Genomic DNA, 288,358 nt, shown 5'->3' with positions numbered 1-288,358 from the left:
CCTCCAAAGTTCTCGTCAATGTACCAGTCCCCCTCCCACTCCCAGTTGGACGAGGGAAGAAAGAAGCTGTCAAGGGGTTGGTGTTCCAGTCCTGTGATGTTACTCCACTGCCAGCGGTCGCTCGGCAACAAGCGATCCGAGAAGTTATCCAAGGGATTCCATCGCTGAGAGAGAAAGAGAGAGAGATAGAGGGAGATATATATATATATTTATTTGTATTATTACTATTTTTTTTAATTGAACTTTTATTTAACTATGCAAGTCAGTTAAGAACAAATTCTTATTTACAATGACGGCCTACTCCAGGCAAAACCCGGACGACACTGGGTCAATTGTGCACCGTCCTATGGGACTCCCAATAACGGCAGGATGTGAAACACACACATATATATATATAGAGAGAGACTATTAAAGACTACCAGAACCCACTGGATTCTCCAATTACATTGAATTAACTACAGGACAAAATACAAACCCTTCAACCCCAAAAAAATCTGTGGTGTTGATGGTATCCTCAATGAAATGATAAAATGTTATTTTGGAACTTCTGAGAGTGTAATGTTTACTGCAAATATTTATTGTTTATTGTCTACTTCACTTGTTTTTGCAATGTTAACATATGTTTTCCATGCCAATAAAGCCCTGGAATTGAAACTGAATTGAGAGAGAGAGAGAGAGAGAGAGAGAGAGAGAGAGAGAGAGAGAGAGAGAGAGAGAGAGAGAGAGAGAGAGAGAGAGAGAGAGAGAGAGAGAGAGAGAGGGTTACAAGAACCATAAATGCATCAGGTGCAAGAGAAGCACAAACACAGGCACAGACACACAGTCACACACACAGCCCACCCTCCCCACGCCCCACACACACAGCCCACCCTCCCCCCGCCCCACACACACACAGCCCACCCTCCCCCCGCCCCACACACACACAGCCCACCCTCCCCCCGCCCCACACACACACACCCTACCCTCCCCCCGCCCCACACACACACAGCCCACCCTCCCCCCGCACCACACACACACAGCCCCCCCCCCCCCACACACACACAGCCCACCCTCCCCCCGCCCCACACACACACAGCCCACCCTCCACCTCCACACACACACGCACCCTGTACCTGGTTCTCGAATGTCTCCTCCTGGTAGCGTATGGGAACATCACTAGAGTGGACATTCAGGTAGATGTGATGGTCACAGGCGATACCCCAGCAACACTGCTGCACGGCCGTCACCCTCTTAAACTCTAACACAGCATCACGACACTGCTCCCACTGCTGCCCTCTGGTGGACAAGCTGTACACACGCCCATACACATCCACTGCCCACAGCAGGGACACAGGCATGTTCAGGCCTAAGGAGAGACGTACTAAAGTAAGATGTACTGCTTTCATTTAAAAGATTCAGCTGTTCGGTCTAAAAATAAGGACATTTACCTCAGGGTCAAGCCAGCAGGCCATCAGATTTGCCACCAGTGCTCCTTATAGGACACATCACTGCACTCTATACTCCTCTGTAAACTGGTCATCTCTGCATACTTGTCGCAAAACCCACTGGTGATGCTTATTTATAAAACCCTCTTAGGCCTCACTCCCCCCTATCTGAGATATCTACTGCAGCCCTCATCCTCCACATACAACACCCGTTCTGCCAGTCACATTCTGTTAAAGGTCCCCAAAGCACACACATCCCTGGGTCGCTCGTCTTTTCAGTTCGCTGCAGCTGGCGACTGGAACGAGCTGCACAAACACTCTGACAGTTGTGGCTGCTTTGTGTGATGTATTGTTGTCTCTACCTTCTTGCCCTTTGTGCTGTTGTCTGTGCCCAATAATGTTTGTACCATGTTTTGTGCTGCTACCATGTTGTGCTGGTGCCATGTTGTGTTGCTACCATGCTGTGTTGTCATGTGTTGCAGCCTTGCTATGTTGTTGTGTTATGTCTCTTATGTCTAATGTTGTGTTGTCTCTTGTCGTGATGTGTGTTTTGTCCTACATTATATTATTATTATTGTTAATAGTTTTATTCCAGCCCCCCGTCCCTGCAGAAGGTCTGTTGGTAGGCCATTTGTGAATAAGAATTTGTTCTTAACTGACTTGCCTAGTTAAATAAGTGTTAAATATTTTGATTTGAAATAATAAAAATATTTTTTTAGCTAGCAGGCCTGATTTTGTGTGGGGGGGGGGGGGGGACGGCGACATTTGTACACTGCAAATCAACCACAAGAAGCCCAAACAGATATAATATTGAACTAAAACATAATCATTTCAAACCTTGCTTATATTTGTATATGATGTGTGGGAATACTTGGGAACTGATTCCTTAAACTTAAATCACGTAGAAGCTGATTTCCTGGTGTTTTAATAGTATTTTATGTGCAACAATAAAATTACAAATAAAAATAATAATGTGAGTTTGGTTATTACATTTTTTTTGGCTCTGAAAACTTGTGGGGCCAAATAAAACCACCCGTGGGCCAAATTTGGCCAGCAGGCCACCAGTTAAGGGAACACATCTACACTCATTGAAGTTGTTTAAACAGGTGACATCAATAAGAGATCATAACTTTCATCTGCATTCACCTGGTCAGTCTATATACACTCAGTGTATATTGTCTCTTTGTCCCTTTGATTGTAGCAGGCTTTAAGATAATCTCATCCAACCCAAGTCTATCCATTTGGGGGTAAAAAGCCAACCTGACCTTACAATTTACCCCTGTTCTGTGTAAACTGTGCCAGCTTCCTCCTGTCCTATTCCTTGCCCACTGCACTAGGGTAGTGGTTCCCAACCAGGGGTACTAGGACCTATCCACAGGGGGTACTTGAGAAGACTCATGAGACCATAGGACCATTGGTAAAATGCACATGAGGGGGTACTTCAGGGGTACTCCAGGCAGAGCAAAATTCCGTTGGTGGTACAGTAAAATAAAACGGTTGGGAACCACTGGGTTAGGGGCACTGTCTATCTTGTTGTTGGGAACCACTGGACTAGGGGCACTGTTCTATCTTGTTGTTGGGAACCACTGGACTAGGGGCACTGTTCTATCTTGTTGTTGGGATTTTGGGATCATGCTGTGAGGTTACAATAATAACCATGATTAAAGCTGCAATATGAACTTTAGGGGCAACCCGAAATGTGAGTTATAGAGCTGTCATTATTTTACATGTATTTAACTAGGCAAGTCAGTTAAGAACAAATTCTTATTTACAATGATGGCCTACCCCAGCTCAACCTGGATGACGCTGGGCCAATTGTGCGCCGCCCTATGGGACTCTCAATCACAGCCAGATGTGATCCATCTCAGGTAGGCTGAGTCACGTGTCTTCATCACTGCCCCATATTCTGAACACTGTGGTCATTACACCATAGTCTATGTGGCATAACATAAATATAGTATGACGTTTATCATGAATAACTTCATCATTTTAAAGGGGATTTGCTGAATTTTTATGTTAAAACTAACAACCCTCCTCTCTTTTGCTTCCTGTATATTATGCAATGTCTGGAGCGAGTGATGCTCTTCAAAGGCATAGTCCCTGTCACTAGCAATTAATTAACTGATGTAGCCAGAGAGAGACCTCTGTGTACTGTCTGAACCGAGCTGAGATATGATCTTTAATAGCCCACTTGACTCGACAGTCTCTTTAGCGACAACTGTCACCCACCAAGCAAACTGCAACATTGTAACTTTTTGCGAGAATACTGTGAAAAATGAATGACATTTGTTACATTGTAATGGCGCAGTGAATGATCAACATGGATACATTGTAGATAGTACAATCTTGCTAAGTGACATATAGCTAGGCTTCGGTTGGCTTATAAAACACTCTAAACTAGTATTAGCCAGCTAAGTGTATCACAGGTAGTCTGCTATTTTTGCATAATATAGCTAGCTGGCTGCTGCTGTCAGACAATGTACAACCGCATAACTGAATGACATTATGTTGCTTATAGGGAGGTTTACCACTGCAAAACCAGACATTAAATAGCTTGCTAGTTAGCAGTAGCTCATCACTTACCTTGCGCTCCATCTCATAAACGGTATGGCAGTTCACGTAAATCACTGCAATTCATTCGGCATTTCAGATTGAATATACAGTGATTTCACGTTAGCCACTACTGTATCTATTTACATTGCAATCGTTTCCTAATCCGAAACAGGAAGTGTTGGGTTTTACTGTAAACGCAGATTGGCTGCTGCACCAAAATGAACCAATAGCTACATTTGTCCAGTAGGTAACGCTCGTAGTTTAGTTATTAAAGGGCAGTACAAGGTATGATAGCGTTGGATAAAATAATAGAATACAATCGATAATGCACTTGTCTTTCCTTACCAGCACTGAATTTGCTTAAAGCTGGTATATTGAGGAAAGTTTTACTTACAATGACTGTGATGTGTGGCTTGCACTGAGAGCCAATGTATACTTGATCCGAAAATGTGGTCGGAGGCGCCATATGAATGGTGTGACGCAATTGCAAAACCTCTGGAGGCACGCAGAGGCCAACATGAGCTCTGTACCGCATCGTCGTGCGCCTCTCAAATGTTGTGACAATGCAGAGGGCTCTGTATAGCTCCGCTTTGACACACACACACACACACACAATAGGAGTAGACAGTGGACATAATGGACAGTAATGTCCTATTGACAATCCCTCAGCATTGTCTCATGCTTTTCCTTCCAAATGTGTCTTATGACCAACAAAATTGCAACGTAAACAGACTCTAGTGGTAAACATAGACATCTTTATTTAGACATTAATGTGAGTGTTTATGGCAATCACATTAACATAACTTAAAGCTATTTACAATGGGGCAGGAAATAATGGTAGCCTACTCATTCGTTCAATATAAAATAAAAACGACTCATTCAATTAAAAGACAACCAAATTGTCAATTTCATCTCATGTATTAAGGGACATACACATTGTCAGTTATACAGTCTTCATACAGATATGCAGTAGGTTATGGCAGTAAAATGCAAAGACAGTACATTAATTTTAAAAAATGTTTAAAAAAATAAAGACCATGTTAAGGTTTATCCTGTTTTACTGTGAGATAACATAACTTTAGTCTACAGAACACCATGGTAAAGCATTTTCCTTGTCACCTTTAGTGAATGACAGAATCAGTATCTGAACAGAGATAGAAGAGGAACCATAAACTTATTTGGGAATCATCAATTATCATGGACAGCAGTGTGTATCATGAATTCCTCTACACTGAAGGAAGAGAAAAACCTATATACTCTTTCGATATACTGCATACTGCATGGTTCATACGGGATTTCTACCAATAACAATGTTATTGTGATTTACAACAATTGTGTATTTGTAAAACACAGTCTTCAGCTTACCATGAAAAAAAACTAAGATAAATTGTCTCCATACAACTTTATAAACATCATGAACCTTTAAACAATAAACATCATGAACCTTTAAACAAGTATGAAAAAAAATATACTTTTAAAACTATGAAGAAATAGCATAGCAGAGTCCATATGTCAATCCATTCCCCATTCAGCATACATTCATTTAGTCTATGGCTAATCAAAAATCACTTATTTTCATTTTAAACATAACTTACATGAGCTATATTCATTCTTCCATAAACTCTCATTGTTTACACTCAATACACTTAGTGGGGGCTGAGTAGACTTCTTTATGATGAAATGAGTTTTAAAAAATGATACATCTCTAATTTGTTTAAATGTACGTATATATAGTAGCCTCCCCATTGAAAAATGGTTACGTCATAATGAAAAAATAAATATGGCAAAAAATGTAGCACTTCTTTCCCCAACTAGTGTCCCCGTGCCTCATTCCTACAACTACTACAGACAGAATACAGTGCCTAGAGAAGGTCTACAGACAGAATACAGTGCCTAGAGAAGGTCTACAGACAGAATACAGTGCCTAGAGAAGGTCTACAGACAGAATACAGTGCCTAGAGAAGGTCTACAGACAGAATACAGTGCCTAGAGAAGGTCTACAGACAGAATACAGTGCCTAGAGAAGGTCTACAGACAGAATACAGTGCCTAGAGAAGGTCTACAGACAGAATACAGTGCCTAGAGAAGGTCTACAGACAGAATACAGTGCCTAGAGAAGGTCTACAGATAGAATACAGTGCCTAGAGAAGGTCTACAGACAGAATACAGTGCCTAGAGAAGGTCTACAGATAGAATACAGTGCCTAGAGAAGGTCTACAGACAGAATACAGTGCCTAGAGAAGGTCTACAGACAGAATACAGTGCCTAGAGAAGGTCTACAGACAGAATACAGTGCCTAGAGAAGGTCTACAGACAGAATACAGTGCCTAGAGAAGGTCTACAGACAGAATACAGTGCCTAGAGAAGGTCTACAGACAGAATACAGTGCCTAGAGAAGGTCTACAGATAGAATACAGTGCCTAGTGAAGGTCAACACACCCCAAATATTACAAAAATAAACTAATAATCATTTTGCCTTCCTACCGATGTACACAACCTAATCCACATTTTCAGTGAAATAAATTATAGAAAATGTTCAAAATGAAAAATAAGAAAAAAAAAAGAAGTCTTGATTGTGTATGACTTCACACCCCAGAGTTAATACCTGGTGGAAACACTGTTGGCAGCCATTACAGCTGTGAATAATTTGGAATAAAATTCCAACTCTCGACAACTCTTAGGGAAATATATATCCATCGTTTTTGTCAAAATTGCTCAAGAGCAGTAAATTATCATATAATAACTCATGTTATAGGTATGCTTGTCAACGGCAGGGACTGGGGAGTTTGTCATAATCAAAAATAAATATGAAAGGAACAAAGTCCAGGTAAGAAGTTAGAGAAAACCCTGCCTCAGTCTTCTGGAAACCTAACCCTGGGATAGATGTTTTTGCGGAACAATTACACAAATGTTAATGCCGAAGACTCCAAAATGTTTTCCAAGAGGTGTTGAGTGTTCCTCAGTAGTCCACTCTCAGTCCTGACTAACTTTGCTTGAAAATCAGAGACACAGTTTGAATATTGGTGTCCATCAATGATTCCCAACCAAATGTAATGAGCTTGAGCAATTTTGCCAAAGCAATGATTGCCCTAATAGTACAACAAATGATTCCCAGCTGTAATGGCTGCCAAAGGTGCTTCCACCCAGTATTAACTCTGGGGTGTTGTATAATTTATCTTTCAGTCTGAAAATGTGAAGTAGGTTGTGTTGGTCAGTGTAGGTCAGTAGAAAAAAAAAACATTTATTCCCTCTGTAGATTACATTTTAAGGCAACAAACTTTGAAGACTCTGCAAAGGGTGTGTAGACTTTCACTAGCGACTGTATATATATTTATTTAAAAAACAATCTGAACGCAAAAGAGTGAGGAAGGTAGCCTGGATTTGATTATGTTTCAGCACTGCCCATAATCATTGTCACTTCACTACTCTGTTTTACAATGGAGCTGGCTACAATGGAGCTGGCTACAACGGAGCTGGCTACAACGGAGCTGGCTACAACGGAGCTAGTAACAACGGAGCTGGCTACAACGGAGCTAGTAACAACGGAGCTGGCTACAACGGAGCTAGTAACAACGGTGCTGGCTACAACGGAGCTAGTAACAACGGTGCTGGCTACAACGGAGCTGGTTTGCTGAAGCGGAGTAGAATCCATGCTTTGTTGACATATTGTTGGACTGTAATTCTGGAGTGTTGGTGGTGTTTTATCATTCCTCTGTCTGAATGAGCTCTGGTTATTAGACGTTGGGTGCTGATCTGTCGTTGGTCACTGTAGGTCTCAGTTTGACAGTGGCAAAGGGATTCCCACCTCTGGAAAATATCATGAAAAAAAACATTGTCATATGTGAATTAATTATTATTTCCCATCAAAATCATGTGAGAGGTTATATTGTTATAACAGAGTTATTATAAAACTTACCCCAGAAAGGGAACCTTTCCAACCTCATTGGGTAGAGAGATCTATTAACAAAAAGAAAGAGAAACACTTAAGCCATGATACATGCTTTGTATATTTACTACATGCTGCATTATCCCCATGCAGCTGTCAGGGTTGTGTCACTCCTCAGTGAAGAACTCTGGGACGTATGATCTCATGCTGGGGGACAGGAATCTAGAATGTCTAGAAAGGCCAGCACACAGCACACCTCTTCTCCGAGTAGATGGAAATCTTATCGAAACACCAAGCAAGTGAGTGTGATGAAAATAGTTTTAAAACAGACGGTTAACTGATTACGTAGCTATGCTTGAGGTAATTTAGGATGTATAAACGTGTATCTATTGAACCAACAATTACCTGCACTCTCAGAAAGTAAGTTGTGTTCGTTTTCTATCCTTATCTGATGTTTTGAAGATCCATTCTAATAGTGGATGAGGCTGTTATCATTCAGCAGAACAGATTGAATAGATACACCAACAGTCAGAGCAAACATAACACCATGGTCACTTTCAGAGAATTTAGTTTTTGCACTGCAAAGAAATGACCCTGTTGGCCTCCTCAACCTATTCCGGGACATAACCCCTGCCCTAACACAACCACTACACTAGAGGGCAGACAGTGTCCAGGAGTGAGGGTGAATGGGCAGCTATGGGAGAGGCCCCAGACAGTGGCTTACATCAGGGACCATTCATCTTTAAGCGACAAGCAAAGTCACCTCTCCACAATCACATGATCAAAGTGATCAGAAGAAGGGAAGCAAGAAAGGATGGGACTTGTAGGAAGGAAAGGGTGAAAGGTGGGGAAGGGGTAGAACAGATGAGGGGGCAAGGGGGAGAAGAGGGGTGAGAAAGGCCCACTCTATTACCATAGCATCCCTAACAGTAGTGTATTTCTCCCAATGCCCTGAGGCAGCAGTTCCAGCACACAAGGGCAATCAATGAGAGAGAGATAGAGAGAGAGAGAGAGAGAGAGAGAGAGATGGGGAGAGAGAGAGAGAGAGAAAGATGGGAGAGAGAGAGAGAGCAAGATGGGAGAGAGAGAGAGAGCGATGAGACAAGTGAGAGATGGGGAGAGCGAGAGTGAAAAAGATGGGGAGAGAAAGAAAGAGAGAGAGCGAGCGATGGGGCGAGAGAGGGCCCATAGCTCTGTACACCATGATTACTTCATTCTCAAACCAGCTGACACAGTGCAGGTTCTAATTGAAGATGTGTGGTTGAGCAAAATTTCTGTGTAGGCCTATACCCCCCTGGTCCTCCGTCCTTCCCACCCTCATTTCCTCCCTCTCTTCCTCCCTCCTTCATTCCTGCACAGAGACAAAACCAGGCAGGGAGCATTTTTTAAATATATTTTTTATTTCTCTCTCTCAATTATCAGTGGCAGCATCAAGACATTTAGGCCTTAGGTTTCTGTCATAACCTAGCTTAAAGTGTGCTTGGTGGTGGGAGTCCTTCCCTAACTAGCCCACGTGAAAATACACAAATAAAATGTCTTCCACATTAGGTCAGCCAACTGTAAACCTGTGGAGAGGGTGAAGGTTTAACGTTCACCCTAAGAAGACAGTTTCCCAGCATATGGGCTAATAGACAACATCAAAATCAAAGTTGTTCAGACGTTTCAGAGACCTTGTAGGTGGTTTAACATTGAAATGAGTCCAACAAACTGATTTTCACTTTAAGGTGACGTGCTGACTGTATTGTTAGGTAAGAATGTGGAAGGGATGACTGGGTTCTGACCGTGTTTTTGGGTGAGGGTGTGGAGGCGCTGACCAGGCTGACAGGGCTGTTCCCTGTCCTGTCGCTGTAGTCTGGCGGCGGCAGCAAAACATGCTCCTCCTCTTCCTGTTCCGGAAGACTGGCCACACTCAGACGACGCACCGGTGTCCCCAAACTGTAGACATAGACAGATACACACAAATGTTAGGACTTTACCTGGCCCAAAATAACCTTGTTTCTAGACACTTCTTGAAAGCCCCCTATAGATTTGAGAGGGTAGGTGTAAACAATATCATAAGATCATCACATGGCTATGTGTCGTACCTGTTTGAGATCAGTGGTTCATTGTAAGGTCGGCAGTAAGATGAGGGAAACCAGCCCCGCCTGAAACAAACACAGACACACCAAAATATTAGCCCAATAAAACAACAATGAAGAACATCACACCTTTCATCCACACTGCACACTGCCCTAACCCATCTGGACAAGAGGAATACCTATGTGAGAATGCTGTTCATCGACTGCAGCTCAGCATTTAACACCATAGTACCCTCCAAACTCGTCATCAAGCTCGAGACCCTGGGTCTCGACCCCACCCTGTGCAACTGGGTACTGGACTTCCTGACGGGACGCCCCCAGGTGTTGAGGGTAGGTAACAACATCTCCACCCCGCTGATCCTCAACACTGGGGCCCCACAGGGGTGCGTTCTGAGCCCTCTCCTGTACTCCCTGTTCACCCACGACTGCGTGGCCATGCTTGCCTCCAACTCAATCATCAAGTTTGCAGACGACACTACAGTGGTAGACTTGATTACCAACAATGACGAGACGGCCTACAGGGAGGAGGTGAGGGCCCTCGGAGTGTGGTGTCAGGAAAATAACCTCACACTCAACGTCAACAAAACAAAGGAGATGATCGTGGACTTCAGGAAACAGCAGAGGGAGCACCCCCTTATCCACATCGACGGGACAGTAGTGAAGAGGGTAGTAAGTTTTAAGTTCCTCGGCGTACACATCACAGACAAACTGAATTGGTCCACCCACACAGACAGCATCGTGAAGAAGGCACAGCAGTGACTCTTCAACCTCAGGAGGCTGAAGAAATTCGGCTTGTCACCAAAAGCACTCACAAACTTCTACAGATGCACAATCGAGAGCATCCTGGCGGGCTGTATCACCGCCTGGTACAGCAACTGCTCCGCCCACAACCGTAACGCTCTCCAGAGGGTAGTGAGGTCTGCACAACGCATCACCGGGGGCAAACTACCTGCCCTCCAGGACACCTACAACACCCGATGTCACAGGAAGGCCATAAAGATAATCAAGGACAAGGACTGTACTCTATACCATATACTGCATCTTGCCTATGCCGTTCAGTACCATCACTTATTCATATATTTTCATGTACATATTCTTCATCCCTTTACACTTGTGTGTATAAGGTAAATTGTTAGGTTAGATTATTCGTTGGTTATTACTGCATTATCGGAACTGGAAGCACAAGCATTTTGATAACCATGTGTATGTGATAAATACAATTTGATTTGATTTGATTGATTTAGAGCGTTGTGCCAGTAACTGAAAGGTTGCTAGATCAAATCCCTGAGCTGACAATGTAAAAATATGTTGTTCTGTCCCTGAACAAAGCAGTTAGCCCACTGTTTCTAGTCTGTCATTGTAAATAAGAATTTGTTCTTATCTGACTTGCCTAGTTAAAAATTGAAATTCCCAAAGCTGTAATAATGTCCGTCTATGCCAAAGGGACCGGAAATTGACTTTCTTTGCTAATTTGTTTCAGAAAGAAAATGTCAGTAGGCAGACTAACATCTCTGCTTCAAGCTTAAATCTCTTTCTTCTCTTCCCCCCCTTTATTGGCATGATGTAACTATGTACATATTTTTTGAGATGCCAAAGCTTACTTTGGAGATTTGCAATATTAACATAATTAATAATCAATATTGTCAACGGGACAACAGTAACAATAACAACCAAGGGTCAAAGTGACCATACATTGAACAATAACAATTAGCATAGAGGACATGTGCAGGTTGGTTGGTCTGTCAGACACTGTCCCTCATCTTATCTCGCTCTCTGGCTCTCTCTCCCTGATCTTTCACATACATATGAGCACTAATGACTTTAATGACCAGCTAGAAGGAGGGAGATACACCCATACAGTAGACTTGCCATCAAAGCATGCACACATAATTACTAAGTTGGCTTTGAGCCATCGGTCTCTATGGCCTTAACAAAAGATAATGAGTGCGCTACATTCAGCTGGTACCAGGCTCTACCTTCACTGTATTCAGAGATGAAAGAACATAAACAAAGATGTCGTTTCAAGAAGACAGGTTGGCATTCATCCTTTTCTCCCCACACAGTCTGTGTATGAGCAGACATCACAATCGCCAATGGTCTTTCAAAGGTGTGGTTTGACCAAACTACCTTTCAACAACCCCTCGCCACCCTCTCACATGTTGAATTTCTTGTTGCGTTTCCACATCAACATTCATCATTGTATGTCCCAAAAAACACAACCAGCCAAGTGAGGCTGCTTTCTTCTGGAAATTGTGAAGTCAAAGATGGACAAAGGGGGTGTTGTTGGGGCTGTGTTTCTGGACCTAAGGAAGGCTTTTGATACTGTTAACCATGAGATTCTCATCACAAAATTGTCCAAGTTCAACTTTTCCCCTGATGCCTTGAGATGGATGAAATCATACCTTGAAGGCAGAACTCAGTGTGTCAGAGTGAGCAATGAGCTGTCGCCCACTCTTAGCTATGATGTGGGCGTGCCCCAAGGGTCAATACTGGGGCCCCTCTTGTTCATTAATGATCTGCCTTCTGTCTGTACTGGGTCTGAAGTTCAAATGTATGCAGATGATACAGTGATATATGTGCATGCAAAGAGCAAACAACAAGCTGCACAAGAACTCACTACTGCAATGGTCCAGGTTACAAAGTGGCTCAGTGACTCGTGTTTGCATCTCAATGTGAAAAAAACTGTTTGCATGTTCTTCACAAAGAGGGCAACAGTTGTTATGAGCCAGATGTCTATGTGTCAGGGGAGAAGCTCCAGGTGGTATCTGATTTTAAGTACCTTGGCATCATACTCGATTCCAACCTCTTTTAAAAAGCATGTGAAAAAGGTAATTCAACGACCAAACTCAACCTAGCTAATTTCAGATATATACGAAATTGTTTGACTACAGAGGTAGCAAAACTGTACTTCAAATGTATGATACTCCCCCACTTAACATACTGCTTGACTAGTTGGGCCCAAGCTTGCTGTACAACATTAAGACCTATTCAGTCTGTCTACAAACAGGCTCTCAAAGTGCTTGATAGGAAGCCCAATAGCCATCATCACTGTTACATCCTCAGAAAGCATGAGCTCCTGAGTTGGGAAAATCTTGTGCAATACACTGACGCATGTCTTATATTCAAGATCCTAAATGGTCAGGCTCCACCACTCAGTATTTTTGTTAAACAGAAAACCCAAACATATGGCAGCAGATCCACAAGGTCTGCCATGAGAGGTGATTGTACTTTTCCCTTAAGGAAAAGCAGCTTTAGCAAATCCGTTATCTCTGTGAGAGCTTCCCATGTCTGGAATACACTGCCATCAGACACACACAACTGCACCACATATCACACTTTCGCAAAATGCTTGAAGACATGGCTAAAGGTCAATCAGATTTGTGAACATGGTCCCTAGCTGTGTGTTGCCGCTTTCCATGTTTTCTGTTGTCTGTAGCTTGTGAGGTGTGGAAACACTGTTGCTTTTATGAATTTTGTCTTGCTGCTTTTTGTTCTATGTTGCTATGTCTGTATGCTACGTCTTGCTTGTCCTATGTTGCGCTGTCTGTATGCTATGTATTGCTTGTCCTATGTTGCTATTGTCTATATTGTAATTATTTTTAATAACCTGCCCAGAGACTGCGGTTGAAAATTAGCCGGCTGGCTAAAACCGGCACTTTTACTGAAACGTTGATTAATGTGCACTGTCCCTGTAAAAATAAAATAAACTCAAACTCAACATGATGGAGAGCAAAGCCACGTGTCCCTAAGAGCTCAGTTACCTTCTATCGCCTGCAGTTGTGGTAGCTAGCAAGCTTAGGGTAATAGTGTTATAACCTCTAGCACTGTGACAGATTGCATAACTTCAGTGAGAGACCTTAGATCTGCGTCCGGGTCTTCTCCTGGTAAATAAGCCTTAATTAGGGTGTAATAAATCTTTGTAAAGTTGTAATAAAGTTGAACAAACTCTCAATACACAGTGACTCACTGCCAAGTCAATAAGCCTCTATAAATGTGTTATAAAACTTCATAAATCCTCATAGACCCTAAATACCCAGTAAATAGTGACTTACTGCCATGTCTTCTCCAGGCTAGAAAGCATTTATAAAGGTGTAATAATGCTTCATGAAGTGACTTACTGCCGGGTCTTCACCAGGCTAGAAAGCATTTATAAAGGTGTAATAATGCTTCATGAAGTGACTTACTGCCGGGTCTTCTCCAGCTCTCCGTATAGCCATCCGTCCTTCTCCTCCTTGATGAGCAGTATGATGATGTCACCATCATCAAAGGACAGGAGTGTGTCGCTGTTGCCGGCCGTGTGGGGGAAGATGGTCCTGACCCGTGGCTTCCTGCCCACGTTCAGCCCAGAACCTATCGACACTGACCGGGATAGAGACAGGCTTCCACTGTTCTCCATACTGCTCTGGCCTGGAAGGTCAAAGTTCAAAGTTCAAGTTCAATATGTTTTATTATCAAAATGTAGAAAGACAGCAAGTACTCGCTGAAATATTTGATATTTACAATAGCAGAGTTCAAAATAATACATGGATAAGTATATCACGGAGGAAAGAGACATGGCATATAGCTAATGATTTATAACCCTGGTCTAAATGGCCACACGGAGAAGAACTATTGCATCATTAAAGAGGGGAATTGGTTTTGCAGCAGAATCTTCTGTGTAATTTAGACATTCAATAAGAGAAGACATGGAGAACAAATGCTAGATGAAGTAAGAATCGATACTTTAGCAGGATTAAAGGGTACATGCAGCACAACTTGAAGGGAATAAAGATACAATCCTGAACCTTCTTTTAAGATTTCTGTATATATTCTGTCGAGCAGACGTACTCAATAATGTCCCAGAGCACAAGATAAAATATTTCCAAACAAGATTACATGTAGATGAGGACAGCCACCAAATGCTATACTATCATCTTTTTTTATCAATTTGTATAGATTAGATTACGAAAGGCAGCATATTTACATGAGTAAAGTGGTATGGGACTCGTAAAGCTAAACAGAATCTCTGTAGAAATGAACAGCTACCAAAACATTATATTTTCAAATTTTGTTATACAGAGTACAACTACACACACAATGTAACACATATTCAAACTTCAATCCAAAGACTGAAGCCTGAGGTGTGAGGCTGCAGTAGTACCTGAGTTGTGGTCTGATGTAGATGTGAAGGAGGCGTGGGGGACGTCCTGGTTGAACATATTAGCCAGTGGACTGATCTGGGCTTTTAGCTGGGGGGCTGGTGGGGGAACCATCAAATCCCTGTTGTTCTGAGGACAGAGAAAACATCAAATATGAAAGTCACAGTACATGCAATGCATATAGAAGAGCAAATACCATTTGTGACTCGTTTCAGGAAACTAGGCGTATGTCGCGCTTCACTACTTCCCAGAAGAGGCATTTGAACATAAACATTTATTCTAAACATAATTTTTTTGATTGGCTGAGATAATGGATGGGCTGGACATGCACACTTCTGTCTATAACATGAGCTGCTCAGAATGTGTAGGTAGTCCTTTCTAATGTGTTTTAACAAAAGATATCACGAAGAACTGCAAAAGTGTTGCTAATTCTCTCCACTTTCTGGAGGACCAAGTTTTGAAATCAGTGGAATACCTGGTGGAAGCAGAGTATGATAGCTAAGGAGATGGAGAAAATGTGGCATTTGATTGCAAATAACTGGAGGGAGTCGAAAAGAGAACACACAGAAGGCTGTATAAAACTCCTGTCTACGGATTACGTCTTCAAACTATGGGCAACCATGGCATCCGTGACAGAGAGGGAGAAGCATTTATCCAAGTATACGGGTAAGAGAGTCTAGCTAGCTACATTTTCAGAAATTATACGTTTTTGTCAGAAAGTAGTTTTCATTGCAAGTTAAAGCATACTGTTAGTTAGCTCGCTAGTAATAGTAATAATATTGTTTGTATTTCAGAGCCATTTGCATTGCTAGTTATAGCCTATTGTTACCTAGCTAGCAAACGTTGAACCTAGTTGGTTAGCTTTAGCTACCTGCAGATTCCTGCAGGGTAGTAATGTTGTGAGTTGGGATTATGGTTGATAGTTTAGCTAGCTACATGTTTAAACAAAAGACTCTACTATGCAAGTAACCATTTCACTGTGTCGATTTACACCTTCTCTATACTGTGCTATGTGACAAATAAACGTTCATTCAATTTGATATAGTGTGTATTTACCCGACGGTAATGTAAAGAACAACATGACTGGCACCAAAGTCAAATTAGAATATAACGTTAGGCTAACGAGTCAGCGTTCAAGTTCGAAAATTCTCCGGTAGAATGCCCTGCTTTTATTTTGTCACACTCACAACTGTAAGCTATTTTCTGTAATTAGGTTGCCATTAACTTGTAAATAATGATCTTGTTGTGAGTTTATTTTCCTGTAATAATTAATACAAATTAGCTAAAGTTAAGACGCTGTCAGCCATATGGTAACTTAACATTAGCTAGCCAGCTGACAAGCTAGAAACGAACCAAAACATTGTTTAGAAAGTTGCTTTTAGTTGCCTGGTATGCTAGATTGACATATACTAAATAAACGTTTAAAAACGGGTGGGTTTATTGGTGTTAAAATACACCCGTTATGCTCATTTGGACCACCAGGCTGCTGATATCGTGCAGCCTTTAGTTTTTGTGTTTCTACTTTTTCAAAATGAGAACAACAAGTTTGATGTCGGACAACAATAGAATGTTCATTATGTCACTGCAACAACTGTCTACAGACATGTCGATAGACGTATTATAAACCAGTCTTTAGTCTTGAAATCGTTGGTTGTTTAGTACACTACTGTACTCACTCTGTTTAGCACATGGCCTCACATGTGAACCATTAAAGAGGTGGGTGGGGCTAAGGCTTAAGAGGGTGTGAACGATGCTGAATGGATGTAGACAAAGAAGAGCTCTTCTGGGTTATATCCTGCCTGTTTGGCCCTGTCCGGGGGTATCATCGGATGGGGCCACAGTGTCTCCTGACCCCTCCTGTCTCAGCGTCCAGTATTTATGCTGCTGTAGTTTATGTGTCGGGGGATAGGGTCAGTCTGGTATATCTGGAGTACTTCTCCTGTCTTATCCGGTGTCCTGTGTGAATTTAAGTATGCTCTAATTCTCTCTCTCTTTCTCTCTCTCGGCGGACCTGAGCCTTAGGACCATGCCTCAGGACTATGATGACTCCTTGTTGTCCCCAGTCCACCTGGCCGGTCTGCTGCTCCAGTTTCAACTGTTCTGCCTGCAGCTATGGAACCCTGACCTGTTCACTGGACATGCTACCTGTCCCAGACCTGCTGTTTTCAACTCTCTAGAGACAGCAGGAGTGGTAGAGATACTCTCAAAGATTGGCTATGAAAAGCCAACTGACATTTACTTTTGAGGTGCTGACTTGTTGCACCCTCGACAACTACTGTGATTATTATTATTTGACCATGCTGGTCATTTATGAACATTTGAACATCTTGGCCATGTTCTGTAATAATCTCCACCCGGCACAGCCAGAAGAGGACTGGCCACCCCTCATAGCCTGGTTCCTCTAGGTTTCTTCCTAGGTTTTGGCCTTTCTAGGGAGTTTTTCCTAGCCACCGTGCTTCTACACCTGCATTGCTTGCTGTTTGGAGTTTTAGGCTGGGTTTCTGTACAGCACTTTGAGACATCAGCTGATGTTAGAAGGGCTATGTAAATAAATTTGATTTGATTCTGTAGTTGTACCAAAACAAGGGCCATTTTCCCATTGTTCCTCAACTGTGGTGTATGATATACACTTTTCTAAAAAAAAAACACAATTTCAAATTTTGCTACACAAGACTTGTCCAGGTCGGACACATTTATGAGAAGAGGCAAGTCTTGAAACCAAGCAAAGAGGTGAATGATTATATGTTGTCCTTCTCTTGTAATAGTATTGTAACAACAATGTAATAACTGCCATAATGTCACTGTCTGACATCCCTCTCACCCTGTTGTAGCGTTCGACGAGAGGCGAGGCTTCTGGGGTCCCAGACATGGGGGTGCGGAGCCCCTCTAGCATGGTCAATACTGTGTCGGGGACCTTGGTGGCATCTTTGCATTTATCCTGCCAGCTGGGCAGCTTCACTGCCAGCAGCTCTTTGGCCTACAGGGCAGATAGATACAAACAGGTTATAAAGGAATAATAAAGCTTTATAAAGCATTCATAACCAGCAGTGTTGGGGGATGGAGTAAAGTCACATCTGACTTTTTCAAACAGGGTAACATTACTACAGTTACTTTGTCAAACAATGTGTGCGTTACTTTCAGAATCATATCTCTACTGGGTATGTGTTTCCATGATCTGATATCCACTTGTTTCCTCATTTAGTAGTAGAGCAAGCGGAGAAAGGCTGTTTGGGGAAATGTCATGACATCTGCTGTCCATAGAAAGGTATAGAGGGTGCACCTCTGATTTCACTACACTCGCAATAACATCTGCTAACCATGTGTATGTGACCAATAAAATTTGATTTGATCTCTATGGGTCTGTGTACAGTCGTGGCCAAAAGTTTTGAGAATGACACAAATATTGATTTCCGCAACGTTTGCTGCTTTGGATATTTTTGTCAGATGTTACTATGGAATACTGAAGTGTAATTACAAGCATTTCATAAGTGTCAAAGGCTTTAATTGACAATTACATGAAGTTGATGCAAAGAGTCAATATTTGCAGTGTTGACCCTTCTTTTTCAAGACCTCTGCAATCCGCCCTGGCATGCTGTCAATTAACTTCCGGGCCACATCCTGACTGACGGCAGCCCATTCTTGTATAATCAATGCTTGGAGTTTGTCCGAATTTGTAGGTTTTTGTTTATCCACCCGCCTCTTGAGGATTGACCACAAGTTCTCAATGGGATTAAGGTCTGGGGAGTTTCCTGGCCATGGACACAAAATATTGATGTTATGTTCCCCGAGCCACTTTTGCCTTATGGCAAGGTGCTCCATCATGCTGGAAAAGGCCGTCACCAAACTCTTCCTGGATGGTTGGGAGAAGTTGCTCTCAGAGGATGTGTTGGTACCATTCTTTATTCATGGCTGTAATCTTAGGCAAAATTGTGAGTGAGCCCACTCCCTTGGCTGAGAAGCAACCCCACACATGAATGGTCTCAGGACGCTTTACTGTTGGCATGACACAGGACTGATGGTAGAGCTCACCTTGTCTTCTCCAGACTAGCTTTTTACGGATACCTCAAACAATCGGAAAGGGGTGTCACAGCCTGACCATAGATATCTCTGTTTTTCTATATATTTTGGTTAGGTCAGGGTGTGATGAGGGTGGGTACTCTAGTTTTTGTATGTCTAGGGTTTTTGTATGTCTAGGAGTTTTTGTATGTGTTGGCATGATATGGTTCCTAATCAGAGACAGCTGTTTATCGTTGTCTCTGATTGGGGATCATATTTAGGTATGTATAGTTGCCTTAGTGCACATCAGCAGCGTCACGCTTCGTTTGGCTGTTTGTTGTTTTGTTCAGTGAGTTTCGATTTAAAATTATGTGGAACTCTACTCACACTGCGCCTTGGTCTGATCCTTACGACAAACATGACAAGGGGATTCAGAGAAAATGACTTTAGCCCAGTCTTCAGCAGTCCAATCCCTGTACCTTTTGCAGAATATCAGTCTGTCCCTGATGTTTTTCCTGGAGAGAAGTGGCTTCTTTGCTGCCCTTCTTGACACCAGGCCATCTTCCAAAAGTCTTCGCCTCACTGTGCGTGCAGATGTACTCACACCTGCCTGCTGCCATTCCTGTGCAAGCTCTGTATTGATGGTGCCCCGATCCTGCAGCTGAATCAACTTTAGGAGACAGTCCTGGTGCTTGCTGGACTTTCTTGGGCGCCCTGAAGCCTTCTTCATAACAATTGAACCGCTAACTTTGAAGTTCTTGATGATTCGATAAATGGTTGATGTAGGTGCAATCTTACTGGCAGCAATATCTTTGCCTGTGAAGCCCTTTTTCTGTTAAGCAATGATGACGGCACGTGTTCCCTTGCAGTTAACTATGATTGACTGTCACGGCCGTCGAAAGAATTGCACCAAGGTGCAGCGTGGTGAGCGTACATATTCCTTTATTAGAATGAAAAGACGCCGAACAAAACAATAAACACTACAAAACAAACCGTGAAGCTAGAGGCTATGTGCCATAAACAAAGTCAACCATCCACAAAGACAGGTGGGAAAAAGGGCTGCCTAAGTATGGTTCCCAATCAGAGACAACAATAGACAGCTGTCCCTGATTGAGAACCATACCCGGCCAAAACAAAGAAATACAAAACATAGAAAAATTAACATAGTATGCCCACCCAAATCACACCCTGACCAAACCAAAATAGAGACATAAAAAGCTCTCTAAGGTCAGGGCATGACATTGACAGAGGAAGAACAATGATTCCAAGCACCACCCTCCTTTTGAAGCGTCCAGTCTGTTATTCAAACTCAATTAGCATGACAGAGTGATCTCCATCCTTGTCCTCGTCAACACGCAAATTGACAGCATACAAACTGAGGCAGCAGACTTTGTGAAAATTAATATTTGTGTCATTCTCAAAACTTTTGGCCACAACTGTACTTGTGGTTTATAACCAGAACTGGCGGCTTGAAAGAAAGATTTTGAATGAAAAGATAGGAAAGCTGTACCGATGTAAGCCTACTCTATATATAGCTAATCAAGCAGTCCATATATAGCGCAGCACTTGAAGTCTAGCACAGGAAAGCAGTGCCACAGATTTAAGGAGAATCTAGTGATCAAACCTGAGTTAGTAAATAGCCTATCTTTGGTAAAGCACACGCTTCTTGCCTTGCTCCCTCAACATTCAAACAAACAGCGAGATTTACAGATGTTTTTCATGAAAGAAGACGTTACGTTCCACACAAAGTAATATTGTAAAGTAACATGTTACTTGTGTTAAATATAACAAGTGATATGTAATGTATTACTTTCCCAAGTAACTAATCCCAACACTGGTAACTATTGAGTTATATGGCCAGGTTAGGAGGAGCAGGGGTTGCAGTGCTGAACAACACATAGCATCTCAGCCATATCAACCCGAAGGTGGGCATGATGCCTCAAGAGAGGGCACAAATCTGGGACAAACAATAGTGTCCGTTCTGGTGGATTTAAATTCTGTTGTTGATGATGTGAATTCTCCCCGCTGTGTGTGATGATGCCATATCACTGAGTCTACCTTTAAGACAAGGTTAACTAAAGGACTAAAGGTTAACTAAAGGACCCTTCCGTGCAGTACTGCAGTACCTTCTCGTGGAAGGTGTTGACATGGTAAGAGAACGTGCAGTGTTTGTCGACCAGGAAGCAGAATCGTCTCTTCTCCTCCAGGAGGGCCTCTCTGCAGCCGTCAGCGATGAACTTCTGCATGTCACTCTGCCGAGACGAGATGGTCTCTATATACTGAGGGGAAGAGGAGGGGAGGGTGGAGGGGAGGGAGGAAGGGAGACAGGTTAGTAAAGGGGGGCACGGGGGGCCAAAAAGGGTTAGATACTGTGGGGTGGGGGAGGGGACAGGTTATTAAGGGTTATGGGTTACTGTGGGGTGGGGACAATACGTATGAGATTGTCTCCAGATACCCTCTATGGAAAAAAACACATGAATTTCACATGTGCACATGTGATCTCATGCAGGAAATCTAAGGACGTCTTAAGGTTTTGCTCGCCTGAGGAAGAGCATCTCATGATGGAGATCTTCGTAGCTGTCTATTTACCACCAAAAACCGATGCTGGCACTAAGACTGCACACTCCTAGTGGACATTAATGCAGGGAAACTTAAATCAATTTTACCCAATTTCTACCAGCATGTAAAATGTGCAACCAGAGATAAAACCTCTAGACCAGCTTTACTTCGCATACAAAGCTCTCCCTCGCCCTCCATTTGGCAAATCTGACCATAATTCTATCTTCCTGATTCCTTCTTACAAGCAAAAACTAAAGCAACAAGCACTAGTGATTCGGTCAATAAAAAATTGGTCAGATGAAGCAGATGCTAAGCTACAGGACTGTTTTGCCAGCACAGACTGGAATATGTTCCGCGATTCTTCCGATGGCATTGAGGAGTACACCACATCAGTCACTGGCTTCATCAATAAGTGCATCAATGACGTCATCCCCACTGTGACCGTATGTGCTGTACATACCCCAACCAGAAGCCATGGATTACAGGCAACATCCAAACTGAGCCATATTAATTTAGAATATTTTACTTTGAAAGGCGTAATTGACATTAATTACATTTAAACAGTCATGGTCCCCTGTAGGTTTCCTCTAGTTGTGGTAAAAATACCATACATTTACAACCAGTTACTGTATTTTTACAGATAAATAAGGGTGATAATGGACATTATGCTGCTGTATGCTGATAACTTGAGACTCAACCTCACTTGGGATTTGAACTAACAACTTCTTGAAGTTCCTGTGGACATAATAAAGATGGGCAGGAATACATTTCTGCACTTTGCCTAAAGTTGCAGTAAAAATCAAGTAAATATAAAATATTGTACTGTGACCACAGTTGGGACTCATAATCTTTACGTCGCTAGCAACCTGAAATGTCCTGCTACAGTGCAGCAATAGCGCCAGATCTGTGAGCATGAAAGATACATGGCCACAGACCTATTGGCAATAATGCATTTCTGCACTTTGTTATAAGCTGCCCAGAATCAAGTAAATAATTGTCAAATTATCACCACCAATGTAAAACTAGCACTGCTCAAGGACACAAATCTTTGAGGATTTGAACTTACAACCTCTTGGTGGGAAGTGCATCCAAGTTTCTGCAGTCCCACCATATTCAAACTAAATGCTTGGAACATCTTGAAAAAATAAGTGTATGGTTATGTTTCACTACAGTGTTGTTCCCTTGGGTATACAAAGGTCAAAAGTATTCTTCACGGGTAGGCTACACATATGAACTCACATGGTACAGTTTTGTACCTTGTAAGTATAAAGGGCAATTTTTCTACCCAATATTTTGAATATAAGGTACAATCAGCACTGCACGTTGATAGGTGGGGGTAACATACTGGTAGGCTCATTAGCATATCTGGGGGCATGGTCAAATAGATGTGTATTTGTTCCAACCCTCAGTGGAAGTGATGTAGCAGTTTGTGTTTGATGGTTATGCCAATGCAAGTAGAGCACCTCCTTTGACACAGTGTGATCTGCAAAAATGTTAAGAGAATGTGTCAGTAATGAGCTGCACTGGGAAGAGCTTACTGTGTGTTTTACAGTAACTTAATGTCAACTTGTAGCCAAAAGTTGCTGTGATTTTGTAATTGCTTAACTGGAAACTACTTGTCAGTAAGTAATTGTAAAAGTTACACAAACCTACTAGCAAAATGTTGCATGTAACCTACAGGACACTTGCTGCCACAAGAAATCTTGCCAGTAACCTAATGTGCCTTCACTGACTCTTCTGTTGACAACATGCACATCAATAGCTGATTGGCAGCATACTGTAAAAGCGGCAGCCTATTAGAAGATTGCAGGTGTGGCTAATTTGAGGCATGGCTTTCAACTAGCTCTTCTTGGTCTCCCATAAGTGGGAATGTCATCCCAGTTAATCTGCTCTGCTCATAAATGTAAGATTGTACACAACCACACAATGATGGCGCTGGAGAGGATGGCTGCCGTTTTATTGGCTCTTAACCAATTGTTATTTTGTTTGTTTTTTCGCATTGTTTGTAACTTATTTTGTACATAATGTTGCTGCTACTGTCGCTTATGACTGAAAAGAGCATATGGACATCAGAACAGCGATTACTCACCTCGAATTGGACAAATCATTTTTCTTTAATGAGTCGGACGGGAAGGATATACCCCAAACACCCGAACAGGCCCTCATCCCCGTCATTCGCAGGAGAAAGAAACAGATTTCGCAGAAGGAGATCGAGGAGCCTTGCGAGGATCAGGCTAATCTGCCTTTGCCATCCGTACCTGTTAGCCAATGTTCAATCGCTGGAAAATAAATGGGATGCACTAAGAGCATGTATATCCTACCAATGGGACATTAAAACTGTAATATCTTATGTTTCACCGAGTCATGGCTGAAAAACAACATTAATAACATACAGTTGGCAGGTTATACACTATCTATCAGCAGGAAAGAACAGCAGCCTCTGGTAAGACACGGGGTGGCGGCCTATGTATATTTGTAAACAACAACTGGTGCACAATATCTAAGGAAGTCTCGAGGTTTTGCTCGCCTGAGGTAGAGTATCTCTTGATAAGCTGTAGACCACACCATCTACCTAGCGAGTTTTCATCTGTATTTTTTGTAGCTGTCTACATACCATCACAGACCGATGCTGGCACTAAGACAGCACTCAATGAGCTGCATACCGCAATAAGAAAACAGGAAAACACTCATCCAGAGGCGGTGCTCCTAGCAGACGGGGACTTTAATGCAGGCAAACTTAAATAAATTTGACCTAATTTCTATCAGCATGTTAAATGTGAAACCAGAGGGGAAAAAAACTCCAGACAACCTTTTCTCCACACACAGAGATGCGAAAACTCTCGCCCTCCATTTGGCAAATCTAACCATAGTTCTATCCTACCTGATTCATGCTTATCAGCAAAAATTTAAGCAGGAAGCACCAGTGACTCGGTCAATAAAACAGTGGTCAGATTAAGCAGATGCTAAGCTACAGGACTGTTTTGCTATCACAGACTGGAACATGTTCCGGAATTCTTCCGATGGCATTGAGGAGTACACCTCCCTCTGCAATTGGATCCTGGACTGCCTTACTTGCCACCACCAGGTGGTAAGGGTAGGTAGCAACACATCCACCATGCTGATCCTCAACACGGGGGCCCCTCTGGGGGCAAAGATTTGGCATATCTTTGGAGGGAGTTGAAAGTCCGTGTTGCCCAGCAACAGCCCCAAAACATCACTTCTCTATTGGAGATCTGCATGGAGGATTGGGCCAAAAATACCAGCAACAGTGTGTGAAAACCTTGTGAAGACCTACAGAAAACGTTTGACCTCTGTCATTGCCAATAAAGGGTATATAACAAAGTATTGAGATAAATTTGTTATTGACCAAATACTTATTTTCCACCATAATTTGCAAATAAATTCATTAAAAATCCTACAATGTGATTTTCTGGATTTTTTTTCTCATTTTGCCTGTCATAGTTGAAGTGTACCCCACTAAGTATTTGATCGCCTATCAACCAGTAAGAATTCCGGCTCTCACAGACCTGTTAGTTTTTCTTTAAGAATCCCTCCTGTTCTCCCCTCATTACCTGTATTAACTGCACCTGTTTGAACTCGTTACCTGTATAAAAGACACCTGTCCACATACTCCAGGATACCCGGGCCAGGTCAATTAGAAAGGCCTGCTTGCAGAAGTGTTTTAGGGAGCGTTTGACAGTGATGAGGGGTGGTCGTTTGACCGCAGACCCATAGCGGATACAGGCAATGAGGCAGTGATCACTGAGATCCTGATTGAAGACAGCGGAGGTGTATTTGGAGGGCAAGTTGGTCAGGATAATGTCTATGAGGGTGCCCATGTTTACGGATTTAGGGTTATACCTGGTGGGTTCCTTGATGATTTGTGTGACATTGAGGGCATCTAGCTTAGATTGTAGGACTGCCGGGGTGTTAAGCATATCCCAGTTTAGGTCACCTAACAGAACAAACTCTGAAGCTAGATGGGGGGCGATCAATTTACAAATGGTGTCCAGGGCACAGCTGGGAGCCGAGAGGGGTCGGTAGCAGACGGCAACAGTGATGTCACTGCGACAACTGTCAATAGATCTACACTACTGTTCACTAGTTTTAGAACACCTCATTCAATGTCTTTTCTTTATTTTTGATATTTTCTACATGGTAGAATAATAGTGAAGACATCAAAACTATGAAATGACAGATATGGAATCATGTAGTAACCAAAAAAGTGTTAAACCAAATCAAAATATATTTTAAATTTGAGATTGTTCAAATAGCCACCTTGATGACAGCTTTGCACACTCTTGGCAGTGTCTCAACCAGCTTCACCTGGAATGCTTTTCCAACAGTCTTGAAGGACTTCCCACATATGCTGAGCACTTGTTGGCTGCTTTTCCTTCACTCTGCGGTCCGACTCATCCCAAGCCATCTAAATTTGGTTGAGGTCGGGGGATTGTGGAGGTCATCTGATGCAGCACTCCATCACCCTCCTTCTGGGTAAAATAGCCCTTACACAGCCTGGAGGTGTGTTGGGTCATTGTCCTGTTGAAAAACAAATGATAGTTCCACTAAGCCCAAACCAGATGGGATGGTGTAGCGCTGCATAATGCTGTGTTAGCCATGCTGGTTAAATGTGCATTGAATTCTAAATCAATCACAGACAGTGTCACCAGCAAAGCACCCCCACACCATAACACCTCCTCCTCCATGCTTTACTGTGGGAAATACACATCCATTCATACACACCGCGTCTCACAAAGACACGGCGGTTGGAACCAAAAATCTCAAAATTCCACCGGTCTAATGTCCATTGCTTGTGTTTCTTGGCCCAAGCAAGTCTCTTCTTCTAATTGGTGTCCTTTAATAGTGGTTTCTTTGCAGCAATTCGACCACACATTTTCCTGTGAACAGTTGATGTTGAGATGTGTCTATTACTTTAACTATGTGAAGCATTTATTTGGGCTGCAATTTCTGAGGCTGGTAACGCTAAAGAACTTATCCTCTGCAGCTGTGGTAACTCTGGGTCTTGCATTCCTGTGGTGGTCCTCAATGAGAGCCGGTTTCATCATAGCGCTTGGTTTTTGTGACAGGACTTGAGGAAACATTCAAAGTTCTTGAAATTTTCCAGATTGACTGACCTTCATGTCTTAAAGTAATGATGAACTGTCGTTTCTCTTTGCTTATTTGAGCTGTTCTTGACATAATATGGACTTGGTATTTTACCATATCTTCTGTTTACCCCCCTACCTTGTCACAACACAACTGATAGGCTCAAAAAGTAAATAAATTCCATAAACAAAATTTTAACCTCTCTGAACCACCCATCCCGGATCCGGGATAATTGTCATCAGCAACGCTGAATAGCATAGCGCCACAGTCAAATAATATTACTAGAAAATATTCATATAATCACAAGTGCAATATTGCAAAACACAGCTTAGCCTTTTGTTAATCCACCTGTCGTCCCAGATTTTGAAATTATGCTTTACAGCGAAATCAATACAAGCGTTTGTGTACGTTTATCGATCGCTCGACAAAACAATAAGTACACTTGGCATCAGGTAACTTGGTCACGAAAATCAGAAAAGACATCAAATTAATCGTTTACCTTTGATGATCTTCGGATGTTTTCACTCACGAGACTCCCAGTTAGACAACAAATGTTCCTTTTGTTCCATAAAGATATTTTTTATATCCAAATACCTCCGTTAGTTTGGTGCGTTATGCCCAGGAATCCACCGGTGAGAGCGGTCACGACAACACAGACAAAATTCCAAATTAAATCCATAATGTCCACAGAAACATAAGGTCCTTTGCTGTTGTTCTGGGATTGATTTGCACTTTTCGCACCAGAGTACGTTCATCTCTAGGAGCCAGAACGCGTCTCTTTCCTGAGTGGTATGACGGCTGAGTGGTCCCATGGTGTTTATACTTGCGTACTATTGTTTGTACAGATGAACGTGGTACCTTCAGGCGCATGGAAATTGCTCCCAAGGATGAACCAGACTTGTGGAGGTCTACTATTTATTTTTCTGAGGTCTTGGCTGATATCTTTTGATTTTCCCATGATGTCAAGCAAAGAGGTACTGAGTTTGAAGGTAGGCCTTGAAATACATCCACAGGTGCACCTCCAATTAACTAAATGATTCCAATTAGCCAATCAGAAGCTTCTAAAGCCATGGCATCATTTTCTGGAATTTTCCAAGCTGTTTAAAGGCACAGTCAACTCAATGTATGTAAACTTCTGACCCACTGGAATTGTGATACAGTGAGTTCTAAGTTAAATAATCTGTCTGTAAACAATTGCTGGAAAAATTACGAGTGTCATGCACCATGTGTCTGTATCATAACAACACATTTTTGTTTGCAGGGCATCACCTGTGAAATCTCATATGAAAATTTGAATCCACATGTGAAAGGTTATGTGAAAATCCATATGTGAAATATCACATGTAAAGTGTTCGAAAACACATGGTTTAACATGATTTCACAAGTGCAAATCATGGAAATGAAATCATGTGATTTTCCATGTGAAATCGTGTTTTTTCCTTAAGGGTACTGATGAGAGGATATAGGGGAGGAGACTGACTGTTAAACCATTCAGTAAGGTTGTAATTGCATGCTTAGAAAAAAAGCGTCTTGCTTAATTTAACTGTTCAGGTCATGTTCGGGCTTATGTTGAATAATGTTGAATAATGAGATTTATTTCTATTTTTGAATATATCCATACATTTTTTTGTGTAATTTGACCCCCTTTTTCTCCCCAATTTCGTGATATCCAATTGTGATCTTGTCTCATCACTGCCACTTCCCAACGGGCTCGGTAGAGGGGAATGCCGCGCTTCTTAACACCCGCTCGCTTAACCCGGAAGCCAGCTGCACCAATGTGTCGGAGGAAACACCGTTCAACTGACAACTAAAGTCAGCTTGCAGGCGCCTGGCCTGCCACAAGGAGTCGCTTGAGCACGATGAGCCAAGTAAAGCCCCCCAGGCAAACCCTCCCCTAACCCGGACAACACTGGGCTAATTGTGCGCCGCCCTATGGGACTCATGGTCGGTTGTGACACAGTCTGGGTTCAAACCCCAGGCTGTAGTGACACCGCAACACTGCAATGCAGTGCCTTAGACCGCTGCGCCACTTGGGAGGTGAATAATGAGTCTCTGCTCTGTCTCCATCTCACCCCCTGTTATTACGCCATCATCCTTATACTGTAGAAACTCAATAACTCTGCTGAAAGAACCCGTGTCTAAATCCCAAATAGCACCCCTTTCCCAATGTAGTGTATGGTCAAAAGTAGTACACTATATAGGGAATAGGGTGCCATTTGGGATGCAGAACACACGCCTTCCCAGTGATTGACTCAGTATTGAAACACCCTCACAAAGCAGACCACGGGAACTGACATTACACACAGACAGCTCAGGTCCTCTTTGAAACAACTTTCACTCTCTGTTTCACCCTCCTCCCCTATCTCTCCTCTCCTTTTTTTCCGGTTGTCTTGACGACAGTGACAGACTATTCGTCTCTAGGATTCTTATTTTGTGGTTTTGTCACAGACCCTCCTTTAATGCCTAGCCCAGTTCTCTCTAATTATCTCTCTCTCACTGTTTCTCTCTCTTACCCCAATGATGGGGCCACACCACCTAAACTATGGAGCTTAATTTCTACTGCAAACAATCACTCAAAGACTGGAAGACTGAGAAAGAGAGGGGGGAAAAGAGAGTGTGACAGACATATGGAGAGATCATTAATTGAGCTCAGATGTTGCAGCAAATCAAATCAAATCAGGCTTTATTCATTTCAGAAATGGAACGCAACAACGCAATGTGCTTCAAAGGAAAATAACTAATAAAATCAATGAAAATAAAAACATAACTATTTACTACACAAACATAAGCGGATAAAAAAAAACTAAAGAATAACAAAAACTGAAAGACTAAAAATTACCCTAAGGAAAAGCAAAGCTAAAAAGGTGTGTTTTAAGATCACAGTTTGGGCCCCCCTCAGGTTCTCTGGCAGGCTATTCCAGAGTCTGGGGGCATAATAACTAAAGGCTGCCTCTCCATGTCTCTTGGTCTTTGTCTTTGGGATAGTTAAAAGGCCAGTTCCAGAGGACCTGAGGGACATACTGGGTAAATAACTTAAAAGCATGTCTGACGTATTGGGGTGCACAATCATGGATTGATTTAAAAAACAATAGAAGAATCTTAAAATGATTTCTAAAACTCACAGGCAGCCAGTGCAGAGACCTTAAAACCGGTGTAAGGTGTGCTCTCCTGTAGACGTTTGAAAAAGACAGATTTGGGGAAATTCCATTACCAATCCATGTTACTTCATCTATAATCTATCTATCAAAAGGCATTCATGCATTACTTTGGAGAGCGCAGGTTGTTTTTATTTTTCATCCATTTATATCTTCTGACAACTGACCCAAAGTAGATCACAGTAGATCAAAACTAAATACAGTCTGATACATGACTACTAAGTGTGTATGGGTTGGCCCTTATCTAATCAACAGGTGTATTATTCATAAGACAATGACAAACCATTAACACTTCAAAAGAGAAGGGAGTTTCTGTCCCCATATCAAGCCACAATACATCACTGTCTATTAGTTTCACCAAGAACAGACTAGATTACGGCCCTCTTTTTAAAGGGTGCCATTCATAGGCAAAGATAATATACATACTGAAACAGAGATGGTTAATAACAAGATGAAGAGAGAGAGAGACAGAGACAGAGAGAGAAAGAGACAGAGACAGAGACAGAGACAGAGAGAGAGAGAGACAAGAAACCCCCTGTTCTGGGATAGAGAGAGACAAGAGTCTCCACTTCCAAACCCCCAGTTAGCTAGTGCTTCTGGGATAGAGAGACATGATTCTCCTCTTCCAAACCCCCAGTTAGCTAGTGCTTCTGGGATAGAGAGAGACATGATTCTCCTCTTCCAAACCCCCAGTTAGCTAGTGCTTCTGGGATAGAGAGAGACATGATTCTCCACTTCCAAACCCCCAGTTAGCTAGTGCTTCTGGGATAGAGAGACATGATTCTCCACTTCCAAACCCCCAGTTAGCTAGTGCTTCTGGGATAGAGAGACATGATTCTCCTCTTCCAAACCCCCAGTTAGCTAGTGCTTCTGGGATAGAGAGAGACATGATTCTCCTCTTCCAAACCCCCAGTTAGCTAGTGCTTCTGAGATAGAGAGAGACATGATTCTCCTCTTCCAAACCCCCAGTTAGCTAGTGCTTCTGGGATAGAGAGAGACAAAATTATCCTCTTCCAAACCCCCAGTTAGCTAGTGCTTCTGGGATAGAGAGAGACATGATTCTCCTCTTCCAAACCCCCAGTTAGCTAGTGCTTCTGGGATAGAGAGAGACATGATTCTCCTCTTCCAAACCCCCAGTTAGCTAGTGCTTCTGGGATAGAGAGAGACATGATTCTCCTCTTCCAAACCCCCAGTTAGCTAGTGCTTCTGGGATAGAGAGAGACATGATTCTCCTCTTCCAAACCCCCAGTTAGCTAGTGCTTCTGGGATAGAGAGAGACATGATTCTCCTCTTCCAAACCCCCAGTTAGCTAGTGCTTCTGGGATAGAGAGAGACATGATTCTCCTCTTCCAAACCCCCAGTTAGCTAGTGCTTCTGGGATAGAGAGAGACATGATTCTCCTCTTCCAAACCCCCAGTTAGCTAGTGCTTCTGGGATAGAGAGAGACATGATTCTCCTCTTCCAAACCCCCAGTTAGCTAGTGCTTCTGGGATAGAGAGAGACATGATTCTCCTCTTCCAAACCCCCAGTTAGCTAGTGCTTCTGGGATAGAGAGACATGATTATCCTCTTCCAAACCCCCAGTTAGCTAGTGCTTCTGGGATAGAGAGACATGATTATCCTCTTCCAAACCCCCAGTTAGCTAGTGCTTCTGGGATAGAGAGAGACATGATTCTCCTCTTCCAAACCCCCAGTTAGCTAGTGCTTCTGGGATAGAGAGACATGATTATCCTCTTCCAAACCCCCAGTTAGCTAGTGCTTCTGGGATAGAGAGAGACATGATTCTCCTCTTCCAAACCCCCAGTTAGCTAGTGCTTCTGGGATAGAGAGACATGATTATCCTCTTCCAAACCCCCAGTTAGCTAGTGCTTCTGGGATAGAGAGACATGATTATCCTCTTCCAAACCCCCAGTTAGCTAGTGCTTCTGGGATAGAGAGAGACATGATTCTCCTCTTCCAAACCCCCAGTTAGCTAGTGCTTCTGGGATAGAGAGACATGATTATCCTCTTCCAAACCCCCAGTTAGCTAGTGCTTCTGGGATAGAGACATGATTATCCTCTTCCAAACCCCCAGTTAGCTAGTGCTTCTGAGATAGAGAGACATGATTCTCCTCTTCCAAACCCCCAGTTAGCTAGTGCTTCTAGGATTTCAGTCAGAATAATAATAGAATGTGTGTTGCATGTGAAATAGAAACCCAGCTCACACACTGACACTCATCAACGTCAGACCGATGAAACCAGTCAATAAAGCAGGAGTGAAAGAGGAGTTATTGAGCAGAGCCAGAGCGGGATTCACAGTGGGTTTCATCAACAGACAGCATCTCCCATCTCTCACCTTGTCCTATTGATTTAATAAAGAAGTCTATGGTTAGGAAGACTATTACTCTGTATCCTCTGATTACTGTTAGTGGCTAAATATGCTACCAGACACCACTCCAAGTCTACTCTATTTAAGGCAACATTTGTTAATGTATAAACTCTTCACCCATTCCCAGTCCCACTACACCTTGTGAAGCCTGTCAGTAAGTGTATACTACCAACCAACTCCAGGCCAACTACCAGCTCCTAGGTGCACACTTCATACTCCAGAGTCGGCTGTACCCATAGCCAGTCAACACTTGAGAGCACAATACTCACACAAGAGTATACAGTGCTCCCACTCCCCACATTCACTAAAACACACTGTCCATTCTAATGTGATGAGAGGCATTTGATCCTCGATGAGCCTTCAGTGTTGCTTTATGCGTGAAGGGGCACGACAGTGACGGCACTCCACTTGACATGAACACAAAGACTCTGCCCGCAGCTATAGGTGTGGTGGTACTGTGCATGTGTAGTGTTCATTTCCCTTCCATCTGTGCACTTTTATGTACAGTTTTTCCTCCTTGCGGTGTGTGGCAAGATCAAGGAGCCAGCTGGGCCTATGACTTTCCCTGGGTTTACTGTCAATACAAACTTCATAAACTTCTTTCTTTGATATCCTCTTTGGCAGGATTCTCCAATAGACGCGGACCAAATTCGGGCAATTTTATTTGCCCACCCAATTTTTTAAAACAATTTTGGGACATAAAAGAATTTAGGAATATATATTCCCACTCGTAAATAAAGAGGTATATGTGATCGTATCCCAATGTAATCAAGGTTTGAAATGATTCTGCTTTTGTGAAAATACTATACAGTATCTGTTTATAACTATGTTCTGGGCCCCCGACCATCCACTCAAGAAAAACAATCGGTCCACGGCTGAATGTAATTGGGAACTCCTGTTCTGTGGATTACTGCTCCATGTGTGTAACTCATTACTTTACAAGGAAGTCCATAGAAGGGTTCGGCATTGTTTGTGAAAACAAAGCATGACAACCAAGAGCAAAAATGGTCTGTCTGGTTTTTATAGAGACACATAGAGAAAAAGGTGGTTTTGGATGAGGGTAAAGTCATGTGACCGTCTGTTAAAGTGCTCTCTATAGCCGTCTGAGAAACTCAAGGAACCCATGCACATGCTCACACCATCAGAAAAATTAACTGGACACAGAGTCACTTCTCAGCTGATCGTGTTGTTCCAAAATAAAAAAAAGACACCCCGTTTCAAAATTGAGAAAATTCTAAAAGTGGGACAAGGGCCTTTTCTGACTAGCATACCCAAGGTGCATTGAGTGTACAGTCTGATCACTGAGACCTCTGTGAAATTAGATTACATCTGGTTCGAGTCTCACCTCGTTCTCCTTGGTTAATTAAGATCTGGTTCTAGTCTCACCTCGCTCTCCTTGATTAATTAAGATCTGGTTTTAGTCTCACCTCGTTCTCCTTGGTTAATTAAGATCTGGTTCTAGTCTCACCTCGCTCTCCTTGATTAATTAAGATCTGGTTTTAGTCTCACCTCGTTCTCCTTGATTCATTAAGGTCAGGTTTTAGTCTCACCTCATCCTCCTTGATTCATTAAGATCTGGTTTTAGTCTCACCTCATCCTCCTTGATTCATTAAGATCTGGTTTTAGTCTCACCTCATCCTCCTTGATTCATTAAGATCTGGTTTTAGTCTCACCTCGTTCTCCTTGATGAATTAAGATCTGGTTCTAGTCTCACCTCGTTCTCCTTGATGAATTAAGATCTGGTTCTAGTCTCACCTCGTTCTCCTTGATTCATTAAGATCTGGTTCTAGTCTCACCCCATTCTCCTTGATTAAGATGAGGTTCTAGTCTCACCTTGTTCTCCTTGATTAATTAAGATCTGGTTCTACTCTCACCCCATTCTCCTTGATTAAGATCAGGTTCTAGTCTCACCTCGTTGTCCTTGATTAATTAACATCTGGTTCTACTCTCACCCCATTCTCCTTGATTAAGATCAGGTTCTAGTCTCACCTCGTTGTCCTTGATTAATTAGATCTGGTTCTCCTTGATTATTTGAAATCAGGTTCTAGTCTCACCTCGTTCTCCTTCTTCTCGTACTTGGTGGCTTGTTTTCCCTGGCTCTTTTTCCGCAGCTTCTTCAGGTCCGTCTGAGAGCGCTCCAGAGAGTCCTGCTTCATTTTGTGCTCTGACTGGTACCGCTTGAATGTTGCCTGGATGAGAGATACAGAGGATAAGATGGAGCGATGGAGAAGACTTTAACAATGCAAGGAGAGGGGAAATTGAGGAGAGGTTATTGAGAAAGGGATAGAGGATATTGAGGAGGGGGCAGGGGATATTGAGGAGGGGATAGGGGATAATGAGGAAGGGATAGAGGATATTGAGGAGGGGACAGGGGATATTGAGGAGGGGATAGAGGATATTGATGAGGGGATAGGGGATATTGAGGAGGGGATAGGGGATAATGAGGAGGGGATAGAGGATATTGAGGAGGGGACAGGGGATATTGAGGAGGGGATAGAGGATATTGCGGAGGGGATAGGGGATACTGAGGAGGGGATAGGGGATAATGAGGAGGTGATTAGGGATATTGAGGAGGTGATAAGGGATATTGAGGAGGAGATAGAGGATATTGATGAGGGGATAGAGGATATTGATGAGGGGATAGGGGATATTGAGGAGGGGATAGGGGATAATGAGGAGGTGATAGAGGATATTGATGAGGGGATAGGGGATATTGAGGAGGTGATAGAGGATATTGAGGAGGTGATAGAGGATATGGGATATTGAGGAGGGGATAGAGGATATTGGTGATATTGAGGAGGGGATAGAGGATATTGGTGATATTGAGGAGGGGACAGGGGATATTGAGGAGGGGATAGAGGATATTGGTGATATTGAGGAGGGGATAGAGGATATTGGTGATATTGAGGAGGGGACAGGGGATATTGAGGAGGGGATAGAGGATATTGAGGAGGGGATAGGGGATATTGAGGAGGGGATAGGGGATATTGAGGAGGTGATAGAGGATAGGGGATATTGAGGAGGGGATAGAGGATATTGGTGATATTGAGGAGGGGATAGAGGATATTGGTGATATTGAGGAGGGGACAGGGGATATTGAGGAGGGGATAGAGGATATTGAGGAGGGGATAAGGGATATTGAGGAGGGGATAGGGGATATTGAGGAGGTGATAGAGGATATTGGTGATATTGACGAGGGGATAGAGGATATTGAAGGGATAGGGTGATATTGAGGAGGGGATAGAGGATATGGGTGATATTGAGGAGGGGATAGAGGATATTGAAGGGACAGGGGATATTGAGGAGGGGATATGAGTCTATGTTTTTGTTTTCTACCCCTTTTTATCCCCAATTGGTAGTTAAAGTCTTGTCCCATTGCTGCAACTCCCGTACATCCTCCCGAAACGCAACCCTGCCAAGCTGCACTTGACTCAATGCACTCTTAACCCGGAAGCCAACTGCACCAATGTGTTGGAGGAAACACTGTACACCTGGAAACCGTGTCAGCGTGCATGCGCCCGGCCCGCCACAGGAGTTGCTAGAGCGCGATGGGACAAGGACATCCCGGTCGGCCAAACCGTCCCCTAACCCCGAGGACGCTGGGCCAATTGTGCATCGCCTCATAGGTCTCCCTGCGACACAGCCCGGTATTGAACCAGGATCTATAGTAACGCAGTTAGCACTGCGATGCAGTGCCTTAGACCGCTGCGCCACTCAGGAGGCACTGGAGACCATGTTTAAGTGTGTACTCACATACCTGTACACGTAGACATACAGACACCTACACAAACACACGCATGCACTCACACACTACTTGCTATTACATTGTCTCTTGCCAAGGTCCTACAATGGTCAAGGTACTTACAGTCATATATTTGACATCCATCTCTGTTTTCCTCTCCAGCTCAGAAATGATTTCTTTGTGGAACTGCTTGAACTGAAAAGAAAAGAAAGAATGTAGTTCAAGTCAATGTATAAACGGATGACAATAATAATCATGGAAAGATGGTGACATCAGGATAACAGTTGTGAGGCTGAGCCAGAGGAATGTAGCTGTGATAATGTCTTTCTCAGTAAGGGGAATTCCAACAACAGGTCTGTCTTTTGTTTTTTAAACATTGACTCCTTTCTCCTTCTTTCCCTCTTACAGAAACACTACATGACCAAATGTATGTGGACACCTGCTTGTCTGACATCTCATTCCAAAATCATGGTCATTAATATGGAGTTGGTCCTCCTTTGCTGCTATAACAGCATCCACTCTTCTGGGAAGGCTTTCCACTAGATGTAGGAACATTGCTGCGGAGACATGCTCCATTCAGCCGCAAGGGCATTAGTGAGGTCGGACACTGATGTTGGGCGATTAGGCATGCAGTTGGTGAGCCAGGGCTCTGTGCAGGCCAGTCACTCAACAAACCATATCTGTATGGCATTGTCATGCTGAAACAGGAAAGGGCCTTCCCTAAACTGTTGCCACAAAGTTAGAAGCACAGAATCGTCTAGAATATCATTGTATGCTGTAGCGTTAACATTTCCCTTCACTGGAACTAAGGAGCCTTCCCCAAACCATGAAAAACCCCAGACCATTATTCCTCCTCCATCAAACTTTACAGTTGGCACTAGAGGTTGACCGATTATGATTTTTCAACGCCGATACCGATACCTATTATTGGAGGACCAAAAAAGCCAACAGCGATTAATCGGACAATTTATTTATTTATTTGTAATAATGACAATGACAACAATACTGAATGAACACTTATTTTAACTTACTATAATACATCAATAAAATCAATTTAGCCTCAAGTAAATATTGAAACATGTTCAATTTGGTTTAAATAATGCAAAAACAAAGTGTTGGAGAAGAAAGTAAAAGTGCAATATGTGCTATGTAAGAAAGCTAACGTTTCAGTTCCTTGCTCAGAACATGAGAACATATGAAAGCTGGTGGTTCCTTTTAACATGAGTCTTCAATATTCACAGGTAAGAAGTTTTAGGTTGTAGTTATTATAGGAATTATAGGACTATTTCCCTCTATACCATTTGTATTTCATTAACCTTTGACTATTGGATGTTCTTATAGACACTTTAGTATTACCAGTGTAACAGTGTAGCTTCCGTCCCTCTCCTCGCTCCTCCCTGGGCTCGAACCAGGAACACAACGACAACAGCCACCCTCGAAGCAGCATTACCCATGAGCAAGGGAAACAACTACTAGAAGGCTCAGAGCGAGTGATGTTTGAAACGCTATTAGCGTGCGCTAACTAGCTAGCCATTTCACTTCGTTACACCAGCCTCATCTCGGGAGTTGATAGGCTTGAAGTCATTAACAGTGCAATGCTTGACGCACAACGAAGAGCCACTGGCAAAACGCACGAAAGTGCTGTTTGAATGAATGTTTACGCGCCTGCTTCTGCCTACCACCGCTCAGTCAGATACTTAGATACTTGTATACTTGTATGCTCAGTCACATTATATGCAACGCAGGACACGCTAGATAATATCTAGTAATAGCATCAACCGTGTGTAGTTAACTAGTGATTATGATTGATTGTTTTTTATAAGATAAGCTTAATGCTAGCTAGCAACTTACCTTGGCTTACTGCATTCGCGTAACAGTCTCCTTGTGGAGTGCAATGAGAGAGAGGCAGGTCGTTATTGCGTTGGACTAGTTAACTGTAAGGTTGCAAGAATGGATCCCCCGAGCTGACAAGGTGAAAATCTGTCGTTTTGCCCCTGAACGAGGCAGTTAACCCACCATTCCTAGGCCATCATTGAAAATAAGAATGTGTTCTTAACTGACTTGCCTAGTCAAATAAAGGTATAACATATATTTTTTTTATTATAACAATTATTATTATTATTTATTGTTTATTTTTTAAATCGGCGCCCAAAAATACAGATTTCTGATTGTTATGAAAACTTGAAATCGGCCCTAATTAATCGTCCATTCCGATTAAATGGTCGACCTCTAGTTGGCACTATGCATTCGGGCAGGCAGCGTTCTCCTGGTATCTGCCAAACCCAGATTTGTCCATCAGACTGCCAGATGGTGAAGCCTGATTCATCACTCCAGAGAATGCAATATTCATCATACAAATCATCTTAAATTCAGTTAAGTTTCAAAGTTTATTTGCCACGTGCACAGGAAGCAGTACAGTGAAACATTTTTATGCTTTTACGCTTTTACGTTACATTTTTAAGTTTTAGAGTTCATTTCGTGAAATTCTACACATTTTGACATGAGGCGTAGAGAAGTTATTGCAACTTTATAACAAATTTCATGTAATTCTACACATTTTGCCATGGGTCGGAGAGGAAAAATTTGCTGTTATAGTATTTTTTTTCTCCACAGGTTTTATTATGATATGTGAGTGAGACTGGCAAAATCAAGGGGGCCCCCCGGCTGGTAATTAGACCATGATTACTAAGTTTACATAGCTGGTAATTAGACCATGATTACTAAGTTTACATAGCTGGTAATTAGACCATGATTACTAAGTTTACATAGCTGGCCGCTGGACTAATTTACCAATCTATTTGGGCTAATTGTCAGTCACTGATCGTCACACATAACAATAGAAAAACTGCTTATGGGGGGGGGGGTAAAATGGTAATTACATAGTAAAATAGTAATTATTTATTTTTTGTTAAGAGAAGAAGTGACAGTAGGTCAGCTGGGTAACTTACATTCTCCTCCAGCTCCAGGTGAACCTTCTTGTGCACCTCAGAGATTTCCATCAGAACCACACCTGTAGAAAACAGATCATACATCATACACAGGTAAGGGACATCTAGCCTGGGTGCCAGTCACAGTCCTGCTAGTCTATATCCTCTTTAGTCAACATACTGTTGTCTTATTGGGCAAGGCCAGGATACATCTTCCCTTAGCTTGTAAGACAACCAGGCTAAAAACTACTGCATTTGAATATGTTGTGGACATCTATGATCCTTTCTCCTCACATTGCTTGGCAGCAACGACGTCCCTGATAGCCTAGCTGACATGGGACAGGCTGAGACGTCACGAGGAGGACAATGGGTTTTCACCTCAAAGCTGTTGAATCTGTTCTTTCCTTACGCTTACAGAAACAACTGTTACTTTAGTGGTCAAGAACAAAGCTTACTCTAGCCCTTATCAACATGTAATGTGTATTTTACGTCATGAAGGGTTTTTACATACTGCATGGATGACTTTTCGGAACAGTAATGTTTGAACAGTAACTAAGTAGTCGCTACTGATCAGATCCACACTGTCTGACACAGAGACAGAAAAAACAACAATTGAATGCCATAGAGGAACATGCACAACTGCAGTCATTCTGTAAGATTGGGACACAATGGGGTGACATCTAGAGGTTCTGTAGAGTATACTGTAATAATATTCCAGCATATTGTTAAGAATTAGGTGTGGTGCATTCTAGCACCATCTGCCACTGGCACCACCTGCCACTAGCACCACCTGCCACTAGCAACACCTGCCACTAGCACCACCTGCCACTAGCACCACCTGCAACTAGCAGGTTTGCTTTTGACAAAATGTAATATTGTATAAGAGTTTGTCGTGTTTTTTTCTATTCCCTTTGCAAACACCTGCAACCACCGTCCAATCACTCCTATCACCTCAGTATTAATTCAATACCCCAAAACCACGACTGGGCCTGTGAGGCTATATTAACAGACTCAACACAAACACACTGAGCATACATACATTAGGCGCACGCACGAGCACACACACACACACACACACACACCTGGTGTGACCCCAGGCAGGCCTGCTTATACAGAGCTGTACCTCTCTGGCCGACTGCAGCTTCAACAACATTGCCCTCTGATAGTCAATAGTACGTACTGGTAAATGCTGCCATTGCACGTCAGGGGGAGGGGTTCTGCGCTCTGGGCAGGCTGATATAAAGCACCAACAACAGCCTGCTGCAGAATGAGATGGATGGTGTTCAAACAGGCTGCAGAGTGAGGGCTGGGGTTTAGTGAGAGGGATGGCGTGCAGTGAGAGGAATGGTGTGCAGTGAGAGGGATGGTGTGCAGTGAGAGGGATGGTGTGTAGTGAGAGGGATGGTGTGTAGTGAGAGGGATGGTGTGTAGTGAGAGGGATGGTGTGTAATGAGAGGGATGGTGTGCAGTGAGAGGGATGGTGTGCAGTGAGAGGGATGGTGTGCAGTGAGAGGGATGGTGTGCAGTGAGAGGGATGATGTGCAGTGAGAGGGATGGTGTGTAGTGAGAGGGATGGTGTGTAGTGAGAGGGATGGTGTGTAGTGAGAGGGATGGTGTGTAGTGAGAGGGATGGTGTGTAGTGAGAGGGATGAAAATGTGTGGGTAGAACTGAAAAGGCGTGTGCGAGAAAGGAGGCCTACAAACCTGACTCAGTTACACCAGCTCTGTCAGATGAAATGGGCCAAAATTCACCCAACTTATTGTGGGAAGCTTGTGGAAGGCTAGCCGAAACATTTGTTCAACAATTTAAAGGCAATGCTACCAAATACTAATTGAGTGTATGTAAACTTCTGACCCACTGGGAATGTGATGAAAGAAATAAAAGTTTCGGAGGACGCATGACTCTCGACCTTCGCCTCGCCCGAATCCGTACGGGAGTTGCAGCGATGAGACAAGACTGTAACTACTACCAATAAGGTCATTTGACCCTGTAATCCTCCACATGGCTCTGGTCTTAGTCTCAGTGATCTGTGTGCTACAAGGTTTTATGTAAATAAGGAAAAAATACATCTCTCTCTCAAAACATTACAACTGAATCTGGTTCTGCTGTCTCCAGATTGACCTACCCTGATAAGGATACATTCTATTACACTTGTAGAAAAAAAGTACTATCTATGTAGAACCTAAAAGGGTACTTCATCTGTCCCCATAGCAGAACCCATTGAAGAACCATTTTAGGTTCAATGTAGGATCTTTTTCAGAGAGGGTTCTACATGGAACCCAAAATAGTTCTCCCTGCAAACAAAAAGTGTTCTACCTGGACCCAAAACGGGTTATCCTATGGGGACAGCTGAAGAACCCTTTAGGAACCCTTTTTTCTAAGAGTGTACCCAGGAAAGGATACATAGTATTGTTCATAATACTGTATAGATAGGTATATGTGTACATCTCCAAACACTGCTTCATCTACAATATAAGAATGAATAATACTAGCCTTACATACAGCTATAGTTACATCCACTATAATCAAAGGCTTCATAGCTTGACTGACTGTGTCTGTTTGTGGTGGGTCATTTGGGAAACCACCCAGTAATGATGATAAGACTTGTATCCCAGCCTTATCCTAGATGTCTTCAGATAGTGCTAGGTGGTGGCCATGGTCTCGTTGTGATGTCTGATTTTACAGTGACTTAATAACGACTTGATCATTATTATAGAAACATCCTTATACCTCTGTGGTTTATGGTGGTTTTGATAGCACAGAAAACTACGTCCATCCTCTTTCACATTGTTACCAGGTGATGTAGTTTATGAACGGTGTGGGCCTCTGGTAACAGAATACCTGCCGTTCCCTCATAAGAGTCTAATAGAGAAACATGGTGTGGAAAAACACAACTTTATTAGATGACAAATTACAATAGATTTAAACAGGTGATCTGTTCAGGTTATTCATACGCACCGGTGTTGCTAATATGCTAAACAGCATTGGAATAAACTCAAAGCTTTGTATCTATGGCTGACTGAGCTATGTGCAGTTACATTTATGTGTTAGCAAATGCTCTTATCCAGAGCAACTTACAGTAGTGAGTGCATACATTTTCATACTGGTCCCCCGTGGGAATCAAACCCACAAACCTGTTGTTACAAACACCATGCACTACCAACTGAGCCACAAAGGGCCTAATTCACACAATGTGACCAAAGTAGTGACATTTGAACTGTGAGATAGTAACGCTGCACTTCGAGATAGTCGTCACTCTCATAAAACAATAATGATAAATCGTAGAGGGGCATGTCACAGCAAGAGTCTGACGCAATACGGACAACACCTATCTGAGTCACGGCCAACGATATCGCAATCTTGAAGCCACACATTCCAATGACAGGTAGGGAGAGTGAGTGTTGTGATGTTGCCATGGTTGGAAGTCTTTGTTCTCTGATATTACATGGATATGAATCAGAGATCGGTGTCACTCAGCTCCAGGCCCATAGAGCTATTGTGCACTCACACACACACACACACACAGCCTTGAGAAGTGTATAGTGGCTGTTTACGGGCTCCTGACCAATACTGCAATTTTGTGTGATTTTTTTTGTAGAGTGGTTGAAAAACTAGTTTGAATTACACCCTAAGCGTATGTAACCTTCCAACCTCAATCCTATAGAAAATGTGTGGGCAGAACTGAAAAAGCGTGTGCGAGCAAGGAGGCCTACAGACCTGACTCAGTTACACCAGCTCTGTCAGATGAAATGGGCCAAAATTCACCCAACTTATTGTGGGAAGCTTGTGGAAGGCTAGCCGAAACATTTGACCCAAGTTCAACAATTTAAAGGCAATGCTACCAAATACTTATTGAGTGTATGTAAACTTCTGACCCATTGGGAATGTGATGAAAGAAATAAAATCTGAAACAAATCATTCTCTCTACTATTACATTTCACATTCTTAACATAAAGTGGTGATCCTAACTGACCTAAAACAGACAATACATTTTACTATGATTAAATGTCAGGAATTGTGAAAAACTGAGTTTAAATGTATTTGGCTAAGGTGTATGTAAACTTCCGACTCTAACTGTATCTGCATTTACCTTTATTTGAACCAACTTTTTTGTCTCATCACATCACTCGGTACTGGTACCCTGTGTATATAGCCACGTTATCGTTACTCATTGTGTATTTTAGTATTATGTGTTTTACTTTTCTATTATTTCTCTACTTTCTTCCTCTCTGCATTGTTGGGAAGAACCCGTAAATACGTATTTCACTGTTAGTCAACACCTGTTGTTTTAGAAGCATGTGATGAATATAATTTAATTACACTTCACACACACACACACACACACACACACACACACACACACACACACACACACACACAGTAATGAATCCGTCATTAGTCCTAGACACAGGTTGTTATTCCCTCTCTTGGTGCTGACTCACCACCCATTATGTTAAAGTGCTGCTGGAGACATTGAGGTGACCCATTTTCCCAGATTTTTATGATCCATTAAGTAGCTTCTTATGTTTGTCACCATCCTCCATGATGGACTGCTGGGTGGAAAAAAACAACAAATGGCTTCATCTGTGTTCATGTCACACATACATTATCGTTATAGTGGCTGTTATCTACAGAAAATGGATAACGCACATGCGCGCGCGCACGCACGCACACACACACACACACACACACACACAATGCAGGTCAAAGACACAATAGAATAAGTTAGGCATGGACAGTAATGTCCTCTTGACATGAGTTTAGAGACTCTGACTTTAGAAACTGGATAAAAATGCTGATAAAACTAATTAACAATGACATAGGAAGAAACTACGAAATAGAACATTTCATAATTCGGCACTTGCTAAGCGATGTGTCATGAGGTGGGTGGGGGAGGAGTTTCCCAGAAGGATGTATCACATAATATGTTCTATATCAGATGTCTATGTGTTGTACAGTGCAGTACAGGCTTAACTACATGAACAACAGAGACAGAATGCAATATGGAATTGTATTAAATTGTTTGGGGTATGTCCTTTGAAGATTAGGTTAATTGCATGGTAAAAAAAAGTCTGGAGAAAGCAAGTATGTGTGGCAAGGAAGGGTGTGTGGGGTTAGGGAGGTCATGGGATCGTTTGGTGAGTGAAAGGAGCGTGATAGATCGTAAAGCCTGAGGCATCATGGGTGAATGAGCAGCCAATGGCCCTGGCTGTCTCTTGCCTCCTTAGCATACTCCCTAGGAAGTGTTCACTTGCTCTCTTGTCTTTATGAAGTGTGAAATCCCTCTCATAGATTTAAACATTTTGGATAGATTGGTGAAAACATTAATTCTAAGGACAGCAGAAGGGTGCGGCAGGTGCGGCCACACCCCCTGGTTTGCTCACTTTTAAAGTTAATGTAAATAACTGAAATCTAGACACTAACTATAGGCCTATAACCACAAACAGGTAGCCATATATAATATTAACTACTGCAGAATTAAGTATTTAATGCAGTAAAATTGTACAGAAAATGTACATTTTGTCTCAGTAACAGGAGTGGAGAAACGTATTTAATTCAGCATCTCGAGAGAATGTGAATGCGCGGTTAGGGATCGCAATCCTTTTCAGTGATTGACACTGAAACATAGAAGCTGACAGTATTTCAAACACATAAATGCATCCAAGACAAACTGAAATCTAATCAGAAACATAATTTCACAGCTTTTCGTTTCCTTAAAACTGGTCAAACTGATGTAATTTGGACATTTTGCACAGGAAGGATCTTGCATTTTCTCCCCGGCCCCTAAACGTCCTCACTCCACAAGAAAGCAGAATGAAAGAGAAAACTTTACTGATGACAGATTATTGATGCATTCGTTGTATGGTTTAATTACATTGATCTAATGAACACCACTTTAGGCAGGCAAGATGTTACGACAGAAGAGAAGCTGCATGTATCTTATTATAGACAAGTTGACAAACAAATAGCCTACCATTTAAATGCCCGAAATTAAAACCACAAAAAAAACCTGTGAAAAAATATATTAATTCATGTCACATCAGTGGTGTAAAGTACTTAAGTAAAAATACTAGTACTATACTTTACTATTTATATTTTTGACAACTTTTACTTTGAAATTCACTACGTTCCTAAAGAAAATAAGGCCCTTTTTACTCCATACATTTTCCTTGACACCCAAAAGTACTCATTACATTTTTGAATGCTTAGCAGGACAGGGAACTGGTCCAATTCACGCTCTTATCAAGAGAAAATCCCTGGCCATCCCTTCTGCATCTGATCTGGAGGACTCACTAAACACACATGCTTAGTTTGTAAATTATGTCTGAGTGTTGGAGTGTGCCCCTGGCCCTCTGTAAAATTTAAAAACAAGAAAATTGTGCCATCTGATGTGCTTAATATTAGAAATATTACATTTTTTAAAAACTTTTGATACTTAAGTATATTTAAAACCAAATAGTTTTAAACTTTCTCAAGTACTATTTTACTGGATGACTTTCACTTTGACTTGAGTCATTTTCTTTTAATGTAACTTTATTTTTACTCAGGTATGAAAATTGGGTACTTTACCACCACTGGTGCTTCCTCCAAGGGAGGTAGAAAGAGAAGCATGCATTTTCTAAGTACTCAAATGGGACCAAAGTGTCCATCCTGAGAACAACACATTCCTAGAGAGTTCGTGTGAGATGGAGAGAGAGAGAAGCAGGGTCATATTTTTGCCCACTTTGGGGAAAATGTTTGGGATCCCTGACACTCACGCTGACGCCATGTCCTAGGAGGGTTGATGAATTGTCTCCCACACAACTGATGGATGGACGGCAGAGCAGTGGGATGCAACCTAAGCATTCCTATCAAACACCACCAACTCTCAGGTTAGAAATTCAACATAGCCTCAAAAAACACTACGTCACCTTCAGTAAAATCTGTTACGTTCCGAACCAAAAAGCTGTCTCCAACTTCCTACTCACTATCAGAATGAAAAAGCCAACGCACCTCCTACTGAGTTCCTCCTGTCCTCACTCAAATAAGAAACAGTCTACATTTCTGGACGTAATTTCAAAAAAATTCAGAGTGACAGCTCGGGTTCAATATTGTTTGAACTACTTTGCTGGGGGTTTTGCCAAACAGCTTGTGAAGAAACGGTGGAGGGCGGGGAGCACACCATTCTTTCTTCAGTACGTTTCCAGCCTTGATGACTTGCCTACTTCTTGTGATGTTGCCGTGGTACAGTAATGCGATCCCATAGAGACCAGTGTAAATGGTGTTATTCCCAATAGAGGAAATCGATTATTAGAAGCCAGCACTATGAATAGTAAACACACTATTTGACATTCTACAAGCACAACACTGATGGGGGACTAATATGATATTATTGTGATCATGCTAATGCATAATTTCCCTCACCAGAATGATAAATACATACTTAGGGCCTAGACTAGCTTTCCCTGGAAAAACGAATGTTCCTACACATACTATGAACCAGTTAGAGATACTTTATGATAGCTATCCCTAAAGTAGCATTGCATGTAAAGTACAGTGCCTTCAGAAAGTATTAATACCCCTTGACTTATTCCACATTGTGTTGTTGCAGCCTGAATTTAAAATGAATCAAATAAAAATGTTTCACACCCATGTACACACAATACCCCATAATGACATAATTAAAATATGTTTTGAGAAATGTTTACAAATGTATTGCAAATTAAATACAGAAATATCTCATTTACATAAGTATTCATACCCGAGTCAATACTTTGAAGAAGCACCTTTGGCAGCGATTACAGATGTGAGTCTTTCTGGGTAAGTCTCTAAGAGCTTTCCACACCTGGATTGTGCAAGATTTGCCCATTATTATTTTCAAAATTCTTCAAGCTCTGTCACATCGGTTGTTGATCATTACTAAACAACCATTTTCAGGTCTTGCCATAGATTTTCTAGTAGATTTAACTCAAAACTGTATACTCGGCCACATTTACTATCTTCTTGGTAAACAACTCCAGTGTAGATTTGGCCTTCTGTTTTAGGTTATTGTCCTGCTGAAAGGTGAATTCATCTCCCAGTATCTGGAGGAAAACAGACTGAACCAGGTTTCTTCTAGGATTTTGCCTGTGCTTAGCTCCATTCCGTTTATTTTTTAATCCTGAAAAACTCCCCAGTCCTTAACGATTACAAGCATACCCATAACATGATGTAGCCACCAATATGCTTGAAAATATGGAGAGTGGTTCTCAGTAATGTGTTGTATTGGATTTGCCCCAAACATAACACTTTGTATTCAGGACAAAAAGTTAATTGCTTTGATATTTTTTTTGCAGTATTACTTTAGTGCCTTGTTGCAAACAGGATGCCTGCTTTGAAATATTTGTATTCTGTACAGGATTTCTTCTTTTCACTCTGTAATCTAGGTTAGTATTGTGGAGTAACTACAATGTTGTTGATCCATCCTCAGTTTTCTCCTATCACAGCCATTAAACTCTGTAATTGTTTTAAAGTTAACATTGGCCTCAGGGTGAAATCCTTGAGCGGTTTCTGTCCTCTCAGCAACTGAGTTAGGAAGGATGCCTGTATCTTTGTAGTGACTGGGTGTATGGATACTCCATCCAAAGTGTAATTAATAACTAATAAATAAAGGTGAAATAAAAAATGTAATAAAAACTTCACCATGCTCAAAGGGATATTCAATGTCTGCTTTTTTTTGTACCCATCTACAAATAGGTGCCCTTTTTTTGCATTTTGTTTAGTATTTATTTTTTAGGTTTGAGGGTTTGATCAGCTTTAATATTGCAGGTAGATTGTAGCTTCCATCACTGTAATTGTCTGCATCATTTCCAATCTCCCATATATTTTGGGGTAAATATACAGTATAGATACTGAGTGTGTATGATGAGTGTGCAAAGCTGTCATCAAGGCAAGGGGTGAGCCTCAAATATAAAATATATTTTAATTTGATTAACACTTTTTTGGTTACTACATGATTCCATATGTGTAATTTCATAGTTTTGATGTCTTCACTATTATTATACAATGTAGAAAATAGTAAAAAATAAATGAAAACCCTGTAATGAGTAGGTGTGTCCAAACTTTTGACTGGTACTATACTTACCTTTACAAAATATATTTTCCACTAACCATACCACCCCTCCCCTAATTGGAGTAAAATAATGAACAATAACACTTAGACTTCTACTTCCAGCTGAAACATACTCTATATATTGTACAGTCACAATCTATTTTACAATAGTTCTATTTTCTTTGTTTTCTAGTCGTGTCCTTCCTCTACTCTTCTTTGCAAGGCATTGGACAACCTCCCTGGTCTTTGTGGTTGAATCTGTGTTTGAAATTCACTACTGAGGGACATTACAGATAATTTTATGTGTGGGGTACAAAGATGAAGTAGTCATTCAAAAATCATGTTAAACACTATTATTGCACTATTATAGTCCAATGCAATTTATTATGTGACAGTTCAGCTTTTCATTTTTTATAAATTTGTAAACATTTATTAAAAACAATTAGACTTTGACATGATGGGGCCAGTGTGTAGGGCAGTGACATAAAATCACAATTTAATCCATTTTAAAACCAGGCTGTAATGCAACAAAATATTGAAAAGGCACTGTATGTGCTCCCTTGTGATGAGACATGGACAGTATGTTTCTCAGAACAATCAGGTCTTTCCATGACACTGAATACCAGGAAGGAGGCTGGCCGTCTGGGCTCCTTCACAGTTTCTTTCTGACCCTGTTGTTTGCAGAGCCAGGTCATTCTACTGCTCAATTCCCTTGAACCAAAATGGAGTCAATAGAGCCACTAATTAATTTGAGCTGGAATTGAGTCTGTACTTTTCAAATGTATGAATTTCTCCTATTGAAATGAGGGAGGTTGGCGTGACACAAAAGTTAATAGGACTATATAAATAGATGTCAGATTTTCTGTTTAAAGTTATTTTCTTCAGATTTCACACATCTAAAACATCTGAAAGCCCAGCAGTTTTCTTTGAAGTGAAAACACGCAGGAATGTCCATTAGCGCTTAGCAGTCAATGACTTACTTATCGAAAAATGCCAAGTCGTATTAAGTGATAAGCTGATTGTTCTATCTGTTAACAACACCCTTTACCTTTCTCAATGTCACAGCCCCAACCAGGAGGTCAAATAGGCCCGTGTCAGGCAGAATGGAGCTAAAATGTTGGCTTGATATGGTCCCTTATTGGTTATCTATTATTATTAGGGCCTTAAGTATTTATTGACTACATTGCTAAACAAGGGAAAACTCTGAACTCTAGTTGTAGCCTATAAGTAGGGTAAGAGTTTCTCCTGGTCTGGTCTAGTGGTCGAGAAAAACACAGGATCCTACACTTATCATTTCGTAGCCATTCTACGTATATGCCACGTGCCAAACTCACTGACTGACGCAGATGCTCCTCTATTACACTACTCTATTTAGCTACTCAGTGAAACTCAACCCCATCACCTACAACCCTTACAAAGCATCTAAAAGGGGGAAAGTTACTCATAGCAATTTGTTAATAGTTTGATCAATACGAGATACATTGTGATGTAAATTCAGAGAAAGAGGTAACTTTGCAGTTACATTGAGACTGGTTTGGTCTGCTGAGGTCACACGGAGACTGGTTTGGTCTGCTGAGGTCACACGGAGACTGGTTTGGTCTACTGAGGTCACACTGAGACTGGTTTGGTCTGCTGAGGTCACACGGAGACTGGTTTGGTCTGCTGAGGTCACACAGAGACTGGTTTGGTCTGCTGAGGTCACACGGAGACTGGTTTGGTCTGCTGAGGTCACAAGGAGACTGGTTTGGTCTGCTGAGGTCACACGGAGACTGGTTTGGTCTACTGAGGTCACACGGAGACTGGTTTGGTCTGCTGAGGGCACACTGAGACTTTTCAATTGTATGAATTTCTCCTATTGAAATGAGGGAGGTTGGCGTGACACAAAAGTCTACTGAGGGCACACTGAGCCATGAGGTTTGATCTACTGAGGGCACACTGAGACATGAGGTTTGATCTACTTAGGGCACACTGAGACATGCGGTTTGGTATACTGAGGTCACAAGGACATGACGTTTGGTCTACTGAGGGCACACTGAGACACGAGGTTTGGTCTGCTGAGGGCACACAGACATGAGGTTTGGTCTACTGAGGGCACACTGAGACATGAGGTTTGGTCTGCTGAGGGCACACTGAGATATGAGGTTTGGTCTGCTGAGGGCACACTGAGACATGAGGATTTGTCTACTGAGGGCACACTGAGACATGAGGTTTGGTCTACTGAGGCACACTGAGACATGAGATTTGGTCTGCTGAGGGCACACTGAGACATGAGGTTTGGTCTGCTGAGGGCACACTGAGACATGAGGTTTGGTCTACTGAGGGCACACTGAGACATGAGGTTTGGTCTACTGAGGGCACACTGAGACATGAGGTTTGGTCTGCTGAGGGCACACTGAGACATGAGGTTTGGTCTACTGAGGGCACACTGAGACATGAGGTTTGGTCTGCTGAGGGCACACTGAGACATGAGGTTTGGTCTACTGAGGGCACACTGAGACATTAGGTTTGGTCTACTGAGGGCACACTGAGACATGAGGATTTGTCTACTGAGGGCACACTGAGACATGAGGTTTGGTCTACTGAGGCACACTGAGACATGAGATTTTGTCTGCTGAGGGCACACTGAGACATGAGGTTTGGTCTGCTGAGGGCACACTGAGACATGAGGTTTGGTCTACTGAGGGCACACTGAGACATGAGGATTTGTCTACTGAGGGCACACTGAGACATGAGGTTTGGTCTGCTGAGGGCACACTGAGACATGAGGTTTGGTCTACTGAGGGCACACTGAGACATGAGGTTTGGTCTGCTGAGGGCACACTGAGACATGAGGTTTGGTCTACTGAGGGCACACTGAGACATGAGGTTTGGTCTACTGAGGGCACACTGAGACATGAGGTTTGGTCTACTGAGGTCACACTGAGACTGGTTTGGTCTGCTGAGGTCACACTGAGACTGGTTTGGTCTGCTGAGGTCACACGGAGACTGGTTTGGTCTACTGAGGTCACACTGAGACTGGTTTGGTCTACTGAGGTCACACTGAGACTGGTTTGGTCTGCTGAGGGCACACTGAGACTTTTCAATTGTATGAATTTCTCCTATTGAAATGAGGGAGGTTGGCGTGACACAAAAGTCTACTGAGGGCACACTGAGCCATGAGGTTTGATCTACTGAGGGCACACTGAGACATGCGGTTTGGTCTACTGAGGCACACTGAGACATGAGATTTTGTCTGCTGAGGGCACACTGAGACATGAGGTTTGGTCTGCTGAGGGCACACTGAGACATGAGGTTTGGTCTACTGAGGGCACACTGAGACATGAGGTTTGGTCTACTGAGGGCACACTGAGACATGAGGTTTGGTCTGCTGAGGACACACAGACATGAGGTTTGGTCTACTGAGGGCACACTGAGACATGAGGTTTGGTCTGCTGAGGGCACACTGAGACACGAGGTTTGGTCTGCTGAGGACACACAGACATGAGGTTTGGTCTACTGAGGGCACACTGAGACATGAGGTTTGGTCTGCTGAAGGCACACTGAGACATGAGGTTTGGTCTACTGAGGGCACACTGAGACATGAGGTTTGGTCTGCTGAGGGCACACTGAGACACGAGGTTTGGTCTGCTGAGGACACACAGACATGAGGTTTGGTCTACTGAGGGCACACTGAGACATGAGGTTTGGTCTGCTGAAGGCACACTGAGACATGAGGTTTGGTCTACTGAGGGCACACTGAGACATGAGGTTTGGTCTACTGAGGGCACACTGAGACACGAGGTTTGGTCTGCTGAGGACACAGACATGAGGTTTGGTCTACTGAGGGCACACTGAGACATGAGGTTTGGTCTGCTGAGGGCACACTGAGACATGAGGTTTGGTCTGCCGAGGGCACACTGTCTAGTTTATCTTGGAGCATGAACATGTTCCAAACAACAACAAATTAAATTGAACAAGGGGTCACACTCAAAATGTTATTCATCAAACTCCAGCAATTTCAGTGTCTATATCTTGACAACAATAAAAGCTTTACTCTGGCCCCTGAGAGGGGAAGAGGAGAGAAGGGTAGCAGATGAAGGGAAAGATAGATGTGATGGTGGGAATAGTGTCCTCTTCTGTCAGTCTGTTTGTTCAATGTGTTTGCTGCCCTTCTCTGTAACGCGTGAGAGAATTCACACCGTCTCGCTGACTGAGGCCAGTCTCGCTGACTGAGGCCAGTCTCGCTGACTGAGGCCAGTCTGATCAGCAGAGGAGGAACCATAGAAATAGAGTAGGAACAGCTCCAGACTTAATTAGAATTCCTCAAATGGACATTCCCCATTCTAAACCAATATTCCATATGCATTTGGTGTTCCATTTTGTAACGCTAGATTCAGTTGGCTAGAAACACAAACTGATCTGCTACCAGGCTATTAAAGTTCTATAGCACTACATTATCATGAAAAATACATTATATTTGACCATTTTCTGTGGATAACAGCCACTATAACGATAATGTATGTGTGACATGAACACAGATGAAGCCATTTGTTGGTTTTTTCCACCCAGCAGTCCATCATGGAGGATGGTGACAAACATAAGAAGCTACTTAATGGATCATAAAAATCTGGGAAAATGGGTCACCTCAATGTCTCCAGCAGCACTTTAACATAATGGGTGGTGATTCAGCACCAAGAGAGGGAAGAACAACCTGTGTCTAGGACTAATGACGGATTCATTACCGGGTGTGTGTGTGTGTGTGTGTGTGTGTGTGTGTGTGTGTGTGTGTGTGTGTGTGTGTGTGTGTACAGGTGAAGTCGGACGTTTGCATATACTTAGGTTGAAGTCATTAAAACTTGTTTTCAAACACTCTACACATTTCTTGTTAACAAACTTTAGTCTTGGCAAGTCGGTTAGGACATCTACTTTGTGCATGACACAAGTCATTTTTCCAACAATTGTTTACAGACAGATTATTTCACTTACAATTCAATGTATCACAATTCCAGTGGGTCAGAAGTTAACATACACTAAGTTGACTGTGCCTTTAAACAGCTTGGAAAATTACAGAAAATTATGTCATGGCTTTAGAAGCTTCTGATAGGCTAATTGACATAATTTGAGTCAATTGGAGGTGTACCTGTGGATGTATTTCAAGGCCTACCTTCAAACTCTGTGCCTCCTCGCTTGATATCATGGGAAAATCAAAAGAAATCAGCCAAGACCTCAGAAAAAAAATAGTAGACCTCCACAAGTCTGGTTCATCCTTGGGAGCAATTTCAAAACGCCTGAAGGTACCAAGTTCATCTGTACAAACAACAGTACGCAAGTATAAACACCATGGGACCCCGCAGCCGTCATACCGCTCTGGAAGGAGACGCGTTCTGTCTCCTAGAGATGAACGTACTTTGGTGCGAAAAGTGCAACTCAATCGCAGAACAACAGCAAAGGACCTTGTGAAGATGCTGGAGGAAAAATGTACAAAAGTATCTATATCCACAGTAAAATGAGTCCTATATCGACATACCCTGAAAGGCCGCTCACATGGAAGAAGCCACTGCTCAAAAAACGCCATAAAAAAGCCAGACTACGGTTCGAAACTGCACATGGGGACAAAGATCGTACTTTTTGGAGAAATGTCCTCTGGTCTGATGAAACAAAAATATATAAAGACCATCGTTATGTTTGGAGAAAAAAGGGGGAAGCTTACAAGCCGAAGAACACCATCCCAACCGTGAAGCACGGGGGTGGCAGCATCATGTTGTGGGGGTGCTTTGCTACAAGAGAGACTGGTGCACTTCACAAAATAGATGGCTTCATGAAGAAGGACAATTATGTGGATATATTGAAGCAACATCTCAAGACATCAGTCAGGAAATTAAAGCTTGGTTACAAAATGGGTCTTCCAAATGGACAATGACCCCAAGCATACTTCCAAAGTTGTGGCAAAATGGCTTAAGGACAACAAAGTCAAGGTATTGGAGTGGCCATCACAAATCCCTGACCTCAATCATATAGAAAATTTGTGAGCAGAACTGAAAAAACGTATGCGTGCAAGGAGGCCTACAAACCTGACCCAGTTACACGAGCTCTGTCAGGAGGAATGGGCCAAAATTCACCCAACTTATTGTGGGAAGCTTGTGGGAAGACTACCCGAAACATTTGATCCAAGTTAAACAATTTAAAGGCAATGCTGCCAAATACTAATTGAGTGTATGTAAACTTCTGACCCACTGGGAATGTGATGAAAGAAATAAAAGCTGAAATAAATTATTCTCTACTATTATTCTGAAATTTCACATTCTTAAAATAGTTGTGATCTTAAAACAGGGAATTTTTACTAGGATTATATGTCAGAAATGGTGAAAAACTGAGTTTAAATGTATTTGGCTAAGGTATATGTAAACCTCCGACTTCAACTGTATGTGTGTGTGTGTGTACTTACCTAATTCTCTGGAGACAGGGGACACAGAAGCAGTCTCTCCTATCTTTGACACAGCATCAAAGTACGCCTTCCCAGCAAGAGTCATCACTGTGAGGAGACAAACAAACACAATCATATGAATGGATCTCCTCAATCTCTACATGATACCATATTCAGCTGCTTCTGCCAGTCGTGGCTAAGTGTCTGAAACCAGAGTGTAAAAGTAAACTTGTTACTGTATCATGTGAGACATCTAATTCACTTTTGTCCAAAATTGGGACAATAAATCACATTTTGTTCATATTACCCTAGTTTATAAGAACATTCGTCACAAAGTGATAGTAACCAGTAACCTCTTCACAGATTGCCTTGACTAAATCCCCAAACACTCACACTTGTCTTTTCCTACTAGCAGACTTTTCTGATAACTTACTACGACTGTGATATGTGGTTGTCTCCCCTAGCTATCTGAAGATGAATGAACTAACTGTGATATGTGGATGTCTCACCTAGCTATCTGAAGATGAATGAACTAACTGTGATATGTGATTGTCTCACCTAGCTATCTGAAGATGAATGAACTAACTGTGATATGTGGTTGTCTCACCTAGCTATCTGAAGATGAATGAACTAACTGTGATATGTGGTTGTCTCACCTAGCTATCTGAAGATGAATGAACTAACTGTGATATGTGATTGTCTCACCTAGCTATCTGAAGATGAATGAACTAACTGTGATATGTGATTGTCTCACCTAGCTATCTGAAGATGAATGAACTAACTGTGATATGTGATTGTCTCACCTAGCTATCTGAAAATGAATGAACTAACTGTGATATGTGATTGTCTCACCTAGCTATCTGAAGATGAATGAACTAACTGTGATATGTGGTTGTCTCACCTAGCTATCTGAAAATGAATGAACTAACTGTGATATGTGATTGTCTCACCTAGCTATCTGAAGATGAATGAACTAACTGTGATATGTGGTTGTCTCACCTAGCTACCTGAAGATGAATGAACTAACTGTGATATGTGATTGTCTCACCTAGCTATCTGAAAATGAATGAACTAACTGTGATATGTGATTGTCTCACCTAGCTACCTGAAGATGAATGCACAACGTGTAAGTCGCTCTGGATAAGAGAATCTGCTAAATGACTAAAATGTAAAAATATAACAGGGACTAGATCACAAAAAAGCAAGCAGCACAGTGGCAACAGGCAAGGACCAACTCTCTTGAAGGAAGACACCTTGAGAGGAACCCGACTCAAACCATCCTCCATTGACATGTTCTTACCGGCTACAGATTTCTCATAGTTCTTCCCCAGATTGACAAGGTTCCTCAGTCCTGGATTCAACTGCTCCATCACATTCTGCAAGAGGGGGCAGAACAATATAATACTGGCAGTGAGTGTAACTATTCTTCACATCTTTTGTTTCAAAAACACAATTTCTATCTCTTGTTGTGGAGTGGATACACAGAGACCAATAATACGTTAATAAACCATGAGACGTTTCTAATAAACAAATCCAAATAAAGGATTGTCTCAATGTCATCATAAAAAAAGTGTTTAAATGTTTGTGTTAATTCTATAAATAACTCCAAGCTGAAATAAAACATTTTAATCATTAACACGATCCTTCACAAAGTATTTGCAGCAACAGGACAGATTGAACCAATCCCACTCGTATTCAAACGGCCCACAATAAAATGCTGTTCAGGACTGGAGTCCTTGTTTCAATTCCCCAGACACACCCTCAACAGAACAATGAACTGCCAGGTATGGATTGGGCCTAGTTGCACCATGCCAGATAGAGAGAAACACAGGAGGAAGACTAATTAAAACAGAGAGAAACAGGTTTATCTTCAGCTGAAACTGTGGAATGTCATAAACTATGTAGAATTAGTGTTTGACACTTTTTACTTCACATGCAGAGTACTGAACTGGTGGGGTTTGCTTGCATGTGATAAGCTTGACGCAAGTACACCAAATGGCCTTATAATTGATGAACTAACAAGAAGACATGTATTATTGGCCACATTTTAAATTGACAAATGACAAAATATAGTTTTTTTCGGTTATTTGGAAAGGCAAATGTTAGGCCTACTTCACTGCGCTTTTTCGCTCTCACGGGCGAGTCACAAGCGTACCCATGCTCTCACCATACGCACTGTGCAAGCGTATGACCATATTTTGGAATGGGTTTATGTATCCCCTATAATAATAACTGGTTGTGCCCTAAACCTGAAGCCAATTGGAGCCTACTGCTATTGCCAAAGGCGACGATGGACATTGGTCATACGGAAACCATGTTGTTGTAAAGGTGGAGAAATTGGGAGCTATGATGATGAGAACATAGCCTAACAAAAAGCCTGCTTACCTTGTATGTACTTTCGGTCAGCTTATTCACATTGTCATGATCCCTAGACATGTTGGCAGTTATTTTTCAGTCTCTACAAGATGGAACAACAGAAACAAGCCAAAAACCAAAGCCAATCACTCGAAGTCTATAGAATTCCTTTCAAATCCAAGGGTGGGCGGTTTAATTGTTCCAGGAGTAGTTTACGCTTGGTGGCATTTGTCACACCTTGCATGTACACGTAGAGCCGAAACGCAACTGTTCGCTGGTGGCCAAACAAACCGACATTCACCGCTGCGCTGACAGCGAGACAGTCAAACTCACTGTGTGTCCGCGGTGCGGGAGGTAGAAACCGTGGTATCCGAGTCGTCACTGCTTTAGTCAAAGCATATAATTAGGAATGATAATTATAATGATAATTCTCCCTGACCAAGACGGCTGCCATTTAGTCCTATTCTATAACTTTGAGGGATTATGATCACATAGTCCCTATAGTAATTTAATAGGATATTTATGAGTCAAGCACTTTCGGTGCTGTGGTTTTAGGTAGATCATCAACTCGGAATTGACAATAGGGGTTGGGCGCACACTCTCCCGGGGCGGTTCTTGTTATTGCATTCGGATTAATTTAAATCACAATAGGCTTACTTTAAAATCAATTCACACCCCAATTTGGCCATCGACATCAGTCTCATGTAAACACCTTATGTGCCTAATTATGTTGTGGTTAATTAATGGTTGTTGTAGGGAAAGGGGATAACTAGTCAGTTGAACAAGTGAATGCCTTCAACTGAAATGTGTCTTCCGCATTTAACCCAACCCCTCGGAATCAGAGAGGTGCGGAGGGCTGCGTCTTCGGCGCCCGGGGAACAGTGAGAACAAGTGTCTTGCTCAGGGGCAGAACGATAGATTTTCTACATTGTCAGCTCGGGGATTCGATCCAGCAACCCTTCGGAGAGAAGACAACGTTGTTTCTACATAGTTTAGTGCAGAAACCGTGGTAATTAACTACAATGACCCCCCTTTCTGTGTGTTTCATTTAGGCAAGCAATGTTAGTTAGGTTAGTGTCGGGCAGACACCGGAGAGAAGAGTCAGAAGATGCAAATCAAGAGGGATAGATAACTGTTACTTCGCGAGGTATCTACCTGAAAATACATGATCTAAGTGATTGATAGTTGGTATTCAGAAGTCATATTTACTTTGAAGAACTTCTAAAATTGTGATTTTGTCAAACATCATAGGCAGTAGCTCTGTAGAGATGAGATGATGACTTGAAATAAAATAATAAAGTCATAAAATAAAACAAATTTAATCTACACAACAACTGAAATATGTTATTAAAGTAAAGTAATGTGAATAAGTGATGGTTAATAACTGATAAGCAGTAATGGGCAGTCACTACCTTCATGGGACTTTAATTAATTGTTGTATTCTGCCTTGTTGCAGCATTCAATCCCGCATAATGCATAGCGCATGTCATGTTTACATTTTTTTTCGTCGAAACTGAAAACCGTGATTATTTTAAAATAATCGAACCGAAACCGAACAGACCTCAAAACGCACTAATCTCTCAGCACTAAATCAAATCAAATTGTATTGGTCACATACACATGGTTAGCAGATTTTATTGCCAGTGTAGCGAAATGATTGTGCTTATAGTTCTGACAGTGCAGAAATATCTAACAAGTCATCTAACAATTCCACAACAACTACCTAAACACACAAATCTAAATAAATGGATGGAATAAGAATATGTACATATAAATATAATGATGGGTCAATGGCCGACCTGCATAGACAAGATTCAATAGATGGTATAAAATACAGTATATACATGGGATGAGTAGTGCAAGATATGTAAACATCATTATTAAAGTGGCATTAGTAAAGTGACTAGTGATCCGTTGTTAGAGTGGCCAATGATTTCAGGTCTGTATGTAGGCAGCAGCCTCTGTGTTAGTGATGGCTGGATGTTTAACTATAATCTGATGGCCTTGAGATAGAAGCTATTTTTCAGTCTCTTGATCCCAGCTTTGATGCACCTGTACTGAACTCACCTTCTGGATGATAGCGGGGTGAACAGGCAGTGGCTCAGGTGGTTGATGTCCTTGATTATCTTTTTGGGCTTCCTGTGACATCAGGTGCTGTGGGTGTCATGGAGGGCAGGTAGTTTGCTCCCGGTGATGTGTTGTGCAGACCGCACCAAACTCTGGAGACCCATTCGGTTGTGGGCCGTGCAGTTTCCATAACAGGCGGTGATACAGCCTGATAGGATGCTCTCGATTGTGCATCTGTAGCTCATATTAGGTCCTATACTTTATTTAAATTTGTATTTAACTAGGGAAGTCAGTTACAAACAAATTCTTATTTACAATGACAGCCTACCCCGGTCAAGCCTGGATGACACTGGCTCAACCCTATGGGACTCCCAATCACATCCGGATGTGATACATACTGGATTCAAACCAGGGACTGTAGTGACACCTCTTGCATTGAGATGCTGTGTCTTAGACCACTGCGCCACTCGGGAGCCCCTATACACTTGACAATGGGCATCAAATGTAGTCTTGCTCACTATAATCTGAAAATGAACCATAACTCTGAAAAACATGTACTAATTCATCTCTAGAGTGACGTAGATGTTCACAGAAGCGATGAATGTCGTCGTTCACAGGGGACCAGTCCTGTTTCTCTGTGTTTGGCTCCATCTTGTGGCCATATTCAATACTTGAGCTCATAAGTGAGATGCAAGCGTCATAACTAGCTGACGTCAAACAAGGGTCTTGCTAATCAATATAATTATATACTGCACTAGATAGAACATGGCTGACTTCATAAGCTTGAATTTTTATATCATATAGGCCAGTCCTATGTACAGTACTAAGGTGTACAGTAAAAGCTTCAAGTTCCTCTGTGTACACATCTTAAAGGACCTATCATGGTCCAAACATACAAACACAGTCATGAAGAGGGCACGACAAAGCCTCTTCCCCCTCAGGAGGCTGACTGAAAAGATTTGGCATGGGCCCTCAGCTCCTCAAAACGTTCTACATCACCCCATGGTATGGCAACTGCTCAGCATCCAACCACAAGGCCCACAGAGGGTAGTGCGTACGGCCCAGTTCATCACTGGGGCCAAGTTCCCTGCCATCCAGGACCTCTATACCCAGGGTTGGGTAGGTTACTTTCTAAATGTAATCAATTACAGTTACTAGTTACCTGTCCAAAATTGTAATCAGTAACATAACTTTTGGATTGCCCAAACTCAGTATGGTAATAGATAACTTTCCCTTAAGCGGCATTAGATAAAGACAAAAATGTATGTTACCAATTGAACCACATCCATTACAGGATAAATCAATGTTAAAGTTTACATAGCTGGCCATATATGGATGTTACAGTTTACTTTATGGGTTGGTTAAGTAAGCTTCTTCTAACCGATCACTTTCTACTACATATAATAATAATACCATTAAATTATATCTTTACATTAAAAACCAAAGTCTATCAGAATTCCAGTCATTCCAATAAATGTTATACCCCTTGATCTAAAAGAATAGGACTTGGAAATATGGAAGTATAGATTAGGCAAATTGTTTTACCTGAGTATAACCCCAAAACTAAGGACTTATTATTATGATTTTGTTGTCATGGAGGACTGATTGGACTCATTGATTTGAGTTGAAAAATAAATGCTGCGCTTGTGCTTTGAGCTCTACTGAAAAGTACTATTTACATGTGAAAAATGAATGCCATATGCTTGCTGCATTTGCTATAGGCTTATTGTTTAACTTTTTTTTCGTGACACTCACTTACTGACACATATCTTGATGATATGCAGCTGTTTAAAGGGCAAATCAAATCCAATTGTTTTTGTCACATGCGCCGAATACAACATTCACCTTACAGTGAAATGCTTACTTACAAGCCCTAAACCAACAATTCAGTTTTAATAAAAAATGATTAAATATAGAAATATAACAAATAATTAAGGAGCAACAATAAAATAACAGTAGCAAGACTATGTACAGGGGGTTCCAGTACCGAGTCAATGTGCTGGTTAGTCGAGGTAATTGAGGTAATATGTACATGTAAGTAGAGGTAAAGTGGCTATGCATAGATAATAAACAGAGAGTAGTAGCAGCGTGGGGGAGGGGTGGGGACAATGCAAATAGTCCGGGTAGCCACTTGATCAACTATTCAAGAGTCTTATGGCTTGGGGATAGATGCTGTTAAGAAGCCTTTTTCACCTAGACTTGGCGCTACGGTACCGCTTGACCTGCGGTAGCAGAGAGAACAGTCTATGTCTAGGGTGGCTGGAGACCTTGGCAATTTTTTGGGCCGTCCTCTGACACTGCCTGGTATAGAGGTCCTGGATGGCAGGAAGCTTGGCCCCAGTGATGTACTGGGCCTAACGCACTACCCTCTGTAGTGCCTGGCGGTTGGAGGCCGAGCAGTTGCCACACCAGGCGGTGATGCAACCAGGATGCTCTCGATGGTACAGCTGTAGAACGTTTTGAGTATCTGAGGACCCATGCTAAATCTTTTCAGTCTCCTGAGGGGGAATAGGCTTTGTCATGGCTTCTTCACGACTGACTTGGTGTGTTTGGATCATGATAGTATGTTGGTGATGTGGACACCAAAGAACTTGAAACTCTCAACCTGCTCCACTACAGCCCCGTCAATGAGAATGGGGGCGTGCCTGGTCCTCATTTTTCTGTAGTCCACAATCATCTCCTTAGTCTTGATCACGTTGAGGGAGAGGTTGTTGTCCTTGCACCACATGGTCAGGTTTCTGACCTCCTCCCTATAGTCTCATCATTGTCAGTGATCAGGCCTACCACTGTTGTGTCGTCAGCAAACTTAATGATGATGTTGGAGTCGTGCTTGGCCATGCAGTTAAGGGTGAATAGGGAGTACAGGAGGGACTGAGCGCACACCCCTTAGGGGCCTGTCATGCCAAATAGTGTCTCCCTATACGTCACAATGGGATTGGATAAACTATTAGCGTTTGTTGCTATATCAACAGTGTGGTGACCTAATGATTTGAATTTTGGATATCATTGCAGCTTAAATGAAGTTCTTTTCATCATTGCTATTCAAACAAGGCTGATTTTTGCAACAGTTTAGCTGTTTTAACAAGTTTGGTTTAGCTAATAAAATGAAAACATTAATTCTAACTACTTTGTGGTACCTTGTTAACATTACAACATGAAATCCATGTCTTAAATGTTTTGCTATGTTTCGGAAATGGCAAAGAAAACGTGTAATCTGCTTGACACATTAAAGTTACTTAACTTACAGATCACAAAGTCAGTTAATTTCCACTCCATTTATATGCAAATCCCTTTGATTCGTACGCTGGCTTGTCTGGCTGTCATGTTTTTATATTACCTGCCCTTCCCTTGTCTACACTGACATAACATCATTTCAGTCGTCCTCTATTATGTTTCATGTTGTTCTATCTCGCACGGCTCATTGGTACACCCTTGTGGTTGAATATATATGGATCTATTGTTGGTCCTAGGATACAACAATGAATAATGTGGAACAAATAAATACCACCAAAAGATACCTTACAACTTACAATAATAAACATCTTATGAAACACCTGTGAAAACCAACCTGGCAATATTTAAGATTTTAATACATAAACATTTTGGTATAATGTCATCAATTTATTTTCACAGATTATTATTTTTGTGCACTCACATGGCAAACAGACTTAAATACTTATTTCTGGTATGTGGAATAAAGAAGTAGGTGCTGTGTGGTTGGGAGGTTCTGCCTGTCACTTGTTCTCAACAGGCAGTCTCTGGAAGGGGGACTTGAAGAGGGAGACTGCAATGCTCAGGCACTCTTTGTTCTGAGTGTTTGCAGTGCTAGTGTTTTCAGTTATTCTGTGTTTCTCACATATTATATGACCAGTATGATATGGCTAGCAAACTTTATTAGCAGACAATGACATCATGACAATAACAGTAGCTTTAAATGATATAATGACACGGAGGAGGGGATGGGATGAGTGGGCAGATTGTTGGGCAATCAGAAGTCACTAGATGAAGAATTTCATCTGGAGGGAGAGGAGAGAAAGAGTTAAAGGATGAAGAGGCCCTCAACCTTTAATGAAGGCCCTCAACCCCCTACTCTATCTTTGTAGTGTTTGACCTGATGGGACTTGGATAGGTGTAGCAATATGGTGATGACTCAACCCTCAACAGGTTATTAAGGTTATTTACAATAACATACAATAAGATGCAATGTGGTAAAATACCTACCATCTTGAGGTGGGGAGCTGGGCAAGCAGTGAAAACGGGTTAGGAAAACATCAGACAAAACAGATGACGGACTATGGACAGACAAATTCACGCACATTGACGACATGAGACAAACAGATGCATGAAAATGCTTGCAACATCTCCAGCCCTGGACTGGAAATGGTGCCAGGTAACCAGCCTGAAAACAAGAGGAAATATGTTTTCTCATGGATTTCTGATGGTATCGTGCCATGGAGGGTTCCTCATCTCTGCAGAGAGCAATAGCAAACAGCTCACACAATCTGTGCCCCCTTTCTACTTCTGGACTGCTGGCCACTCCACAGTCAAAGAGGTCCCTGGAAAAGATGAGAGGTGAGTTGTGAGAGAAACTCTGGGGTGGTGTCATGACCACTAGAGTCATACACCTTAACAGTGCCTACCTGGCAGCGGAGATAACTTACCGTGACCCAGTGGTTAGCCTTGAGACTGACTATCTGGATAAACCCCTGTGCCAGTGTTGGTACTGCTGACAGCATGGCGATGCCGCCCACCGCGAGGAGGCCTCCCACTTCTGGATGCTGCACCTGCAAAAGTGCTTGAGCTTGAGCATGATCAATTGTAAAATTGTCTAACCAGGTGTGTGACGGAAGAATGACCCCGCGAAGGTCCTCCATCCGGCCACAGAGAGCAGCTGGCCTTACCTGCCCCTGTTGGACACTAGTGATGAGAACCTCACTAGTGTCTTCTAGTCCAGTGACTGGCCTTACCTGACCCTGTTCCTCCAGTCTGACGCAAGCCACCTTTGAGAACATTTGATGGATTAGATATGTACTTTTCAATAGTTTTTTAAGTACTGTATATCCTACCTCAAACTGGTCCCCTTCTGACTCAAGAGCACAGAGAATCAGACTGATCCTGGCTCTGGTGGATGGGATACCTCCTGGGTGGTTTGGACAGTTGACGGTCCTAAAGTCATTAGGAGAGGTAAATTGAAGAGGTACATTTTTATGAGCTCAGCATAACTAGCATTTCTTGCTTTCGCAAATGTCAACCAAAGCTTAACATACTTTGACTCATGGGCTTCACCGAAGTGTGGGCGTCAGGGCTTTCAGTGGTCAACCGTCCAACTGCTCCAACTGGAGAAGATTGTTGGCTTCCACCGAGGTAACCCTTATGAAGACATAAAGAGAAAAATGTCAGTGTTAGGAAAACTAAAACTAGCTTCAGGTTATTTTATGTGCAAATTCAAATAGTTATTATCTGAGATGTTTTATATTTACCTTAACGGATGATGACCCCAGCTATAATAATTATTTACACGGATTAATTTGATTGATCAGAGTTTACTTATAGCTAGATACCTCAATGTGACAGACATATAACTAAATGTATAGCTAGTGACATGTAGATGACCAACTAACTTCAGCTAGATGAAAAATTGTTGTTAAATGGTTGCACATAAATCCTTCCAGTTATCTAACAGTAACAGTAATAGAAATGTATTTGGGCTGTGAGGTATACGTATTTTATAATATACCGGTATTGATGCAGGGATAGGTTTTTTTTTTATTTATTTGACCTTCTATACCGGTATTTGAATGTTTGGTTTGTTAAATGTTATAAGCCATGTGTACTGTAAATTTGAATGGTTTACTTCACTAATTGAGTCATCTCTCCGCATTCTCGCCGTGCCACTTTCCACACAGACCTAGCCACGCCCCCTGTTACTCAAGGAGCGCATTTGATGTTCCTCAACCGCTAGACATTTGCGTTCAGTCTGCATGGTCAATGCAGCACATGCAACAATGTTGACGACAACAATGCTGTTTTCACTTTGCTTCTTAATATAAATCAACTAGCGTTCTATAATGACACTATTAGTTTGTGTTTCTTACATCAGCAAAAAGCTAGTTTGTCTTTTCTTAGCAAGTTGCCCTAAATCTTGTGAGACGCTAATTGTTAACCACTAATAGACAGCTAATAAACGTACTGAGTAAGAGCAAACATAGCTAGCTAATACAGCCTGATAATACCAGTGATGGTGTAGACCTAAATCAGTATGTTGTTTGTCCGACAGTATCTTCTAAAACAAAGAGGATTATGCAAAACAAGAATATGTTAGCTACATGAAGTAGCTAAGAGAAAACATGCAATGTAGCCAACGCTTATCAACACGTTAGTACCTACCCTGTCACAATAACACCTCCCTGGCATTTTAATTTGTTGTCATCTCAAACAACACTGTATTCAAAGTGCCCACTATTATATTCTAACTATATAATTAGAATAGTCATTCTATTTCCAAGATTCCAACAGTTTTGCTATAATTCGCAAGTCAAATTGCATTTGCAACATTTGGTTAAAAATAAGTCCTAGATTATTTGCCTATATCATGCAGCCCTACGTGGCTGTGTGGAAATTCTCAATTGAGCAGTGGTGTAAAGTACTTCAGTAAAAATACTTTCAAGTACTACTTAAGTCATTTTTTTTGGTATCTGTACTTTGTTTTACTATTTTTTTAATTTTTGACAACTTTTACCTCACTACTGTCCTAAAGAAAATACTGTACTTTTTACTCCATACATTTTCCTTGACACCTAAAAGCACCCGTTACATTTTGAGTGCTTAGCAGGACAGGAAAAAGGTCCAATTCACGCACTTGTCAAAAGAACATCCCTGGTCATCTACTGCCTGAGGATCAGTGTGGCAGATGTGTTGTTACCTACCCTTACCACCTGGTTACGGCCTGTCAGAAAGTTCAGGATTTAGTTGCAGAAGGAGGTGTTTAATCCCCGGGTCCTTAGTTTAGTGATGAGCTTTGATGGCACTGTGGTGTTGAACGCTGAGCTGTAGTCAATGAATAGCATTCTCACGTAGGTGTTCCTTTTGTCCAGGTGGGAAAAGGCATTGTGGAGTGCAATAGAGGTTGCATCATCTGTGGATCTGTTGTGGCGGTATGCAAATTGTAGTGGGTCTAGAGTTTCTGGGATAATGGTGTTGATATGAGCCTTTAAAAGCACTTCACGGCTACAGATGTGAGTGCTACGTAGTCACAGGCAGGTTATCTTGGTGTTTTTGGGCACAGGGACTATGGTGGTCTGCTTGAAACATGTTGGTATTACAGACTCGGTCAGGGAGAGGTTGAAAATGTCAGTGAAGACACTTACCAGTTGGTCAGCGCATGCTCGGAGTACACGTCCTGGTAATCTATCTGGCTCTGTGGCCTTGTGAATGTTGACCTGTTTAAAGGTCTTACATCGGCTATGGAGAGCGTGATCACACAGTTGTCCGGAACAGCTGATACTCTCATGCATGCTTCAGTGTTGCCTGCCCCGAAGCGAGCATAGAAGTTATTTAGCCTGTCTGGTAGGCTTGTGTCACTGGGCAGCTCGCGGCTGTGATTCACAATAACAAAACGGTTGTCCCGTCTCTGTTTTTGGTAAAAAGCTGAGGGATGGGCCTGGAGAAATGTATCCACTCTCAGATTAATAGACAGAGCTATGGATGCAAGGACTGACCAAAATGATTGTTTTAACCATGTTATGAGGCTATACAGTGTTTGTTTACATTTTCAATGTTTACAAACACCGGAGAAATCAAGCATATTTTGGGACCTCATGGAGTGTGACAGTTGAAGTAAGTTTAGAGGCATTTATATTTTTCAAGAATCAGTGGATATATACGTATATATACACACACTACTGTTCAAAAGTTTGGGGTCATTCAGAAATGTCCTTGTTTTTGAAAGAAAATCATTTTTTTTGTCCATTAAAATGACATCAAATTGATCAGAAATACAGTGTAGACATTTTAATGTTATACATGACTATTGTAGCTGGAAATGATTTTTTATGGAATATCTATGTACATTATCTGTCACTCCCTGACCTTAGAGAGCCTTTTTATGTCTCTATTTGGTTTGGTCAGGGTGTGATTTGGGTGGGCATTCTATGTTCTGTTTTCTAGGTTTGTGTATTTCTATGTTTTGGCCGGGTATGGTTCTCAATCAGGGACAGCTGTCTATTGTTGTCTCTGATTGGGAATCATACTTAGGCAGCCTTTTTCCCTGTTGTGATTGTGGGAAGTTGTCTTTGTTAGGGGTACGATAGCCCTTGTAAGCGTCATGGGCGTTTTTGTTATTTCTTGTTTTGTTGGTGACATTTTAACAAATAACAGAACATTTACGCTCACCACGCTGCACCTTGGTCTCATTCTGACGACGGCTGTGACATTATCAGCAACCATCACTCCTGTGTTCCAATGACATGTTGTGTTAGCTAATCAAAGATTATTATTATTATTATTATTATTTATTTTAAAAGGCTAATTGAGTATTTTAAAATCCTTTTGCAATTATGTTAGCACAGCTGAAAACTGTTCTGATTAAAGAAGCAATAAATCTGGCCTTCTTTAGACAAGCTGAGTATCTGGAGCATCAGCATTTGTGCACTCGATTACAGGCTCAAAATGGTCAGAAACAAAGAACTTTCTTCTGATACTCGTCAGTCTATTCTTGTTCTGAGAAATGATGGCTATTCCATGTGAGAAATTTCCAAGAAACTGAAGATCTTGAAAAACGTACATACAAGATCACCCAGTCTCTGACCAAAAGGCACCTGAACAACTTCTACCCCCAAGCCATGAAACTGCTGAACAATTAATCAAACGACAACCCAGACAATTTACATTGAACCCCTTTATCATTTATTTATTTATCTTAATTTAAAGTTAAGTTAATAAACAGCCAAGTTAATAAACAGATCACTGACCATTTAGAATCCCACCGTACCTTCTCCGCTGTGCAATCAGGTTTGCGAGCTGGTCACGGGTGCACCTCAGCCATTCTCAAGGTACTAAACGATATCATAACCGCCATCGATAAAAGACAGTACTGTGCAGCCATCTTCATCGACCTGGCCAAGGCTTTCGACTCTGTCAGTCACTGTATTCTTATTGGCAGACTCAACAGCCTTGGTTTCTCAAATGACTGCTTTGCCTGGTTCATCAACTACTTCTCAGACAGAGTTCAGTGTGTCAAATTGGAGGGCCTGCTGTACGGACCTCTGGCAGTCTCTATGGGGGTACCACAGGGTCCAATTCCCGGGCCGACTCTTTTTCTCTGTATATATCAACGATGTCGCTCTTGCTGCGGGTGATTCACTAATCCACCTCTACGCAGACGACACCATTTTGTATACATCTGGCCCTTCTTTGGACACTGTGTTAACAAACCTCATAACAAGCTTCAATGCCATACAACAGTCCTGCCATGGCCTCCAACTGCTCTTAAAAGCTAGAAAAACTAAATGCATGTTTTTCAACCGTTCGCTGCCCCTACCCGCCGCCCGACTAGCATCACTACTCTGGACGGTTCTGACTTAGAATATGTGGAAACCTACAAATACCTAGGTGTCTGGCTAGACTGTAAAATCTCCTTCCAGACTCATTTGAAACATCTCCAATCCCAAATTAAATCTCGAATCGTCTTCCTATTTCGCAACAAATCCTCCTTCTCTCACGCCGCCAAACATACCCTCGTAAAACTGACTATCCTACCGATCCTCGACTTCGGCGATGTCATTTACAAAATAGCCTCCAACATTCTACTCAGCAAACTGTATGCAGTCTATCACAGTGCCATCCGTTTTGTCACCAAGGCCCCATATACCACCCACCACTGCAACCTGTATTCTCTAGTCGGCTGGCCCTTGCTACATATTCATCGCCAGACCCACTGGCTCCAGGTCATCTATAAGTCTTTGCTAGGTAAAGCTCTGCCATATCTCAGCTCACTGGTCACGATAACAACACCCAACCGTAGCACACGCTCCAGCAGGTATATCTCACTGGTCATTCCCAAAGCCAACACCTCCTTTGGCAGCTTTTCCTTACAGTTCTCTACTGCCAATGACTGGAGAGAATTTCAGAAATCGCTGAAGATAGAGATTTATATTTCCCTCACTAACTTTAAACATCAGCTATCTGAGCAGCTAACCGGTCGCTACAGCTGTACACAGCCCATCTGAAAGTAGCCAATCCAATCTACCTACCTCATCCCCATATTGTTTTATTTACTTTTCTGCTCTTTTGCACGCCAGTATTTCTACTTGTACATCATCTGCACATCTATCACTCCAGTGTTAATTTGCTAAATTGTAATTACTTCGCTACTATGGCTTATTTATTGCCTTACCTCCTCCTCCTCATTTGAACACACTGTATATAGAATTATTTTTTTTTTCTATTGTGTTATTGACTGTATGTTTGTTTATTCCATATGTAACTCTGTGTTGTTGTTTGTGTCGCACTGCTTTGCTTTATCTTGGCAAGGTCACAGTTGTAAATGAGAACTTGTTCTCAACTAGCCTACCTGGTTAAATATAGGTGAAATAAAAAATATAAAAAATAAATGGTTTTGCACTGACTCTATGCACACTCACTAGACTCTACCCACACTCACACACATACTACACTGACACTCCAACACACACACTTTACATAGCTGCTGCTACTCTGTTTATCATTTATCCTGATTGCCTAGTCAATTTTACCTCTGCCCACATGTATTACCTCAATTACCTCAACTACTTGTACCCTTGTACATTGACTCGATACAGCTACTCCTTGTATATAGCTTTGTTATTATTTTTGATTGTGTTACTATTTCCTTTTTATTCAGCAAATATTTGTCTTACTTTTTAACTCTGCATTGTTGGGAATGGGCTCATGATTAAGCATTTCACTGTAAAGCCTACACATGTTCTATTCTGCGCATGTGACCCATAAAATGTGATTTGCTCGGTAAATAGGAGGAACAAATAGCCATTCCTAAGACGTGTCCTGCACATTTTTGATGTGGGTCATAAAGTCAATGAGGAATGTCAAGTGTCCTCCCGAGTGGCGCAATGGTCTAAAGCACTGCATCTCAATGCTTGAGGCGTTACTACAGACCCCCTGGTTCGAATACAGAGTGTATCACCGGCTGGGAGTCTCATAGGGTGGCGCACAATTGGCCGAGAGTCGTAATTTTGTATGAGAACGTGTTCTTAACTGATTTTCCGAGTTAAATATAGGTAAAAAAATGTTTTTTAAATACCTCCACTATCAACAGCGACTTCCAACACGTTAACGTTTGAGTCATTTAGCAGACGCTTTTATCCAGAGCGACGTACAATAGTGAGACACAACAGCTTTTTGTATTCTGACACATACGGCTAAAACGCATGGACAGGATTTCAAGCTATTACGTATATCTGGGAAACATAAAGGGCATGAACAATTTGCTAGCACCGGCTGACGAGGCATCTACTATCGGTTGGCCATCTGAAGACTGTCCCCATTTCTCAATTTCTTAGTCCTGAAGAATCCTACACCATTTTTCTCTTCTGTGAGCGGACAAGCGCAAATGTATCGGTAAATATGATGTGTTGTATGTGTAATATTTGGGCAAAAAAGCAGAATTTCATTACAGTAAATGTAGCTTAATTTTGTGAACTTCTGGTTTATGATTTCAGAAATATAATTGCGTTGGTCGTCATGTCACTTCCACTGATTCTGAGCCCCCAAGTTTTGGGGCTCGCGACAGACGGTTTGAGCAATCATCGTAAATTTACTTTTACGCATAACATTGTTTTAATACAATACGTTTTAACAAAATGTATAGTAAACTCATGTTGTTTACATTTTTTATTCAGAAAATATTGCAGGGAAGCTCAGCTTCATTCAGAGGGAAGGAAATGTGACTTATCTGCGGGACAAGGAGCTGGCCACGGAAGTTCCAACCGAGACAAAGTTTGAACTGTTCGATCCAAGGAACACTTTACGCACTGCCAGATTCACCTATACCTGGGACTTCGGCAACGGGTAGGCATATGTGGACTTGCCTGTTTATCATCGAATGTATGTTTTGTAGTTTAGGCTATATATTTAAATATTATGTGGTTGTTATTTATTTATTTATTCGATGTTGTGTGATGCTGTTTTTTACTGTAAGGATTACTGTTGTTTCTGTTGTCTTGTCAGTGTTGAATGTATTCCATCAGGGACCACGTTAGAAACAAGTGGAAATGCTTTAACCTGTTATCCCTGGGTTGTCCTCAATGAATAATTTTGCTCAATAAATCATCAATCAATATTCTGGTTTTGTAAGAGAGGTGCTGAAGGGATCGGAGCCGTCTGTGCACTATAATTACTCATCCCCTGGAAACTACACTCTGCGGCTGAGAGTTGGGGCCCAAGTGAACAAAACCTCTACTCCACTAACTGGAGTATACACCATGGACGTTACAGTTTTGGGTAGGTAGACAGAATACACATCATTGTTGTTCATAATTATCTGGTTTGAAATAGTAGAGTTTTTAAATATCACATTAGGTTTACCATACAGTAAGTGACACCACAACATCAATGTAGGTGTATTGCACATCTCTGCTATTTTCCAGACGCCATCAGAAATATTGAGTTGAGCCCTTTGAGTTTCCAGGTTTCCAGAAACAACAGTCTGGTTGTTCATGTGGATGGAAGGTGGGTACAATTTCTCAGTAGGCCACACAATTAACACACACATCATACTAAACATGTATAACACATCAAATAATCAGCTCATTTATTCTCTCTCTCCGCTCTCTGTTTCCTAGTCTTCCAATGTAGATGTGTTGTATTTATTCTCATCATCTCTCTCTCTCGCTCTCTCTCTAGTCCTCCCATGTGGGTCTGTTGGAGGTTCCTACAGAACTGTGTATCAGCAACCCCTACAGGCTGTCACCTGACCATGCTGTATGAGAACACCATGACACTGAACCACACCTTCACAGCTTTAGGAGTCCACTGTCTGGACATCAGCGCCCGCAACGACATCAGCAAACTGCAGACCTCCTACAACATCGTTGTGAGGAGAGATCGTAAGTCTGGTGTTATCATGTGGTCTGTGGAGATTTGGTCCACATTAGTCACGCTAGGCAGAAGTTACAGGATAGTACAGTACAGTTCACACTTTGTCCTCTCACTTTTTTGGGAAGGCCCAAAAAATTGTCAAAGACTCCACCCAAGTCATACGGTAGACTTTTCTCTCTGCTACCACACGGCAAGCGATACCGGAGCGCGAAGTCTAGGACCAAAAGGAAGCTTCTACCCCCAAGCCATAAGACCGCTGAACAATTAATCAAATGGCCACCCGGACTATTTACATTGACCCTCCCACCTCCCTTTATTTTTACACTGCTGCTACTCGCTGTTTATTATCTATGTATAGTCACTTTACCCCTACCTACATGTACAAAATAACTCGTACACATTGACTCGCTACCGGTACACCCTGTATATGGCCTCGAAATTGTTATTTTTATTGTGTTAATTGTAATTTTTATTTGACTATTTTTATTTTATTTAGTAAATATTATTTTAGCTCTTTATTGAACTGCATTGTTGGATAAGGGCTTGTAAGTAAGCATTTCACAGTAAGGTCTACGACCTGTTGTATCCGGAGCATGTGACAAAAACAATTTGATTTGATTTGAATACAGTATAAATTGTTTGATATAGTACAAATGATCCATCTATTAGTACAGTGTCCCTCAGCAGTTCTGGTGGTACAAGAGGTTTTGATGAGAATTTACCTCTTTGGATTTCATGGTTCTTCCTGTAATCTTCAGCTGAACCGAGTGATAGTGTGTTCAGAGAAATGAAAAGACGTCAGTGGGACAGTGAGCAGGGTTGAGGAATGCAGCTAAGGAGTTCTGGAGGAGAGCAATTTAACAGCAGGACCCACACCCCATACTGCATTTGTCTCCTGTGGTGAATTGATTTGTGCTGGATGGCATCGTTACAGAGGAGTTTCAGGAAGCTTGTGACCTCATTTTAATGCATAACAAATAGATTGTTTGAAACCAGAAGACTAAAAGAATGATGATGGTTTGTGTAAATAGGAACATGATTCAATGGTGCACAAAGTTAAGACAAGAGGAGACATGCTAATAATCATGTATGCATATACTCAGGAGTATGACAGTTACTAATCGGGAGTTAATTGTAAAAAGAAAATCAATTCTGCTTGCAGAACGTCTGACCAGTGTTCAAGCTTGTCTAACTGCATCACGTAATACTGTAGAAAAACAATTCTCTCTTTGTCTTCTTATAGCCCCCATTAACCTGCTCTTCACGCTGACATGTACTGGGATCATCTTGGCAATACTCGCCTTCATCACTGTTATAGCCTGTCGCACTAAGAATGGACACAACAACAAACCACAGGTAGGAGACTGACAGAGGGACTTGTTGAATGTTAGGCCCTGTTTCAGTACTTATCCCAAAGAAAGGAAGCTATTCTACAATATGTCCACATGAGGGTGATATATACCTAACAAATTGACTAACGATCAACTCCAAAACTTGTTCGTAGCAGTAAAAAGCGCTGTTAAGCGGTGTTGTAGTACTTGAGTACAGGACTCAGTTTTGGTTCAGACTCGACTCACAATTCTCATGACTCGTGACATGACTCGGACTCCACCAGCAGCAATGACAGATAACTGTATTATCTAATCAGCCTTACAAACGTGAAACATTGTAATGAAATGTAGCTTAGCAAATGGTTGGACTGCAGCTTTTAGCACTACCAAAAGACTCAGACTTGGATTCAGACTCGGACTCAAGGTTTACTGAACTCTACATCACTGCTGTCAAGTGATGGGGGTTTGCACAGTGTATTTGTTCTTGTTCAATATGAAACTACTAATAAATATTCAGACATAGTAGCCCTACAAACTCCAAAAAAGACTTGTGTGTCAGTGTAAATATGTATTTTTTATTTGACAGATGTCTAAGTCCAGTAACGCCACTTACTCCAGTATGAACATGGAACTGCAGCCACAGCAGGACCTCCCTGATATCAGTAGTGATCTCTATGTGTCCAGGCCAAAGAAGGACGAGGTCCAACCCCTTCTACAGCACGGGACCAGATCTGTCGCCAAATCCTACCGCAACTAGTCTTCATTTATACACTTTGATTTGAGCTTTGTGTTGGACTGATTCAAGACAAATGTTAATAGTTTGCTAACAATGTATAGTTTGAGATGAATATATGGCACCAGTAACATTGAACTATAAATTGTCATTGATGTAATACCGATGTAGATTACATTCCCCTGTCTGTGTGGACTTTATACTTACACTATTTTGTCTCTGATGATCTCATCCTCAGACCCAGCCAAAAGCCTGACCTCAAAAACTAAATATTCATACAAGGGGTTTTAGAGGATTGGATCCTCTATGATAATAGATGACAGCTGCCAGTAACCCTGTAGGGAAGTGTCCTAATGTGTATTATTACTCAGTGATTTATATATACGCTAGATGACTGATCAGTGGTGCTGTGTTGAATCCACCATGCCTCCATTTTGGCACTCCCCCTCCATTGTATAAACATTTTGGGAAGCTATAGAAATGCATTTATTCATGTCTACATTCATTTTTGCCACATTCATTCTATTACAGACACCTTATCGCATACATTTAAATTAAATTTCATTACTAATGTTACTATCCCCACTAAAACAAAAAAATACTTAAATACATGTAATTTTGTCCCTGAAACATTGAATTGAAATACTGTAGAGTTCCATTCATTCCTATGGAGGACTGCTCCTACTGGGGAGTGCCAAAATGCAGACCGACGGCTTCAAAGCCTCTCAATGGCAAAGAGATAGCATAAGCAATCCAGTTTTATATATACATTGCTGGTATTACCTAACCATACTGGCTGTCACCACAGATGGTCCATTATATTGACCAGATACTCCATTGGCCACTCTAAGAATTAAAAGAATGTCTTCAAAAATGTAAGGCAGATTGGAGAAAAAGAGATCGGGTAAGACCATTCTAGCCAATGAGAGAGCAGATACACGTGTGATAACAGGCAGAACCAATGAGAGAGCAGATACACGTGTGATAACAGGCAGAACTCTGATATAAGGGGCTTTTTATGTCACATCCTACTAATATCAGTACAGTCATAACAACCTAAGCATTACAAAACCCCTATTAGATCAAATAAGCCACACGTTGAAAATAAGCCATTACATTTTTGGTAATCACTCTTTGACCTCCATACAAAAAAACTGTCTTGATGAGAGGAAAAAAACAACAACAAACCGCTAACAAACATCTATAGAACATTTTAATTTAATTTACAAAATGTTTTTATGGAATCCCAAGAAAGTCAATAATGAAAGTAAAAATAAATCAAGCGTCATTGTCAGCAAGAAGTCTTGTTATATTTACAATGTTTTACACTGGTTTTTGTCCCCCAAAATGTATGTATTTGTTGGGTAATCGACATCTGTCGCCATTATTTCAACATATTGATCTTGCTGTTCATGACTGTAACCTACTTGCTGCTCACGACTGTACCAAAGGTATTATGTATCTGAATGGTATCTTACAATACAATCTAACTTGAGTTGTAGGCCTACTTCATGTTACGCACCCACAATCATTAAATAATATAAATGGTTATTTTGTGTAATTTTCTGTTTGATATATATTTTTCTATTTTTACCACTTCATGGTATAATGTACCCCAATTGAACAATGCAGAGACAGGATCGAATATTAGTCAAAGTGAATGTTCGCAGTGGTGTAAAGTACTTATGTAAAAATACTTTAAAGTACTACCTAAGTTGATTATTTGTACTTTACTATTTATATTTTTGACAGCATTTACTTCACTACAATGTACCTTTTACTCAGTACATTTTCTCTGACACCCAAAAGTACTCGTTACATTTGGAATAGTCTGCAGGACAGGAAAATTGTGCAATTCATGTACTTCGGGTACTAGGGGGTAACTAGCCCCCCCCCCCCCCCCCTAAGAACAATGTATAATTGCTGACACAAAAAAAGCTATGTTTGGATGAAAATTGGATTGTGGATGAATGTCATGCTTAGGCGAATAAACTATCCAGGGAAATAAATGGCTATAGTTTATACTTTTTAAGTTACCCCCCCCAGTTATTTCATGAGATATTGTTTTTAGAAAAGTGGAGCATTTAAAAAAGGTAACTCCCCCGGTAGAATATTATGGCATAGGGTTTCACACAATTGTGTTCAAATCCATTTAATCCGTTTCATTTAGAAATTCTTTAGCAAGTCATACTTAAAAGCTAAGTCTAGTAGTCTTATTTTAATGATTTAAATCAAATATTGGGGGAAATGGTGTTGCACATGTCACCATTAATAGGGGCACTATGAGGAGATTTGATTTAAAGTCCCTCTTTTTAACTCACCTGCACATGAATTAACTAAATTAATTAACTAAATATGAATTTGAATCCCAGCAGTCTTTGAAATTACATTCAGGAGCAAAAGGTTTTCAATAGTTGTTTTCAATTCATAAAATACATTTTTAATTGGAATATAATATTGGAATGGATAATAAATAATAACATCAAAGAACATTGGAAATAACATTTAATAAAAATATCGTAACTCTGTGTAACATTGATGTGGCAACTCTCTTATGCTCTGCTATTGCACAATTCTAATTTGTACCTGTAGGTCACAAATAAATCTATCCCCAGTAAAATTGGAGCGCAACTGTTACGGTGCGTGAATGAGGACCCAAAAGCGAATTCACGTAAACAGAGCTTCTTTAATAACAAAACAAAACGTAGGCTCAGATGGACCGGCAGGTTCCGACAGGACAGGACAAGGTTGCAGCAAACATGACGATAGTCTGGTTCAGGCATGAACAACACAAACAAGAATCCGACAAAGACAGGAGCAGAAACAGAGAGAGATATAGAGGACTAATCAGAGGGAAAAAGGGAACAGGTGGGAAAAGGGGTGACGAGGTAGTTAGGAGGAGACAAGGCACAGCTGGGGAAAAGAGGGGGAGAAAAGGTAACCTAACAACGACCAGCAGAGGGAGACAGGGTGAAGGGAAAGGACAGAAACAAGACACAACATGACAGTACATGACAGTACCCCCCCACTCACCGAGCGCCTCCTGGCGCACTCGAGGAGGAAACCTGGCGGCAACGGAGGAAATCATCGATCAGCGCACGGTCCAGCACGTCCCGAGAGGGAACCCAACTCCTCTCCTCAGGACCGTACCCCTCCCAATCTACTAGGTACTGATGACCACGGCCCCGAGGACGCATGTCCAAAATCCTACGGACCCTGTAGATGGGTGCGCCCTCGACAAGGATGGGGGGGGGGGAAGACGAGCGGGGGCGCGAAGAACGGGCTTGATACAGGAGACATGGAAGACCGGGTGGACGCGACGAAGGTATCGCGGAAGAAGAAGTCGAACTGCGACAGGATTAATGACCTGAGAAATACGGAACGGACCAATGAACCGCGGGGTCAACTTGCGAGAAGTGGTCTTAAGGGGAAGGTTCTGAGTGGAGAGCCAAACTCTCTGACCGCGACAATATCTAGGACTCTTAGTTCTACGCTTATTAGCAGCCCTCACAGTCTGCGCCCTATAACGGCAAAGTGCAGACCTGACCCTCTTCCAGGTGCGCTCGCAACGTTGGACAAAAGCCTGAGCGGAGGGGACGCTGGACTCGGCGAACTGAGATGAGAACAGCGGAGGCTGGTACCCGAGGCTACTCTGAAAAGGAGATAGCCCGGTCGCAGACGAAGGAAGCGAGTTGTGGGCGTATTCTGCCCAGGGGAGCTGTTCTGACCAAGACGCAGGGTTGCGAAAAGAAAGACTGCGTAAGATGCGACCAATAGTCTGATTGGCCCGTTCTGCTTGACCGTTAGACTGGGGGTGAAAGCCGGAAGAGAGACTGACGGAAGCCCCAATCAAACGGCAACACTCCCTCCAAAATTGAGACGTGAATTGCGGACCTCTGTCCGAAACGACGTCTGACGGAAGGCCATGAATTCTGAAAACATTCTCGATGATGATTTGTGCCGTCTCTTTAGCAGAAGGAAGCTTAGCAAGGGGAATAAAATGAGCCGCCTTAGAGAACCTGTCGACAACCGTAAGAATAACAGTCTTCCCCGCTGACGAAGGCAGTCCGGTGACAAAATCTAAGGCGATGTGAGACCACGGTCGAGAGGGAATGGGAAGCGGCCTGAGACGGCCGGCAGGAGGAGAGTTACCGGACTTAGTCTGCGCGCAGACCGAACAAGCAGCCACGAAGCGACGCGTGTCATGCTCCCGGGTGGGCCACCAAAAGCGCTGGCGAATGGAAGCAAGCGTACCCCGAACGCCAGGGTGGCCGGCTAACTTGGCAGAGTGAGCCCACTGAAGAACGGCCAGACGAGTAGGAACGGGAACGAAAAGAAGGTTCCTGGGACAAGCGCGCGGCGACGGAGTTTGAGTGAGTGCTTGCTTTACCTGCCTCTCAATTCCCCAGACAGTCAACCCGACAACACGCCCCTCAGGGAGAATCCCCTCGGGGTCAGTGGAGGCTACTGAAGAACTGAAGAGACGAGATAAAGCATCAGGCTTGGTGTTCTTAGAGCCCGGACGATAAGAAATCACGAACTCGAAACGAGCGAAAAACAGCGCCCAGCGCGCCTGACGCGCATTAAGTCGTTTGGCAGAACGGATGTACTCAAGGTTCCTATGGTCAGTCCAAACGACAAAAGGAACGGTCGCCCCCTCCAACCACTGTCGCCATTCGCCTAGGGCTAAGCGGATGGCGAGCAGTTCGCGGTTTCCCACATCATAGTTACGTTCCGACGGCGACAGGCGATGAGAAAAATACGCGCAAGGGTGGACCTTGTCGTCAGAGAAGGAGCGCTGAGAAAGAATGGCTCCCACGCCCACCTCTGACGCGTCAACCTCGACAATGAACTGTCTAGAGACGTCAGGTGTAACAAGGATAGGTGCGGATGTAAAACGATTCTTGAGGAGATCAAAAGCTCCCTGGGCGGAAACGGACCACTTAAAGCACGTCTTGACAGAAGTAAGGGCTGTGAGAGGGGCTGCCACCTGACCGAAATTACGGATGAAACGACGATAGAAGTTCGCGAAGCCGAGAAAGCGCTGCAGCTCGACGCGTGACTTAGGGACGGGCCAATCAATGACAGCTTGGACCTTAGCGGGATCCATCTTAATGCCTTCAGCGGAAATAACAGAACCGAGAAATGTGACGGAGGAGGCATGAAAAGAGCACTTCTCAGCCTTCACAAAAAGACAATTCTCTAAAAGGCGCTGGAGGACACGTCGAACGTGCTGAACATGAATCTGGAGTGACGGTGAAAAAATCAGGATATCGTCAAGGTAAACGAAAACAAAGATGTTCAGCATGTCTCTCAGGACATCATTGACTAATGCCTGAAAGACAGCTGGAGCGTTAGCGAGGCCGAAAGGAAGAACCCGGTATTCAAAGTGCCCTAACGGAGTGTTAAACGCCGTCTTCCACTCGTCCCCCTCCCTGATGCGCACGAGATGGTAAGCGTTACGAAGGTCCAACTTAGTGAAAAACCTGGCTCCCTGCAGGATCTCGAAGGCTGAAGACATAAGAGGAAGCGGATAACGATTCTTCACTGTTATGTCATTCAGCCCTCGATAATCTATGCAGGGGCGCAGGGACCCGTCCTTCTTCTTAACAAAAAAAAACCCCGCTCCGGCGGGAGAGGAGGAGGGGACTATGGTACCGGCGGCAAGAGCTACAGACAAATAATCTTCGAGAGCCTTACGTTCGGGAGCCGACAGAGAGTATAGTCTACCCCGGGGGGGAGTGGTTCCCGGAAGGAGATCAATACTACAATCATACGACCGGTGTGGAGGAAGAGAGGTGGCCCTGGACCGACTGAACACCGTGCGCAGATCGTGATATTCCTCCGGCACCCCTGTCAAATCACCAGGCTCCTCCTGTGAAGAAGAGACAGAGGAAACAGGAGGGATAGCAGACATTAAACATTTCACATGACAAGAGACGTTCCAGGAGAGGATAGAATTACTAGACCAATTAATGGAAGGATTATGACAAACTAGCCAGGGATGGCCCAAAACAACAGGTGTAAAAGGTGAACGAAAAATTAAAAAAGAAATGGTTTCTCTATGATTACCAGAAACAGTGAGGGTTAAAGGTAGCGTCTCACGCTGAATCCTGGGGAGAGGACTACCATCCAGGGCGAACAAGGCCGTGGACTCCCTTAACTGTCTGAGAGGAATGTCATGTTCCCGAGCCCAGGTCTCGTCCATAAAACAGCCCTCCGCCCCAGAGTCTATTAAGGCACTGCAGGAAGCTGACGAACCGGTCCAGCGTAGATGGACCGACAAGGTAGTGCAGGATCTTGAAGGAGAGACAGGAGTAGTAGCGCTCACCAGTAGCCCTCCGCTTACTGATGAGCTCTGGCTTTTACTGGACATGAAGTGACAAAATGACCAGCAGAACCGCAATAGAGACAGAGGCGGTTGGTGATTCTCCGTTCCCTCTCCTTAGTCGAGATGCGGATACCTCCCAGCTGCATAGGCTCAGCACCCGAGCCGGCAGAGGAAGATGGTAGTGATGCGGAGAGGGGGGCAACGGAGAACGCGAGCTCCTTTCCACGAGCTCGGTGACGAAGATCAACCCGTCGCTCAATGCGAATAGCGAGTTCAATCAAGGAATCCACGCTGGAAGGAACCTCCCGGGAGAGAATCTCATCCTTTACCTCTGCGCGGAGACCCTCCAGAAAACGAGCGAGCAAAGCCGGCTCGTTCCAGCCACTGGAGGCAGCAAGAGTGCGAAACTCAATAGAGTAGTCTGTTATGGATCGATTACCCTGACATAGGGAAGACAGGGCCCTGGAAGCCTCCTCCCCAAAAACAGATCGATCAAAAACCCGTATCATCTCCTCCTTAAAGTCCTGATACTGGTTAGTACACTCAGCCCTTGCCTCCCAGATTGCCGTGCCCCACTCACGAGCCCGTCCAGTAAGGAGAGATATGACGTAGGCGACACGAGCAGTGCTCCTGGAGTAAGTGTTGGGCTGGAGAGAAAACACAATATCACACTGGGTGAGGAACGAGCGGCATTCAGTGGGCTCCCCAGAGTAACACGGCGGGTTATTGATTCTGGGCTCCGGAGATTCGAAAGCCCTGGAAGTGGCCGGTGGATCGAGGCGGAGATGGTGAACCTGTTCTGTGAGGTTGGAGACTTGGGTGGCCAGGGTCTCAACGGCATGCCGAGCAGCAGACAATTCCTGCTTGTGTCTGCCTAGCATCGCTCCCTGGATCTCGACGGCTGAGTGGAGAGGATCCGAAGTCGCTGGGTCCATTCTTGGTCGGATTCTTCTGTTACGGTGCGTGAATGAGGACCCAAAAGCGAATTCACGTAAACAGAGCTTCTTTAATAACAAAACAAAACGTAGGCTCAGATGGACCGGCAGGTTCCGACAGGACAGGACAAGGTTGCAGCAAACATGACGATAGTCTGGTTCAGGCATGAACAACACAAACAAGAATCCGACAAAGACAGGAGCAGAAACAGAGAGAGATATAGAGGACTAATCAGAGGGAAAAAGGGAACAGGTGGGAAAAGGGGTGACGAGGTAGTTAGGAGGAGACAAGGCACAGCTGGGGAAAAGAGGGGGAGAAAAGGTAACCTAACAACGACCAGCAGAGGGAGACAGGGTGAAGGGAAAGGACAGAAACAAGACACAACATGACAGTACATGACAGCAACTCACGAGCCCACCTTTTGCACTGCTCATACCTAATCCAGTCCCCACCTGTGACTGAAAACGGGTAGAGATGCCAATTGAAAAGCTCTCTCTTAAAAACTTAGATCGCTAAATAGCTAGCTATATGACATAAAATGCTGTGTAAAATAGCTAAAAGGCTGTACAATTGCATTAACGGTAAAGCTATCAGTCACTAGTGGAAACATTTGCAACTGAAATTAAGTTCCGTTATCTTTTTTTTAATGTATTTTAACTCAGACATTCTGGTAGTAAGGATGCTAGCTAGTACTCCTAGCAGCTTACTAACATTTCCTAGCTAGGTAACTAACATTTACTGTTAGTGAAGTTGCTAGCTCGCAAGTTAGCATAAACTAGCACAAACTGGGCTAGTCACTGTCTAAATGACAAATAGAAATACATTCATAACCATGAAGGGGTAACTAGCCCCCAGGGGATGGGGGAGTTACTACTTTACAAAAAAAATATCTTAATGTTTAATTCTAAACAAGTGGATCATTTATCTAAAGGCTTTCCTACTTGTATATTTAAAAATTCGGGATCGGTGTCCCTTCAACGGGATGGTTGAGCTAATGTAGGCTAATGCAATTAGCATGAGGTTGTAAGTAACAAGAACATTTCCCAGTACATAGACATATCTGATATTGGCAGAAAGCTTAAATTCTTCTTAATCTAACTGCACTGTGCAATTTACAGTAGCTATTACAGTGAAATAATACCATGCTAATGTTTGAGGAGACTGCACAATTTTGAACATGAAAAGTTATTAATAAACAAATTAGGCACATTTGGGCAGTCTTGATACAACATTTTGAACAGAAATTCTATGGTTCATTGGATCAGTCTAAAACTTTGCATATACACTGCTACCATCTAGTGGCCACAATCTAAATTGCACCTGGGCTGGAATAATATATTGTAGCCTTTCATTGCATTTCAAAAGTGATGGTAAAAAAAATACAAAAGAACGGTTGTTTTTTTCTTTGTAATATCTTATACTAGATATATTGTGTTATATTCTCCTACATATATTCACATTTCCACAAACTTCAAAGTGTTTCCTTTCAAATGGTACCAAGAATATACATATCCTTGCTTCAGGGCCTGAGCTACAAGTAGTTATATTTGGGTACGCAATTTTTGGCGAAAATTGAAAAAGGGCGGGGGGGGGGGGGATCCTTAAGAGGTTTAAAAATACATATATAGATCTAACTTCATTGGAACTTTCAAAATTTAAAAAAATTGGATCAACTTGTTTTGTTGAAATATCTCCAAAAGTTGTGATGACACAGAGGACATTTTTTGTTCAGCGAGAACAGTAACAGACAGGGAAAATGTTGGGGAGAGAATTTGGTGACATCTAGTGATCTTTATGTGAAATACAGGGGGAGGGGCAGTTACACCAGAGAGCTAATTACCCCCTACTACCCTATCAAGAGAACATCTCTGGTCATCCCTTCTACCTCTGATCTGGCAGACACACTAAACCCTGGCTATAATTAATCTAAAAAAAACAAGAAAATTGTGCCTTCAGGCTTGCTTAATATATGTGAAATTATTAATACTTTTACTTTTGATACGTAAGTATATTTTAAGCAATTACATTTACTTTTGACACTTAAGTATATTTAAAACCAAATACTTTTAGACTTTTAATAAAGTAGTATTTTACAAGGTGACTTTCACGAGCCATTTTTAATGAAGGTATCTTTATTTTTACTGGAGTATGACAATTGGGTACTTTTTCCACCACCGAATGGTCGACGACTAGTTTCACACTGCTAGGTCTGGGGACTTTTCTAATTTGAGCAAAGATCAGTGCTTCATCCTCTCGCCTGCGTGACACGAAACCTGTCATGTGGTGGAGTGTGTCAATTAATTTGTAAGCAAAAGGAAATCGGTCCTACCCTTCTCAATAGCCTCCTTTTGGAGAAGAGGTACACGTATTCTACAGAGGAAGAGGTTTGATATCTGCCACACCCCCTTTGAATCAGATGTTGTATTGTCGGAGGAGAAAAGCAACCCCTAGAGTGACTTAATTGTTCACAGAAGCGATCCCCTAGAGTGACTTAATTGTTCACAGAAGCGACCCCTAGAGTGACTTAATTGTTCACAGAAGCGACCCCTAGAGTGACTTAGTTGTTCACAGAAGCGATGAAAGGCGTCATTCACAGGGGGTCTGGTAATTTCTCCTTGTATGGCTTTATCGTGTGGTCATATTCAGTACTTGAGCTCATAACTGAGATGCAAGCAGCTTACATCAAACAAGGGTCTTGATAATATTACTGAACAAAAATATAAACTCAACCTGCAACAATTTCTAAGATTTGTTACAGTTGATCTAAGGAAAATCAGTCATTTTTAAATGATTTTTATTTAACTAGGCAAGTCAGTTAGAACAAATTCTTATTTACAATGACAGCCTACGGCGGCCAAACCCGGACGATGCTGGGCCAATTGTGCACCACCATATTGGACTCCTAATCACGACCGGATTTGATGCAACCTGGATTCAAATCAGGGACTGCAGCCTGCAGCCCACTCCTTTTCAATGGCTCTGCAAATATGCTGGATATCGGTGGGAAATGGAACACGCTGTCATATACATCGACCCAGAGCATCCCAAACATGCTCAATGGGTGACATGTCTGGTGAGTATGCAGGCCATGGAAGAACTGGGGCATTTTCAGCTTCCAGGAATTGTGTACAGATCCTTGCAACATGGGGCTGTGCATTATCATGCGGAAACAGAAGGTGGTGGGGGCGGATGAATGGTATGACAATGAGCCTTAGGATTTCATCATGAAATCTCTGTGAATTCAAATTGACATCGATAAAATGCAATTGTGTTCATTGTCTGTAGCTTGCCTGCCCATACCACAACCCCACCACCGTGGGGCACTCTGTTCACAACATTGACATCAGCAAACCGCTCACCCACACTGCGCAATAAAGGTGGTCTGCATTTGTGAGGCCGGTTGAATGTACTGCCAAATTCTCTAAAACGACCTTGCGGGCGGCTTATTGTAGAGAAATTTACATTAAATTATCTGTCATCAGCTCTGTTGGACATTCCTGCTGTCAGCAATTCAATTGCAAGCTCCATGTCCTCGTCTGTCCTCAGTTGCAACATTCAGTTCCAAACAGCCTTAGGAACCAATGTCAGCACAATAACTGTTCGTTGAGAGCTTCATGAAATGGGATACCATGGCCGAGCAGCCGCACGAAAGCCTATGATCACCATGTGCAATGCCAAGAGTCGGCTGAGGTGGTGTAAGTTTGCCGCCATTGGAATCTGGAGCAGTGACGCTTCACCATCTGGCAGTCCGACGGACGAATCTGGGTTTGGCAGATAACAGGAGAACGCTACTTGCCCGAATATACAGTATATATACATATATATAGTAAAATCTTTGAGATTGTTACATGTTGTGTTTTTATTTTCGTTCACTGTAGGAGGAAAGATTTAAATTGGCCGTTACTAAGAAGTGTCCTGCACATTTTTGATGTGGGCCATAAACTCATGTGTATCCTCCACCATGGACAGTGATTTACAACACAACAACTCTTTGTAATCTGAGGCAGGCACATGGTTAAAACACATGGACATAATTTCAAGCTTGTACATGTATCTGTGAAATTTAGAAGGCATGAACAATTTGCTAGCACCGGCTGACAAAGCATCTATTATAGGTTGTCCATTTAAAGATTGTCCACATTTCTAAACGTCTTAGTCCTGAAGTATCCTACACCATCTGCCTCTTCACAAGTGCAAATGTATCGGTAAATATGATGTGTTGTGTGTGTAATATTTGGGCAAATAATTAGAATTACATTGCAGTACATTCAACATCATTTTGTGAACTTCTGGTTTATGATTTCAGAAAAATAATTGCGTTGGTCGTCATGTCACTTCCACTGATATTGAGCCCCCAGGTTTTTGGGCTCGCGACAGACGGTTTGATCCATCTGAGTAGGTTTACTTTTACGCATAGACAACATTACTTCAATACAACACTATTTTAACAAAATGTATACTAAACACATATAATTTTTACATTTTTACTCAGAAAATATTGCAGGCAAGCTCAGCTTCATTCAGAGGGAAGGAAATGTGACTTATCTACGGGACAAGGAGCTGGCCACGGAAGTTCCAACCGAGACAAAGTTTGAACTGTTCGATCCAATGAACACTTTACGCACTGCGAGATTCAACTATACCTGGGACTTCGGCAACGGGTAGGCATATGTGGACTTGCCTGTTTATCATCGAATATATGTTTTGTAGTTTAGGCTATATATTTAAATATTATGTGGTTGTTATTTATTTATTTATTTATTCGATGTTGTGTGATGCTGTTTTTTACTGTAAGGATTACTGTTGTTTCTGTTGTCTTGTCAGTGTTGAATGTATTCCATCAGGGACCACGTTAGAAACAAGTGGAAATGCTTTAACCTGTTATCCCTGGGTTGTCCTCAATGAATAATTTTGCTCAATAAATCATCAATCAATATAATAATAATAATCAATAAATATTCTGGTTTTGTAAGAGAGGTGCTGAAGGGATCGGAGCCGTCTGTGCACTATAACTACTCATCCCCTGGAAACTACACTCTGCGGCTGAGAGTTGGGGCCCAAGTGAACAAAACCTCTACTCCACTAACTGGGGTATACACCATGGACGTTACAGTTTTGGGTAGGTAGACAGAATAAACATCAATGTTGTTCATAATTATCTGGTTTGAAATAGTAGAGTTTTTAAATATCACATTAGGTTTACCATACAGTAAGTGACACCACAACATCAATGTAGGTGTATTGCACATCTCTGCTATTTTCCAGACGCCATCAGAAATATTGAGTTGAGCCCTTTGAGTTTCCAGGTTTCCAGAAACAACAGTCTGGTTGTTCATGTGGATGGAAGGTGGGTACAATTTCTCAGTAGGCCACACAATTAACACACACATCATACTAAACATGTATAACACATCAAATAATCAGCTCATTTATTCTCTCTCTCCGCTCTCTGTTTCCTAGTCTTCCAATGTAGATGTGTTGTATTTATTCTCATCATCTCTCTCTCTCGCTCTCTCTCTAGTCCTCCCATGTGGGTCTGTTGGAGGTTTCTACAGAACTGTGTATCAGCAACCCCTACAGGCTGTCACCTGACCATGCTGTATGAGAACACCATGACACTGAACCACACCTTCACAGCTTTAGGAGTCCACTGTCTGGACATCAGCGCCCGCAACGACATCAGCAAACTGCAGACCTCCTACAACATCTTTGTGAGGAGAGATCGTAAGTCTGGTGTTATCATGTGGCCTGTGGAGATTTGGTCCACATTAGTCACGCTAGGCAGAAGCTACAGGATAGTACAGTACAGTACACACTTTGTACTCTCACTTTTTTGGGAAGGCCCAATACATTGTCAAAGACTCCATTCACCCAAGTCATACGGTAAACTTTTCTCTCTGCTACCACGGCAAGCAATACCCGAGCGCCAAGTCTAGGACCAAAAGGCAGCTCCTACCCCGAAGCCATAAGACCGCTGAACAATTAATCAAATGGCCACCTGGACTATTTACATTGACCCTCCCACCTCCCTTTATTTTTACACTGCTGCTACTCGCTGTTTATTATCTATGTATAGTCACTTTACCCCTACCTACATGTACAAAATAACTTGAGTAACCTGTACTTGTATTATTATTGTTATTTTTATTGTGTTACCTATTTTTATTTGACTATTTTTATATTATTTAGTACATATTTTCTTAACTCTATTTCTTGAACTGTATTGTTGGTTAAGGGCTTGTAAGTAAGCATTTCACGGTAAGGTCTACGACCTGTTGTATCCGGAGCATGTGACAAATACATTTTGATTTGATTTGAATACAGTATAAATTGTTTGATATAGTACAAATGATCCATCTATTAGTACAGTGTCCCTCAGCAGTTCTGGTGGTACAAGAGGTTTTGATGAGAATTTACCTCTTTAGATTTCATGGTTCATCCTGTAATCTTCAGCTGAACCGAGTGATAGTGTGTTCAGAGAAATGAAAAGACGTCAGTGGGACAGTGGGCAGAGTTGAGGAATGCAGCTAAGGAGTTCTGGAGGAGAGCAATTTAACAGCAGGACCCACACCCCATACTGCATTTGTCTCCTGTGGTGAATTGATTTGTGCTGGATGGTATGGTTACAGAGGAGTTTCAGGAAGCTTGTGACCTCATTTTAATGCATAACAAATAGATTGTTTGAAACCAGACTACTGAAAGAATGATGGTTTGTTTAAATAGGAACATGATTCAAAGTTGAGACATTCTAATAATCATGTATGCAGATACTCGGGAGTATGACAGTCACTAATTGTGAAAGAAAATCAATTCTGCTTGTAGAACTTATGACCAGTATTCAAGCTTGTCTAACTGCATCATGTAATACTGTAATATTACAGTATGTGAAGTGTTTTCTATTCCTTGAACTATGGTCAAAACAGTTCTCTCTTTGTCTCCTTATAGCCTCTTTTAACCTGCTCTTCATCATGATGTGTGCTTGGATTGTCTTGGCAATCCTCGCCTTCATCACTGTTATAGCCTGTCGCCACAAGAAAGGACGCAACAGCAATCCACAGGTAAGAAGGAGACTGATAGAGGGACTTGTTGAAGAATGTTATGCTCTGTTTCTATACTCCTCCTAAAGATATGAGGCCATTCTACAATGTAGCCACAAACGGTTGATCTACATGTATACCTAACATATTGACTTAGGATCAATTCCAAAACTTGGTCGTAACCATAGAAAGCACAGTCAAGCGGTTTTGTAGTTTTTATTTTATTTTTATTTAACCTATATTTATATAGATTTTTCTCATTGAGATAAAATCTATTTTTCAAAAGAGACCTAGTCCAACAGCAGCAGGAACAAAGTTTCAGACAAAACAACTTACATACACTAACACAACATTGAACAAAACTATAGACACACATACAGTACAACAATTACATATTACGTAAAGAAACAGGACTCAGAGTTGACTCAGACTAGTAGTGACTTTAGTAGTGACTTTGTTTTCAGAAAATCTCTTCCTTTTGCATAATTGAACATACTGGCTAAAAAACGGTTGAACCACAGCTTTTAGCACGACCAAGGGACTCGTGACTCGAGTATGAAGGACTCGAGGTTTACTGGACTCTACATTTACTTTTAGTTATTTATTTAACCTTTATTTAACTAGGCAAGTCAGTTAATAACAAATTCTTATTTACAATGACGGCATACATCACTGCTGTCAAGTGATGGGGGTTTGCACAGTGTATTTGTTCTTGTTCAATATGAAACTACTAATAAATATTCAGACATAGTAGCCCTACAAACTCCAAAAAAGACTTGTGTGTCAGTGTAAATATGTATTTTTTATTTGACAGATGTCTAAGTCCAGTAACGCCACTTACTCCAGTATGAACATGGAACTGCAGCCACAGCAGGACCTCCCTGATATCAGTAGTGATCTCTATGTGTCCAGGCCAAAGAACGACGAGGTCCAACCCCTTCTACAGCACGGGACCAGATCTGTCGCCAAATCCTACCGCAACTAGTCTTCATTTATACACTTTGATTTGAGCTTGTTAATAGTTTGCTATCAAAGGAATAGTTTGAGATGAATATACATTACCAGTCAAAAGTGTGGACACACCTAATCATTACAGGATTTTTCTTTATGTTTACTATTTTCTACATTGTAGAATAATAGTGAAGACATCAAAACTATGAAAGAACACATATGGAATCATGTAGTAGGGGGGGGGGGGGGGAGATTTGGATCCCTTTATGCTGATAGATGAGACCTGCTAGTAACCCTGTAGGGAACGGTTCTGATGGCTATTACTTAAAGATACTGGCTGTCAACATCTATAGAACATGTTTACAAAATTATTGGATGGAATGCCAAGAAAGTCAATGATGAAAGTAAAGATAAATCAAGCGTCTTTGTCAGCAAGAAGTCTTGTTATATTTACAATGTTTTACACTGGTTTTTGTCCCCCGAAATGGATGTATTTGTTGGGTAATCGACATCTCTCGCCGTTATTTCTACATATTTATCTTGCTGCTCATGACTACCAAAGGTACCATGTTATTTATTTGAATGGTATCTTACAATACAATCTAACTTGAGTTGTAGGCCTACTTCATGTTATATACCCACAATCATTAAATAATATGAATTGTTCTTTTATGTAATTTTTCTGTTTTACCATTTTATGGTATAATATACCTCAATTGAACAATGCAGAGACAGGATAGAAGATTAGTCAATCGGGAATTGTCGTTGACTCATTTCACTATGCTAGGTCTGAGGCCTTTTCTCTCTGTATGAGACCAGGATGCAACCGGCAATAAGGGTTGGGTGCTGACTCACTGGCTCACACTCCCGGAGCAATTCTTGTTATTTAATTTGGATGCATTTAAATGACAGTGGGCTTACTTTAAAATCAATTCAGTCTACCATTTGGAGTGTGCTTACCTCCTCCATTACCTACAGTACCAGTCAAAAGTTTGGACACACCTACTCATTCAAGGGGTTTTCTTTATTTTTACTATTTTCTACATTGTTGAATAATAGTGAAGACATCAAAACTATTAAATAACACTTATGGAATCATGTAGTAACCAAAGAAGTGTTAAACAAATCAAAATATATTTTATATTTGAGATTCTTTAAAGTAGCCACCCTTTGCCTTGATGACAGCTTTGCACACTCTTGACATTCTCTCAACCAGCAGAACGTGGAATGCTTTTCTGACAGTCTTGTAGGAGTTCCCACGTATGCTGCTTTTCCTTGACTCTGCGGTCCAACTCATCCCAAACTCTCTCAATTGGGTTGAGGTCGGGTGATTGATGAGACCAGGTCATCTGATGCAGCACTCCATCACTCTCCTTATTCGTCAAATATCCCTTACATAGCCTGGAGGTGTGTTGGGTCATTATCCTGTTGAAAAATTAATTATAGTCCCACTAAGTGCAAACCAGATGGGATGGTGTATCGCTGCACAATGCTGTGGCAGCCATGCTGGTTAACTGTGCCTTGAATTCTTAAGAAATCACTGACAGTGTCACCAGCAAAGCACCCCCAAATCAGCACACCTCCTTCTCTATGCTTCACAGTGGGAACCACACATGCTGATGTAACAGTTGTTAAAGTACTTTGTGAATTTCACCAGGTTCATATATTAATATAGCATGTTGATTTGTTATAATGCATGCCTGCATCCTGGAAATAGAGGAGTGTGTACTTACGTTTTGCCCTGCGTGCTCCTGCTCAAATCATTTTGATGCACTATGAGAGGTAGACACGCTTTTTCTGTTGTCTTCAGAAAAGTTTGATTCCTTTAAGCACAAAGTCATACACATAGTGTTTTGTTCATGAATAATGTTGTATATTTAGAGGTTACTCATAAGTGGATGCTATTGTTAAGATGCAATTGTAATTGTACTTTTTAGGATGATATTAATATTTTGAATTCAACATTGCCTGTGGTTACTAGCTAGCTATTGTATGTGTGAACGGTGGCTAGCTCCTCGAATGATCCCAGTCCCTTGTATTGTGCGTCTATTGTTGAAAGAGGCAACGATTCGCAGAACATATGTGCTCTACAAACGTTTTGTCTTTTCTCTCGGATGCAGATGCAGAGTGAATTCTGATCCATTTAAACAACCTGGTCTCCAAATCCACATCTATAGTCTCAATCAACCACACACAATACAGTGGTGCAGTACAGCACTGGTTACATGGAGATCATCCATTCATCTACTCTGTGTCTTACAAAGACACAGAGGTTGGAACCAAAAATCTCAAATTTGGACTCACCAGACCAAAGGTCAGATTTCCACTGGTCTAATGTCCATTGATCGTGTTTCTTGGCCCAAGCAAGTCTCTTGTTTTTATTGGTGTCCTTTAGTAATTGTTTCTTTGCAGCAATTCAACATACGGCTGGGCGGTATACCGTATTGATGCAGGGACCGGTTTGGATTTTTACTTGACCTTCTATTCCGGTATTTGAATGTTTGGTTTGTTAAATGTTATAAGCCATGTGTACTGTACATTTTAATGGTTTACTTCACTACTTGAGTCATCTCTCCACATTCTCGCCGTGCCACTTTCCACACAGACCTAGCCACGCCCCCTGTTACTCAAGGAGCGCATTTGATGTTCCTCAACCGCTAGACATTTGCGTTCAGTCTGCATGGTCAATGCAGCACATGCAACAATGTTGACGACAACAATGCTGTTTTCACTTTGCTTCTTCATATAAATCCACTAGTGTTCTGTAATGACACTATTAGTTTGTGTTTCTTACATCAGCAAACCGCTAGTTTGTCTTTTCTTAGCAAGTTGCCCTAAATCTTGTGAGACGCTAATTGTTAGCCGCTAATGCTAATAGCTAGCTAATAAATGTACTGAGTAAGAGCAAACATAGCTAGCTAATACAGCCTGATAATACCAGTGATGGTGTAGACCTAAATCAGCATGTTGTTTGTGCGACAGTATCTTCTAAATCAAAGAGGAGTATGCAAAGCAAGAATATGTTAGCTAACGTGAACTCACCCCATTCCGTACAAATGTAACATTCAAACGAGGCTACAAAGAAAACTAAGGGGATTGTAGCGACTGTGTTGACGTCAAAATCGGAGGTGTGAACTAGGTTTCTATTCAAGCGTTGATCGACATGGTAATGGCTCTATAGTATTGGAGAAAAGTTGAAAAAACTGACCCTCCGTTACATCTTGACGTGCTGTACGTCGTAACATACAGCATGCATAAAGCAACTATTTCTGTCTTACAATCTCTCTCCACCAGGTGTAGCACTTCGATCATCCTTTAAAAAAAGAAATGGACAGTGACGGGGGTAAGGGGGGATACCTACAAATTTTTTCGTCATCATTGCATGCGATCATCATTCTCAAAGCCGCTGTTTACTTCTAAGATCACTTTAGCACCACCCTAAAAACCTGATTAAAATTTGACACAAACCTTCAAATAGGTATGTAATGACACATTATATAAACTCTTCATAGTGTTTTATTTACATTTTAGAGGCGATAAGGTGATAAGTTGGACAGATAGAGTGAAAAAAAGCTATTTTCCCACACAACATCTCTCCTTCTCACTATCACGCATTAGTTTTGCGTCCCCACCCGCCATTTTAAAAAAGACCCGACGGGGCTCACTGCCTGCTTGAATTATGCAGAAAAGGGCAGCGTTTAGGTAATGTAATTGATTCTGTTGGAAAGGGGAGAAATTGTGCTTTACAATGGTATTGACATTACAGTTGATCTGGAAGTATTACGTTTTTGGGGCGCTAAAATAAGGGCAATTGTATGGACCAAGGCGATGTACGAGTTTACGTTACATGATGTAACTAAGAGAAAACATGCAATGTAGCCAACGCTTATAGGGTCCCCTAGGAAACGCGTATCAACACTTTAGTACCTACCCTGTCACAATAACACCTCCCTGGCATTTTAATTTGTTGTCATCTCCAACAAAACTGTATTCAAAGTGCTATTATATTCTAACTATATAATTAGAATAGTCATTCTATTTCCATGATTCCAACAGTTTTGCTATAATTCGCAAGTCAAATCGCAATTGCAACATTTGCTTAAAAATAAGTCTGAGATTATTTGCCTATATCGTGCAGCCCTACGTGTGGAAATGATCTCAATTGAGCAGTGGTGTAAAGTACTTCAAAGTATATTTACTTAAGTCCTTTAATTTGGTATCTGTACTTTACTATTTTTAACAACTTTTACTTCACTTCATTCCTAAAGAAAATACTGTACCTTTTACACAAAACATTTTCCCTGACACCTAAAAGTACTCATTTACAGTTACATTTTGAATGCTGAGCAGGACAGGAAAATGGTCCAATTCACACACTTGTCAAGAGAAAATCCCTGGTCATCTACAGCCTCTGATCTGGAGGACTCACTAAACGCAAATGCTTTGTTTGTAAATTATGTCTGAATGTTGGAGTGTGCACCTGGCTATCCGTAAATGTAAAAAAGAAAGAAAATGGTTCCATCTAGTTTGCTTAATATAAGGAATTTGAAATGATTTACACTTTTACTTTTGATACTTAAGTACATTTGATCAATTACATTTACTTTCAATACTTAAGTATATTTAAAACCAAATAATTTTAGACTTTTACTCAAGTAGTATTTTACTGGGTGACTTTTACTTGAGTCATTTTCTATTAACGTATCTTTACTTTTACTCAAGTATGACAATTGGGTACTTTTTCCACCACTGCAATTGAGTTCAAGAAATGCAGAAACGACAAAAGTGCTGAAATTTGTTTTGGTTGAAGTTGAATTGAACAGTATAAAACAATCAGAATGGAGAAAGACTCATTGAAAACACTTAGAATGTATGTGTTGCCACTCTAGGATCATTCACTACTCATAAAGCAATTGTACAACTTTTATTATTTAAAAACTAAAAATACCATCAAATACTGTCATACCATCCATTTAAAAAAAAATACCATGACACAATATTTTGGCCATATCGCCCAGCACTACCCTGAATTGTGAATTTCTGACCCCCTTCGAGTGTTTTGCCTCTTGTCAAGATCAGTGGTGGCTTCATAGTACTTCACCTGGTTGGAAAGATAAAAGAAAATGTTGTCGAGGGATGCCATTAAAGTGGAAGCTAGATACAAACAGAATGCTGCTACAATAAGAGTTAGCTAGCTAACTTAGATAATGTTAGCTAAATAAAACTGCCTGGCTGAGGTAAATAAGTAGCTAGCAATGTCAATATAAAATCCATCTAAAAACAGCTTAAATTATTTATTCCTATTTAACAATATTTTCTTATATAAAGACAAATATATGGTAAAGAAATAGTGTTCTCTTTCAAGGCTTTTCGGTCCTCTGAAGCAGCAGGTAATCAGCAGGTTGTCACCGTCAAAATCACCGTTCTCAGAAATTCTGAGGTAATATTAATGATATAATGTTTTAGCCATATCGTCCAGCCCTAATTCAACCATGAAGGCTTGATTCAAGCAGGCTCCTCTGAACAGTTGGTTGAGATGTGTCAGTTACTTTAACTATGTGAGTCATTTATTGGGCTGCAATTTCTGAAGCTGGCAACTTTAATGAACTTATCCTGCAGCAGAGGTAACTCTGTGTCTTTTTTTCCTGTGGCTGTCATCATGAGAGCCAGTTTCATCAAAGCGCTTGATGGTTTTTGCAACTGCACTTGAAGAAACTTTCAAAGTTCTTGATTGACTGACCTTAATGGCTTAAAGTTATGATGGACTGTTGTTTCTCTTTGCTTATTTGAGCCGTTCTTGCCATAATATGGACGTTTAGTCTTTTGCCAAGTAGGGCTATCTTCTGTATACCATCCATACCTTGTCACAACACAAATGAATGGTTCAAACGCATTAAGAAGGAAAGAAAGTCCACAAATTAACTTTTAACAAGGCACACCTGTTAATTGAAATACATTCCAGGTGACTACCTCATCAAGCTGTTTAACCCTTTTTTGGTTACTACATGATTCCATATGTGTTATTTCATAGTTTTGATGTCTTCCCTATTATTCTTGGGGCGGCAGGTAGCCTAGTGGTTAGAGCGTTGGACGAGTAACCCAAAGATTACACAATCGAATCCCTGAGCCGACTAGGTACAAATCTGTCGTTCTGCCCCTGAACAAAGAAGTTAACCCACTGTTCCTAGGCCGTCATTGAAAATAAGAACTTGTTCTTAACTGACTTGCCTAGTTAAATAAAGGTAAAATACAATTATACAATGTAGAAAATAGTAAAAATAAAGAAAAACCCTGAATGAGTAGGTGTGTCCAAACTTTGGACTGGTAATGTAGTTCAGCAGAGGATGACCAAGAGTATCCTTTTGGCTTCTAGCGGCCTTTTCTCAATTAGATTTGCTCAACTCCTGTGTCCTCTCTCCTCTCTTTTCTGCCCTCTCTCGCCTCCTTTTGAAAAAGGTCAAAGGTATTCGAGGAGAGGCGGCAAGGAGGATGAACGTTGACAAAAATGCCCTTATGTAACGCTTGTCGTCTGGGGAAAGAGAGGTGAATGCAGCGTAATGATTATCCATTTTAATATAATACTTTAACAACGAACAAATAACAATAAACCGACAAAATGAACGAAGACGAAACAGGAACAATCACCCACAACCCACAATACAAAGCAGGCTACCTAAATATGGTTCTCAATCAGGGACAACGATTGACAGCTGCCTCTGATTGAGAACCATACCAGGCCAAACACAGAAATAGAAAACAAACTCACATAGACAACCCACCCAACTCACCATACTAAAACAAAAGACAAAACAAAGGAACTAAGGTCAGAACGTGACACCTTGTATGAAATGACAAGCTCTTTCTCCACTTGCGGGTCATCAGGCAAATGATGTTTACAGGGGTGGATCTCAAAATAATGCCGTTTTGTATTTGTACTCTCTCCACTGGGATTCTCTGCCTCTAACCCTATTACAGGGGTTGTGTCACTGGCTTACTGGTGCTCTTTCATGCCGTCCCTAGCAGGGGTGCGTCACCTGAGTGGGTTGAGTCACTGACGTGATCTTCCTATCTGGGTTGGCGCCCCCCCTTGCGTTGTACCGTGGCGGAGATCTTTGTGGGCTATACTCGGCCTTGTCTCAGGTTGGTGGTTGAAGATATCCCTCAAGTGGTGTGGGGCTGTGCTTTGGCAAAGTGGGTGGGGTTATATCCTTCCTGTTTGGCCCTGTCCAGGGGTATCATTGGATGGGGCCACAGTGACTCCTGACCCCTCCTGTCTCAGCCTCCAGTATTTATGCTGCAGTAGTTTATGCATCAGGGGGCTAGGGTCCGTTTGTTATATCTGGAGTACTTATCCTGTCTTATCTGGTGTCCTGTGTGAATTTAAGTATGCTCTCTCTAATTCTCTCTTTCTTTCACTCTCTCTCTCTCGGAGGACCTGAGCCCTAGGACCATGCCTCAGGACTACCTGGCATGATGACTCCTTGCTGTCCCCAGTCCACCTGGCCGTGCTGCTGCTCCAGTTTCAACTGTTCTGCCTGCGGCTATGGAACCCTGACCTGTTCACCGGACATGCTACCTGTCCCAGACCTGCTGTTTTCAACTCTCTAGAGACCGCAGGAGCAGTAGAGATACTCTTAATGATCGGCTATGAAATGCCAACTGACATTTACTCCTGAGGTGCTGACTTGCTGCACCCTCGACAACTACTGTGATTATTATTATTGGACCATGCTGGTCATTTATGAACATTTGAACATCTTGGCCATGTTCTGTTATAATCTCCACCCGGCACAGCCAGAAGAGGACTGGCCACCCCACATAGCCTGGTTCCTCTCTAGGTTTCTTCCTAGGTTTTGGCCTTTCTAGGGAGTTTTTCCTAGCCACCGTGCTTCTACACCTGCATTGCTTGCTGTTTGGGGTTTTAAGCTGAGTTTCTGTACAGCACTTTGAGATATCAGCTGATGTACGAAGGGCTACATAAATACATTTGATTTGATTTGATTTCTTCTTCTCTTTCAGAATGTGACATCATCACCACAGTACTCCACCTTCCTGGAACACATCATCCCTCACTTCCTTACCTTCCTCCAGGACAGAGAGGTGCAGTTTCTGCAGGAGAAACCCACACAGGTAGGAGGAAATGTTATAATTTCAATAGTTTATTTGAATAGGCACAGATGCAATTTAAACATGCACACATTGAATACACAAGAGTCCGAGCCATCTTGTATTACTTTAAAACAGCAACTGAGGATGCTGGTGCTGGAGATCATCCACCGGATCCCGACTGATGAACACCTAAGTAATTATCTGTCCCTAACCTGAACTCAGAGTTTTCTTTGCATCGCACATTGTTTGTTTTCAGATTGCGGGCGAAGAGAACGTTTTGATATGCTTGCGTATCATCATTGAACCGCACAAGCAGTTCCGTCCACAGATCTCTCAACAGGTGAGAACTAAGATCTTACTATTCTCCACTCTCACTTTGTGTTGATGATGAACAGAAGACCCGTCTCCAGTGTTTTGCCTTGGCTCTATCTCAATTCCTCTTTCCATGATTCATCACAATGAGAAAGTAGGTCCAAGGACACTCCCATCAGACCCACTTCTTCAATGTGTTATTAGAAGAAAGCAAGGAGAGAGGATGTGAGGAATCGAGCAAAGATTCATTGAGATGGACCCCATGTCTTGATGCTGAGCAGTGGTATTAACTGTCTGCTTTCATCCTCTATTCAAATTCATCACTTTCTGGACTTTGTGAAGCAGATCTATAAGGAGCTACCTACAGTAGTGGTAAGACTACTGAACAGCAGGTGGATTATTGAGCTTGTGGGAGCTGGGAAATGTTTGGGTCTCTGAATCATGTTCTCATGCCTCTATTTTGCCACCTTTCCCATCATGCTGTCTAACACATTCCCCCTCCCTCGCTCTCGCTTTCCCCTCCTGTCTCTTTTCTCTCTCTTTCGGATCTCTCTCTCCTCCGCCAGGCTCGGTACTTTGAGAACCCCCAGGTGATAGCTGAGAACATAATGCCTTCTCCTGAGATGGTGGGCATGATCACCTCAGTGTTGGTGAAGACCACACAGGGAGGACAGTGAAACACGCACGGTGAGTAGACCTGTCCTGGTAACTTCTATCATCTTTCTGGAACTCCTCTTATTACCACTGGGTGGTGTAGAAGCACTGGCAAAGCATCTCAGACCAGGCTAGTTTTCCAGGTAGAAAAGGCATGGACACACCGGTAGCGTTTGCAGGCCGAGAGTACTTAGAACCTCTGTTCAGCGTGCCAGCTGTAATTTGCAAAATTATTCTACATGTAGAATCGCGTGAAAATATTGTCAGTCAGACACCCACCGTTGTGTGGTCCCTAAAACACAGCACCAAACAAACTGTGAACAAACCACAGATGAATGGCAGATCGACATTTGATGCAGTGTGTGTGCTCCCTAAGGCAGAGAGTTGATGTGATTCATCATTGAATCATGGATGACGTAGAATCATGTCTGGTCCATACAGTATATTTCTATCTGAATGTTCCGTACTGTTGGACCCTTCCTAAATTTAGGCTGGCACTGCCCTTGTCTTTTCCTGATCATCTGTCTGTGTCTGTTCCTCCAGCACACCATCATCCCCCGGGGTCCCTGTCCATCAAGGTCCTGGCTAAGCTGCCCATCATAGTGGTGCTCATGTACCAGATGTACGAACTGAACATCCATAACATGGTGTTTGAGATTGTCCCCCTCATCATGAACACTATGATGCTGCAGGTTTCTCCTCTGGCCAGGTAAGACACCTGTGTGCATGTGTGTGTGTTAATTCCCTCCTGCAGACAATCATACAATCACCTTTTTGCTAAATAACCACAAAGAATATGAAATGGTATTGAAGCATAAATAATTTTGACTTGAACAGTAAAATAGTTTGCTTCGTCTATAAAGAGTTATTCTAAACCCTAACGTAACTTTCAGGCAACGCAAGCTGTATAACAGAGAGATGTATGCTGACTTTACCCCTGCTTGGATCAAGACCCTGTCCTTCTGGCCTGCATCATCTGCATCTACCAGGTACATATATCCATGTTGTGCTTTTTATGTCTGGGTTCTTATTCAGTTTTCTGTCTTGTATTGCATTTACCTGGCACACAGAATAATTAATTCCATGTACATGAAATCATATTTTCTGAACTGCATTGCAATACGTGTGTCTCTCTGTGTCTCTGTCTCTCTCTCTCTCTCTCTCTGTGTGTTTCTGACCAGGACCTGGTAGGGAAATACTCTCAGCAGATGGTGAAGGGCATGCTGCAGCTGCTGACCAGCTGTCCCTCTGAGACGGCCCACCTCCACAAGGAGCTGTTCATCGCTGCCAAACACATCCTCACCAAAGACCTGCGCAGCCGTACGTATTGACACTAACCGAAGGACACACACTGATGGACGCAAACACACACACAGGCATGCACATATGGATGCAGACTCACACACTCAGATTAATTCTGACACTAGATTTTCATCCTGTGTTGCAGAGTTCAACCCTTGAATGGACTTACTGGCTACACCACCTAACAGGTAGCCCTAAAACCCCTCCCCTCTTCCGTCCTATACCTCCTCACCTTAACCTTCTCCTCCCTCCTACATCTCCTCTCCTCCTCCTTCTCCCTATGCTGCCAACCTGCCCCTTCTCTCCCCATCCTCCTCCCTGTGCTGCCGACCTGCCCCTCCTCTCCTCCTCCTCCTCCCCATGCTGCCGACCTGCCCCTCTCATCAAAACGCCTTCATCTTCATTAGTCTCCTTGTGAAACAAGCCACAGCTATCAGACTTGGCATCTCTATTGGTGGCAGCCATATTAGTGTCTTTCAGGTGCATTAAAACCTCTAGTGACTCCTCATCCCGCATGCGGGAGCGTAATCATCGCCTGACACTAATTAGCATAACGCAACGGACATGAATATCCCTAGAAAATATTCCTATTCATGAAAATCACAAATGAAATATATTGAGACACAGCTTAGCCTTTTGTTAATCACCCTGTCATCTCAGATTTTCAAAATATGCTTTACAGCCAAAGCTAGACAGGAATTTGTGTAAATGTATCGATAGCCTAGCATAGCATTTTGTCCAGCTAGCAGCAGGTAACTTGGTCACGGAAATCAGAAAAGCAATCAAATTTAATCGTTTACCTTTGATGAGCTTTGGATGTTTTCACTCACGAGACTCCCAGTTAGATAGCAAATGTTCCTTTTTTCCAAAAATATTATTTTTGTAGGCGAAATAGCTCCGTTTGTTCTTCACGTTTGGCTGAGAAATCACCCGGAAATTGCAATCACGAAAACGGCGAAAAATATTCAAAATTAGCTCCATAATATCGACAGAAACATGGCAAACGTTGTTTATAATCAATCTTCAAGGTGTTTTTCAAATATCTATTCGATAATATATCCATCGGGACAACTCGTTTTTCAGTAGGACCGATTGGAGTAATGGCTACCTCTGTATTTTACGTGAGAATCTCTCTGGCAGCATCAGGTGACCACTTGCGCAATGTAGCCACTTACGGGTATTCTTCAACATAAATGCATAAAACTACGTCACAATACTGTAGACACCTTCAGGGATACGTAGAAAGAGTCATCTGGTTGATAGCCCATTCACTGCTCAATAGGGACTCATTGGAACGCAGAGCTTTCAAAACATGAGGCGCTTCCGGATTGGATATTTCTCAGGCTTTCGCCTGCAACATCAGTTCTGTTATACTCACAGACAATATTTTTACAGTTTTGGAAACGTTAGAGTGTTTTCTATCCTAAGCTGTCAATTATATGCATATTCTAGCATCTTGTCCTAACAAAATATCCCGTTTAATACGGGAACGTTTTTTTTCCCAAAAATGAAAATACTGCCCCCTAGTCACAACAGGTTTTAGCATTCATGTGCTCTCTCCCATGTGTTCTCTCCCTTGCTCTCTCTCCCTTGCACTCTCTCGTTCTCTCTGGTTGTCCCACCTCCAGGTACAATTTATGTGCCCTGTGGTTGGTTGCAGTCAAATTTCTTTACGTGTGTTTTACATAGCCAGCCGCGCAGTCGTGGTGCAGGTAGGGTATTAAGTGTTTACTGTGCTTTGATTGACAACTGAACAGCAAGTGTTGACTAGTTTATAAAAGCTGTCAAACTGACTGAATAAAGTCGATGTCCAAATCACTTTGCTATTCATAAATCAACGTGGTTATATGTCCATGGTATCCATGGTAGCATCCAGGAGTCGCCTCTTCACTGTTGACGTTGAGATTGGTGTTTTGTGGGTACTATTTAATGAAGCTGCCAGTTGAGGTCTGTTTCTCTTGCACTTCTTGAAGATGGTGGCGAGCTGGTAGCGAGTGATGGTGTGGATCTTCAGCACCAACGCCACGAGGAAGAAAATGTAGAGATTGAAGATTTATTGAAGTCAATGTTAAGAGCTAGTAACATAAGCATTGTTAAGAGCTAGTAACTTGGCCAGGTCGATGAACATGGCTGAACAGTATTGTCTCTTATCGATGGCAGTCATAATATCGTTTAGGACCTTGAGCGTGGCTGAGGTGCACCAATGACCAGCTCTGAAACCAGATTGCATAGCGGAGAAGGTATGGTGGGATTCTAAATGGTCGGTAATCAAATCAAATCAAATTTATTTATATAGCCCTTCGTACATCAGCTGATATCTCAAAGTGCTGTACAGAAACCCAGCCTAAAACCCCAAACAGCAAGCAATGCAGGTGTAGAAGCACGGTGGCTAGGAAAAACTCCCTAGAAAGGCCAAAACCTAGGAAGAAACCTAGAAAGGAACCAGGATATGTGGGGTGGCCAGTCCTCTTCTGGCTGTGCCGGGTGGAGATTATAACAGAACATGGCCAAGATGTTCAAATGTTCATAAATGACCAGCATGGTCGAATAATAATAAGGCAGAAGAGTTGAAACTGGAGCAGCAGCACGGTCAGGTGGACTGGGGACAGCAAGGAGTCATCATGTCAGGTAGTCCTGGGGCATGGTCCTAGGGCTCAGGTCAGTTGAAACTGGAGCAGCAGAACGGCCAGGTGGACTGGGGACAGCAAGGAGTCATCATGTCAGGTAGTCCTGGGGCATGGTCCTAGGGCTCAGGTCCTCCGAGAGAGAGAAAGAAAGAGAGAAGGAGAGAATTAGAGAACGCACACTTAGATTCACACAGGACACCGAATAGGACAGGAGAAGTACTCCAGATATAACAAACTGACTCTAACCCCCCGACACATAAACTACTGCAGCATAAATACTGGAGGCTGAGACAGGAGGGGTCAGAAGACACTGTGGCCCCATCCGAGGACACCCCCGGACAGGGCCAAACAGGAAGGATATAACCCCACCCACTTTGCCAAAGCACAGCCCCCACACCACTAGAGGGATATCTTCAACCACCAACTTACCATCCTGAGACAAGGCTGAGTATAGCCCACAAAGACCTCCGCCACAGCACAACCCAATGGGGGGGGGGGGGGGGGGCGCCAACCCAGACAGGATGACCACATCAGTGAATCAACCCACTCAGGTGACGCACCCCCTCCAGGGATGGCATGAGAGAGCCCCAGTAAGCCAGTGACTCAGCCCCTGTAATAGGGTTAGAGGCAGAGAATCCCAGTGGAAAGAGGGGAACCGGCCAGGCAGAGACAGCAAGGGCGGTTCGTTGCTCCAGAGCCTTTCCGTTCACCTTCCCACTCCTGGGCCAGACTACACTCAATCATATGACCCACTGAAGAGATCAGTCTTCAGTAAAGACTTAAAGGTTGAGACCGAGTTTGCGTCTCTGACATGGGTAGGCAGACCGTTCCATAAAAATGGAGCTCTATAGGAGAAAGCCCTGCCTCCAGTTGTTTGCTTAGAAATTCTAGGGACAATTAGGTGGCCTGCGTCTTGTGACCGTAGCGTACGTGTAGGTATGTACGGCAGGACCAAATCAGAGAGATACTGTAGGTAGGAGCAAGCCCATGTAATGCTTTGTAGGTTAGCAGTAAAACCATGAAATCAGCCCTTGCTTTGACAGGAAGCCAGTGTAGAGAGGCTAGCACTGGATTAATATGATCAAATTTTTTGGTTCTAATCAGGATTCTAGCAGCCGTATTTAGCACTAACTGAAGTTCATTTAGTGCTTTATCCGGGTAGCCGGAAAGTAGAGCATTGCAGTAGTCTAACCTGGAAGTGACAAAAGCATGGATACATTTTTCTGCATCATTTTTGGACAGAAAGTTTCTGATTTTTGCAATGTTATGTAGATGGAAAAAAGCTGTCCTTGAAATGGTCTTGATATGTTCTTCAAAAGAGAGATCAGGGTCCAGATTAACGCCGAGGTCCTTCACAGTTGTATTTGAGACGACTGTACAACCATTAATATTAATTGTCAGATTCAACAGAAGATCTCTTTGTTTCTTGGGACCTAGAACAAGCATCTCTGTTTTGTCCGAGTTTAAAAGTACAAAGTTTGCAGCCATCCACTTCCTTATGTCTGAAACACATGCTTCTAGCAAGGGCAATTTTGGGGCTTCACCATGTTTCATTGAAATGTACAGCTGTGTGTCATCCGCATAGCAGTTAAAGTTAACATTATGTTTTCGAATAACATCCCCAAGAGGTAAAATATATAGTGAAAACAATAGTGGTCCTAAAACGGAACCTTGAGGAACACCGAAATTTACAGTTGATTTGTCAGAGGACAAACCATTCACAGAGACAAACTGATATCTTTCCTACAGATAAGATCTAAACCAGGCCAGAACTTGTCCGTGTAGACCAATTTGGGTTTCCAATCTCTCCAAAAGAATGTGGTGATCGATGGTATCAAAAGCAGCACTAAGGTCTAGGAGCACGAGGACAGATGCAGAGCCTCGGTCCGATGCCATTAAAATGTAATTTACCACCTTCACAAGTGCCGTCTCAGTGCTATGATGGGGTCTAAAACCAGACTGAAACATTTCGTATACATTGTTTGTCTTCAGGAAGGCAGTGAGTTGCTGCGCAACAGCCTTTTCTAAAATTTTTGAGAGGAATGGAAGATTCGATATAGGCCGATAGTTTTTTATATTTTCTGGGTCAAGGTTTGGCTTTTTCAAGAGATTTTATTACTGCCACTTTTAGTAAGTTTGGTACACATCCGGTGGATAGAGAGCCGTTTATTATGTTCAACATAGGAGGGCCAAGCACAGGAAGCAGCTCTTTCAGTAGTTTAGTTGGAATAGGGTCCAGTATGCAGCTTGAAGGTTTAGAGGCCATGATTATTTTCATCATTGTGTCAAGAGATATAGTACTAAAACACTTGAGCGTCTCTCTTGATCCTAGGTCCTGGCAGAGTTGTGCAGACTCAGGACACTGAGCTTTGAAGGAATACGCAGATTTAAAGAGGAGTCCGTAATTTGCTTTCTAATAATCATAATCTTTTCCTCAAAGAAGTTCATGAATTTATCACTGCTAAAGTGAAAGTCATCCTCTCTTGGAGAATGCTGCTTTTGAGTTAGCTTTGCGACAGTATCAAAAAGGAATTTCGGATTGTTCTTATTTTCCTCAATTAAGTTAGAAAAATAGGATGATCGAGCAGCAGTAAGGGCTCTTCTGTACTGCACAGTACTGTCTTTCCAAGCTAGTCGGAAGACTTCCAGTTTGGTGTGGCGCCATTTCCGTTCCAATTTTCTGGAAGCTTGCTTCAGAGCTCGGGTATTTTCTGTGTACCAGGGAGCTAGTTTCTTATGAGAAATGTTTTTAATTTTTAGGAGTGCAACTGCATCTAGGGTATTGCGCAAGGTTAAATTGAGTTCCTCAGTTAGGTGGTTAACTGATTTTTGTCCTCTGGCGTCCTTGGGTAGACAGAGGGACTCTGGAAGGACATCAAGGAATCTTTGTGTTGTCTGTGAATTTCTAGCACGACTTTGTAATCTGTTTGTTAACCTTTCTGATCTCCCCATCCCGGATCCGGGTTCGTGAATACAGACTCAAGCTCATTACCATAACGCAACGTTAACTATTCATGAAAATCGCAAATGAAATGAAATAAATATGCTAGCTCTCAAGCTTAGCCTTTTGTTAACAACACTGTCATCTCAGATTTTCAAAATATGCTTCTCAACCATTGCAAAACAAGCATTTGTGTAACAGTATTGATGGCTAACGTAGCATTTAGCATTAGCATTCAGCTGGCAACATTTACACAAAAAAACAGAAAAGCATTCAAAAAAATAATTTACCTTTGAAGAACTTCAGATGTTTTCAATGAGGAGACTCTCAGATAGCAAATGTTCAGTTTTTCCTGAAAGATTATTTGTTTAGGACAAATCGCTCCGTTTTCTGCGTCACGTTTAGCTATGAAAAAACCCCTGTATCCAGGATTGTGTAAATCTATCAGCAAGCTCATTAGCATAACACAACGTTAACTATTTATGAAAATCGCAAATGAAATTAAATAAATATGCCATCTCTCAAGCTTAGCCTTTTGTAAACAACACTGTCATCTCAGATTTTCAAAATATGCTTCTCAACCATAGGAAAACAATAATTTGTGTAAAAGTAGCTAGCTAAAGTTAGCATTTCGCGTTAGCATTTAGCGTTAGCATTAGCGTTAGCATCCAGCACGCAACATTAACAAAAACATAAAAGCCTTCAAATAAAATAATTTACCTTTGAAGAACTTCTGATGTTTTCAATGAGGATACTCTCAGTTAGATAGCAGATGCTCAGTTTTTCCAAAAAGATTCCTTGTGTATTAGAAATAGCTCCGTTTTATACATCACATTTGGCTACCAAAAAAAATCCATAAATTCAGTCCTCAAAACGCAAACTTTTTTCCAAATTAACTCCATAATATCGACTGAAAACATGGCAAACGTTGTTTAGAATCAATCATCAAGGTGTTTTTCACATATCTCTTCATTGATACATCGTTCTTGGACACATGCTTTCTCCCCTGAATCAAATGGTAAAGTAGAAGCAGCTGGCAATTGCGCACCGAATTCGACGCAGGACACCAGGCGGACACTTGGAAAATGTAGTCTCTTATGGTCAATCTTCCAATGATATGCCTACAAATACGTCACAATGCTGCTAAGACCTTGGGCGAACGACAGAAAGTGTAGGCTCATTCGTTGCGCAATCACAGCCATATAAGGAGAGAATGGAAAACAGAGCTTCAGAAATTCTGCTAATTCCTGGGTGATGCATCATCTTGGTTTCGCCTGTAGAATGAGTTCTGGGGCACTTACAGACAAAATCTTTGCAGATTCTGAAACTTCAGAGTGTTTTCTATATGCATAGTCGAGCATCTTTTCGTGACAAAATATCGCGCTTAAAACGGGAACGTTTTTTATCCAAAAATGAAATAGCGCCCCTAGAGCTCTAACAGGTTAACTTGGCTTTCGAAGACCTTAGAAAGGCAGGGTAGGATGATATAGGTCTGTAGCAGTTTGGGTCAAGAGTGTCTCCCCCTTTGAAGAGGGGGATGACCGTGGCAGCTTTCCAATCTTTGGGAATCTCAGACGATACAAAAGAGAGGTTGAACAGGATAGTAATAGGGGTTGCAACAATTTCGGCAGATAATTTTGGAAAGAGAGTGTCCAGATTGTCTAGCCCGGATGATTTGTAGTGGTCCCGATTTTGCAGCTCTTTCAGAACATCAGCTATCTGGATTTGGGTGAAGGAGAAATGGGGAGGCTTGGGTGAGTTGCTGTGGGGGGTGCAGGGCTGTTGACCGGGGTAGGGGTAGCCAGGTGGAAAGCATGGCCAGCCATAGAAAAATGCTTATTGAAATTCTCAATTATAGTGGATTTATCGGTGGTGACATTGTTTCCTTGCCTCAGAGCGGTGGGCAGCTGGGAGGAGGTGCTCTTATTCTCCATGGACTTTACAGTGTCCCAGAAGTTTTTGGAGTTTGTGCTACAGGATGCACATTTCTGTTTGAAAAAGCTGGCCTTAGCTTTCCTAATTGACTGTGTATATTGGTTCCTAACGTCCCTGAAAAGTTGCATATTGAGGGGGCTATTCGATGCTAATTCAGTACCACACAGGATGTTTTTGTGCTGGTCCAGGGCAGTCAGGTCTGTAGTGAAGCAAGGTTTATATCTGTTCCTGGTTGTACATTTTTTGAATGGAACATGCTTTTTAAGATGGTGAGGAAGGAAATTTAAAGAATAACCAGGCACCCTCTACTGATGGGATGAGGTCAATATCCTTCCAGGATACCCGGACCAGGCAATTAGAAAGGCCTGCTCGCTGAAGTGTTTTAGGGAGCGTTTGACAGTGATGAGGGGTGGTCATTTGACCGCAGACCCATTACGGATGCAGGCAATGAGTCAGTGATCGCAGAGATCTTGGTTGAAGACAGCAGAGGTGTATTTGGAGGGCAGGTTGGTTAGGATGATATCTATGAGGGTGCCCGTGTTTATGGATTTGGGGTTGTACCTGGAAGGTTCATTGATAATTTGTGTGAGATTGAGGGTATCAAGCTTGGATTGCAAGATGGCCGGGGTTTAGGTCACCTAGCAGCACAAGCTCTGAAGATAGATGGGGGGGCAATCAATTCACATATGGTGTCCAGGGCACAGCTGGGGGCAGAGGGTGGAATATAGCAATCGGCAACGATGAGAGACTTGTTTCTGGAAAGGTGGATTTTTAAAAGTAGAAACTCGAATTGTTTGGGTACAGACCTGGATAGTAGGACAGAAATAACTCTGCAGTATATCTCTGCAGTAGATTGCAACTGCCTTTGGCAGTTCTATCTTGTTGGAAAATGTTATAGTTAGGGATGGAAATTTCAGGGTTTTTGGTGGTCTTCCAAAGCCAGGATTCAGACACGGCTGGGACATCCGGGTTGGCAGAGTGTGCTAAAGCAGCGAATAAAACAAACTTAGGGAGGAGGCTTCTAATGTTAACATGCATGAAACCAAGGCTTTTACGGTTACAGAAGTCAACAAATGAGAGCACCTGGGGAATAGGAGTGGCGCTAGGCACTGCAGGGCCTGGATTAACTTCTACATCACGAGAGGAACAGAGGAGGAGTAGGATAAGGGTACGGCTAAAGGTTATAAGAACTATAAAAGGCTATAAGAGCTAGTAACATGAGCATTGTTAAGAGCTAGTAACATGAGCATTGTTAAGATCTAGTAACATGAGCAATGTTAAGAGATAGTAACATGCTATAACATCTGCCAAACTGTGTAAGCGACCAATAAACTTTGATTTGATTAAATCCAGTAATTAAAACAGAATCCCACAATATAAAAAATGTATAGACCTTAGCTAGGAATAAACTAAATGTATTGACCTTAGCTAGGAATAAACTAAATGTATAGACCTTAGCTAGGAATAAACTAAATGTATAGACCTTAGCTAGGAATAAACTAAATGTATAGACCTTAGCTAGGAATAAACTAAATGTATAGACCTTAGCTAGGAATAAACTAAATGTATAGACCTTAGCTAGGAATAAACTAAATGTATAGACCTTAGCTAGGAATAAACTAAATGTATAGACCTTAGCTAGGAATAAACTAAATGTATTGAAAATGTATTATTTTCCCAAGTTTATTATAAGACAATGGAATGTGTCACTGATTTGTATTTGCAGCAACTTTCTAAAGGGCCGACCTGAATGCCCCTGTCTGTGTGTGCGGCGCCTGAACAAACTGGGAAAAACGCAAACCTGGAAACTATTATGACCCCTCTATGAAAGGTCATACTCTTACGAACATGTACAGTGCCTTCAGAAAGTATTCATACCCCTTGACTTATTCCACATGTTGTTGTGTTACAACCTGAATACAGAATGGATTACATATTTTTTTTATAACCAATCTACACACTACCCCATAATGACAACGTGAAAACATGTTTTGGGAAAATGTTTGCAAATGTATTGAAAATGAAATACAGAAATATCTCATTTAGATAAGTATTCACACCCCTGAGTCAGTACATGTTAGAGTCACATTTGGCAGTGATTACAGCTGTGAGTCTTTCTGGGTAAGTCTCTAAGAGCTTTGCACACCTGGATTGTACAATATTAGCACATTCTTTTTTAAAAATTCTTTAAGTTCTGTCAAGTTGGTTGTTGAACAAGCAGACAGCCTTTTAGAACCCTGGTGCTTTCAGAATCATTTTGAAGCCTCCACCTTACCTATTCGGTAAAAAGTGACTTATATTCACTCAACTGGAACCTCAAAGAGCAAATCAATCACAGTTTCTAGGCTGATGGTGGAGTATAATAAATGAAAAAGGGCTCTTAAAAGCTCAGGCACCATCATGCACTGATTTTAAGACACTCCTGATAAGAGCATTTAGTGTCTGCTAAATGGCTGAGATGTTAGGTAAAATATGTTTCATTTGATAGTTGTGAACTCCTATAACCTTTAACCTGTCCCTTCTCCCCTTTATCCCCCATCCCTCCAGACCTTTGGTCTACATGGGTGCTAGTGATATGACTGTTTTCCTTCTCCCCTTTATCCCCCATCCCTCCAGACCTCTGGTCTACATGGGTGCTAGTGATATGACTGTTTTCCTTCTCCCCACTCCAGATAATGTCATGTAAAATGTAACCTTCTGTTTGATAGGGATGAGCTCTCCTCCTCACTCCCTTATTGACCTAAACATTCCCCTTCTCTCATCCCACAGACCCCTGGCCTACAGCACGCTGGCAGACGACGTGTGTCAGAACCTGCCCCTCACAGACCTGTGTCTGGCTGTTTGCCAAGAACATAGATGACAAGTTTCTTCCCAGTAGCATCCAGACCATGTCCTGAAAACTGCTGTTTAACCTGGTCGATTGCATCCGCTCCAAGAGTGAACAGGAGAACGACAACGCACGGGACATACTGATAAGGAAACTGTGAATAAGTAATGACAGATGGGAAGGGACGTCATAATGGGCAATGTTGTGCCCAATCACAAATCGACCCTTGGCCTCTCTACTACCTCTAGGTTCCCCATGTAAGGAGAATCTGATCCTTTCATGATTATCAAGACATTGACCTCACTAAATCTTCGATCTCTACATCTTCTTCCTCGAGGTGTTGGTGCTGAAATTCCACACCATTGCTTCCTGCCAGCTCGCCACCATGTTCAAGAAGTGCAAGCCCCAGTCAGAGATGGGTGTTGCCTGTGTCTGACGTGTGTCTGACGGTGCCTGTGAGGCTGTGTCTGACGTGTGTCTGACGGTGCCTGTGAGGCTGTGTCTGACGTGTGTCTGACGGTGCCTGTGAGGCTGTGTCTGACGGTGCCTGTGTCTGACGGTGCCTGTGTCTGACGGTGCCTATGTCTGACGGTACCTGTGTCTGATGGTGCCCGTGTCTGATGGTACCTGTGTCTGACCGTGCCTGTGAGGCTGTGTCTGACGGTGCCTGTGTCTGACGTGCCTGTTTCTGACGGTGCCTGTGAGGCTGTGTCTGACGGTGCCTGTGTCTGACGTTGCCTGTGTCTGACGGTGCCTGTGAGGCTGTGTCTGACGGTGCCTGTGTCTGACGGTGCCTGTGAGGCTGTGTCTGATGGTGCCTGTGTCTGACGGTGCCTGTGTCTGACGGTGCCTGTGAGGCGGTGTCTGACGGTGCCTGTGTCTGACGGTGCCTGTGTCTGACCGTGCCTGTGAGGCTGTGTCCGACGGTGCTTGTGTCTGACCGTGCCTGTGTCTGACGGTGCCTGTTTCTGACGGTTCCTGTTTCTGACCGTGCCTGTGAGGCTGTGTCTGACAGTGCCTACCTGCCTACCTACCTGCCCATGCTGATGGACCCTCTGGTCTCTGCCCTGAATGCCTCCCATATACAGCCTGTCTGAGCAGAGCGGATGTAGGTGAGGACATATGCATAGATGCAGGCACAAATACACACACACACACACACACACACACACACACACACACACACACACACACACACACACACACACACACACACACACACACACACACACACACACACACACACACACACATCCCCACATTCAATCTAGACACACATCACACATAATTTTTCATTGCTTTGGCACAAAATGCATTCAATGACTACATCTTTCAAATTTCATGAATGATTTTCTCGCTATAACACAACCACCACCAAAACTCTATGTACCTACAGGCCAATTTACATATGTTTACATACTCTTTTCAAAACTGTTAAACTTAAGTTTAAACCTAACATAACACAAAATATAATAAGACATAAATTTGCTACATTTCTACAGTAATACCGTATTGAAATATATTCCAAATCTAAAACATGAAATACTATCAAAACAATTAGACCAACCACAGCTGATTCCCATTGTAGCTGAACACCTACCCAGATGTTAGTCTTTCAATTTCATTACCATCTATACAAAGGGGACATTTTAGGAATAATGCTGTACTCTAATGTAAACATGGACCCAGCCAGAGATAGAGAAGTGGCTGACAGAGGAAGAAGAGGGCGGGGAGAGGAGTACGTATGCGTGCTGGAAGAAGACTGAGAGGAAGATCAAGAGCTGTACTCTCAGATGAGATTAGGGCGACTATAATTGATTATGAAATAAATCATGGTCTATCAATGACAGAGGCTGGTCTGAGAGTGCAATCCAAATCTGCAACACTCAACAGTGGCATCTATTGTGAGAAATTTCCAGCAAAACAACAGGTAAGATGTGCAGTTCAGTCAGATGCCCTTGTAGAATGCACATTACAGAAGTAAATTGAGCAAAGCCTCCAAACCCACTTGTGTGTAATTGTTTTTGCATTTCTGCTTAGGACCCAACGGTTACCTCCCACAGGCGGGAGAGGTAGGATTTTCACTGCTGTACAGGAAACTGCAATCGTTGATATGGTCATCAGAAACAATGGCATAAAACTCACAGAGATTCGGGACAGAGTGATGGCAGGCAATATTACATTTGGAAATATTTACAATGTATGCACAACAACTGAAACAACATCAAGTCAGGATGAAGCAGTTGTGCACTGTACCCTTTGAGAGGAACTCTGACCGAGTCAAGCAACTCAGGAACCAATATGTCCAGGTAAAATGACTATAAAATACAGAACTGGTTTTGAAAAAAATCAAACAGGGTAGAGGCACACAATGGCATGTTTTCAGGTATAATGTAAACTACCATAATAGCCTAACTCTTATGTCGTCTTCTGAATTTATTTTAGAGAGTCATGGAGATTCATCTTTGTGGATGAAGCTGGAAGGAATGTGACTGGGGAAAGAGCCACAGTGGAAGTCCCGGGCCAGAGGGGTGCCAACATCACAATGTGTGCAGCAAAATCCTCTGATGGATTGCTGTTACAGAAACCGCTAATTGGGCCGTACAACACCGAGCGTCTCATTTCATTCCTGGGTGACCTCTATGGAAGGTTGTACCAGGTGAGGAAAGGGTTGCAGTGGGGCAAAATCGGCCAACGTTTGTAATTGTATGGGACAATGTGGCATTTCACCACTCCCATGCAGTCACAGAGCGGTATGCAGTCCACCCCAGGATGGTGTCACTTTTCCTCATGGAGGTGGAAGGTTTATGACCACCATCCACATGATCCAATGTCCCTCCTGGACGCAATGAATGCTGGATTCCTGAACATATCTGCAGAAGATTGCCAGGGATGGACCAGGCATGCCAAAATATTGTTTCCTAGGTGTGTTGCCCAAGATGACTTAAGATGTGATGTGGATGAGAACATGTCGTCAAATGCAGAAGACAGGGTTGACTAACATTGCTACTGTATCTGTATTGGTAGATTATGTATATACAAATTCTTGTATTTTGGAATCACTCAGTGCCAAAAAACATATTGAAGCATGTTGTATCATGTCTGATTCATTCCTGTAACATATACGACAGTGCATTCTAAACAGTCATTCTTGTTTTGTAAAGACATTTGATAAAAGAAAACATTGTGTAATGCTACCTGTAGTTAGTGTTTTTTAGGTCATTGTTTTATGAGTGACAAAGTGTGCGTGTTGGGTGACAACCTTTGCTAGTGTTATGGAAGAATGTGTTGATTTGAGACATGTATGAAGTGTTTTGGTAGTTTTAGTGCCTTTTGGATGTGAAATGAACTGCTGTGCCAAGCTGAAAGTTGGTTTAGGAGAACTGTGTGAAGAGTTTTGAAAAAGTGAGCTAACTATTGAGAAATGGGTCCTAGGGATTGTAGAAAAAAATTAATTTCATTTATCCACCCCATTCTCATGGTCTTTTAATTCCTCTTATCCACTTCTTTCTCCTGGTCTATTTATTCTACGTATCCACCCTTTCTGCTGGTCCATTAATTCCACTTATCCACCCCTTTCTCCTGGTCTATTAATACCATTTATCCACCCTTTCTCCTGGTCCATTAATTCCACTTATCCACCCTTTCTCCTGGTCTATTAATACCATTTATCCACCCTTTCTCCTGGTCTATTAATTCCACTTATCCACCCTTTCTCCTGGTCTATTAATTCCACTTATCCACCCCTTTCTCCTGGTCTATTAATTCCACTTATCCACCCTTTCTCCTGGTCTATTAATTCCACTTATCCACCCTTTCTCCTGTTCTATTAATTCCACTTATCCACCCTTTCTCCTGGTCTATTAATTCCACTTATCCACCATTTCTCCTGGTCTATTAATTCCACTTATCCACCCCTTTCTCCTGGTCTATTAATTCCACTTATCCACCCCTTTCTCCTGGTCTATTAATTCCACTTATCCACCCTTTCTCCTGGTCTATTAATTCCACTTATCCACCCTTTCTCCTGGTCTATTAATTCCACTTATCCACCCCTTTCTCCTGGTCTATTAATTCCACTTATCCACCCCTTTCTCCTGGTCTATTTCAATGTGATCACAAAGCAGAGAAAGCTAGAGAACAGGAAGTGGAGAGAATAAGGGTGATGGTTATTCTAATGAATCCTTGTCAGAGTTGAGCGTCTTTCTGTGAGAGGAGAGGAGACAGTCTTCCATCATCAGGTCTTACGAGCTCCTTGTCTCCTCTCCAGGCCAGAATAATCAATCTACAGAACCGTGGATGACGACCACATGATTTACTCTCTAATGACTCTATTTCTGTCTGCTACTAGTGAAAACACATTTCTATAATTGAGTTGGTGTTCCAAACATGGATGCCACAGATAGCTCTCTGTATCTCTCTCTCTAAGTTTATCCTGACATTTTTTTGGATGGTTGCGCTAAATCTTTTTCTCTCTCTTTTGATCTATCTCCCCACTATCCCTTTCTTTTCCTGCTCTGTCTTCTCCCTCTCTTTCTATCCGCCGGTCCCTTCACTCCCTCCTCTATTTCTCCCTCCCCTTCCTCCTCCTTTTGAAGTGAGACACTCAGTTTATTTAAAACCTATTTGAGCCTCTCTTTATTCAAAATGATTTCTATGGTATTTATGTCTTTATATCTAGCTGTTGAGATGGGATGAGTGCATGTCAACCAGTAGCAGCATAGCCTTTATGTGCTGACAGGGCCAGGCTAGTGGAATTCAATTATGCAGTCTCCTCCTCCTCTCCTCCTTTCTACCTCCTCTCCCACCAGACAGACCAGCCCTCTCTCTCCCTCTCTCCTCTCTGGCGTTAATTAGTTAATTTTCTCCCTCTTTAAGTCTCTGGCCGCGTCACCTTGTCAGTTCATAATCTGCCAGTTGAAATGACCTCTGCTCTCCCTGGGCCCGGCACCATGTGCAGAGGTTCTCTCTTCATGACAGGTTACTCAGAGCGCCGGTCTCAGAGTTAATCACACTGCCTGAGTGCAGCAGGGTAGTTATTCTACACAGTGTACAGGGTTTCAGACTGCAACCATTTTGTCACATTTTCCACCCTTGTCTGTGCGAGCAAAACATTTTTATTGGTTGCACTGGTGCGAGCTGCACATTCTATTTGGCCACCTCAATCAAATGTCAAATTGTTTTTGCTGATAAAACCATGAATTTGTTAAACAGTAAAGTGCATTATCCTCATGATCCCTGTAATAAAGGTGTCTGCTCCGCCTGCCTGTTTCACTGGGGCCAATTGCTGTAATGAGATAACCTCTCACACTCTCTCTATACAATCATGTGTGCTTTTCGTGATTGTATAACATTTCAAAATGCTATGCAATTATTTTTAAATGATCATTATTGAGCTCAAAGGTAATTTGTTAGTTATATCCTCTATTTCTATTCTTTTAATGATTTTTATTTGAAATTCAGTTCAGCTTCAGTTAGTTTTCAGGTCCACTTGGCTAGCTTTTATTTAGGTTTTCTATCATGTATTTTAGTATTATTTAGTTTTTGTGTTCGAGACAGGAGACATTTATGGCTAGGAGACATTTATGGCTAGGAGACATTTCGTTTTGGGGGGGATGTCACTTCTTGCCACTATGGGGCAGCAATGCATAAGGGGATGGGTCATGTCATAGGTTAGGTTTAAAGGTAGACTCAGCGAGATGACGTAGATGCACAAAGTAAACGGTAGTAGTGGGTCAATTTCCGCAACAAACAGGAGTGTTGGAGCTTAAGGCTAAACTTCTCTGCTGTTGTGTTCCTATAGTGTGCATGTTGTAGCAGCATGAAGCGTACCCGTGCCCATGCCAAGATTCTCTGTGTGACTGTGTAAGAGCAAAGTCTTGCATCGTGCTCATCTCAATGGCCGCATCCTAGCTGGCCATTTTTGTCAAGTCCGTGACCACTGCTGTTCAACACCTTTCAAAGTGTTTTATGGGGATAAAAAATGTCAGACTTGTGCCTACATGTGAACTGCATGAACTTTACAAAAATCATGTTTATTTATTTATTTCACCTTTATTTAACCAGGTAAGCTAGTTGAGAACAAGTTCTCATTTACAACCGTGACCTGGCCAAGATAAAGCACAGCAGTTCGACACATACAACAACACAGAGTTACACATGGAATAAATAAACATACAGTCAATAATACAGTAGAAACAAATTAAATCTATATACAGTGAGTGCAAATGAGGTAAGATAAGGGAGGTAAGGCAATAAATAGGCCATGGTGGCAAAGTAATTACAATTTGACACTGGAATATTAGATGTGCAGAAGATACATGTGCAAGTAGACATACTGGGGTGCAAAGGAGCAAGATAAATAAATAAATACAATATGGGGATGAGGTAGTTGGATCGGCTGTTTACAGATGGGCTTTGTACAGGTGCAGTGATCTGTGAGTTGCTTTGACAGCTGGTGCTTAAATCTAGTGAGGGAGATATGGGTCTCCAGCTTCAGTGGTTTTTGTAGTTTGTTCCAGTCATTGGCAGCAGAGAACTGGAAGGAAAGGCGGCCAAAGGAGAAATTGGCTTTGGGGGTGACCAGTGAGATATACCTGCTGGAGCGCTTGCTACGAGTGGGTGCTGCTATGGTGACCAGTGAGCTGAGATAAGGGGGGGCTTTACCTAGCAGTGTCACGACTTCCGCCGAAGTTGGTCCCTCTCCTTGTTCGGGCGGCGTTCGGCGGTCTCTGTCAGCCTCACCTCAGGTTTTCACCCAGAGAGTAACGGGCAGGTGGATAGAGTCAACCAGGATGTGGGTAGGTTTCTGCGGTCCTATTGCCAGGACCGGCCGGGGGAGTGGGCGGTTTTCATCCCCTGGGCGGAGATGGCCCAAAACTCCCTCCACCGCTCTTCCACTAACATATTACCTTTTCAGTGTGTGATAGGTTATCAGCCGGTCCTGGCACCGTGGCATCAGAGCCCGATCGAGGCTCCTGCGGTGGATGAATGGTTTCGGCACTCGGAGGAGACATGGGACGCTGCCCATGTGCGTCTACAACTGGCCATCAGGCGGCAGAAGGCTTTCTAGTCACCACCGTTCCATGTTTCATTTTCGTTTGGTTTTGTCTTCATTATACACACCTGGTTTCCATTCCATAATCAATGTTCCTTATTTAACCCTTTGTCTTCCCTTTCCATTCACCTAATCGCTGACAAGCAGAGACTTGTAGATGACCTGGAGCCAGTGGGTTTGGCGATGAGTATGAAGCGATGGTGATCAAAGGTCACAAAGTTTTGACTGCAGTTGACTGCAAGTTGCTCTACACTTCATCCTTCAGCCATCGCCTGCATTGTGGGTTCTATTGTCAAACAATCATAAGGGTGTTTCTGTTTAGGAAAATGGTTAGAGTTAGATAAAATGCAAAAATTTGACTCATTTATGTGTACAGTGGATATATACAAATAAATGTGATATTTGAGGCTCTCTTTAACTAATTTAGTGTACAGTGTACACACATAATATTGTATTATGATTTCAGTTTGTGAGTTTGTGATATGGGGTTGGAGACCTGTTTTTTTCAACCTTATAAAGAAAACCTTTTATAAACAATTTCAACACTGAAATTCATGTGAGCGTTGATATGAGCCTTGCTGTTAGAAAACCACATTAGTGTCTGACTTTCAGATGCACCTGCCCCAACTTCCCTCCTCGACGTTCGTCTATGGTCTGTTGATTTAGCCTTACCACTCAAACGTGCCCAATATCTGAGGTGCTGCTCTTGGCAACATCATCTCGCCGAGTCTACGTTATTGTAGTGAAATCTCAGGGAGAAAAAGGTGTAGATTCACGCGCAAAGCGCGGCAGGTGTTTATTTCGCCTTCACAAAAGGCAGGAATCGTGGTCACAGGCAGACAATGGTCATACGCAGGTAGGCAAACAGGCAGGTGAATCAAAACTAGGACTGAACACAAGGTTGACTAAGAAAATAAATACAGAACCTTAAATGATAAAGTCAATCTCAATGTGACCCACCATCTGAAGAGTGCCAACACTGAGTTAGGGTTAGGGTTAAACGCCTCTCTCTGTTTCCACTGTAGGCTATAGAGACGGTTCTGGAATGTCTGAAGAGTGCCAACACTGAGTTAGGGTTAGGGTTAAACGCCTCTCTCTGTTTCCACTGTAGGCTATAGAGACGGCTCTGGAATGTCTGAAGAGTGCCAACACTGAGTCTTTCTACAGACGGCAAGCCTGGCTGGGAGGTCATCAAGTGTTTCTGGTCGCTAGGATCTCCTTGGATGACAACAAACATGCCCTGTAACAGCTCCTGGCTCACCCCAAGTAAAACTATTTGCACGCACATGCATTCTTTAATGTTCGCCAGTTTCCGCTCAACTCCACATGACCTCAGGTATTGTCTTCATCTCTTCATGCCTTAATCAATCTCCATATTTCTCTCTCCCCCATTACCATCATTGACCTCCGGGCAAGGGCTAATTGACTTTTCCCCCTCTGTTTACACCCGCTCCCCCCACACACACACTCCTGCTGAGATAATGAAGTGTGTCAGTTATGATTGTGGGGATCGTGCGCCCCCCCCCACCTGTCAGATGTTTTGATTCATGATGTCCTCTCTCAATGTTTTTCTTTCATCTCTCACCCCCTACATTCTCTCCTTGTTTCACCTGTTGGTCTTCGTAAAAAGGGACTTTCAGTGAAAAGGGTCAGATAGCTTTTCTTGATTTCACCGAATGCCAAGAAGTGAGAATGGAGCGCCAGTGGTGTGGCAGGGGCCGTGAATGAACGGGAATTGATCTGGCTGTCCGTCTAACCCGAACACTCCCTTCTCTCTCTCCCTCCCTCCTCCTCACCCCCTCCTCTTCTCCCCTCTCTGCCTCTCCCTCTCCTAAAGCAACAGTATTTTAATAGGCGATAATGAAAAGGAGCAGTCCACCAGGTGTGTTCCTGGCATGTGGCGTTATAAAACACTAGCTCAAGCATGGAAAAAACAGCTTCTCAAACAACACGTCCACTTCAGCACGGCTAAACTTTTCATTTAGAATGTTTTATTGTAACATGCACCAGGGTCAGGGTCAGCCATAGTAGTACAGCGTCCCTGGAGCAAGTTAGGGTTAAGTGCCTTGCTCAAGGGCACATTGACAGATTTTCACCTTGTCGGTCTGGGGATTTCAAACCAGGGACCTTTTGGTTCCTGGACCAAAACAGAGACTACAGATGAAACACCCAGGGACAGAAAATGGCTGTTACCACAGAATAAAACCAAAGCTGATGTGACAGACCCTGTAAATGATTCATTACCATTTTAATGATGAACATGTTAATATTTGAGTGTTTTGTCGTTTGCTTGTGTCTATTGAATGTCTTATGACGGCATGTTAAATTGAGTGTGTGTTTTGCGGTTGTGTGTGTCCAGTGTGATAATCTCCCACCGCGACAATGCCCAGTATGCAGGACTTTTGAACAGGCACTGACCAGGGCATTCATGTCTGTTGTCATTAAGGACCTCCGTCCCAGCGTTCTGCACTTCGTGGTTGGCCATGCGGCCAGCCTCGTCAGACACTACACCATAGTGACTGTGGCTCAGCAGTGTGGTGAAAGAAGACATATTTCTCTCTGCTACCTTGTCTTTTTGTCTCACTCGCATTTGGGACTTAACCGCCTCTCCACCTCTGTCTCATTTGGCTGGATGCTCCATCTCTTTTTGTCTCCTCTCTCCTTCTGTGTCATTCTCTCACGCCTTCTACCCTTTCTATTCTCCTCCTTTTGCATGCTTCTCATAGGTGTTGGGTTTTTGTCCCCACCCCTCCCCCCAGGTCTGTTCTTGCTGCAGTGCTACCTGCTGGGCAACCAGCCCAACACAGCTATGTTCCACTGTGAGGAGAACGGTTTCGATCAACACCATAGCCATCTGCGTGGCCTACGAGGAAAATTAGCTGTGTAAAATAGGAGAGGTTTCTCTGGCTGTTATCTTCGAAATAGCCTCCATCATCCTGGGGTCCGAGGAGAGGGTGAGAGACAGAGGGCTTGGGGGTTTACCAGTGGCATGGCATCACTTACTATAATGTGTGCTAGCGTTGATTTATACAACATTTGATATGTTTTGAACAGGAAGTTAATTCTCGATTACTGTAAGTGCTTTAATTCTTGTCTGTGAATATACATTATTGCTGTTACTGTAGCTAATTCTGCTCCTTCTCTTCCCTCATCCCCCCTCCTCTACCCTCTTCATTCCTCATCTCCCTCCCTCTTCCCCATCCCCCTCCTCTACCCTCTTCATTCCTCATCTCCCTCCTCTCCCCTTCATTCATCATCCCCCTCCCTCTTCCCCATCCCCCTCCTCTCCCCTCTTCATTCCTCATCTCCCTCCTCTCCCCTCTTCATTCCTCACTCCCCTCCTCTTCCCTCTTCATTCCTCATCTCCCTCCTCTCCCCCATTCATTCCTAATTTCCCTCCTTCCCCCCTTCAATCCTCAGCTCTCTCCTCTCCCACCTTCATTCCTCATCTCCCTCCTCTCCCCCTTCATTCCTCATCTCTCTCCTCTCCCACCTTCATTCCTCATCTCCCTCCTCTCCCCCTTCATTCCTAATTTCTCTCCTCCCCGCCTTCGTTCCTCATTTCCCTCCTCCCACCTTCATTCCTCATCTCCCTCCTCTCCCCCTTCTTTCCTCATTTCCCTCCTCCCACCATTCCTCACCGCCCTCCTCTCCCCCTTCATTCCTCATCTCTCTCCTCTCCCACCTTCATTCCTCATCTCCCTCCTCTCCCCCTTCATTCCTCATCTCTCTCCTCTCCCCCTTCATTCCTCTTCTCTCTCCTCTCCCACCTTCATTCCTCATTTCCCTCCTCCCACCTTCATTCCTCATCTCTCTCCTCTCCCCCTTCATTCCTCATTTCCATCCTATCCCACCTTCATTCCTCATCTCCCTCCTCTCCCCCTTCATTCGTCATTCCCCCCCTTCATTCTTCGTCTCCCTCCTCAGGCATGCCAGCTGCCTCTGTCTCCTATGTCGTGGAGCGTCTGTGTGTGAGCTGCTATGAGCAGGCCTGGTGTGCCAAGCTGGGAGGGGTGGTGTCCATTAAGTTCCTGATGTAGAGACTACCTGTCATCTGGGTCCTGCAGAACCATCTCACCTTTCTTAAGGCTCTGCTCTTCATCATGACTTGAGAGGTACGGTTATCTGTGGTAACAGTAGCTGTCTGGGTTGTGTTGACACATATACTTGAACTATACAGAGTTGAAACAATACAATTAAGAAATGTTATTTCCTATGGCAAGATGGCCCCTGCCCCCTATGGACTTTTCTGTCGGGTATCACGGTGGGGTGAAAACAATAGTGAAATATGAAGTTATTATTAAACTTTTACCTCCAGGTGTCTAACGGTGCAGTAGCCATGGCAAAGACCACTGGAGCAGCTCCTGGTGCGTTGAGCCACCCCTCTGAAGGATGAGGAGAAGACAGAGGAGCTGCTGGCTGCTCAGGACAAGTCCTTCTACATGGTCACCCATGACCTGGTGAGAGAGGTCACCTTCCCCAACTCCCCGGTCAGGAAGCAGGCCTACACTCCCTGCAGGTGCTGGCCCAGGTCACTGGGAAGATTGTCACCGTCATCATGGAGCCACACAAAGACGTGGGTCTGAGACGCCGTACCAGGGTGTTGTTGCACATAGAAATGGAATGAGGCAGTGTTAGATATGGTCTTTGCTCTGCACATGCTACAGATATTGGAATGAAGTTCTTAGTGAGCATTACCATCTGGCCATACAATAAAACACACTCCACAGCCTAACCTTGTGTTGATCCTCTTTAAGAAGCACTTGCCTAGCCACCAGGCGGCCAACGCCCTGATGGAGGGCTACACCTTATGCACACCCCTGCAGCCACGCCTCTTCACCATGGACCTCAACGTCATGGAGCATGAGGTCATTTACACAGAGGTGAGAGGCCATGGGTTCAGGTCACAGGCCAAGCCATGGCAACAGACTTATTTGGAAAGTTTATAACAAAGTCAAACGTTTTTTCAAAGGTTTTGTTTTCATACCTTCAAAGTGGTCTAGTCTATATTTATTTAAAATATGTTCCCCTAATGAGTTCAGTGTATTAGGGGAACTTTAGTAAGTTGGCTCTGTATTTTGATCCTCCATTGATCCGTATTGATTCCAGCTCTTGCTGTTGCTCCAGCTGTTGAACTTGTGTGAGGCTAAGGACACTGCCCTGCTGTTAAAGCCTGCCTCGTCCAGAAAGAAGATCATTGCTGCCCTGTTCCAAGTCCTCAACTCCAACAATTCTCACCTGCAGGATATAGGAGAGTATGAGGAAGGAGAGGGCTGTATGAGACAGGAGAGGCCTATGAGAGGCCTGTATGAGAGGCCTGTATCCAGGCTGCATCACATCCGGTTGTGATTGGGAGTCCCATAGGGCGGCGCACAAATGGCCCAGCGTCGTCCAGGTTGAGCTGGGGTAGGCCGTCATTGTAAATAAGAATTTGTTCTTAACTGACTTGCCTAGTTAAATAAAGGTTACATTTAAAAATGTGAAATGTAACATGAGACAGGAGAGGCCTGTAGGATGAAGGTTGATATTTAACACAGCCCTTTTTCTTCCTTTCTTCTCTTCTCTTTTATCCTCCTCCACCTCCTTTCTTTATCCCTTTCCTATTTGTCTTCCTTCATCGCTTACTCTCGTTTCACACATTTTCTCTATCCCTCCATATCTTCCCTTCATCCCTCTATCTCATCCCTCTATCTCATCCCTCTATCCCGCCACCCCATCCCTCTCTCATTCCTCCTTCCCTCCATTCCATCTCATCAATGATCTTGTAAGTCTTCTACATTTGTCTCTCTTCCTCAAGGCAACACCGACTTCCATCCTTTCTACCCTCAATCTACCTATCCACACCTTCACCTCTCCATCCATCCATTCTCCCTCCATCCTCTTCTCTCCTGCTCTCATTTTCTCCAATCCTTCTCTCATCTTGTCTTCCCTGGCCTAACACTAATGAGTGTGCCAGGGAGGGGTCGAAACAGGATGGAGTGATTGTTCTGAGCAAAGAGTGGAAAATGAATGTGTCTGCCATGCATCATCCGTGTGTGTGTACATTACTGGCCCTGGCCTTCTTGCTGTAGCTTTTCTCTGAGGCACCGGATAATCCAGACCTGTTTTACTGGGCGTCTTGGGTTGGGAGGGAAACTAAGTTGGTGAGAATAAACCATGATTCATGGTGATGAAAATGTCCTGAATTGAAAAATGATTATGGAAATGTGTTTATCTGTGTTCTGTCTCCCGGTTCCTGGAAGGGGTTACCATCGAGGTGGACCAGATCCATACCCATCTGTTGATGATGCTGGAGGACTACATGGTCAACCGCCTCACCTCTGTCACACGCCTCTTCTCCAACTCCTTCAATGACAAGTTCTGTGACCAGATGATGGTAACGAAGAAAGATAGGAAATATAGGAAAAAGGAAGGAAGCCTGCTGAGTTTGGGCTCACATGTTTTGAAGTCGCTATTAAGGATTCATGGTAGTAGTCACTGTTTGAATAAATGAATTACTATCTCTCTGTGTCTATCTGTCTGTCTTTCTCTCTCTCTTTGTCTGTCTGTTTCTCTCTTTTGCTCTCTTTCTCTCTTTCTCTCTGTCTGTCTGTCTGTCTGTCTGTCTGTCTGTCTGTCTGTCTGTCTGTCTGTCTGTCTGTCTGTCTGTCTGTCTGTCTGTCTGTCTCTCTCTGTGAGTTTATCCGTCTGTCTGTCTCTCTCTTAAATGAAATTCAATTCAAGGGCTTTATTGGCATGGGAAACGTATGTTAACATTGCCCAAGAAAATGAAGTAGATGACAAAAATGAACAGTAAACATTACACTCACAGAGGTGAGTTATGTAAAGTTGAAGTCAGAAGTTTACATACACCTTAGCCAAATACATTTAAACTCAATTTTTCACAATTCCTGACATTTAATCCTAGTAAAAATTCCCTGTCTTAGGTCAGTTAGGATCACCACTTCATTTTAAGAATGTGAAATGAGAGAATGATTTATTTCAGTTTTTATTTCTTTCATCACATTCCCAATGGGTCAGAAGTTAATATACACTAAATTAGTAATTGGTAGCTTTGCCTTTAAATTGTTTAACTTGGGTCAAACATTTCGAGTAGCCTTCCACAAGCTTCCCACAATAAGTTGGGTGAATTTTGGCCCATCCCTCCTGACAGAGCTGGTGTAACTGAATCAGGTTTGTAGGCCTCCTTGCTCGCACATGCTTTTTCAGTTCTGCCCACAAATTTTCTATAGGATTGAGGTCAGGGATTTGTGACGGCCACTCCAATACCTTGACTTTGTTGTCCTTAAGCCATTTTGCCACAACTTTGGAAGTTTGCTTGGGGTCATTGTCTATTTGGAAGACCCATTTGCGACCAAGTTTTAACTTCCTGACTAATGTCTTGAGATGTTGCTTCAATATATCCACGTAATTTTCCTTCCCCATGAAGCCATCTATTTTGTGAAGTGCACCAGTTCCTCCTGCAGCAAAGCACCCCCACAACATGATGCTGCCACCCCCGTGCTTCACGGTTGGGATGGTGTTCTTCGGCTTGCAAGCCTCCCCCTTTTTCCTCCAAACATAACGATGGTCATTTTGGCCAAACAGTTCTATTTTTGTTTCATCAGACCAGAGGACGTTTCTCCAAAAAGTACAATCTTTGTTCCCATGTGCAGTTGCGAACCGTAGTCTGGCTTTTTTATTACTGTTTTGGAGCAGTGGCTTCTTTCTTGCTGAGCGGCCTTTCAGGTTATGTCGATATAGGACTCGTTTTACTGTGGATATAGATACTTCTGTACCTGTTTCCTCCAGCATCTTCACAAGGTCCTTTGCTGTTGTTCTGCGATTGATTTGCACTCCGTCAGAACGCGTCTCCTTCCTGAGCGGTATGACGGCTGCGTAGTTCCATGGTGTTTATACTTGAGTATGTATGTTGAGTTTGTTTGTACAAATGAACGTGGTACCTTCAGGCATTTGGAAATTGCTCCCAAGGATGAACTTGGATTTGTGGAGGTTTACCGTTTCTTTTCTGAGGTCTTGGCTGGTTTCTTTTAATTTTCCCATGATGTCAAACAAAGAGGCACTGAGTTTGAAGGTAGGCCTTGAAATACATTGCCACGGCTGTTGGAAGGAGAGGACCAAGGTGCAGCGTCGTGAGTGTACATTTCCCTTATTTTACTCAAAATGACGCCAAACAAAACACTAAACACTACAAAAACAAACTGTGAAGCTCAAAAGCAAAGTCCTCTAAACAGATACAACCTCCCACAAACGCAGGTGGGAAAAAGGGTACCTAAGTATGGTTCCCAATCAGAGACAACGATAGACAGCTGTCCCTGATTGAGAACCATTCCCGGCCAACCACAAAGAAATAGAAAACATAGAACACAAAACATAGAGTACCCACCCCAACTCACGCCCTGACCAAACCAAAATAGAGACATAAAAATGATCTCTAAGGTCAGGGCTTGACATACATCCACAGGTACACCTCCAATTGACTCAAATGATGTCAATTAGCCTATCAGAACCTTCTAAAGCCATGTAAGTAAACTTCTGACCCACTGGAATTGTGATACATTGAATTATAAGTGAAATAATCTGTATGTAAACAATTGTTGGAAAAATTACTTGTGTCATGCACAAAGTAGATGTCTTAACCAACTTCAACTGTACATGTGGAATAGGGTGGGGCTTAAGCTGCATCCCTGTCTCACCCCCTGGCCATGTCGAAAGAAAGGTGTGTTTTTTTGCCAATTTTAACCGCACACTTGTTGTTTGTTGACATGGATTTTATAATGTTGTATGTCTTTCCCCCAACACCACTTTCCATCAAGGGGGCGGCAGGTAGCCTAGTGTATTTTGTGTTGTAGTTCATTCAATGGAATTGGAGAATCCAGTGGGTTCTGGTAGTCTTTAATTGTCACACCCTGATCTGTTTCACCTGCCTTTATGATTGTCTCCACCCCCCTCCAGGTGTCACCCATCTTCCCCATTATCCCCTGTGTATTTATACCTGTGTTCTCTGGATCTCTAAGGTCAGGGCGTGACAGTACCCCCACAAAACCTGAACCTCTAGGGGAGGGTCTTGGTGGAGTATGAGACAACCTGGGAGGAGATAGAGAGGTGGTCGGTTGACCCAGGGAGAGTGCCGGAGCCCACCTGGGATTCTCTATAACAGTGCGAGGAGGGATACCGGAGAATGGAGTTGGCGACACGAAAACGGCTGGCACGTTCCACGGTGGCAGCTCTGGCAGCTCTGGTGCGGGACTTGGACCCCGCTCCTCAGGCTTGGCCCACTTAGGTGGCACCTCTGGAGCGGGGACCCTCGCCGCCGACCCCGGACTGGGGACGACACCGTGAGCATCACCACATAGCACGGGGCCTGACCAGTCCCATGCTCGCCACGGTAAGCACTGGGAGTTGGCTCATGTCTACTATTGCCACACTCCCTGTGTGCACCCCCCCCCCCTTTCTGGCTTCCGTGCCAGCCATTTTCGTGTCGCCAACTCCATTCTCCGGTATCCATCCTTGCACTGTTATAGAGAATCCCAGGTGGGCTCCGGCACTCTCCCTGGGTCAACCGACCACCTCTCTATCTCCTCAGGTTGTCTCATACTCCAGATAGCGCTGCTCACCTGTCCAGGAGTCCCTTTCACCACGCTACTTGGTCCTTTGGTACTTCATTCAATGGAATTGGAGAATCCAGTGGGTTCTGGTAGTCTTTAATTGTCAAACCCTGATCTGTTTCACCTGTCTTTGTGATTGTCTCCACCCCTCTCCAGGTGTCGCCCATCTTCCCCATTATCCCCTGTGCATTTTTACCTGTGTTCTCTGTTTGTCTGTTGCCAGTTCTTCTTGTTTGTCAAGTCAACCAGCATTTTTATATTCAGCTCCTGCTTTTCCTTAGTCTCTTTTTTCTCATCCTCCTGGTTTTGACCCTTGCCTGTCCTGACCCTGGGTCCGCCCGCCTGACCACTCTACCTGACCCTGAGCCTGCCTGCCGTCCTGTACCTTTGCCCCACCTCTGGATTACCGACCTCTGCCTGACCTGGTCCTGCTTGCCGTCCTGTACCTTTGCCCCTGTTGCTGTAATAAACATTGTTACTTCGACACGGTCTGCTTCTAGGAGTTACCTTTATCCTGATATTAATAGTTGATTCTAAGATTTGTATTTGATCATGTATATATTTTTGCTGTTTGTTCTTTGTTATAGGGACAAAATATTAAACAAGTGGTTTAATTTTCTTCGGTTTTCTGTTTGAAATGTTTAGATTTGATAGGGAAGCTGAGAGATATACTGTATAGAATTCCTACTGCCAAGTTTACACTATTACAGTGGAACGTTTTGTCCAGGAAGTTGTATAAAAAGCTTTGAATTTGGCCTAATTGTTTATGGGTAGGTTTCAACACTACATTTGTTCCATCTATAGCATTTCTTAAAATGGTTCAGTTCCTTTGGCTTTGATGCCTCATAGTTGAGTATAGCTCTGTTCAAGTAGACTGTGATTTTGCTGTGATCAGTGGGCTGACCTCTAACGCTCTGAGGGACTCTGGGTTTAGGTCAGTGATAAAGTAGTCTACAGTACTACTGCCAAGAGATGAGCTATAGGTATACCTACCATAGGATTCCCCTCGAATCCTACCATTGACTATGTACATACCCAGCCTGTGACAGAGCTGCAGCAGTTGTGACAGCAGTTTTTGTTGGTTATGTTGTCGTAGTTGTGCCTAGGGGGGCATATGGGGGAGGGAATGCTGTCACCTCCAGGCAGGTGTTTGTCCCCCTGTGTGCTGAGGGTGTCGGGGTCTTGTCCGGTTCTGGCATTTAGGTCGCCACAGACTAGGACATGTTCCTGGGCCTGGGAATGATTGATTTCCCCATCCAGGATGGAGAAGCTGTCTTCTTTAAAGTATTGGGATTCTAGTGTGGAGGTATAGGTAGCACACAGGATAACATTTTTCTCTGTTAACATAATTTCCATTTCAATTTCTTGCCAAATGTAAAATGTTCCTGTTTTGATTAATTTAATAGAGTGAGTTGGGTCTGCTCTATACCAAATTAGCATACCCCCTGAGTCCCTTCCCTGTTCCACACTTGGTAGTTTGGTGGATGGGACTACCAGCTCTCTGAAAACTGGAGGGCAACCAGTGGGTCCGTCTCCTCTATATCATGTTTTTTGTAGGATGAAAATGTCTGTATTTCTGAATTATTTGGCGAATTCCAGGTTCCCACTCTTTCGGCCAAAGGCAGATGACCTCAGGACTTGGATATTCCAGGATGAGATGGTGAAGGCTTTGTGTTCCATAAAGTGTCCAATGGTGTTGGTTGTGTGTGTCTTGTTTTGCATGATTTGTACAAAATATTAAATTGCAGTACTGACAGGATATTTTAAAATGTAGCCCTTTATTAGCTAGCTATAACTGGCATGTTCACATGTCTCATACCATGAACAACCGAAGATGACCTCACCACCTGGGTGGTCTTAACCAATCATAGCACAGTATGATATGGCAGTAAAATGCATCCAATTATAATTCAGTATGTTTACACATATGACTATTACAGTGTGGTTTGGACTCAGGCCAGTAAGTGTAAGCAGAGCCTGCTGAGCATCTGCTACATGCCATTGGATTGGGCTTGTGTAAGAGTGGGGGTTGGGCCTGTTTGCCTGCTCACAGCCCGGGTGTTTGTGTGACTTCCATGTTGAGGCCCTCTTTGTGGGAGTGAGGGTCATGGGGTGGGCAGGAGGGGCATAGGTCTGATCTGGGGGGGCCTAAATGGGGTGTGGGCACGGTTGACTTGGGAGGGAGTTGATTGGTTTGGGTGGGGGATGTGGTTGGTGGTGCTGTGGTCTGCATGTGGGTCCTCTCGGCGTGAATCCTCTATGTGAAGGTACGGGGGGGGGGGGGGGGGGGCGAAGGTGGGCACTGCTGCCTTGCATGGGTGGACCTGGTCGCAAAGGCTGTTCAAGTCTAGGGTGGAGGGTGGTCAGGTAAACATTTGGTTTTGAGGCCAGTCACGGGAAATACTTGCATTTTCCCGCTGTATGGTAGCAGGGTGGAAGTCTTTTCGTGGTAGCAAGGTGGAGATAACCACTTGTGCATTGGGGAAATTAGAAGAAGCTTTTTCAATCACTCCCTTGAGTGCTGTGGCCACCATTTCCTGCTGTGCTCCCAGGTCGTTTGTGCCTGTGTGAATTATTATGTGGCTGGGTGACCCTAGTTGGTCCTCAGACAGAAGGTCTAGGGTGCACTGGGTGTTTGGACATCAGAGTTTAGACACTGTGTTTGGGAAAAGTTTATTTTCTTGTATATATTTCCCGTTTGAGTCCATAAGGAGTACAATCTGTGTTTTTTGTATGTCCTCTGTCACGCCCTGACCATAGAGAGCCCTTGGTTCTCTTTGGAGTTGTAGGTCAGGGCGTGACTAGGGGGTGTTCTAGTTCATTATTTCTATGTTGGTGTTTTGTGTGGTTCCCAATTAGAGGCAGCTGGTTGCCTCTAATTGGGGATCATATTTAGGTAGCCATTTTTCCGACCTGTGTTTGTGGGATATTATTTGTGTACAGTGCCTTGCGAAAGTATTCGGCCCCCTTGAACTTTGCGACCTTTTGCCACATTTCAGGCTTCAAACATAAAGATATAAAACTGTATTTTTTTGTGAAGAATCAACAACAAGTGGGACACAATCATGAAGTGGAATGACATTTATTGGATATTTCAAACTTTTTGGGCGTGCAAAATTATTCAGCCCCCTTAAGTTAATACTTTGTAGCGCCACCTTTTGCTGCGTTTACAGCTGTAAGTCGCTTGGGGTATGTCTCTATCAGTTTTGCACATCGAGAGACTGACATTTTTTCCCATTCCTCCTTGCAAAACAGCTCGAGCTCAGTGAGGTTGGATGGAGAGCATTTGTGAACAGCAGTTTTCAGTTCTTTCCACAGATTCTCGATTGGATTCAGGTCTGGACTTTGACTTGGCCATTCTAACACCTGGATATGTTTATTTTTGAACCATTCCATTGTAGATTTTGCTTTATGTTTTGGATCATTGTCTTGTTGGAAGACAAATCTCCGTCCCAGTCTCAGGTCTTTTGCAGACTCCATCAGGTTCTTCCAGAATGGTCCTGTATTTGGCTCCATCCATCTTCCCATCAATTTTAACCATCTTCCCTGTCCCTGCTGAAGAAAAGCAGGCCCAAACCATGATGCTGCCACCACCATGTTTGACAGTGGGGATGGTGTGTTCAGGGTGATGAGCTGTTGCTTTTACACCAAACATAACGTCTTGCATTGTTGCCAAAAAGTTCAATTTTGGTTTCATCTGACCAGAGCACCTTCTTCCACATGTTTGGTGTGTCTCCCAGGTGGCTTGTGGCAAACTTTAAGTTAACTACCAAGTTAAGAGACTCCAGCTTCAGTGATTTTTGCAGTTCGTTCCAGTCATTGTTAGCAGCGAACTGGAAGGAAAGGTGATCAAAGGAGGAATTGGCTTTGGGGGTGACCAGTGTGATATGCCTGCTGGAGCGCGTGCTACCAGTGGGTGCTGCTATGGTGACCAGTGAGCTGAGATAAGGTGGGGCTTTACCTAGCAGAGACTTGCAGATGACCTGTAGCCAGTGGGTTTGGCGACGAGTACGAAGCGAGGGCCAACCAACGAGAGCGTACAAGTCGCAGTGGTGGGTAGTGTGTGGGGCTTTGATGACAAAATGGATGGCACTGTGATAGACTGCATCCAATTTGTTGAGTAGAGTGTTGCAGGCTATTTTATAGATTAGACCAGAGGACATTTCTTCAAAAAGTACGATCTTTGTCGCCATGTGCAGGTGCAAACCAGTCTGGCTTTTTTATGGCAGTTTTGGAGCAGTGACTTCTTCCTTGCTGAGCGGCCTTTCAGGTTATGTCGATATAGGACTTGTTTTCCTGTGGATTTTGATACTTTTGTACCTGTTTCCTCCAGCATCTTCACAAGGTCCTTTGCTGTTGTTCTGCGATTGATTTGCACTTTTCGCACCATAGTACGTTAATCTCTAGGAGACAGAACGAGTCTCCATTCTGAGCGGTATGACGGCTGTATGGTCCCAGGGTGTTTATACTTGCGTACTATTGTTTGTACAGATGAACGTGGTACCTTCAGGCGTTTGGAAATTGCTCCAAACTTGTGGAGGTCTACAATTTTTTCTCTGAGGTCTTGGCTGATTTCTTTTGATTTTCCCATGCAAAGAGGCACTGAGTTTGGATGTAGGCCTCGACAAGTACACCTCCAATTGACTCAAATGATATCAATTAGCCTATCAGAAGCTTCTAAAGCCATGACATCATTTTCTGGAATTTTCCAAGCTGTTTAAAGGCACAGTAAATTTAGTGTATGTAAACTTCTGACACACTGGAATTGTGATACAGTAAATTATAAGTGAAATAATCTGTCTGTAAACAATTGTTGGAAAAATGACTTGTGTCATGCACAAATGAGATGTCCTAACCGATTTGCCAAAACAATAGTTTGGAAACAAGAAATGTGTGGAGTGGTTGAAAAACTAGTTTTAATGACTCCAACCTAAGTGTATGCAAACTTCTGACTTCAACTGTATTTTACTTTATAAGGACTGAATGCTAAATTTAGGCTACCAAGCTTGCTAGGACAAAGAGATACAACTTCAATTAGCACTGACGTGTGAAGTGTGAGGTTTCAAAGCCCTTGAGCCCAACAATGGCAGGAGAATCACATGCACAGGGCTTTGAAGCCGCCTCCCGCTGTTCAGAGTTCATGAAAAAACACCATCTATATGTAAAAAATTATAAGGCAAGAAAAGAATACAAAATGACCCCAAGCATACTTCCAAAGTTGTGGCAAAATGGCTTAAGGACAACAAAGTCAAGGTATTAGACTGGCCATCACAACTCCCTGACCTCAATACCATAGAAAATTTGTGGGCAGAACTGAAAAAGTATGTGCGAGCAAGGAGGCCTACAAACCTGACTCAGTTACACCAGCTCTGTCAGGAGGAATGGGACAAAATTCTGCCAACTTATTGTGGGAAGCTTGTGGAATGCTACCTGAAACATTTGACCCAAGTTAACCTGTCTACGATACTGGTTCCCAATTGGGGATCAACCCTCCCACGTTCAGCTGAAACGGTGGCGCATGGAACGCAAAAATATTCTTAAAAATATTTAACCTCCACACATTAACAAGTCCAATAGCTCAAATGAAAGATAAACACCTTGTTCATCTAGCCAGCAAGTCAGATTTCTAAAATGTTTTACGGCGAAAACATAGCACATATATATGTAAAACCACCACCAGACACAGCTCATTTGAATAGCCAAAACATGCAATCAACAAACGCAGGATTAAAAAATAAATCGCTCACTAACCTTTTGAAAATCTTCATCAGATGACAGTAATATGACATATTACACAGTACATATTTTTTTTTTTCAATAATATGCCATTTATTTCCATAAATGTCCATTTACAGTGAGTTCACCTTCAGAAATTACTCAAAAATGCCCGCAGGAAATCTATGTAGCGCGGCAAGATAACGTAAATAGACATCATAAACTTTGACTAAATATACATGTTCTACATATAGTTAGAAAGATACACTGCTTCTTTATGCAACCGCTGTGTTAGATTTATTTTTAACGTTACAGAAATCGCACACTATTCCATATGCTGAGACAGCGCTCAGTTCCAAGCTACATTTCCACGTAATGTTGGAGTCAACAGAAACACAGATTTAAGCATAAATATTCCCTTACCTTCGATGGTCTTCGTTCAGAATGTTCTGGAAGGCTTCATACTTACCCAATACATCGTTTGGTTTCAAGTCTTGCGTCTTTGTATTAGCTACTGCTAATAACATCAGCTGAAATGCACCCAAAACGTCCTCTGGTCCGGATAAGTTGCGCATCAAAACTTCAAAATTACACATTATATGTCGACTAAACAGGTCAAACTAAGTGCAGAAGCAAGCTTTATGATGTTTTAGACATGCAAAACAAACTTCAATTCAATCGGCCATCGTCTGCCCTTCTCTTGAGTGCTGGAAACAAAGGAATGGCTGGGACCAATTCGCGCCCATACGCACAGCCTATTCTCTCGTGGCACGCACTAATTTCACTCCCATAGGGTCAATTCTCGCGGGATTTGAACGATTCAAAGCTCTAATGAAAGAGGACATCTAGCGGAAGAGATAGAAAGTGTGGGAAGGGTGGGGGCCATGACGTCAAAGTTGCTCCAACTTTCATGGCCACAAAAACTAGTTTGGAAGAATGCCTGCCCTGTGAGTTCTGCTATACTTACAGACATAATTCCAACGGTTTTAGAATCTTTAGAGTGTTTTCTATCCAATAATAAGTTTTATTTGCATATATTAGCAATTTTTGACAGATTTTTTTTCCAGTTTACTAGGGGTACCCAGTCTCTCCAAAGGGGGCGTATGTCTGCCATATCCTTAACCAATTTAAAGGCAATTCTACAAAATACTAATTGATTTTATGTAAACTTCTGACCCACTGGGAATGTGGTGAAAGAAATATAATCTGAAATAAATACTTCACTCTACTATTATTCTGACATTTCACATTCTTAAAATAAAGTGCCGATCCTAATTTACCGAAGACAGAGAATTTTTACTAGGATTATATGTCAGGAATTGTGAAAAACTGAGTTTAAATGTATTTGGCTAAGGTGTGTGTAAACTTCAGACTATATATTCCTATTCATTGAATCTCTCTCTCTCTCTCTCTCTGTCTCTCTCTCAGCAACACCTGTGGTGGTGGTGATAAACCACAAGGGAGGCCAGCGCAGCTATGACTGTGTGACTATGAACACACAGGAAGAGTCCTTGACACATACACCCTGACACCACCTCAGTGTGGCCTGCTCTACATGAGAAGTGAGTGGCCATATTACAATTAATGATTAATTAGGCGCCAGCTAGAGAGCAGAGCCAGTAGCAAAGCCACCGTCTCGCCTCTCGTTATCTCTCTGACAGATAACCTTGTAAAGGGACAGAAAAGGTGACGGGGTGCCTGCCCACCTCTGCACAAACAGCATCCATCCTTAAACCTAGTGGTAATAATGTGTAAATTGGCCCTCTGTTCGACTGCCTCTCCTCTTCTCTTTGAGGGGGCTGACATCAAGGCCACCGTGGCCACCAGATCAAACACACAGGAAAACAGTTAGAAAGGGCAAGAGGATGAGGTGGTGGAGTGTGTAGGGAGGGATACAGAGGGAAGAGGGGGGATGGGGAGAGATTTGGATGATGAAGAAATAGTGAGTAGGGGAGAGGGGGATGAGGAGGGACAGAGAGAGGTAGATGGAGGGATTCAGAGGAAAGCACAATTATACCTGTTTGTTTAACCAATTTCCCCTTTTTTTCCTGTTCAGGAAAATTGGATTTGTTTTCGAATTCTTTGTGGTTCTGTGTAATCTGAGGGAAATATGTGTCTCGAATATGGCCATACATTTGGCAGGAGGTTAGGAAGTTACAACATTGCATGGGCAGTGTACACATAGCTTGTCTTCTCTTGAGAGCCAGGTCTGACTTTGGCGGCCTTTCTCAATAGGAAGGCTATGCCCACTGAGTCTGTACATAGTCAAAGATTTCCTTAATTTTGTGTCAGTCACAGTGGTCAGGTATTGTGTCACTGTGTACACTCAGTTTAGGGACAAATAGCATTCTAGTTTTCTAAGTTTTTTTGTAAATTCTTTCCAATGTGTCAAGCAAATATATTTGTGTTTTCTCATGATTTGGTTGGGTCTAATTGTGTTTCTGTTCTGGGGCTCTGTGGGGTCTGTTTGTGTTTGTGAACAGAGCCCCAGGACCAGCTTGCTTAGGGGGCTCTTCTCCAGGTTAGTTTCTCTGTAGGTGATGGCTTTGTTATGGATGTTTTGGGAATCACTTCCATTTAGATGGTTGTAGAACTTAACGTCTCTTTTGGTATTTTATGTTGTACATGCAGGATATTTTTTGCAGAATTCTGCATGCAGTCTCAATTTGGTGTTTGTCCCATTTTGTGAATTCTTGGTTGGTGAGCAGATCCCAGACCTCACAACCATAAAGGGCAATGGGTTCTATAACTGATTCAAGTATTTTTAGCCAGATCTTAATTGGTATGTAGAATTTGATGTTCCTTTTGATGGCATAGAAGGCCCTTCTTGCCTTGTTTCTCAGATCGTTCACAGCTTACCTGTGGCGCTGATGTTTAGGCCGAGGTATGTATAGTTTGTTGTGTGCTCTAGGGAAGGTATTCCCAAACTGGGGTACTATGTGCAATGCCGTTGGGGGTACGTCAAATAAAAATGTGACTCACATAAAACATTTTTTTTTAAAATAATAATAATTTTCTTCACATTTTCAAGCAGTCAATTTATATTTTCAAACGGGGCTATACATTATGGGCGAGTTTCACTGCCAAAAATAAAATAAAACCATCTAGTGTTCAGTGAAATAACAACACAATGTCAAATACAGGTAGCCTAGTCAAATTATTAACATCCAATCACATTACCCGTTACTCTCTCTTGGGAATTCCACTAACGGTCCGAATGTAGCCAAACGTAGCTGCTGCTCATTCCGTTTGCTCGAAAATTGCTAAATGGTAAAAAAAATGTAAGGCCCGTGTCCATAGAGACACATACCAGCTCTACTGGTTACTGCTACTACCAGAAGTACTACACCTGCACCTGTCGACGACACAAGTTGTTCTGCTTCCACGAGCACATCCAATGCTAGCATCAGTAATTATACATTTGTTGTTAGCCCAGCTAGTATGACAGTTGTGAATCTGATGCAGCCGAAGAGCTACTGCCCCTTACCAGGGAAAGCACCGAACAACAGACAGGGACGTTGGACCATTGAAGAGGCGCAAATATGATGAGAACTACATTGATTTGGGGTTCACTTATATTAAGGGGCTGAGTCACTGGCTTACTGGGGCTCTCTCATGCCGTCCCTGGAAGGGGTGCGTCACCTGAGTGGGTTGATTCACTGATGTGGTCATCCTGTCTGGGTTGGCGCCCCCCCTTGGGTGGTGCCATGGCGGAGATCTTTGTGGGCTATACTCAGCCTTGTCTCAGGATGGTACGTTGGTGGTTGAAGATATCCCTCTAGTGGTGTGGGGGCTGTGCTTTGGCAAAGTGGGTGGGGTTATATCCTTCCTGTTTGGCCCTGTCCGGGGCTGTCCTCGGATGGGGCCACAGTGTCTCCTGACCCTTCCTGTCTCAGCCTCCAGTATTTATGCTGCAGTAGTTTATGGGTCGGGGGGCTAGGGTCAGTTTGTTATATCTGGAGTACTTCTCCTGTCCTAATCGGTGTCCTGTGTGAATCTAAGTGTGCGTTCTCTAATTCTCTCCTTCTCTCTTTCTTTCTCTCTCTCGGAGGACCTGAGCCCTAGGACCATGCCCCAGGACTACCTGACATGATGACTCCTTGCTGTCCCCAGTCCACCTGGCCGTGCTGCTGCTCCAGTTTCAACTGACCTGAGCCCTAGGACCATGCCCCAGGACTACCTGACATGATGACTCCTTGCTGTCCCCAGTCCACCTGACCGTGCTGCTGCTCCAGTTTCAACTCTTCTGCCTTATTATTATTCGACCATGCTGGTCATTTATGAACATTTGAACATCTTGGCCATGTTCTGTTATAATCTCCACCCGGCACAGCCAGAAGAGGACTGGCCACCCCACATAGCCTGGTTCCTCTCTAGGTTTCTTCCTAGGTTTTGGCCTTTCTAGGGAGTTTTTCCTAGCCACCGTGCTTCTACACCTGCATTGCTTGCTGTTTGGGGTTTTAGGCTGGGTTTCTGTACAGCACTTTGAGATATCAGCTGATGTACGAAGGGCTATATAAATACATTTGATTTGATGATTAGGAGTAGTGCCTTTCCTCAGCCACAGTGTGTTATATGTGCAAAATAACTATCTCACAACTCTATCTCACAATGAAACCTTCACTCTTGCTCAGACATTTAGAAACAAAACATATAGTTTTGAGTGAGAATTAAGATGACTTTCTAGTAGTAAGTATACAAGCAACAGATGCTATTACTAAGAAGGGTCTAGAAGCGTCTTATATGGTGAGCTACAGAGTGGCTAGGACAGGCAAGCCCCATGCTATTGTGGAGGACTTTTAATTCTTCCTGCTGCCGCAGATATGGCTGGGACAATTCTGGGGGAAAACGCCAACAAAAACTATACAGACAATATCTTCATCATCCAGCAGCGTTACAGCTGGATGAGTCAACAGTTGTGGCGGGCCTGGCACAGCTCCTGGTATATGTCCGTTACGTTTATGGGGGGTCAATTAAGGAAGACTTCCTCTTCTGCAAACCTCTGGAAATCAGGACAACAGGAGAGGATATTTTTAAAGTACTGGACAGCTTTGTGACATAAATGGACTTTGGTGGTTAAGATGTGTTGGTATCTGTACTGATGGCGCAAAAGCCATGACAGGGAGATATAGTGGAGAGGTAATACGCGTGCAAGCAGTTGCTCCCAACGCCACTTGGGTACACTGCAGCATCCTCCGAGAGGCTCTTGCTGCCAAGGGAATGCCTGACAGCTTGAAAGACGTTTTGGAAACTACAATGAAAATGGTTAACTTTATTAAAGCAAGGCCCCTGAACTCTCGTGTATTTTCTGCACTATGCAATGATATGGGCAGAAACCATGTAACGCTTTTACAACATACAGAAGTGTGCTGGTTATCAAGGGGAAAAGTATTGACACATTTTAAAAAATTGAGATACAAGCTTAAAGTTTCATTTTCACTTGTCTGACCGCTTGCTTGATGATTAGTTTCTCACACAACTGGCCTACCTGGGCAATGTTTTTTCACCTGAATGATCTGAATTTATGATTACAGGGACTCTCCACAACTGTATTCAATGTGCGGGACAAAATTGAGGCTATGAATAAAAAGTTGGAGCTCTTCTCTGTCTGCATTAACAAGGACAGTACAAGAGATCTTTCCATCATTGTATGATTTTTTTGTGTGCAAATGAACACAAGCTTACGGACAATGTCAAATGTGATATAGCAAAGCACCTGAGTGAGTTGGGTGCGCAAAGATGCAGGTACTTTCTCAAAACAGATGACACAAACAACTGGATTCGTTATCCCTCTCATGCCCTGCCTCCAGTCCACTTACCGATATCTGAACAAGAGAGCCTCATCGAAATTGCAACAAGCTGTTCTGTGAAAATTGAATTTATTCAGAAGCCACAGCCAGATTTCTGGATTGGGCTGCACTCAGAGTATCCAGCCTTGGCAAATCGTGCTGTCAAGACACCGATGCTCTTTGCAACCATGTACCTATGTGAGAGTAGATTCTCGGCCCTCATGAGCATGAAAACTAAATACAGTCACAGACTGTGTGTGGAAAATGATTTAAGAATGAGACTTTACTCCAATACAACCCAACATTGCAGAGTTATGTGAATCATATCTGCACTCCCTCCTCATTAACCCGTCTTGAGTTATTCACATTTCTTCACTGAACAAATTATAAAACAAAGGTTTTATATGTAAGATGGTTACATTTTTGATTATTATTTTTTTGGAACACAATTATTTTTGTCTTACTGAGATTTACTGTCAGGGCCCAGGTCTGACAGAATCTGTGCTGGAGATCTAGGTGCTGCTGTAGGCCATCCTTGGTTGGGGACAGAAGCACCAGATCATCAGCAAACAGTTGACATTTGACTTCAGATTCTAGTAGTGTGAGGATGGGTGCTGCATACTGTTTTAGTGCCCTCGCCAATTCGTTGATGTATATGTTGAAGAGGATGGGGCTTAACCTGCATTCCTGTTTCAGCCCCCGGCCCTGTGGAAAGAAATGTGTGTTTTTGCCAATTTTAACCGCACACTTGTTGTTTGTGTACATGGATATATAATGTAGTGTCTTTCTTCCACACTCAACACTTTCTTCCAAATAGACTTTAACCTCGTTTTTGTGTGTTTGTTTGTACATTGGGTTGTACAGGGTGAATACGTGGTCTGCCTTATGGTAATTTGGTAAAAACTCATTTTGACATTTGCTCAGTACATTGTTTTCGCTGAGGAAATGTATGAGTCTGCTTTTAATGATAATGCAGAGGATATTCCCAATTATGCATATCCCCCAGTAGTTATTGGGGTCAAATTCTTCTCCACTTTTGTGGATTGGGGTGAACAGTCCTTGGTTCCAAACATGAGGGGATATACCATAGATTAGGATGTTGTTAAAGAGTTTAAGTATAGCTAGCTGGAATTTGTGGTCTGTATATTTCATTATTTGATTTATGATACTATCAACCCCACAGGCCTTTTTGCATTGGAGGGTTTGTATTTTGTCCTGTAGTTCATTCAATGTAATTGGAGAATTCAGTGGGTTCTCATAGTCTTTAATAGTTTTTTACCTTTATTTAACTAGGCAAGTTAGTTGAGAACAAATTCTTATTTGCAATGGCGGCCTACACTGGCCAAACCCAGACAGTGCTGGGCCAATTGTGCTCCGCCCTATGTGACTCCCAATCACGGCCAGTTGTGATGCAGCCTGGATTCAAACCAGGGTGTATGTAGTGACACCTCTAGGACTGAGATGCAGTGCCTTAGACCGCTGCGCCACTCGGGAGCCATTGATTCTAAGATTTGTATTTGATCACATACATGTATTGGCTGTTTGTTCTTTGTTATAGGGCCAAAAAGATTGGAGAAGTGGTTTACCCATACATCTCCATTTTGGATAGACAACTCTTTGTGTTGTTGTTTGTTTATAGTTTTCCAATACTCCCAGAAGTGGTTAGATTCTATGGATTATTCAATTACATTGAGCTGATTTCTGACATGCTGTTCCTTCTTTTTCTGCAGTGTATTTCTGTATTGTTTTAGTGATTCACAGTAATGAAGGCAAGGACTCAGGTTTTCTGGGTCTCTATGTTTATGGTTGGACAGGTTTCTCAATTTCTTTCTTAGGTTTTTGCATTCTTCATCAAACCATTTGTCATGGTTGTTACTTTTATTAGGTTGTCTTGCTTGACATTTTTAGATTTGATAAGGAAGACTAGAGGTCAAATATACTGTTTAGGTTTTCTACTGCCAAGTTTACACTTTCACTATTACAGTGAAACATTTTGTCCAGGAAATTTTCTAGAACGGATTGAATTTTGTTGCCTAATTGTTTTTTTGGTAGATTTCCACACTATTTTTATTCCAGCAATAGCATTTCTTAATATGATTCAGTTAATTTGTCTTTGATGATTCAGGCTTGAGCATAGCTCTGATCAAGTGTGATTTTGCTGTGATCTGATAGCGGTGTCAGTGGACTGACCCTGAACGCTCTAAGAGACTTTAGGTTGAGGTCAGTGATAAAGTCATCTACAGTACTACTGCCAAGAGATGAGTTATAGGTATACCTACCATAGGAGTCCCCTCGAAGCCTACCATTGACTGTGTACATACCCAGCGTCCAACAGAACTGCCGGAGTTGTGACCCGTTTTTGGTGGTTATGTTGTCGTAGTTGTGTCTAGGGGGCATATGGGGGAGGGAATGCTGTCACCTCCAGGTAAGTGTTTGTCCCCCTGTGTGCTGAGGGCTTCTTGTCCAGTTCTGGCATTTAGGTCGCCACAGACTAGTACATGTCGCTGAGCCTGGAAATTGTTGATCTCCATCTCTAGGATGAAAAAGCTGTACATTTGTCTCTGTTGAGATAACGTCCTTATTAATTTCTAGCCAGATATAAAATGTTCCTGTTTTTACAAATTTAATGGAGTGGGTTAGGTCTGCTCTATACCAAATTTGCATACCCCCTGAGGCTCTTCCCTGTTTCACACCTGGTAATTTGGTGGATGGGACTACCAGCTCTCTATAACCTAGAGGGCAACCAGTGGGTCCATCTCCTTTATACCATGTTTCTTGTAGAATGACAATGTCTGTATTTCCAATTTCTTTGAGTCCAGTTTCCTGCTCTTTAGGCCAAAGGCAGATGACCTCAGACCTTGTATATTCCAGGATGAGGTAGTAAAAGCTTTGTGTTCCATAGTGTCTAGTGTTGTTCTACATTAGATTGTGAGGTACAGTCTTGCGAAATGCTTGCAATCACCCGCTGTTTGGTGGCAGAGTGAAGTATTTTCGTGGTAGCAGGATGGAAATAACCACTTGTTTGCTGGGGAAAGTAGAAGAAGCTTTTTCAATGACTCCCTTGAGGGCTGTTGCCACCCTATCCTGCTGGCCCTCAGGTCATTTGTGCCTGTGTGAATTATGATGTGGCTGGAGGACCCTAGTCCGTCCTCTGACAACAGCTCCAGGACATGCCTAGTGTTTGGGCACCAGAGTTTAGCCACTTCGTATTTGGGAAAAAGTTTATCTTCTTGAATGTATTTGCCATTTGAGTCAATGAGGAGCACAATCTCTGGCTTTTGTGTGTCCTCAGTGGATAGGGGGGGGGGGGGATGGGGGGTGTCAGGAGGGCTATCGGGGGAGCTGACAAGAGGGCTGTTGGGAAGAGGTAGGGTCTGCTGGGTTGGTGGGTACTGTGTTGTCTGTCCCATTGAGGTATTGAGGTTGTGGTCCTGATCTGAGTTGGGCTGTTCTGCTGGCTTGTGTTTCCTGCTCTGTGTCACACTTCAGCTTTCTGACCTCGTCCTTCAGTGCCATGTGTGCTACTTTAAGTTCTCTCACGTCAGTCCGTAGAGCAGCCAGCTCTCTCAGACAGCCATCCAGCTCCACCTGCTGCCCTCCGGGTCTTGTTGGGGGGGGGGGGGGGGGGGGCTCTGTGAATGTTTCCCTCTCAATGGTGGAGAGCAGTGCTGTTGTGGGACTTGGGTGTGTTCAATGCTGGGGGGGGTCGGGGGTCATGCTGAGGGGGGTCATTCAGGTAATTTTGTCCAAGGTTTTAGGTATGGAATTTTGATTTGGATTGATGTTGAGGCAAAAAATTTAAGTTGATCTACTTTCATCTATGTCTATATTTTTTTGCAGAAGAACTCTCTTACTCACTCTCTCCCTCCCTCTAGGAGATAAAGATATGTTCGGCCATTATCAATCTGTTCCTTCTGATCCCATCAGCTCCTCAGACTCTGGTCATGGAGTTTGAGGGCCATGCTCATAGAGGTACTCTCCCTGTCTCTTTCTCCCTCTGCTCCCCACCTATCTACCGGAGCAGTTCCAGGCCATCACGGTGAGGATGGCTGCACGCTGATGCACAGACACGGAGACACACACACACACACACACACACACACACACACACACACACACAATAGGACAAATATAAGCACCGACCTCATTATGATTAACATTATTATACACTCACACAGGCAAACTCACACAAATGCACCCTCCCTTACCCCGTGAGACTTCATGTAAATCTACCACTGACCGGCTAGTTTCAGCCATATTGCTTTCACCTATCCAATCCTTTCCAACAGCTACACTTTCTCACACCAGTGTGTCCACTGCTCTCTTTCCTCAGATCATCAGTATCATAGTGAACAACGAGAAGGGTTGGGCCAGTTAGGCCTTCCAGGAACAACACCGCACAGACAACATGGTCGCCATCAACTGGAAGGAGCCCAAGCTGCTGGCCTAAAGTCTGCTCAGCCACTGCAAGTATGTACTAAAAAACCCACACACCCTGATACTGCTGTAAATATGCATCATTTGCACTACCACTTCAGTATGAAACTGCCTGGGTTGGTCAATACTTCTAAGATCAAGATGCATCATTGACTGTCATCTATCTTTCATGTACATTTTTATTTTTTATACCTTTTGCATGCTCACACACTGTCAGTGTTCTACTCACTGTTTACTCACTGTTTACTCAACTTCAATGAGATGGAGCTGCTGTTCCAGCTGCTGAGGGTGTTTACAGGTTGTTTCCTGTGCAACATGACCTTCCTAAAGGACCACATGGAGAAAGAGATCCCGAAGAACTACAGCATCGCTCGAACCCTCTTCTTCCAATGACCCACATTTCAACGACGAGCTCAAAGCCAAGGTAACCAACCAACCCACTCTTCCCTCTCTCTCTCTCTCACACACACGGACGTATGGGAACACAGCATCCTCTCAAATATTTTCACCCATACAAACACCGACATGCTAAAATAACATAATATTAAAAGCCCCAAAATGGAAATTAAAATTCCTAACCGTGAGTGTTCCCTGCTGGACTGCAGTGTTTTAATTTCAGCGCCAGTCCCCTCCCCCCCCCCCCCCCCATTACTTATGTTTCTCTTATACTTAGCTTCCTCTTAATTGTTCTCCTCGAGCGAAGAGCAGATGCTGTCCGTGTGTGTGCGCTAGTGCGAGTGTGTGTGTGTGTGTGTGTGTGTGTGTGTGTGTGTGTGCCTCAACTGACATATTCAATAATTGACTGAAGCATTTTCCTGGAAACAAGGTAGTATAGGGAGAAGACGTGTGCTGTGCAATAGCACTAGGCAGATGAGGTCTGTTTGGAAATTTCACTTCAACCTCCACACTCATAATGTGTGTCTCAAATGACACCCTATTCCCTTTATAGCACACTACATTTGAACAGGGTCCACAGGGCTCTTCACACAACGTTTCCAGTTTTGCATGGATTCCAGCCAGAGCACTAGCCTCTAATTCAACGGTAAGAAAACAGTCCGTGTCTGTAGATGAATCTGTTTTTCTTTTTTTTGTCGGGTTAAAGTTACTTTGTGAGGTGGTCGGATCTTTCCATGATGGAGTATGTTGTTCCTCCATAGCGTAAAGCTGTTGGTACTCTGCGATTTCCCTCAGGATCTCCTTAAGTATCCAGGTTGGCTCTTTACTGCAAGCAGTTGTTTTACAAAAAGATAACAATGAGTCTTTCCCACTATGACGACAGGTGTCTGTAGTACAGCCAGCTTGCACTCGCAGAATCCACACAAAACATGGAACACAAACTTGCAGTCCCAGCCATAAAGGCTAACCGCATCGCGGAATCCTTAGAAACAAAACTTTAGTTCTGAATTTATTTAATTTAATTTATATATATTATGTTGCGTGCTCTGATGGCGTATGTTGCGTCATAAAGCCTCATCATGGCTTTATAAATGATTTGAAATACTCATATCCACTTACATCAACCATGAATAGCTGTTGTCTTTTCAACGAGGCAGTTATTGTAGTGGGGTTCTTGCAAAGTTCCCTCCTGGGATTTCACCTTCAGTCAGTTGTTTTCCTCAGCGCCTAAGTTTCAGTCTGTCTTCCTATTTTACTTCCTTTGTCCCTTATCAGTTCCCTGTCATTATTTAGTCATGATGTGAAGCAGCCTCAATCAGTGTAGTAGAGATAACTAAAGTAAGTCCACCAGGACTTCCCCTCCTCCACCCATCCCTCCATCTCCTCCTCCACTCCTCCCTATTCATGAGCTTCCTAAGACAAGCTTATCTGAGTGCTTCCCCAAATGTCTGACAATTATTGTTTTTCTCTCCGTGGATCGCTGCAGCCCCCCTCAAACCAAAGCCCAACCTTACCTCAGAGATGTGTCCTCTCCCTCTTGAGACTGAACTGTACATGGCTAGCAGTCTTATCCAGAGTAATGAACAGAGCTGTAAATCACATTGTCTTTTATCATCTGATTGTACTGTCATGTCGGCGATTAAAGTGACAGCGGGAGAGGGCAGAACACAAACACATCTATCTGAAACACACCAGAGACTAGGCCTTATTCTGCTCCTACAGCTAGGAATTCATACTTTTTACTTCGACAACAGCCTTAACAACTGAGTCACCTTTTTCGTTAATACATATTAGTCCAAAGGGTCTGCTCCGAGTCCAAATAATCTTTCTATCTCTTTCTTCTCTCCTCCCTCGCTCTCCCATTCTCCTTCTCCCTACTAAATAGAAAGCTTTATTCTACTATAATCAAATATGTTGGCTTTTCCTGTTCGTCTCCCAGGCACGTCAACTGTGTCGTCTAGGTATGAGGAGTTGGAGTGTCTGTATGCAGTGGTGGGTAAGGTAATCTACGAGGGACTCACCAACCATGAGAAGGCCACCAGCAGTGCTAACCCAACACAGCTGTTTGGTAAGACACCTACCAGTACCAACACTCTCTCTCTTTTACTTTCTCTGTTGGTCTCTCTCTTTCTGCCTTGCACTCAGTCACTCATGCTCTTTCTCAGTGTCTCTCTCTTCCTGCCTTGCACTCAGTCACTCATGCTCTTTCTCTGTCTCTCTCTTTCTGCCTTGCACTCAGTCACTCATGCTCTTTCTCTGTGTCTCTCTCAGGCACACTCATGCATGCACACTACCACACTATCTCTATCCAGCAATAAGATGAGTAGGTGTGTCGTTTAAATCTAAAGCAGTGGTCTATGCTGGGTGGGTTAACAGTTGGTGTGGTTACATGAAGGGTGCAGCACAGAATTCAATCTGTAGCGGGAAAGACAGATTTTTGTCTTTCACTACTTCTTCTGTTATCAGTTTTGTACCAGATGTCAGAAGTTTTTTCTGAAAAGCTTATTTTTGATAGAAGAGAATAAAGTCTCAATTTACACAAGTGGCATTATTTATTTCAGTAAGTGGGTCATGAAGTGACAAATGGCTGTTGGAGAACACTCTTACGTGAACACTATTTCATACCGTTTCCTGAAATGGCAACAGTGGTCAATAACTGCCTTCATACCCTTTCCTCTCCACGAGGGGTTCTGTTACACACACACACACACACACCACTGAAATGATGAATGTGTCTAGCCGAGGGTGACATTTGACAATTTGTCTCCCCTCCCAAAAGCGGTGTAGAGAGAAATACGTAACTCATTTTCTTGACTCAGTCATTCGGTTAGATTTCCTCCAAAAATGACCTTGTAGTATAACTTCTCCTTACAAACAGACTGACTGTTTTTCCCTGTTTTACCAGCATGTGTTCGTGTGGATGTGCCAGGGTTCCTGTTAGCCGGTAACAGCTGGCTTTTGAACGATTTAAAATATATATATATATATATACAGTACCAGTCAAAAGTTTGGACACACCTACTCATTCCAGGGTATTCTTTATTTTTACTATTTTCTACATTGTAGAATAATAGTGAATACATCAAAACTATGAAATAACACATGGAATCATGTAGTAACCAAAAAAGTGTTAAACAAATCAAACTATATTTTATATTTGAGATTCTTTAAAGTAGCCACCCCTTGCCTTGATGACACCTTTGCACACATTTGGCATTCTCACAACCAGCTTCATGAGGTAGTCACCTGGAATTCGTTTCAGTTAACAGGTGTGCCTTGTTAAAAGTTATTTTGTGGAATTTCTTTCCTTATTAATGCGTTTGAGCCAATCAGTTGTGTTTTGACAAGGTAGGGTTGATATACAGAAGACAGCCCTATTTGGTATAAGACCAAGTCCACATTAAGCAAAGAGAAACGACAGTCCATCATTATTTAAAAACATGAAGGTCAGTCAATGCGGAAAATGTCAAGAACTTTCAACATTTCTTCAAGTGCAGACACAAAAATGAAACTGGCTCTCATGAGGACCGCCACAGGAAAGGAAGACCCAGAGTTACCTCTGCTGCAGAGGATAAGTTCATTAGCGTTACCAGCCTCAGAAAATCAGCAATTAACTGCACTTCAGATTGCAGCCCAAATAAATGCTTCACAGAGTCCAAGTAACAGACATCTCAACATCAACTGTTCAGAGGAGACTACGTGATTCAGGCCTTCGTGGTAGAGTTGCTGCAAAGAAACCACTACTAAAGGACATTAATAAGAAGAAGTGTCACGTTCGTTGAAATGAGGTGCAGCGTTGTAGGCGAACATCTTACTTTAATTCAAATGAACACCGAAAAACAACAAAATACAAAACGAACATAAAGTTCTGCAGATTACACAGCACCTATACAAAATCAAGATCCCACACCTGAAGGTGGGAAAAAGGGCTGCCTAAGTATGATCCCCAATCAGAGACAAGGATAAACAGCTGCCTCTGATTGGGAACCCTACTAGGCCAACAAAGAAATAGAAACATAGATTTTCCCACCCAAGTCACACCCTGACCCAACCAAATAGAGAATAAAAAGGCTCTCTAAGGTCAGTGCGTGACAAGAAGAGACTTGCTTAGGCCAAGAATCACGAGCAATGGACATTAGACCGTTGGAAATCTGTCCTTTGGTCTGATGAGTCCAAATTTGAGATATTTGGTTCTACCTCCCATGTGTTTGTGAGATGCAGAGTAGGTGAATGGATGTTCTCTGCATGTGTGGTTCCCACCGTGACGCATGGAGGAGGTGTGATGGTGTGTGGGTGCTTTGCTGGTGACACTGTCAGTGATTTATTCAGAATTGTTGCTAGCTAAGGCACACTTAACCAGCCTAGCTACCACAGCGCTCTGCAGTAATACGCCATCCCATCTGGTTTGCGCTTAGTGGGACTGTCATTTGTTTGTCAACAGGACAATGACTCAAAACACACCTCCAGGCTGTGTAGGGGATATTTAACCAAAAAGGAGAGTGATGGAGTGCTGCAGCAGATGACCTGGCCTCCACAATCACCTGATCTTAACCCAATTGAGATGGTTTGGGATGAATTGGACCACAGAGTAAAAGAAATGCAGCCAACAAGTGCTTAGCATATGTGGGAACTCCTTCAAGACGGTTGGAGAAGCATTCCAGGTGACTACCTCATTAGGCTGGTTGAGGGAATGCCAAAAGTGTGTAAAGCTGTCATCAAGTCAAAGGGTGGCTACTGTGAAGAATCTAAAATGTAAAATATATCGTAATTTGTTTAACACATTTTGGTTACTACATGTTATGTATGTGTTATTTCATAGTTTTGATGTTGTCACTATTATTCTACAATGTAGAAAATAGAAAAAATATAGACAAACCCTTGAATGAGATTCTACCACATTTGCACAACTCTTCGGGCAACATACTGTATATACAGATTTTTTGAGGTGGCAGCATCTCAGCATCCCACCTCAGTCTGAGACAACATTTGAATATTGCTGTCCATCAATGATCCCCAACCAAATTTACTGATCCTGACCAATTTATACAAAAACAACGGAAATGTTGCCCTAAGAGTAAAGTTGGTAAAATCTTTATGAAAATGACTCATAGCTGTGATGGTTTCCAAAGGTGCTTCAACCAAATATTAACTGGGTTGAGACGTATCCAATTAGGATATTTCAGTTATGTAGTTATTTAATTTTTATTTGGAAAAGGTTCTATAGCTTTCTTTCACTTCGGAACTGTGGAGTAGGTTGTGTAGACCTGTAGGAAAAATATCAAATGAATAGGGCTGTGACAGACTTGGAATTGGAGGTTACGGTAATTGACCAGGCCAATGTAAACAGTCACCGACGTACCTGTTCAGGGGAGGTCAGTTATTATGTTTCTACATTTGTTTACATGGATATGTGTCTTAATAAAACCTATTTGAAATAAGCTATTACAATTCGGGTATTATCATCCCATTTCGTTATTATTTTTCAGGTTAGTACTTATAAATATGAATCAACATATTAAGAAATGCCAGTTGGAGAGGATCTGTCACATTTATGTATTGACACAACATTAACAGAGTCCAAATATAGATATGCCTACCTTGTGCTTGTCTGTTGGCTTTTCTGCATATAAAAACACTGAATAAAGATCCTATTATGACGGGAAAAACATTCAAACAAAGTCTGATGGATTTTCTGCCACTTTTCCCAAAATATTTGCATGATGTTACAAACCCTGCTGTTGCGGTCATTCGATGGTATTGGCATTTGGTCTTCAAAGAGAATACGCCGTAATGACAGAAAGAATGTAGCCTACACTACTGACAATAGGCCTTTTACAAGATTACATTATGACAGGAGCATTTGATTCTTATTGAAGAGATGGAGTCCAGACAGGCTACTTTAGGAAACTTTCTGAATGGACATACAGGCCTATAGAGAGAATCAGCTAACTCACATGCACACCGCTGTAAAGGCACCCGTCAATCAAAGCCGCCAGCGTATGTCGGACACAAGCAAATAATTCTCCCTCCCTTATTAAAACGTATTTAAAAAACCTAAGCTTGCCTTACATGCTTTCTAGACCGGGCACACGCGTGTTGATTTTGTCCATCCATACCAGATGCAGTCAGGACACGCAGGTTGACATATCAAAACAAACTCTGAACTAACTACATTAATTTGGGGACAAGTCGAAAAGCATTAAACATTTATGGCAATTTAGCTAGCTAGCTTGCTGTTGTTAGCTACGGTAATTTGTCCTGGGATGTAAACATTGGGTTGTTACTTTACCTGAAATGCACAGGGTCCTCTACTCCGACAATTAAACCAAATATAAAAGGGTAAACCGAGTTTGTTTCTAGTAATCTCTCCTCCTTCAGGCTTCTTCTTCTTTGGACTTTATATGGCGGTTGGCAACCAACTTTAAGGTGCATTACCACCACCAACTGGACTGGAGTGTGGACCTAATGTTGGACCTGGTGAATAGTCATTTGTCCGTCATGTCCATGGAGATGAGGAAGAACTTCATCCAGGTCATCCTCACGTTGCTCATCGAGAAGTCACCCGACGCCAAGATCCTCCGCACCATCGTCAAGATCTTGGAGGAGTGGGTGAAGAACAACCCAGGACTTACTCTGCTAATGATCTGTGGAAGAACAACTAGCCAGCAAGGCAACCTGGAAACCAGGAAGCACAAACCTACACAGCTGTCTTTGCTCTGTTTAGGCATTTATTCAGAGTAGAGTCCAGCAGAGAGACAGAATGAGGGGGCAGGACCAAAGGTGCTTCACACTCCCCCCTCCAGATGCTCTAAAGATAAATTAACTGAATCAATCTGCTCTCTCTCCCTCTCTCCTCTCCTACATCTCGCTCATTCCCTCTCTCCCACAGATGCCCATCTTTGTGAGAAGTCCATTCTGCTGGAGAAGATGATGACCTATATTGAGAAACGTTTCCCTTATGACCTTGAGTTAAACGCCCAGTTCCTGGCCCTCGTTAATTACGTCTATAGGTAATTATCCCCATTAATCACCTGGACGAGTATGCACGGCAAGTATGCTGGGCGCCATTACGCTTCTTCATCCATCGAGGGGGAGGGAGAGGGAAAGGAGGAGATGTGGGTTGAGAGAAAGAAGGGGTGGTGGAGTATGCCAGGTCACTGCCACACCATTCATCTATCGAGAGGGAGGGGGAGAAAGAGAGTGGTGGGTATTGAGTGGAGAGAATGATGGGGGTTGAGTTTGGGGGTCTTCCAGTGACAGGACTTATGGTTTGAGGGAGAGATGGGGTGAGGGAGGGTGGCAGAGGGGTGACAAGGCAGCCGAGCGAAAGGTGACTGACTCCTCAGCCCACTGCTTTTCATCCCGTATGGCCCTTTAAACACACACACACCACTCCTCTGTCCCTCTCCTTCAGTCCTCAAAACTTACCCCATCCCCATACCCAGTCTGCCTGTTCACAGACATCTGCTCTGTAAGTCACATGACTTTAAACAAGCAGTAAAACCATGATTGACACATCACTGTCCACATCACATAAAGATGACAGAATGACAGAGCAGCTGCTCCACAACCATGTCTCTGAATAAGTGATGATTTAGTAGCTTTAATATAATACACTCACTGCTGAGAGATGTTTCTGTTCCTCTCTGTTCTTTTAAATAGTACTCTTGAGGCCCATTCACCAGGGTTGTGGAATGATCTAGAAATGATTGTCAAGGTTATTACACAGCATCTAATGTAGGCTGTTAACCGGTTTACTATTCCACCAGGAGTATCCCCATCATTAAAGATAAGATGTTCCTTTTTTAAACATTTAGATGTAACTGCATTCTGTTTCACATCAATGACCTTCATCACCTCTTGTCCTCTATTTATTGATGATGATGCCATGATGCTTTTAGCTACTCTGTATCTTCATTCTTATGAAGGAGCTGGCTCCCAAATGCATTATCATGAAATACTGTGTTAGAGAATCAAGTTCCAGTTGTTAACCATTTTTCATTAGATATAACAAATGGTAACACAAATACATTTCAACCCTCTTTGTCCAATCAGGGACGAGAGTCTCTCAAGAAGTGACATCATGTCAAAGTTGGAGCTGGCCTTCCTGTCTGGTCTGTGATGCACCCAGCCTCTGATCAGGGCTAAATTCTGTGAGGGGTTTGACCTGTACACGAAGAGACGTATCTACGAGAGGCTTCTCTACGTCTGCTGCTTACAGAACTGAGAGGCATTGAGCAGCCACTTCTGGATCAAGCAATACATCAAGGTAAGGAGACAGACTGGGACGAGGGGTGGAATCATGATGTCAGTTGGAGATTTGTTGAATATTCCAGTTACGACTAAGCCTTTTGTAAACAGGTTGCTGACTTCAGCTTTGAACCTGAACAGTTTGTACTGTTTTAGCACACAAACCTACTTCATACTGTGGTATGTGATTTAGCTTGTCTGTTCTGACTCTCTTGAAGTGTCTCCATAATTCTTTAGCCCCCAAGAAACTGTTAATCTGGCTTTCTGTGATCGCCTCTCTCTCTCTCTCTCTCTCTCTCTCTCTCTCTCTCTCTCTCTCTCTCTCTCTCTCTCTCTCTCTCTCTCTCTCTCTCTCTCTCTCTCTCTCTCTCTCTCTCTCTCTCTCTCTCTCTCTCTCTCTCTCTCTCTCTCTCTCTCTCTCTCTCTCTCTCTCTCTCTCTCTCTCTCTCTCTCTCTCTCTCTCTCTCTCTCTCTCTCTCTCTCTCTCTCTCTCTCTCTCTCTCTCTCTCTCTCTCTCTCTCTCTCTCTCTCTCTCTCTCTCTCTCTCTCTCTCTCTCTCTCTCTCTCTCTCTCTCTCTCTCTCAGCTGCAGGCAGTGTGTGAGCGTAACAGCATCATTGGGACCAGCTGCCAGGGTTCTATGCTGCCCTCCATTACCAATGTCATCAATCTGGCCGACAGCCACAACCGCGCTGCCTTCGCCATGGCAACATCAAGCAGGAGCCCAGAGAGAGAGGGAGAACAGCGATACCAAGGAGGAGGTGAGGACGCTACGTAAACAGAAGTCAAAGGGTCACATGGACACACACACAAACTAAGATGAATTTTGACTGACACACTATCCCATGTGTTTTTTCTTAGAGAGGAATAACATCAATTGCTCCCTCTTTGTTAACTTGTATTTCCTGCTCAAGCCAACTGTTTTCCACACAGATGTAATGCTGTATTCATAGCAGTATTTATATGACAGTCAATATTTTTAGTTTTCCCATCTCATCATGATGTGCATCTCTCCGAGGGGAAAGACTAAGTGCTTTTGCATTATGACAATCAATCACCGACCCTCTCCCATCCTTCGTCTTTTCTCTCCTCCTCCCTGTTCTCCAGGATGTGGAGATCGATATAGACCTAGCCTCAGGGGACCAGACAGCCATCCCCAACACCAAGGAGCAGGCGGAGAAAGACGCAACCAGCTGCCCATGCTCACCAACCACCAAGACAAGTTCCACGATTCCCTTAGAGAAGTCAAGGTAAGTTATGACACCGACCCTCGTCCTGTTGGTTAAAATCATATTCTTCTCCTCTGCAACCCTCCCAATTCATTTTATAAATTAATGGCTCAGTGCAGTCCTAAACACGATTTTCCTGTGTTTTATATACAGCTAACTGGTAAAATAAGGGAAACGCTTGGAAAGAAGGAAATTCTAAGCAAGCCTAAATATCTTATATTGAGTGATAATTCACTTAAAATGTGTGTTTTTTTAGTTCTAGTTTTTTCTTGCCAATGATGTTAGATAATTTAGCTTGGTAAGAATAGTATATATATACTGTATATATATATACACTGCTCAAAAAAATAAAGGGAACACTTAAACAACACAATGTAACTCCAAGTCAATCACACTTCTGTGAAATCAAACTGTCCACTTAGGAAGCAACACTGATTGACAATACATTTCACATGCTGTTGTGCAAATGGAATAGACAACAGGTCGAAATTATAGGCAATTAGCAAGACACCCCCAATAAAGGAGTGGTTCTGCAGGTGGGGACCACAGACCACTTCTCAGTTCCTATGCTTCCTGGCTGATGTTTTGGTCACTTTTGAATGCTGGCGGTGCTTTCACTCTAGTGGTAGCATGAGACGGAGTCTACAACCCACACAAGTGGCTCAGGTAGTGCAGCTCATCCAGGATGGAACATCAATGCGAGCTGTGGCAAGAAGGTTTGCTGTGTCTGTCAGCGTAGTGTCCAGAGCATGGAGGTGCTACCAGGAGACAGGCCAGTACATCAGGAGACGTGGAGGAGGCCGTAGGAGGGCAACAACCCAGCAGCAGGACCACTACCTCCGCCTTTGTGCAAGGAGTAGCAGGAGGAGCACTGCCAGAGCACTGCAAAATGACCTCCAGCAGGCCACAAATGTGCATGTGTCTGCTCAAACGGTCAGAAACAGACTCCATGAGGGTGGTATGAGGGCCCGACGTCCACAGGTGGGGGTTGTGCTTACAGCCCAACACCGTGCAGGACGTTTTTCATTTGCCAGAGAACACCAAGATTGGCAAATTCGCCACTGGTGCCCTGTGCTCTTCACAGATGAAAGCAGGTTCACACTGAGCACATGTGACAGACGTGACAGTCTGGAGACGCCGTGGAGAACGTTCTGCTGCCTGCAACATCCTCCAGCATGACCGGTTTGGCGGAGGGTCAGTTATGGTGTGGGGTGGCATTTCTTTGGGGGGCCTCACAGCCCTCCATGTGCTCGCCAGAGGTAGCCTGACTGCCATTAGGTACCGAGATGAGATCCTCAGACCCCTTGTGAGACCATATGCTGGTGCGGTTGGCCCTGGGTTCCTCCTAATGCAAGACAATGCTAGACCTCATGTGGCTGGAGTGTGTCAGCAGTTCCTGCAAGAGGAAGGCATTGCTGCTATGGACTGGCCCGCCCGTTCCCCAGACCTGAATCCAATTGAGCACATCTGGGACATCATGTCTCGCTCCATCCACCAACGCCACGTTGCACCACAGACTGTCCAGGACTTGGCGGATGATTTAGTCAAGGTCTGGGAGGAGATCCCTCAGGAGACCATCCGCCACCTCATCAGGAGCATGCCCAGGCATTGTAGGGAGGTCATACAGGCTCGTGGAGGCCACACACACTACTGAGCCTAATTTTGACTTGTTTTAAGGACATTACATCAAAGTTGGATCAGCCTGTAGTGTGGTTTTCCACTTTAAGTTTGAGTGTGACTCCAAATCCAGACCTCCATGGGTTGATACATTTGATTTCCATTGATAATTTTTGTGTGATTTTGTTGTCAGCACATTCAACTATGTAAAGAAAAAAGTATTTAATAAGAATATTTCATTCATTCAGATCTAGGATGTGTTATTTTAGTGTTCCCTTTATGTTTTTGAGCAGTGTATATACAGTGCCTTGCGAAAGTATTCGGCCCCCTTGAACTTTGCGACCTTTTGCCACATTTCAGGCTTCAAACATAAAGATATAAAACTGTATTTATTTGTGAAGAATCAACAACAAGTGGGGCACAATCATGAAGTGGAACGACATTTATTGGATATTTCAAACTTTTTTAACAAATTAAAAACTGAAAAATTGGGCGTGCAAAATTTTTTGGGTACCATGGCTATGCCCACATCCACATGGCACGAGTGGTCCCTGAATGGTTAGATGAGCATGAAAATGATGTAAATCATAAATCATGGCTCTCTGTCACCAGATATCAACCCAACTGAACACTTATGGGAGATTCTGGAGCAGCACTAGAGACAGAATTTTCCACCACCATCAACAAAACATTTATTGTGGAAGAATGGTGTCGAGTTCCAGACACATGTAGAATTTATGCACAAGGTGCATTGAAGCTATTGTGGCTCGTGGTGACCCAACACCCTATTAAGACACTGGTGTTTCCATTATTTTGGCAGTTGTTTCCACACTGAGGTTGGATAATTGTGGATAATGCCATTTTAGTGTAAGAGCTGTTCGAAAAGAAATCTCAGCCTGGTTTGGTGGGATGGAGTTTTGGCATGCATGTTGATATCACCAAGCGATAAATTAGTTAATAGACCAATAAGAAAGAGTTCCAAGCCTTGCTTCCAATAATAGCCCCTCCACACTCAGACCCCTCCCAGATGGTCCTAGCAAAATTATTGCTTGAGAAATGGCTCTTTGCTAAGAAATAATCTGTGTTTCTTTTTTAACATTTGAATTGAAAACAATCACAGTAAGGTACTTAATTGTTACCCAGAAATGATTTAACATTGCGATAAAAACTGCTGCATTGGACCTTTTGACTTGTTGTGTGTGTGTGTGTGTGTGTGTGTGTGTGTGTATATGTGTGTGTGTGTGTGTGTATGTGTGTGTGTGTGTGTGTGTGTGTGTGTGTGTGTGTGTGTGTGTCAGACTGGGGCATTGCTGAACGCTGTCGTGACGTTGTATTAGACTGTTGCTCATCGAATGATTAAAAGTTTCTAATTGCGTGATTAACTGAATCAAGCAATTATTAACTCATTAACCTGGGGCACCATGGGAAAATACGTTTTATTGAGTTTCTATTTCCCAAATTAAAGAATATCAGAAAATCGATTTTACAACAGCCGCTAATTAATCAGTTACCTCTATAATCTCGTTCTGAATGTCGCATAATCAGGGAATCTGCACGGACCCGGGTCTCACCAATGAGTTCGTACCACACCAATCTTAGTTGAGTATTTATTTACTAGAAAGCTAGAATGATGATAAAAGATACACATACACAAAAACACATTCTAGGCTATTGATTAGAATTTAGTATAACGGGCCAACACACGCGTGTGTGTTACCCAAAATGGGAATTTAAAAGAGAGAGAAAAAGAGAAAGTACATGAGAGAAATATACATTTGGGTGAATTTGTCAGCTATGCTTATTTTAACCCTAGCCTTGCCCCAAACTGCCACTCTTATGGGTCAGAATATAATGATGTAGTTACGTGGGGAAGGTCTCTGTGGATTCTCCGCGTGGACCGTTCAGGCTGCTCAATGACGCACATCTCCGGCGCACCTCTCTGGTCATCCTCACGATGTCAGTGTGCTTTTGGCTTAGGAGTCTGTTCCCTCGCCCTTGCTCTGGAAGGGCTCTTCTGATGACAGACAGCTCTGTAGCTCAGAGCTCACAGCGTAGGAATGAAACAGTGTAGATACCACGATTCGATGGAAAGTGGAGGTTAGGTGGTCCAGCTTGAATTCACCCGCTTAGACACAGCTACTCATCAGTAGCATGGGTAGAAAAATATTTCTTGTATTACTTGTGTTGCGTTTTGGGTTCGTTGACTTTTTAGACCTCGGCTGCAGCTTGGGTCACTTAGTCTCCTCTGTAAATTCTTTACTCACAGGTTTTATACCCTCGTGTCAGAAGTGGGCATAACCGCCTTTAGGGCAATTCTCTGGGCGTACCTAGTTAACCTTTCTGATCTCCCCATCCCGGATCCGGGTTCGTGAATACAGACTCAAGCTCATTACCATAACGCAACGTTAACTATTCATGAAAATCGCAAATGAAATGAAATAAATATGCTAGCTCTCAAGCTTAGCCTTTTGTTAACAACACTGTCATCTCAGATTTTCAAAATATGCTTCTCAACCATTGCAAAACAAGCATTTGTGTAACAGTATTGATGGCTAACGTAGCATTTAGCATTAGCATTCAGCTGGCAACATTTACACAAAAAAACAGAAAAGCATTCAAAAAAATAATTTACCTTTGAAGAACTTCAGATGTTTTCAATGAGGAGACTCTCAGATAGCAAATGTTCAGTTTTTCCTGAAAGATTATTTGTTTAGGACAAATCGCTCCGTTTTCTGCGTCACGTTTAGCTATGAAAAAACCCCTGTATCCAGGATTGTGTAAATCTATCAGCAAGCTCATTAGCATAACACAACGTTAACTATTTATGAAAATCGCAAATGAAATGAAATAAATATGCCATCTCTCAAGCTTAGCCTTTTGTAAACAACACTGTCATCTCAGATTTTCAAAATATGCTTCTCAACCATAGGAAAACAATCATTTGTGTAAAAGTAGCTAGCTAGAGTTAGCATTTCGCGTTAGCATTTAGCGTTAGCATTAGCGTTAGCATCCAGCACGCAACATTAACAAAAACATAAAAGCCTTCAAATAAAATCATTTACCTTTGAAGAACTTCTGATGTTTTCAATGAGGATACTCTCAGTTAGATAGCAGATGCTCAGTTTTTCCAAAAAGATTCCTTGTGTATTAGAAATAGCTCCGTTTTATACATCACATTTGGCTACCAAAAAAAATCCATAAATTCAGTCCTCAAAACGCAAACTTTTTTCCAAATTAACTCCATAATATCGACTGAAAACATGGCAAACGTTGTTTAGAATCAATCCTCAAGGTGTTTTTCACATATCTCTTCATTGATACATCGTTCTTGGACACATGCTTTCTCTCCTGAATCCCAGGAGAAAATGCCCGCACCTGAAGATTACGCACAAATTTAGACAAAGGACACCGGGCGGACCTCTGGAAAATGTAGTCTCTTATGGCCAATCTTCCAATGATATGCCTACAAATACGTCACAATGCTGCTAAGACCTTGGGCGAACGACAGAAAGTGTAGGCTCATTCCTTGCGCAATCACAGCCATATAAGGAGAGAATGGAAAACAGAGCTTCAGAAATTCTGCTAATTCCTGGGTGATGCATCATCTTGGTTTCGCCTGTAGAATGAGTTCTGGGGCACTTACAGACAAAATCTTTGCAGATTCTGAAACTTCAGAGTGTTTTCTTTCCAAAACTGTCAAGAATATGCATAGTCGAGCATCTTTTCGTGACAAAATATCGCGCTTAAAACGGGAACGTTTTTTATCCAAAAATGAAATAGCGCCCCTAGAGCTCTAAGAGGTTAAGGCAAGGTGTCACATTCTGACCCTTATTTCCTTTGTTTTGTATTTATTTAGTATGGTCAGGGTGTGAGTTGGGGTGGGCAGTCTATGTTTGTTTTTCTATGATTTTTGGATTTCTATGTTTCGGTCTAGTATGGTTCTCAATCAGAGGCAGGTGTCATTAGTTGTCTCTGATTGAGAATCATAGGTAGCCTGGGTTTCACTGTTTGTTTGTGGGTGTTTGTTTCGTGTCTGTGTTTTACACCACACGGTACTGTTTTCGGTTTTCGTCATTTCACGTTACGTTTATTGTTTTTGTATGAGTGTTCAGTTTATGTCTTTAAAATAAACATCATGAACACTTACCACGCCGCATATTTGTCCTCCGATCCTTCTCGCCTCTCCTCTTCAGATGAAGAGGAGGAAAGCCTTTACACAAGGTCTAGATTTTACTCAAATCCAATTTAGACAACTAACTTCACATTTCATCTTTACCAAAACATTCTCTTTGATTTTGATATTTTCCACACAACATACAATGTATAAACATCAAACATACACTAGGTAAACTGTTGACTTTACAATGTTATCGTAATAACATCATCTATTAACCTTTAATAACAAAACAAAAATGACATACATTTTCATATTCCATCTATCGTCATGACCACCATTGTGGCTGACAGAAACCATTGTTCCAAAGTCCCTTTATTTCATGTCCCTTTATTTCATTATTTCATTTCATTTCACAGGACAAAAGGAATTTGTCTGTGGCCTAAGATTTACCGGTGGCGTGAGGGGTCATAAAACCCCCACATCTTCAGACCCCTAGATCTCTCCTCCAGTGTTGGGGTTGAGAGATAATCTGTAGGGTTGTGGTCTCCTGTAACCTGACCTGATCAGGACAGTCATGACAACGCTCTGGTTCAGCTGTGTCATATCTCCACCCCCCTGGCCGAGAAGACCTGGGTACAGCTGTTCCCTCACCTCTGGAAGATCCTGTCTGACCGACAGCAACATTTAAGTACTGCCAGGTCAGTAAGCGGCAACAGGTATTGTACTTCCAGGCCAACCAGGTTAAAGGGTTGGCACCAAATGGCCAGGCTACGATGGACTGTAAAACTGTGTGCTCACTGGTACAGGTAGGGGATGGGGGGCGTGTTCAGAAGGGAGCAACGTTCATGTCAGATCCCTAGAAATAGAATAACTGTTATAATTGTAGTTCTATAACAGTGGCTATTTATGTTGTTTTTATCTGCAACTTTGAGATAAGCTATTTATTGAGATGAGCTATTTATTGAGATTATGTATTTATTGAGATTAGCTATTTATTGAGATTAGCTATTTATAATTTAGTGTGTAAGGTTAAAGTCAAAACCCTGGTTGTAACGCCATGATAGAGGTCCAAGGAACTAATGGCATTGTCTGTGACACAGGTTCTGGTCTGACAAGTCAGACCAGAACACACACACACACACACCACACACACACACCTCAGTGACATTAGTTTAGAAGGCAGTCAGCCTGACCTTGGCTGTCGCAATTCTGCTTTAAAACATGTAATTTCTTCTTAATGAGGAACCATTCATTTATGCAAAATATGGACGAAGATAAAAACGTAATGAGTTGAACAAACCAGATGGCTCCAGTATTAAGAGGCCCATTTAAAGGTCCTGATATGAAGTGATTGAGTTTTTAACTCTGGAACACATTGGGAATAGAACTAGACGTCTTAATGATGATGTTTGTCGCTCAGAGACACACAGGGGTCAAGACAGAAATAGGTTCCATATTTTCGCTGATAATTATCTGGTTATAAATATCTTAATGTGGTTATTGTAGCTGAGGCTGTCTCTGAGATGAAGCCGTGGTAGTTAATGGTGGCTTCCAATCAGCTCTAGCTTTGTTTTATACATTATATTGCATGCTTTTGGCCTTAGAAACACTCTTCTCTATCTGTCTTCTTAACTTCTTCAGACAAGGTTCCTTTTTTCTCAATTTCCGCCTGACTGACGTGTCCAAAGTAAACTGCCTGTTGCTCCGGCCTTGAAGCCAGGATATGCATATAAGTGGTACCATTGGAAAGAAGACACTTTGAACGTTGTAGAAATGTTAAAATAATGTAAGAGAATATAACACAATCGATATGTTAGGAGAAAATCCAAAAGAAAAACCAACCGGAATTGTTCTTTTTTGAGAACCCGTGCTCTTACAATGGAACGTATAGGGAAATAATTCAATCAAGCTCCCAGTATGCAATTACTATGGCTTCCACTGGGTGTCAGTAGTCTTTGTTCAAGGTTTCAGGCTTGTTTCTTCCAAAACGAGTAAGAAATATGAGTTTTAGTACAAGGACATCTGCCTGGAAATTTGTGTGCGCACACCATGAAGACAATGCACAACTGCTAATATCGCTTTCCTATTGAACATACTTCTTTCCGTATTAAATATTATAGTTTGTTTACATTTTAGGGTATGTGAGGATTGAATAGAAATGTATTTTGACTTGTTGAAACAAAGTTTAGGAGTAGATTTTTGGATTCCTATCTTGGCATGTTGAACGAGTGGATTACTCAAATCGATGGCATCAACAAAACAGACTTTTTGGGATGAAGGATTTTATCTAACAAAACGACACTACATGTTATAGCTGGGAACCTTTGGATGACAAATCAGAGGAAGATTTTCAAAATGTTAGTGAATATTTAATCGCTATTTGTGAATTTATGGTTCCTGTGCCGGTGGAAAAATAATTCGAAGTGGGGTGCCATCCTCAAACAATCGCATGGCATTATTTCGCTTTAGAGCCTACTGTACATCGGACAGTGCAGTTAGATCAACAAGAATTGATGCTTTCAACCGATATAAGACACTTATTTGTACCTAAATGTTTAATATCCATAATTTTTAGGATTATTTATTTGAATTGCGCGCCCTCCAGTTTCACCGGAAGTTGTCCCTAGCCTTACTAACCCTAGACTCTCCTTCCCCTCTTTTCATCCTTCTCCTCCTCCCTTTCCTCCCTGTCATTCCCCCTCTCTTCCCAGGTCCTGTCAGGTGAGATGAGTCCGTACCCGTGCAGTGGGAGCCACCAGGCTCAGAGGGACTGCCCGCCCAGTGCCCTCAACTGCTTCGTGGAGGCCATGTCCCAGTGTGTGCCTCCTATTCCCATCAGGCCCTGTGTGTTGAAGTACCTGGGGAAGATGTTGGAACAGCAGGCCTTTGAGAAGGGCCTCAGCCTGCACAGCAAGCCCAAGCCCGAACAGCAGAGCATCACTCCACGACAACAGGTACAGGTTTTCAGACAACATCTTGTGCACGTTCAGTTCTATGAGATGAGTACATACAAATCAAATCAAATCAAATGTATTTATATAGCCCTTCGTACATCAGCTGATATCTCAAAGTGCTGTACAGAAACCCAGCCTAAAACCCCAAACAGCAAACAATGCAGGTGTAGAAGCACGGTGGCTAGGAAAAACTCACTAGAAAGGCCAAAACCTAGGAAGAAACCTAGAGAGGAACCAGGCTATGTGGGGTGGTCAGTCCTCTTCTGGCTGTGCCGGGTGGAGATTATAACAGAACATGGCCAAGATGTTCAAATGTTCATAAATGACCAGCATGGTCGAATAATAATAAGGCAGAAGAGTTGAAACTGGAGCAGCAGCACGGTCAGGTGGACTGGGGACAGCAAGGAGTCATCATGTCAGGTAGTCCTGGGGCATGGTCCTAGGGCTCAGGTCCTCCGAGAGAGAGAAAGAAAGAGAGAATTAGAGAATTAGAGAACGCACACTTAGATTCACACAGGACACCGAATAGGACAGGAGAAGTACTCCAGATATAACAAACTGACCCTAGCCCCCCGACACTTAAATACTGGAGGCTGAGACAAATCAAATGTTATTTGTCACATGCACCCAATACAACAGTGAAATGCTTACTTAAAAGCCCTTAACCAACAATGCAGTTTTAAGAAAAATGAAATTTTTAAGTTAAGTAAACGATAGATTATAAAAAAATAAGAATACAAATAATTAAACAGCAGTAGTAAAATAACAGTAGCGAGGCTAGTCGAGGTAATTGAGGTTATATGTACATGCAGGTAGAGTTAAAGTGAGATAGTTAACAGAGAGTAGCAGCAGGGTAAAGTGGGGGGGGGGGGGGGACAATGGAAATAGTCTGGGTAGGCATTTGATTAGCTGTTCAGGAGTCTTATGGCTTGGGGGTAGAAGCTGTTAAGAAGCCTTTTTGACCTAGATTTGGTGCTCCGGCTCCGCTTGCTGTGCGGTAGCAGAGAGAATAGTCTATGACTGGGGTGGCTGGAGACTTTGACAATTCTTAGAGCTTTCCTCTGACACTGCCTGGTATAGACGTCCTGAATGGCAGGAAGCTTTGCCCTAGTGATTTACTGGCCGTACGCACTACCCTCTGTAATGCCTTGCGGTCAGAGGCCGAGCAGTTGCCATACCAGCCAGGATGCTCTCGATGGTGCAGTTTTCAGTCTCCTAAGGTGGAATAGGCTTTGTCATGCCTTCTTCACGACTGTCTTGGTGTGTTTGGACCATGATAGTTTGTTGGTGATGTGGGCACCAAAGAACTTGAAGCTCTCAACCTGCTCCACTGCAGCCCCGTCGATGAGATGGTGCTCGGTCCTCCTTTTCCTGTAGTCCACAATCATCTCCTTTGTCTTAATCACATTGAGGGAGAGGTTGTTATCATGGCACCACACAGCCAGGTCTCTGACCTCCTCCATAAAGGTTGCCTGTCATCCATGGCTGCTGGTTGGGGTATGTAACTATGTAATTGCTTTTTAATAACTGGATTTACCCTGTAACTCGTGTAGAAAGTTAAATTCAGTGTAACTACATCTTTGGAAAACTTTCCTCCCTGTCTCTGCAGGTGTTCTGAAAATTTGAACCAGTGGGAGCCTCTGACTGAGATCGGCCAGTCAAAAGGCAACATCAACCCCACCTGGTACTGGAATGTGCCTGGAGGGTCCCCAACTGGGGGGCCATAAAGGAAGCACTGGTACAGGTAGGGGATGCACACACCTTGACACAGTTATACACATATCACACACACACACACTGGGCTGAGATCCAGTTCCCTACTCCAGAACAGCTCGTAAATCTGTGAAAATGTCATTTGGCCAGCATTAGGGAGGTTAATTTATCTGCTTCATGTTTTCTAAAGCAGAGTATAGGGGGGAATGTGATAGTAGCTGACACATAACAAATACTCCCGGTTTCTGCTGAAAGAGACTTGGAAACGAGCCAATCTCCTGAGCTGACATCTCATTAAACTGTCTAGAAAAACATTTAACTAGCTACCTCTTTCGCTCTTTTGTTCATTCTCTCTTATTCATTCTCTCTCCGTGTTCTCTCTCTACGTGTCTCTCTCTCCCTTTCTTCTTCCTGCTTTCCTTTCTCCATGGTTTTGCATAGATCTAATATTTATGTGTCTGTGAGTGAGTAATTGGCCCAACATCTGTTATGTGGCGGTGGTAGAAGAGTAGAGCCGGCTTGTTGTGGTGAGGCTTCGGTACCCCCTGGTTCAGAGAGGAAGCCTGTCTAACTGAAGGGCCCAGCTCTGAATTAAAAAGCCTCTGATAAGGCCACCACTGTCTACTGGAGATTCATCACATGTCCCCTTGTCTGTGATAACTGCATGTTGACCGATCGCTGTAATTCTTTTCCTCATCGACAGACAGAGGAAAACACACAACTAATCATGTTGCCCAGGTTTGACTGCAGGCTCCCCTGGGATATTGCTAGTGTTGTGGTTAATGCACTCAGTGGGCCGATCAATACAGTCTCTCTGTCCACCTCCATGTTAGGCTGATTATTCATGACCCACGAAGGCCTTTAAAAATGATGAGGAGAATGAATAGAATAGGACATAGACTAGAACAGCTGGTGTGTTCTGTTAGAGTGCTGCTTTGTGTCAGTGGCATGAAGTAATTAACTTCAGAGATGCACACAAACAACTGCAGTCCAAATTGTCACAGCTGTGACACCACAGTGACACACATACTGACAAATGCACACTTGTTATGTGCGTGTATCATCTTGTATTTTCAAAGGTAACTAACGTGTGTGCACGGGTAACGGGTTTCCCTTGCTGTGTCTGTAACCTGTGTCTGTAACCTGTGTCTGTCTGTCTGTCAGGTGGAGCTGAGCTGTCTTAAGGAGATGGTGTGGAAGGTGAACATGCACCGTGCTTACCTGGCTATCTGCCACCCAGAGGAGCAGCAGCCCAACTTCATAGAACAGCTGGTGGAGATCCTCCAGTCTGGCCATATGGGAGTGGAGGAGACTGCCTCACATCGTGTCCCATGTACACACACCAATACTTCAGGAAAGAGATGGAGGCAGACACACACACAAGCACCACCCAAATATTTCTGAAGTCTGAATCAAGAGGCAATAAAAGGCTGGAACAAATGTATTTTAAATCACTGCCAAATGAAGAGAGCCCATCAGTGACCCCAGCCAATTTACTGTAGAATGACACTGATAAGTTGTCTCTATTCTGGCAGTGAAGTGGGGAAAAACACTGCCCTGGAAGGCAAATAACAACCTTTTAGATTAGACATGAGTGAAACAGGGAGATAACGGAAAGAGAGACAGACTATGAGAGAGGGAAAGAAAGAGGAGGAAGGGAGGGATGGAAAGAAAGAGGAGAGTGAAATAGAATGGAAGAAAGGTGAGAGGGTGAGTGAGAGGAATGAAAAATAGAGACGGAGAAGAGGCAGTACGTTTAGACTGTCCGTAATTGCTTTCCCCCATCAGATAGTGTTTGATTAAATACCTGCTCCAAAATTGCATTTACATGATGAATGGACACTCCAAAATTAAGGTTAGAAATGTGCCATCAGCTGATATTAACAGATAATTGTAAGAATATTGTACCACCCAATTTATTTTGTTCTTGGGGATTTGATTTGGGGAAGTTTAGGACTTTTATCTTTTGAAAGCAGGTATTTGAATTGAGTACAGTTACATTTGCTTGTGTGTGGTCCATTTCATTATAAAAGCAGAGGAAAGTAACTGTTCTTTCCTGGTTAGTGAACTCTGCAGTTGTAAGTCTCTATTTCAGTACCATACACATAAAGCCCAGAGAAACTCTAAAACAAAGACTTTCTGCAGGGAAATAACTGGGATCAAACTGCATTCAGAATCAAGCCATCAAAATCCAGGACTTTTCAATGACTTTCGATCAATGAATTCACACCAGCCATATTGATTGTCACGTTGATTGATGGGTTGATATAAAAAAATATATACAGTGCCTTGCGAAAGTATTCGGCCCCCTTGAACTTTGCGACCTTTTGCCACATTTCAGGCTTCAAACATAAAGATATAAAACTGTATTTTTTTGTGAAGAATCAACAACAAGTGGGGCACGATCATGAAGTGGAACGACATTTATTGGATATTTCAAACTTTTTTAACAAATCAAAAACTGAAAAATTGGGCGTGCAAAATTATTCAGCCCCCTTAAGTTAATACTTTGTAGCGCCACCTTTTGCTGCGATTACAGCTGTAAGTCGCTTGGGGTATGTCTCTATCAGTTTTGCACATCGAGAGACTGACATTTTTTTGCACATCGAGAGACTGAGCTCCTTGCAAAACAGCTCGAGCTCAGTGAGGTTGGATGGAGAGCATTTGTGAACAGCAGTTTTCAGTTCTTTCCAAAGATTCTCGTTTGGATTCAGTTCTGGACTTTGACTTGGCCATTCTAACACCTGGATATGTTTATTTTTGAACCATTCCATTGTAGATTTTGCTTTATGTTTTGGATCATTGTCTTGTTGGAAGACAAATCTCCGTCCCAGTCTCAGGTCTTTTGCAGACTCCATCAGGTTTTCTTCCAGAATGGTCCTGTATTTGGCTCCATCCATCTTCCCATCAATTTTAACCATCTTCCCTGTCCCTGCTGAAGAAAAGCAGGCCCAAACCATGATGCTGCCACCACCATGTTTGACAGTGGGGATGGTGTGTTCAGCTGTGTTGCTTTTACGCCAAACATAACGTTTTGCATTGTTGCCAAAAAGTTCAATTTTGGTTTCATCTGACCAGAGCACCTTCTTCCACATGTTTGGTGTGTCTCCCAGGTGGCTTGTGGCAAACTTTAAACAACACTTTTTATGGATATCTTTAAGAAATGGCTTTCTTCTTGCCACTCTTCCATAAAGGCCAGAGTTGTGCAATATACGACTGATTGTTGTCCTATGGACAGAGTCTCCCACCTCAGCTGTAGATCTCTGCAGTTCATCCAGAGTGATCATGGGCCTCTTGGCTGCATCTCTGATCAGTCTTCTCCTTGTATGAGCTGAAAGTTTAGAGGGACGGCCAGGTCTTGGTTGATTTGCAGTGGTCTGATACTCCTTCCATTTCAATATTATCGCTTGCACAGTGCTCCTTGAAATGTTTAAAGCTTGGGAAATCTTTTTGTATCCAAATCCGGCTTTAAATTTCTTCACAACAGTATCTCGGACCTGCCTGGTGTGTTCCTTGTTCTTCATTATGCTCTCTGCGCTTTTAACGGACCTCTGAGACTATCACAGTGCAGGTGCATTTATACGGAGACTTGATTACACACAGGTGGATTGTATTTATCATCATTAGTCATTTAGGTCAACATTGGATCATTCAGAGATCCTCACTGAACTTCTGGAGAGAGTTTGCTGCACTGAAAGTAAAGGGGCTGAATAATTTTGCACGCCCAATTTTTCAGTTTTTGATTTGTTCAAAAAGTTTGAAATATCCAATAAATGTCGTTCCACTTCATGATTGTGTCCCACTTGTTGTTGATTCTTCACAAAAAAATACAGTTTTATATCTTTATGTTTGAAGCCTGAAATGTGGCAAAAGGTCGCAAAGTTCAAGGGGGCCGAATACTTTCGCAAGGCACTGTATATTGATCATCATGCACAGATTCTAACAGCTCAATGCCATTTAATTTCCAGGTGTAGACCCTTCAGAATGGAGAGACCCAATCTAGTGTATTATTTTAGGTCTTTATTTATGTTTGAAAGAAGTGATTAGCCATTAAAGTAATATGATTTTATGGCTCTGCCACCAGCCCTTGCCTTAATATGACGCTCCCTTAAGGTAGATAGTTGATAAGATAAGATCCATCTATCAGTTGCTGGCTTCTCGGACCTAATTTCAGATAAAGATTTTCCAATAGTCATTGTTAGCCTGTAGTACAGAGGGCTAATGACTTTGGAATTGGCCTGGACACACTACCTTTTCTACTGTCATAGAGAAAGAGCAAAAACTCTGCCAACTGTCATCCCTCTTTTATTTCTCTCCATCCCTCCCTCTTTTCTACCATTCTCTTCTTTTTCTCTGTCAACCACCTCTCTCTCCACCTGGCACATTTTCTCTTTCCCAATCGTTTCCTGTCATCATGGTTCTCGACTCCCTTTTCTTCAATTCTTCTTCACAACTTCTCTCTCCCCTCCCTAATCTTCAATTCTTCTTCACCCCTTCTCTCTCCCCTCCCTATTCTTCTTCACCCCTTCTCTCTCCCCTCCCTATTCTTCTTCACCCCTTCTCTCTCCCATCCCTATTCTTCAATTCTTCTTCACCCCTTCTCTCTCCCCTCCCTATTCTTCTTCACCCCTTCTCTCTCCCATCCCTATTCTTCAATTCTTCTTCACCCCTTCTCTCTCCCCCTCCCTATTCATCAATTATTCTTCACCCCTTCTCTCTCCCCTCCCAATTCTTCTTCACCCCTTATCTCTCCCCTCCCTATTCTTCAATTCTTCTTCACCCCTTCTCTCTCCCCTCCCTATTCTTAAATTCTTCTTCACCCCTTCTCTCTCTCCTCCCTAATCTTCAAATCTCCTTCACCCCTTCTCTCTCTCCTCCCTATTCTTCAATTATTTTTCACCCCTTCTCTCTCCCCTCCCTATTCTTCAATTCTTCTTCACCCCTTCTGTCATGTACTGTCATGTTGTGTCTTGTCTCTGTCCTTTCCCTTCACCCTGTCTCCCTCTGCTGGTCGTTGTTAGGTTACCTTTTCTCCCCCGCTTTCCCCCAGCTGTTCCTTGTCTCCTCTGACTACCCATTCACCCCGTTTCCCACCTGTTCCCTTTTTCCCTCTGATTAGGTCCCTATATCTCTCTCTGTTTCTGTTCCTGTCCTTGTCGGATTCTTGTTTGTTGTGTTTCATGCCTGAGCCAGACTATCGTCAAGTTTGCTGTAACCTTGTCCTGTCCTGTCGGAATCTGCCGGTCTATCTGAGCCTACCTATGTTTGGTTATTAAAGAAGCTCTGTTTAAGTTCGCTTTTGGGTCCTCATTCACTCACCATAACAGAAGAATCCGACCAAGAATGGACCCAGCGACTTCGGATCCTCTCCACTCAGCCGTCGGGATCCAGGGAGCGATGCTAGGCAGACACGAGCAGGAAGTGTCTGCTGCTCGACATGCCGTTGAGACCCTGGCCACCCAAGTCTCCAACCTCACAGAACAGGTTCACCATCTCCGCCTCGATCCACCGGCCACTTCCAGGGCTTTCGAATCTCCGGAGCCCAGAATCAATAACCCGCCGTGTTACTCTGGGGAGCCCACTGAATGCCGCTCGTTCCTCACCCAGTGTGATATTGTGTTTTCTCTCCAGCCCAACACTTACTCCAGGAGCACTGCTCGTGTCGCCTACGTCATATCTCTCCTTATTGGACAGGCTCGTGAGTGGGGCACGGCAATCTGGGAGGCAAGGGCTGAGTGTACTAACCAGTATCAGGACTTTAAGGAGGAGATGATACGGGTTTTTGATCGATCTGTTTTTGGGGAGGAGGCTTCCAGGGCCCTGTCTTCCCTATGTCAAGGCAATCGATCCATAACAGACTACTCTATTGAGTTTCGCACTCTTGCTGTCTCCAGTGGCTGGAACGAGCCGGCCTTGCTCGCTCATCTTCTGGAGGGTTTCCGCGCAGAGGTAAAGGATGAGATTCTCTCCCGGGAGGTTCCTTCCAGCGTGGATTCCTTGATTGAACTCGCTATTCGCATTGAGCGACGGGTTGATCTTCGTCACCGAGCTCGTGGAAAGGAGCTCGCGCTCTCCGTCGCCTCCCTCTCCGCATCACTACCATCTTCCTCTGCCGGCTCGGGTGCTGAGCCCATGCAGCTGGGAGGTATCCGCATCTCGACTAAGGAGAGGGAACGGAGAATCACCAACCGCCTCTGTCTCTATTGCGGTTCCGCTGGTCATTTTGTCACTTCATGTCCAGTAAGAGGCCAGAGCTCGTCAGTAAGCGGAGGGCTACTGGTGAGCGCTACTACTCCTGTCTCTCCTTCAAGATCCTGCACTACCTTGTCGGTCCATCTACGCTGGACCGGTTCGTCAGCTTCCTGCAGTGCCTTAATAGACTCTGGGGCGGAGGGCTGTTTTATGGACGAGACCTGGGCTCGGGAACATGACATTCCTCTCAGACAGTTAAAGGAGCCCACGGCCTTGTTCGCCCTGGATGGTAGTCCTCTCCCCAGGAGTCAGCGTGAGACGCTACCTTTAACCCTCACTGTTTCTGGTAATCATAGTGAAACCATTTCTTTTTTAATTTTTCGTTCACCTTTTACACCTGTTGTTTTGGGCCATCCCTGGCTAGTTTGTCATAATCCTTCCATTAATTGGTCTAGTAATTCTATCCTCTCCTGGAACGTCTCTTGTCATGTGAAATGTTTAATGTCTGCTATCCCTCCTGTTTCCTCTGTCTCTTCTTCACAGGAGGAGCCTGGTGATTTGACAGGGGTGCCGGAGGAATATCACGATCTGCGCACGGTGTTCAGTCGGTCCAGGGCCACCTCTCTTCCTCCACACCGGTCGTATGATTGTAGTATTGATCTCCTTCCGGGAACCACCCCCCCCCGGGGTAGACTATACTCTCTGTCGGCTCCCGAACGTAAGGCTCTCGAAGATTATTTGTCTGTAGCTCTTGACGCCGGTACCATAGTCCCCTCCTCCTCTCCCGCCGGAGCGGGGTTTTTTTTTGTCAAGAAGAAGGACGGGTCTCTGCGCCCCTGCATAGATTATCGAGGGCTGAATGACATAACAGTGAAGAATCATTATCCGCTTCCTCTTATGTCTTCAGCCTTCGAGATCCTGCAGGGAGCCAGGTTTTTCACTAAGTTGGACCTTCGTAACGCTTACCATCTCGTGCGCATCAGGGAGGGGGACGAGTGGAAGACGGCGTTTAACACTCCGTTAGGGCACTTTGAATACCGGGTTCTTCCTTTCGGCCTCGCTAACGCTCCAGCTGTCTTTCAGGCATTAGTCAATGATGTCCTGAGAGACATGCTGAACATCTTTGTTTTCGTTTACCTTGACGATATCCTGATTTTTTCACCGTCACTCCAGATTCATGTTCAGCACGTTCGACGTGTCCTCCAGCGCCTTTTAGAGAATTGTCTTTTTGTGAAGGCTGAGAAGTGCACTTTTCATGCCTCCTCCGTCACATTTCTCGGTTCTGTTATTTCCGCTGAAGGCATTAAGATGGATCCCGCTAAGGTCCAAGCTGTCATTGATTGGCCCGTCCCTAAGTCACGCGTCGAGCTGCAGCGCTTTCTCGGCTTCGCGAACTTCTATCGTCGTTTCATCCGTAATTTCGGTCAGGTGGCAGCTCCTCTCACAGCCCTTACTTCTGTCAAGACGTGCTTTAAGTGGTCCGTTTCCGCCCAGGGAGCTTTTGATCTCCTCAAGAATCGTTTTACATCCGCTCCTATCCTTGTTACACCTGACGTCTCTAGACAGTTCGTTGTCGAGGTTGACGCGTCAGAGGTGGGCGTGGGAGCCATCCTTTCTCAGCGCTCCCTCTCTGACGACAAGGTCCACCCATGCGCGTATTTTTCTCATCGCCTGTCGCCGTCGGAACGTAACTATGATGTGGGTAACCGCGAACTGCTCGCCATCCGGTTAGCCCTAGGCGAATGGCGACAGTGGTTGGAGGGGGCGACCGTTCCTTTTGTCGTTTGGACTGACCATAGGAACCTTGAGTACATCCGTTCTGCCAAACGACTTAATGCGCGTCAGGCGCGTTGGGCGCTGTTTTTCGCTCGTTTCGAGTTCGTGATTTCTTATCGTCCGGGCTCTAAGAACACCAAGCCTGATGCTTTGTCTCGTCTCTTCAGTTCTTCAGTAGCCTCCACTGACCCCGAGGGGATTCTCCCTGAGGGGCGTGTTGTCGGGTTGACTGTCTGGGGAATTGAGAGGCAGGTAAAACAAGCGCTCACTCACACTCCGTCGCCGCGCGCTTGTCCTAGGAACCTTCTTTTCGTTCCCGTTCCTACTCGTCTGGCCGTTCTTCAGTGGGCTCACTCTGCCAAGTTAGCCGGCCACCCTGGCGTTCGGGGTACGCTTGCTTCCATTCGCCAGCGTTTTTGGTGGCCCACCCGGGAGCATGACACGCGTCGTTTCGTGGCTGCTTGTTCGGTCTGCGCGCAGACTAAGTCCGGTAACTCTCCTCCTGCCGGCCGTCTCAGGCCGCTTCCTATTCCCTCTCGACCGTGGTCTCACATCGCCTTAGATTTTGTCACCGGACTGCCTTCGTCAGCGGGGAAGACTGTTATTCTTACGGTTGTCGATAGGTTCTCTAAGGCGGCTCATTTCATTCCCCTTGCTAAGCTTCCTTCTGCTAAAGAGACGGCACAAATCATCATCGAGAATGTTTTCAGAATTCATGGCCTTCCGTCAGACGTCGTTTCGGACAGAGGTCCGCAATTCACGTCTCAATTTTGGAGGGAGTTTTGCCGTTTGATTGGGGCTTCCGTCAGTCTCTCTTCCGGCTTTCACCCCCAGTCTAACGGTCAAGCAGAACGGGCCAATCAGACTATTGGTCGCATCTTACGCAGTCTTTCTTTTCGTAACCCTGCGTCTTGGTCAGAACAGCTCCCCTGGGCAGAATACGCCCACAACTCGCTTCCTTCGTCTGCGACCGGGCTATCTCCTTTTCAGAGTAGCCTCGGGTACCAGCCTCCGCTGTTCTCATCTCAGTTCGCCGAGTCCAGCGTCCCCTCCGCTCAGGCTTTTGTCCAACGTTGCGAGCGCACCTGGAAGAGGGTCAGGTCTGCACTTTGCCGTTATAGGGCGCAGACTGTGAGGGCTGCTAATAAGCGTAGAACTAAGAGTCCTAGATATTGTCGCGGTCAGAGAGTTTGGCTCTCCACTCAGAACCTTCCCCTTAAGACGGCTTCTCGCAAGTTGACCCCGCGGTTCATTGGTCCGTTCCGTATTTCTCGGGTCATTAATCCTGTCGCAGTTCGACTTCTTCTTCCGCGATACCTTCGTCGCGTCCACCCGGTCTTCCATGTCTCCTGCATCAAGCCCGTCCTTCGCGCCCCCGCTCGTCTTCCCCCCCCCCCCCCCATCCTTGTCGAGGGCGCACCCATCTACAGGGTCCGTAGAATTTTGGACATGCGTCCTCGGGGCCGTGGTCACCAGTACCTCGTAGATTGGGAGGGGTACGGTCCTGAGGAGAGGAGTTGGGTTCCCTCTCGGGACGTGCTGGACCGTGCGCTGATCGAGGATTTCCTCCGTTGCCGCCAGGTTTCCTCCTCGAGTGCGCCAGGAGGCGCTCGGTGAGTGGGGGGGTACTGTCATGTACTGTCATGTTGTGTCTTGTCTCTGTCCTTTCCCTTCACCCTGTCTCCCTCTGCTGGTCGTTGTTAGGTTACCTTTTCTCCCCCGCTTTCCCCCAGCTGTTCCTTGTCTCCTCTGACTACCCATTCACCCCGTTTCCCACCTGTTCCCTTTTTCCCTCTGATTAGGTCCCTATATCTCTCTCTGTTTCTGTTCCTGTCCTTGTCGGATTCTTGTTTGTTGTGTTTCATGCCTGAGCCAGACTATCGTCAAGTTTGCTGTAACCTTGTCCTGTCCTGTCGGAATCTGCCGGTCTATCTGAGCCTACCTATGTTTGGTTATTAAAGAAGCTCTGTTTAAGTTAGTTCGCTTTTGGGTCCTCATTCACTCACCATAACACCTTCTCTCTCCCCTCCCTATTCATCAACTCTTCTTCACCCCTTCTCTCTCCCCTCCCCATTCTTCTTCACCCCTTCTCACTCCCCTCCCTATTCTTCAATTCTTCTTCACCCCCTCTCTCCCCCCTCCCTATTCTTCTTCAACCCTTCTCTTTCCCCTCCCTATTCTTCAATTCTTCTTCACCCCTTCTCTCTCCCCTCCCTATTCTTCAATTATTCTTCACCTCTTCTCTCTCTCCTCCCTATTCTTCAATTATTCTTCAACCCTTCTCTCTCTCCTCCCTATTCTTCAATTATTTTTCACCCCTTCTCTCTCCCCCCCTTTCTTCCATTCTTCTTCACCCCTTCTCTCTCCCCTCCCCATTCTTCAATTCTTCTTCACCCCTTCTCTCTCTTCTCCCTATTCTTCAATTCTTCTTCACCCCTTCTCTCGCCCCCTCCTTATTCTTCAAATCTTCTTCACCCCTTCTCTCTCCCTTCCCTATTCTTCAATTCTTCTTCACCCCTTCTCTCTCCCCTCCATATTCTTCAATTCTTCTTCACCCCTTCTCTCTCCCCTCCCTATTCTTCAATTCTTCTTCACCCCTTCTCTCTCTCCTCCCTATTCTTCAATTCTTCTTCACCCCTTCTCTCTCTCCTCCCTATTCTTCAATTATTTTTCACCCCTTCTCTCTCCCCTCCCTATTCTTCAATTCTTCTTCACCCCTTCTCTCTCCCCTCCCTATTCTTCAATTCTTCTTCACCCCTTCTCTCTCCCCCTCCATATTCTTCAATTCTTCTTCACCCCTTCTCTCTCCCCTCCCTATTCTTCTTCAATTCTTCTTCACCCCTTCTCTCTCCCACTCCCTAATCTTCAAATCTTCTTCAACCCTTCTCTCTCCCCTCCCTATTTTTCTTCACCCCTTCTCTCTCCCCTCTCTATTCTTCAATTCTTCTTCACCCCTTCTCTCTCTCCTCCCTATTCTTCAATTCTTCTTCACCCCTTCTCTCTCCTCTCCCTATTCTTCAATTCTTCTTCACCCCTTCCCTCTCTCCTCCCTATTCTTCAATTCTTCTTCACCCCTTCTCTCTCCCCTCCCTATTCTTCTTCACCCCTTCTCTCTCCCCTCCCTATTCTTCAATTCTTCTTCACCCCTTCTCTCTCTCCTCCCTATTCTTCAATTCTTCTTCACCCCTTCTCTCTCCCCTCCCTATTCTTCAATTCTTCTTCACCCCTTCTCTCTCGCACTCCCTATTCTTCAATTCTTCTTCACCCCTTCTCTCTCTCCTCCCTATTCTTCAATTCTTCTTCACCCCTTCTCTCTCCCCTCCCTATTCTTCAATTCTTCTTCACCCCTTCCCTCTCTCCTCCCTATTCTTCAATTCTTCTTCACCCCTTCTCTCTCTCCTCCCTATTATTCTTCACCCCTTCTCTCTCCCCTCCCTATCCTTCAATTCCTCTTCACCCCTTCTCTCTCCCCTCCCTATTCTTCAATTCTTCTTCACCCCTTCTCTCTCCCCTCCCTATTCTTCAATTCCTCTTCACCCCTTCTCTCTCCCTAATCTTCAATTCTTCTTCACCCCTTCTCTCTCCCCCTCCATATTCTTCAATTCTTCTTCACCCCTTCTCTCTCCCCTCCCTATTCTTCTTCAATTCTTCTTCACCCCTTCTCTCTCCCACTCCCTAATCTTCAAATCTTCTTCAACCCTTCTCTCTCCCCTCCCTATTCTTCTTCACCCCTTCTCTCTCCCCTCTCTATTCTTCAATTCTTCTTCACCCCTTCTCTCTCTCCTCCCTATTCTTCAATTCTTCTTCACCCCTTCTCTCTCCTCTCCCTATTCTTCAATTCTTCTTCACCCCTTCCCTCTCTCCTCCCTATTCTTCAATTCTTCTTCACCCCTTCTCTCTCCCCTCCCTATTCTTCTTCACCCCTTCTCTCTCCCCTCCCTATTCTTCAATTCTTCTTCACCCCTTCTCTCTCTCCTCCCTATTCTTCAATTCTTCTTCACCCCTTCTCTCTCCCCTCCCTATTCTTCAATTCTTCTTCACCCCTTCTCTCTCGCACTCCCTATTCTTCAATTCTTCTTCACCCCTTCTCTCTCTCCTCCCTATTCTTCAATTCTTCTTCACCCCTTCTCTCTCCCCTCCCTATTCTTCAATTCTTCTTCACCCCTTCCCTCTCTCCTCCCTATTCTTCAATTCTTCTTCACCCCTTCTCTCTCTCCTCCCTATTATTCTTCACCCCTTCTCTCTCCCCTCCCTATCCTTCAATTCCTCTTCACCCCTTCTCTCTCCCCTCCCTATTCTTCAATTCTTCTTCACCCCTTCTCTCTCCCCTCCCTATTCTTCAATTCCTCTTCACCCCTTCTCTCTCCCTAATCTTCAATTCTTCTTCACCCCTTCTCTCTCCCACTCCATATTCTTCAATTCTTCTTCACCCCTTCTCTCTCCCCCTCCCTATTCTTCAAATCTTCTTCACCCCTTCTCTCTCCCCTCCCCATTCTTCTTCAACCCTTCTCTCTCCCCTCCCTATTCTTCTTCACCCCTTCTCTCTCCCCCTCCCTATTCTTCAATTCTTCTTCAGCACTTCTTTCTCCCCCTCCCTTTTCATCTTCACCCCTTCTCTCTCCCCTCCCTATTCTTCAATTCGTGTTCACCTCTTCTCTCTCCCCCTCTCTGTTCATCAAATCTTCTTCACCCATTCTCTCTCCCACTCCCTATTCCTCAATTCTTCTTCACCCCTTCTCTCTCCCACTCCCTATTCCTCAATTCTTCTTCACCCCTTCTCTCTCCCACTCCCTATTCTTAAATTATTCTTCACCCCTTCTCTCTCTCCCTCCCTATTCCTCAATTCCTGCAAAATCCTCATAAGCTAACCTGGGCCGTAACACCAGCGTCCACAATGTGAAGACTGTGTTGAAGAGCTTGAGGAACAGGCTGCCCATCGTCTCTGAAGTCCTCTCCCACTGGAGCAGAATCTTCATGTGGAGGCAGCACCACTACCAGGGTAGGAAACACAGAAACACACACTAACCCTATTTTGCACTAAGGTTTTTGACTCATCACATGCACAGCTGCTACTGTTCATTATCTGTCACTTTATTCCTAGTTATCGGTACATATCTACCTCAATTACCTCGTACCCCTGCACATTGACTTGGTACTGGTACCCTGTGTATATAGCCATGGTATTGTTACTCATTGTGTATTTCAGTATTATGTGTTTTACTTTTCTATTATTTCTCTATTGTCTTTCTCTCTGCATTATTGGGAAAGGCCCGTAAGTACGCATTTCACTGTTAGTCTGCAACATGTAATTTGACACACACACTGACACGTATCTTAATGCATAGACAGATGCACGCCACTACCAGAGTAGGTGACACACACAAACACACACACCTATCAGTACTCAGGATGGGGGCGTCACTAAAAGGCCACAGTGAGCTGAACCCCTCAGGCTCTCTACCTTCCCAAATGTCAGCTCTCTAAAGTACTCATTTACTCTGCACGACAGACACACACACACACATACAGAGGGGGAGTAGAGAGGGGAAGGAGGAAGATAGAGACAGAGATAGTGAGTGGGAAGGAAAGTTGGAGAGCTGGAGGTGAGATGAAACTCAGGGTGATGCGAGGAGAGGATATGAAGAGGACAAGAGAAAGGAGAGACCAACTGAAAGGAGAAGATTGAGAGAGAGTTGACAAATCTGGTGACTTATTGTTGTCCCATAGCGTCCTCTACATCTGGTTTCCTATTGTTGTCTCTCAGTGTGCTATACATCTATCAGAACTCAGGATAAGAACCAGATGCAGACAGCTAGAGTCACAGATGTTTATTGACCCAAACAGTAGGCATGGCAAAATATAGATCAAAGGCAGTCAGAGGTCCGCAATCCAGGGCAGAGTCAATCAGGTACAGGACAGGCAGAGTTTCGTAAACGGGTCAGAGTCAGACAAGTACAGAACGGCAGGCAGGCTCGGGGTCAGGGCAGGCAGAATGGTCAGAACCGGGGAAACTAGGAAACAGAACTTGAGGAAGCAGGGAGATGGGAAAACACGCTGGTAGGACCTGATAAGACAAGACGAACTGGCCACAGACAAACAAAGAACACAGGTATAAATACACTGGGGATAATGGGGAAGATGGCCGACACCTGGAGGGGTTGGAGACAAGCACAAAGACAGGTGAAACGGTAATAAGAGATGGTAGCAGCAACAATATGGACAAACCATGTGTTTGATGTACAGTACCAGTCAAAAGTTTGGAAACATCTACTCTTTCAAGGGTTTTTCTTTATTCTTACTATTTTCTACATTGTAAAATAATAGTGAAGACATCAAAACTATGAAATGACAGATATGGAATCCTGTAGTAATCAAAAAAGTGTTAAACAAAGCAAAACACATTTTATATTTTAGATTCTTCAAAGTAGCCACCCTTTGCCTTGATGACAGCTCTGCACACTCTTGGCATTCTCTCAAACAGCTTCACCTGGAATGCTTTTCCAATAGGAGTTCCCTCATTTCCAGGAGTTCCCACATATGCTGGGCACTTGTTGGCTGCTTTTCAGTCCCTCAGCATGTCCAACTCATCCCAAACCATCTCAATTGGATTGAGGTTGGGTGATTGTGGAAGCCAGGTCATCTGATGCAGCACTCCATCACTCTCCTTCTTGGTCAAATAGCCCTTACATAGCCTGGAGGTGTGTTCAGTCATTGTCCTATTGAAAAACAAATGGTAGTCCCACTAATCGCAAGCCAGATGGGATGACTTATCGCTGCAGAATGCTTTGGTAGCCATGCTGCATAAGTGTCACCAGCAAAGCACCCCCACACCATCACACCTCCTCCTCCATACTTCACATTGGGAACCACACATGCGGAGTTCATCTGTTCATCTACTCTGCCTCTCACAAAGATACAAAGATATGTATATGTATTTATATGTATGTATGTGTATATGTATGTGTTTATATGTGTATGTATACTGTATGTATGTGTATGTATATAAATATGTGTATGTATATATATATACACAGTTGAAGTCGGAAGTTTACATACACTTAGTTTGGAGTCGTAAAAACTTGTTTTTCAACCAACAAACTATAGTTTTGGCAAGTCGGTTAGGACATCTACTTTGTGCATGACACAAGTAATTTTACCAACAACTGTTTACAGACAGTTTACTGTATCACAATTCTAGTGGGTCAGAAGTTTACATACACTAAGTTGACTGTGCCTTTAAACAGCTTGGAAAATTCCAGAAAATGACGTCATGGCTTCAGAAGATTCTAATAGCCCAATTGACATAATTTGAGTCCACCAGAGGTGTACCTGTGGATGTATTACAAGGCCTACCTTCAAACGCAGTGCCTTTTTGCTTGACATCATGGGACAATCAAAAGAAATCAGCTAAGACCTCAGAAAAAAATGGTACACCTCGACAAGTCTGGTTCATCCTTGGGAGCAATTTCTAAACGCCTGAAGTTACCACGTTAATCTGTACAGACAACAGTATGCAAGTATAAACACCATGGGACCACGCAGCCGTCATACCGCCCAGGAAGGAGATGCGTTCTGTCTCCTAGAGATGAATGTGTGTTGGTGCGAAATGTGCAAATCAATCACAGAACAACAGCAAAGGACCTTGTAAAGATGCTGGAGGAAACAGGTACAAAAGTATCTATATCCACAGTAAAACGAGTCCTATATCAACATAACCTGAAAGGCCACTCAGCAAGGAAAAAGCCACTGCTCCAAAACCGCCATTTAAAAGCCAGACTAGGTCTGCAACTGCACATGGGGACAAAGATCATACTTTTTGGAGAAATGTCCTCTTGTCTGATGAATCGAATTAGAAATGTTTGAACATAATGACCATCCTTATGTTTGGAGGAGAAAGGGGGAGGATTTCTAGCCGAAGAATACCATCGCAACCGTGAAGCACGGGGGTGGCAGCATCATGTCGTGCTTTGCTGCAGGAGGGACTGGTGCACTTCACAAAATAGATGGCATCATGAGGTAGGAAAATTATTTGGATATATTGAAGCAACATCTCAAGACATCAGTCAGAAAGTTAAAGCTTGGTCGCAAATGGGTCTTCCAAATGGACAATGACCCCAATTATACTTCCAAAGTTGCGGCAAAATGGCTTAAGGACAACAAAGTCAAGGTATTGGAGTGGCCTGACTTCAATCCCATAGAAAAGTTGTGGGCAGAACTTAAAATCTGTGTGCGAGCGAGGAGGCCTACAAACCTGACTGAGTTACACCAGCTCTGTCTGGATGAATGGGCCAAAATTCACCAAAGTTATTGTGGAAAGCTTGTGGAAGGCTACCCGAAAAGTTTGACTCAAGTTTAACAATTTAAAGGCAATGCTACCAAATACTAATTGAGTGTATGTAAACTTCTGACCCACTGGGAATGTACTGAAAGAAATAAAAGCTGAAATAATTAATTCTCTCTACTATTATTCTGACATTTCACATTCTTAACATAAAATGGTGATCCTAACTGTCCTAAAACAGCACATTTTTACTTGGATTAAATGTCAGGAATTGTGGAAAACTGAGTTTAAATGTAGTCGGCTAAGGTATATCTAAACTTTCAACTTCAACTGTACAGTATATATTTATATACACTACCGTTCAAAAGTTGTCACTTCCCTGTGTCACGTAGAGTAGGCCAGAAGGCCAAACTGGACAACCCAACCTCTATCAAAATAAAAAGATGGCGGAGCCGCAAAAGTTCTTCTGTGCAAAGGTGTTTATTTACAAGTGATTCCGGAACAAAAAACAACAGTACTGCCATCAACGTCTACCTTATGGGACAGCTTAGAAACAATGCTGCCCCATCCACAGCTCAATCCAAAAAATGCCTCCTTAGAGACTGGAGAGAGGCTCCTTTTGTAGGGCTAGCCCCTCCCCTCAGAACAATTAACCCTAATTAATTAATCAATTAACAATACAAACCTACATTTTCCATGAACTAAACATACTAAAGGATATACATTGCAACACGGTTTTAAACAATATCACAACATAACATTTACAACATTACATCACTACTGACAATATCTTTCAATATGCCCATATGCATTAATGAGCCATTTGGGACAGGCACTATAAAGCCAACCCAATTCCCTTAGCTTGGGTCCTTTTCCAGCATACCCGGAAGCTACAGAGATGGAGCGAGAGGAACAGAACAAACAAACAAACAATGCGCTCATCCACAACATTGATAAGTATAAAAATTATTGTATCTCTCAAATATGAACATTGACAAGTGTGAAATGCCTGCACCAAGACAGAAGTTAATTTGTGTGTCGACCCACATTGTTAACTTATGGTATAATGGCGCAGGGAGGAGTGATGAATATGTGTGTGCGTTATAGAACCAAATGCTGCCCGCGGCCAGTGACGGACTTCTACGTCACACCTGTTTTTGAAAGAGAAGGACATTTTTTTTGTCCATTAATATAACATCAAATTGATCAGAAATACAGTGTAGATATTGTAAGTGACTATTGTAGCTGGAATCGACTGATTTTTTTATGGAATATCTATGTAGGTGTACAGAGGCCCATTATCAACAACCATTACTCCTGTTTTCCAATCGCATAATGTGTTAGCTAATTGTTTTTATTTCTTCTTTATTTAACTCTTAGCGACTACCCCTCCCGGTTCCGGGAGAATTGTCATAAGCAACCGCTGAATAGCATAGAGCAACAGTCAAAAAATATTACTAGAAAATATTCATATTCATGAAATCACAAGTGAAATATTTTGAAACACAGCTTAGCCTTTTGTTAATCACCCTGTCGTCTCAGATTTTGAAATTATGCTTTACAGCGAAAGCAATACAAGCGTATGTGTAAGTTTATCGATAGCCTAGCATAGCATTATTTCCACTTAGCATCAGGAAGCTTGGTCACGAAAATCAGAAAAGCAGTCAAATTAACCGTTTACCTTTGATGATCTTTGGATGTTTTCACTCACGAGACTCCCAGTTAGACAGCAAATGTTCCTTTTGTTCCATAAAGATATTTTTATATCCAAATACCTCCGTTAGTTTGGTGCGTTATGCCCAGGAATCCACCGGAAATAGAGGTCACGACAACGCAGACAAAAATTCCAAATTATATCCATAATGTCGACAGAAACATGGGAAACGTTTTTGATAATCAATCCTCAAGGTGTTTTTCAAATATCTATTCGATAATATATCAACCGGGATAGTTGGCTTTTCACTAGGACCGGGAGGAACAATGGCTGCCTCTCTCTTTTGCGCAAGAATCACTCTGAGAGCCCCCACCTGACCAATTACGTAATGTGGTCATTCACGCTCATTCTTTAAAATAAAGGCCTGAAACTACGTCTAAAGGCTGTAGACACCTTAGGGAACCCATAGAAAAAGGAATCTGGTTGATATCCCTTTCAATGGTCAATAGGGATGCATAGGAACACAGAGGTTTCAAAATAAGAGTCACTTCCTGATTGGATTTTTCCCAGGCTTTCGCCTGCAATATCAGTTCTGTTATACTCACAGACAATATTTTACAGTTTTGGAAACTTTAGAGTTTTCTATCCTAAGCTGTCAAGTAAATGCATATTCTAGCATCTCGTAAGCGGGTCGCTGTCCTCAGATAATTGCATGGTATTCTTTCGCCGTAAAGCCTTTTTGAAATCTGATAAAGCGGCTGGATTAACAAGAAGTTAACCTTTAAGCCGATGTATAACACTTGTATTTTTTATGAATGTTTATGATTACTATTTCTGTATTTTGAATTTGGCACTCTGCAATTTCACAGGATGTTGTCGAGGTGGGTCGCTAGCGGAACGCCTGCGCCAGAAAGGTTAATCAGAACAACAGTTTTTAACTGTGCTAACATAATTGCAAAGGTGTTTTCTAATGATCAATTAGCCTTTTAAAATTATAAACTTGGGGCGGCAGGTAGCCTAGTGGTTAGAGCGTTGGACTTGTAACCGAAAGGTCACAAGATTTATCCCCGAGCTGACAAGGTAAAAATCTGTCGTTCTGCCTCCCTAGTTAACACACTGTTCCTAGGCCGTCATTAAAAAAAAAAAAAAAGTAAATGTAAGTAAAGGAAAAAAATAAAATAAATTTACAACCAAGTAAAGGAATTACAAAAGTCAGAAATAGCAATAAAATTAATCACTTAACTTTGAAGATCTTCATATGGTTGCAGTCACAAGAGTCCCAGCTACACAATAGATGTTCGTTTTGCTCGATAAAGTCCCTCTTTTAATCCCAAAAACTCTGTTTTGTTGGCGCGTTTTGTTCAGTAATCCACTGGCTCCAAGGCAGTCAAAACATGCAGACGAATACATCCTAATAGTACCGGTAAAGTTTGTCGAAACATGTCAAATGATGGTTATAATTAATCCTCAGGTTGTCAATTGTCGAAATAATCGATAATATTTCAACCGGACAATAGCGTATTTAATAGAAAGGAATCGGTCATGTGCGCTAACCAGCTCTGCATTCTTCCTCAGTCCACTGACAAAAAGGTCTCATTCTTCTTAATTTTTCAGAAAACAAGCCTGAAACAATGTCTAAAGACTGATGACATCTAGTGGAACTGCAATCTGGGTCCTAACCCATTAGACACTGTATAGACATTCAATTGGACATTCCACTTCCCGGATGGATTTTCCTCTGCCATATTAGTTCTGTTATACTCAGACATTATTTTAACAGTTTTGGAAACTTTAGAGTGTTTTCTATCCAAATCTACCAATATGCATATCCTAGCTTCTGGGCCTGAGTAACAGGCAGTTTGCTTTGTGCACGCTTCTTATCCAGACGTCGAAATATTGCCCCCAAGCCATAAGAAGTTAAAGAAGCAATAAAACTGGCCTTCCTTAGACTAGTTGAGTATCTGGAGCATCAGCATTTGTGGGTTCGATTACAGGCTCAAAATGGCCAGAAACAGAGAACTTTCTTCTGAAACTCGTCAGTCTATTCTTGTTCGGGGGAAATTAAGGCTATTCCATGCGAAATTGCCAAGAAACTGAAGACCTCATTCAAGCTGTGTACTACTCCCTTCACAGAATAGCGCAGAATGGCTCTCACCAGAATAGAAAGAGGAGTGGGAGGCCCCGGTGCACAACTGAGAAAGAGGACAAGTACATTAGAGTCTCTAGTTTGAGAAACGGACGCCTCACAAGTCCTCAACTGGCAGCATCATTAAATAGTACCCGCAAAACACCAGTCTCAACGTCAAAAGTGAAGAGGCGTCTCTGGCATGCTGGCCTTCTTGGGGCGGCAGGTAGCCTAGTGGTTAGAGCGTTGGACTAGTAACCGAAAGGTTGCAAGATCGAAATAGGCAGAGTTGCAAAGAAAAAGCCATTTCTCAGACTGGCCAATAAAAAGGAAAGATTAAGATGGGCAAAAAAACACAGACACTGGACAGAGGAACTCTTCCTAGAAGGCCAGCATCTCGGACAAGTCTGAAACTGTGGGGGAACCCTTGAAAAATATTATTCGAAGCATTCCTCATAATGGTTCCTCAAAGAACCTTTTTGGGTTCCTTTTTTTAACTCCCTGTTCACCATCCTTCCATTATCATAAAAAAATAAATTATAATACATATATTGACAATATTGATTTAAATAGTTAGTTGTTATTTAGTGGCAACACACATGTGAATTCATATTTACAAAATAATTTACTAAACAAAACACATTACAAAATTGCAAAAATAAATTTAACCTTTATTTAACTAGGCACATCAGTTATGAACAAATTCTTAATTACAATCACTGCCTGCACCGGCTAAACCCAGATGACGCTGGGCTGATTGTGTGTCGCCCTATGGGACTCCCAATCCCTGCCAGATGTGATACAGCCTGGCGCCGAACTAGGGATGCCTCTTGCATAAAGACGTTGATGAAGAAGCCACATTTGCCTCAGGATCCACCCCGGTTGGTTTTCTGTGGAACCATGCTTTTTTTTGGTGCGACCCGTTGTCCAGCCCTTTGTCCACTGATCTCCACGGATGGTTGTCGGCAAATTTGTATGCTCTGCAAAAACACATTCACATTATCAATTTAATTACACAGCATGCCTACACATTGATGGGCTGTATATTATTTTTTGAAGGAAAATGCACAGAAACTAAAATAACTTTTGTTTTGGTGATCCTCTCAGCACCGGCTCATCTTCAAGTCCTCTGGTGGTTACAGTCCTAACCCTGGAACGGTAACACCAAAATAAATATATTAACGACCTACAACACTTATGGTATTCCTACAGTATATCAAAAATAGTTATTTCACCTCTACATGTAGGCCTGCTGATTTAAACCTGATCAAACTTGTTTGGCATCAACTGTAAACATTCATCCGTAACGCTACAATTCTCCCCCTACCCTCCTTCTTGGCAAGCATCTATTGTCCTGCTAATAGCCCATAATGGGTGGACGGATGGCTAATTTTGTATTCCAATGTATTGAACAAATGTACTAATTACAGTAATTTACCATTCTCACTCTCGGACAGCAAACGTTGTTTGCAGAGTTCCCGATCTCATTTTCAAGTCCTTGTTTAAAAAATAACGATATTTTTGGAAATTATTTCATTTTCAAATAACCGAAAGTGAGGAGTTGTAATCTGAAAAAAAGGAAAAAGTCTATTGTCCTGCTGATAGCACATCCTAGAAACCTTTGCAGAAGAAACCAAAAGCCCACCACCTGGCCGGCCAAACGCTCCCCCAACCCAGACGTCGCCGGGCCAATTGTGCATTACCTCATGGGTCTCCCGGTCAGCACGGGTATTGAACCAGCATCTGTGCCACTCGGGAGGCCCATCCACAAAGTGTTTAATGCTGGTAAATTGCCTTGCACAAAGTATTCAAATACTGAAATACTACTTAAACAGGACTCTTAAAGAATTGAATTTAAATTTAAATGTTCTTTTTTGATCACAGAAACAATGAGAAAATATGGAAAAATAAATAAATAATGAAATGCTAATTATATAAATTAGCCCGTGTAATCTGCCAGAGAGTAGCTACAATCTGTCCGAGCCTCGAGTAATACATTTGGGCCAGATAACTCTCACCGGAATCGGCCCGAGCCCCAAGTAATACATTTGGGCCAGATAACTCACAACGGAATCGGCCCGAGCCCGATCATTATCATTAGATATGCTGGACCCTATGTGAGAGAGGTGCTTTTGGGACCACATTGTGACTATTGTTCTGCTAATAGCCCTTGTGAAAACAGGTTTTGAAAAGGCCTCCAGGGCCAACAGTGAAGTTCCTTACTCCCCCCCCCCCCAACATTCCGCTGAAAAGGCAGCGCGGGATATTCAAAAATATTTTTGGGAAATATTTAACTTTCACACATTGACAAGTCCAATACAGCAAATGAAAGATAAACATATTGTTAATCTACCCATTGTGTCCGATTTTTAAAATGTTTTACAGCGAAAACACAACATATATTTATGTTAGATCACCACCAAATCCAAAAAAACACAGCCATTTTTCCCAGCCAAAGATAGTCACAAAAGCAGAATTAGAGATAAAATGAATCACTAATCCATGTTGGAGTCAACAGAAATACGAAATTACATCATAAATATTCCCTTACCTTTGATCTTTCATCAGAATGCAGTGCAAGGAGTCCTAGTTCCACAATGAATCGTTGTTTTGTTCCATAATGTCCATTACTAGTGTCCAATTAGCTGCTTTTGCTAGCAGGTTTAGCTCACAAGTCCAAAAGCTGGCGCTGGTCCAGGCGAACTCGGACGAAAACTTCAAAAAGTTATATTCCAGGTCGAATAAACTGGTCAAACTAAGTAGAGAATAAATCTTTAGGATGTTATTTTCATATATATCCAATAACGTTCCAACCAGAGCATTCGTTTTTGTCTACTGAGTCATGGAACGCAGGCGAGATCAACAGTAATTTGCGCTACCAGGAACTGGCATTCTGACAGTCCACTGACTCATTCTCCTCCCATCCGGTCATGCATCACACTAGAGGCTTCATTCCACGTTCTACTGACTGTTGACATCTAGTGGAAGGCGTAGGAAATGCGAACAGATCCATATCTTTGGATGTGGATAGGCGTTGACTTGAAATTCGACCAGCCCTAGAATTTCCACTTACTGTTTGGAAGTTTTCCTGCCCTATGAGTTCTGTTCTACTCACAGACATAATTCAAACAGTTTTAGAAACTTCAGAGTGTTTTCTATCCAATAGTAATACTAATATGCATATATTAGCATCTAGGACAGAGTAGGATGCAGTTCACTATGGGCACGCAATTCATCCAAAGTGAAAATGCTGCCCCCTATCCCTAACAGGTTTTAATGTAGTACAAGAAAAGATCAAATAAAAAGAAAGAAATAAGACCTACACTTTTAACAGCACATTACTCAAAGCTAGTGAGACTCATATCGCTCACAGCAGGCCTACAGTATATCTACAAATATTTTCCTGTGTTTGATGTATTTAATACTATTTCACTGATTCCACTCAGTCATTACCATGAGCCCGTCCTAACCAATTAAGGTGCCACCAACCTCCTGTATTATATCCCCTTTCTAAATAGAGGCTGAATATCTTTGGTGAACAGTTGTTTTCATCTCCACCTCCAACCTGAAGTACTTCACCAAAGGGACGACAGCTGAGTTATAAGCTCGCAAAGGCATGTTCCTGGCCCAGATCAACAAGTGTGTGCTCATCTATACTCACTCTTCGGGTTGACTTGGTGACATGCTCACTCTTCATGTTGCCTTGGTGACAGGCTCACTCTTCAGGTTGGCTTGGTGACAGGCTCACTCTTCAGGTTGACTTGGTGACAGGCTCACTCTTCAGGTTGACTTGGGGACAGGCTCACTCTTCAGGTTGACTTTGGGACAGGCTCACTCTTCGGGTTGACTTGGTGACAGGCTCACTCTTCAGGTTGACTTGGTGACAGGCTCACTCTTCGGGTTGACTTGGGGACAGGCTCACTCTTCGGGTTGACTTGGTGACAGGCTCACTCTTCGTGTTGACTTGGTGACAGGCCCACTCTTCGGGTTGACTTGGGGACAGGCTCACTCTTCGGGTTGACTTGGGGACAGGCTCACTCTTCGGGTTGACTTGGGGACAGGCTCACTCTTCGGGTTGACTTGGGGACAGGCTCACTCTTCGGGTTGACTTGGTGACAGGCTCACTCTTCGGGTTGACTTGGTGACAGGCTCACTCTTCGGGTTGACTTGGTGACAGGCTCACTCTTCGGGTTGACTTGGTGACAGGCTCACTCTTCGGGTTGACTTGGTGACAGGCTCACTCTTCGGGTTGACTTGGTGACAGGCTCACTCTTCGGGTTGACTTGGTGATAGGCTCACTCTTCGGGTTGACTTAGTGACAGGCTCACTCTTCGTGTTGACTTGGTGACAGGCTCACTTTTCGGGTTGACTTAGGGACAGGCTCACTCTTTGGGTTGACTTGGTGACAGGCTCACTCTTCGGGTTGACTTGGGGACAGGCTCACTCTTCAGGTTGACTTGGGGACAGGCTCACTCTTCAGGTTGACTTGGGGACAGGCTCACTCTTCAGGTTGACTTGGGGACAGGCTCACTCTTCAGGTTGACTTGGGGACAGGCTCACTCTTCGGGTTGACTTGGTGACAGGCTCACTCTTCGTGTTGACTTGGTGACAGGCTCACTCTTCGTGTTGACTTGGTGACAGGCTCACTCTTTGGGTTGACTTGGTGACAGGCTCACTCTTCGGGTTGACTTGGGGACAGGCTCACTCTTCAGGTTGACTTGGGGACAGGCTCACTCTTCAGGTTGACTTGGGGACAGGCTCACTTTTCAGGTTGACTTGGGGACAGGCTCACTCTTCAGGTTGACTTGGGGACAGGCTCACTCTTCAGGTTGACTTGGGGACAGGCTCACTCTTCAGGTTGACTTGGTGACAGGCTCACTCTTCAGGTTGACTTGGTGACAGGCTCACTCTTCAGGTTGACTTGGGGACAGGCTCACTCTTCGGGTTGACTTGGTGACAGGCTCACTCTTCGGGTTGACTTGGTGACAGGCTCACTCTTCGTGTTGACTTGGTGACAGGCTCACTCTTCGTGTTGACTTGGTGACAGGCTCACTCTTTGGGTTGACTTGGTGACAGGCTCACTCTTCGGGTTGACTTGGGGACAGGCTCACTCTTCAGGTTGACTTGGGGACAGGCTCACTCTTCAGGTTGACTTGGGGACAGGCTCACTTTTCAGGTTGACTTGGGGACAGGCTCACTCTTCAGGTTGACTTGGGGACAGGCTCACTCTTCAGGTTGACTTGGGGACAGGCTCACTCTTCAGGTTGACTTGGTGACAGGCTCACTCTTCAGGTTGACTTGGTGACAGGCTCACTCTTCAGGTTGACTTGGTGACAGGCTCACTCTTCGGGTTGACTTGGTGACAGGCTCACTCTTCGTGTTGACTTGGTGACAGGCTCACTCTTCGGGTTGACTTGGTGACAGGCTCACTCTTCGGGTTGACTTGGTGACAGGCTCACGCTTCGGGTTGACTTGGTGACAGGCTCACTCTTAAGGTTGACTTGGTGACAGGCTCACTCTTTGGGTTGACTTGGGGACAGGCTCACTCTTCAGGTTGACTTGGGGACAGGCTCACTCTTCAGGTTGACTTGGGGACAGGCTCACTCTTCAGGTTGACTTGGGGACAGGCTCACTCTTCAGGTTGACTTGGGGACAGGCTCACTCTTCAGGTTGACTTGGTGACAGGCTCACTCTTCGGGTTGACTTGGGGACAGGCTCACTCTTCGGGTTGACTTGGGGGACAGCCTCACTCTTCAGGTTGACTTGGGGACAGGCTCACTCTTCAGGTTGACTTGGGGGACAGGCTCACTCTTCAGGTTGACTTGGTGACAGGCTCACTCTTCAGGTTGACTTGGTGACAGGCTCACTCTTCAGGTTGACTTGGTGACAGGCTCACTCTTCAGGTTGACTTGGTGACAGGCTCACTCTTCAGGTTGACTTGGTGACAGGCTCACTCTTCAGGTTGACTTGGTGACAGGCTCACTCTTCAGGTTGACTTGGGGACAGGCTCACTCTTCAGGTTGACTTGGGGACAGGCTCACTCTTCAGGTTGACTTGGGGACTGGCTCACTCTTCAGGTTGACTTGGTGACAGGCTCACTCTTCAGGTTGACTTGGTGACAGGCTCACTCTTCAGGTTGACTTGGTGACAGGCTCACTCTTCGGGTTGACTTGGTGACAGGCTCACTCTTCGTGTTGACTTGGTGACAGGCTCACTCTTCGGGTTGACTTGGTGACAGGCTCACTCTTCGGGTTGACTTGGTGACAGGCTCACGCTTCGGGTTGACTTGGTGACAGGCTCACTCTTAAGGTTGACTTGGTGACAGGCTCACTCTTTGGGTTGACTTGGGGACAGGCTCACTCTTCAGGTTGACTTGGGGACAGGCTCACTCTTCAGGTTGACTTGGGGACAGGCTCACTCTTCAGGTTGACTTGGGGACAGGCTCACTCTTCAGGTTGACTTGGTGACAGGCTCACTCTTCGGGTTGACTTGGGGACAGGCTCACTCTTCGGGTTGACTTGGGGGACAGGCTCACTCTTCAGGTTGACTTGGGGACAGGCTCACTCTTCAGGTTGACTTGGGGGACAGGCTCACTCTTCAGGTTGACTTGGTGACAGGCTCACTCTTCAGGTTGACTTGGTGACAGGCTCACTCTTCAGGTTGACTTGGTGACAGGCTCACTCTTCAGGTTGACTTGGTGACAGGCTCACTCTTCAGGTTGACTTGGTGACAGGCTCACTCTTCGGGTTGACTTGGGGACAGGCTCACTCTTCGGGTTGACTTGGGGGACAGGCTCACTCTTCAGGTTAACTTGGGGACAGGCTCACTCTTCAGGTTGACTTGGGGGACAGGCTCACTCTTCAGGTTGACTTGGGGACAGGCTCACTCTTCAGGTTGACTTGGTGACAGGCTCACTCTTCAGGTTGACTTGGTGACAGGCTCACTCTTCAGGTTGACTTGGTGACAGGCTCACTCTTCAGGTTGACTTGGTGACAGGCTCACTCTTCGGGTTGATTTGGTGACAGGCTCACTCTTCGGGTTGACTTGGTGACAGGCTCACGCTTCGGGTTGACTTGGTGACAGGCTCACTCTTTGGGTTGACTTGGGGACAGGCTCACTCTTCGTGTTGACTTGGTGACAGGCTCACTCTTCAGGTTGACTTGGTTATCGGCTCCATTCATAATCTCAGACACTTATTTCTAACCGTGTCATCAACACGCGCCTGTGTCTACAGGGTGTCTTTAGAGCAGACAGGCAGACAGGCAGACAGACAGACAGGCAGACAGACAGACAGACAGAATCACACATACACAAAAAAACATGTAGCACACACACAACCCTCTGTACCCTACTCCAATCTCTCTTTCACGCACACACACCCACTGCTTCCCCCTCACCTCTCAGCACCAACTCATCTCATCAGCCCTGACATGATGGTGGTGCCCCACAGGGTGAAAGACAATTTGGGGATGGCTATTAAATATCTGCGCCCGAATAATTAACTCACTGGCAATTTACTGGAATCAGCAGAAATTAGCCTAGCCTCAGCAGTAGGGCCCTAATGCAGTCATTAAGAACACACACACACACACACACACACACACACACACACACACACACACACCACAACACACTCTCACTCTGCGGGAGTATGAACAGCATGGTTCAGACCTGGGGAAGAGGTTTGGGGCATAAAGTTAGGTGGTGTGTGTGTGTGACTTGACACATGGCTGGGCGTTTCTCCCCGCTCCACTCTACTCCCTCCTCAGCCCGCTCCCCTCTCCCCTCATCCCATTCCCTCTCTTCACTCTCCTCTCTAGCGCCTCTCTCCTCTCGCCTCTCTCCGCTCCCCTCTTCTCCCGCTCCTCTCCTCGCCCCCCCTCTACCCGCTCTGCTCCCGCTGAGGAGAAACTGTTTATGTGCTTTAACACGGCCAATGTGACTGTAGGGGCCTGGCTCAGACTCCCACAGCAATCAGCCTCCACGTTCCTTTATCTCAATGCCAAATAGGTTTTTATAATAACACATTATAATTGATTGGCCTGGGAGCCATTTTACACTAGGTGTGTTTACTCCTCACGGTTTGATGTGTGAAACTTCTCCCAAAATGATGGGGTTGTTTGACTAAGCCCTGTTGAGCTTTTGTTCTGTTGACAGACAAGTGGCTTTATTTTGACTGAGGGACATGTTTATTTTTTATGGGGTGCCTTCCCATTATTCCTTAATCACGTCCCAAATGGGGTGTACAATTATTTTGGTTTATGGCTTACAGGGGAGGAGGATGCTTCGAAAGTGACTGATGGTTGAACATATTTTTCACAGTCTGCATAGCACAACAGTCAAACGTAGGTGTCTCTTTATGTGTGTGTCTGCTTAATGTTTAACCTATAAAAGGAACACTTGAGCTGTGAGTTCTAGATTTTGGAAGCAGGATAAGGAATCCTCAAGGATTCCCAAGTTTATCTGTATTGGTTTCTCTCTAAGCTGTAGCCTCTTCTGCATTTAAGCTTATTCTCAGATCCAGTATACAGAGCCATAACCTGCTTTGTGACATGTTGATGAAATGTTGTGATGCTGTTAAGCTGCAATGTCACTGTGCTATTAAAGCTCATTGATCAGCTCTCTGTGATAACGTGAGACTGACTTTGACGTACTTTACCACAGTAAAAGCTCCTGACCTTCACTGGCATACAAGTCATGATACATTAAGACCTGCACAGAAGTCATGCTACATTAAGACATTCACAGAAGTCATGCCACATTAAGTCCTTCACAGAAGTCATGCTACAGTAAGTGCTAACGGTGGGAGGAGAGCCTTGTAGATGAAGAGGGGAAGATGAATCCCCCTTCTCTCTCTCTCAACATACTCCCAGATCTATTTTTCCTTCTCTTGCTTCCTCTCCCTCTCCCCATTCCTCTCCATAGTCCCCTCCCCTCTTTCTCCTTCTCTTGCCATTCCCCCTTTCTCCCCACTCCTCTATCCTCCCTTCTCCGTCTCCATCTCCCTCTCCTTCCTCTCCATAGTCCCCTCCCCTCTTTCTCCTTCTCTTGCCATTCCCCCTTCCTCCCCACTCCTCTATCCTCCCTTCTCCGTCTCCATCTCCCTTTCCTTCCTCTCCATAGTCCCCTCCCCTCTTTCTCCTTCTCTTGCCATTCCCCCTTCCTCCCCACTCCTCTATCCTCCCTTCTCCGTCTCCATCTCCCTCTCCTTCCTCTCCATAGTCCCCTCCCCTCTTTCTCCTTCTCTTGCCATTCCCCCTTCCTCCCCACTCCTCTATCCTCCCTTCTCCGTCTCCATCTCCCTCCTTCCTCTCCATATCCCCTCCCCTCTTTCTCCTTCTCTTGCCATTCCCCCTTTCTCCCCACTCCTCTATCCTCCCTTCTCCATCTCCATCTCCCTCTCCTTCCTCTCCATATCCCCCTTCCCTCTCACTCTCTTCATTACTCCCCCTCTCCTTCAGGTCAGAGGAGGCTAACAAGGTGTTATCGGTGGTGGTCCAGATGCATGATGTCTTAGTGAAGGCCTGGGCCATGTGGGATGACGACCTGGAGAACATCTTCATTAAGGAGCACCAGCTGCACATGTGTGTGTTCTTCCTCACCTGCTACCTGCATGCCTGCCGACACCAGAACGAGAGCAAGTCACGTAAGTACCTGACTTAGTTCTCCCCACTACTGCTTGTGTGATCCAAGCAAACACAGATGAGCTAGAGTAATATCCCTATATTAGGCACAGCTACTGGTAATATTCCAGTTTATACCTCATGATGCACAGCTACTGGTAACCTTCCAGCTTTTTGAGGTACAGCTACTGTCAGAGGTCACCAAGTGCAACATAGCTTAAGCGTATAAATCAGCTAGAAAGATGTGTCGGCATCGGGTAATTGTCTCTGGCCCCTTCCAGTTAGGGGGAGTGATGAGCTCTACAGCAGAGTTAAACAACTCAATCGCTGGTTGAAAACTGTTTTCTGTCCCTTCCAAAAGATAGAATTTGTAGATAATTGGCCCTCTTTCTGGGACTCACCCACAAACAGGACCAAGCCTGGCCTGCTGAGGAGTGACATACTCCATCCAAGCTGGAGGGCTGCTATCATCTTATCTATGAACATAGACAGGGCTATAACTCCTCCAGCTCCACAATGAGATAGGGTGCAGGCCAGGCAGCAGGCTGTTAGCCAGCCTGCCAGCCTATGTTGAACATAATAAACGGCTGCCTATCCACCGGATGTGTACCAAACTCACTAAAAGTTGCAGTAATTAAGCCTCTCTTGAAAAAGTCAAACCTTGACCCAGAAAATATAAAAAACTATCAGCCTATATCGAATCTTTCATTCCTCTCAAACATTTTAGAAAAAGCTGTTGCGCACTCACTGCCTTTCGTATACAAACAATGTATACAAAATGCTTCAGTCTGTTTTTGACCCATTCATAGTACTGAGACTGCACTCGTGAAGGCGATACATTTCCTTTTAATGGTGTCAGACCAAGGCTCTGCATCTGTGCTCCTAGACCTTAGTGCTGCTTTTGACACCATCGATCACCACATTCTTTTGGAAAGATTGGAAACCCAAATTGGTCTACACGGACAAGTTCTGGCCTGGTTTAGATCTTATCTGTTGGAAAGATATCAGTTTGTCTCTGTGGATGGTTTGTCCTCTGACATATCATCTGTAAGTTTCGGTGTTCCTCAAGGTTCTGTTTAAGGACCACTGTTTGTTTTCTCTATATATTTTACCTCTTGGTGATGTCATTCGAAAACATTATGTTAACTTTTACTGCTATAAGGACGATACACAGCTGTACATTTCAATGAAACATGGTGAAGCCCCAAAATTGCCATCAATAGAAGCCTGTGTTTCAGACATAAGGAAGTGGATGGCGGCAAATGTTTTACATTTAAACTTGGACAAAACAGAAATGCTAGTTCTAGGTCCCAAGAAACAAAGAGATCTTCTGTTGGATCTGACAATTAATCTTGATTGTTGTACAGTCATCTCAAATGAAACTGTGAAGGTCCTCGGTGTTACTATGGACCCTGATCTCTCTTTTGGCAAACAGATCAAGACTATTTCAAGGACAGCTTTTTTCCATCTTCATATCATTGCAAAAATCAGAAACTTTCTGTCCATAAACGATGCAGAAAAGCTAATCCATGCTTTTGTCACTTCTAGATTAAACAACTACAATGCTCTACTTTCCGGCTACCCGGATAAAGCACTAAATAGACTTCAGTTATTGCTAAACACGGCATCTAGAACTTTTAGTAGAACCCCAAAATGTGATCATATGACTCCAGTGCTAGGCTCTCTACACTGATGGATAAGATAGGGCTGATTTCAAGGTTTTACTGCTAACCTACAAAGCATTACATGGGCTTGCTCCTATCTATCTCTCTGATTTTGGTCCTGCCGTATATACCTACACGTACACTATGGTCACAAGACGCAAGCTTCCTTATTGTCCCTAGAATTTCTAAGCAAACAGCTGGAAGCAGGGCTTTCTTCTATAGAGCTCCATTTTTATGGAATGGTCTGCCTATCCATATGAGAGATGCAGACTCTGTCTCAACTTTTAAATCTTTATTGAAAACTCATCTCTTCAGTAGGTCCTATGATTGTGTGTAGTCTGGCCAAGGGGTGTGAAGGTGATCGGAAAGGCACTGGAGCGACGAACCGCTTTGCTGTCTCTGCCTGGCCGGTTCCCCTCTCTCCACTGGGATTCTCTGCCTCTAACCCTATTATGGTGGCTGAGTTGCTGGCTTACTGGTGTTCTTCCATGCCGTCGCTAGGATGGGTACGTCACTTGAGTGGATTGAGTCACTGACGTGATCTTCCTGTCTGGGTTGGCGCCCCCCTCGGGTTTGTGCCGTGGGGGAGATCTTTGTGGGCTATACTCAGTCTTGTCTCAGGGTAGTAAGTTGGCGGTTTGAAGATATCCCTCTAGTGTTGTGGGGGCTGTGCTTTGGCAAAGTGGGTGGGGTTATATCCTGCCTGTTCGGTCCTGTCCGGGGGTATCATTGGATGTGGCCACAGTGTCTCCTGACCCATCCTTTTCAGACTCCAGTATTTATGCTGCAATAGTTTGTGTGTCAGAGGGCTAGGGTCAGTCTGTTATATCTGGAGTGTTTTTCCTGTCTTATCCGGTGTCCTGTGTGAATTTAAGTATGCTCCCTCTAAATCCCTCTCCATTCCCTCTCGGAGGACCTGAGCCTTAGGACCTTGCCTCAGGACTACCTGGCCTGATGACTCCTTGCTGTCCCCAGTCCACCTGGTCATGCTGCTGCTCCAGTTTCAACTGTTCTGCCTGTGGCTATGGAACCCTGACCTGTTCACCGGATGTCCTACCATGTCCCGAAATTGCTATTTTCGACTCTCTCTCTACCGCACCTGCTGTCTCTATCTCTGAATGCTCGGCTATGAAAAGCCAACTGACATTTACTTTTGTGGTGCTGACCTGTTGCACACTCTGCAACCATTGTGATTATTATTATTTTTATTTGACCCTGCTGCTCATCTATGAACATTTGAACATCTTGGCCATGTACTGTTATAATTTCCACCCGGCACAGCCAGAAGAGGACTGTCCACCCCTCAGAGCCTGGTTCCTCTCTAGGTTTCTTCCTAGGTTCCAGCCTTTCTAGGGAGTTTTTCCTAGTCACCGTGCTTCAACATCTGCATTGCTTGCTGTTTGGGGTTTTAGGCTGGGTTTCTGTTTAGCGCTTTGTGACATCGGCTGATCTGAAAATGGCTTTATAAATACATTTCATTGATTGATTGATTGATTGAGCTACAGGTAACCTTTCAGCTTCTACCTCACACGAGGCACAGCTACTGGTAACCTTCCAGCTTCTACCTCATATGAGGCAATGCTACTGGTAACCTTCCAGCTTCTACCTCATATGTCACAGCTACAGGTATCCTTCCAGCTTCTACATCATTTGAAGCACAGCTACAGGTAACCTTCCAGCTTCTACCTCATATGACACAGCTACTGGTAATATTGCAGCTTCTACATCATATGAGGCACAGCTACTGGTAACCTTGCAGCTTCTACCTCATGAGGCACAGCTACTGGTAACCTTGCAGCTTCTACCTCATGAGGCACAGCTACTGATAACCTTGCAGCTTCTACCTCATGAGGCACAGCTACTGATAATCTTGCAGCTCCTACCTCATGAGGCACAGCTACTGCTAACCTTGCAGCTTCTACCTCATGAGGCACAGGTACTGGTAACCTTCCAGCTTCTACCATATATGAGACACAGCTACTGGTAACCTTGCAGCTTCTACCTCATGAGGCACAGCTACTGGTAACCTTCCAGCTTCTACCATATATGAGACACAGCTACTGGTAACCTTGCAGCTTCTATGAAGGACAGAGCTCTAGCCAACATTTGGCTATGCAACTGCTAATATTATGGGTAACAAACGGTGTGTTTCTGTTTTGATTTTTTTTAAATTTCACCTTTATTTAACCAGGTAGGCCAGTTGAGAACAAGTTCTCATTTACAACTGTGACCTGGTCAAGATAAAGCAAAGCAGTGGGACTAAAACAACAACAGAGTTACACATGGGATAAGCAAACGTACAGTCAATATCACAATAGAACAATCTGTATACAGTGTGTGCAAATGAAGTAAGGCAATAAATAGGCCAATAGTGGCGAAGTAATTACAATTTAGCAGATAACACGAGTGATGTATGTGCAGATGAGGATGTGCAAGTAGATATACTAGTGTGCAAAAGAGCAGAAAAACAAAAACAAATATGGGGATGAGGAAGGTAGTTGGTTGGATGGGTTATTTACAGATGGGCTGTGTACAGCTGAAGCGATCGGTAAGCTGCTCTGACAGCTAACGCTTTAAGTTAGTAAGGGTTAATAAGATATAGTCTCCAACTTCAATTATTTTTGCAATTCGTTCCAGTCATTGGCAGCAGAGAACTGGAAGGAAAGGCTGTCAAAGTAGATGTTGGCTTTGGGGATGTCCAGTGAAATATACCGGAGCAGCTCTTAGCTCCCTCAGTAGATGCCTACTGGATAACTTATTTGTATTGCTTTTAATCCTTTTTAAATGTATTTATCTTATTAACACTTTGTTCTAGCTAGCTATTTGTGTAGGTAACTATCAAGTACGTGCTACGGGTGGGTGCTGCTATGGTGACCAGTGAGCTGAGATAAGGCAGAGCTATACCTAGCAAAGACTTAGAGATGACCTGGAGCCAGTGGGTTTGGCGACGGATATGTAGCGAGGACCAGCCAACGAGAGCATACAGGTCGCAGGGGTGGGTAGTATATGGGGTTTTGGTGACAAAACAGATGGTACTGTGATAGACTGCATCCAGTTTGCTGAGTAGAGTGTTGGAAGCTAATTTGTAAATGACATCGCCAAAGTCAAGGATTGGTAGGATAGTCAGTTTTACGAGGGTAAGTTCGGCAGCATGAGTGAAGGAGGCTTTGTTTGCGAAATAGGAAGTCGATTCTAGATTTAAATTAAACTTTGGATTGGAGATGCTTAATGTGAGTCTGGAAGGAGAGTTTACAGTCTTGCCAGACACCTAGGTATTTATAGTTGTCCACATATTCTAAGTCAGAACCGTCCAGATTAGTGATGCTGGACGGGCGGGCAGGTGCGGGCAGTGATCGGTTGAATATCATGCATTTTATTTGACTTGCATTTAAGAGCAGTTGAAAGCCACGGAAGGAGAGTTGTAATGGCGTTGAAGCTTGCCTTGCAGCTTTACCTGTGAAGGACTCACACACAGATGAACAGGAAGACTTCTTGTGAAGTTTAACTCCCACAAATGGTTCTCGGCATGTAGGAGTTGTGTTCATCAGCCTTTATTTAGACTAGGTTCTCCAAGATAACTCCAAATGGAGTATTTAGTGGAAGCAAGTTCCACCGAGTGGAGCATCCATGTCAAAGAAAGACCATCTATTCTTCACCCCCAATCACTGCCATAGTCTCCTTTAATCTCATGCTTCGCTTAGACTGACCCAAACTAACAACAATACCAGACCACACCGCACAGCCTCAGCTCAGACTGTCCCTCACTAACAACCAGACCAGACCACGCCGCCCAGCCTCCTCTGTGGTGCCAGAAAGAGTAATGGACAGTTGTAGCCAATAGTCCTACAGCAAAAGCTATTGAAGATGGATTATATACGCTGGTGTTAGATCACTGTTCTCAGAAATACATTATGTATACAAAAGTATATGGATACCCCTTCAAATAAGTGGATTTGGCTATTCCACCCACACCTGTTGCTGACAGGTGTATAAAATCAATCACACATCCATGCAATCTCTATAGTCAAACATTGGCAGTAGAAAAGCCTTACTAAAGAGCTCAGTGACTTTCAACCAGGCACTGTCATAGGATGCCACCTTTCCAACAAGTCAGTTCATCAGCTGTAAATTCTGTTATTCTGAAGTGGAAACGTCTAGGATCTACAACGGCTGAGTGGTAGGCCAACCAAGCTCACAGAACAGGCCGAGCAGCCACACACAAGCCTAAGAACATCATATGCAATGCCAAGCGTCGTCTGGTGTAAAGCTCGCCGCCATTGGGCTCTGGAGCAGTGGAAACATGTTCTCTGGAGTGACGAATCATGCTTCCCCATCTGGCAGTGAATCTGGGTTTGGCGGATGCCAGGAGAACGCTACCTACCCCAATGCATAATGCCAACTGCAAAGTTTGGTGGAGGAGGAATAATGGTCTGGGGCTGTTTTTCATGGTTTGGGCTAGGCCCCTTAGTTCCAGTGAAGGGACATGTTAACGCTACAGCATACAATGACATGCTAGACGTTTCGGTGCTTCCAAATTTGTGGCAACAGTTTGGGGGAAGGCCCTTTCCTATTTCATCATAACAATGCCCCCGTGCACAAAGCGAGGTTCATTGCCCAACATCAGTGCCCGACCACACTAATGCTCTTGTGGCTGAATGGTAGCAAGTCTCCGAATCAATGTTCCAACATCTAGTGGAAATCCTTCCCAGAAGACTGGAGGCTGTTATAAGCAGCAAAGGGGAGACCAACTCCATATTAATGACCATGATTTTAGAATGAGACATTTGACGAGCAGGTGTCCACAAACTTTTGGTAATGTAGTGTATGTCCAGATAAGATAACGTAGTTGATCTTCCTTGGGTGATGGTGGACTGGACAATAGCATGTAATGCACTAAATGGGCAATAGGCTGTCATTAAGATGAAGATGGCCTGTATTAAAATTGAAAGACTAACAGGACAACAGTCTCTCCCTCTCCAGTATGTGCTGTTATATTGTCCATCACACAAATACTGTAATCACCTTTCACAGAAATAATCACAGGCCATTCCATTTCCTATGGGTTGGCGTTTCTGGGGATGAACATTAAACGATGCACTCACACACAAAGATAGGGGGGTCTGTTGCCCTTGGTATTGTATGAAGAGATGAGATGGCTGGCTGGGGCATGGTAACTGCGTTGTGTCCCAAATGGCACCCTATTCCCTATGTAGTTAACTGTTTTTGGCCAGGGCCCCTAGGGCTCAGCTGTGTGGCCTGTCTGGCTGGTTGAAAGGGGTAGAGGGCCAGGAGGGTGGAGGGGCTGGGGGGGGTATGTTTACATCAACAGTCCCCCCCCCAGGAGGGAGTTCACCTACTCAGTGACCCCTCTCTCTACTCCCCTTCTCAAAGTGGCTAGAGCTTGCCAAGAAAGCAACCTCCCCCTCTCCCTTTCACTGTTCATGTGTGCCACTGATCTTAGCTGCAGAGATGGTCCGGTGATGATACTACAGGCAATTAAGCCCTTTAGTTACCATTGAAATGTTGATGACAACCTCCCTCTAACGGTGTCACTATTCTCACCCCCCCTCTCTATCTCTCTCTCCTGCCCTTTTTCATCCCTCCATCCCCAGGTGCTGTGGCTGCTGAGTTTCCATGACAAGAACACCCTGGCGGATGCTGTGGACAAGTACTGCATCGGGGTGCCGCCCATTCAGTGGTTGGCATGGATACCACAGCTCCTGAACTTCCTGGTGGGGTCATAGGGCAAACCCCTGCTCAACCTCATCAGCCAGGTACGTCAATCTGTCTACTACAACATACCTGTGACCACCCACAACACACCTGTACCCACAGAGATCCTATTGAATTAAGTTCTAATATATAATTCTATGCCTGTGGTCACCTCACGTCCATAGAATAAGCCCATCTGTCTACAGCACACCCCATTAGAATTAGAAATCTACAGTATAAAAAGGAAGGTAAGTGTTGCTAGGGTACACAATAATAGATCTTTGTAGACTGGTAGTCTTTGGCAAAGGGGTTCATTGGTTAATTAACAAAACAAAACGAGGAGGACCAAAGCACTCTTCCGTATATAGTGTTTCTCAACTTTCTCAACTTTTTTGTACCAGGGACGGGCAAGCTGTGGACCTTCCTGTACCACAAGCAATCAGCCCTCCCCTCCTCATCACTCTTAAATGTGATTTTTTCCCCCATATGTATCTGTCCATGTGTGTCTGTGTCCGTGACTGAGGGGAAAGGGGTGTGTGTGCGCATAAGAGTGCCGCCATGTCAGCCTAATAAAGATAGATTAGCAGCAATCAGTGCCAGAGTGGTCTCTCTCTAGCACTTTGGATTTATCAAATTAACCATTCCTATTCCTCTCCTCTCATTTATTGGCTTCCCCCTCTTCCCCTCTCTCCAGTGAGCCTTTTCAAATGATTTATGGAAGGAATGATTATTAAGTTCATATCAAACGCATCTGCAGTGCAGGAACAGAGCTGCAAATTAAAGTAGGTGACTAATTTGCTTTCCGTTAATTAAGTATTATTTAAAGTGGCGTGAGCTTCAAAGAGTAGTTGGCTACGTCAAACACCCCTCATCCAGCCGGTAGAGTGGGAAATGGGAGAGAAGGAGGGAGGAGGAGAAGTAGGGAATGAAGAGAGAGGGAATAGAGAGTGTGAGAGAAGGGAGAGCAAAGAGTCGAGAGAGCAGTTGTAAGGCCTAATTGACAGCACACCACCTAAGTAAGTTTGGATGCCAGTTAGGGTTTGGGTTGGATGCCAGTTAGTATCTGTCTGATCTCAGAATCTGTCTGTAGCACTCTGAGTGGAAACACACCATATTAAGGCTAGTTAGTCAATCCCAAGTCAAGTGCTTAATGGAATAGAAATATGGCTTTGTTAGTTATTAAATCAGGCTTCCTCAACCTTTTTTTGATCCAGCGTTCCCTTTACCTATTACATGAGTGGAGAGACATCAAGGAGAGGTTTTTTAATGTCTTTTGGCGTTTGGTATTTGGGGAGTGAATGGGTGAGGCCTTTCCCCCCTCCTCATGCCTCCTCGCCCTGTGATAAGTGAAGGGTAAAAGGTTGAGTGTCTTTCTGTAAAATAAAAAAAGCAGCAAAGCACCTTTTAAATGGATGGAAGCCTTTATCTCAGCGATGCTGAATAATTTAGTGTTTCTCCGCGGGATTCAGGTGCACGACGGGATGTTTTAAAAACGGACAGTGAAATATTAATGAAGGTTAGCCCTGAGAGGTAGAGGAGAGATGAATCACAGCGTTAACATTCCTTTAGACAATCTAACACCCCTCCTCCTCACCCCCTCCAAAATATGACATCCTTCATCGCCTGATCTCAACTTCCTCTCCTTCTTCCTCCTTTCATCTTTAATCTGCCACTTAATTCTTCAGTCTACCCCCTACTTTTTCGAACATTCTGTTAAAACTCGCGCAACATTTCAGCGTCCTGCTACTCATGCCAGGAATATAGTATATGCACATGATTAGTATGTGTGGATAGAAAACACTCTGAAGTTTCTAAAACTGGTTAAATAATGTCTGTGACTATAACAGAACGTGAACAGCAAGCGAAATCCCAAGAAAAACCTGGTCACAAAAACCACAGAAAAGTATTAATCCGCCAGTCTCTGAATTGTTTATTGCAAGCAAAAATATATAGCAGGGAGCTTGCAGTTCCTACAACTTCCACACGATGTCGCCAAAAACGTCATTTTCATTGACAAAAATCCTTTGTGTAATGACAAATAGATCCTTCATTTCGTCCAGCATACAGCAATCGATTTTGGAAGAGAGACAAAGGACATCGTTTTCTTGAGTAGCTGCTATTGAATACAGATCGCCCAGTGATCAATTTGATCGCTTATTAACGTTTACAAATACCTAAAGTTGGGTTACAAAAGTAGGTTGAAGTGTTTTGTCAAAGAATATAGGCAACTTATATAATTTTTAAAAATGACGTTGCGTGTTGGAAGGGAGCTTTTTTCCTGAACCAGACAGGCTATACAAATTGATATTTTGGGCATACATGGACGGATTTAATCGGGAAAAAGACCCAATTGTGATGTTTATGGAACATATAGGAGTGCCAACAAAGAATATCATCAAAGGTAATGAATGTTTTAAATTTTATTTCTGCGTTTTGTGTAGCGCCGGCTACGCTAATTCTTTTGTTTACGTCCCCTTCAGGTATATTGGGGTGTTGCATGCTATCAGATAATAGCTTCTCATGCTTTCGCCGAAAAGCATTTTAAAAATCTGACTTGTTGGCTAGATTCACAACGAGTGTAGCTTTAATTCAATACCCTGCATGTGTGTTTTAATGAACGTTTGAGTTTTAACGAGTACATTTAGCATGTAGCGTAGCGCATTTGCATTTCCAGGTGTCTAGATGAGACATCTGCGTCTCAGGTAGGAGCAAGAAGTTTTAAGGTTACTACAAGCTTCACTCCATCGATCTACGTGAGTGTGTGCACGTGGGTGTAGTGGGATTTTTGGATTTTAAATGTTTTAAAATGTTTGTCTTTTCATTTTGTGAAAGCAAGGAAGAGTCGCCTTCCCTTGCTTGTAGTAGCTAGCTGGCAGCCTAGCTAGATGGTTTCACCCTGGATAAAAATGTAGCAAGCTAGCTAGCCTTTTTAGCTTCCCATATCTCTGGCAAATAATATTATACTTGCTGGTGTAACATAAAACATTTTCCCAGTTTGATATGCTGCTTGTGTATACATTCCCATATCAGCTAAAAATAAAATAAAAGCACATGGCTAGCTAGATCAAATCTAAATGTATTCATCACAACAGGTGTAGACTTTCCCATGAAACGTTTACTTATGAGCCCTTTCCCAACAATGCAGAGTTAAAAAGTACGATTTTTTCTTTTGAAAATAACAAAAAAATACAATTAAAAAGGAAATGGTAACACAATAACAATAACAAGGCTGTAGAGTACTGGTACTGTGGTACGAGGTAGTTCGCCATTTCCTGTCACAACTTGCAGACTTGTTTACGTGTTGCTGTGCGTTTTGTTGCCAACCTTACTTTGCTACCTGACAACTTCACGGTTTTTACTTTTTAATTACCGTTTATATTTTTGTTTTTTCCCTCAACTTTTTCACTCCGGACGCTTTATCTGGACATGGTTCATCAGGACCTCCAACAGCCGAAGCTAAGTAGTAACATTAACATGATGCCTTCTAATTGCAGTCGCTGTACTCATAATGTACAGGAGAACGATCACCTTACGGCGAGGATAGCTGTACTACAAGCCCAGCTTCAGACGCAATCGTTAGGCAAGGGTAATTTCAGTGTAGGAAAGGATAAAACAGCGTCTGTGCCACCAGTAAGTACAGATAGTAACGTTAGTATAAATCCCCTCGCGCGGTCCCCGCAGCCGGACAACGTTCTCGCGGTTTCTGGAAGGAAATGCTGTAGGAATGCTGTAGGAAGCCACAAATTGAAAACTGTAGTCATTGGCGACTCCATTACCCGCAGTATTAGACTTAAAACGAATCATCCAGTGATCATACACTGTTTACCAGGGGGCAGGGCTACCGACGTTAAGGCTAATCTGAAGATGGTGCTGGCTAAAGCTAAAACTGGCGAGTGTAGAGAGTATAGAGATATTGTTATCCACGTCGGCACCAACGATGTTAGGATGAAACAGTCAGAGATCACCAAGCGCAACATAGCTTCAGCGTGTAAATCAGCTAGAAAGATGTGTCGGCATCGAGTAATTGTCTCTGGCCCCCTCCTAGTTAGGGGGAGTGATGAGCTCTACAGCAGAGTCTCACAACTCAATCGCTGGTTGAAAACTGTTTTCTGCCCCTCCCAAAATATAGAATATGTAGATAATTGGCCCTCTTTCTGGGACTCACCCACAAACCGGACCAAGCCTGACCTGCTGAGGAGTGACGGACTCCATCCTAGCTGGAGAGGTGCTCTCATCTTATCTACCAACATAGACAGGGCTCTAACTCCTCTAGCTACACAATGAAATAGGGTGCAGGCCAGGCAGCAGGCTGTTAGCCAGCCTGCCAGCATAGTGGAGTCTGCCACTAGCACAGTCAGTGTAGTCAGCTCAGCTATCCTCATTAAGACCGTGTCTGTGCCTCGACCTAGGTTGGGCAAAACTAAACATGGCTTGTGTTCGCCTTAGCAATCTCACTAGGATAAAGACCTCCTCCATTCCTGTCATTATTGAAATAGATCATGATACCTCACATCTCAAAATAGGGCTACTTAATGTTAGATCCCTTACTTCAAAGGCAATTATAGTCAATGAACTAATCACTGATCATAATCTTGATGTGATTGGCCTGACTGAAACATGGCTTAAGCCTGATGAATTTACTGTGTTAAATGAGGCCTCACCTCCTGGCTACACTAGTGACCATATCCCCTGTGCATCCCGCAAAGGCGGAGGTGTTGCTAACATTTACAACAGCAAATTTCAATTTACAACAAAAAAAAATAACGTTTTCGTCTTTTGAGCTTCTAGTCATGAAATCTATGCAGCCTACTCAATCACTTTTTATAGCTACTGTTTACAGGCCTCCTGGGCCATATACAGCGTTCCTCATTGAGTTCCCTGAATTCCTATCGGACCTTGTAGTCATAGCAGATAATATTCTAATCTTTGGTGACTTTAATATTCACATGGAAAAGTCCACAGACCCACTCCAAAAGGCTTTCGGAGCCATCATCGACTCAGTGGGTTTTGTCCAACATGTCTCTGGACCTACTCACTGTCACAGTCATATTCTGGACCTAGTGGACCTTTGTCCCATGGAATAAATGTTGTGGATCTTAATGTTTTTCCTCATAATCCTGGACTATCGGACCACCATTTTATTACGTTTGCAATTGCAACAAATAATCTGCTCAGACCCCAACCAAGGAACATCAAAAGTCGGACCCTGATCTCTCTTTTGAAGAACATATCAAGACCATTTCAAGTACAGCTTTTTTTCCATCTATGTAACATTGCAAAAATCTGAAACTTTCTGTCCAAAAATGATGCAGAAAAATTAATCCATGCTTTTGTCACTTCTAGGTTAGACTACTGCAATGCTCTACATTTCCGGCTACCTGAATAAAGCACTAAATAAACTTCAGTTAGTGCTAAATACGGCTGCTAGAATCCTGACTAGAACCAAAAAATTTGATCATATTACTCCAGTGCTAGCTTCCCTACACTGGCTTCCTGTCAAGGCAAGGGCTGATTTCAAGGTTTTACTGCTAACCTACAAAACTTTACATGGGCTTGCTCCTACCTGCCCTCTGATTTGGTCCTGCCGTACATACCTACACGTACGCTACGGACACAAGACGCAGGCCTCGTAATTGTCCCTAGAATTTCTAAGCAAACAGCTGGAGGCAGGGCTTTCTCCTATAGAGCTCAATTTTTATGGAACGGTCTGCCTACCCATATAAGAGACGCAAACTCGGTCTCAACCTTTAAGTCTTTACTGAAGACTCATCTCTTCAGTGGGTCATATGATTGAGTGTAGTCTGGCCCAGGAGTGGGAAAGTGAACGGAAATGCTCTGGAGCAACGAACTGCCCTTGCTGTCTCTGCCAGCCCGGTTCCCCTCTTTCCACTGGGATTCTCTACCCCTAACCCTATTACAGGGGCTGAGTCACTGGCTTACTGGGGCTCTTTCATACCGTCCCTGGGAGGGGTGCGTCACCTGAGTGGGTTGAGTCACTGATGTGATCTTCCTGTCTGGGTTGGCGCCCCCCCCCCCCCCCTTGGGTTGTGCCGCGGCGTCACTGATGTGATCTTCCTGTCTGGGTTGGCGCCCCCCCCCCCCCCCCCCCCCCCTTGGGTTGTGCCGTCTGCCCCGCTACAAAGTTTCTCCCTGCAGGCGATCACTGAGTCCGATGTGCTAAAAGAGCTCCTTAAACTTGACCCCCCCAAAATAATCTGGGTCAGATGGTATAGACCTTTTCTTCTTTAAGGTTGCTGCCCCTATAATCACCAATCCTATCTCTGACCTTCTTAACCTGTCTCTCCTCTTTGGGGAGGTTCCTATTGCTTGGAAGGCAGTCACGGTTAGTCCTTAACCTGTCTCTCCTCTTTGGGGAGGTTCCCATTTCTTGGAAGGCAGTCACGGTTAGTCCTTTATTTAAAGGGGGAGATCAAGCTGATCCAAGATGGCGTAGCAGTGCAGAAGTTGTTTGTCGTTCTCCCGTGTACATTTTACATTTTTCATCTTTTTTGTATATAGTTCAATATATTTTCAATCTCTTTTTCCATTTTTAAATTAAATATACCTTCTGGCAACCTCACCCAATGTGATATGGATCTGCTATTTTTAGACCTTATTGCCAGAATCTCCATCTGAAGCTAGCCATCAGAAGCTAACCAGCTAATTAGGTACTAGCTATTAAGTCATTGTTAGCCACTGCTAGTGGCCTTTATCTTTTGCACAGACACCAGTTGCTTTAAGCCTGGATAATACTTACCAGCCTGCCACTATCGGACTGTTTTTATCCACTACAACACTGGATTCCTGGGTAAGCCCTGAACCATTAATCCTGATCATCACAGCTAGCTAGCTGCCACCGAGTGGCCCAGCCCCGAAGCTAGCCTTAAGCCAGGCCCATCTCCCGGCCTGCTCATTGGACCCTATGATCACTCGGCTACACAGCTGATGCCTCCCGGACTCTTCACTAACACGACTAGAATCCACTACACCACAGGATTCTTGCCGTAAGCTCTGGACCTTTGCATCGGATCATCACTGCTAGCTAGCTGCTACAGAGTGGCTATAGTGGCTAACGCCCTTGTCCCAAAGATAGCACCAGTTAGCCGCGAGCCAGGCGCATCTCCCGGCTAGCAATCGAAATTACTCCAGCTACAATACCTCTTTTGTCAACTGGCCTGGACCCTTTGTCGATACGGAGCCCCGCCGTTCCATCACAGCTGGTCTGCCAACGTAATTCCATCCATTGTGCCCTCAACCGGCCTTTGCCCGACGTCGGAGTAGACGCTTCTACTAGCCCTGGCCTGCTAACTTTTTTTTTTTGAACGCTGTGTCTCCCGCTTGCTAGCGTAGTAACTACTACCTAGCGGCTTCCCTGTTTCATCTATTGCTGTTCACTGGATCCTATGATATCTTGGCTACATAGCTGATGCCTGCTGGAGTGTTCATTAATCACGGTACTCCATTTTGTCTATTTTTGTTTATCTGTCGGCCCCAGCCTCGAACTCAGGCCCTGTGTGTAGTTAACTGACCCTCTCCGCCCATGCATCCCCATTTTACCTGTTGTTGTTGTCTTAGCTGATTAGCTGTTGTTGTGTCACCCGTTGTTATCTTAGCTAGCTCTCCCAATCAACACCTGTGATTGCTTTATGCCTCGCTTTATGTCTCTCTCTAATGTTAGTATGCCTTGTATACTGTTGTTTAGGATAGTTATCATTGTTTTAGTTGGCTGCGGAGCCCCTAGTCCAACTCAGCATGCCTCAGATACCTCTTTTGTCCCACCTCCCACACAAGCGATGACCTCACCCAGCATAACCAGTGCGTCCAGAGATGCAACCTCTCTTATCGTCACTCAATGGCTTGGTTTACCTCCACTGTACCCGTACCCTACCACACCCGTCTGTACATTATGCCCTGAATCTATCCTACCACGCCCAGAAATCTGCTCCTCTGTCCCCAACGCACTAGACAACCAGTTTTGATAGCCTTTAGCCATACCTCATCCTACTCCTCCTCTGTTCCTCGGGTGATGTGGAGGTTAACCAAGGCCCTGCGTATCCCCAGGCGCTCTCATTTGTTGACTTCTGTAACCGTAAAAGCCTTGGTTTCATGCATAAGAAGCCTTCTCCCTAAGTTTGTTTTAGTCACTGCTTTAGCACACTCCACCAACCCTGATGTCCTTGCCGTGTCTGAATCCTGGCGTAAGAAGGCCACCAAAAATTTGGAGATTTCCATCCCCAACTACAACATTTTTCTTCAAGATAGAACTGCCAAAGGGGGAGGAGTTGCAATCTACTGCAGAGATAGCCTGCAAATTTCTGTCATACTTTCCAGGTCTATGCCCAAACAGTTCAAGCTTCTAATTTAAAAAAAATAATCTCTCCAGAAATAAGTCTCTCACTGTTTCAGTCTGTTATAGACCCCCCTCAGCTCCCAGCTGTGCCCTGGACACCATATGTAAATTGATTGCCCCCCATCTGTCTTCAGAGTTTGTTCTGTTAGGTGACCTAAACTGGGATATGCTTAACACACCCCGGCATTCCTACAATCTAAGCTAGATGCCCTCAATCTCACAAATGATCAAGGAACCCACCAGGTACAACCCTAAATCCCTAAACATGGGCAACCTCATAGATATTATCCTGAGCAACTTGCCCTCTGAATACACCTCTGCTGTTTTCAATCAGGATCTCAGCAATCACTGCCTCATTGCCTGCGTCAGCTATGGATCCGCTGTCAAACGACCACCCCTCATCACTGTCAAACGCCCCCTAAAACACTTCCGTGAGCAGGCCTTTCTAATAAACCTGGCCCAGGTATCCTGGAATGATATTGACATCCCATCAGTAGAGGATGCCTGGTCATTCTTTAAAAGTAATTTCCTCACCATCTTAAATAAGCATGTTCCTAAGAACAGATATAGCCCTTGGTTCACTCCAGACCTGACTGACCTAAACCTACACACATAAACATCCTGTGGCGGACTGCATTAGCTTTCGAATAACCCCCGCGATATGCAACTTTTCAGGGACTTTAGGTACCAATACACGCAGTCAGTTAGGAAAGCAAAGGCTATCTTTCTCAAAAAAGATCTCAGAAATTCTCAGAAATTTGCATCCTGTAGCTCTAACTCCAAAAAGTTTTGGGACACTAAAGTCCATGGAGAATTAGTGCCCACTGCACTGAGGCTAGGAAACACTGTCACCGCCGATAAATCCATGATAATCAAGAATTTCAATAAGCATTTCTCTCCAGCTGGCCATACTTTCCTTTCTCTCCAGCTGGCCAGCCTTGGTTTCTCAAATGACTGCCTAGTCTGATTCACCAACTACTTCTCTGATAGAGTTCAGTGTGTCCTACCGGAGGGCCTGTTGTCCGGACCTCTGGCAGTCTCTATGGGGATACCACAGGGTTCAATTTTCGGGACGACTCTCTTCTCTGTGTATATCAACGATGTCGCTCTTGCTGTGGGTGATTCCCTGATCCACCTCTATGCAGACGACACCATTCTGTATACATCTGGCCCTTCTTTGGACACTGTGTTAACAAATCTCCAAACGAGCTTCAATGCCATACAACTCTCCTTTCGTGGCCTTCAACTGCTCTTAAACGCTAGTAAAACTAAATGCATGCTTTTCAACTGATCGCTGCCCGTACCTGCCCGCCCGTCCAGCATTACTACTCTGGACGGTTCTGACTTAGAATAGGTTGACAACTACAAATACCTAGGTGTCTCGTTAGACTGTAAACTCTCCATCCAGACTCACATTAAGCATCTCCAATCCAAAATTAAATCTAGAATTGGCTTCCTATTTCACAACAAAGCCTCCTTCACTCATGCCGCCAAACATACCCTTGTAAAACTGACTATCCTACCGATCCTTGACTTCGGCGATGTCATTTACAAAATAGCCTCTAACATTCTCCTCGGCAAACTATCACAGTGCCATCCGTTTTGTCACCAAGGCCCATATACCACCCACCACTGCATCCTGTATGCTCTCATCGGCTGGCCCTTACTACATATTCGTCGCCAGACCCACTGGCTCCAGGTCATCTATACGTCTTTGCTAGGTAAAGCTCCGCCTTATCTCAGCTCACTGGTCACGATATCAACACCCACCAGTAGCATGCGCTCCAGCAGGTATATTTCACTGGTCATATCCAAAGCCAACATCGCTGAAGGTGGAGACTTAAATTTCCCTCACTAACTTTAAACATCAGCTATCTGAGCAGCTTACTGATCGCTGCAGATGTACACAGCCCATCTGTAAATAGCCCATCCAATCTACCTACCTCATCCCCATGTTGTATTTATTCACTTTTTTGTTCTTTTGCACACCAGTATTTCTACTTGCACATCATCTGCACATCTATCACTCCAGTGTAAATTTGCTAAATTGTAATTACTTCGCTATTATGGCCTATTTATTGCCTTACATCCTCACACCATTTGCACACACTGTATATAGACTTTTTTCTATTGTGTTGTTGACTGCACGTTTGTTTTTTCCATGTGAAACTCTGTGTTTGTGCCGCACTGCCTTGCTTTATCTTGTCCGGGTCGCAGTTGTAAATGAGAACTTATTCTCAACTGGCCTACCTGGTTAAATAAAGGTGAAATAAAAAAATAAAAATGTAAAACTGTTATAGGCTTATTTCTATTTTGCCCTATTTATCAAGTGTTGGAAAAACTTGTCAATAATCAACTGACTGGCTTTCTTAATGTCTACAGTATTCTTTCGGGTATGCAATCTGGTTTTCACTCCGGTTATGGATGTGTCACTGCAACTCAATGATGTCACAATTGCCCTTGATTCTTAGCAATGTTGTGCTGCTATTTTTATTGACTTGGCCAAAGCTTTTGATACGGTAGACCATTCCATTTTTGTGGGCCAGCTATGGAGCATTGGTGCCTCTGAGGCGTCTTTGGCCTGTTTTCTGACTACCTCTCTCATAGAGTGCAGTGTATAAAGTCAGAACATCTGCTGTCTCAGCCACTGCCTGTCACCAAAGGAGTACCCCAAAGCTCGATCCTAGGTCCCACGCGCTTCTCAATTTACATCAACAACATAGCTCAGGCAGTTGGAAGCTCTCTCATCCATTTATATGCAGATGATACAGTCTTATACTCAGCTGGCCCCTCCCCCGGTTTTTGTGATAAACGCTCCACAGCAAAGGTTTCTTAGTATCCAACAAGCTATCTCTGCCTTAACCTTGTTCTGAACACCTCCAAAACAAAAGTAATGTGATTTGGTAAGAATAATGCACCTTTCATACAGGTGTAATTACTACCTGAGGGTTTAGAGCTTGAGGTAGTCACCTCATACAAGTACTTGGGAGTATGGCCAGATGGTATACTGTCCTTCTCTAAGCATATATCAAAGCAGCAAGCTAAAATTAAATCTAGACTTGGTTTCCTCTATCGTAATCTCTCCTCTTCCACCCCAGCTGCCAAACTAACCCTGATTCAGATGACCATCCTACCCATGCTAGATAATGGAGATGTAATTTATAGATAGGCAGGTAAGCATGCTCTCAAGCAGCTAGATGTTCTTCGACATTTGGCCATTAGATTTGCATCCAAATCCACCAAATCTAGGTGTCACGACTTCCGCCGGAGTCGGTCCCTCTCCTTGTTCGGGCGGCGTTCGGCGTTCTAGCCAGCGCCGATCCACTTTTCATTTTCCATTTGTTTTGTCTTTGTTTTACACACCTGGTTTCATCACCCAATTACTTGTTAATTATTTAACCCTCTGTTCCCCCATGGTATTTGTGAGTATGTATGTATACGGTCCGTTATTGTGGGCTAGTTTATTGTGTTGTATATATTTGTATTCTTGAGTAAAGAACTTCATAAATCATATCTGCTGACCTGCGCCTGACTCCTCCACACCAGCTACACACAGGCCGATTATACTAGGACACATCACAGCACTTTATACTCCTCTGTAAACTGGTCATCTCTGTATACCCGTCACAAGGTTGATGGTTATTTATAAAACCCTCTTAGGCCTCACTCCCCCTTATCTGAGATATCTACTGCAGCCCTAATCCTCCACATACAACACCCGTTCTGCCAGTCACATTCTGTTAAAGGTCCCCAAAGCACACACATCCCTGGGTCGCTCCTCTTTTCAGTTCGCTGCAGCTAGCTACTGGAATGAGCTGCAACAAACACTCAAACTGGACAGTTTGATCTCAATCTCATCATTCAATTACTCAATCATGGACACTCTTACTGGCAGTTGTGGCTGCTTTGTGTGATGTATTGTTGTCTCTACCTTCCAGCCCTTTGTGCTTTTGTCTGTGCCCATAATGTTTGTACCCTGTTTTGTGGTGCTACCATGTTGTGCTGCTCCCATGTTGTGTTATCATGTGTTGCTGCCTTCCTTTGTTGTTGTCTTAGGTATCTCTTTATGTGGTGTTGTGTTGTCTCTCTTGTCATGTGTGTTTTGTCCTATATTTTTATTTCATTTATTTTTAATCCCTGCCCCCATCCCTGCAGGAAGACATTTGCCTTTTGGTAGTCCGCCATTGTAAATAAGAATTTGTTCTTAACTGACTTGCCCAGTAAAATAAAGGTTAAATAAATAAAATGTTGTTTACAGCAGGTTCTACCAGCCACTGAGATTATATTTGGTTATCTGTGCAAAATAGGTTACTTTGATTAATAGCCCTCACAGCTCTGGAAGGAATGATACGGCGTGCCTCAATTTTCAGGTAGTAAAAAAAGTAAGTAGGTATGCCGGAGTGTATTAAAAGGTCCCAGCCTTTTTGTGACAAAAAGCTCCATTCCTCCACCCCACCTCCCTTCCATCTCCTACCCATCCTTCCATCCATTACAGCCCACCCTCTGTACTCCTCTGTATTGAGCCAGGGTTAGAGAGGTGTCTCTTTACGACTACAGGCTACTCCTCACCCCTCTATCAACAGGGTATGCTAACAGGGGTGTAGGGTGTCAGTCTAATGAGGCCAGAGAAGAACTGTGGTCTGGGCTCAACCAACTTGTCTCTGTCTCTCTGTCATCAAGGCCTCACTGTCACTGTATCAGTGTCTAGTAGAGTATCTCCCTCGTAGTGAGAGGTGCAGAGCTCTCACCAATGGCTGTCTATCTGTCACACTCTTGCATCCATCCTGTCTATACCCTGGAGTGCTTATTGTGTCAACTCGTGTACGGTTTCGTGAGGAGTCGTGAATATGTCTGTAGAAATGTAGATTAGGGAGTGCATAATTAGTTTGCATAAAAAAAATATATAAAGCTGACCTTAGCTCAGTGACTGCAGTAGAAGGGTAGGTCAAGGCAACTTCCTCCTCTAAATGTAGCCCCAGGTCTGTTTTAACCTGACATCACCCTTCATGGTTTCACATCATAACTCCATCTCCATTACACCATACAGAGCTGCTTTCATCCAGGGGATCAATGTTTGATATTATTTGGTATTCTCTGCCGTGTACACTCCTCTCATCTATGCTCCACTGTTAACCCTGAGGGATGGTTCTTCTTTGAAAGGTAATCTAAGTGTGAACCCTCTCCCCCCTGCCCATGTCTGTTATCTGCTAGGTGGGACGAGTGTACCCCCAGGCAGTCTACTTCCCCATCCGCACCCTCTACCTGATGCTCAAGATAGAGCAGAGGGAACGCTACAACAGAGGTAAATCATGTGTGTGTGCTATGCCAGTACCACGGTAATATGACTGTAGCAAAACATCATGATACTTACAGTATGGTACCAACATTTTAGAATACCGTAGTACCGTTTCGTATGACACTACAAACATTTCTCGGCCCTACCGCTCTAAATAACCTGCTGCCGCTTGTTTATAAAGTCAGTTTTGTTTATAAATTAAATTGAATTTAAACAACAGCCACTATTCTCTTGTATGAGCTGGTCCAAGAATGTCCACTTCACTTTCATGCGCATATCATGTTTGGCAACAGTAATCCGCCAAGCACTTCCTCCTCCAGCAATCACTCACCTGCTTTTCTCCATCCGCATGTATTTATCCATCAGTTTTTTTTATAATTTAGCCGTGATGGCGAGCAGGGATGCAGATCCTGAGTCTTCTGCTGTTTGATTTGTGCATTTGTTACATTGGAGCAGAGTGAGCATAGTTGATGCATTGTATAATTTCATGACCTGTTTAAAGACAACTTGCTCCTCTAAATGTATGCTTAACACCCCGGCCATCCTACAATCTAAGATATATGCCCTCAATCTCACACAAATTATCAATGAACCTACCAGGTACAACCCCAAATCTGTAAACATGGGCACCCTCATAGATATCATCCTATCCAAACCTGCCCTCTAAATACACCTCTGCTGTCTTCTACCAGGATCTCAGTGATCACTGCCTCATTGCCTGCGTCCGTAATGGTCTGTGGTTAAAACAACCACCCCTCATCACTGTCAAAAGCTCGCTAAAACACTTCAGCGAGCAGGCCTTTCTAATGGACCTTGCCCGGGTATCCTGGAAGGATATTGACCTCATTTCGTCAATAGAGGATGCCTGGTTATTCATTAAAAGTGATTTCCTCACCATCTTAAATAAGCATGCCCCATTCAAAACATTTTGAACCAGGAACAGATATAGCCCTTGGTTACCTCCAGACCTGACTGCCCTTGACCAGAACAAAAACATCCTGTGGCGTACTGCATGAGCATCAAATAGCCCCCGCGATATGCAACTTTTCAGGGAAGTTAGGAAATAATATACACAGGCAGTTAGGAAAGCAAAGGCTAGCTTTTTCAAACAGAAATTTGCATCCTGTAGCACAAACTCCAAAAAGTTCTGAGACATTGTAAGGTCCATGGAGAATAAGAGCACCTCCTCCCAGCTGCCCACTGCTCTGAGGCTAGGAAACACTATACCCACCGATAAATCCACGATAATTGAGAATTTCAATAAGCATTTTTCTACGGCTGACCATGCTTTCCAACTGGCTACCCCTACCCCCGTCACCAGCCCTGCACCCCCCACAGCAAATTGCCCAAGCCTCCCCCATTTCTCCTTCACCCAAATCCAGATAACTGAAGTTCTGAAACAGCTGCAAAATCTGGACCCCTACAAATCAGCTGGGCAAGACAATCTGGACCCTCTCTTTCTAAAATTATCTGCCAAAATTGTTGCAACCCCTATTACTATTCTGTTCAACCTCTCTTTCGCATCGTCTGAGATCCCCAAAGATTGGAAAGCTGCTGCGGTCATCCCCCTCTTCGAAGGGGGAGACACTCTAGACCCAAACTGCTACAGACCTATATCCATCCTGACCTGCCTTTCTAAAGTCAAGTTAATAAACAGATCACCGACCATTTCGAATCCCACCGTACCTTCTCCGCTATGCAATCTGGTTTCCGAGCTGGTCATGGGTGCACCTCAGCCACACTCCAGGTCCTAAACAATATCATAACTGCCATACTGTGCAGCCGTATTCATCGACCTGGCCAAGGCTTTCGACTCTGTCAATCACCACATTCTTATTGGCAGACTCAACAGCCTTGGTTTCTCTAATGATTGCCTTGCCTGGTTCACCAACTACTTCTCAGACAGAGTTCAGTCTGTCAAATCGGAGGGCTTATTGTCCGGACCTCTGGCAGTATCTATGGGGGTGCCACAGGGTTCAATTCTCGGGCCAACTATTTTCCCTGTATACATCAACAATGTTGCTCTTGCTGCGGTGATTCTCTGATCCAGCTCAATGCAGATAACACCATTTTATAAACATCTGGCCCTTCTTTGGACACTGTTAACTAACCTCCACACTAGTTTCAATGCCATTCAACTCTCCTTTCGTGGCCTCCAACTGCTCTTAATGCAAGAAACTAAATGCATGCTCTTCAACTGATCGCTGCCCGCACCTGCCCGCCCGTCCAGCATTACTACTCTGGACGGTTATGACTTAGATGATGTGGACAGCTACAAATACCTAGGTGTCTCGTTAGACTGTACACTCTCCATCCAGACTCACATTAAGCATCTCCAATCCAAAATTAAATCTAGAATTGGCTTCCTATTTCACCACAAAGCATCCTTCACTCATGCTGCCAAACATACCCTTGTAAAAATGACTGCAGTCTATCACAGTGCAATCCGTTTTGTAACCAAAACCCCATATACTACCCACCACTGCGACCTGTATGCTCTCGTTGGCTGGCCCTAGCTTTATATTCATCGCCAAACACACTGGCTCCAGGTCATCTAGAAGTCTTTGCTAGGTAAAGCCCCGCCTTAGCTCAGCTCACTGGTCACCATAGCAGCACCCACGCGTAGTACGCGCTCCAGCAGGTATATTTCACTGGTCATCTTGTATAGATTTTTTTCTATTGTGTTGTTGACTGTACGTTTGTTTTTTCCATGTGTAACTCTGTGTAGTTGTTTGTGTCGCACTGCTTTGCTGTATCTTGGCCAGGTCGCAGTTGTAAATGAGAACTTGTTCTCAACTGGCCTGCCTGGTTAAATAAAGGTGAAATGTGTTTTTTTTAAACAACCAAGAGCACAGGGCAGACTGAGTAGACTTTGCAAGATCACTGTCATGCAGCCTCTTGGGTGTCAGAAAGGGAAAATGGAGCCCAGACATGTTGGCAGCTTTACAGCAAAGAAAAGGTCTTGTCTGTAGACAGTTAAAAAACTATGACCCATGTTACCAGATATACCTTTTTTCTTTTTATGGGGATTTGCTCGCATTTTGTGTAATTTCACAAACCACATCGTGAACTAATCCAGGGTCGAAATGTATTGGTTTGATTACATGACTGAACAATGTTTATTGTTATTTAGCTAGCTAACAACCTGGTAAGTTGACACTAGGTTTTAGGCACATCTGATTGGCACAGGAAGGAAGAAAAATGGTCTGCTACTCATGAGATCTGCTTCAGATAGGTAGGATTCATATAGGTAGGATTCATATAGGTAGGACTCATATGGATACGATTCATATAGGTAGTGTCAAGGATATGATCCAGATGCAGACACGGGAGGCATCAGTTCTCAGATGATTTATTAGAAATACTGGGCAGGCAACGGGCAGGTCGAGAGCAGGCGGAGGTTCGTAATCAAGTCAGGCAGGTACATAACGGCAGGCAGGCTCGGGGTCAGGGCAGGCAGAATGGTCAGAAATAGGAAAAATAGGAAACAGAAGTAGAGAGAGACAGGAAGGCAGGAAAGAACGTTGGTAAGCCCTGACAAGACAAGACGAACTCGCAACAGACAAACAGAGAACACAGGTATAAATACACAGGGGATAATGGGAAGATGGGCGACACCTGGAGGGGGTGGAGAAAAGCACAAAGACAGGTGAAGTAGATCAGCGTGTAACAGGTAGGATTCATATTTGCAGGATTCATATAGGTAGAGTGTTTGGGGTGGAGGGGGATGGAGAGAGAGAGTGTGTGTGTGGGGGGAGGGTGGAGAGGTGTGTTTGTGTGTGTGTGTGTGTGTGTGATAGACAGTGTCATAAGGTAACCCTGGCATAGCCTGGCACAGCCCACTACCACCCTGCAACAGTATGGCAGCCACATCTGTTCAGTGTGCTGCTGTTCCTCTCTACCTGAGCAGTCTGAAGCTCAATTGAAGGAAGGGCTCTGTCACGTTCATGACATGACAAAGATAAGGCTTTTCCATCCAATGTCCAACACAGCGGGCTTACAAACTGGAAAATGGGATATTTGCACTCAACATTTACACAGACAAGCTGAAGTCTTCGCTAACTATGTACTTTCTGAAACACTTTCATCTACAACTCTAAATCCTCAAGCCATTTCAGTCAAGGTGTTGACAGAAGAAAGAGAGCTGACATGACACAAGCTTCCAAATCGAACTCAGCGGTGCTGCAAAGTGCTTTAGCAATGCTGGCTGGGAGGAGGGGGGGGGGCAGCTGTGCACTGAGCTGAGGATAGTCAGCTAGTCAGGGGTGGGGGGCTAGTGAGGCGGGTGGGAAAGGAGGAGGGAAGATGGGGGTGATGGGTGTGGTGAGCGTGTAGGACCTGATGAGTGGAAGATGGGGCGAGGGGATGTAGACTGTAGTTGGGCTGACTGCACTGTGCTGACGGTAAGGGGGCTCCAGAAGCAGAACCTGCAGGCTCAGCGCTCCGTTCCATTGGTTAGACAGGGACAGAGGAACACTTTCCCCCCCTTGTGGGAACAACCTCACCTGGCTGCACCTGTTCTGCCGAGTCAGGGAGCTTTGGGAGTAAGGGGCGAAGGGGATTAGAGGTGTATTTGTCCCATCACATCTGGAAAACATACACTTGTTGGGCTGAGTCTGTGGGCATCATAGCTTACTCACTGTCATAGCATTTTTTGGGTCACAAATAACAGTGTAGTATAAATGTTCATAATCAATCTTCCTCTCTCTCCCCCCTAACCCACTCCCCCAACCATTGCTGTCAAGATCACGCTGAACATTGTCAAGAAGCTGGTGAGCACGTTTGCCGTGGGGTTGGAGAAAGTCTCCAACGTGTTCACCATGTTCTCCAGCGCGGCATCAGAGTTGCTCGCCCACCGAGCCCAGGCCACCGCTTAGGACCCTGTCTTCCAGAAGATGAAGAGATATTTCACCACATTTCATTTGTCTGTTCTGCTGTTTTCATTGTTTATTTATGTCCTCTCTTTTGGAGAAATATAACTCACTTTTGGAATCTAACCAACAGTGTTGGGCCATAGGATTCCAGGGGTAAATCTCAAATCACACTCATTTCCTTATGTATTGCGTTACTTTAGAACCAAGCTGCCAGACATAACCAAGCTGCCAGACATAACCAAGCTGCCAGACCTAGACAGACATAACCAAGCTGCCAGACATAACCAAGCTGCCAGACCTAGACAGACATAACCAAGCTGCCAGACATAACCAAGCTGCCAGCCCTAGACAGACATGACCAAGCTGCCAGACATGACCAAGCTGCCAGACATGACCAAGCTGCCAGACATGACCAAGCTGCCAGACATAACCAAGCTGCCAGACATAACCAAGCTGCCAGACAAATCCAAACTGCCAGACCTAGACAGACATAACCAAGCTGCCAGACATGACCAAGCTGCCAGACATAACCAAGCTGCCAGACATAACCAAGCTGCCAGACAAATCCAAACTGCCAGACCTAGACAGACATAACCAAGCTGCCAGACATAACCAAGCTGCCAGACATAACCAAGCTGCCAAACATAACCAAGCTGCCAGACCTAGCCAGACATAAACAAGCTGCCAGACATAAACAAGCTGCCAGACATAACCAAGCTACCAGACATAACCAAGCTATCAGACCTAGAAAGACATAACCAAGCTGCCAGACATAACCAAGCTGCCAGACATAGCCAGACATAACCAAGCTGCCAGACATAACCAAGCTGCCAGACCTAGCCAGAAACAACCAAGTTGTCAGACATGACCTAGCTGTAGAAGTAGCCAAGTTGCCAGACATAGCCTAGCTACAAGACATAGCCAAGCTGCCAGACATAACATAGCTGCCAGAAGTAGCCTTGCTGCTAGACAGAACCTAGCTGCCAGACATTACCTAGCTGCCAGAAGTAGCCAAGCTTCCAGACATAACCTAGCTGCCAGACATTACCTAGCTGCCAGAAGTAGCCACGCTTCCAGACATAACCTAGCTGCCAGAAGTAGCCACGCTTCCAGACATTACCTAGCTGCCAGAAGTAGCCAAGCTTCCAGACATAACCTAGCTGCCAGACATTACCTAGCTGCCAGAAGTAGCCACGCTTCCATATATCTAAGCTGCCAGAAGAATCCTAGCTCTGCATTACCAGGCAGAAACAGAACAGGGACGTTCCGGAACGTAATTGGGGCTTCTGAACCAGATGATTTGATTTAATGGAGGGCTGAGTGTGTGTGTGTGCGCTTGTGGTGTGTGTCTGTGTGCGCGTCCGTGTCCACAAGCGCGTGTCCGTGTGCCAGTGTGTGCTGGGCTGGTTTGGGGTGTTGATTTCACAGGCTTTACACAGCTCTGCTAATTCAACCCGTTGACTCTCCCTAAAGGCCTGTTTAGCGGTCATTTGGGTACATACAGCATGGGGAGAAAAACATAACAGTGCTTGCTGGTACTGGAGCTGCAAGGAGAGTTGAGTTTGAACTGAAGGGTGTTTAATAGAACAGTAAGAGCAACTGTTGAACATCTACAGACATTTCAAATCAAATCAAATTGTGTTTGTCACATGTTCCAAATACAACAGGTGTAGTAGACCTTACAGTGAATGCTTACTTACAAGCCCTTAACCGACAATGCAATTTTAAGAAAAATATCTAAAAAAAGACAGAAATAAAAGTAACAAATAACTAAAGAACAGCAGTAAAATAACAATAGCGAGGCTATATACAGGGGGTGCCGGTACAGAGCCAATGTGCGGGGGCACCGGTTAGCCGAGATAATTGAAGTAATATGTGCATGCATGTGGAGTTATTAAAGAGACTATGCATAGATAATAACAGAGAGTAGCAGCAATGTAAAGTGAGGCGGGGCAATGGAAATGGTCTGGGTAGCCATTTAATATAGATGTTCAGGAGTCTTATGGCTTGGGGGTAGAAGCTTTTTAGAAGCTTCTTGGTCCTAGACTTGGCGCTCTGGTACCTCTTGCCGTGCGGTAGCTGATAGAACAGTCTATGACTACTGTAGGGTAGCTGGAGTCTTTGACAATTTTTAGGGCCTTCCCTGACACCGCCTGGTATAGAGGTCCTGGATGGCAGGAAGCTTGGCCCCGCTGATGTACTGGGCCGTACACACTACCCTCTGTATTGCCTTGCGTTCGGAGACCGAGCAGTTGCCATAGCAGGCAGTGATGCAACCTGTCAGGATACTCTCGATGGTGTAGCTGTAGAACCTTTTGAGGATCTGAGGATCCATGCCAAGTCTTTGTTTCCTGAGGGAGAATAGGTTTTGTCGTGCTCTCTTCAAGACTGTATTGGTGTGATTGAACCATGTTAGTTTGTTGGTGATGTGGACTCCAAGGAACTTGAAGCTCTCAACCTGCTACACTGCAGCCCCGTCGTGAGAATGGGGGCGTGCTCGGGCCTCCTTTTCCTGTAGTCCACAATAATCTCCTTTGTCTTGATCATGTTGAGGGAGAGGTTGTTGTCCTTGCACCTCACGGTCAGGTCTCTGACCTCTATAGGCTGTGTCGTTGTTGTCGGTGATCAGGCCTACCGCTGTTGTGTCATCCCCAGACTTAATAATTGTGTTGGAGTCTTGCCTGGCCGTGCAGTCATGAGTGAACAGGGAGTACAGGAGGGGACTGAGCACACATCCCTGAGGGGCACCTTTATTGAGGATCAGCGTGGCGGATGGGTTGTTACCTACCCTTACCACCTGGGGGCGGCCCATCAGGATGTCTAGGATCCAGTTGCCGAGGGAGGTGTTTAGTCCCAGGGCCTTTAGCTTAGTGATGAGCTTTGAGGGCACGATGGTGTTGAGCGCCTAGCTGTAGTCAATGAATAGCATTCTCACGTAGTTGTTCCTTTTGTTGAGGTGAGAAAGGGCAGTGTGGAGTGCAAAAGAGATTGCATCATCTGTGTATCTGTTGGGGTGGTATGTGTTTGACCTCAGCCACTGGTGTAACTAAATGATGCTTTCAAAACAATACCTCAGGAACAGTTATACAGAAGTTAAATTGAATCATGAAGCAATCCGTTTAACTCTGGTATGGATGTTTGTGCATGTTAGTCAGCGACACCGTCTCCCTTCACTTCTCACTATGTATTTATGTTCTACTCAGGAATGCGACAGACAGGTGCAGGCTGGCCCCTGTAGAGACATTTCTAAAAACAAATTGTTCTTTTTTGGAGAGGGTACATTTCCCTCCTCATTATATAACCGGCAGGTTGAACCACAGTTCAGTTCCCTGGCCATTGGTTTTAACTAGGAATGTCTGCTTCACCCTCTAACTTCCTCCCTGTGTCCACATAACAACTCTCCTCCTCTGTCTCTCCTCTCAACTTTTTATGGCTGAGGACACACACAGAGCTACCCATTTCCCCATTCCCTGTCCACCTACAGACAGAGCTACCCATTCCCCCATTCCCTGTCCACCTACAGACAGAGCTGTCCATTTCCCCCATTCCCTGTCCACCTACACACACAGGGCTCCCCATTCCCTGTCCACCTACACACAGAGCTGCCCATTCCCCCATTCCCTGTCCACCTACACACACAGAGCTCCCCATTCCCTGTCCACCTACACACACAGAGCTGCCCATTCCCTGTCCACCTACACACAGAGCTGCTCATTCCCTGTCCACCTACACACACAGAGCTCCCCATTCCCTGTCCACCTACACACAAAGAGCTCTTATTCCCCCATTACCTGTCCACCTACACACACAGAGCTGCCTATTCCCCCATTCCCTGTCCACCTACACACACAGAGCTGCCCATTCCCTGTCCACCTACACACACAGAGCTGCCCATTTCCTGTCCACCTACACAAACAGAGCTCCCCATTCCCTGTCCACCTACACACACAGAGCTCTTATTCCCACATTCCCTGTCCACCTACACACACACAGAGCTGCCTATTCCCTGTCCACCTACACACACATATTCGCCCCATTCCCTGTCCACCTACACACACAGAGCTCCCCATTCCCTGTCCACCTACACACACTGGCACTCCTCTCATTTGTCTTGTCTCTCCTCACTCAGTTGCCCCTCTTTTCAACCTCTGTTTTCCCCTCCACCAGATTGGAGAGAGGCTAGCTGAGCTAATGTGTCTGACTACAGTACAGTATGATGACTGGGCAGGGAGAGGGAGAGAGGGCCAGAGAATAGAGCGTGTGAGAGTAAAATATGAAAGAGGGAAAACAAATTGAGTAATGGAGAGAGAGAAAATGAGGAACAAGAGAGCCTGTGAGAATAAGCAAGACAGAGAGAACAAAGGGAAACAGAATTAGAGGCAGAGCAAGAGTGAAGCATGAGAGACACAGAGGGAGCGTGTAGCGTGTTACCAGCTGTGTGGGTACTGGGTGCCAGCTGTGTTGGCTCAGCCAGTCATCACTGGAGCTCCGGCTCACAGGGTGCCTGCCTGCCTGCCGACCGGCAGTCGCTCCCCAGCTGTGTCCACAGCAACCGAGTGCCGCAGAGAAATCCAAAAAGTCCCCAGAGCGGAACAAACAGGGTTTACAGCCCAGCACTTCTGCTGCTGCCAAGCAGCCAACCTCACCGCCACCGCCTTGCCCCGTTACACGATCCCTCCTTCACTTTCCCTGGGTTTGTGGGCCGGAAAATCTGTTTATGTGCGCACACATAACATTTGTCAGAGGGGACAGGGAGGAGAGGGGGGAGGCATTCAAATCCAATTATGTGGAATGCTCTTTGCATGAGTTACTGTTTAAGAAATTGATCCCACTCCAGATCTCTCTGCTTGTCAAAACCCTGGAAAAAATATATTTTATATAACTTCACTGTTCACAGCACCCAGCAAGATCACCTGTCTTTGTCAGTCTTTCAGAAACTACAGTATTTTGGCAACATGGTATCATGTGAACACTCTTTTGGGGGGTTTTCAAACAATTTTCACACAAGCTGAAACAAATGTCTGAAGGGTTCTGCATCACAAAATCTTGTGGCTTGAGGGTAGAAGCTGTTAGGGAGCCTTTTGGTCCTAGACTAGACGCTCCGGTACCGCTTGCCATGCATAGCAGAGAGAACAGTGTATGACTTGGGTGACTGGAGTCTTTGACAATTATTTGAGCCTTCGTCTGACACGGCCTAGCAGAGGTGTGGACTTGAGTCACATAACTTGGACTCGAGTCAGACTCCGGCTCGACTTTGACTTTAACACCAATGACTCTTGACTTAACTTGGACTTGAGCCTTTTGACCCGAACTGACTTGATACCCTCCCCAAGCCCAAATATGAAAAACTATGATTTTAAAAAAGTGTTTAGTGTATCAACTCTTCATTTAACGGATTACAGTTTGAATCGGACAGCAGCCAATCAAATTGTGCCAGCTGAGAAAAAGTTGTGCGTGGCAGTGCAGAGGAACGTCGGCGAGTGAATTCAGATGGAGCCCTTGGAAAGATGATACCCAAAATGATTATTTTCGGATATCAAGACTACACTGTAGTCAACAAAAAACAGATTGCAACTTGCAAAACATGCGGGAAGAAAATTACAGCAACAACTTCCAACTTTGTTCGACATTTGTAGCTGCACAAAGAACAGTAAGTGGTTAATATAGCCGACAGCTATATATAATTTTGCTAGTGTAGCATGTAGGCTAACATAACGTTAAATCAATGAGCCTCCACACAGTCAGTAGGTGCGGGAACGTGATCATTGCACTGGCTAGGCAGTTGGTAGCCTAAATCCTGCCGGATGTTACTACTGTTCCTAAAACCACTGACATATGTTAGCCTACTGTAACCACACACAGAGAGGGTGTGTGTGTGTGTGTGTGTGTGTGTGTTAAGGTTGGGCGATTGTGTACAAGCCTACATTGACCGATTGCGCCCCATAGCGATCCTCGATAGTTGATCGATATGGGGGGGTTGCGGTGCTACTGCTGCTGCCCAATTAACCACAACAGTCTCCAATCTCACAGTTCATGGAGACACATGTAGGGCAGTAGAGCATGAATCATCCACAGCAGAAAGCTATCAACAATGAAATACTGTCTGACCTGGTTATCGATTGCAACTTGCCTCTATTGCCTCTGTCTATTGTGGAAAACAAGAGTTTTGGTCACATTCTCTCAGTGGTTGACAGTAAGTACAGCCCAGTGTGTCGCAGGAACATTGACATCAAAAGTAGAGAACCTCGCTACAGAGAGAAGTTCAAAACTGAAAACTCAGTTGAGCAACACAGATGTTTCAGTCACAGTGGACATTTGCTCCAATCGAAAGATGATTCCTTGGTGTCATTGTGCCACTGTGAAATATGGAGACAGGATACAGCTCAAGTCCAATCTCTTTTCCTGTGACCGTTTCAAAGGCCCACACACGGCCGAAAGAATCTGTAAGCAATTTGAGGCCATATGTGACAAGTACAGCATTAAAAATCCTGCCAACAATATCCACGGTGTGCTTCCCCATTGAACAAGAAGATGAACTACATGACGAAGATCACCTTGATGACCCAGAGCTCTGGAATGACCTAACCCTGGAAGACCAGCAAACAGTGGATTCTGCTATTGCAAAAAAACTGCGCTTGCAGTGTTTTGCTCACTCTCCAGCTGGTGGTGGGAGATGGCTTGAAAGAAACAAGGGATGACTCCTTCTCTTCAAAAATGTGTTTGAGGCTGAATTCGGGGAAAGAGGCATCCCTGCTGCTGTCAACACAAGATGGAACTCAACACTGAGACAAGTGAAGGCAGATATCCAATGTGACCATCTAAAGATCAGTCATGTTCTAGTAAAGGCTGGGCACAAGGAGTTGTTGTTCACAGTACAGGAGTAGAATAAGTTGAAGGAGTTGGTGGGCATCCTGAAGCCATTTGGAAAAGCAACAGATATGACACAGGGGGAGAAGATAGTCACAATCAGTTCTGTTGTTCCCTCTGTCCTGTCCCTGAATCACCACCTGGAGCAGCAGATGCCTCAAGTCCATTTCCTGAGCGGCCTAGTCAGAAGTCTCCAGGCATCCCTGAACTAAATATTTATTGGAATCTTCAATGTAAAAAATGGCCAGGACACAAGATGGAATCATTGCCCACTTTTCAGATCCAGTCTACCTCAAAGCAGCTGCCTTGGATCCGGCTTTTCCTCTGATGTGGGTGGAGCACCATGTGCTGGTCAAGGAGGAGGTGGCACAAAGAGTGAAAGGTAAATATTATTGAGTTTAACTTTTTCTCATAATTGAATCCAATTGACTGCAACAATAATACTTGTTCAGTTTAACGCACTGCATCACCAATACTCTAATACAGACTTTTTTGTTTCTGCTTTTACATGTTTTGCCAGAATTGATTCTGCAAGAGCAAGCAAGAGTGGCCATCAGGGTCTTGGCAGTGCCTCCTGTGCTCTGGTCGAGCGTGTCTTCAGCCATGGTGGCATAATACTGCGACCTCATCGTGCACAAATGACTGACAGACTTTTATCGAATTTGGTCTTTTGCAAATGCAATGCATCATAGGGCCCTGAGATAAGAGAAAAAATGTACCTGTTTGTGTTCAAATGGTAGGCTTACTTGAAGTTCAGTAGCAGTTGTTTTTATGTACCTTTTAAATAAATGATTGTAACTTCATGGCAGGATTGTTTTAAGTGTCTAGAGTATATCTGGAGAGGGAGAGAGAGAGCACTACAATATTTTGTTTTTGTTGTCATATTGATTTGTCTTTCTCATGGCTACCCATGTATTTCCATGGAAATATAAAGTTTATTTGGAAAGTAATAAATATATATATATATATTTTTAAAGCATTCATGATTTCCGTAAATGTAATATACTAACTCCACTGTAACCACTGTGGTTCTCTGGACATGATGAAGGGGGGGTGGGGTGGATGGCTGAGAGCAGAGAGAGCTGAGGCAGGCAGAGAGAGCTGAGGCAGGCAGAGAGAGCTGAGGCAGGCAGAGAGAGCTGAGGCAGGCAGAGAGAGCTGAGGCAGGCAGAGAGAGCTGAGGCAGGCAGAGAGAGCTGAGGCAGGCAGAGATGGAGGCCGAGAGAGCAGTGAAGGAGAGAAAGCGTTCCAGGCCTCCTAGTGTTCCAGTCTCAGGTCAGGGAGCAGGTATCTGTAGCTGTGTGAGAGACTAGGGATTAGAGAGCAGGGAGCTTGTTGTTCACAGCAGCATGAGATGACTGATCAGCAGTCAGATAAAAAGGGAGCTAAAATAGCCCCCCCCCCCCCTTTTGCTGGGATGCAGTTTCCACTATGGCCACACTGCAATGTCAAAATGTGTTCTATTTTCAACTCTCCTCTTCTTTCTTATTTCCTCTGTTTACATACCCTTTGATATCACAAAATAATTGAGACAGTAATACAAATTATCTTGTAAAATAAAAACAGTTGCAGTTCTATTTGTAGGTTATTTATATTTTTATGTCGCTGAATCATTGGCAATTCAACAAGACTACCCTATTTCAAATTCACCATCTCCCCTAGGCTAGCAAAGCACAGGCAGTTAAAAAAGGAACATTGGAATTAGAGGTTTATTTGAAGCGGTATACTTCCCTCAGACAGTGGGAAATGGCAAGGCCTTTCTTTCTCTGATACACTTTCATGGTTTCATTACAACAAGCAGAGAACAGCAGCCACATGATACTGGAGCAGGTTACTGCACGCTTGATAAAGATGTCCTGGGGCCTTCAACGTGGCTTCCTTTCTGCTTGCACCTTTTGTTATACCATTCCCTCCCAAGAATATGCACAATGTCAGTTGTGACTTGAATATAGAGTTGAATCCCTTTTCTTGTGAGAGGGACTTGTGATTGTATCAGTAGACTAGCTCCATGGGGGATTGGGTGGAAAACGTACAGCACTTTGGTTGATATGATGACGAAGAGCTTATTTCTACCTCTTACTCATTGGGTCTTTTCAGTTTCAGCTCTGCTCTCTTTGGTTATTTCTCACGTTCATGGAAACCAAACCATTTTGTTTTCTTGATGAACCTTAATAGACTAAACCAGGTATTCCCAAACTGGGGTACACGCACCACCAGTTTTTTCAAACAGTCCACTTACATTTCCCAACGGGGCTATACATTTGGGTGAGTTTTTTTCTCACCTGAGTAGCCTCGTTTCACTGCCAAAAATAAAATTAAACCATTTAGTGTTCAGCGAAATAACAACACAATGTCCAATACAGGTAGCCTAGTCAAATCATTCACATCCAATCACATTACCCATTACTCTCTCGTGGGAATTCCACTAACGGTCCGTATGCAACCAAACGTAGCTACTGCTCATGTTGGTATCTGTACTGATGGCACAGAATCCATGATAGGAGACATAGTGGACTGGTAACGCTTGTGCAAGCAGTTGCTCCCGTCGCCACTTGGGTACACTGCGGCATCCACTGACCTGAAAGACGTTTTGGCCGCTACAGGGAAAATGGTTAACTTTGTTAAAGCAAGGCCCCTGAACTCTCATGTACTTTCTGCATTATGCAATGATATGGGCAGCGACCATGTAACGCTTTTACAACATACAGAAGTGTGCTGGTTATCAAGGGGCAAGGTATTTACACATTTTTAAAAAAGGTTTCTCTATTGACCATAATTTTCACTTCTCTGACCGCTTGCATGATGACGAGTTTCTCACACGACTGGCCTATCTGGGTGATGCTTTTTCTCTCCTGAATGATCTGAATCTAGGATTACAGGGAGTATGATTAAGAAGTTGGAGCTCTTCTCTGTCTGCATTAACAAGGACAACACTCAGGTCTTTCCATCATTGTATGATTTTTTGTGTGCAAACTCAAGCTTTACGGAGAATGTCAAATGTGATATAGCGAAGCACTTGAGTGAGTTGGGTGCGCAATTACGCAGGTACTTTCCCAGAATGGATGACACAAACAACTGGATTCGTTATCCCTTTCATGCCCTGCCTCCAGTACACTTACCAATATCTGAACAAAAGAGCCTCATCGAAATTGCAACAAGCAGTTCTGTGAAATTTGAATTTAATCAGAAGCCACTTACAGATTTCTAAACAGAGTATTCTGCCTTGGCAAATTGTGCTGTTAAGACACTGATGCCCTTTGCAACCATGTACCTATGTGAGAGTGGATTCTCGGCCCTCACTAGCATGACAACGAAATACAGGCACAGACTGTGTATGGAAAATGATTTAAGAATGAGACTCTCCAATACAACCCAACATTGCAGCGTTATGTGTATCCTTGCAAGCACATCCTTCTCATTAACCTGTGGTGAGTTATTCACAATTTTCGATGAACAAATAAGGTTTTATATGTAAGATGGTTAAAATATAGCACAATTATTCATTCATATTTATTATGTTATTATTTGTGCCCTGGTCCTATAAGAGCACTTTGTCACTTCCTACGAGCCGGGTGTGACATAAAACTCATACTCATTCTTATGTTAAAGAAATGTATTGTATAGTGCGTGTGTGGCAGGTTTACAATGATGGTAAAAAACAACATTTGAGAGTGCTCTGACCCTGGTGCTTAGAGGGGGTACGCAGCTGGAGGTTGAATGTTTGAAGGGTTACAGGAATATAAACAATTTGGGAACCACTGCACTAAACCATTTAGTTTTCTGAATGAACTTTAAAATACTAAACAATTTAGTTCACTATGAACCATAATAGACTAAACCATTTGAACCCAAACTTTGAATTTTATGTTTGTCAGTGTAGGCTTTGATGTTGGCTTCCTTCTACCTCCACTACCTCCAGCCTCATCCTTCTAACATGTTGTCTACCTCCACTACCTCCAGCCTCATCCTTCTAACATGTTGTCAACCTCGACTATGTCCACTACCTCCAGCCTCATCCTTCTAACATGTTGTCAACCTCCACTACCTCCAGCCTCATCCTTCTAACATGTTGTCAACCTCCGCTACCTCCAGCCTCATCCTTCTAACATGTTGTCAACCTCCACTACCTCCAGCCTCATCCTTCTAACATGTTGTCAACCTCCACTACCTCCAGCCTGATCCTTCTAACATGTTGTCTACCTCCACTACGTCCACCCTCTCCAGCCTCATCCTTCTAACATGTTGTCAACCTTCACTACCTCCAGCCTAATCCTTCTAACATGATGTCTACCTCCACTAAGTCCACTACCTTCAGCCTCATCCTTCTAACATGTTGTCAACCTCCACTACCTCTAGCCTCATCCTTCTAACATGTTGTCAACCTCCACTACCTCCAGCCTCATCCTTCTAACATGTTGTCTACCTCCACTAAGTCCACTACCTCCAGCCTCATTCTTCTAACATGTTGTCAACCTCCACTACCTCCAGCCTCATCCTTCTAACATGTTGTCAAACTCCACTACCTCCAGCCTCATCCTTCTAACATGTTGTCTACCTCCACTAAATCCACTACCTTCAGCCTCATCCTTCTAACATGTTGTCAACCTCCACTACCTCCAGCCTCATCCTTCTAACATGTTGTCAACCTCCACTACCTCCAGCCTCATCCTTCTAACATGTTGTCAACCTCCACTACCTCCAGCCTCATCCTTCTAACATGTTATCAAACCTCCACTACGTCACTACCTTCAGCCTCATCCTTCTAACATGTTGTCTACCTCCACTAAGTCCACTACCTTCAGCCTCATCCTTCTAACATGTTGTCAACCTCCACTACCTCCAGCCTCATCCTTCTAACATGTTGTCAACCTCCACTACCTCCAGCCTCATCCTTCTAACATGTTGTCTATCTCCACTACGTCCACTACCTCCAGCCTCATCCTTCTAACATGTTGTCAACATCCACTACCTCCAGCCTCATCCTTCCAACATGTTGTCTACCTCTACTAATTCCACTACCTTCAGCCTCATCCTTCTAACATGTTGTCAACCTCCACTACCTCCAGCCACATCCTTCTAACATGTTTATCAACCTCCACTACCTCCAGCCTCATCCTTCTAACATGTTGTCAACCTCCACTACCTCCAGCCACATCCTTCTAACATGTTGTCAACCTCCACTACCACCAGCCACATCCTTCTAACATGTTGTCAACCTCCACTACCTCCACTACTTACACCACCTCCAGCCTCATCCTTCTAACATGTTGTCTGCCTCCACTACCTCTAGCCTCATGTAGGTTATCAACCCCTTTCTCTGTGTCTCTGTCCCCATGCAGACTTTGACTTCAACATGCCTGGCTCCATGAAGCTCCACAACCTCATCTCCTAGCTGAAGAAGTCGATCAAGATCCTGGAGGCCAAGACCAAGCAGCTGCCCAAGTTCTTCCTGATCGAGGAGAAGTGTCGCTTCCTCAGCAACTTCTCCGCCCAGACCGCTGAGGTGGAGGTCCCTGGGGAATTTCTCATGCCCAAGCCCACACACTACTACATCAAGATCGCCCAGTACTGTACAGCACACTGATACAGCATAGACACACAAACAAACACACAACAAGTCTTGTTATGCACCCATTACCTCCCAGGTAGTAACAGTGTATGAGTGTTTCCTCTAGGTTCATGCCCAGAGTGGAGATTGTCCAGAAACACAACTCAGCAACACTGCGTCTCTACATCAGAGGTCTCAACTGGAACATCTATGCCTGACTGACTGATTTCCGCAGGGAGGAGAGGATCCTACAGCTACTGAGGCTGCTCAACCCTTGTCTAGAGAAGAGGAAGGAGACCACCAAGAGACACCTCTTCTTCACTTCTATGACACACATTGGTATAGATCTCTTTCTCTGTCTCTCTCTAGCCTTCCTCACTCTCCTCTGTCTAGTCTCTATAGTTCAGCAAAATACACCTCTTCCTCAGTGGGACAGCACACTGGGCTACTGATTTACGTCTGTCTGAAAATGTCCCCTTGTCCCCTTCCCTCGGTCTTCGACTCTCCTCTTCCATATCTCTCTCTCCATCTGTGTCTGGGCTATCTGTTTTCCTCTTGTCAAGCAAGTCCTTTGACAGGCAGTTTAAAATTTCCTCTCCCTTTATATCTGCGGCTCTCAACCCAGGACTGCATTTCTCAAGGAGAGAGTAGAAATGTCAAGAGTAGCTCAGAGTAAAATGTTTTTCCAAGGGCATGTCAATGCATTCGAAGGCATGCAATGGATGTTTAAATCCTAGGTCTTTAACTGAGCTGTATATATGTTTTTCTTTAAAGAGAAACAGGGCAAAAAAAGAAAAGAGAGGACAGAGGGAAATGAAATTTAAGTGAATTGTGCCGACTTGTGTCAGGGCAGAGAATCAGTCAGTCAGTGAATAAATACAATAAGATGCAAGTTTATTACCACAGGAGGCTGGTTGAGAGATGAAATCTAACTTGTCTTTCTATGATGGACTCATCAGTGTTGTGGTGAACCACTTCCAGGGAAGAGGTCACGGGCATACTTAAAAAAATATATATATATTTCACCTTTATTTAACCAGGTAGGCTAGTTGAGAACAAGTTCTCATTTGCAACTGCGACCTGGCCAAGATAAAGCATAGCAGTGTGAACAGACAACACAGAGTTAAACATGGAGTAAACAATTAACAAGTCAATAACACAGTAGAAAAAAAGAGAGTCTATATACATTGTGTGCAAAAGGCATGAGGAGGTAGACGAATAATTACAATTTTGCACATTAACACGGGAGTGATAAATGATCAGATGGTCATGTACAGGTAAAGATATTGGTGTGCAAAAGAGCAGAAAAGTAAATAAATAAAAACAGTATGGGGATGAGGTAGGTAAAAATGGGTGGGCTACTTACCGATAGACTATGTACAGCTGCAGCGATCGGTTAGCTGCTCAGATAGCAGATGTTTGAAGTTGGTGAGGGAGATAAAAGTCTCCAACTTCAGCGATTTTTGCAATTCGTTCCAGTCACATGCAGCAGAGAACTGGAACGAAAGGCGGTAAAATGAGGTGTTGGCTTTAGGGATGATCAGTGAGATACACCTGCTGGAGCGCGTGCTACGGGTGGGTGTTGTTATCGTGACCAGTGAACTGAGATAAGGCGGAGCTTTACCTTGCATGGACTTGTAGATGACCTGGAGCCAGTGGGTCTGGCGACGAATATGTAGTGAGGGCCAGCCGACTAGAGCATACAGGTCGCAGTGGTGGGTGGTATAAGGTGCTTTAGTGACAAAACGGATGGCACTGTGATAAACTGCAAACAGTTTGCTGAGCAGAGTGTTGGAAGCAATTTTGTAGATGACATCGCAGAAGTCGAGGATCGGTAGGATAGTCAGTTTTACGAGGGTAAGTTTGGCGGCGTGAGTGAAGGAGGCTTTGTTGCGGAATAGAAAGCCGACTCTAGATTTGATTTTCGATTTGAGATGTTTGATATGAGTCTGGAAGGAGAGTTTACAGTCTAGCCAGACACCTAGGTACTTATAGATGTCCACATATTCAAGGTCGGAACCATCCAGGGTGGTGATGCTAGTCAGGCGTGCGGGTGCAGGCAGGGAACGGTTGAAAAGCATGCATTTGGTTTTACTAGCATTTAAGAGCAGTTGGAGGCCACGGAAGTAGTGTTGTATGGCATTGAAGCTTGTTTGGAGGTTAGATAGCACAGTGTCCAAGGACGGGCAGGAAGTATATAGAATGGTGTCGTCTGCGTAGAGGTGGATCAGGGAATCGCCCGCAGCAAGAGCAACATCATTGATATATGCAGAGAAAAGAGTCGGCCCGAGAATTGAACCCTGTAGCACCCCCATAGAGACTGCCAGAGGACCGGATAGCATGCCCTCTGATTTGACACACTGAACTCCGTCTGCAAAGTAGTTGGTGAACCAGGCAAGACAGTCATCAGAAAAACCGAGGCTACTGAATCTGCCGATAAGAATATGGTGATTGACAGAGTCGAAAGCCTTGGCAAGGTCGATGAAGACGGCTGCACAGTACTGTCTTTTATCGATGGCGGTTATGATATCGTTTAGTACCTTGAGCGTGGCTGAGGTGCACCAGTAACCGGCTCGGAAACCAGATTGCACAGCGGAGAAGGTACGGTGGGTATTCGAGATGGTCAGTGACCTGTTTGTTGACGTGGCTTTCGAAGACCTTAGATAGGCAGGGCAGGATGGATATAGGTCTGTAACAGTTTGGGTCCAGGGTGTCTCCCCCTTTGAAGAGGGGGATGACTGCCGCAGCTTTCCAATCCTTGGGGATCTCAGACGATATGAAAGAGAGGTTAAACAGGCTGGTAATAGGGGTTGCCACAATGGCGGCAGATAGTTTCAGAAATAGAGGGTCCACATTGTCAAGCCCAGCTGATTTGTACGGGTCCAGGTTTTGCAGCTCTTTCAGAACATCTGCTATCTGGATTTGGGTAAAGGAGAACCTGGAGAGGCTTGGGCGAGTAGCTGTGAGGAGGGGCGGAGCTGTTGGCCGAGGTTGGAGTAGCCAGGCGGAAGGCATGGCCAGCCGTTGAGAAATGCTTGTTGAAGTTTTCGATAATCATGGATTTATCGGTGGTGACCGTGTTACCTAGCCTCAGCTGGGAGGAGGTGCTCTTGTTCTCCATGGACTTCACAGTGTCCCAGAACTTTTTGGAGTTGGATCTACAGGATGCAAATTTCTGCCTGAAGAAGCTGGCCTTAGCTTTCCTGACTGACTGCGTGTATTGGTTCCTGACTTCCCTGAGCAGTTGCATATCGCGGGGACTATTCGATGCTATTGCAGTCCGCCACAGGATGTTTTTGTGCTGGTCGAGGGCAGTCAGGTCTGGAGTGAACCAAGGGCTATATCTGTTCTTAGTTCTGCATTTTTTGAACGGAGCATGCTTATCTAAAATGGTGAGGAAGTTACTTTTAAAGAATGACCAGGCATCCTCAACTGACGGGATGAGGTCAATGTCCTTCCAGGATATCCGGGCCAGGTCGATTAGGAAGGCCTGCTCACAGAAGTGTTTTAGGGAGCATTTGACAGTGATGAGGAGTGGTCGTTTGACTGCGGCTCCGTAGTGGATACAGGCAATGAGGCAGTGATCGCTGAGATCCTGGTTGAAGTCAGCGGATGTGTATTTGGAGGGCCAGTTGGTCAGGATGACGTCTATGAGGGTGCCCTTGTTTACAGATTTAGGGTTGTACCTGGTGGGTTCCTTGATGATTTGTGTGAGATTGAGGGCATCTAGCTTTGATTGTAGGACTGTCAGGGTGTTAAGCATATCCCAGTTTAGGTCACCTAACAGAACAAAGTCTGAAGCTAGATGGGGGGGCGATCAATTCACAAATGGTGTCCAGGGCACAGCTAGGAGCTGAGGGGGGTCGGTAGCAGGCGGCAACAGTGAGAGACTTATTTCTGGAGAGAGTCATTTTTAAAATTAGTAGTTCGTACTGTTTAGGTATGGACCTGGAAAGTATGACATTACTTTGCAGGCTATCTCTGCAGTAGACTGCAACTCCTCCCCCTTTGGCAGTTCTATCTTGACGGAAAATTTTATAGTTGGGTATGGAAATCTCAGAATTTTTGGTGGCCTTCCTGAGCCAGGATTCAGACACGGCAAGGACATCAGGGTTAGCAGAGTGTGCTAAAGCAGTGAGTAAAACAAACTTAGGGAGGAGGCTTCTGATGTTGACATGCATGAAACCAAGGCTTTTTCGATCACAGAAGTCAACAAATGAGGGTGCCTGGGGACATGCAGGGCCTGGGTTTACCTCCACATCACCCGCGGAACAGAGGAGGAGTAGTATGAGGGTGCGGCTAAAGGCTATCAAAACTGGTCGCCTAGAGTGTTGGGGACAGAGAATAAAAGGAGCAGATTTCTGGATATGGTAGAATATATTCAGGGCATAATGCGCAGACAGGGGTATGGTGGGGTGCGGGTACAGCGGAAGTAAGCCCAGGCACTGGGTGATGATGAGAGAGGTTGTATCTCTGGACATGCTGGTTGTAATGGGTGAGGTCACCGCATGTGTGGGAGGTGGGACAAAGGAGGTACCAGGGGTATGAAGAGTGAAACTAGGGGCTCCATTGTAAACTAAAACAATGATAACTAACCTGAACAACAGTATACAAGGCATATTGACATTTGAGAGAGACATACAGCCAGGCATACAGTAATCACAGGTGTTGAATTGGGAGAGCTAGCTAAAACAGTAGGTGAGACAACAACAGCTAATCAGCTAGCACAACAACAGCAGGTAAAATGGCGTTGACTAGGCAGGGAGGGTCGGATTAACTACACACAGAGCCCGAGTGCGGCTGGGGCCGACAGATAAAACATAAACAAGCAGAATGGAGTACCGTGATTAATGGACAGTCCAGCATGCATCAGCTATGTAGCCAAGTGATCAGTGTCCAGGGGGCAGCGGTGGATGGGGCAGAGAAGCTAGACTGGCGAGTATTATCCAGGTAAAAAAAACTGTCTGGCTGTGCAGAAGGTAAAAGCCGCCAGCAGTGGCTAACAATGACTAAATAGCTTGTAGCTAGTTAGCTGGTTAGCTTCTGGAGGTTCTTGAATGTGTTCTAAAAAGTAAAAATAATAGCGATTCCGTATCACATTGGGTGAGGCAGGTTACCGGAAGGTGTAATCGAATTAAAAATCGAAAAGAGATTGAAAGTAAATATGGGTCCAGTGAGTGGTTGGGACGCGGCGATTCAGACAGTTAGCAGGCCTGTGCTAACAAGCTAACAGTTAGTAGGCCGGGGCTACTCATGGGGAGCTACAATGTTCTGGTCTGACAACATAAAGAAGTGCGTTTCCATTTAGCATTAAGAGGTCTTATGTCTTTCCTTTCATCTGCTCTGATCTAAAGAGATGGGGTACAGATTAGAAAGATGGGGTACAGATTAGAAAGATGGGGTACAGATTAGATAGATGGGGTACAGATTAGAAAGATGGGGTACAGATTAGAAAAATGGGGTACAGATTAGAAAGATGGGGTACAGATTAGAAAGATGGGGTATAGATTAGAAAGATGGGGTACAGATTAGAAAGATGGGGTACAGATTAGAAAGATGGGGTAGAGATTAGATAGATGGGCTATAGATTAGATAGATGGGCTATAGATTAGATAGATGGGGTATAGATTAGAAAAATGGGGTATAGATTAGAAAGATGGGGTACAGATTAGATAGATGGGCTATATATTAGATAGGTGGGGTATAGATTAGATAGATGGAATATAGATTTGATAGAGATGGGGTATAGATTAGATACAGTGCCTTGCGAAAGTATTCGGCCCCCTTGAACTTTGCGACCTTTTGCCACATTTCAGGCTTCAAACATAAAGATATAAAACTGTATTTTTTTGTGAAGAATCAACAACAAGTGGGACACAATCATGAAGTGGAACGACATTTATTGGATATTTCAAACTTTTTTAACAAATCAAAAACTGAAAAATTGGGCGTGCAAAATTATTCAGCCCCCTTAAGTTAATACTTTGTAGCGCCAACTTTTGCTGCGATTACAGCTGTAAGTCGCTTGGGGTATGTCTCTATCAGTTTTGCACATCGAGAGACTGGACACACAACATAGAATGCCCACTCAGATCACACCCTGACCAAACCAAACATACAAACATACAAAGCAAACTATGGTCAGGGTGTGACAGTACCCCCCCCCCCCCCAGGGTGAGGACTCAGCCCGCAAAACCTGAACCTATTGGGAAGGGTCTGGGTGGGCATCTGTCCGCGGTGGAGGGTCTGGTGCTGGACGTGGCCCCCACTTCACCATAGTCTTAGTCCGCCCCATTGTCCACTTCCGTGGCCTTCTGACCACGGCGACCCTTCTAAATGAACCCACTGGACTGAGGGGCAGCTCGGGACAGAGGGGCAGCACGGGACAGAGGGGCAGCTCGGGACAGAGGGGCAGCTCGGGACAGAGGGGCAGCTCGGGACAGAGGGGCAGCTTGGGACAGAGGGGCAGCTCGGGACAGAGGGGCAGCTCCGTACTGGCTGACGACTCTGGCAGATCCTGGCTGACTGGTGGCTCTGGCAGAACCTGGCTGAATGGCGGCTCTGGCAGAACCTGGCTGAATGGCGGTTCTGGCGGATCCTGGCTGAATGGCGGCACTGGCGGCTCCTTGCAGACTGGCGGCACTGGCGGCTCCTTGCAGACTGGCGGCACTGGCGGCTCCTTGCAGACTGGCGGCACTGGCGGCTCCTTGCAGACTGGCGGCACTGGCGGCTTCTTGCAGACTGGCGGCACTGGCGGCACTGGCGGCGCTGGGCAGACGGGTGGCTCTGATTTCGCTGGGCAGACGGGTAGCTCTGGCAGCGCTGGAGAGGCGGGAGACTCCGGCAGCGCTGGAGAATAGGAACGAAGTCAGGAAGACAGGAACAATCACCCACAAAACCCAACACCAAACAGGCTACCTAAATATGGTTCCCAATCAGAGACAATGACTAACACCTGCCTCTGATTGAGAACCATATCAGGCCAAACACAGAAACAGACAAACTAGACACACAACATAGAATGCCCACTCAGATCACACCCTGACCAAACAAAACATAGAAACATACAAAGCAAACTATGGTCAGGGTGTGACACAGTGTAAGATGCCAGGAGAGAGCTTTTTTATTTTTATTTTTATTTCACCTTTATTTAACCAGGTAGGCTAGTTGAGAACAAGTTCTCATTTGCAACTGCGACCTGGCCAAGATAAGGCATAGCAGTGTGAACAGACAACACAGAGTTACACATGGAGTAAACAATTAACAAGTCAATAACACAGTAGAAAAAAGGGGAGTCTATATATACATTGTGTGCAAAAGGCATGAGAAGGTAGGCGAATAATTACAATTATGCAGATTAACACTGGAGTGATAAATGATCAGATGGTTATGTAAAGGTAGAGATAGAGATATTGGTGTGCAAAAGAGCAGAAAAATAAATAAATAAAAACAGTATGGGGATGAGGTAGGTGAAAATGGGTGGGCTATTTACCAATAGACTATGTACAGCTGCAGCGATCGGTTAGCTGCTCAGATAGCAGATGTTTGAAGTTGGTGAGGGAGATAAAAGTCTCCAACTTCAGCGATTTTTGCAATTCGTTCCAATCACAGGCAGCAGAGAACTGGAACGAAAGGCGGCCAAATGAGGTGTTGGCTTTAGGGATGATCAGTGAGATACACCTGCTGGAGCGCGTGCTACGGATGGGTGTTGCCATCGTAACCAGTGAACTGAGATAAGGCGGAGCTTTACCTAGCATGGACTTGTAGATGACCTGGAGCCAGTGGGTCTGGCGACGAATATGTAGCGAGGGCCAGCCGACTAGAGCATACAAGTCGCAGTGGTGGGTGGTATAAGGTGCTTTAGTGACAAAACGGATGGCACTGTGATAAACTGCATCCAGTTTGCTGAGTAGAGTGTTGGAAGCAATTTTGTAGATGACATCGCCGAAGTCGAGGATCGGTAGGATAGTCAGTTTTACTAGGGTAAGTTTGGCGGCGTGAGTGAAGGAGGCTTTGTTGCGGAATAGAAAGCCGACTCTTGATTTGATTTTCGATTGGAGATGTTTGATATGGGTCTGGAAGGAGAGTTTAGAGTCTAGCCAGACACCTAGGTACTTATAGATGTCCACATATTCAAGGTCGGAACCATCCAGGGTGGTGATGCTGGTCAGGCGTGCGGGTGCAGGCAGCGAACGGTTGAAAAGCATGCATTTGGTTTTACTAGCGTTTAAGAGCAGTTGGAGGCCACGGAAGGAGTGCTGTATGGCATTGAAGCTCGTTTGGAGGTTAGATAGCACAGTGTCCAAGGACGGGCCGGAAGTATATAGAATGGTGTCGTCTGCGTAGAGGTGGATCAGGGAATCGCCCGCAGCATGAGAAACATCATTGATATATACAGAGAAAAGAGTCGGCCCGAGAATTGAACCCTGTGGCACCCCCATAGAGACTGCCAGAGGACCGGACAGCATGCCCTCCGATTTGACACACTGAACTCTGTCTGCAAAGTAATTGGTGAACCAGGCAAGGCAGTCATCCGAAAAACCGAGGCTACTGAGTCTGCCGATAAGAATACGGTGATTGACAGAGTCGAAAGCCTTGGCAAGGTCTATGAAGACGGCTGCACAGTACTGTCTTTTATCGATGGCGGTTATGATATCGTTTAGTACCTTGAGCGTGGCTGAGGTACACCCGTGACCGGCTCGGAAACCAGATTGCACAGCGGAGAAGGTACGGTGGGATTCAAGATGGTCAGTGATCTGTTTGTTGACTTGGCTTTCGAAGACCTTAGATAGGCAGGGCAGGATGGATATTGGTCTGTAACAGTTTGGGTCCAGGGTGTCGCCCCCTTTGAAGAGGGGGATGACTGCGGCAGCTTTCCAATCCTTGGGGATCTCAGATGATATGAAAGAGAGGTTGAACAGGCTGGTAATAGGGGTTGCGACAATGGCGGCGGATAGTTTCAGGAATAGAGGGTCCAGATTGTCAAGCCCAGCTGATTTGTACGGGTCCAGGTTTTGCAGCTCTTTCAGAACATCTGCTATCTGGATTTGGGTAAAGGAGAACCTGGAGAGGCTTGGGCGAGTAGCTGCGGGGGGGGGGGGGAGCTGTTGGACGAGGTTGGAGTAGCCAGGCGGAAGGCATGGCCAGCCGTTGAGAAATGCTTGTTGAAGTTTTCGATAATCATGGATTTATCGGTGGTGACCGTGTTACCTAGCCTCAGTGCAGTGGGCAGCTGGGAGGAGGTGCTCTTGTTCTCCATGGACTTCACAGTGTCCCAGAACTTTTTGGAGTTGGAGCTACAGGATGCAAACTTCTGCCTGAAGAAGTTGGCTTTAGCTTTCCTGACTGACTGTGTGTATTGGTTCCTGACTTCCCTGAACAGTTGCATATCGCGGGGACTGTTCGATGTTAGTGCAGTCCGCCACAGGATGTTTTTGTGCTGGTCGAGGGCAGTCAGGTCTGGAGTGAACCAGGGGCTATATCTGTTCTTAGTTCTGCATTTTTTGAACGGAGCATGCTTATCTAAAATGGTGAGGAAGTTACTTTTAAAGAAAGACCAGGCATCCTCAACTGACGGGATGAGGTCAATGTCCTTCCAGGATACCCGGGCCAGGTCGATTAGAAAGGCCTGCTCACAGAAGTGTTTTAGGGAGCGTTTGACAGTGATGAGGGGTGGTCGTTTGACTGCGGCTCCATAGCGGATACAGGCAATGAGGCAGTGATCGCTGAGATCCTGGTTGAAGACAGCGGAGGTGTATTTGGAGGGCCAGTTGGTCAGGATGACGTCAATGAGGGTGCCCTTGTTTACAGAGTTAGGGTTGTACCTGGTGGGTTCCTTGATGATTTGAGTGAGATTGAGGGCATCTAGCTTAGGGCAGGTAGGGTACAGGCCGATACTGATGGAGGACGATAACACCCAGCAACAGTCAACAAATTGCTATCTGAAAGTTTAATGCTTAAAACCAGCAAATCAAATTGTTTGGGGACAGACTTGGTGGAGACAACCGAGCACTGAAGGTGATCCTTGGTAAAGGTTGCCAATCCACCACCTTTGGAAGATCTGTCTTGCCGAAAAAGGTTATAACCGGAAAGGTGAACATCAGTGTTCAAAACACTCTTTCTTAACCACGTCTCAGTAATGGACAACACATCTGGATTGGAGCTGTGAACCCACACTTTCAATTGATCCATTTTAGGCAATAAGCTTCTAATGTTAACGTGCAGAAAACCCAGGCTTGGGCCTCCCAGGTGGCGCAGTGGTTAAGGGCGCTGTACTGCAGCGCCAGCTGTGCCATCAGAGTCCTGGGTTCGCGCCCAGGCTCTGTCGTAACCGGCCGCGACCGGGAGGTCCGTGGGGCGACGCACAATTGGCCTAGCGTCGCCCGGGTTAGGGAGGGCTTGGTCGGTAGGGGTGTCCTTGTCTCATCGCGCACCAGCGACTCCTGTGGCGGGCTGGGCGCAGTGTACGCTACCCAAGGTGGCCAGGTGCACGGTGTTTCCTCCGGCGCATTGGTGCGGCTGGCTTCCGGGTTGGATGTGCGCTGTGTTAAAGAAGCAGCGGCTTGGTTGGTTGTGTATCGGAGGACGCATGACGTTCAACCTTCGTCTCTCCCGAGCCCGTACGGGAGTTGTAGCGATGAGACAAGATAGTAGCTACTACAACAATTGGATACTACGAAATTGGGGAGAAAAAGGGGTAAAACATGCAAAAAAATAAAAATAAAAAATTAAATAAAATAAAACAGGCTTTTACGAGAGCAGAAATCAGTGAAGCAGATATCAGAGCACAAGTCAGAATTGGGGCTAGCAATTGTAGATGGGCCAGGGTGTACATGCACATTTCCAGATAACATCAACAGTAATACATTCAAGGCACAGCAGAGGACACTCTGCAGTGCTGATTTAAGACAGCTGAATCTGCATCATATTGTACAGCAATTTCATCTGGTAACATGAATACATAGATGGGGTATAGATTAGATAGATGAAATATAGATTAGATAGATGGGGTATAGATTAGTTAGATGGAATATAGAATATATAGGATATGGAATAGATTAGAAAGATGGGATACAGATTAAATGAATGGGATATAGATTAGACAGATGGGGCTACAGATTATATATTTTGAATATAGATTACATAGATGGGGTATAGATTAGAAAGATGGGATACAGATTAAATTAATTGGATATAGATTAGATAGATGGGGTATAGATTAGATAGATGGGGCTACAGATTATATAGATTGAATATAGATTACATAGATGGGGTATAGATTTGAAAGATGGGATACAGATTCAATTAATTGGATATAGATTAGATAGATGCGGTATAGATTAGATAGATGGGGCTACAGATTATATAGATTGAATATAGATTACATAGATGGGGTATAGATTTGAAAGATGGGATACAGATTAAATGAATGGGATATAGATTAGACAGATGGGATATAGATTAGATAGGATATAGATTAGATAGATGGGATATAGATTAGATAGGGCTACAGATTATAGAAAGATGGGATAGTTAGATGGGAAGTTAGGCTTGATTAGATAGACGGTACAGATTAGAAAGAGATGTGATATAGATTAGATAGAAATTGGATATAGAATATATAGACTTGGTATATACAGTGCCTTGCGAAAGTATTCGGCCCCTTTGAACTTTGCGACCTTTTGCCACATTTCAGGCTTCAAACAAAGATATAAAACTGTATTTTTTTGTGAAGAATCAACAACAAGTGGGACACAATCATGAAGTGGAACGACCTTTATTGGATATTTCAAACTTTTTTAACAAATCAAAAACTGAAAAATTGGGCGTGCAAAATTATTCAGCCCCTTTACTTTCAGTGCAGCAAACTCTCTCCAGAAGTTCAGTGATGATCTCTGAATGATCCAATGTTGACCTAAATGACTAATGATGATAAATACAATCCACCTGTGTGTAATCAAGTCTCCGTATAAATGCACCTGCACTGTGATAGTCTCAGAGGTCCGTTAAAAGCGCAGAGAGCATCATGAAGAACAAGGAACACACCAGGCAGGTCCGAGATACTGTTGTGAAGAAGTTTAAAGCCGGATTTGGATACAAAAAGATTTCCCAAGCTTTAAACATCCCAAGGAGCACTGTGCAAGCGATAATATTGAAATGGAAGGAGTATCAGACCACTGCAAATCTACCAAGACCTGGCCGTCCCTCTAAACTTTCAGCTCATACAAGGAGAAGACTGATCAGAGATGCAGCCAAGAGGCCCATGATCACTCTGGATGAACTGCAGAGATCTACAGCTGAGGTGGGAGACTCTGTCCATAGGACAACAATCAGTCGTATATTGCACAAATCTGGCCTTTATGGAAGAGTAGCAAGAAGAAAGCCATTTCTTAAAGATATCCATAAAAAGTGTTGTTTAAAGTTTGCCACAAGCCACCTGGGAGACACACCAAACATGTGGAAGAAGGTGCTCTGGTCTGATGAAACCAAAATTGAACTTTTTGGCAACAATGCAAAATGTTATGTTTGGCATAAAAGCAACACAGCTGAACACACCATCCCCACTGTCAAACATGGTGGTGGCAGCATCATGGTTTGGGCCTGCTTTTCTTCAGCAGGGACAGGGAAGATGGTTAAAATTGATGGGAAGATGGATGGAGCCAAATACAGGACCATTCTGGAAGAAAACCTGATGGAGTCTGCAAAAGACCTGAGACTGGGACGGAGATTTGTCTTCCAACAAGACAATGATCCAAAACATAAAGCAAAATCTACAATGGAATGGTTAAAAAATAAACATATCCAGGTGTTAGAATGCCAAATCAAAGTCCAGACCTGAATCCAATCGAGAATCTGTGGAAAGAACTGAAAACTGCTGTTCACAAATGCTCTCCATCCAACCTCACTGAGCTCGAGCTGTTTTGCAAGGAGGAATGGGAAAAAATGTCAGTCTCTCGATGTGCAAAACTGATAGAGACATACCCCAAGCGACTTACAGCTGTAATCGCAGCAAAAGGTGGCGCTACAAAGTATTAACTTAAGGGGGCTGAATAATTTTGCACGCCCAATTTTTCAGTTTTTGATTTGTTAAAAAAGTTTGAAATATCCAATAAATGTCGTTCCACTTCATGATTGTGTCCCACTTGTTGTTGATTCTTCACAAAAAAATACAGTTTTAAATCTTTATGTTTGAAGCCTGAAATGTGGCAAAAGGTCGCAAAGTTCAAGGGGGCCGAATACTTTCGCAAGGCACTGTAGGTTAGATAGAAATGGGATATAGATTACATAGAGATGGTATATAGCTTAGATAAAGATTTTACCTTTATTTAACTAGGCAAGTCAGTTAAGAACAAATTCTTATTTTCAATGACGGCCTAGGAACAGTGGGTTAAGTGCCTGGTCAGGGGCAGAACGACAGATTTGTACCTTGTCAGCTCAAGGGTTTGAACTTGCAACCTTCCGGTTACATAGTCCAACGCTCTAACCAATAGGCTACCATGCCGCCCCTGATGGGATATAGGTTAGATAGAGATGGGATGTAGGTTAGATAGAGATGGGATATAGGTTAGATAGAGATGGTATATAGCTTAGATAAAGATGGGATATAGGTTAGATAGAAATGGGATATAGGTTAGATAGAGATGGGATATAGGTTAGATAGAGATGGTATATAGCTTAGATAAAGATGGGATATAGGTTAGATAGAAATGGGATATAGGTTAGATAGAGATGGGATATAGATTACATAGAGATGGTATATAGCTTAGATAAAGATGGGATATAGGTTAGATAGATGGGATATTGCAAGGGGTGCGTAACTGGTGGCAGAGAAGTCAGACGGAACAGTACCGGCGTAATAACCGAAGCAGCTTAATATACAGAATAACAAGGTATGGGTAAATAACCCGTCGCGCACCAGACAACAAAGTGCACAAGCACTTACAACAAACAATTCCGCACAAAGACATGGGTGGAACAGAGGGTTAAATACACAACACCTAATGAGGGAATGAAAACTAGGTGTGTGGGAATCAACTCTACTGTTACATCATGGCCGACAGGAGCACTAAACCTCTTGTACTGTATTGAGAAATCTGAAGTTAGGCTTGATAGGTAGACCTGTTGGATATGATAGTTAACCTTGTTGTTATGTCTCTAAAAATGAAGGTGTAGCTGTTCTATTGAGGTGTCTTACTGCTGTAGCTCTAGCTCCCTCTCTCTCTCCCTCTCCCTCTCCCTCTAGTCCACCAAGGTTAGGTTGTATACAGTGTATTGAGGTGTGTAATCAGTTTACCATGTTATTCAATTGTGCTTACTTTCCCTCCAGCCTTCCCTACCCCCATCTCCCTCCCTCCCTCCAGTCCCCAGGGTGGTAGCTGTCTGCTCAGATGCGTCTGGTAGAGGACATCCCATCCTCTCTGTCTCTAGTTGAGATCTATAAGCCACGCTTGTCCAAGAAGGGCATCAAGCAAGATAACCCCATCTCACGCTACTACGATCGTCTGGCTGCTGTACAGGCCAGGGGCACACAGACCAGCCACCAGGTGCTGGAACATACGCATGGACACACACACACACACACACACACACACACACACACACACACACACACACACACACACACACACACACACACACACACACACACACACACACACACACAAAAAAAAAAGACCACCTGGCTACAGTTCAGTCCAGCAGCACACACACTCCCTCTCTGATTCTAACCCCCTGTCCCCACCAGGTACTGTCTGGAACACACACACTCACTCTCTGACTCTAACCCCCTGTCCCCTTTGGTACTGTCTGGAACACACACACTCCCTCTCTGACTCTAACGCCCCTCTCCCCACCAGGAACTGTCTGGAACACACACACTACCTCTCTGACTCTAACCCCCCTCTCCCCACCAGGTACTGTCTGGAACACACACAATACCTCTCTGACTCTAACCCCCAGTCCCCACCAGGAACTGTCTGGAACACACACACTCCCTCTCTGACTCTAACCCCCTGTCCCCACCAGGAACTGTCTGGAACAAACACACTCCCTCTCTGACTCTAACCCCCTGTCCCCACCAGGTACTGTCTGGAACACACACACACTACCTCTCTGACTCTAACCCCCATCTACCCACCAGGAACTGTCTGGAACACACACACTCCCTCTCTGACTCTAACCCCCCTCTGTCCCCACCAGGAACTGTCTGGAACACACACACTCCCTCTCTGACTCTAACCCCCCTCTCCCCACCAGGAACTGTCTGGAACACACACGCTACCGCTCTGACTCTAACCCCCCTCTCCCCACCAGGTACTGTCTGGAACACACACGCTACCTCTCTGACTCTAACCCCCTGTCCCCACCAGGTACTGTCTGGAACACACACTACCTCTCTGACTCTAACCCCCCTCTCCCCACCAGGAACTGTCTGGAACACACACACTCCATCTCTGACTCTAACCCCCTGTCCCCACCAGGTACTGTCTGGAACACACACACTGCCTCTCTGACTCTAACCCCCCTGTCCCCACCAGGTACTGTCTGGAACACACACACTGCCTCTCTGACTCTAACCCCCTGTCCCCACCAGGTACTGTCTGGAACACACACACACTACCTCTCTGACTCTAACCCCCATCTACCCACCAGGAACTGTCTGGAACACACACACTCCCTCTCTGACTCTAACCCCCCTCTGTCCCCACCAGGAACTGTCTGGAACACACACACTCCCTCTCTGACTCTAACCCCCCTCTCCCCACCAGGAACTGTCTGGAACACACACGCTACCTCTCTGACTCTAACCCCCCTCTCCCCACCAGGTACTGTCTGGAACACACACGCTACCTCTCTGACTCTAACCCCCTGTCCCCACCAGGTACTGTCTGGAACACACACTACCTCTCTGACTCTAACCCCCCTCTCCCCACCAGGAACTGTCTGGAACACACACACTCCATCTCTGACTCTAACCCCCTGTCCCCACCAGGTACTGTCTGGAACACACACACTGCCTCTCTGACTCTAACCCCCCTGTCCCCACCAGGTACTGTCTGGAACACACACACTGCCTCTCTGACTCTAACCCCATGTCCTCACCAGGTACTGTCTGGAACACACACACTCCCTCTCTGACTCTAACCCCTCTCTCCCCACCAGGAACTGTCTGGAACACACACACTCCCTCTCTGACTCTAACCCCCTGTCCCCAACAGGTACTGTCTGGAACACACACACTCCCTCTCTGACTCTAACCCCCTGTCCCCACCAGGAACTGTCTGGAACACACACACTCCCTCTCTGACTCTAACCCCCTGTCCCCTTTGGTACTGTCTGGAACACACACACTCCCTCTCTGACTATAACCCTCTGTCCCCACCAGGAACTGTCAGGAACACACACACTACCTCTTTGTTCCTAACCCCCTGTCCCCACCAGGTACTGTCTGGAACACACACTAAATCTCTCTGACTCTAACCCCCTGTCCCCACGAGGAACTGTCTGGAACACACACACTCCCTCTTTGACTCTAACCCCCTGTCCCCACCAGGAACTGTCTGGAACACACACACTCCCTCTTTGACTCTAACCCCCTGTCCCCACCAGGAACTGTCTGGAACACACACGCTCCCTCTCTGACTCTAACCCCCTGTCCCCACCAGGTACTGTCTGGAACACACACGCTACCTCTCTGACTCTAACCCCCCTCTCCCCACCAGGAACTGTCTGGAACACACACACTACCTCTCTGACTCTAACCCCCCTCTTCCCACCAGGAACTGTCTGGAACACACACACTCCCTCTCTGACTCTAACCCCCTGTCCCCACCAGGTACTGTCTGGAACACACACACTACCTCTCTGACTCTAACCCCCCTCTCCCCACCAGGAACTGTCTGGAACACACACACTCCCTCTCTGACTCTAACCCCCTGTCCCCACCAGGAACTGTCTGGAACACACACACTCCCTCTCTGACTCTAACCCTCTGTCCCCACCAGGAACTGTCTGGAACACACACACTCCCTCTCTGACTCTAACCCCCTGTCCCCACCAGGTACTGTCTGGAACACACACGCTTCCTCTCTGACTCTAACCCCCCTCTCCCCACCAGGAACTGTCTGGAACACACACACTCCCTCTCTGACTCTAACCCCCCTCTCCCCACCAGGAACTGTCTGGAACACACACACTCCCTCTCTGACTCTAACCCCCCTCTCCCCACCAGGAACTGTCTGGAACACACACACTACTTCTCTGACTCTAACCCCCCTCTTCCCACCAGAAACTGTCTGGAACACACACACTCCCTCTCTGACTCTAACCCCCCTCTCCCCACCAGGAACTGTCTGGAACACACACACTCCATCTCTGACTCTAACCCCCCTCTCCCCACCAGGAACTGTCTGGAACACACACACTCCCTCTCTGACTCTAACCCCCCTCTCCCCACCAGGAACTGTCTGGAACACACACACTACCTCTCTGACTCTAACCCCCCTCTCCCCACCAGGAACTGTCTGGAACACACACACTCCCTCTCTGACTCTAACCCCCTGTCCCCACCAGGAACTGTCTGGAACACACACACTACCTCTCTGACTCTAACCCCCCTCTCCCCACCAGGAACTGTCTGGAACACACACACTCCCTCTCTGACTCTAACCCCCTGTCCCCACCAGGAACTGTCTGGAACACACACACTCCCTCTCTGACTCTAACCCTCCGTCCCCACCAGGAACTGTCTGGAACACACACACTCCCTCTCTGACTCTAACCCCCTGTCCCCACCAGGTACTGTCTGGAACACACACGCTACCTCTCTGACTCTAACCCCCCTCTCCCCACCAGGAACTGTCTGGAACACACACACTCCCTCTCTGACTCTAACCCCCCTCTCCCCACCAGGAACTGTCTGGAACACACACACTCCCTCTCTGACTCTAACCCCCCTCTCCCCACCAGGAATTGTCTGGAACACACACACTACTTCTCTGACTCTAACCCCCCTCTTCCCACCAGGAACTGTCTGGAACACACACACTCCCTCTCTGACTCTAACCCCCCTCTCCCCACCAGGAACTGTCTGGAACACACACACTCCCTCTCTGACTCTAACCCCCCTCTTCCCACCAGGAACTGTCTGGAACACACACACTCCCTCTCTGACTCTAACCCCCCTCTTCCCACCAGGAACTGTCTGGAACACACACACTCCCTCTCTGACTCTAACCCCCCTCTTCCCACCAGGAACTGTCTGGAACACATACACTCCTTCTCTGGACCTTCAGGAAAATGTTCAGCTGGCTCTCATCTGCCTGGCTGAGTTCATGTTACACCTCAACCGCATCAACCTGAGACTCTGTAGATAGCACAGATAGACACGCATCCTCAAACCTGAGACATACACATACACATATACACATTGAGAAATGTGCAGGCACACACACACGCCTCCTCCACACCCAACCCTGGCCAAGGACACGTAGATAAGGGAATTTGAAGCAGTCTGTTTGTCAAAGAAAGAGGTTTCAAGGATGTCAAGGAGACTAATTAAATGTGAAGATGTTCCTCCGAGACCCCTAAATGTCATGCCCAGGATCCCCTGCCGAGGTACTCTGGCGACCCAGGGACCCCCGCCGATGAAAATGTATGACCCCTGCACCCCAGCCGAGATATAGAGTTGGGGTATAGATTAGATAATGGGATAATGATTAAATAGATGGGATATAGATTAGATAGATGGGATATAGATTAAATAGATGGGATATAGATTAGATCATGGGATATAGATTAAATAGATGGGATATAGATTAGATCATGGGATATAGATTAAATAGATGGGATATAGATTAAATAGATGGGATATAGATTAAATAGATGGGATATAGATTAGATCATGGGATATAGATTAAATAGATGGGATATAGATTAAATAGATGGGATATAGATTAAATAGATGGGATATAGATTAAATAGATGGGATATAGATTAAATAGATGGGATATAGATTAGATCATGGGATATAGATTAAATAGATGGGATATAGATTAAATAGATGGGATATAGATTAGATCATGGGATATAGATTAAATAGATGGGATATAGATTAAATAGATGGGATATAGATTAAATAGATGGGATATAGATTAAATAGATGGGATATAGATTAGATAGATGGGATATAGATTAGATCATGGGATATAGATTAAATAGATGGGATATAGATTAAATAGATGGGATATAGATTAGATCATGGGATATAGATTAAATAGATGGGATATAGATTAAATAGATGGGATATAGATTAAATAGATGGGATATAGATTAAATAGATGGGATATAGATTAAATAGATGGGATATAGATTAAATAGATGGGATATAGATTAGATCATGGGATATAGATTAAATAGATGGGATATAGATTAAATAGATGGGATATAGATTAAATAGATGGGATATAGATTAGATCATGGGATATAGATTAAATAGATGGGATATAGATTAAATAGATGGGATATAGATTAAATAGATGGGATATAGATTAAATAGATGGGATATAGATTAAATAGATGGGATATAGATTAAATAGATGGGATATAGATTAGATCATGGGATATAGATTAAATAGATGGGATATAGATTAAATAGATGGGATATAGATTAAATAGATGGGATATAGATTAAATAGATGGGATATAGATTAAATAGATGGGATATAGATTAAATAGATGGGATATAGATTAAATAGATGGGATATAGATTAAATAGATGGGATATAGATTAAATAGATGGGATATAGATTAAATAGATGGGATATAGATTAAATAGATGGGATATAGATTAAATAGATGGGATATAGATTAAATAGATGGGATATAGATTAGATAGATGGGATATAGATTAAATAGATGGGATATAGATTAAATAGATGGGATATAGATTAGATCATGGGATATAGATTAAATAGATGGGATATAGATTAAATAGATGGGATATAGATTAAATAGATGGGATATAGATTAGATAGATGGGATATAGATTAGATCATGGGATATAGATTAAATAGATGGGATATAGATTAAATAGATGGGATATAGATTAGATCATGGGATATAGATTAAATAGATGGGATATAGATAAGATCATGGGATATAGATTAAATAGATGGAATAAAGTTAGATAGATGGGATATAGATTAGATAGATGTAGTATAGATCAGATTGAGATTAGGTAGAAATGGGATATAGATTAGATAGAGACGGGGTATAGATTAGCTAGAGATGGGGTGTAGATTAGACAGATGGGGTATAGATTAAATAGAGGTTGTGTTTGGATTAGATAGATGGGGTATAGATTAGATAGAGGTGTGATATAGATTAGATGGAGATGGGCTATAGATAGAAGTGTGATATAGATTAGATTGTTGGGGTATAGATTAGATAGATGAGGTATAGATTAGATGGATGGGGTATAGATTATATAGATGGGGAAAAGATTAGAAAGAGATGGGGTGTTGATTAGGTAGATTGAAGATAGATTAGATATATGGGGTATAGATGACATAGAGATGAGGTATAGATTAGATAGAGATGGTGTATAGATTAGATATATGGGATATAGATGACATGGAGATGGGGTATAGATTAGATACATGGGGTATAGATGACATAGAGATGAGGTATAGATGACATAGAGATGAGGTATAGATTAGATATATGGGGTATAGATTACATAGAGATGAGGTATAGATTAGATAGAGATGGTGTATAGATTAGATAGACGGGATATAGATTAGATGGATGGGGTATAGATTATATAGATGGGGAATCAATTAGATGGAGATTGGATATAGATTAGATGGGGAGATTGGATATAGATTAGATAGAGATGGTGTATAGATTAGATAGATAGGATATAGATTAGATACATGGGGGATAGATTAGATATATGGGGTATAGATTAGATATAGATGAGATATAGATTAGATAGAGATGGTTTATAGATTAGATAGACGGGATATAGATTAGAAAGAGATGGGCTATAGATTAGATAGATGGCGTATAGATTAGATAGAGATGGGATATAGATTATATAGAGATGGGATATAGATTAGATAGATGGGATATAGATGAGATCGATGGGGCATAGATTAAATAGATGGGTTATAGATTAGATAGAGATGGGATATAGATAAAATGGAGATGGTGTATAGATTAGATAGATGGGGTATAGATTAGATAGATGGGGGTATAGATTAGATGAAGATGGGATATGGATTGGATAGAGATGGGATATAGATTAGATAGGGATATCAATTGAATCTATATCCTATCTCTATTTAATTCATAACCCATCTATCTAATCAATATCCTATATAGATAGAGATGGGAGGTAGATTAGATTGAGATGGGTGTAGATTAGATAGAGATGGGATATAGATAAAATAGACGATAGGATATTGATTAGATAGATGGGTTATGAATTACATAGAGATAGGATATAGATTAGATTGAGATGGGTATAGATTAGATAGAGATGGGATATAGATAAAATAGATGAGGTATATATTAGATTGATGGGTTATATATTAGATAGAGATGGGATAGAAATTAGATAGCGATGTGGTATAGATTAGATAGTGATGGAATATAGATTAGCTAGTGATGGGTATAGATTAGAAAGATTTGGTATAGATTATATAGATGGGTTATAGATTACAATAATGGATTATATATTAGATATAGATGGAATGTAGATTAGATATATGGATTGTAGATTAGATAGAGATGGGATATAGATTAGATAGATGGGTTATAGATTAGATAGATGGGTTATAGATTTGATCGATGGGCTCTGGATTAGATAGAGATGGGATATAGATTAGATAGATTTGGTATAGATTATATAGATGGGTTATAGATTACAATAATGGATTATATATTAGATAGAGATGGGATGTAGATTAGATAGATGGATTGTAGATTAGATAGAGATGGGATATAGATTACATAGATGGGTTATAGATTAGATAGATGGGTTATAGATTTGATCGATGGGCTCTGGATTAGATAGAGATGGGATTTAGATTAGATAGATTTGGTATAGATTATATAGATGGGTTATAGATTACAATAATGGATTATATATTAGATAGAGATGGGATGTAGATTAGATAGATGGATTGTAGATTAGGTAGAGATGGGATATAGATTACATAGATGGATTGTAGATTAGATAGAGATGGGTATAGATTAGATAGATTTGGTATAGATTATATAGATGGGTTATAGATTACAATAATGGATTATATATTACATAGAGATGGGATGTAGATTAGATAGTGATGGGATATAGATTAGATAGAGATTGGGTTTAGATTAGGTAGATTCGATTAATGGGGATGGATGAAAGCATTTTGGCAGAAGTCCACTGAGCCCATGTCAGTGTATGATGTGCTTCCCTCGGTTACAGGACCTGGTATCCGTGGAGACCAGAGGAAGGGGAGGAGACCAGAATCCATGGAGACCAGAATGTCACCCGGGGAGAATTGGCTCGTGACATTGCTGTGTACTCGGACTGATTGGTACCCTGGTGTCTGTGTGTGTGTGTGTGTCTCTCTCTCTCTCTCTCTCTCTCTCTCTCTCTCTCTCTCTCTCTCTCTCTCTCTCTCTCTCTCTCTCTCTCTCTCTCTCTCTCTCTCTCTCTCTCTCTCTCTCTCTCTCTCTCTCTCTCTCTCTCTCTCTCTCTCTCTCTCTCTCTCTCTCTCTCTCTTCTCTCTCTTCTCTCTCTCATTCAGAAAGTATTTAGACACCTTGACTTTTCCACATTTTGTTAAGTTTTTCTAGAATTGGCACACACATGCCTGTATACGGTCCCACAGTTGACAGTGCATGTCAGAGCGAGAACCAAGCCATGAGGTCGAAGGAATTGTCCTCAAAGCGCCGTGACAGGATTGTGGTGACCCAGGGACCCCAGCCGAGGCAAACTGGCGACCCAGGGACCCCTTCCGAGGGAAACTGGCGACCCAGGGATTTGTTTTCTCCCACGTCTCGTCTTATCATCAGGTGAATGGTAATAGAGGACAAGTAATCAACATTTAAAATGAATACATTTGGGAGATCGTTTTCAATTATGTTGACCTCCCAACATTACATTTGGAAGAGGAAGTGTAAACTCTAAAAAAGCCTATTACAGTTGAAGTCTGAAGTTTACATACACTTAGGTTGGAGTTATTAACTTCTTGAGTGTAGGGGGCAGGATTTTCGTTTTTGCCTAAAAAACGTACCCATTTGAAACTGCCTATTTCTCAGGCTCAGAAACTAGAATATGCATATAATTGTCAGATCAGGATAGAAAACACTCTAAAGTTTCCAAAACTGTCAAAATATTGTCTGTGAGTATAACAGAACTGATATTGCAGGCTAAACCTGAGGAAAATCAAACCAGGAAGTGCTGTTTTTCTTGAAAGCTCTCTGTTCCATTGGATGCCTTGCCTCCATTTAAAGGGATATCAACCAGATTCATTTTCCTATGGCTTCCTCAAGGTGTCAACAGTCTTTAGACTTAGTTTCAGGCTTTTATTTTGAAAAATGAGCGAGAAAGATAACTTTGCGTCAGTGGATAGCTGGGTGTTCGCAGAGTTTTGCTTGCGCAACAGAGTTGTGCAGCCATTGTCTCTCACTCTCCTATTGAAAAAGCGACAGTCCAGGTTGTTATTATCGATTATATATTTTAAAAACAGTCTGAGGATTGATTATAAAAAACGTTTGACATGTTTCTGTGGACATTACGGATAGTATTGGAATTTTCGTCTGCGATGTCGTGACCGCTCAAGCCTGTGGATTTCTGAACATAAAGCGCCAAACAAATGGAGGTATTTTGGATATAAAAATCGAATAATCTTTATGGAACAAAAGGAACATTTATTGTGTAACTGGGAGTCTCGCGAGTGCAAACATCTGAAGATCATCAGAGGTAAGCGATTTAAGCTATTGCTTTTCTGACTTTCGTGACCAATCTACTTGGCTGCTAGTGTTTGTAATATTTTGTCTACTGAGAGAGATGTTCTTACATAAACGGTTGATATGCTTTCGCCGAAAACCTGTATTGAAATATGACACGCCAGGTGGATTAACAACAAGCCAAGCTGTGTTTTGCTATATTGCACTTTTGATTTCATGAACATTTTATATTTTTAGTAATTTAATTTGAATTTGGCGTGCTGCAATTCAGAGGGTGTTGATGAAAATGATTCCGCTAAATGGATGGGTAAAAACTAGTTTTTAAACCACTACACAAACTTCTTGCTAACAAACTATAGTTTTGGCAAGTCGGTTAGGACATCTAATTTGTCCATGACATAAGTCCTTTTTCCAATAACTATTTACAGACAGATTATTTCACTTATATCAATTCCAGTGGGTCAGAAGTTTACATACAATAGATGACTGTGCCTTTAAACAGATTGGAAAATTCCAGAAAATTATGTCATGTCTTTAGAAGATTCTGATAGGCTAATTGACATTTGAGTCAATTGGAAGTGTACCTGTGGATGTATTTCAAGGCCTACCTTCAAACTCAGTGCCTCTTTGCTTGACATCATGGTAAAATCAAAAGAAATCAGCCAAGACCTCAGAAAAAAAATTGTAGACCTCCCTAATTCTGGTTCATCCTTGGGAGAAATTTCCAAACGCCTGAAGGCACCCCTTTCATCTGTACAAACAATAGTACGCAAGGATAAACACCATGGGACCACACAGCCGTCATACCGCTAAGGAAGGAGACGCGTTCTGTCTCCTAGAGATGAACATACTTTGGTGCAAAAAGTGCAAGTTAATCCCAGAACAACAGCAAAGGACCTTGAGAAGATGCTGGAGGAAAAAGGTACAAAGTATCTATATCCAAAGTAAAATGTGTCCTATATCAACATAACCTGAAAGGCCGCAGAGCAAGGAAGAAGCCACTGCACCAAAACCACCATAAAAAAAGCCAGACTACATTTTGCAACTGCACATGGGGACAAAGATCGTACTTTTTTTGAGAAATGACCATCATTATGTTTGGAGGAAAAAGGGGGAAGCTTGCAAGCTGAAGAACCCCATCCCAACCGTGAAGCAAGGAGATGGCAGCATCATGTTGTGGTGGTGCTTTGCTGCAGGATGGACTGGTTAACTTCACAAAATAGATGGCATTATGAGAAGCAACATCTCAAGACATCAGTCAGGAAGTTAAAGCTTGGTCGCAAATGGGTCTTCCAAATGGACAATGACCCCAAGGACACTTCCAAAGTTGTGTAAAAATGGCTTAAGGACAACAAAGTCAAGGTATTGGAGTGGCCATCACAAAGTTCTGACCTCAATCCTATAGAAATGTTATGGGAAGAACTGAAAAAACGTGTGCGATCAAGGAGGCCTACAAACCTGACTCAGTTACACCAGCACTATCAGGAGGAATGGGCCAAAATTCACCCAATGTATTTTGGGAAGCTTGTGGAAGGCTAACCAAAACATTTGACCCAAGTTAAACAATTTAAAGGCAATGCTACCAAATACTAATTGAGTGTATGTAAACTTCTGACCCACTGGGAATGTGATGAAATAAATAAAAGCTGAAAATAATCATTCTCTCTACTATTATTCTGACATTTCACATTCTTAAAATAAAGTGGTGATCCTAACTGGGAATTTTTATTTGATTAAATGTCCGGAATTGTGAAAAACTGAGTTTAAATGTATTTGGCTAAGTTGATTGTAAACTTCCAACTTCAACTGTAGCTAGAACGGTAAACTCAGAAATAAAAGCTTACCAGCAACCAGTGGCACTTTTCAAAGCCTTTATCAGATACTCCAGTGAGTGTAATTGGCTCTTGTAAGTGTAATTTGCTATTAGGAGTTGAGAAATAAAGTTGACATCATTAGAAAGAAGGTATTCTCCTCATTTTAAATCTAAAACATAAATAAAATATGTATATTTTCCCTTTTTACGGAACCTCTCCTGTACCTCACTCCTGCCCTAGATGCATTTTTAGCTAACAATCCACTCCTTGTCACTCCTTTTGCCAAAGAGACTGGCCTTTCGGCAATCTCAACGCTCAATGTGCAGCGGAGTTAGTTGTTGGAAATAATGTTCATATTTTCCATGACAACATGTGGAGCCTCGAAATTAGAATTATAACAAACATTTAGCTTCTGACAGGCAATATGCATTACTTCCTCTCCTCCATGACATCACTGCAGCCCTCTCAGTCAGTGAGCCTCTATGACATCAATTCAGCCTTGTCATTCAGTGAACCTCTATGACATCAACGCAGCCCTGTCAGTCAGTGAGCCTCTATGACATCAATTCAGCCTTGTCATTCAGTGAACCTCTATGACATCAGCACAGCCCTGTCAGTCAGTGAGCCTCTATGACATCAATTCAGCCTTGTCATTCAGTGAACCTCTATGACATCACTGCAGCCCTGTCAGTCAGTGAGCCTCTATGACATCACTGCAGCCCTGTCAGTCAGTGAGCCTCTATGATATTAATTCAGCCCTGTCAGTGAGTGAGCCTCAGCTGCTGCTGCAGCTGCTTTCACATCTAGATGTTACCATAGTCTAGGACCGATAGGAACGTTAACAGAATAATCTGCTTCCTACTATTTAGTGAGAGTCAGGACCTATTTCTATAGAAGAAGCACATTTTTAAGCTGAGCGTCTTAATTAACTCATCAATATGCTATTTAAAACACAATGTACATATGCTGAAATCATCAGTAGAGCCTGGTCAACCGAGGGGGAAATAGCACACACAAATGTATCATTGGCATACAAGTGCAGGTAAAAATGTTTTTACAGACAAGTCAATATTGTTAAAACCTCTTTTTTTTCAATTTTTGCCTGAAATGTCATACCCAAACCTAACTGCCTGTGGCTCAGGCCTTGAAGCAAGGGTATGCATATTCTTGGTACCTTTTGAAAGGAAACACTTTGAAGTTTGTGGAAATGTGAAAGGAATGTAGAAGAATATAACACATTACATCTGGTAAAAGATAATACAAAGAAAAAAAAAACCGTTTTTTTTGTACCATCATCTTTGAAATGCAAGAGAGAGGCCATAATGTATTATTCCAGCCCAGGTGCAATTTAGATGTTGTCCACTAGATGGCAGCAGTGCATGTGCAAAGTTTTAGACTGTTCCAATGAACCAACATTTTGTATCAAGGCTGCCCAAACGTGCCTAATTTGTTTATTAATAACTTTTCAAGTTCATAACTGTGCACTCTCCTCAAACAATAGCATGGTATTTTTTCACTGTAATAGCTAATGTAATTTGGACAGTGCAGTTAGATTAACAAGAATTTAAGCTTTCTGCCATTATCAGATATGTCTATGTCCTGGGAAATGTTCTTGTTACTTACAACTTCATGCTAATTGCATTAGCCTATGTTAGCTCAACCGTCCCGTGGAAGGGACACCGGTCCTGTAAACAGTAAAAAGTACAGGACCAAGAATGGGCACCTTTCGTAATGTACAGGAAAGATGATTTAACACCATCAGTAGATACACATTGAGTTCTATCTGTCAAGTCATTTTTAAATCATTTCCATGCAGCCTGGTCCAGGTCAATTGAGGAAAGCCTCTGAATTAGCAGTATGGAAAGCCTTTGACAGGGCAATGAAGAGGGCAGCACAATGTTGCCTTTAATCCATACAGTTAACCAGATAATTTATAGCTAGGGATGCAGCAGAGGTAGCGCTATGATCTGGTCTAAAACCAGACTGATGTACATTTAAATTACATTTTAAAGATAAGAAAGATCTTAGCTGAGAATTTATCAAGCATTCTAATATTTTAGCAAGGCAATTATTGAAATTATTTATTAATTATTCTATTATCTATGAGACGTTCCAGACAGTCAGTCATATTCAGACTCTTTGCTCTGCTATCAGAGATGATTCAATTTAAGGAGCCCGGGATGCGTCACAAACACAGACACATGCACCTTTCGGAGGGCAGAGAGCCTCTGAAAGTCATTATTAAAGAAGCTTCTCCTCAGACTCGTCTCTGATCCTAATCTGTCTCTGCTGACAGGCGTTCCACTGGGCAGCTAAGCAGACGCATTAAGCCCCCTCCCTGTTCCACTCCACAGAGCCCATTAGACACAGGCAGGATTACACACACACACGCACACACACACACACACACACACACACACACACACACACACACACACACACACACACACACACACACACACACACACACACACACACACACACACACACACACACACACACACACATACACACACACACATCAAGGACATTACTGACATAGATAACCCCTAGCCTCTCCCCAATAAATACCCAAATATCCCCAGATTTTACCCCTAGACTAGTACATTATTCTAACGTAGTGCATTGAGATTGTTTGGCATCTGCAGTGTATGTTTTATATAAATAAAATGAACAGAATGTGCATCCCCATTCAAGTAAATTATGGCATAACGATTGGATTGGGTGCGATTGCAAGTACCCATAGGAGCAAAGCAAGAAGCAAAAGCAGGAAATGTACCCATCGATATGTGCTGTGATTTGTTGATTTAACTCAACTGACATTACAACAAATGCATTCCATTGCATGAGCCACATCATTTAGCTCTTCAATACATTTGTAAACAATATCGACTTCCTTGAATCCAATCCCAGTGAAAACCATTTTCTGTTCACCGCTCGCAACCTTTTCGGACTGTTGTTTTTTTTTTTTTTTTCAAAGTTTGCTACACACTTGTTTGCTAACGTTAGGAAACTAACATTAGCAAACATGTGCGAACTATTCCCCGTGTTGAACGTGCCACAGTTAACATCATAGAATGAACATTTTACATTACCATGGAAATTACTACATCACAATACCAGGCATGAGTGTACCCATGAGTTTGCCAGCCAAATTGCCCAGGTTATAAATTCTAAACCCATTTTATTCATTCTATTTATATGGTATGTCCACATCCTCAGAGCATGTATTTTATGTCACCTCCCTTAAATTGTGTTCACAGCCTATTAATACAGCCCCAAAATTGAGTACACGTCGCCTGTTAATGTGTTATTATTCAGCACACTGCGTCAGTCCAGAGCCAGAGGAGTTTCTCTCTGAGCCTGAGCTTATCTGAGCCTCCTGGGGCCTAGCATCTAACTCTTTTGGCCCCCAAAAAAACTCAAATGAAATGTTATTGCCATAAAGCCATAAGCAGACTCCCCTTTTCCCTTACACAGTTTATCTTCCCAAAATGCTCATTGCTCTTCGTACATCATATGGCTCCCTCAGCTAAACACAGGCTTAAAGAGCTGTAGTATATACAGTTGAAGTCGGAAGTTTACATACACCTGAGCCGAATACATTTAAACTCAGTTTTTCACAATTCCGGACATTTAATCCTAGGAGAAATACCCTGTCTTAGGTCAGTTAGGATCACCACTTTATTTTCAGAATGTGACATTTTAGAATGATAGTAGAGAGAATGGTTTATTTCTTTCATCACATTCCTAGTGGGTCAGAAGTTTACATCCACTCAATTAGTATTTGGTAGCATTGCCTTTAAATAGTTTAATTGGGTCAAATGTTTTGGGTAGCCTTCCACAAGCTTCCCACAATAAGTTGGGTGAATTTTGTCCGATTCCTCCAAACAGAGCTGGTGTAGCTGAGTCAGGTTTGTAGGCCTCTTTGCTCGCCCACTCTTTTTCAGTTCTGCCCACAAATTTTCTATAGGATTGAGGTCAGGGCTTTGTGATGGCCACTTTAATACCTTGACTTTGTTGTCCTTAAGCCATTTTGCCACAACTTTGGAAGTATGCTTCAGGTCAATGTCCATTTTGAAGACCCATTTGCAACCAAGCTTTAACTTCCTGACTGATGTCTTGAGATGTTGCTTTAAAATATCCAAATAATTTTCCTCCTCATGATGCCATCTATTTGTGAAGTGCACCAGTCTCTCCTGCAGCAAAGCACCCCCACAACATGATGCTGCCACCCCCGTGCTTCACGGTTGGGATGGTGTTCTTCGGCTTGCAAGCCTCCCCCGTTTTCCTCCAAACATAAAGATGGTCATTATGGCCAAACAGTTTTATTTTTGTTTCTTCAGACAAGAGGACATTTCTCCAAAAAGTACGATCTTTGTCCCCATGTGCAGTTGCAAACCGTAGTCTGACTTTTTATGGCAGTTTTGGAGCAGTGGCTTCTTCTTTGCTGAGCGGCCTTTCAGGTTATGTCGATATAGGACTCGTTTTACTGTGGATATAGATACTTTGTACCTGTTTCCTCCAGCATCTTCACAGGGTTCTTTGCTGTTGTTCTGGGATTTATTTGCACTTTTCGCACCAAAGTACATTCATCTCTAGGAGACAGAAGGCGTCTCCTTCCTGAGCGGTATGACGGCTGTGTGGTCGCCTGGTGTTTATACTTGTTTATTTTTATTGTCCCATGATGTCAAGCAAAGAGACACTGAGTTTGAAGGTTGGCCTTGAAATACATCCACAGGTACACCTCCAATTGACTCAGAAGCTTTTAAATCCATGACATAATTTTCTGGAATTTTCCAAGCTGTTTAAAGGCACAGTAATCTTAGTGAATGTAAACTTCTGACCCACTGGAATTGTGATACAGTGAATTCTAAGTTAAATATTCTGTCTGTAAGCAATTGTTGGAAAAATTAAAATATCCCTCTAGTGGTGTTCCTTCCTGTTTGGCCCTGTCCGGGGGTGTCCTCGGATGGGGTCACAGTGTCTCCTGACCCCTCCTGTCTCAGCCTCCAGTATTTATGCTGCAGTAGTTTATGTGTCGGGGGGCTAGGGTCAGTTTGTTATATCTGGAGTACTTCTCCTGTCCTATTCGGTGTCCTGTGTGAATCTAAGTGTGCGTTCTCTAATTATCTCCTTCTCTCTTTCTCTCTCTCGGAGGACCTGAGCCCTAGGACCATGCCCCAGGACTACCTGACATGATGACTCCTTGCTGTCCCCAGTCCACCTGGCTGTGCTGCTGCTCCAGTTTCAACTGCTCTGCCTTATTATTATTCGACCATGCTGGTCATTTATGAACATTTGAACATCTTGACCATGTTCTGTTATAATCTCCACCCGGCACAGCCAGAAGAGGACTGGCCACCCCACATAGCCTGGTTCCTCTCTAGGTTTCTTCCTAGGTTTTGGCCTTTCTAGGGAGTTGTTCCTAGCCACCGTGCTTCTACACCTGCATTGCTTGCTGTTTGGGGTTTTAGGCTGGGTTTCTGTACAGCACTTTGAGATATCAGCTGATGTGCGAAGGGCTATATAAATACATTTGATTTGATTTGATTTGTGTCATGCACAAAGTAGATTTCCTAACCGACTTGCCAAAAGTATAGTTTGTTAACAAGAAATTTGTGGAGTGGTTGAAAAACGGGTTTTAATGACTCCAATCTAAGCGTATGTAAACTTCCAACTTCAACTGTATTTATCTCACCAGGGACAAACAAGGAGGGATGAGGAGGGAGGGATGGATGGAGGGATTATGGATGTGCTTGGGGTGATCTGTCAACTTTTTATGGTGCCAGATCAATAAAATCAGCCATTTTGTAGTTAAATGCTTACACACACACACACACACACACACACACACACACACACACACACACACACACACACACACAGAGGGCTTGTGTTAGTGATCAGACACGATGCAATTCTGACTGGGATAGATGAGGGAATATCAGGATGGGAAGATACACGAACACACACTGATCAGACATCATACACACCTGATCCTAACCGTTATACTCCTCTCCTCCAACAGAATATGGGGAAGCTGAACGTGTCGTACTTCCACATCGATATCAACAACGCCACGGGTGACCCGGACGCCAACCGGCCCGTGCCCTCCCGTCTGATGCTCAACAACTCAGAGTTACGGACCACCATCAGTGTCTCCGGTCCCCTCGCCGCCTGATCCATGTGGCCCGCTGCTTCGCTCAGCCCATCTTCAAGGTAGGTCCAACAACAAGCACACACCTGTAGCACAACAGCAAATCAGTCTTTCATGGTTTGTTAGTCGTGTTGACTGACCAAAAAGAATGAGTCAGCACATCACAGTTGAAATTGAAGCTACTGTAGGAGAGAGTTCTCCTTTACGGCGGTAGACCACTGCTGTGCACTGTGTAGAACCTACAGACATCACGAATAGAACCATACACTTTAGTTTAGTTTAAAGTGTGAACAAATAGACTTCAGTCTGATTTCTCAATTCTTGCCTTAATTTAGATACCTATAATTCTTGATGGATGTTATTCTGTGTGGGTGTTACATCCTACAAATGTAAACTTGGAGGGAAATTCACTGAGGCGTAGCAAAACAAAAACAACAGCCTCTCAGCCTCAGTCCCAGCTGTGGCAGGAGGAGGGCTGTATATCTATGTTGGTCCCATAATGAAAGGGCAGCAGTCAGGCAGCTATATATCTATGTATAGCCCAGCTCCATCCTGTAGTTACAGAGAGAGAAGAAGGAGGAGGTGAAGAAAATGGGGTGTTAAATACTTAGAGATGTTTCGGTACTTGTGTATTCTACTTGTGTATGCTACTTGTGTATGCTACTTGTGTATGCTTTTCAGCCAGTAGTTCTGAAAGTAGTGCTCTTGACCCAAAAGTGGTCCCTGAATATTGCTTATTGTGTCACATTTGTGCACCACCTCATTTCTCTCTCTGTGCCGTGTCCACTGAGCCGTTGGGCCCGCCCTGCAACCTCATTGGATAACGCTGGGCAGTCCTCTTGCTAGTAACTCAAATGTGAAGCTCTGAAGCTCATTGCTAGGGGGCACACCATACACTGAGCAGACCAAGAGAAGAGGACAGAGTGTATCCAGCTAGGTCGTTGGTTATTGTTAGTGTTGTAGCCTCTGCATAGTTTATGTGGCTAATCTGTATGACCCTTTCCCTCCATGGTGCACTAACATACCTCTAACAATATGGAGTGGTTTCAGTATGTGATGTGATGGTATCACAGTTTCTCATGATTCCTGAATTGGAATAAATTACTAGAGCATTTAGCTTCTCTCTTCCACCTCTCCCCTCCCCTTCTCCACCTCTCCTTCTCCTTCTCCACCTCTCCCCTCTCCATCTCCTTCTCCTTCTCCACCTCTCCCCTCTCCTTCTCCACCTCTCCCCTCTCCTTCTCCACCTCTCCCCCTCTACCTCTCCCCTCTCCTTCTCCACCTCTCTCCTTTCCTTCTCCACCCCTTCCCTCCTTCTCCACCTCTCCTTCTCCCTCTCCTTCTCCACCTCTCCCCTCTCCTTCTCCACCTCTCTCCTTCCCCACCCCTCCCCTCCTTCTCCACCTCTCCTTCACCCTCTCCTTCTCCACCATGGTGCACTAACAATATGGAGTGGTTTCAGTATATGATGTGATGGTCTCACAGTATATCATAATTCCTGATTTGGAATAAATTACTGGAGCATTTAGCTTCTCTCTTCCACCTCTCCCCTCTCCTTCTCCACCTCTCCCCTCTCCTTCTCCACCTCTCCCCTCTCCTTCTCCACTGCTCCCCTCACCTTCTCCACCTCTCCCTTTTCCACCTCTCCTCTCCCCTCTCCCCTCTCCTTCACCTCTCCCCTCTCCTTCTCCACCTCTCCCTTCCTCACTTTCCCCCTTCCTTCTCTACCTCTCCCCTCTCCTTCTCCACCTCTCCCTTCTCCACTTTTCCCCTTCCTTCTCTACCTCTCCCCTCTCCTTCTCCACCTCTCCCTTTTCCAACTCTCCTCTCCCCTTTCCTTCACCTCTCCTCCTCCACTTCTCCCCGCTCCCCTCTCCACCTCTCCCCTCTCCCTCTCCACCTCTCCCCTCTCCTTCTTCACCTCTCCCTACTCCACCTCTCCCTTCTCCACCTCTCCCTTCTCCACCTCTCCCTTCTTCTCCTCTCCCTTCAACACCTCTCCCCTCTCCTTCTCCACCTCTCCCCTCTCCTTCTCTATCTCTTCCCTCTCCCCTACTAGGTGGATTTCATCCTGAAAGCGGTGCTCTGTGGTGAGATCATCACGTGGCACAAGAAGATCCAGGAGGACACGTCCATAACCCTGTCCCCGGCGGTCCAGCCTGAGAACATAGACTCCCAGTAGCTGGTGTCCCTGGTGCAGAAGGCTGTGATGGCCAGCATGACCAGGCTCCACAACCTGGCCCAGTTCGTAGAAGGGGAGTCAAAGGTTAACACTATGTTGGTTGCAGCCAACAGCCTGAACTACCTCTGTCGCATGGACCATGCCTGGCACCCCTGGCTATAAGGGGGAGAGGAGACTGCCTGGCACCCCTGGCTATAAGGGGGAGAGGAGACTGCTTGGCAGACCTGGTTGCGAGGGGAGAGGAGACTGCCTGGCAGGCCTGGTTGTGAGGGGGTGAGGAGAGTGCCTGGTATCCTGGCACTTGGGTAGAGGGGAGAATAAATTGGACATTGAGAGGGGGATATGAGGGGGAAATATAAAGAAGATGGACATGATAAAACGTATAAAAATAGTTTTTCTTGGACATAAGGGTGTTGTAATGCACATTGGTCTGTACGCACAACCATTCGATTTCATCATCGTTGGCCGCTGAAGAGTGTGTCAGTCCCCTTCCCTTTGAGCCACATGAAATAGGAAATCATACAATGTAAACTGGAACTGAAGAAAATGCTTTTGTCACGTAAACATGCTGTGCTCTGTCAGGTAATGTTTTTGAAGAGAGCTTCCTGCTCTCAAGTTGAAAGGACGCAGTTATATTCTTTAGCAAACAAACAAAGCAAGGGAACAATGTAGCATTGCTGAGTTCTGCAGAACCAGGAAATAGCCTGCTTAAACTAGGGCTGGCACAATTATTGTATAATCGTTTAACTGACTATTATGGTTGAAGACCGTCATGAAAATACCAAGTTTGCTACCAAGTCTGTTTCCATGGTGACATGGACTCTTCAATGTAATGACATGTTTCTCCTTGCTGAAACAAGCAAGGTGTTGTGGCAAATGATTTTTTGGTTGCCTAGGCAACACCCCCTGCCTGCAGCGGCACGTGCAGAGGAGAAAATGTGCACATTTTTTCTTTCTTTCTATTCAAACGATTATAACCTGACCGCGGTCACTTGACTGACCAATAATCGTCATCCAAATTTCCATGACCTGACCGTCAAAGACCTAGGTTAAACCAGTTTGAAAGCAGCATTCAGTCTTGTTTAACCAGGATAATAAGGAAACTCATTATGATGGAGAAACTAATTAACCTCGAACCGAGCACAGTCTGACATGTCTATTCTGCAACGCTCCTCACTGTACTTGACTTACTGTATGTTGTGTATATCATCCCTCCATGAAATTAGAACCGTCCAGGGACTATTGGAGAATGTACTGTACTGTGTTTTATAATGCTCCTATTGTGTAGAGGTAATGTGATTTTCTCCTGCTGGACTTGGTAATACTGAGTCTCTAAGAGTCTATTCTAGAAGTTGACAAGTTGACTTGACTTGGTAATACTGAGTCTCTAAGAGTCTATTCTAGAAGTTGACAAGTTGACTTGACTTGGTAATACTGAGTCTCTAAGAGTCTATTCTAGAAGTTGACAAGTTGACTTGACTTGGTAATACTGAGTCTCTAAGAGTCTATTCTAGAAGTTGACAAGTTGACTTGACTTGGTAATACTGAGTCTCTAAGAGTCTATTCTAGAAGTTGACAAGTTGACTTGACTTGGTAATACTGGGTCTCTAAGAGTCTATTCTAGAAGTTGACAAGTTGACTTGACTTGGTAATACTGGGTCTCTAAGAGTCTATTCTAGAAGTTGACAAGTTGACTTGACTTGGTAATACTGGGTCTCTAAGAGTCTATTCTAGAAGTTGACAAGTTGACTTGACTTGGTAATACTGGGTCTCTAAGAGTCTATTCTAGAAGAAAAAATATTGTAAGTCCTTCTTTTTATGTTTGTTTAGGAGTCATTATTATTTACATGTCAAGTCTTGTGTGTGTGTGTGTGTGTGTGTGTGTGTGTGTGTGTGTGTGTATACTCCCGTACAAAAGTTTGGGGTCACTTAGAAATGTCCTTGCTTTTTTAAAGAAAAGAAAATTGTCCATTAAAATATCAGCAAATTTATCAGAAATACAGTGTAGACATTGTTAATGTTGTAAATGATTACTATAACTGGAAATGTCAGATTTCTAATGGAATATCTACATAGGCGTACAGAGGCCCATTATCAGCAACCATCACTCCTGTGTTCCAATGGCATGTTGTGTTAGCTAATCAAAGTTTATTATTTTAAAAGGTGAATTGATCATTAGAAAACCCTTTTGGAATTATATTAGCACAGCTGAAAACTGTTGTTCTGATTAAAGAAAAAATAACACTGGCCTTCTTTAGTCTAGTTGAGTATACAGTATGTATGTAGTATGTGGACTACCCTGACCTGTTTTTGTGTGCATTATCCCCCATGTATACAGTATGTATGTTGTATGTGGACTACCCTGACCTGTTTTTGTGTGCATTATCCCCCATGTATACAGTATGTATGTTGTATGTGGACTACCCTGACCTGTTTTTGTGTGCATTATCCCCCATGTATACAGTATGTATGTTGTATGTGGACTACCCTGACCTGTTTTTGTATGCATTATCCCCAATGTTGTAAAGGTACAGTGCTTTGTGGCCAACTGAAGGATCGTTATCTCCTGTCTTGTAAATACGCATTTTGTTTTAATAAAATGCTATTTTTAAAAGTTATAATTTTCTTTTGACACTTGTTTGTGTGTCGCTGCTCAATTTCACAGTAAAGACAAATGGCTCCTGGTTTTAAATTACATATCAACCACACAGTCAGACAGTGCTTCTCATACCCATTCAGTTACAAAACAGAAATTACACTTCTCTCAGAAGAAAGACCAGGGTTGAAATTGCAGTTACTTCCTCTCACATTGCATACATTACCGATAAATCGTGTGCCTCACTTAGCTGGTCTGCAGTTTCAAGTAAAGTTAACTGGGGATGATGATGAGGCATTTTTGCTGAGGGCTATGTGGAGGCAGAATAACCTTGAGTTTTTGTCTTCTTTTTTTCCCCTCCAGGCATGGCCCTCTCCATGCCATGGAAGTCCAGGGGAAGAGCACTGAGGTACATTCAGTCTTGGCCTCCTCTTCCCTGGTGACTGATTAATGTCAATATATCTCAGTGTGCCTTGGCCTCTGTTGAGTATCAGCCTGCTCTCCACACTCATGACCCATGTGTTCAATACTGTAAGTCACTCTCTCTCTCTCTCGTTCTCTCAAGCTGACTATATCCGTTTCTCTCTGTCATCCACCTTCTCTCTGTTGCAGCTCTCGCACACTCGCACATTCACTTGCACACACACTCACTCACTCTTTCTCCTCACTCACACACACACACAATCCCTCACTGAATCCATCTGCCTCTCTCTCCTTCTGTTGCAGCTCACTGTTCCCCCTTTATCATGTCTGCCAGCCAGACTACCTACCTGACTGTTCCAGTTTCTGCATTTAACAATGCTACTTTATTCCAATCTGTTTGGCAGCTTAACGACAAGTGGGCCTTAAGCAAGAGCAGACTGCCACCCAGGCTACCATCACATCACATGGGGCCTTGCCAGAAAACCTTCAGAAATCAAACCAAATATGACATCTAAAGGTCAGTATAGGACCATGCACTGTATCTCATATATCACACATCCCTTTCCAATGAAGTCGATACGTAGGATATCTAGGACACCCACCGTCAGTTTTTGGCCCTGAACAATAGCATTTGAACTTGTGGGTGTCCTTACTGTCTTGTGTAGTTTAGGCATCTATTTCACGCCTCAGGTGTCTCCTCATATGAGGCTGGCAGTGAGATATGAAACCCACACAACAGAAAGATGGGTTGTATCCTGCCTGTGTTGTCTTGGCATGTGTCACGGCCGGCCAAGGCGTCTACTGATGTCTAGACTGATATCTGGAAAGAGGAGGTGATTGATGCAGTCCTTTGGGATTGAAATGGGGAAGGATGAAGAGGGAGGTAGTGTGGTAGCTGGCACTGCCAGGGACTTTGACACTCACTACAATGGAACCTGGCAGGAAGAGGGATTACATTTCCCTCTGCTGATATAATATCACCTATCTGACGATGGATTTGACGTTTATATCATGTGTATATAATATTTTATAATATTGCAATAGTACAGCATCCTCTGCCTTTACATTTCAGAGCATAGTATCATTTACATTTTAGCAATTCAGCAGACACTCTTATCCAGAGTGACTTGTTAGTACATTCATCTTAAGGTAACTAGATGAGAACCACATTTAGTAAGACACTTTTTCTCAAAAAAGTAGTTGTCACTGAAGTCAGTCCTAGTAAGAAAAGACAAGTGTGAATGTTACTGCAAGAAAGGCTTTTCTGTGAGTTCACAGCATTCATTATGATAGAATCAATTCTGGGGTGACTTACTATCTCTGACTCTCTGCTCAGCTGTAATGCTGATCAGACAAGACCCAACAGTGGACCATAAAAATAACTCATAAAGACAGCAGCTGTATAGTTGCAGCAGATATATAGCATACGGTAAATCTGTCTAGTCACAAGGAAAACAACATCATCCTAATCTGTTTGGTCTCTACAGTAATACATCATTCAATATCAGGATGTTATTGCCTGTCATAGAGCAGGCCAAAGGTTTGATATTGTTTCGGATACATCTGAGGGATTTATTACTTCAGCTTCCCAAAGGCACCCTATTCCCTATTTAGTGCACTACATATGAGCAGGGCTCATTGGGCGCTGGTCAAAAGTAGTGCACTATATAGGGAAAAGGGTTCCATTTTGGAGGTATCCTACAAATATTTTATTGTTCTGTAAACAAACAACATTAATCCAGATGTATCAGTTTATATAACAACAGTATTTTTATTATTTAAAGGCCTGTTTTGATCTGGATTTTATTCCTGTTCTCTGACAGAACACCATTAACACAGCTAATTCATTAAACATATCTCCCATGATCCTTCAGGCTATTAGAATATCACTGTGTCAAATGCCATCTCATCACACCGTTGTAGAAACCACGGCTGATGAATGAATGACATTTTCTGTGTAAAAATTGGGTCGGTGCTGATTTTAAACGTCTATTTCTATTTCATTTAATTCCTCCAGTTTGTGAGCAGATATTTTCACTGTTCTGTGAATGAAAATCACATCAACTGTAGTCATTAATATGGTAATTCAGGACATCTTCTCTTTAAGAGCCATTCAGGACATTGCTGTAATGCCTATGCTTACTGACTGTTTCAGCTTTCAACCCTTTGTTCCAAAGTCTGCACACTGTTAGTAACAGTTGATTGATATTCTTAGCAGTTGGGCCAGGAGAATGAAAGTGATATTTTACAGTGTAGCTTACCACAGCTAGTGTTGTAGTTTATTTGTAAGTAAACAATCTTGAAAATTATATTAGGCCCTTTCAGTGAACATACTGGGACAAGATTAAGAGGCAGTCACTGTGTGAGAGATTTCAGTTGTATTGCATTTGGGTTGCAAAATTCCTGGAACTTTCAATAAATTCCCTGGTTTCCAGAAATCCTGGTTGGAGGATTCTGGATTTCCTGCTTTATTCCCTCCTGATATCCTTTACTAACGACGTGCTACTGGCTTTGAGTAAGGCCAGTGTGTCTATGTATGTGGATGACTCAGCACTATACACGTCAGCTACTACAGACTGAAATGACTGAAACACTTAACAAAGAGCTGCAGTTCGTTTCAGAATGGGTGGCAAGGTATTAGTTAGTCCTAAATATTTCTAAAAATAAAAGCATTGTATTTGGGACAAGTCATTCACTAAACCCTGAACCTCAACTAAATCTTGTAATGAATAAGGTGACAATTGAGCAAGTTGAGGTGACTAAACTGCTTGGAGTAACCCTGGATGGTAAACTGTCATAGTCAAAACATATTGACACAACAGTAACTAAGATGGGGAGAAGTCTGTCCATAATAAAGCACTACTCTGCCTTCTTAACAACATTATCAACCAGGCAGGTCCTACAGGCCGTGGTTTTGTCACACACTGTACTACTGTTCAGTCGTGTGGTCAGGTGCCACAAAGAGAGACTTGGGAAAATGTAAATTGGCTCAGAACGGGGCAGCATGGCTGGCCCTTAAAAGTACACAGAGAGATAACATTAATGACATGCATGTCAATTTCTCATGGCTTAAGTGGAAGAGAGATTGACTTCATCACTGCTTGTTTTTGTAAGAAGTGTTGACGTGCTGAATGCACAGAGGTGTCTGTTTAAACTACTAGCACACAGCTCGGACACCAATTTTTACCCCAAAAGACATGCCACCAGAGGTTTCTTCACAGTTCCCAAGTAGAGAACAGACTATGGGAGGCACATAGTACTACACAGAGCCATGACAACATGGAACTCTATTCCACATCAGGTAACTGATGCAAGCAGTAGAATCAGGTTTAAAAAACAGGTGAAAATACACCTAATGGAACAGTGGGGACTGTGAAGCAACACAAACATAGACACAGACACATGCATACACACACATGATAACATACGCACTACACACACACACACGTACACATGGATTTTGCATTGTAGATATGTGGTAGTGGAGTATGGGCCTGAGGGCACACACTCAGTGTGTTGTAAACTCTTTAATGAATGCATTGTAATGTTTTTAAAATTGTATAACTGCCTTCATTTTGCCGGACCCCAGGAAGAGTAGCTAATGGGGACCCATTATAAATGCAAAATACAAATATCCGGGAATGCTCCTACCTAGAATTCTGGAAAACTAGGGAATTTATTGAAAGTTCCCAGAATTTTGCCACCCTAATTGTAGCTTGTCCAGTGTTCAGTGTTAGTTATCTAGGCATCATGGCCCTCGTCTCTTCTCTCTTCTCCTCTCCTCCCTTTGCAGTACTGACTGGCTCCAAACAGCTCAACATCCTCAACCAGTTATTGACTCTCCTCTAACAATGTCCTGATCCTCTGACAGACGAGACAGAGAGGAGATGAGCTCAGCTCTGTTTGACAACCTCTATCCCCCTCCTCCACACCTCATCCTTCCATCCCCTCCTCCACACCTCCTCCCTCCATCCCCTCCTCCACACCTCACCCCTCCATCCCATCCTCCACACCTCATCCCTCCATCCCATCATCCACAACTCATCCCCTCCTCCACACCTCATCCCCTCCTCCACACCTCATCCCTCCATCCCCTCCTCCACACCTCATCCCTCCATCCCATCCTCCACACCTCATCCCTCCATCCCATCCTCCACACCTCATCCCTCCATCCCATCATCCACACCTCATCCTTCCATCCCACTCTCCTCTCCTCATCCTGCTTTCTCCCAGATGTGTGATTTAATTTGTTTGGTAATACAGGATTGGCATGTTGAGCCCAGCCTCACTCCAAAGTGAAGTTGGACAAGGGCATTGGAGCCTCACCATGTAAAACTGGTTAACCTTGACAGCTACTTGAGTGGGCAAAGGATTGCTGCTGTGGAGAGGAGAGAAGGATGAGGAGAGGAGCACCTGAAAAGGGAAGCCGACACCAATTTACTCCTGTTCTTTCCTCAGGGGAGTGCTCTGTCAAGATGCGAGTGCTACTAAGACGGATGCTATTTACCTGGGCCAGTTGCAGCCAGGTGGTATGTTCCATTTGGTATCTCTGTAACTTCTGGAGCTAATCCACATACTTTCCAACCACTCCGCTAAAACCCTCTCCGCACTCACAGGAAAAAAATCTGCCCCTTCAAATTCGCTCCATTCATAAAAATCTCAATTTAACCAACCTCTATTTTTGTGAATACCTGGAACTACCATTTGGTTTTGAAGTATTGAAACCAAACCACATGATTTGTATGAAAAGTATTTGATAAAAACATGAAAAGGTGAGTGTAAGAAGCGCTCATAATTTCAAATAGGTTTCATGTCATACTAAACAGCATATAAACATTTTAAATTGGTCAGGAGCCAGACAGGTAGACTAAGAAGGAACATGAAAAAATAAATTACGAATTATTTAGGCTGTTTCAATTATTTCAAAGAAGTACATTGTGAAGCATTTGCGAGTGTGACACAGTAGGCCGCTAGGGACATAAATCCGTCAGCATTTAAACAACATTTTGTTGTATTAAATCAGTATAGTCTATACATTTCGCACATAGGCTGTTACTTTGAATTAAATATATATTTAGAGAAAAATGACTTATTAGTGCCTTTGAATATATTTTTAGAATCATTTTTAGAAACACTAGTTAGGCCAGTGTGTGGTTTCAGGCTCATGTGATGGTGTCTGGAGAGCAGGCCAGCAGTGGAGAATATCCTCTCCTCACTAAACACCCTTTTGGCCACTCTCGTCAGGCTGGGCAGCGATGCAGTTATTATTATTTTTTTCTATAGGTAGGCCTAAAGGTTTTTAGGCAAAATAACCCAATCAACAACAACAAAAAACTCTGCATCTCTGCCAGAATGCTCCTTGAATTTGGGAATATGCCAGGTCTATTTGGCCAAAACAATTATGGTCTATTGTATAGATAATAGAACCAAATTTAAGGAAACTTTTAAGAGATGTGATTTTTTGTTTATAAATACTTTGCTACAACAACACCTTACTTATGCCCACCTCTTTCCTTTCTTTTAGCATGTACATGTAGTAAGTACACCATCTTTCTTTTGGGATACTTGTCTTTTCAGATTACACAATGGTTATTTAGTTCTGGACACTACATCACCACACTCCCTCTCTTGTTCTTGGTCCTCATCTTTGTAAGTCACCTTGATTTTACACCTCTGTGTTTTAACAGTTTCTTTATGAAAATATTTAGTGAACTCCATGACAGTAGCTAAAGCAAGGGGCTAGTAGCAGCACACAAGTAGACTACAAATGCATGCTGGGTTGGGAATGCCCTGAACTCGTGAAGTGAGCGCTACTGGAGCTAAATTGGAGCGGGTTAGAAGGCCGACGCTCCAGCCTTTGGGAATCTCGCTCCGTGCTCCAGTCAAATTAGGATCGTACTGCTCCTCGCTCCACACCAGCTCACATACTCTGTGACTGAGACACACACACACCCTTTAAACCCCATATGCTCCTTTGAGACCACTCTTTCAAAGTCACTAAGATCTCTTATTCTAGCCACGGCAGCCATAATAATTGGGCATTTTTATGCATTGCCCTATACATGATGGGATGTTAATCGCTTAATTAACTCAGGAACCACACCTGTGTGGAAGCACCTGCTTTCAAGATACTTTGTATCCCATTGTTTTGGCAGTTACCTATTTTAATATTTGAATGGTTGCTATCATTACACCAATGTCTCCCAAAGCGTATTTCTCAATAAAACGTGACACAAATATTTCCCCAATTTTTCAGCACTCGAAAGACAAAAGATTCCATGACAGCCTGCATATTGAGTCAACAACTTGCCATGGTGATGCTAAGCTGGATGCACAGGTGTTGATTTCTAGGTGTCCTCAGAGTTATGCCTATCAAACTGACAATAAGATTCACAACCAGCAGAACACAACAAGCAGCTGATACATGCCAGGTATGTCAGCTCGGGCTTGCAGAAAGCCAAACTGGTGAACCATACCATGCTGGAGTTTGAGGATTCACAACCAGCAGAACACAACAAGCAGCTGGAATGTCAGCTTGGGTTAGCAGAGTAGACAGAAAGCCAAACCGGTGAACCATACCATGTTTGAGTTTGAGTTGCACACCTTTCCCCACTTTCTAAAAAGTTCAGACTAAAGAACTGCTGAGAAAGTGTCAGGAGATGATAATTAACTTAGTTTGACCTGAACTTCCCAAACCCCAGAGGCAAATGGGCATCAGGGGTGTTGATTTCACTTGTCAGTGTCATGCATGGTGTTACGCTCTCTGTCGGCTCTGATCAGTCACGCTGCTTTGACTGACAGGTCTATTCCACGTGAAACAAAGAGGACGTGCTGAGCTGTTCCAGAGAGCTTTAAGAGGAATTAAAGACAATGAGATCAAACAGTAGAATGAAACATGACTCAATGTCCAGTACAATTACTCATTCAACCCATTTGCCATCAAATAACCTTAACATGTGAAAGAGGATTCTTCCAAACTTTTGAAATACTATCAAATAGTAATTTCATTACAACACTGTTTGTTGAAAATACCCTTGACAAAGGCGTCATTATGACATAATAAAATGGTGCATAACAAATGCACAACACAGCGACCACCACAAAACATTCACTGTGTGTAGCGAGTATATCCTATTCACCAGTCAACCTGCCAAGGTGTTTCTCCTCTTTCTCTTCCTGACAATGCTACTCAGGAACACACACAGACAGGCAGTGAGAGGGGCTTGAAGCCTGCATGTCTGCCTATCTGTCTCTGTTTCCCTGAGTAGCATTGTCAGGGGGAGAAGAGAGATGGAAGAGGGGAGGAGACGAGAAAAGCAGGCAGGTAGACTGGCAGGCTGGCAGGGAGGGAGACACAGGGAGAATCTCAATTGCATACTCCTTGCGTCCTCTCTCCTCGACTCCTTCTCAAATCCATTGGATGAGAAAGCCAGAAGTCCCTCCCCTCTCATCTCTCCTCCAATGTCATCAATAGGTTTTGAGGAGGTGACGAGGAGTATGCAAATAAGATTCTCCCATAGACAGGGAGGCAGGAAGAGGTCAGATGGAACAAGAGAAAGTAAGAGGGAGGAATTCCACCAATTAGGCAAGGGAAGCAAGAAGCCTGGGATACAAGGGAAGAAGGAAGACTGGGATAAATCGGAATCAGGAAGACTGGGATGCAAGGGAAGGAGGAAGACTGGGATACAAGGGAAGCAGGAAGACTGGGATACAAGGGAAGCAGGAAGACTGGGATACAAGGGAAGTAGGAAGACGGGGATACAAGGGAAGCAGGAAGACTGGGATACATGGGAAGCAGGAAGACGGGGATACAAGGGAAGCAGGAAGAAGGGAAGCAGGAAGACTGGGATACAAGGGAAGCAGGAAGACAGAGACACAAGGAGATGGAAGAAGGGAAAAGTGGGGAGGAGAAGAGAGAGACAGGCAGGCTGGGAGAGAAAGAGAGAGAGACAGGAGAGGAGAGAGGATCTCAGGCCAGACTCATTTCCTCCTCCAGTGGAGGGAGACCGCCTATTTCACCTGTATATGAGAAGGCCAGGCCTAAGGGACAATAGCAGATCACAACCCATCAGGTGGAGGAGCGAGCTCAGATCAAACTGATTGGCAAGGAGGGAGTTTGGAGGTTGGAGCAACGTCTCACTTTTCCATATCCATATAATTATCTATTTACGTTACGCATTTTAATTCACTGAAAGTAACCCACATTAGTGCAGTTCAATCAATAACCCATTCGCTCATCAAAAAGTAGAATTAAGACGCATCAACACTTGTTTTTTTACGTCTTCTCCTATAAGCACATTCACTGAGTGGACTAAATATTAGGAACAGCTGATCTTTTCATGACAGACTGACCAGGTAAATCCACTTCAATCATAGTAGATGAAGGGGAGGAGACAGGTTAAGTCCATGCCCTGACAAATTGAGGCTGTTCTGAAGGAAAGGGGGGGACAAAGAGAGGATACAATCTACCACACCTGGATAATATGGCCAGCAAGGATCCTCATTTAACTTGACTCATTATCAACAATCTAACTGCGAGAGAGAGAGAGAGAGAGAGAGCAGGAGCTCACCCTTGTTATTTCCATAAAATAACCGTCTTACTAAATCATAAAAGCCCTTGCTGTTGCCCCGTATGGAAAACCCATTAGATACGATCACTAATGTACATAAACTAATTAACATAATATCCTTCTCTAGATGTTCCTGCACCACATGCTATCATTTAAACCTAGTTTACAAAATTAGGACATTTCTATAGCCTCTATTCCTCTAGCACAGTTTACTGTGTGTACCTAATAAACAGGCCACTGTTTATGTATATCAGCTGCTGCAAAATGGATCCACAAACACAACATGTAGATTAACGGATTGAGGAATCACCATGGGGGGCTTACTTTCTCAAATCATCCATATCCTATAGTCTGTATAGCCTATTGTTTTACCATGCAGCCCATGTGTGTTTTGATTTGTAAGACATTCTAAGGTTTGTATCATTCACAATTAAAGTTGCCAAACTACTCTAAATCTAGCACACAGGACCTGTTTCAAATACTCATTTTACATTCTTCTTATTATAAAATCATCTAATATAAAATAATGTCAGGAGACTTATAAGCACATCATGTCAGCTAAATGAACAAGCCGACAGCCTATGGCATGGAGCATAGCCAGGTAACATACAGTAGGCCAACTCATATTCTGTTCTTCTGAAAAACATTTTCTTCATATCATGTTTCTTTAGACCTGACTAAAATAAAAAATAAAAATGATTTATTGAGATGGTGTGTACTAAATGAATTTATTATACTTTTTTTAAATGTAGATGTTCCAAAGACGCGTATCGGTGACTTGTATGCGTGGAGGCCTGGAGATTCTAAACGTGTAGATGTTAATTACAGTCAATTACCCATGAGATCGGCAGTAATTTGCATGACAATAACCGGCTGACAATATTTCATGACCGCCACAGCCCTACATGGGAGCTGTTATGTATACAGTTAACTACCAAAATAATGGAAACATTTGAGTAAATGAGAGATACAAAGTACAGTTGAAGTCGGAAGTTTACATACACCTTAGTCGAATACATTTAAACTCAGTTTTCCACAATTCCTGATGTTTAATCCTAGTAATGATTCCCTGTCTTAGGTCAGTTAGAATCACCACTTTATTTTAAGAATGTGATTACATACACTCAATTCATATTTGGTAGCATTGCCTTTAAATTGCTTAACTTGGGTCAAATGTTTCAGGTAGCCTTCCACAAACTTCCCACAATAAGTTGGGTGAATTTTGGCCCATTCCTCCTGACAGAGCTGGTGTAGCTGAGTCAGGTTTGTAGGCCTCCTTGCTCAGACACGCTTTTTCAGTTCTCTTTTCGCACCAAAGTACGTTCATCTCTAGGAGACAGAACGCATCTCCTTCCTGACGGGTGTGTAGTCCCATGGTTATATACTTGCGTACTATTGTTTGTACGCAACATGGTACCTTCAGGCGTTTGGAAATGGCTCCCAAGGATGAACCAGACTTGTGGAGGTCTACAAGTTGTTTTCTGAGGTCTTGGCTGTGTTCTTTTGATTTCCCCATGATGTCAAGCAAAGAGGCACTGAGTTTGAAGGTAGGCCTTGAAATAAATCCACAGGTACACCTCCAATTGACTCAAATGATGTCAATTAGCCAATCAGAAGCTTCTAAAGCCTTGACATCATTTTCAGGAATTTTCCAAGCTGTTTATAGGCACAGCCAACTTAGTGTATGTAAACTTCTGACCCACTGGAATTGTGATACAGTGATTTATAAGTGAAATAATCTGTCTGTAAACAATTGTTGTAAAAATTACGTGTGTCATGCACAAAGTAGATGTCCTAACCAACTTGCCAAAACTATAGTTTGTTAGTTGTGAAGTGGTTGAAAAATTTGTTTTAATGACTCCAACCTAAGTGTATGTAAACTTCCTACTTCAACTGAATATTGAAAGCAGGTACTTCCACACAGGTGTGGTTCCTGATGTAATTAAGCAATAAACATCTCATCATGCTTAGGGCCATGTATAAAAATGCTGGTAGGCCAGTATTTTCGCCAGTATTTAGGATGCCATGACTAATAATAGGACGACAATGCCTCCATTCACAGTGCACAGGTGGTCACAAAATGGTTTGATTAGCATGAAAACTATGTAAGCCATATGCCATGTCAGTCACCAGATCTTAGCCTAATTGAACACTTTTGGGAGATTCTGGAGCGGCACCTGAGATAGCGTTTTCCACCACCACCAACAAAAAACGAATGGAATGGAATGGAGTCTATACTGAACAAAAATATAAACAAAAAAAATATAAGAGCAACATGCAACAATTTTGACGATTTTACCGAGTTACCGTTCATATAAGGAAATCAGTCAATGTCAATTGAAAAAAAATAATTTGGCCCTAATCTATGGATTTCCCATGACCGGGCAGACCCAGCCAATCAGAAGAGTTTTCCCCACAAAAAGGCTTCATTACAGACAGAAATGCTCCTCAGTTTCATCATCTGTCTGGGTGGCCGGTCTCAGACGATCCCACAGGTGAAGAAGCCGGATGTGGAGGTCCTGGCGTGGTTACATGTGGTCTGCGGTTGTGAGACCAGTTGGACGTATGGTGGAAAGATCACAAAATGAGTCATGCTATTCTGTATTTTACTACTGAGAGAATTGCCTATTGTTATATGCTAGTGTTTTATCGAACATATAAACACTTGTATTGTGTGACTTAGTGCTAAGTCATTTGGGTGTGACCGTACTATGTTCCACTCCCTTGTTTCCACACCCCTGTCAAACTGCCACGTAGACAAAAGAGGCTGTACTTTCTATAAAAGCTGAGTGCCGACTCTTTTCGTTTGACTTTTTAACTCTTCACTGTTGAGGGGATTGTTGAACTGCTCCATTTTTGCAAATCTTATAATAAAGTTGTTTGAAGAATCTACAGTCTCTCTTCCTATAGACTTTCCACTACAGACGTACTGCCAAATTCTCTAAAACAACATTGGAGGCGGCTTATAGCAGAGAAATGAACATTCAATTCTCTGACAGCTTTGGTGGGCATCCCTGCAGTCAGCATTCCAATTGCACGCTCCCTCAAAACATGAGACATCTATGGCATTTTGTTGTGTGACAAAATTTAACAGTTCAGTACACTACACAACAGCACAGTACAGTACTGTACAGTTAAGTACACAACAACACAGCACAGTTCAGTACACATCAACACAGTACAGTATAGTACAGTTCAGTACACAACATGACACAGAGCACAGCACAGTTCAGTACACAACAGCACAGTACCGCATTGTATAGTTCACTACACAACAGCACAGTACAGTACATTACACAACATCACAGTACAGTACAGTATAGTACAGTACAGTACAGTTCAGTACACAACAGCACAGTACAGCATTGTATAGTTCACTACACAACAGCACAGTACAGTACATTACACAACATCACAGCACAGTACAGTACAGTACAGTTCAGTACACAACAGCACAGTACAGCACAGTACACTTCAGTACACAACAGCACAGTACAGTTCAGTACACAACAGCACAGTACTGTTCAATTCTGCATGTTTTTATGGAAGGAGTTGTAAGGAGTCGGCTCAGTACAGATCATAATGTATTCAGTGGATGGCAGCCCTCTGGAAGATCTCAAAGAGTCCAGAGGAAATTGATGTAATGAGAATGAAAGTGCATTCTAAATCAGCAGTAGAGGTCAGTCTAGCAGGGCACACTGAGATGAACAAGGCAGAATACTGTCATCAGAACTGTCTCACTCTGATCGGCTACTATGCTATTTATGAGGGGCACATGCACAATCTAAGACTGATTAGCATACTATCAAAGTGTAATGAATAAGAGTTTAAAGGGTTGAATCGCTAATATATTAAACATGAAAAAGCTGAAACTTCTCCAAGACAAGTCAGGAACCTGGGTCATGTTCAGAAGGGCACACACCTGAAAACGAAATGGAGGATTCATATTTGGAAAATTGAGGTAGTACTACCCCGTTTCACTCTGTTTTCAAAACGTGTTCTCTCTACTGAACACTACCCATGTTTACCTCTGTGTCCGTTTACAATGACATCTGCCACTACGCATAAGCTTGCTCCTCAATGTGCATCAGTTCCCCAAATTACAACCCCTATCTTCCTGCGCCAGCCACTCCAATATATTTTCCAATCAACGGCTTCATTATTAAGAGTGTTGTCTGTATGGGGGATCTGGTAAGGCGAGGCTACAAGGTTACAGTAGCTGCAGAGAGGATACAGTAACGCTGTTTAGAATATTAATCATGCTGCTATAGTCATATTGCTGCTGCTCACCTTGAGAGAGAATGCATTCAGGAGACGACAGGTTAATATCTACGTATGTTTATAGTTGAGCAACTAAAACAGGAGAAGGGTGTTTTATTCCATTTGTGAAACCCTCTAACCCTGAAATTACACTGTTACAGTATTACAGCCTATGAAGGGTGTTCATCATCACATGTAGTGTCTGGGTGTGTATTCTCACACACGCTTGGAGAATATTCCTTAACTGTTATATTACAGATATTCAAATGTTATGGTAGTTTCACAGGGGTATAAGCAGTATTTCAAGAAATAAACATGTAGCAGTCTCATTGTAATCCACTAAATGTTTTTACAACTGAAAAACAAAATGGCAACGTGTCCCTGCGTGGCTCCAGTCAAAAGTAGTGCACTATGTTGGGAAAATGGTTGAAAGTAGTGCACTACACAAGGAATATGGTTTCATAGGATCTAAAGTAGTGCACTACACATAAGGAATAAGGGTGTCATTTGAGATCCTAAGATCCTATAGCGGAGTCACATTGTGTCAGTCATCTAGTGCTGCTGGCACTGGTCTCATGTACAGCATGTTATCAGCTGTCTGGTGCGGCTGGCCCTGGTCTCATGTACAGCATGTTATCAGCTGTCTGGTGCTGCTGGCCCTGATCTCATGTACAGCATGTTATCAGCTGTCTGGTGCTGCTGGCCCTGGTCTCATGTACAGCATGTTATCAGCTGTCTGGTGCTGCTGGCCCTGGTCTTGCCCCAGGTCTGATGAGATTGGGAGCAGATGTTCGCAGATGTACAGTAATTGAGTCCTCGGAGATACTGTATGTGTCCTCTAGCGACTCCTATCCACAGACTGTCTGTCGTCTCCTCTTAAAACAACTTTTATGGAAACTTACTGGCAGCCAGAATAGTTGACAATAATGTGCTGTTAAACCAAAGTTTAATTGAAATTTACGGTAGCATACTGTATATTTTTTTTACAGTAACTTAGACTGAACTGGCTGCCAGTAAGTCACTGTAAAAACAACAGGATTTTTTTGTCCACACAGTTTTCAAAGAGCCTCCTGTTATTCCAGAGCAGAGATAACCTGACACCTGCAGGGCTAGACAGGCTTTAAGGAGATCCAAACCCACCACAGCTCAAAGGATCTGAGGTGACGTGATGGCCTTCAGTACATGTAATATAATGAGTCATACTGTAATAGTGGCATTTTCTTAAAATGTTCTCTCCTGCCTGCTCATCCTTGGGTCTCTTCCACTGTCACCGTGTCACTGTGACTCGTTTGAACTGCCAATAGGAGAGGGCATTCAGCTGTCACAATGCTCGTTATACTACCTCCTACTACTCCGCTGAGATAGTGTGCAGAGTAATGATTATACAGCAGGTCAAGGCTAATGAGGATGTTCTGGATGGTTCCTTTTGTTTATATCTGTGAACCCACTGAACCCTGTCACTCTCTGAACTTCAAAACTACAGGTTTCAACTCTAGATGACAACTACTGCCAATCAATAAATCACTTCTTCCCAAACCAGTTTCCGACAAAGCTACCTCTTTAGAATTAATAGATATTTGGTATTATATTACATAAAATGTATGCACGGATGACTTTAACAGGCAAATGTGACTGCTAAATGGCATATATTATTATATGATAACTATAATTTTTTTGTAGGATCCCATGACGTCAGCTAATCCAACACAGAACCAAAAAGACATTACAAATAATTACAATTGACATTAAGACAATGCTAACATTTACAAGTAGACATTACAGACACCTGAAATACCTAACAGGTAATAGATTTAACATTCAGTAAATGCTCTCTGGGATTAGCATCTATCGGTCCAGTCATTTGGTCGATCACATTAGATGTTCTACAGTATCTGTCCAGTCATTTGGTCGATCACAAATCTCGTTCTGCCCCTGAACAGGCAGTTAACCCACTGTTCCCAGGCCGTCATTGAAAATAAGAATTTGTTCTTAACTGACTTGCCTGGTTAAATAAAGGTAAAATAAATAAATAAATAAAACATTAGATGTTATATAGTATCTGTCCAGTCATTTGGTCGATCACATTAGATGTTCTATAGTATCTGTCCAGTCATTTGGTCGATCACATTAGATGTTATATAGTATCTGTCCAGTCATTTGGTCGATCACATTAGATGTTCTATAGTATCTGTCCAGTCATTTGGTCGATCACATTAGATGTGATATAGTATATGTCCAGTCATTTGGTCGATCACATTAGATGTTCTATAGTATCTGTCCAGTCATTTGGTCGATCACATTAGATGTTCTATAGTATCTGTCCAGTCATTTGGTCGATCACATTAGATGTTCTATAGTATCTGTCCAGTCATTTGGTCGATCACATTAGATGTTCTATAGTATCTGTCCAGTCATTTGGTCGATCACATTAGATGTTCTATAGTATCTGTCCAGTCATTTGGTCGATCACATTAGATGTGATATAGTATATGTCCAGTCATTTGGTCGATCACATTAGATGTTATATAGTATCTGTCCAGTCATTTGGTCGATCACATTAGATGTTCTATAGTATCTGTCCAGTCATTTGGTCGATCACATTAGATGTTCTATAGTATCTGTCCAGTCATTTGGTCGATCACATTAGATGTTATACAGTATCTGTCCAGTCATTTGGTCGATCACATTAGATGTTATATAGTATCTGTCCAGTCATTTGGTCAATCACATTAGATGTTCTATAGTATCTGTCCTGTCATTTGGTCGATCACATTAGATGTTCTACAGTATCTGTCCAGTCATTTGGTCGATCACATTAGATGTTCTATAGTATCTGTCCAGTCATTTGGTCGATCACATTAGATGTTCTATAGTATCTGTCCAGTCATTTGGTCGATCACATTAGATGTTATACAGTATCTGTCCAGTCATTTGGTCGATCACATTAGATGTTATACAGTATCTGTCCAGTCATTTGGTCGATCACATTAGATGTTCTATAGTATCTGTCCAGTCATTTGGTCGATCACATTAGATGTTATACAGTATCTGTCCAGTCATTTGGTCGATCACATTAGATGTTCTATAGTATCTGTCCAGTCATTTGGTCGATCACATTAGATGTTATACAGTATCTGTCCAGTCATTTGGTCGATCACATTAGATGTTATACAGTATCTGTCCAGTCATTTGGTCGATCACATTAGATGTTCTATAGTATCTGTCCAGTCATTTGGTCGATCACATTAGATGTTATACAGTATCTGTCCAGTCATTTGGTCGATCACATTAGATGTTATATAGTATCTGTCCAGTCATTTGGTCGATCACATTAGATGTTCTATAGTATCTGTCCAGTCATTTGGTCGATCACATTAGATGTTATACAGTATCTGTCCAGTCATTTGGTCGATCACATTAGATGTTCTATAGTATCTGTCCAGTCATTTGGTCGATCACATTAGATGTGATATAGTATATGTCCAGTCATTTGGTCGATCACATTTGGGGCGGCAGGGTAGCCTAGTGGTTAGAGCGTTGGACTAGTAACCGGAAGGTTGCGAGTTCAAACCCCCGAGCTGACAAGGTACAAATCTGTCGTTCTGCCCCTGAACAGGCAGTTAACCCACTGTTCCCAGGCCGTCATTGAAAATAAGAATTTGTTCTTAACTGACTTGCCTGGTTAAATAAAGGTAAAATAAATAAATAAATAAAACATTAGATGTTATATAGTATCTGTCCAGTCATTTGGTCGATCACATTAGATGTTCTATAGTATCTGTCCAGTCATTTGGTCGATCACATTAGATGTTATATAGTATCTGTCCAGTCATTTGGTCGATCACATTAGATGTTCTATAGTATCTGTCCAGTCATTTGGTCGATCACATTAGATGTTATATAGTATCTGTCCAGTCATTTGGTCGATCACATTAGATGTTCTATAGTATCTGTCCAGTCATTTGGTCGATCACATTAGAAAATCTTTGACTTTTTTCTTGAAGGTGGATTTACTTTTTGCCTGAGATGTGAGTTGGTAAAGAAATCCCTTCAGTGGTGGCTCTGTATAAAAACTGTCGATTTGAGGAGATATACATGTCAATGATTTTGGAAATAGTAATGATAGATGATAAATGACCATAATGAATAGATGGGGAGATTGAATTCTTTCTCTAGCCTGAACCAAAGTGCCAAAATAGTCACAGCAGCAAATCAAATCAAATGTGATTAGTCACATGTGCAGAAAACAACAGGTTACAAATGGTTACTTATGAGCCCCTAACCAACAATGCAGTTAAAAAATACAGATAAGAATAAGAAATAAAAGTAAGTGGACTAGTAACCGGATGATTTCAAATTCAAATCCCCGAGCTGACAAGGTACAAATCTGTCGTTCTGCCCCTGAACAGGCAGTTAACCCACCGTTCCTAGGCCGTCATTGAAAATAAGAATTTGTTCTTAACTGACTTGCCTAGTTAAATAAAGGTAAAATAAATAAATAAAGAGCAGCAGTAAAATAACAATAGCAAGACTATATACAGTGGGAGAACTGGTACAGACACAATGTGCGAGGGCACAGGTTAGTTGAGGTAATACAGTTGGAGTCATAAGTTTACAAACACCGTAGCCAAATACATTTAAACTCAGTTTTTAACATATCCGGACATTTAATCTTAGTAAAATGCCATGTCTTAAGATATTTAGGATCACCACTTTATTTTAAGAATGTGATTACATACACTCAATTAATATTTGGTAGCATTGCCTTTAAATTGGTGTTAGGGGGCGCTATTTTAATTTTTGGATGAAAAACGTTCCCGTTTTAAACAAGATATTTTGTCACGAAAAGATGATCGACTATGCATATAATTGACAGCTTTGGAAAGAAAACACTCTGACGTTTCCAAAACTGCAAAGATATTGTCTGTGAGTGCCACAGAACTGATGTTACAGGCGAATCCCAGATGAAAATCCAACCAGGAAGTGCTGCATTTTTTGAAACCGCCTCATGCCAATGACTCCTTATATGGCTGTGAATGAGCTACGAATGAGCTTACATTTTCCACGTATTCCCCAAGGTGTCTACAGCATTGTGACGTCTTTTTACGCATTTCCATTGAAGAATAGCCGCAAGGGAGCATATTTAGCAAGTGGTCACATGGTGTCTCCCGCAGAAAATCTTGCGTAAAATACTGAGGTAGCCATTTTTCCAATCGCTTCTTATAAGAAACCAATTGCCTCGACGGATATATTATCGAATATATATGTTAAAAACACCTTGAGGATGGATCCTAAACAACGTTTGCCGTGTTTCTGTCGATATTATGGAGCTAATTTTGAAAAAAGTTTGCCGTTGTAGTGGTAGCATTTTCCGGTCGATTTCTCAGCCAAGCATGATGAACAAACGGGAGCTATTTCGCCTACAAAAAATAATCTTTTTGAAAAAAAGGAACATTTGCTATCTAACTGGGAGTCTCCTGAGTGAAAACATCCAAAGTTCTTCAAAGGTAAATTATTTAATTTGGTTGCTTTTCTTATTTTCCTGAAAATGTTGCCTGCTGCCAGCAGAGCCTAGCATAGCATTATGCCATGATAAACTTACACAAATGCTTGTCTAGCGTTGGCTGTAACGCATATTTTGAAAATCTGAGATGACAGTGTGATTAACAAAAGGCTAAGCTTGTGTTTGAATATATTTCATTTGCGATTTTCATGAATAGGAAAAGTTTCTAGAGGTATTTATGTCCGCTGCGTTATGCAAATTCGTTTGAGGCTGTGATTACGCTCCCTTGATCCGGGATTGCTAGTCGCAAGAAGTTTTAACTTGGGTCAAATGTTTCAGGTAGCCTTCCACAAGCTTCCCACAATAAGTTGGGTGAATTTTGGCCCATTCCTCCTGACAGACCTGGTGTAGCTGAGTCAGGTTTGTAGGCCTCCATGCTCAGACACGCTTTTTCAGTTCTGCCCACAAAATTTCACTTTGTGATGGCCACCCCAATACCTTGACTTTGTTGTCCTTAAGACATTTTGCCACAACTTTGGAAGTATACTTGGGGTCATTGTCCATTTTTAAGACCCATTTGCGACCAAGCTTTAACTTCCTGACTGATGTCTTGAGATGTTGCTTCAATATATCATGTTCCTACCTCATGATGCCATCTATTTGTGAAGTGCACCAGTCCCTCCTGCAGCAAAGCATCCCCACAACATGATGCTGCCACCCCTGTGCTTCACGGTTGGGATGGTGTTCTTCGGCTTGCAAGCCTCCCCCTTTTTCCTCAAAACATTACGATGGTCAATATGGCCAAACTGTTCTATTTTTGTTTCATCAGACCAGAGGACATTTCTCCAAAAAGTACGATCTTTGTCACCATGCGCAGTTGCAAACTGTAGTCTGTCTTCTTTAGGGCAGTTTTGGAGCAGTGGATTCTTCCTTCGTGAGCAGGCTATCAGGTAATGTCGATATAGGACTTGTTTTACTGTGGATCTAGATACGTTTGTGCCTGTTTCCTCCAGCATCTTCACAAGGTTATTTGCTGTTGTTCTGGGATTTATTTGCATTCGCTCCACAGTACATTCATCTCTAAGAGACAGAACGTGTCTCCTTCCTGGGCGGTATGACGGCTGCGTGGTCCCATGGTGTTTATATTTCCATACTATTGTTTGTACAGATGAACATGGGACCTTCAGGCATTTGGAAATTGCTCCCAAGGATGAACCAGATTTGTGGAGGTCTACAATTTTTTGGCTGATTTCTTTTGATTTTCCCATGATGTCAAGCAAAGACACACTGAGTTGGAAGGCAGGCCTAGAAACAAATCCACAGGTACACCTCCAATTGACTCAAATGATGTCAATTAGCCTATCAGAAGCTTCTAAAGCCATGACATAATTCTCTGTAATTTTCCAAGCTGTTTAGGGGCACAGTCAAGTTAGTGTATGTAAACTTCTTAACCACTGGAATTGTGATACAGTGAGTTATAAGTGAAATAATTTGTCTGTAAACAATTGTTGGAAAAAGTATTTGTGTCATGCACAAAGTAGATTTCCTAACCGACTTGCCAAATCTATAGTTTGTTTACAAGAAATTTGTGGAGTGGTTGAAAACGAGTTTTAATGACTCCAACCTAAGTGTATGTAAACTTCCGACTTCAACTGTATGTACATGTATTTAAAGTTATTAAAGTGACTATGCATTATTGATAACAACAGAGGATAGCAGTGGTGTAAAAGAGGGAGGGCAACGCAAATACTCTGGGTAGCCGTTTGATTAGGTGTTCAGGAGTTTTATGGCTTTGTCTAGAATCTTTTTAGAAGCCTCTTGGACCTGGACATGGCGCTCCGGTACAGCTTGCCGTGCGCTAGCAGAGAGAACAGTCTATGACTTGGGTGGCTGGAGTCTTAGACATTTTTAGGGCCTTCTTCTGACACCACCTGGTATCGAGGTCCTTGGTGGCAGAAAGCTTGGCCCCAGTGATGTACTGGGCCGTATGCACTACCCTCTGTAGTGCCTTGCGGTCGGGGGCCAAGCAGTTGCTCTCGATGTGGCAGCTGTAGAACCTTTTGAGGATCTGAGGACCCATGCCAAATATTTTCAG

General features: G+C 43.5%; 4 protein-coding genes, 1 long non-coding RNA gene and 2 pseudogenes across 7 annotated transcripts in view; 4 read left to right on the top strand and 3 right to left on the bottom strand.

Annotated features, from left to right (window-relative positions):
• tecpr1a (tectonin beta-propeller repeat containing 1a) overlaps window positions 1-4,231 on the bottom strand; it is a 24,344-nt gene extending 20,113 nt beyond the window's left edge. For both annotated transcript variants that reach the window (XR_016491130.1, XM_036960686.2), the window contains exons 1-3: window positions 4,008-4,231; window positions 1,113-1,345; window positions 1-164 (exon numbers count right to left, since the gene is read on the bottom strand). The exon at window positions 1-164 is cut by the window's left edge and continues 19 nt beyond it. Coding sequence is in view for 1 of the 2 variants with exons in the window: in XM_036960686.2 (XP_036816581.2) it covers window positions 1-164; window positions 1,113-1,337 (389 nt within the window). In the remaining variant the exon portion in view is untranslated. The remainder of the gene's footprint in view (window positions 165-1,112; window positions 1,346-4,007) is intronic.
• Window positions 4,232-4,879: 648 nt separating this feature from the next.
• On the bottom strand, window positions 4,880-57,353 carry LOC110503137 (BAR/IMD domain-containing adapter protein 2-like 1). 2 transcript variants are annotated; one of them, XM_036960687.2, is made up of 14 exons: window positions 56,791-57,353; window positions 55,706-55,781; window positions 54,427-54,513; window positions 38,953-39,014; window positions 36,128-36,199; window positions 34,317-34,451; window positions 21,202-21,354; window positions 17,901-18,056; window positions 15,082-15,208; window positions 14,126-14,348; window positions 9,948-10,007; window positions 9,645-9,798; window positions 7,894-7,934; window positions 4,880-7,784 (listed from the first exon to the last, which is right to left on the bottom strand). In XM_036960687.2, exons 1-14 carry the CDS (start codon window positions 56,839-56,841, stop codon window positions 7,712-7,714), a joined length of 1,470 nt encoding a protein of 489 aa, XP_036816582.2. In that variant the 5' UTR covers window positions 56,842-57,353; the 3' UTR covers window positions 4,880-7,711. The 2 variants fall into 2 exon arrangements, with proteins under 2 accessions (XP_036816582.2, XP_090074123.1); XM_090217997.1 differs by lacking the exons at window positions 34,317-34,451; window positions 36,128-36,199; window positions 38,953-39,014; ... (1 more) ...; window positions 55,706-55,781; window positions 56,791-57,353 and adding an exon at window positions 23,724-23,849.
• Window positions 57,354-69,857: 12,504 nt separating this feature from the next.
• tmem130 (transmembrane protein 130) lies at window positions 69,858-75,701 on the top strand. The gene is made up of 8 exons (XM_021581427.3): window positions 69,858-70,440; window positions 70,542-70,630; window positions 70,722-70,890; window positions 71,177-71,322; window positions 71,469-71,550; window positions 71,725-71,927; window positions 73,163-73,275; window positions 73,837-75,701. Exons 1-8 carry the CDS (start codon window positions 70,433-70,435, stop codon window positions 74,005-74,007), a joined length of 981 nt encoding a protein of 326 aa, XP_021437102.3. The 5' UTR covers window positions 69,858-70,432; the 3' UTR covers window positions 74,008-75,701.
• A 9,527-nt stretch (window positions 75,702-85,228) lies between these two features.
• Window positions 85,229-89,904, top strand: LOC110503068 (transmembrane protein 130). The gene is made up of 8 exons (XM_021581426.3): window positions 85,229-85,455; window positions 85,557-85,645; window positions 85,743-85,911; window positions 86,224-86,369; window positions 86,516-86,597; window positions 86,772-86,974; window positions 88,196-88,308; window positions 89,102-89,904. Exons 1-8 carry the CDS (start codon window positions 85,448-85,450, stop codon window positions 89,270-89,272), a joined length of 981 nt encoding a protein of 326 aa, XP_021437101.3. The 5' UTR covers window positions 85,229-85,447; the 3' UTR covers window positions 89,273-89,904.
• Window positions 89,905-93,066: 3,162 nt separating this feature from the next.
• Window positions 93,067-266,373, top strand: LOC110503135 (transformation/transcription domain-associated protein-like; annotated as a pseudogene).
• Window positions 180,432-185,855, bottom strand: LOC149972598 (uncharacterized). Its single transcript, XR_016491129.1, has 3 exons — window positions 185,406-185,855; window positions 183,939-184,004; window positions 180,432-183,834 (listed from the first exon to the last, which is right to left on the bottom strand). It is a non-coding gene; the product is annotated as an uncharacterized LOC149972598 (long non-coding RNA).
• LOC149972597 (uncharacterized) lies at window positions 218,728-225,855 on the top strand (annotated as a pseudogene).
• Window positions 266,374-288,358: the final 21,985 nt, after the last annotated feature.

Source organism: Oncorhynchus mykiss, chromosome 23 (genome assembly GCF_057628025.1).
Source record: "Oncorhynchus mykiss isolate SJ-2025 chromosome 23, ASM5762802v1, whole genome shotgun sequence".
Taxonomy (NCBI): domain Eukaryota; kingdom Metazoa; phylum Chordata; class Actinopteri; order Salmoniformes; family Salmonidae; genus Oncorhynchus; species Oncorhynchus mykiss.
The sequence above is the reverse complement of the archived record's forward strand: the minus strand, read 5'-3'. Positions and strand labels throughout refer to the sequence as shown.

Coding starts and splice junctions, on each gene's coding strand:
- LOC110503137 (XM_036960687.2), bottom strand. CDS start 56,841: ATGTCTAGGGATCATGACAATGTGAATAAGCTGACCGAAAGTACATAC. Junction 54,514..55,705: donor CTATGAGAAATCTGTAGCCG/GTAAGAACATGT, acceptor GTCTCCTCACAG/TGATGACTCTTGCTGGGAAG. Junction 18,057..21,201: donor TCAACACCTTCCACGAGAAG/GTACTGCAGTAC, acceptor TCTGCCCTGTAG/GCCAAAGAGCTGCTGGCAGT.
- tmem130 (XM_021581427.3), top strand. Junction 70,631..70,721: donor AGACGGTTTGAGCAATCATC/GTAAATTTACTT, acceptor TTTTTTATTCAG/AAAATATTGCAGGGAAGCTC. Junction 73,276..73,836: donor GACACAACAACAAACCACAG/GTAGGAGACTGA, acceptor TTTATTTGACAG/ATGTCTAAGTCCAGTAACGC.
- LOC110503068 (XM_021581426.3), top strand. Junction 85,646..85,742: donor AGACGGTTTGATCCATCTGA/GTAGGTTTACTT, acceptor ATTTTTACTCAG/AAAATATTGCAGGCAAGCTC. Junction 86,975..88,195: donor CATCTTTGTGAGGAGAGATC/GTAAGTCTGGTG, acceptor GTCTCCTTATAG/CCTCTTTTAACCTGCTCTTC.